General features: G+C 46.0%; 2 protein-coding genes and 3 long non-coding RNA genes across 10 annotated transcripts; 3 read left to right on the forward strand and 2 right to left on the reverse strand.

Annotated features, from left to right (window-relative positions):
- Nucleotides 1-2,883: 2,883 nt before the first annotated feature.
- On the reverse strand, nucleotides 2,884-10,948 carry LOC137228157 (uncharacterized). The gene is made up of 3 exons (XR_010945167.1): nucleotides 10,470-10,948; nucleotides 9,798-9,891; nucleotides 2,884-4,348 (listed from the first exon to the last, which is right to left on the reverse strand). It is a non-coding gene; the product is annotated as an uncharacterized lncRNA (long non-coding RNA).
- Nucleotides 10,949-11,334: 386 nt separating this feature from the next.
- On the forward strand, nucleotides 11,335-60,218 carry LOC137228156 (uncharacterized). 4 transcript variants are annotated; one of them, XR_010945166.1, is made up of 5 exons: nucleotides 11,335-12,091; nucleotides 13,209-13,296; nucleotides 15,487-15,621; nucleotides 40,158-40,333; nucleotides 59,173-60,218. It is a non-coding gene; the product is annotated as an uncharacterized lncRNA (long non-coding RNA). The 4 variants fall into 4 exon arrangements; XR_010945164.1 differs by lacking the exon at nucleotides 59,173-60,218 and adding an exon at nucleotides 58,264-58,656; XR_010945163.1 differs by lacking the exon at nucleotides 59,173-60,218 and adding an exon at nucleotides 50,621-52,377.
- Nucleotides 54,452-61,687, reverse strand: PNMA2 (PNMA family member 2). Its single transcript, XM_067745201.1, has 3 exons — nucleotides 61,547-61,687; nucleotides 58,412-58,543; nucleotides 54,452-58,129 (listed from the first exon to the last, which is right to left on the reverse strand). The coding sequence occupies exon 3, from the start codon at nucleotides 57,672-57,674 to the stop codon at nucleotides 56,580-56,582; it is 1,095 nt and encodes a 364-aa protein (XP_067601302.1). The 5' UTR covers nucleotides 57,675-58,129; nucleotides 58,412-58,543; nucleotides 61,547-61,687; the 3' UTR covers nucleotides 54,452-56,579.
- A 227-nt stretch (nucleotides 61,688-61,914) lies between these two features.
- Nucleotides 61,915-177,622, forward strand: DPYSL2 (dihydropyrimidinase like 2). 3 transcript variants are annotated; one of them, XM_067745198.1, is made up of 14 exons: nucleotides 61,915-62,400; nucleotides 107,616-107,704; nucleotides 109,408-109,592; nucleotides 146,153-146,317; nucleotides 148,527-148,588; nucleotides 149,051-149,131; nucleotides 149,879-149,947; nucleotides 155,080-155,200; nucleotides 164,029-164,185; nucleotides 164,867-165,008; nucleotides 167,009-167,179; nucleotides 171,705-171,884; nucleotides 173,008-173,173; nucleotides 175,106-177,622. In XM_067745198.1, the coding sequence occupies exons 1-14, from the start codon at nucleotides 62,047-62,049 to the stop codon at nucleotides 175,195-175,197; spliced, it is 2,034 nt and encodes a 677-aa protein (XP_067601299.1). In that variant the 5' UTR covers nucleotides 61,915-62,046; the 3' UTR covers nucleotides 175,198-177,622. The 3 variants fall into 3 exon arrangements, with proteins under 3 accessions (XP_067601299.1, XP_067601301.1, XP_067601300.1); XM_067745200.1 differs by lacking the exon at nucleotides 61,915-62,400 and adding an exon at nucleotides 103,897-104,270; XM_067745199.1 differs by lacking the exon at nucleotides 61,915-62,400 and adding an exon at nucleotides 107,033-107,192.
- Nucleotides 123,085-124,881, forward strand: LOC137228153 (uncharacterized). The gene is made up of 2 exons (XR_010945162.1): nucleotides 123,085-123,704; nucleotides 124,695-124,881. It is a non-coding gene; the product is annotated as an uncharacterized lncRNA (long non-coding RNA).
- Nucleotides 177,623-239,208: the final 61,586 nt, after the last annotated feature.

Below are 239,208 nucleotides of genomic sequence, written 5' to 3' on the forward strand. Positions count from 1 at the left end.
GCTGCGGCCAGGAGAAAAGGGGATTTGCTGTTTAACGGGAACAGAATGTGTATAGAATGTGAACGTCATGCCACATGGGTACACTCAAAAATGGTTATGTGTACACTTTAAAATGTACATTTAAAAATGGTTAAAATGGTAAAATTTGTTATGTCTACTTTACTGCAATGGAAAAACAAGGAAGGGGGATAATAATATGTGCCTGGTAGGTTTACTGGGAGGCCTAGCTGAGCTGATACACATAAAGACCATGGAGCAGGGTCCAATGAATGGCAGTTACTGTAACTTTGTGAATACATTCACCTTAAAAAGATGATCATTTTATGGACAGCTGTTCTCAAGAGTCCACCCTCTGGGCATGACCCGTATGTGGCCCTCCAATTGCCACTGTAAATACTGCTGAAGTGTCTCTCATTTTTCTCGGGAAAACGGACAGAATTGTTTAACTAGATCTCAGCAGTTTTTAACCTTAGTTATAAATCCATCCGTTTTGTTGACAAAACTTGAGCCAGGACACAGCTGACAACACTTAGAAGTGCCCCAGCCACTTGTTTATTGTATGGTCCAGGGAAGCTGGGTCATCCAGGTCTCCCTGGATGTCAGGGGACACATCCCAGCTGGCCTGGAGAGGGCGGAGCCTGGGAGGCACACTCCAGCTCCAAGGCCTGCTGGGTCTGTGTGGTACCCTTCCTCCTGGCTCTCAGATCCTCTTGTAAGGATCCCAGCGGTGGTGTTTATCAGATCATCACAGACACACTCAGAGTCACGTTTAACCAAATATCCGGGCACCCTGTGGCCCAATCAAGTTGACGCACAAAGTCATGCATCACGAATCTCACATGAATCAGCGAGAACAATGTCCTGGTTTACAAACACAGTTCAGGACCTGGAAAGGGAACCAGGCTGCGCTCCATTTTAGGTCCAGAAAGGACTTCAGGGGGCATCCTATAGAACCTAGTGTTTAAGAGCTCGAAGTGCTGAAGTGTTTTGCTCGGATATGTAGAGCTACTTAGCGGTGGAGACCCAGGTGCCCTCAAATGAATGAGCCGTGGCTTATTATGCTAATAACAAGTTAACACATACGGAACCTCACCGTTTTCTGTTCATCTCCTGTATTAATGCATTTAATAACACATGAGCCCTGAATTTGACCGATGGAGATGCTAAGGTCGGGCCACTAAGGGGCAGAGCCAGGAATCAAACACATGCATTCTGGTTCCAGACCTTGTGCCCTGAGCCACCGTGCTAGAAGATCTGGCTGATCTGCCTGAGAGCAGTGCATGGGTCCAGGAAAACTTTTTATGAGGCATGAGCTCAGTTGGAACTTGAGTGGCCACTGTGAGCTGTGTGAGTTTGGCCAGTTTGGGCCTCTATGAAGTTTTTGAATTGGATTCCACAGATCCGTCTGTTCTCTAAAAGGAAAAGGAGCGCATTTGCTATTGGAGTTTCATTAAAAGGAGTTTCTGGCCCCTTTACTGTACCTTCAAAAGAGGATATGCTTTCTTGCATGAGTCAACACTGCTGCTTTTCAAGAACATGGGACCGATCCTTATTCTGAAAGCTGTCAGCTGCCCTGTGATGTAGGAAATGAATCCGGCGAAATAGAATTTCAATACCAGGGAAACTACTCAGTTTACTGCCCTCCAGGGACAAACAGGAAGCTCTGCTTCCTTCCCCTACAAACGGACTCACGTAGCCTTTTCTTTTTCCCTTTTTAAAATGAATCTGGAGTTTCCTTCCCACATTCCCGTATATGTTTTGCCCCCATTCATGTTTTACCCATCAATGGTATTTTACCTTTATTTATTAAAAGCACACTGTTTTAGATCAAGTCCCCAGAAGCAGGACCTGAGAGAGATATTTTTGGGAAAGTGATTTATTAAGAGAGTGCTCTCCAGAAAAAAACCTAAGGGAGAGAGGGAAGCGGGATAGAGAGGGGGAAAGGCTGGGACCCAGCCAGGATGCAGTCTCAAGTCAAGTGTAGGTTTGGCTTAATCCACAGGGTGAAGGTTCTAGAATATGAACCACACTGCAGAGCTGACTCACCTTGAGACAAGGGGTCAGCTGTGTACACAGTATCACTCAGTTCGTGGCCTTGGGGGACTCCCCTCCGTGTCAGCGAAGGGTCATTCTCCAGACCCTGGGGGCTCTGGCCGGCGGTGGTTCTGGCTTGGGCATCACAGCTTCCGCTTCACACATGTGGTTTCATTGCTCAGCATCCAGCACCATTTCCCCATAACTTCCCTCCTCCTCTGCTTCCTCCTGTGCATCACACAGTGGTTACCAAATCAGCACGGGCAGAAGCGTGGAGGGGTTGGCAAGACAGGGGAGGTGGCGGCTGCTAGGGAACCAACTCCCAGTGGCCATTTGCTCTGTTCCTAACTCACCGTGCACCTGGCCTGGTGTTCAGTCTGCAGATGTGAAAAATCAGAGTGGGGCAGCAGGAAGGGAAGTTGGAAAACATCTGGTCTGCAGGTGGACAGACCTTGTGGGTGCCATGCTTGTGGTGTGCGTCGAATGCGTGACAAAATCAGGGCTGGGACTCAGGTCTCCTGACTTGAGGATGGGCTCTTTTCCCAACAGCCCGCTGCCTGTGCTGCCTTCTCAGACCGGCTCCTTACGCTGTCTGCCCCGCCCACCTCCCCCCTCTCCCAGAGATACTATTTGCTGAGTGACAACCCTGGAGAGAGTCCCTTAGTGCACGCTTAGTGTCATCAAAGTATGGGGCACAGGGACTTCCCTGGCGGTCCAGTGGTTAAGACTCTGTGTTTCCAATGCAGGGGGTATGGGTTCGATCCCTGGTCGGGAACTAAGATCTCACATAACGAATGGTGTGGCCAAAAAACAAACAAACAGACAAAAACAAACAAACAAACAAACAAATACATGCAGGTCATTTCATTAAAAAAACAAAGGGATGGGGCACATGGCAAGGGAATGAGAATAGACAGGACAGAGATAAGCTGACATGAGATTCTTCAGATTCTCTGATCACATGTGATAGAGCTTTCTGTAGGGCCTGGGTAACCAATGGAGAGTTTTAACAGGAGGAAAGATGGAATCAGTTGGATTTGGGGGAAAGTGGCGGTATGGAATATGAACCAAGAGAGAAAAAGATGGCAGACGATTTTTAGCAAGTTAGGCAAGATATGGTGAGGGCCTACACTAAGATGTCTTTCAGCATAGGTGCTGGGGGGAGAGTGGAGCAGGAGAGCCAAAAAGCCAGGGATCGGATGCAAACAACTCTTCAAACTGCATCTTTAGGTCAAATAGGGGGTACCACCGAGAGCGCTTCCTAAAAGTCTCCTGCATGTGTTTCTCGGAAGGAAGGGGTAGGTGATTCCATGGCCAACACCATCAGCGAGGGGTTGTATTAGGTTCCTAGGGCTGCTGTAACAGAGCACCACCAACCGGATGGCTCGAAACAACAGAAATTTATTCTCCCAGGGTTCTGGAAACTAGAAGGTCAAAATTCAGGTGTCAGCGGGGTTGGCTTCTTCTGGAGTTTCTGAGAGAGAATCTGAGGGAATTTCCACGCCTGTCTCCGAGCTCCTGGTGGCTCCTGGCATGCCTTGGCTTGTGGATGCATCACTCCAATCTCTACCTCCATCACTACACGGTGTTACCTCCTGTGTGTGTCTTCGTCCTCAGCCTAATCTAATGGGGCCTCATCTTAGCCTGATCACATCTGCAAAGACCCTAACTCCAAATAAGGTCACACTCACAGGTACCAGAGGTTGGGACTTGGACACGTCTTTCTGGGAGACACACTTCAATCCACACAGGTGTGTTATGCATATTCCAGTTGAAAGTTTCAGACAACCTCTGGCTTAAGGGGAAGAAAGGGACTTGACCTACTTGCATAATTTGAAGAACAAGGGCATGGCTCTGCCGTCCTCAGTGTTGCTTCATTGTCTAGAAGGATCTCTCCTGTGGGTGGCTAAGATTACCCTCCACCCACCCTGACCACATCCAGATTTACAAAGGTAATCTCGGAAAAAAGGTCTCCCCCCTAAATCCATGGCCATCTTTCCACAGGAGTTATCCTTGGAGGCAACTTGCCCAAATCATAACAACTGAAGCGGATTATCATGGAAGGTGTGTGTGAGGGGGAACTCCCCAAAGTGCTGCTGGGCAACGTTCTTTCTCTGCCTCTGCCCAAGTGAGGGCAAGGGGAGAGCCCCAGGTGTAAATACCAGCTGCTTCCTGGCCATCTTGATTTTGTGGGCAACGTACATGATGGATAGACATTGCTTCTGTTGACTTCTGTTCATCTGGTTCTGATGGACGCATCTCTGTCCAACCTTTAATCTGATCAGGAATCTGGCATTTGTCCCCGTTTCCTCACCTGCCCGCAAGAGATAAGAGCCAGTGGGAGAGGTTGCCTAACGAATGAGCTGAGCTCAGTACCTAGAGGCTGTCTGCTGTCAGTGCCTCTAGGGCCATGACACTGGAGGTGGCTGGCCACTGTTCCTTGCATCATGTCCTTTGGGACTGCCCACCACCCATCACGTTCTCCCTTCACAGGCCTCCTGGGGGTGCGGGGAACCGAGTCTGCTCCCAACTGGCCGGCTCCTACCTCTCTCAGCACAAGCAAGCAAGAAGCTAAAAACATCTTGAGGTCCATACCTGGGTCACGGCTCCATAAACATCCTGCTACCAACACCGCCATCGCGCTCAGCATCTGAGCTGGAAAACTGCCCTGCTTCCCTCCAGCTGGCTTTTCTTCTATGCTGCTCAGCCCAAGAGTTCCCTGACCATAGGCCAACAGAACTAGGAAAAGCCTCAGGGACAACTAGTCCAGGCCCCTCCAGGTATGGACGGTGGCGAGATGTTCATTTTCACCCTCGTTCGCCTGCGGGGCGATGGAGGAAGGGAAGCCTTGCCGTGCCTTGACCAGCACGGGCCTCCTGGACCGGGATGACCCGCGGTCCCCCTGGATGCCTGTCTTCCCTTTGTCCCAGGTGAACAGCCCTCCTCCCCTCGCCCCGCCACTTGGCACTCGCTTTTCCACCATGAATATAAATAAAGGAGACCTCCTTTAAAATGGAATCAGGCAGCTCTGAAAGGGGAGCTCTCACACACTCAGCCTAGGTCACCAGCAGGGAGAACAAAACATGAGAATTATTCTGACAAGGGAGGGCATTTTCCACCCGGGGATTTTATCTCCTGTTTTTAAGAATAAGAAGGAAGAGCCCTCCCTGCTCCAGCAACAGCGCTCCAGCCACCACTGGCAGCTGGTGAGAAACTGCCACAGCCTTGAACTCTCGTTCTCCTCCGATAAACTTTTGCTTAAAACAACCCTCCCCAGTTTCCTCCTGTAACCTTAATGAAAGCTGACCTTCCCTTTGTCTTTTTTGACTTGCCCGTGGGTCACCATAGCTTCCTTGTCCTTCATGGCAATTCCCCTGTTCTTCCCGAATGAACTTCATTTTGCTTTTTCTAATTTGTCAATTTTTTTTTTTTTAAGGTTGATACCACTCACGTTCTCCTCTTTAGGACCTCCCATAGGGTGAAACAAAATATGAATATTCTCATGAACAATATCATCGTTAACAAAATAATAATAATATTCATCCCCACGTGCCAAGCCCTGTATTTAGTCCTGTAATTTATCTCTACTATTCAGGTGAACACACTGAAGTTCACAGAGAGGTTGAGCAACAGATCCATGTGCACAGACCTAGGGTGTGAAAGGACTGTCAGACCTGAACTCCAAGGGGATGGCCTCAGGCCACACAGGTGGTGGGAAACAGGTGAATATGACTACGGCTCCTTTTCTGTCTTCTCCTGGGCATTACCTGCATTTGTCCCGTTCCTGGCCATCTCCTATAGGCATTTTTCTTAATTAGAAAAAAAAAAATATTTTTTCATTGGTTCACTGCTTTTTAATTTTTGAAATATTAATTTTTACCTTCTCGTCCTTAATTTCTTCCTTTCGATTCCCTTAAGTTTCTTTTTCAAATGTAAATGTTCTCAGTGTTATTTTCTGAAGAATCTATCATTGCAGCTTGAGTTTCTCTTTGACCCAAGAGTTAAAGAGAGGGCTCTTAAGATTTCCAAATGGTTAACCTTTCCTGACTAATGACTAGTTGTTTTTGTTTGTTTTTTTCTTTGCGGTACGCGGGCCTCTCACCGTTGTGGCTTCTCCCGTTGCGGAGCAGAGGCTCTGGACGCACAGGCTCAGCGGCCATGGCTCATGGGCCCAGCCACTCCGCGGCATGTGGGATCTTCCCGAACCAGGGCACGAACCCGTGTCCCCTGCATCGGCAGGCGGACTCTCAACCACTGCACCACCAGGGAAGCCCAACTAGTTTTTTTTTGTTTGTGTGTTTTGATGGTGGGATGGGGGTGGGCGGGAAGGTTATTTGTGTAAGTGTGTTTGTGTGTGTTTAGGAGAAACTTGTTTATTTGACCTGCATTAATTGACATCAGCTGTGTGAGGGCATATGTTGAACTCCACAGGAAACACAGAGGCAGGTAAGGCAACTCTCATAGAGAATCAAGTCTCGATTACTTGCATCAGCTTCCAAGGCTTTTTGTTTTCTTTTTGTTTGTTTGTTTTCATTTTTTAAATTGAGATATAATTGACATATAACATCGTACTAGTTTTAGGTGTATAACGTGATTTGATATATGTATATATTGTGAAATGATTACTGCAGTACCTTTAGCTAACATTCTTCACCTCACATAGTTACAAATCTTTTCTTGTGATGAGAACTTTTAAGATCTAGTCTCTGAGCAACTTTCAAATATACAATTACTAGTGTATTAACTACTAGTTTTTATTGCATTGCTGTTAGATATTGTGACCTGTACAATTTCTACTTTTGAAATGCATAAAGCTTTTTAAAAAGAATATATATTCTGTAAAAGTAAATAGAAAGCTCTTAAAACTATTAAACTCGACATAGAAAAAAACTTATGGTACCAAAGGGGAAGGGGGGAGGGATAAATTTGGAATTTGGGATTAACAGACACACATTACTAAATATAAAATAGATAAACAACAAGGACCTACTGTACAGGACAGGGAATAGTATTCAATATGTTGTAATAACTTATAATGGAAAAAAATCTGAAAAAGAATAAATATATATGTATCTATAACTGAATCACTTTGCTATACACCTGAAACAGTGTAAATCAACTATACTTCAATAAAAATGTGGGTACAAAAAAATTTTAGATTAGAGCCTAAAAATAATGAATTATAAAACTCTTGAGAAGAAAACATAGGGAAAAAGCTTCATGACATGGAATTTGCCAATGATTTCTTGGGTATGACACCAAAAGCACAGATAACAGAAGGAAAATTAGATAAATCAGACCTCATCAACATTACACACTTTTGTGCCTCAAAGGACAGTATCAACAAAATGAAAAGGCAACCTACAAAATGGGAGAAAATATTTGCAAATCATATATCTGATAAGGAATTAATATCTAGAACATGTAACAGACTCCTACAACTCAACAACAAAAAAACAAACAATACAATTCAAAAATGGGCAAACCATCATCAAAAAATCTAGAAACAATAAATGCTGGAGAGGGTGTGGAGAAAAGGGAACCCTCTTGCACTGCTGGTGGGAATGTAAATAGATACAGCCACCGTGGAGAACAGCATGGAGGTTCCTTTAAAAACTACAAATAGAACTACCATATGACCCAGCAATGCCACTACTGGGCATATACCCTGAGAAAACCATAATTCAGAAATAGTCACGTACCAAAATGTTCCTCGCAGCTCTATTTACAATAGCCAGGAGATGGAAACAACCTAAGTGTCCATCAACAGATGAATGGATAAAGAAGATGTGGCACATATATACAATGGAATATTACTCAGCCATAAAAAGAAACGAAATTGAGTTATTTGTAGTGAGGTGGATGGACCTAGAGTCTGTCATACAGAGTGAAGTAAGTCAGAAAGAGAAAGACAAATACTGTATGCTAACACATATATATGGAATCTAAGAAAAAAAAATGTCATGAAGAACCTAAGGGTAAGACAGGAATAAAGACCCAGACCTACTAGAGAATGGACTTGAGGATATGGGGATGGGGAAGGGTAAGCCGTGACAAAGTGAGAGAGTGGCATGGACATATATACACTACCAAGCGTAAAATAGATAGCTAGTGGGAAGCAGCCGCATAGTACAGGGAGATCAGCTCAGTGCTTTGTGACCACCTAGAGGGGTGGGATAGGGAGGGTGGGAGGGAGGGAGACGCAAGAGGGAAGAGATATGGGAACATATGTATATGTATAACTGATTCACTTTGTTATAAAGCAGAAACTAGCACACCATTGTAAAGCAATTATACTGCAATAAAGATGAAAAAAAAAATGGGCAAAGGACTTGAATAGACATTTCTCCACAGAAGATATACAAATGGCCAATAAGCATGTGAAAAAATGCTCATCATCACTAATCATTAGGAAAATGCAAATCAAAACCACAATGAGACACCACTTCACACCCAAAAGTATGGCTACTATAAAAAGAAAGAAAGAAAGAAAATAACAAGTTTAGACAAGGATATAGACAAATTGGAATCCTTGTGCATTGCATGTGGGAAATGATACAGCTGCTGTGGGAAACAGTATGGTGGTTCCTCAAAAAATTAAACAAGGAATGGTCCATATGACTCAGCAATTCCACTTCTGGGTATATACCTAGAGGAACTGAAAGCAGGGACTTGAACAGATATTTGTACACCCATGTTCATAACATCATTATCATAGTAGCCAAAAGGTGGAAACAACCCAAGTGTCCATCCACAAATGAATAGATAAACAAAATGTGATATATACATAAAATGGAATATTATTCAATGTTAACTAGGAAGGACATTCTGACATGTGCTACAACATGGATGAGTCTTGAGAACATTATGCTAAGTGAAATAAGCCAGACACAGAAGGACAAATATTGTAGATTCCACTTAAGTGAGGTAGGTAGAGTAATCAAATTCAGAGGCAGAAATTAGGTTATGGGTTGCCTGGGGCTGGGGGGAAGGGGGAAATGGGAGTTACAGTTTAGTGGGTACAGAGTTGCAGTTGGAGAAGATGAAAAATTTCTGTGGCTGGATCGTCGTGATGGTTGCATAGCAATGTGAACATACTTAATGTCATCGAACCATACATATAAAAATGGCTAAAATGCTAAATTTAATGTTATGTATTTTTGCCACAATAAAAAAGTAAATACAGAACTCTGATATCAAGTTAATGTTTTTTTCAGTTCTTCTATGTCACCATTTTCCTATGAGATGTGACCAAGACAGAAGGAGTTAAAGTTTCTAGACTCAACGTGATATTTGCGATTTTCCTTGTTCTTTGGATGGTTTTTACTTTAAATAAGTATATCATACTACTCAAGACCTAAGGGTCTGTGACTGTTATTTCCTCCCATTTTTAAAATAAATACAAAAAAATGTATTTTTTCCCCATTTCCTTTGTTCCGTTTACAGTTTTCACCTTGAATTCCACTTCGTATGACATTGGATTTATCATCTTTTGGTTTATATTTCATTCACTCCTTCCTTCCTTCCTTCAATAAATAACCATGTTCGCCCACTGTGTGTCAGGTTCCAGGTGCTGAGGTAGAGCAGGCAACAAAATAAACCAAATCTTTACCCTCCTGGAACTTACCTTCTAGTGCAGGGTGAAAGAACGTAAAGCGAGATAAATGTGAAAACTACGGCCTAGTGTTTTAGGTCCTTCCTATGTAAAGGGTCGCCCACAGATCCAGAGGCACAAGGTGGGAACGGGTTAGAAACGTGGGAACCCACCTTGGATCAACTGAATGTGCATCTGTGTTGTAACAAGTTTCCCAGGTGGATGCATCGGCACATTCCGGATGGAGAAGCACTGCTTACACCCTGATAAATGCGAGGGAGAAAAAGTAGACAGTGAAAGGGGTCGGGAGGCCTCGCTGGGAAGGGGGCCTTGGAGTAGAGGACGTGAGCTCCGCAGATACGCGGAGGAAGAAGCTGCAGCAAACTGTAAGGCAGAGCTAGCAGGTGCAGGAGGCTCCCGAAGAAGCCGACTCATCCTCACTCGGCCTTGATCCCAGGCCTTTTGTTTTGGGTGTGCCCTGGCGGCGCTGCAAGATCTCCCGGCGCTGGGATGCTAGGAGCGCCGTGCGCTGTGCTAACTCGGGGGCACTGGCGAGTAAAGCTTGCTTGCCCAGGGTTTCTGTCTCTCCATAAGAGCTCCCAAGACTTTCTCTTTAAAATGCAACCCCGCCCCGCCCCTCCCCTTACACTAGCCAGGCTAGTAACGGGAGAAATACCAAAGCAACCCTTCGGGTTTACCCTTTTCTCTCGGCTTCCTCTACCTAAACGTCCCGCCCTAAGTTCCTCCTCTCATCCCTGTTTTTCCACGCCTGTACCATCGAAACTCTTAGAAGAGTCTTCCAGGCAAGTGGATCTCAAACGGGGCAGAGCGAGAGAATCACCTGTGCCTCCACTGGCCCTCAGTTTCGGAGCAGGAAGACGTGGAGTCCGGCCTGGATCCGCGTCTGACCGAGCCGGGCTCCGCCGCCCAGCCTGGGACCTTGGAGCAGTTACTTGGTCTCGCCACCCTGCCCATTCCTCCGTTGTGAGAAGGAGATAACATCCGCCTCACCGGGTTGTTTTGAGGACTGAGAGAGAACATTTGTAGGAAAGCATTTTGTAAGTGACAGACTGCTAAACACACTGGACTAAGTTCAGCTCGCGGATTGCGGCTAAATGATTGATGTCTGGACTCCCCCTTTCCCCCAGCCGTCTTCCTGTTTCTTCTGCACTTGGAATTGCCCTCTCGCCAGGTTATTGCACACGACGTACTCGATTCTGCATCTGCGGCCACAGGTTTCCCCGGGTAGGGCAGGCCTGGTGTGGAGGAGAGGACTGATTGGCTGGGCGGGAGGTGGGACGAGCGATGACGCGCGGAGCCCGGGAGACTGCGCCGCGGGTGCGCCGGATGCCGGGGCCGCGGAGAGGGCGGGGCGGAAAGGGAGCGGACTGGTCGCGGGGCTGGGCGGGGTGGGGGGGAGGAGGGGGACAGGGACAGGATGGAGAGGAGGGGGAGAGGGGCGGAAGGAAGAGGGGAGAGGGTGGGGTGGGGCGGGGAGGAGGAGAGGAGGGAGAGAGTGACGGGGTGGGAGGGGAGGGGAGGGACGGGGTGGGAGGGGAGGGGAGGGACGGGGTGGGAGGGGAGGGGAGGGACGGGGTGGGAGGGGAGGGGCGGGGTGGGAGGGGAGGGGCGGGGTGGGAGGGGAGGGGCGGGGCGGGGTGGGAAGAGGGCGGAGGGCCTGGATGGGGAGGGGAGTATGGGGGATGGGGGCGCCTTGCTGCGGCCTGGTCAGGGCCGGGTCGCCGCGTCCCACTGAGGACAGTGTCCCTGGTGAATCCTCTCTGGTCCAGTAGGGGAAGAGGCAGAGCCTGAGCTGCAGGAGGAGGGGGCGCGGGAGAGGGAAGGGCCCGCGGGGGCGTCAGGCCGGGGGCGGGTTTGCAGCCGCCCGCAGAGCTTTGGCGCCTTGCGTCGCCGCGCCAGGAGGTTTCCGGTCACACCACGTATCTGGGCATGTGGCTTCTTCCCGGGCCGGCTGTTCTCACAGCCGCCGCCCTTCCCTCCCTTGGCTGCTGCCCCGTGTGGGAGGCGAGGGACGTCGGGGTCGTGTCCCCGGCGCTAGTTGGCGGGGCGGAGAGGTGGGGTTTCTCAGTGACCCACAGCGGGACCTCCCGTGGGCGTGGTGCGGGTTTGTGGGCTGTGGAACTGGAGTACAAGGTCACCATGAGGACCCCGGGAGAGGGGTCCCCCTCTCAAAGGGCAGAGGCCCCTTGAAGGGGGTCTGACCTCGGGGTTTGCGAGGGTCAGGGCGGAGGAGGCGTGAGCCTTGAAAGACGGGGGCGATCTGGCCAGTGGAGATGTGGGTGCTCCAGGCCGAGCGAATGCGATGATGGGGGCACGGGCCTGCTGGGGTCGAGGGCTGGAGGAGTGCGAGGCGAGCCGGAAAGGTCCCGGCCCGTCCAGTGCCTGCGGAGTGACCCGCGGAGGTAGCCCTTCCCTTCTGGGCCTTCAAGTCCTCATCTGTAGGTGAGACAGTAGCTCACTGTTGTGAAGATTTATAATGTATGTGAAACTAGAGCAGTTCCCAGCATGGCTCTGCTTAATAAACTTAGTCCTTTTCCCTCCTGGAAGGAGAAGAAAGTGAACTTGTGAGGCTTTGCTGGACATTTTACAAACACAGCTAGGAGCCAGATAGAGTTCAACAGAATAGATGTCTTAAGAGTCAAAAGGATAGGCGCCTGGCCTGAGCCACCGTCTGCTTCTGAGATGCACACCCCTTAGGACTATGGTCTCAACTTGCTTAGGCTTTGTGGGGGATCCTTACCTAGCACGACAGAGGGAGTTTACGGGTACTGATTGTATTAGAATGGACAGACACACACAGCTGGTGACTTTCTCTCTCTCAAAGGGATATAGAACCATGCAGATTATCTTCAGCCAGAATTCCTTGATTTGCAAGTCTATGCTGGGTTCAGGATTCAAAGTCATAGATCTGAGAGGCGGGGGATCCCAGAGCTGTCACTGCTGAGCCCTGGGCCAAACCTCTGGCACCAGCCAGGCCCCGTGTCCATGATAAAGCCAGGGCTGGGTGACTGGCCTTTGTGCGTTGGGCTTTGTGGAATTTTGACCTCGCTGAGTCGCGGAGGAGTTGAGAAGGCCTTGGCAAGGAGTTTCCATGACTCAGTTTCTCCACCTGTATCCCGGGAGTGAGAATACCGGCTGTTTAGCTTCCCTTAGGTTAGGTGCCATCTTAAATAGCTCCTCCCACGACAAGGCAGTGGTGGGTGGGACGGTCATTTTTGTGGCATGGGAGTGGGTGCAGCCTCCCAGTGAGATCAGTGCTCTGGCATGGCTGAGGCAACATGGAAGGGCCTGGTGGGGAGGGTGGAAGAGCCCAAAGGGAGGGGAGGAGGAAGGTACAGAGGTGTGGCGGACTTGGCAGGGAGAGATGTCATGACACTCCCATGACAGGGGCAGGGTGGGCTGTGTGAATGCCCTGGACAATGGCCAGGACAGGTGAAGCTTCCCCTTGTGGGACTGTGATTTAGGAAGTAGCTTGAGTAATGGGACAGTCAGGGCTGAGCCACAGAATGTGGCCATAAATGCAAATAAGTGCACCTTCTTTCCTCTCTCCTACGAGCAGTAGTCAACCCAACGCTCCTGAACCTGGCTCCCACCTTCGTTTCCTTCTCCAGGTGGGCTCTGCTTTGATGACAGGCTCATTCTTGGAGGTAAGCTCTTTCCGCAGAGATTTACATAATGGGAGGCTGAGCAGTCAGCTCTTGATGTCGCTGAAATACCCAGTGAAACCTAGTGGCAACTCTGAGTGAGGCCCCTCTTCATTGTGGCCAGGCCATTGTCTCCTGCCCAGCGTCCTTCTTAGCATTACCTCTGCCCCTCTCTTCAGCAAGCTCATTTATATCTTTATACCTGCTCTCAGGAGGTGGGCATGCACACACCTAGAATATTCTCTCCACTGCAGTCAATCCTTCTCATCCTCAGGGTTTAGTGCAGCCCCACCTCCATCTCCAGTCCTTCCCTGACAGGTCCAGCCTTGTTCTGTGAGCTCAAATAGCATTCAGAGTCATTTCACGTGTTTATATATGATAATGAGTGCCTGCCACTGTTTTATGTTTCTGAATCTTAGCTCCTTATCTGAAATGTGAGTTTCCTGGTGGCAGATATGCTACCAGGTATATCTGCATTTATGTCCTTTTGAAATGTTCCCATCAACCTTTAAGCATTTCCTTACTTCTTGTAAGAATAGTATAAGAATATTCTAGGCACATTTTGTACTCTGAGCCATTTGTCCTAGCAGCACCAATTCTTTTTAGCAGAGAATGATTTAGAAACCAAGATTAGGGTGGTAGGTGTGCTTGTTACAGTTGGAGTGTTGCAACTCCCGTGCTTTCTCAGTGGACAGAGCTAGGGATATACACGAGGATACATTTGTATATTTGCATCTGTATATATGTATTTATTTCTATATTGAAAGGTACTGGTGAAAAGAATGAGCTCACACCAATACCTCCAGTTCCAGTCTGGCATCAAAAGATTCATTCTAGTTTCCTCCCTTTCTTTATTTGTAACTCTTTTCTCCAACAGGGAGAAATCTGGTTTACATTATCTGTAATATGGCTACTTACTGATCACCCCCTTTTTATGTAACTGATTCCCACTGCCACAGGTACCCCTTCCCTCTATGGATGACATCCTCACCCCCTTGAACTCCAGCACCTCACTCACACACAGTCGCCTTCCTCACCCTTTTCAGGATCTGATACTCTGTGCCACACCCCCTCCTTCCTGCTTGGACTCTGTCCTCCACATGCTTGGGTTTTAACATCCCACACTGGGGCACTCCTTAATACCCCCGTGGGTTCTCCCACCCTCCTCAGTGTCTGGGACCTCACACTGTCACCCCCTGAACCTGAAGCCAAATCCATCCTCTGTACCCCAACACCAAATTGAATCTCGGAGTTTTGGGTGAAGTAGAAAAGAATAGCTTTATTGCTTTGTCAGGCAAAGGGGGCCACAGTGGGCTAATGCCCTCAAAACCATGTGTCCTGACCTGGAGGGGGTAGTGAGGAGACTTACAGTAATGGTTCAAAGAGGGCATGATCAGCTCATGGACAATCTTCTGACTGGTTGGTGGGGAGGTAAGTGGGAGTCGGCATCATAAACCTTCTGGTTCCAACCGGGTCTGGGCTCTACATGCTTGTGGGCAGCATACCATTGTCAACCGTTAACTTCTCCACTTAGCTGGGGCTTCAGTATCTGCAAAACATCTCAAAGATATTGTTATGTGTATCCCTTGAGGGGGAACCAGGACCCTGCCCCAAGGCTGCACTATTGTTTCTCTTGACTGTTCCTCCCTTGTCTCCCAACCCCTCCCTTCCCTGATCAACGACTGTTTGAACCTGCCTATTGGAACTCAGGGAAAGTCATGGAGGCTGAGTGAAGCAAATTCCTGTAATCAAAGAAATGGGGGACAAGAAAGGCTTTTGTGCCCAGGAGCCCCACAGGGTCTTGCTCAGTATCAAACTTAGCTGCCCTTCTAGCCTCATGCAGATGTCCTTTCCACCTGCTTGGGGTGAAGTGGAGGCCCGACATCCCAGTCTAAACCCCTCCAACCCCCATGTGGACACCTGTTTTTCTAGGCTTCACGCAATGGCTTTAGGACCAAGTTATTCAGGAATGTAAAGGTAAGAGGAAGAGGCACATGCTAAATTTTTAGTCTCAGATTCCTCATCAGTAAAATGAGCTTAATGTGCCCATCTAATACAGTTCTGCTACGGTGAGAACTACATGAGATAACATACAGAAGTGCTTCCTCAGCACAGAGCTTGCCAGCACTCAGTGTCAAAGGCCATCATTATTACTACAAATTAACGTTCCCCTTGTTTTGCATCATTTGGCAGGAATACAGTGGAGACCTATAGAAGAGAATTAAGCAGGAGGAATGGGTGCCAATGGCAGATGTATCAAGACGGGGGGACTGTTGCCTCTTTCTTAAGAGAATGAAGACACTCATCATATCAGCAAAATTCAAGTATGTAAGTAAGGAGAAGAAACGGGGAGGAAACATCCAATATGTTGAGTGGTTATCTTTTTGGTGGGATTATTTGACTTAACTTTTTTTTTTTTTTCGCGGTACGTGGGCCTCTCACTGTTGTGGCCTCTCCCGTTGCGGAGCACAGGCTCCGGACGCGCAGGCTCAGCGGCCATGACTCACGGGCCCAGCCGCTTCGCGGCATGTGGGATCTTCCCAGACCGGGGCATGAACCCGTGTCCCCTGCATCAGCAGGCGGACCCTCAACCACTGCGCCACCAGGGAAGCCCTGACTTAACATTTTTTAATGTGTTTTCCAAAATGTATTCGATAAATATTATTCAGGCTTAGACAGAAACATTTTAGAGGGACTCTGCTTAACTTCAATGTAACTAAATGAAAACTGCTCTCAGCCTGAGTGGTTGGTTGTGCCTTTTTCTTCTGCCTGGTAGGTTCTGGAGTCAAGAGTGCCTGGATTCAAACTCTGGCTCTGCCATTTACTAGCTGGGTGACCATGGGCAAGTTAATGAACTTGTCTGTGCTTTTGCTTTTTGTTTTGTGAAGTGAGGAGTCTTACAGTGCCTAATTCAGGGTTACTTAACAATTAAATGAGTTAATGCTTCTAAAGCACCGGCCCAGGGTAAGCACACAAAAATGTTAGCTTTTAATGTCATTATTATTCCATGGGACAGAATGTAGTGAGTAGTTCCTCAGATGTCTCAGAGGAAAGAATAGCCTCAGCTATGCCTCCCCCCGAGTGAGTATCTTGTGACTAACCCAGAGACCTCAGGCAGCTCAGCCTCCCGTGGGACATCAAGCAGAGGCAAGGGTGACAAATTAAAGCCGGGGAAGTGTTTTCCTCCCTTCTTGGATGGGATCCAAAGAGATCAGTTTCTTAACTGATGCAGCATCCTGACATCAGGACACTGGGACTGGCACCCACAGGACAAATGATACAGCTCTGTCTGAGTTGATGTCCAATTTGGGATTCACTCATGCATTCGCTTGTCTAGCTGTCAATTTCATATATATTTATTAAATGCTTGCTGTGTGTCAGGCACTGTTGTAGGCAATGTAGTATACAACCATTAAAATGCAATTAATTAAAATTACATTTAAAAATTAAAAATGCAATTAATAAGGGATTCAGACATCTGTATACCCATGTTCATAGCAGCGTTATTCACAATAGTCAAAAAGCGGAAGCAAACCCAAGTGGTCACTGATGGGTGAATGGATAAACAAAACGTGGTATATACATACAAAAGAATATTATTCAGCCTTGAAAAGGGGGAAATGCTGTCACGTCTACAACATGGATGAACTTGAAGACGTTATGCTAAGTGAAGTAAGTCAGTCACAAAAGGACAAGTGTTGTCTGATTCATTTGAGGTGCCCAGGGTAGTCAAGTTCATAGAGACAGAAAGCAGAATGTTGGTTGCCAGGGGCTGGGAGGAGTGGGGAGAAACGAGGAGTTAGTTTTTAATGGGTAGGGGGTTTCAATTTGGGATGATGAAAAAAGTTCTGGAGACAGATGGTGGTGATGGTTGCACGACAATGTGAATGTACTTAATGCCACTGAACTGTACACTTAAAAACAGTTAAAGTGGTAAATTTTATGTTGTGTATATTTTACCACAATTTCTTTTTTTGCGGTACGCGGGCCTCTCACTGTTGTGGCCTCTCCCGTTGCGGAGCACAGGCTCCGGACGCGCAGGCTCAGCGGCCATGGCTCATGGGCCCAGCCACTCCGCGGCACGTGGGATCCTCCCGGACCGGGGCACGAACCTGTGTCCCCTGCATCGGCAGGCGGACTCTCAACCACGGCCCCACCAGGGAAGCCCTACCACAATTTTTAAATGTGAAAAATTATAGATATTCCACTTTAAATAGTGGAGTAAAGAGTAGAAATTACGTTCATGAAAAGATTTCCCTAACAGGTTTAGTTTTTACAATTTGTTTTCTTTTAAAATTTCTTGGAGACTTCACCAAACAAGATGTGTGGATGGCAAATAAGCACGTGAAAAGATGCTCAGCATCATTAATCATTAGGAAAATGCAACTTAAAACCACAATAAGAGATACCATCATACACCTATTCCAATGGCTAGAACTAAAAACATTGACCATACCAAGTATTGACAAGAATGTAGAGTGATTGGAACTCTCATACTTTACTGGTGAGAATGTAAAATGGTACAACCCCTTTTGGAAAACAGTTTGACAGTTTGTTAAAAAAGTTGAACATATTCTGCCATATAATACAGCCATTGCACTTCTACATATTTACCCAGGAGAAATGAAAGCATACACTCATACAGACAGGACACAACACAAATGTCCATCAGCAGATAAATGGATAAACAGACTGTATTATATGCATACAGTAGAATACTACTCAACAATAAAAAAAGGACGTACTACTGCTGTTACATGGATGAATCTCAAAATAATTACACTGGGTAAAAAAAGCCAGGGAAAAGAGATCATATAGTGTATGATTACATTTATATAAAATTCTAGAAAATGCTAACTAATATATGGTGACAGAGCCAATCGGTGGTTGCCTGAAAATGAGAGAAGGGTTGGAGAGGGCAGGAGGAAGAGATTATCAGAGGACAACAAAGAAATTTGAGGGGCTGATAGATAAATTTATTATCATTTTTTAAAGATTTATTTATTTATTTTTTGGCTGCATTGGGTCTTAGTTGCGGCACACGGGATCTTCATTGAGGCGTGCGTGCTCTTCATTGCTTCTCTCTAGTTGTGGTGCGCGAGTTTTCTCTTCTCTGGTTGTGGTGCACAGGCTCCAGGGCACGAAGGCTCTGTAGTTCATGGCAAGCAGACTCTGTAGTTGAGGCGCGCAAGCTCAGTCGTTGTGGCGCTCAGGCTTAGTTGCCCCGTGGCATGTGGGACCTTAGTTCCCTGACCAGGGATTGAACCTGCGTCCCCTGCATTGTAAGGCGTATTCTTTACCACTGGACCACCAGGGAAGTCCCTAAATTTATTATCTTGAGTGTGGTGATTCTTTCACGGGTGTGTACATGTCAGAGCTAATCAAATTGTATACTTAAATGTGTGCAGTTTATTGTATGTCAATTATACATTAATGAAACTGGTAAAGCCAGTTTAAAAAAAAATTGTAATGCACACAAAAAATGCAATAACGGGCAGGACGATGAAAATCATAGAGTTCTATGGGGCTGTGCATGCAAGCGGTAGAGGCCGGGTGGGGCTTCACAGAAGTGACCTGAGGACAAGTAAGTGTTGTCAGGCAAAGCGTGGGATTGCGGATGGTGTTTCACATGGAGGAAGAAATGGGTGCGATGACCCACAGGCAGGAGAGAGCCTGAGCTGAAACTCCGTGTGGCTAGAACTCAGGCCGTAGGGGGCAGTAGAGAAATATGAGGCCAGAGAGCACAGCAGGGGACCAACTATGAGTGTAGATTTTCTCCTGGAGTCAATGGAGAATGACTCCAGGCAAGCAGAGGGTTATCACTTGTGCAGTTTAGAAAGATGCTCTGGCTGCAGTCTGGGAATTGAGCTGGGGAGGAAGCAGAGTGCAGGCAGGAAATCAGGTATTAGGTAAGGAGGGCTGAGGACGTTTGACTGGCGGGGACTGACCCCAGACTAGAGCTGCTGGGATATGCCACTTCCCTTCAACTTTTCAACAGCCCTGAGAGTTAGGAAATTTTATCTCAGCTTTGCAGAAGAGGAAACAGACTTGAAGCAGTTAAGTAACTTGGTTACGGTCACACAACTCCCGAGAAGGAGATCTGGGGTTTCCGGTCTGATGGGTTCTGAGTCCAAAGTCCCTAATGCTCACAGGCTTCTCTCTAATTTTAATAAAAGGCATCTGGGATGACTCTCCCCTCTCTTACTGCCTACTTCTCTCACCCTCACCCTCACTGTGGTTTGTTCCATGAATGTCTTCCCCTGGGAGGAGGCAGGGTGCCATGGGAACATGTAACAGAGGATGTAATGCCATCCGGGCAGTCAGGAGAGGGAGGCTTCCTGGAGGAAGGGACATGGCAGCTGAGCCCTGAAGAATTGGAAAGAGAGGGAAGAGCTAGTAAAGGAACATGCTGGGGGAGTGGGGCATGAGAAGGACAGGGTGTTCTAGAATGGAGAGAAGAGCATGTGGGAATAAACTCCAGCATGGCATGCTGGAATAACTGAGCTTCAGAGCACCTGAGTGATGTCGTGAGAGGGAGAGAGGCACATCCGACAGATTTTTAGCTCTCTGTGTAGCAATTTAGAGAATGGAGCGGATGGGAGGGAGACCAGTAAGGTGAACCCTGTTGCTTTGATGGTGAAATCCTGCTCGCCAGGCATCTGCTTGTTGTGGTTACCATGGAAACATCAGACCGCAGACCCAGAAGCCTCTAGTCAGCCCCACTTATTAAAGATGATGAGACTAAGTCCCTCAAGATGGAGAAGAGGTTTGTTTGCCAGCTTTCCTACTGGCAGCATGGAAACCTTTTTTTAATTTTTAATTTTATTTTTAAAATATTTATTTTACTTATTTATTTTTGGCTGCGATGGGTCTACGTTGCTGAGCTCAGGCTTTCTCTAGTTGCAGCGAGTGGGGTCTACTCTTCGTTGCGGTGCGCGGGCTTCTCATCATGGTGGTTTCTCTTGTTGTGGAACACGGGCTCTAGGTGCACGGGCTTCAGTAGTTGTGACACGCGGGCTCAGTATTTGTGGCTCGCGGGCTCCAGAGCACAGGCTCAGTAGTTGTGGCGCACGGGCTCAGCCGCTCCATGGCATGTGGGATCTTCCCGGACCAGGGCTCGAACCCGTGTCCCCTGCATTGGCAGGCGGATTCTTAACCACTGTGCCACCAGGGAAGCCTGAAACCTTTTTTTAAAAATATGTATGTATAGTGATAAAATATACAAAACATAAAATGTATCATTTTAGTCATTTTAAGTATATGGTTCAGTGGTAGTACATACGTTCACAATATCCATCACCACCATTTATCTCCAGAAATTTTTCATCTTCCCCAACTGAAACTCTGTACCCATTCTTATAACTCTCATTTTCCCTTCCCCCAGCTCCTGGTAACTAGTATTCTACTTTCTGTCTCTCTGAATGTAGCTACTCTTAAGTACCTCACGTAAGTGGAATCATGCCATATTTGTCTTTTTGTGACAGGCTTAGTTCGCTTAGCATAATGTCTCCAAGGTTTATCCATATTGTAGCACGTGTCAGTATTTCCTTCCTTTTCAAGGCTGAATAGCATTCCAGCGTGCGTATGTATCACATTTTGTTTACCCGTTCATGTTGACGGATATGTAGGTGGCCCCACCTCTTGACTGTCGTGGATAATGCTGCTGTGAACGTGGGTATGCTGGCAACCTCTTCTGTAGACATGGATTATTGGTACTGAGTGAAGAAGACAGACTTTTGCTGATGAGTTTTGAGTAAAAGAAAAAGAGAATAGAGAGAAAAGAATAATGTTTTCCCTGAAAGTCAACCAGAAGTACCTTTTGTGCCTAGATATTTTAAGGACTCATTCTAGGCAATGCCCTCCTTTGCTGTTGTCTTGGATACGGTGCGTTAAGTCTGCACGTGGTCCATCTTGAGTTAACATGACAGACCTGGCAGAGCAGCTTCCGTTCTGGAGGCAAAGATTCGCCTTGGGACACTTCTCCTGAGGAATTCTTTGGGCTTCTAGGAAAACTGTCAGAAGGCCTACTCGTTTACTATGTCATCTACAAGAATATAGGCTTCATGATGGGAGGATCATGTCTATGTGATTTTAATAACTAGTAAATCAACACCTAGTACACTGCCAGTCACTTAAAGAATATTTGTCAGATGAATGTGTCTTCCACTGATTGAGCCCTCCATGCTCCTGGACAAGTCTTATCTCAAGGAAAGAGGCCACGGGAATAGAACCAGACTCAGGAGCTTACCCAGGCTCTGATTCTGTCTGATATGCCATGTGGTCTTGGCTTGTCATTTATACTTTCTCATTGCTCAGCTGGTGGAAATGACACCTGCTTGGACTCACCTCACCAGGTGTCATGAGCACGGAGGGGATCATATACATAAAAGTGCCGTAGGAACGACATCATGATCGTGTCTAGCCTTGAGCTGTCTTCAGGGCACCAGCCCTGCCTTGACAACAAACCTCGCGCCTGCGGGCACCTGCCCAATCTCAGAACCTCCCCACAAGCAGCCCTCCATCCCAGCTTCCTGTTTTTCTCATTGTATCACTATTTTCTCCGTCTTTTGTGCTTGAAACTTGAGTCCCGTCTAGCTCTTCCCTGTCTCTTGCCTCCCCTGAGTCTAGCTGCTTCTTTCCTTTACCACCAGCCCTGGTCAGGAGTCCCTCCCTACACTCTGACCATTGCCAAAGCCTTGACCATCTCCTGCCTCTTGACTTTGCTGCTGCCAGAGACAACCTCCAACATGTAGCTCTGACTCCCTCATGCCCCTACTCAAAAATGACTGAAGGATGCTCACACACACTAGAATGGCGACTATCGAAAAAACAAAAAATGACAAGTGTTGCCGAGGATGTCGATAGATTGGAGCCCTCGTGCCCAGTTGGCAGGAATGTAAAATGGTGCAACCACTATGGAAAACAGTGTGGTGCTTCCTCAAAAAATTAAAAATAGAGCTACCGTATCATCCAGCAATCCCACTTCATATCCAAAAGGATTGAAAGCAAAGACTCAGAGAGAGATTTGTACACCCATATTCGTAGCAGCATTATTCTCAAGAGCCAAAAGGTGGAAGCAACCTGCCTGTATCCATTGACAGATGAGTGGATAAACAAATGTGGTATATACACACAATGGAATATTATTCAGCCTTAAGAAAGATGAAAATCCCGTCACAGGTTATAACATGGATGAACCTTGAAGATACTGTTAAGTGAAATAAGCCCGTCACAAAAAGACAAATACTGTATAATTCCACTCGTATAAGGTACCTAGAATAGCCAAATTCATAGAGGCAGAAAGTAGCGTGGGAGTTGCCCGGGGTGGGAATGGGGGGAGGATAGGGTAGTTGTTTCATGGGTGCAGAGTTTCAGATTTGCAGGCTGAAAAAATTCTGGAGACCCATGTCATAACAGTGTGAATATACTTAACGCGACTGAACTGTACCCTTAAAAATGGTTACGATGATAAATTTTATGTGCTTTTCACCCCAATTTTTAAAAAAATGGCTGATGGATCCATTGACTACATCTGTCCTCTGCACTCTGGTTTTCAAGGCCCTCCCATAGCTGCTCTTTCTGCTGAGCTCAGCTGCATGTACCCTGAGCATCCTCGCCTCTTTGCCTCGGCATCCACTGCCCCCTCTGGCAAGAACACTGATGTTCCCTCCTCCCTGCGCTGTTGAAATCCTTCCTGTGTTTTAAAAACCCAGCTCAGGTGCTCCGCTGTGCTATTTCTGTGCACCGTACTTGCGGTAGGTACTGAACCTACAGCATTGGCGGGGAAGTGTTTGGGTGCATTCCTTCCTTTGCTCCCCTGACTAGGCCGAATTCCCGAGGGTGGTGGTTTGTTCCAGCACAGTGTGGTCCAACCAGCAGTAGGTGGTTGCTGGTTTGGGGGTGGGTCTCCTTGCTCCCCCATGAGGCCTTTTCTAACTCTCTTTCTCTGTCTGTCCCAGCCTCAGGTGCTGACCTTATCCCCTTTCTGGGCCATGAGTTCTTGAAGGGCAGAGCCTGGAGTTTATTCTTTTTTAAAAATTTTGGCTGTGCTACGTGGCTTGTGGGATCATAGTTCCCCGACCAGAGATTGAACCCGGGACGTCGGCAGTGAGGTTGCAGAGAGTCCCAACCACTGAACCTCCAGGGAATTCCCTGGATGTTTTGAAATACCTATGCATTGTGAAATAATCACCACAATCAAGCTAATTAACATATCCTGCACAGCATAAGGGATCTTAGTTCCCTGACCAGGGGTCGAACCTGTGCCCTTGCAGGGGCAACGTGGAGTCTTAACCACTGGACCACCAGGGAAGCCCCTGGAGTTTATTCTTTGCATGGCCCACAGTGCCTTGCCCGGTGCCTGGCTCGGAGGGGCTGTACAAATGTTTGATGGTTATAAAAATAGGTGAGAATCCCCAGCCGTGGGCTTGGTCGCCTCTCTCCCTGATGGGAAGCTGAGAAGGAATTGACCGAGACGGCTTTCTCCTGCCCTCTATGAATTGGAAACCCTGGGTCCTAGCTGTTCTGCTGCTTCAGCATTTCTTTGTTCTGGACCGAGTTCAGCGACCAAGACTGCAGAAGAAGGGAATGAGGGAGTTTCTCAGCCATCGCAGATGGTTGTACTTGTTGCATGTAGTGCCACCAGCCAAAGGCCTTTTCATTAGACCAGACGCGTTTGGCTCTAGGCTGGCCGGGTTTCCGGTCACCGATGGACTCTGTGTAACGTCTCAGCTGGATTTGGCAGACTTGGCAATCCCAGGGGACGTGGCTGGTCCACTTTGGTGGATTTGCACATTGGCATCTGCAGGCCTGGCAGCTTCCCGTCACTTCTGCCTTCTCGGAACCTCGGAAGCAGGGGAGGTGGTTCCATCCACTACCTAATGGCAACCAGACTGCCATGTACACAGAGGAGCAAGATGAGTTAGGTCTGGGTTTTCCTGGAATAGTTGAGGAGATCATGATTTTATTCATTGGAATGGCGATGAAGTGCTAAGTGTAACAGTTAAAGGTAATGTCAATGTTTTATCCTTGTGAAGGTTTTTTCCTGTAAATTCACTAATTAAGAAAAATCTTTGGGACAGTGACTTGCCCTTATTTTTTGTGTGAGCCGTGGGGAAACTGAGACGTAAGATATTCCAGCTGGGACACATTTTTCCACTTCTGAACGTGAGGAATTGCCTTTAAAACGTTAGACGTAAGATAGAAGGCTGATGTTAGCTTATTAACGGGCAGCCTTTTGAAAGCATCCCTAAGGTCCTTTTTAGAGAACAGTGGGTCCCACGCAACCATTTCTTATCTTCCAGTTTGTCAGCACCTTGATCTTGTTGGTGATCCCTGATCCTCAATTCCCGATTTGAGCTGAGACTTTCGTATAAATCATGCCTTTCAATTTTTCGTATTGATATTTTCTGATGCATTGACATCTAGGGCTTGCTGATCCTGGAGAGACTGTCCCTTCCAGTCTGGGCAATTTCTAGAGCTAGTAAAGACATGCCTGCAAGTGCCCCTTTCATAAGCAATCCAACCAATCCAGACCCCAGCCCTCCAACCACCTTCTTCATCTGCTCTCACCCTCTGAGCCAATGTCTGCCTGCCCTAATCATCCCAGGGCCAGGTGCTAGACAACTAGGGACGATGCCTGTGACCCAGAGCCTGCTGAAGTTATTCAAACTAGCCCATCCTAAGCCTGCTTCCCCTGCCTTGCCTCTCCTGCAAAAACCACAGTAAAGGCTCTTTCTTTCTCATTCCCTCTGCCCCCTGAGCGACCCTGGTGCTTCCCCATGTGGCCCTGCGTGGCATGTCATATAGCCTATTTTTAGGGGTGTCTGAGTATAAAGACTTCTTTCTTCATGATGGTCATTTTCGTGCCTGCATGTTTACTGTACCTGATTAAAATAATCAACATACAGCCTTTCTTTGGCTCCAGTCTTGGTAATTCCTGGTGACTCTCAAAATGGGACTCGGCCCCTTGCCTCTGGCCTTGATCCTTTAGCCTGAGAGTAAGCCTGTCATCTAACTCTTCAGGCTCTATATTTTCATTTCTTTCTGGCCAGTGTCAAACCAGACACAACAAGGAATGCTGAACGTATGCTTGGAAGAGAAATTTAGCTTCACAGGGTAGTTTGAGTTGCCCTAGAAAAGCTCCAATCCCCCTAAACTGCACCCTAAAATTTTCCCATCACTAACCCATCCCTTCTCCTTGAGCATCATCTTCTGCTTTCCTCTCACCTTTTAGTTTTGAAATAATTTTCTCAGTTGCTTTTCCCCTTATAATATAAAGAAGAAAAATTGGATCGAAATGGCATAGGGAGTGCATGCATCTGCTTCTTCTCCTATCCCAAATCCCACGAAATGACAGCAAATATATCCTTAATAAGGAGGGCCTCCAAGCTTAGTCATTAGTTCCCCTCTACCCATTTCGGGTAGTGATGTATATTCTCATCAGCACTAGATTTTGATAGGAAAAAACTGAGTTTCAAGTTAAAGGATATCCGTAGAAAAATAGAATAATAATGTAGAAATCATTAGAAGACAAATGCAATCCAATAAAAGTCAGAAAAGAAATACAATAAAGAACAAGAAAGCATGGTAAGTATAAAACATAAAAGATAATCAGGAACAAATTTAAGTACATCGATAATTACAATAAATGAAAATGGGTTTAAATATTGTATTAAAAGTCTCTCAGATTGGGTTTTTAAAAAACGGTCTAAAATTACTGACAGAGAATCTCTAAGACATACACTATTGTTTGAAAAACATATACAAACTAAAAAATTAGCAGTTCGGTCAGACACAGCTGTTGATAGATCCCAAAGCAGCTGTCAGACTGCCTCTTCGGTGCCATCCCCTTGGATGGTTGGAACAGTTAAACATTTACCTTTCCGCTTCCACTGCATCTAGAGGTGGCCATGGGACACATTTGGCAAGTGAAACATATGGAAGCCTATCGGTAGGTTTCTGGAAATCTTTGCTTTCCTGATCAAAAGATCAGATACAGCAGTTCTCTCCTCTTCATCCCACCTTGAACACGGAGATATAGCAGGTGGACCCCTGGAAGGGTACAGGCATCTTGTAGACACGAGGTCGCAAACAGGAATAAAAGCTCCTGGGAATCATCAAGACAGTGGTGTCACCTAATGTCACTGAGCTTCTGGGCTAACTCTAGGACCAACTCACGTCCAGAATTCTTGGAGTGTGAGTCAAATCAAACCCCCCTTTAAGTCACTTTAAAGAAAGTTTCTAGATGAACGCATTTCCAAGTAAAACAACTGTGCATTGGTATATGTATATCCAGAGAAGAGGCACAGAGACTACCCAGAAGGTGTCTCACCAAATTATCTATGGTTACCATTCCAGAATGGAATGGGATTGACTCTAACTCCTTCATATTTTCAAGAAGGAAGTATTTATGTATCAATCATGTAATTAACAATTTTAAAAATAAAGAATGAAACCTTAGGTTGAAATTATGGGATTATAGTCAAATACGAAAGAAAATGATGTCACTTTTATCATACAGAAATAAACATTGTCCGTTTGCTCTCTTTTTTTCAACTAATATGTTTTAGAAGTTTTAGATTTACAGCAAAATTGAGCAGCTAGTACAGAAAGTTCCCATATACTACCCCTCCCCCCTACAGTTACTTCTGTTATTAACAGCTTGCATTGGTATGGTGCATTTGTTACAATTAATGAAACAAAGCTGATACACTATGATTAACGAAAGTCCATAGTTTATATCATGTTTCACTTTCCCATGTTGTACAAAGAATTCTACGGGTTTGGACAGATGTATAATGACATGTATCCACCTTCAAAGTATCATACAGATTAGTTTCACTGCCCTAAAAATTTCCTGTGCTTCCCCTATTCATCACTCTTTTCTCTCCTCCCACCTCCCTCCATCCCCCACTGCCATCGGCCCAATCTCTGGCAAGCATTGACTTTTTATTGTCTTAATTTTGCCTTTTCTAGAATGTCATATAGTTGGAATCATATAGTATGAAGTCTTTTAGATTGGCTTCTTTCACTCAGTAATATGCATTTGAGTTTCCTCCAAGTCTTTGCATGGCTTGATAGCTCATGTCTTTTTAGCACCAAATAATATTCCATTGTCTGGATGTGCTACAGTTTATCCACTCACTCACTGCAGGACATCTTGGTTGTTCCCAAGATTTGGCAATTCTGAATAAAGCTGCTGTAAATATCCGCGTGCAGGTTTTCGTGTAGACATATATTTTAAACTCATTTGGGTATAAACACCAAGGAGCACAACTGCTGGATGGTATGATAAGATTCTGTTTAGTTCTGTAAGAAACTCCCAAACTGTCTTCCAAAGTGGCTGTACCATTTTGCATTCCCACCAGCAATGAATGAGAGTTCCTGTTGCCCTGTCAGCGTTTGGTATGGTTGGCTTTTTGGACGTTAGCCATTCTAATAGGTGTGCACAACCCTCACTCCCCACTCCACTCATCGGCACGTGCACTTTTGTCCAGTCACAATCCTTTTCCTCGCCTCGACTCCTGGGAACACCTACTCAGCATTCATCACTCAGCTCAAGCATCACTTGGCAAAGAAGCCAACTTCCTGAGCGGGACAGACCCCCTTCTTACAACACAGGTTCTCTCTCCCGCGGAACACCTGTCACAGGTGTGATTTGATTGTGCGGTTTTCACAGTGCCCGTTTCACCATTAGACTGTGAACCCCGTGCGACTGAGGATTTTTCCTGCTGTTGCCCACCATTTTATCCAGTGCTTAATACACTGTCACCCTCCTAACAGGCACTCGATAAATATTTGTCAAATGAATGAGTGACTGAATGAATCACTTCCCTAGGGGATTCTCAATACAGGACTAATTGATCCTCCGGGCTACCTTCTTCTGAGGCTGGCATAATAACACAGATAAAAAATTGCCCCAAAACGTGAGCGACTCTAACCCAGGTGACAGATGAATCTTATTAAACTCAGCAAGGGAGAATGGCTTTTGACTTTGTGGGAAAAGATCCAGTATAATAAAATAATGCTTCTTTCTCCCAGCATGCAACTAGGCTGGAAATATTTTACATCAGCTTGTGTTTTACATCATCACCATTCATTAGAGCTCCAGGGAAGCTCTCAATATTCTAGAGGCTAAAATCTGGACACATTTGTGAGATCTGAATTTCCGCACCCTACATTAGACCAGCAGGAAGGAGGTTCCTGAGTTCGGCTTTGTCTGACTCCTTTCACATACGGATGATGTGACCACGTGATGGGCGCACGTGGGGCCCCTCTGTTTCTCCCAGGAGCTCGCAGCCTGTCTTATGCAGGACAGGGTATATATTAGGAGAAAGTCTGGACCACAGCCTCCTGCTGAGTCATCTGCACAGAGATTTTGGGAGAATTCCACCGAGGAGGACTTTGAGGAAGCAGAGAATACTTTGGGTGCCTGTTCGTTCTGTGCTCCCTTCTCTGAGATTCCCCACTGCGAAAGGGAGAGAGGTGACCTCAGGCTTTGTCTGGTCACACCTGATGGACCAGAGCGGGGAACCCTGACTGAGCGTGGGTGAATGAGACAATTTTCCTGGAACTGGCAGCTGGCACAGAGGCTCTTCTAGCCCATATTGAGCTCATGAGTCAGAAGGCTATGTGGAGTCACGGCTGGCATGACCATTTCTCCCCTGCACACAGAGAGGCGGGGCAAGCTGATGAGCAGATAGAGGCGGAGAGTCTAAAGCGCAAGAGACAAGAGACCGCTTAGTCCCAGTTCCTGGTTCCGGGCCCTTAAGGGGCCTGGGTCTATTCCCCTCCCGATGTCCTACAAGATATCCCTGCATCCTGCCAATAGAGTCTAACTTATGCTTGAGCGTGTGCCGTATAAACAGTTATAGAGATACGGTGAGGACCTCCCATATATCACCTCCTTTGCAAGAACCTTACGCATCCGATCTCATTACCCTCATTTGACAGATAAGGGAGCAGAGGCTTAGAGAGGTCAGGCAGTGTCCCAAGGTCACACACCTAGCAGGTGGCGTGGAAGCAGATAAGGAGCTGACATTAGGAACGAAGGTGGCAACTCCAGTGGCTCCTGCCTTAACGACTAACCAGTGGACCAGGAGTGGGGCGATGGCTGGGATGGATATCGTCTCCCTGTCCAGGGAAGCAACATCATTTCCCTCTTGTCCTGGTTATACCTGGTCACCATCAGACCACGTGGCAGAAGGCATCAAATTCATTGCTCTGTGCAAGATTCCTTCTCTGCCCCTCAGCCCCGTCTCATTTCCTCCGCTGACAGGACAGGGTGCAATTTACATTGTAGCCTTCCCTGGCAGATGCCTGTTTGTCCCATCACTCAGGCCAGGGGAGGTCTGTGCTTCATGTCATTAAGGGGCTGCCACATTTCCCATCGGAGTGCCTGGGAAAGTGGGGGTGGGAGGAGGGAAGAGGAAGCTGTATGTTCTGGTTGTAGAGCAGCAATCTTTTTGCTTTTCCCTTCTCACAATTTGTCTGCTGGTTCCTACCTCAGACGCTACATTCTCTCAGGAGCCAGGGCTGACTGTGCTAGAAGTTGCCCTTGTGCAAGAATAGCCCAAGCATGGTTTCCATGGGAACATCTCAGAAGGAGGATGCTAGGAATCCAGGCTTTTTGTGGCCTTGGATAAGCAATGAACTGGTTGCTTCTGAGAAGCCCAGAGCTTTCCCTTGGCCTTCTCTAACACTGTGTACGGTGCCCATCCCCCACCCCCCCGTCCCCCCGCCACATATAAAAAGCGAGTGAAGTGAAAAATTAAGTCAATTCACCCTTAAATTTGTAGGAAAAAAAATAAACTTTGTGTTTATTTAATAATCCAAGTGTGTGTGGGTTTAAAAAACTGAGTGGTCAAACCCACTCAGAAGTACAAAGAATCCTAGTAGAGAATTCTAACCAGGGATCGCTGAAGTTCCTGCGGTGGACTGGGGGACTCTAGCTTCCCCTTGATACCTTGCCTGCTCAGTCACTGCCTGATTAAGTAGTCTCTGCCATGCTGCCCCTCAATTAAGGACGCATTCATCCATTCATTCATTCACACATCCCACCATCATTTACGGAGCGCCTACCCCTGGTGGAGCCAAGTGCTGCGCCACCAGCTGTGGACACAAAGAACACTTAAGGAACTCACAGCTTAGTAAGGAAGACACATAGTGGGCAGATTATAAATCACAGTTGAGTCCAGACCTGAGGCAGGAGGAATTCAAGCAGCTGCAGCCCCACGTTATAACTCAACCATTGAGATATTATTGTTAATGGTCAGCCCTTAGCTTTCTGCCCTGGCGACTCTCGAGTACTTGGGTCCTATAGTTAGAGGGGAATGGATTTTCTCTTTCTAGACTGCCTTCTAAGGATTAGTACCTGCCCTGGAGCCCCTGTGGTCCCCAGGATCCGCTTTAGCTGACTTCTCAGATGTTTTATTTTATTTTGTCTTTTTAATAGTTAAAAAAAATTCTTTTTCAAATTCTTTTCTCATTTAGGTTATTATAGTGTATTGAGCAGAGTTCCCTGTGCTATAGAGTAGGTCCTTGTGGTTTTGTGTTTTAAATACAACAGTGGGTACATGTCAATCCCAAACTCCCAATCTATCCCTCCCCCTCATATGCTTTAGTATAGTAGGGAAAGACCGTGGGCTTTGAGGCCAGGATCTGGGGTCAGATTCCAACCCTGTCATTTACCCACTGGGTGACTGCTGAATCTTGGTTTCCTCATTTTTATTTTTAAAAAATTTTTTAAATTAATTTTATTGAAGTATAGTTGATTTACAACGTTCTGTCAACTTCTGCTGTATAGCAATGTGACTCAGTTATACATATATATATATATATATACATTCTTTTTCATATTCTTTTCCATTATGGTTTATTATAGGATATTGAATATAGTTCCCTGTGCTATACAGTAGGACCTTGCTGTTTATCCATCCTATATGTAATAGCTTGCATCTGCTAATCCCAGACTCCCGATCCATCCCTCCCCCACCCCCCCCCTCCCCCTTGGCAACCACAAGTCTCTTCTCTATGTTTGTGAGTCTGTTTCTGTTTTGTAGGTAAGTTCATTTGTATCATATTTTAGATTCCACATATAAGCAATATCCTATGGTATTTGTCTTTCTCTTTCTGACTTGCTTCACTTAGTATGATAATCTCTAGGTCCATCCATGTTGCTGCAAATGGGATTATTTAATTCTTTTTTATGGCTGAGTAGTATTCCATTGTATATATGTACCAACCACATCTTCTTTATCCATTCCTCTGTCGATGGACATTTAGGTTGTTTCCGTGTCTTGGCTATTGTAAATAGTGCTGCTATGAACATAGGGGTGCATGTATCTTTTCGAATTAGAGTTTTGTCTGGATATACGCCCAGGAGTGGGATTGCTGGATCATATGGCAACTCTATTTTTAGTTTTTTGAGGTTTTCTTATTTTTCACATGGACTATCTGGGGGAATCCCTGGTGGTCCAGTGGTTAAGTCTTCGCCTTCCAATGCAGTGGGTGTGGGTTCAATTCCTGGTTGGGGAGCTAAGTAAGATCCCACGTGCCTCATGGCCAAAAAACCAAAACATAAAAGAGAAGCGATATTGTAACAAATTCAATAAAGACTTTAAAAATCGTCCACATCAAAACCAAAAAATCTTAAAAAAATATACTCTCTGGTAGAGATTGTCAAGAGGTTAAATGAAATAATATCTGCAAAGTGCCTGGCATAGCGTTTAGCATATGGAAAGAGTTAAATAAGTATCAGTCCCTTCCTTTCTACTTTTTAGAATCCCACCCCCTCCCACCCTGCTCCACTTATTGCCACCTGTTTGCCTGGCCTGCCACTGGAAACAGCTGCCATTTGGGACCCAGTATCACTTGCCAAACTGTACTTTCCTTTTACTGGACCCCATAGCAGAGTGGTTTCCACGAGTCCCCTGGCCGGCCCCATAGATAGACTGCTCTCTGTAGCTTAGAACTCACGCCCTTCCCCTCCGCCCCTGCCCCATTCCCTTCTTCTCTATTTCATTGTAAGAGGATAGGCAATGCATGGGGCTCCTGTGAAGGAACCTGAAGAAATGAAGAATGTAGGGAAAAGTGTATTGAGAAGCCAGGTCCTCTCAGCAGAAGTAAGTCGAAGTTCTCCTCTCTTGCAAGTTTCATTGCGTTGATCATTTATGTTCCTTCAATTCCCTGAAGACGTCCAGTGCCCCACTTCTCTTTGTATTGAGTCTCATCTATTATAAGGCTTTCAGCTCAACATTTACAAAGTCAGTATCTTGAGCGAAAGCACAGGCTGCGTTGAGCATCGCTCCTGGTCTCTGAAAGGGTGTGGTGTTTGGTTGGGGCTGGCTGTCTGAGCAGGCTGTGCAGGCAGCCTCCTGGGAGGTGTGATTTGAGTGACGTCTTCTCCCCCCAAATATCTCCGCTTACCAGCTGTTGGAGCGCCTGAAGTTCCAAAATTAGACGATTGCTTTTTTTACTCCCCTTATTCAAATGTCCCAGTTCCTGGCAAATGCAAGTAGATGAAGTAGTCATGGGATGGCCAGTGGGGCCAGCCTGGGGTCGCTGGGGACATGCGGGAGCCGGGACAGATTTGCGGACTTGACCTTCTCTCTGGTGCCGTTCTACTAGCCTGAGACAGCCAGCCGAGAGCGTGGGCCTGAAGAGCCAGCAGACTCGACAGGAGGGGAGGAGGGGGATGTAGAATCAGGACAGGATCGGTTCTGATGTGGAAACCGTTTAAAGAGATGGTGTTCATACTTGACCATTCAGGGGCAGAGGCCGGGGGAGGGGGCCCAAACTCCACAGAGGTGGCTTATCAGTGTCTCGAGACCGGGAAGTCCAGTGTGAGAAAAAACAAAGTTAGTGTGAGAGCACCGAGCCAGGACAGAGGGGACAAACTCACGCGCTACACTGAGGGTCCCAAAGCCTAGGGGAGGCTGCAGGTGGGAAGGCTGAGCAAAGCTGGAGCTTGGATGGGGACCAGCAGAGACCAGATTAGATTTGGGGGTTGCAGCAGCACTCCACCTTGGGATTTGGGTTGTTGTGACCACTGCTGGGTGCGGTGGGCCTTAGGATGGCTCCCACTGGGCCCTGGGAGCACAGCTCAGGGGCTGCATTGTGGGAGCCTGGGCTGGCTTGCCGTCATGAGTCCCTATGGGATACTAAATAAAAAAACAACAAAAACAAACAAACAAAAAACCATTGTCTTTGTCCCCAGTTCCTGGCACAGATCTTCAAAAACCCTTGGACTTTCCAGGAAACTCCCTGGCGGTCCAGTGGTTAGGACTCGGTGCTTTCACTGCTGAGGGTGAGGGCCCAGGTTCGATCCCTGGTCGGGGAACTAAGATCCCATAAGCCTCGCAGTGTGGCCAAAAAAAAAAAAAGAAAAATAAAAACCTTTGGACTTTCCAGATGATGGAAGCATCTTTTGTTATTTATAATGACTGCCCCCGCCTTTTTTTTGGTCGTGTAGCCTGTGGGATCTTCGTGCCCCGCCAGGGATCGAACCCGTGCCCCCTGCAGTAGAAGCTCGCAGTCCTAACCACTGCACCACCAAGGAAGTCCCTGTAATGAGCCCCTTTTAAACATACCTGAGTTTATGTGGACAAGGTGACTCATGACGGGGCCCCTAAATAGCTTCAGGATGGAGACTGGTGCCAGGAAAACCCACCGCATGATCGGAGGGCTGGAATTCTCACCCAACCCCACCATGCACCTCCAGGGAAGGAAGAGGGGCTGGAGACTGAGTCTGATCACGTGGCCAATGGCTTCCTCAGCCAGGCCCAAGTATTGAAATCTTGACAGAAACCGAACAACAAAGCTCAGGGAACTTCCTGGTTAGTGAACTTGTCAATATACCAATATATACCCCCAGTGGGACAGAAGCGGCTGCACCTCTACGTCCCTAGACCTTGTCCTAAGTGTTGCTTCTAGTTGGCTGTCCCTCAGTTGTCTCCGTTATAATAAAATGGTAATCATGTGTATAGTGCTTTCCTGGGTTCTGTGAGTTGTTCTACCGAATTATCAAGTGGGGGAGGTGTTGTGGGAACCCCCAAATTTGCAGCTGGCTAGGCGGAAGCATGGGTAACTTGGGGATACCTGAGACCGTGGCTGGTGTTTGAAGTGAAGGTGGTCTTGTAGGACTGAGCCCTTAACTTGTGAGGTCTGTGCTAACATCAGTTAGTGTCAGAACCGAGCTGCATTGTAGGAAACCCAGCTGGTGTCAGGACATAGCCCCTTCCTCTGACGAAAGATGAAATTATGTATTACAGCTGTATTGGTATAAATGTGAACGTAATCCAAGCTGGATTCGCTATTATAAATCCATTCTTATGACAGTCATTTTTTCCCATCTGACTCTTAAAAAAAAATAACATGAAAACCTTCCCATCAGCCCCAGGCACTGAGCCTAGTGTGCTCAGGGCACGTCTCGGAGAAGCTGGGCTTCTGGAGCAGCTTGAGGATGGAGCATAGCCAGGTGCCCAGAGGGACAGGGAAGGAGGTAGGAAGGAAAGACATCATCATGTTGTACTAGGGTGATTCCTTATCTCCCGTATTCCTGTTACAACAGCCTGGACCCATGCCCTCATCATGGCAGCCTTTTTAGTCTTTGGGGACAACTTTTAGACACTATTTGGTGCTATCTTTGCTGGGACTCCAGCAAATGTCTAATCTACCAGGGGAGTGAAGCATTATCCTGGTTTAAGTCTAAGAAAGAGGTGTTCACAAAGATTTAAGAAGTTTCCACCTCCCTCTTACAAATTCTACCTTCTTCCAAATACAACCATGTGGCTACACACTAAGTACAGAAGGGAAGTTGGAGCAAATGTCATCAGGATATGAATTAACTTGAAACCTGGAGTTTCCAATCCCAACTTGTCTGGCGGTCTAATTGATATTCCACATAGTCCATCACCAGGCGCTGGGCAATCCCTGCCCCAAACCAAAACTCTAAGCTACCTAAATGGGGGCGTGCATTCTTCCCCCCCCCACTGAATTTGTTTGCTAGAGCTACCATAATAAGGTACCGCAAACGGAGTGGCTTAAACAACGGACATCCATTGTCTTCCAGTTCTGCAGGCTAGAAGTCTGAGATCAGGGTGTCGGCAAGGTTGGTTCCTTCTGAGGGATGTGAGGGAGAATCTGTCCCATGCCTCTCCCCCAGCTTCTGGGGTTTGACATTTTGGATTATAGATGCAGCACCCTGACCTCTGCATTCATCTTCACGTGACGATCTCCCTGTGTGCGCGTCTGTGTCCAGATTTCCCCTTTATATAAGGACACCAGTCATATTGAATGAGGGACCCACCCTACTCCAGTACGACCTCATCTTAACTAATGACATCTCCAGTGACCCTATTTCTAAATAAAGTCACTGCCTGAGGTCCAGGGGGGTTAAGACTTCAGCATATGAATCTTGCCGGCGGTGCGGGGGGGCACAATTTAACCTATGACACCTACCTTTACTCTTCCTTGTTCACTGGAGGCTCTAACTGAAGCAGGAATGTACCCAGCAGCCAGAAGCCAAGGTGGGTGGGGGCTCAGTGAGCTGGGGATGACGGGGCAGAAAACCGTATGCACATCTCTGGTCATCCACACGCATCCTTCCTCAAAGAAGCTCAGCAGGGATTGGCTTCAAACGTCTGAATTATTAGACTTCCTTATGAATAGTGTTGCACTTTAGCCGTTCTCTTTGGGACCTGCCTCATCTCCAGTGACTTTTCAGATACAATGTTTCCTTTGCTCTCATGAGGAAAGTCACCTCCTGTAATCCAATGTCCCCTCGCTCCTGAATTAGAGCAGGTTCTTAGTGATGAGCAGCATAAATTTTCTCTGGGTAATTTAAGAAGAAAAGGAATTGAGAAAAGGATGTTGGGCAGGTCATTGGCTCTCTAGAAAGGATGGTAAACCAGGCCAAGGCTGTGCTTCTGGAAACAAATCACACCACAGTCAGAAGGACCCAGCATGCGCTCTGCCACTGGGCTCGGGCACCCAGGAGGCATGTCCATCCTGGATGTTAGCTGCCTCCACTGCTCCTGGAAACTCTATCTAGAGCCTTTTTTTCCAGATTCGGAGGTATCCCTGAGCCCTAAAGGATAGGCACATCTGCGCTAAAGCTTTCTAAGGCCACCTTCATGACCAACATTTTCTGATTAACTGTAGATTCCAATAGTCACCTCCTGACCCGTGAAAATTTGGCTCTGCTGGGGTCCTGAGAGAAGCAGACACTGAGATGAGTTAAGAGTGAAAACGTTTAACGGATGGCCAACAAACACATGAAAAGATGCTCAACGTCACTAATCATTAGAGAAATGCAAATCAAAACTACAATGAGGTATCACCTCACACCGGTCAGAATGGACATCATAAAAAAATCTACAAACAATAAATGCTGGAGAGGGTGTGGAGAAAAGGGAACACTTTTGCACTGTTGGTGGGAATGTAAATTGATACAGCCACTATGGAGAAGAGTATGGAGGTTCCTTAAAAAACTAAAAGTAGAGCTACCATATGATCGTGCAATCCCACTCCTGGGCATATACCCTGAGAAAACCATAATTCAAAAAGACACATGTACCCCAATGTTCATTGCAGCACTATTTACAATAGCCAGGTCATGGAAGCAACATAAATGCCCATCGACAGATGAATGATAAAGAAGATGTGGTACATATATACAATGGGATATTACTCAGCCATAAAAAAGCAAAATTGGGTCATTTGCAGAGACGTGGATGGACCTAGAGACTGTCATATAGAGTGAAGTAAGTCAGAAAGAGAAAAACATATACATTAATGCCTGTATGTGGAATCTAGAACAATGCTATAGATGATCTTATTTGCAAAGCAGAAATAGAGACACAGATGTAGAGAACAAACGCGTGGATACCAAAGGGGAAGAGGGATGAATTGGGAGATTGGGATTGACATATATTTGCCACTGGGTAAGAAATAGATATCTAGTGAGAACCTACTGTATAGGGAACTCTATTCAGTGCTCTGTGGTGACCTAAATGGGAAGGAAATCCAAAAAAGAGGGGATATATGTATACGTATACCTGATTCACTTTGCTGTACAGTAGAAATTAGCACAACATTGTAAAGCAACTATACCCCCCCACACACACAGGAGTAACACCTGTGGGAGGAAAAGGCAGAAAGTGGGATGGGGTAGGGATGGGTTCAGTCAGACCACGATACAGAATTGTCCCCTCCAGCCTGATGGGAACTCTGAGCAAACGCCTGCAGAGGAGTGATGGGTGGGAACGGCTGGGGGCTCGTACCGCGTCATGCACGGTCACTGTCCAAGCCACCCCAGGAAGAGGGTGGCCTTGATGCCAAAGCGGAGGTGGACTTAAAGATGTCTGTCAGTTAACCACTTACCTAGTGGTTGGCCCAGAGCTTTGGTCCTAAGCAAAGGGAAACAGCCATTCAAAGATGTGGGTCAGGGCTTCCCTGGTGGCGCAGTGGTTGAGAGTCCGCCTGCCGATGCAGGGGACACGGGTTCGTGCCCCTGTCCGGGAAGATCCCACATGCCGCGGAGCGGCTGGGCCCGTGAGCCATGGCCGCTGAGCCTGCGCGTCCGGAGCCTGTGCTCCGCAACGGGAGAGGCCACAGCCGTGAGAGGCCCGCGTACCGCAAAAAAAAAAAAAAAAAGGATGTGGGTCATGCATAGCCATGCAACTCTCAGAGTCTGCCTCCGCTCCAGGCAGTACTGTACATGTAGATGGGGCATCTTTACAGAGGAAACACATGTCAATATCATACATTGGCTTCTGTCATTTTTCTTATTCTATGGGTCTTGGTTCCACTTCCCCAATGAGATTGTGACTGTCCAAAACTACAGACTAATCTGACTTCCTCAGCATCCCTGACAGAGCCTCGCCTGAGGCTGAACACGGAGTAAAAGCTCTAGGAACATTTTCTTTGTTTTTTCTTTTTTTAATTTTTTGGTCGCGCTACGTGGCATGTGGGATATTAGTTCCCCGACCAGGGATAGAACCGGTGCCCCCTGCATTGGAAGTGCAGAGTCTTAACCACTGGACCGCCAGGGAAGTCCCTCCAGGACTTCCTGGAAGTCTCCCGGGTCTTCCCGGAAGACCGCCAGGAAGGAACATTTTCTGATCCATCTAAGGTGGCTTTCTCACTGCTTCCTCATCCCGTCTCCACCACGGCCCCCGCCCCATCCCTAAGCACTGCAATTTGAAGGCTCCGTTAGAACAGGCCATAAGTAAAGCCCCTGGCTCACTGTCAGGATGAATTTCTGACAGACAAGTGCTTTCCTGCCCATCTCCCTCTCCAATCATTCATTGTTCTTGTCACAAATTAAAAAGAAAAGCAGGCAGCGCTTAAGAAAATCTGTGGCCCCACTCGACACCTCCCGCGCAGAAAAGCATTTGACAACCGGTTCCCATGGCAACGGGCTTTCTTTGAAATAATTCCTTGTTCGGTGCGCCAGACCCCCGCCTTTCTCTTCTTGGGAGTAATGGCCAGCATTGAAAGTGAGATCAGAGAAGGAGAAAACAATCCAGATGAACAGAGCCCACAGGCCGGCAAGAGGGCTCTCGCGGCCCAGGAGGGAAGAACCCAACGCCTCCGTCCTCAGGGCCATGCTGGTGCTCACCAAAGCGTTCAAAGATGCCAAGGATGAGGTCTGAAAAAAGCTGACAGCAGCATCAACAGGCACTATTTAGAGCTACACAACTGAGCAGAGTTCTCTACTTTTGGAAAAGGGCCACGTTCGCACATTCTATGCAACTGTGCCTGCCCCGGAACCTGCTTGCTTCCAGATTTTTTCTTTTTTTTGGTTCTTTGGTGCCATGGCACATGGGCAGTGCTTTCGCCTCAGAGGAGAGCTGCCCCTGCCCTTGCCCTTCATCCTTATGCCCACTGTGCTAAGCAGTGAGACCCAGACCTGACTTCTGTTGTAGGTTGACTTGTGGTCCCCCCAGATTCCTATGTTGAAGTCCTAGCCTCCAGGACTTCAGAACGTGACTGTAGACTTTGGAGATAGGGCCTTTAGAGAGGTGATTAAGTTAAAATGAGAACGCTGGTGTGGGCCCTAATCCAAGCTGACTGGTGCCTTTATAGGAAGAGGAGTTCGGGATACAGAAGAGACACCAGAGATGCACCAGCACTGAGGAAAGGCCATTGTGAGGACTCAGTGAGAAGGCAGCTGTCTGTGGGTCAAGGAGACAGGGCTCGGGAGAAACCAACCCTGCCTGCGCAGTGATCTCGGACTTCCAGCCCCCGGTCTGCGTGTTTTGTTGGGGCAGCCCAAGCACTCAAATACGACTTGCCCCTGGGCTGCAGAGGCTCCATTTGTCAGACTGGGACTCAGGAAAGTCAGTCTAAAATTATCTGCTTTACATCCCTTTCAGAGGGGGATGGGCTCCACCAACAGCTCCAGCAAGCTCACTGCCCTCACCACGCGACCTCTGATACACTTGTGTCTTGACGTGTCTGAAGGTCTCTTCTCTCACTGGATACCGTACTCTGTGAAGTGACTGATGGAGGCCCAGTGTCCACTCTTTACAGCAAAGGAAGCCGGACGGGTCTAAGTGATTCAGCCCGGGAGGCTGGGCGACCTAAGTAGTTGTGTCCTTGCTTCTCCATCCACCCACGTTTACAGTATTTTAATGTATATGAGATCCCAGAACGGGATGCTTTGAGGTTGGGATGCTATCTTCTTCCATTTGTATCCTGGCCACTGGGACTGTGCTTAGCATGAAAGCACTTAATAAAGATCCCTGAATAAGTTAATGAATCTTATTCTGGCCAAGAGAAGGAAGCTTTAGGATTTAAATCAAAAGAGAAATCTCTGGTCTTTTGTTCTTTTCTTTCTTTCTTCTTTTTTCTTTTAGACGAGGAGACAAAAGCTTAGAAAGTGAAGTGACACAGAAGCAGAACCAGGACCAAAACCAAGGTCTTCTGAATCCAAGTTCTGGGGTTTTCTGCTCTGCCATTCACTGAACTGAATACACAGCCAACTGTGTGTGCACCCATGTCAGGAAAACAAAGACAATACCTATATTTTCAGGTAAGCACAGTCTCTTTTTTTTTTTTTTAAACATCTCTATTAGAGTATAATTGCTTTACAATGATGTGTCAGTTTCTGCTTTATAATGAAGTGAATCAGTTATACATATACATATGTTCCCGTATCTCTTCCCTCTGGCGTCTCCCTCCCTCCCACCCTCCCTATCCCACCCCTCCAGGCGGTCACAAAGCACCGAGCTGATCTCCCTGTGCTATGCGGCTGCTTCCCACTAGCTATCTATTTTACGTTTGGTAGTAAGCACAGTCTCTTAGGTTCAGCATTCGAGTGTGAATCTACTTATTATGTTTCAAAGGACCTGGTATTATTCCATGTACATCCTGGTATTTGCCTCTTTCATCTTTTCACTCCCTTCATTAAAATTCTCAATGGCTCCCAACTGAGTCCCAAGTACAGAGACTGCACATAGGAAGCATTTGATACATTAAAAAAATAAATTAATGAATAAATGAAAGCAGAGATAATTCTTAATTCCTCCCCCTGGCATTCAAAGCTCTCCATAATCTGGTACCCTAATTTTCAGCCTTCATAGACAAAATCCTTTGCTCTAGCTGGCTCAGTTTCCTCTCTGCTCCCAGAAGAATGCATCATTTGTCACTCTGCTTTGGTTGTTCGCCCAGACTCAGATCACCCTTGTCTCCCTTATTTGTCCATCCTGAAGTAGCTCACATCTTCAAGCCTAACCGAAGCCACCCCTCCTTCTGGCTTGGTGCACAAATAAGGATTTGGAGTCTGGAAGATGTGGGTGGAGGAAAAGGAATCTACAAAGCCTTCTGAAATAGAGGTGCAAGTTAGGAAGAAAACCTGGAAGAGACAGAAATGGAGGGATTGCAGTTGCTTTTGCCACTCAGAGAAACTATAACCTCGATCAAGTCACAATCCCGGTAGCTGCAGTTTCTTCATTTATACAATGGAGCTTTAGACTAGACGGTCCTTAAGACAATTCCAGCCTTAACACTCTGACTTCCCATCAACCCAAACAGCTGCTGTCTCTCTTTGTAGGGTCCCCAACTCTTTTCTCTCCTCTTCCCCAAGGCCATGTATGCACAAAGCAAAGCCCTGCTCGCCAGAGACCTTGACCATCAGTCACCCCCTCTTTTCTATCTTCAACTTCTTCCTCTCTAATGGTTCTTTCCTACCAGCATTGAATGCACTGAAAGTCTTTTCCATCTTCCAGAGAAGGAGGTGGGTTTCCACTTTTGTCCATGATGGAATATCTAGTACCAGACTTACTTTCCTGCCGTAAACACCAATTCATTAGACAAACTATATTAAAAAAAATGTTTTCAGACATTAGGGAATGGGCAGTGCAGAATTGTGATTCCCAATAGAAAGGAAACAAATGAGATGAGCCCTAAGATTGCTTTGGCTTTCTGCCTGGAGACACCTTCCCGATGATGGTACAAGAGGTACCCAAGCAGAGCCAGTGGTCTCAGTGAGTTGAGGGGAGGCCAGAGTAGCTGGAATTTGCCAGACAGAGGATCAGAGAGGAGGGAGCCATGTAGAGAAAGCCCTCCCGAAGTCAGCGCTGGGGTCCCCTTGAATCTTTGGCTAAGTACTTAGTTATGCCCACATAGGAAAAAACTCCGCATCACCAGGCAAAGAAAACTATAATTCCCCAAACGGAACAATTCCCAGAGCTCATGTAGGGCTCGGAGATGTTTGAGTTATGACTAGCCAAAGGAGAGAAACCCCTCTGAACACCTGGATCACTTAGTAAAGACTCCAGAAGGGTCATACATTAGTAGTAGGGCTAAATCAGCCCTATTTGACTTCCCCTAGCAAAGCTTAGAAACAAGCCAAATGATGCAATCAGAGGATGCAAAGCTGTTTCACAAATAACTGTCTGCTAGAGCTAACTTCTATGCCCTCTAAAGGAAGAGGACAAAGTGCAGACACCCGACAACCTAATATTCACGACGACCAGCGTAAGGGTTAAGTAGTCAGGGTTCAATCAGAGAAGCAGGGTGAGTGGGAGTCATATATATAGGACATGAATTTATTAGAGGAACTGGCTTACACAGTTGCAGGAATTGGCTAAGCACGCCTGGAGTCCATAGGGCAGGCAGACAGCCAGGGAAGAGCACAGTAGGCTGGAAGCACGGTGGGGAGAAGAAAGAAGAGAATTTCAGATCTAGTCATTGTTTGGAATCTCTGAGCTCAGCGGAGGCCCGAGACCTCTTTTTTTTTTTTTGCAAGGTGATTCTCAAATGTATATGGAAATTCATAGATAGAATAACCAAGACACTGCTGAGGAAGATAGATGTGATAGAACTCACTCTCACTCTACTATAAGGCTTTTAGACTGTATGGTATTGACATAAACATAGACAAATTGACTGATAGAATGGAAATGGAGAGCTAAGAGCAGGCGCATTTATATAATTTATGACAAAGGTGGCACTGTAGAGCAATAATAAAACAGTATTTTTGAATTGACCCCTGCCTCACAGCCTAATTAAAACTGTATATATATATAAAATATAATATAATAATTCCAAGGGGACTTTAAGTGTACGGAGCCCTGTTTTAAAGGCTTCCAAATGATTAAGTTAGGCCCACTTAGAATACTCTCCATTGTATTAACTTGAAGACAACTGATTATGGACTTGAATTACATCTGCAAAATTCCTTCAAAACGGCACCTAGATTTGTGTTTGATTGAAACTCTGGGAAAGGGTGTGTGTGTGTGTATTACAAAATAGCTGCAGTTTCCCTTCCATGCTCCAACTCCTATGAGAGAAATATCCCTTGTACCCTACCGTAACTGGACACATACTAGAAAGGGAATTCTGGGAACTGTAGTTCAGCCTAGCCAAGGTGACATATCACAAAGCCATCACATTCAGCATCCATTAAAAGTTAGACCTTCATTGAAGCATAACCAGGAGACGCCCGTAACCAGGATAAAAATATAAACAGACACAGACATGACAGAGATGATGGAATTAATAGAAAAGAACTTTAAAAGAGCCATCATAAACATGCTCAAAAATTCAAGGGAAAACCTGAAGACAATAAGGAGAGAAATTAAAGATATTAAGAGAAATCAAACAGGACATCTAGGGCTGAAAAAATAAAATGTCTACAGTGAAAAATATACCAGATGGGCTTAGCTGTAGATTAGACACCAAAGAAGAGAAAAATTAATGAACTTGGAGATGTAGTAATAGAAATTCTCTAAGTTGAAGCACAGAGAGAAAAAGATCTGAAGCAAAATGAAAAGGAAGAGAGCCTCAGTGACAGTATCATGTAGTCTAACATATGTGTCTCCCCAAAGGAGACAGGGATCAGAAAATAATTTCCAAATTTGATGAAAAATATAAATCTCAATATTCAACAAGTTCAGTGAATACCAAGCAGAATAAATAGATACCACATCAAAGCACATAATAATCTAACTGATGAAAGCCAGTGAGAAAGGGGAAAATCTTAAAGAAACCAGAGAAAAAAAGACACATCATATTCAAGAGAACAAAAATGAGATTTACTACAGAATTTTTGTCAGAAGCAGTGTAAGCCCGAAGTTAAAGGAATGGCATCCAATGTGCTGAAATTAAAAAAAAAGGAACTGCTAACCTAGAATTCTGTATGTAGTGAAAAGATTCTTTAAAAGTAGAGTAAAATAAAGACATTTTTGATAAAAACAAGCTGAGATAATTCATTGCCAATAGACTAGCACTGCAGAAAATTGTAAAAGGAGTTTCCTCAGGCTGAAGGAAAATGACATGAAATAGAAACTCAAATGTACATAAAAAAATGAAGAGTACTAGAAATATTAAATGAGTGAGTAAATATAAAAGGCTTTCCCCCCCCTCATTTAAAAATCTTATAAGAGAACATTGAACACAGAAATCAGAAGGCGCTGGACTTCTCCCTCTGCACAGGATCTCACATTTTGATGTTGGCTGGGCTCTCACCTGGAGGCGTGGGGAAGAATCTATCTTTTAGCTCATTCAGGTTGCTGGCAGAACCTGGTTCTAGGTTCTAGGTTGAAGGTCTAAGGTCTATGTTTCCTTGCTGGCTGGTACTCAGGCTCTGCCCTCAGCTCCCTGAGGCCCCCATTTCTTCTCACATGGCCCCCTTCATATTCAAAGCAACAATGATGTATCAAGTTCTTACACTTTGAATCTGCCTGACTTCCCTTTTTATTAATCAGAGAAAGGTTTCTAATTTTTTCTTTTAGTTTCTTTTTAGAGCGTTTTTTTTTTTCACAGCACAATTGAGAGGAAGGTACAGAGATTTCCCATATTCCTCCTATCCCACCATGCATAGCCCCGCCCATTATCAACGTTCCTTACCAGAGTATCCCCTCTCAACAGCTCCTACCATTATCAACATCCCCTATATTTGTTACAATTGATGAACCTACTTTGACACATCATCAACGTCCAAAGTCCATTGTTTACCTTACATTCATTCTTGGTATTGTACATTCTGTGGGTTTAGGCAAATGTATAATGAAATGGATCTATTATTTATTTTTATTTTTATTTTTTTGCGGTACGCGGGACTCTCACTGTTGTGGCCTCTCCCGTTGCGGAGCACAGGCTCCGGATGCGCAGGCCCAGCAACCGTGGCTCACGGGCCCAGCCGCTCCGTGGCACGTGGGATCTTCCCAGACCGGGGCATGAACCCGTGTCCCCTGCATCGGCAGGCGGACTCCCAACCACTGCGCCACCAGGGAAGCCCGAAATGGATCTATTATTATAGTATCATACAGGGTCTTTTCGTATCCTGATAATCCCGTGTGTTCTGCCTATTCATCCCACCCCTCACCTCAACCCCTGGCAACTGCTGATCTTTCCACTGTCTCCATAGTTTTGCCTTCTCAAGAATGTCATAGAGTTGGAATCATACAGTAAGTAGTCTTTTCAGATTGCTTTCTTTCACTTAGTTATATGCATATAAGGTTCCTCCTTGTCTTTTCACAGTTTGATAGCTCGTTTCTTGTTAGTGCTGAATAACATTCCACGGTCTGGATGTAGTACCATTACTTATCCACTCACCTACTGCAGGACAACTTGGTAGTTTCCAAGTTTTGTCAACTATGAATAAAGCTACTATAAACACCACATGCAGGTTTTGCTGTGGGCATAAGTTTTCAACTCCTTTGGGTAAATACCAAGGAACGTGACTGCTGGGTGGCAGGGTAAGAGTATATTTAGTTTTTTTTTTTTTTGGCCGAGCTGCTCAGCTTATGGGATCCTAGTTCCTCAACCAGGGATTGAACCTGGACCCGGCAGTGAGAGCGCCGAGTCCTAACCACTGGACTGCCCAGGAATTTCCAAGAGTACGTTTAGTTTTGTAAGAAACTACCAAACGGTCTTCCAAAGTGGCTGCACCATTTTTATTCCCACCAGCAGTGAACGAGACTTCCTGTTGCTCTGCATCCTTGTGGGCATTTGGTTTGCTAGTGTTCTGGATTTTGGCCATTGCAATAAGTGTGTAGTGGTATCTTATTGTTGTTTTAATTTGCATTTCCCTGATTGACATATAATGTGGAGCATCTTTTCATATGCTTATTTGTTGTCTGTATATCTTCTTTGGTGAGGCGTCTGTTAAGGTCTTTGGCCCATAAACTTCTCTAATTTTAAGGGCTTATGTGATTAGATAAGGCCCACGCAGATCATTTCCCTCTTAATGTCAACTGTGCCATGTAACATAACATAATCACAGGAACGAGATCTCATCATGCTCGCAGATTCCAGGGCATGGGGATAAATGAAGATCACTGATATAAGAACAAAGGCAAGACACCATCACTTGCATTTAGCAGAGACTCAAAATCAGGCTGGGGAGTGGGAAAAGGGGAAGACTTACCATAAGATCTTATTGAAGGCTTTTGGCATACGGAAGGTGGAGGTGGGCTAATTGTAAGCAGAACATCCCATGTGATTGTCAAGGGTAGCATATTTGGCTTTCTCTTTTTTTAAATTTTTTAAAATTTATTTATTATTTTTTTAATTTCTGGCTGTGTTGGGTCTTTGTTGCTGTGCACGGGCTTTTCTCTGGTTGCAGTGAGCAGGGGCTACTCTTCGTTGTGTTGCGTGGGCTTCTCATTGCGGTGACTTCTCTTTTTGCAGAGCATGGGCTCTAGGTGAGCGGGCTTCAGTAGTTGTGGCTCGTGGTCTTAGTTGCTCCGTGGTATGTGGGATTTTCCCGTAACAGGGCTCGAACCCGTGTCCCCTGCATTGGCAGGCAGATTCTTAACCAGTGCGCCACCAGGGAAGCCCTGGCTTTCTCTTTTTGTTCCTAAGTTGGAAGTGGAGGCAAAAATTAGGGAAGCTAGCAGTTACTGACCAAGTGCTGACTCTTTGGGGCTGGTTGCTGCAGAAGTTGTGAGCCAGAGATTTATTTTTTTATATATGGTCGCCCATTGTCATTTTGTATATTCAGTCTTTCGAGGGATTAGTGGGAAGATTTTGGGGGAGCATTTTAGAAATTCTACCTATTGCAGATATCTACAAAAAAATGTACTTACAGCTAACACCAAACTTAATGGTAAGATATTGAATGCGTTCCCTTTAAGATCAGGAACAAAACAATGATGTTCTCACCACTTGTATTCAATATGGTACTGTGGGTTCCATCCAGTGCCATAAGTCAAGAAAAAGAAATAAATGATATCTAGATTGGAAAAGAGAAGTAAAATTGTTTTAATCTCGGATGACATAATCATTTATGCAAAAAAATCCATGACATCAAAAAAAAGTTACTAGAACTGATGAGTTTAGCAAGGTTGCAGGACACATATCAATATATAAAAATTAATTGTAGATCTATATGCTAGCAACAAACAAATTAAAAGACAAAATGACTTACAATAGCATTAAATATTAAATACTTAGGAATACAATTGACAAAAAGTGTGTAAGACCCCAATACTCAAAACTACAAACTCTTGCTATAAAAATTAAACATGACCTAATAAAATGGAGAGATATACCATGTTCATGGATCAGAAAATTGACTATTGTCAAAATTTTAGTTATCCCCAAATTGATCCATAGATTAAAGGCAATTCCAACAAAATTCCAGAAGGCTTTTTTGGTAGAGATTGAGAAGTTTGTTCTAAAATTCACATTGAAATGCAAAGGATCACAAACAGTTAGAATAACTCTGAGAAAGAAGAACAAAGTTGGAGGACTTACACTACCTGATGTCAAGACTTATTATAGTGTTATAGTAAATAAGATGGTCAGTATTGGTGCCAAGATAGACAAATAGATCAACGGGGCAGAATAGAGTCCAGAAGCAGATGCCCACATATATGGTCAGTTAATTCTTGACAAAGATTCAAAACCCATTCAGTAGAGAAATGATAGTGTTTTCAACAAATGGTGCTGGAACAGTTCGATATCCATATGCAAAAAAGAAGCAAAACCTGGAAGAACCAAAAGAGAGAAGCAGACGAATCCACAATTATGGTTGCATATTGTAACACTCGTCTCAGTAATTCACAAAAGTAGGCAGAAGATGAGCAAGGAAATAAAAAAAGTGTACAACTTTTTCAACCAACTTGACTTAATTAAAACTTGCAACCTACAACAGTAGAGTCCACATTATCCTCATGTGCACATTGACCATTTCACCAAGATAGACCATATGTTAGATCACACGTCTTTGAAACCACGGGGTGTATTCTCTTACCACAAAAGAATTAAATTAGAAGTTAATAATAAAAAGATGATTGAAAACCCACATATTGGAAACTGGACAACATAGTACTAAATAATTCAAGAATCAGAAAAGAGATCATAAGAGAAATTAGGAAATATTTTGAAATGGCTAACAATAAAAAAAATATCAAAATTTGTGGAGTGCAGGTAAAGCAGTTCACAAAGGAAATTTATAGCTTTCAAGGCTTATAGGTTGTTACCTATATTCCTGAACAACTGGCTATAAATCAGAAGTTCCCACGTCCCCCTTTGGGTTCTATTAATTTGCTAGAGCGAATCACAGAATTCAGGAAGCCTGCTTACTCACCAGATTACCAGTTTATTCCAAAGGAAATTAAAGGATGTGAATCAGCAGCCAGATGAAGAGATGCATGGGGCAAGGTTCTGAATAAAGGAGCTTCTGTGGAGCCCTGGGGTCCAGCATGGTGGCACATGGAAGCATTCTGGTTCCACCTGGAGCTTTCTAGTACCCCTCCTTTTTGGTTGTCTCATGGAGCCTCATTACAAAACCATGATTGATTAAATTATTGACCATTGGTGATTCAACCTCTAGCCCTTCTCCCCTCCCCAGAAGTCAGGGGGTGGGACTGAAAGTTCCAACAGTCTGTTCATGATCGGTCCCCCTGGCAACCAGTGCCCCCATCCTTAGGGGACTTCCAAAAGTCACCTCATTAACACAAACCCAGTTCTGGTGAAAATGGGCTTGTGAATAACAAGACACCTATTTCACCTTTATGGCTCTGAAGCCATTTCAGGAACTGAGAACAAGAGAACAAATATTATAACAAAAGATGCTCCCTTTGCTCTTATTTCTCAGGAAATTACAAGAATTTTGAGAGCTGTGAGCTAGGAACTATGGCTGGAAGACTGAAATATGTATTTATTTTAAATCACAATATCTTTAACTACTTTGCACCCCTCAAAAAACTAATTCATGGTTTATGGAAAAAACCATAATGAAAATATTTAAAGTATTATGTAACAAAATTATGGGATATAATTAAAGTGATACTTGGTTATAAATTTCTATGCTTAAATACATTTAAAAAAAAAATCATGGGGCTTCCCTGGTGGCGCACTGGTTGAGAGTCCGCCTGCCGACGCAGGGGACACGGGTTCATGCCCCGGTCCGGGAAGATCCCACATGCCGCGGAGCGGCTGGGCCCGTGAGCCATGGCCGCTGAGCCTGCGCATCTGGAGCCCGTTCTCTGCAGCGGGAGAGGCCACAACAGTGAGAGGCCCGCGTACCGCAAAAAAAAAAAAAAAATCATGAAACAGAAAAGAAGAAACAATCTTCAGGAAGCTGGAAATGAAATGGTATATTAATTCTAAGCATCATGAAAGAAATAATAAAAAAAGAACAAAAATTACTAAAATAATGATGGAGAGGATGAACAAGTCCAAAAGCTGATTCTTTGAAAAACATAGATGGAATAGCTACACTTCGAGGAATATTAACCCAGAGATAAAGTGCAAAAACACAAACAATAGAATAAGGAGCCATAACTGTAGAAGCATTAATAATTAAAAACATCTGACTAGAACACCGACAAATTTATGCCAATACATTTTTTAAAAACTAGATAAAATGGAAAAGAATCAGAAAACTGAACTACTAAAACTGACCTCAGAAGACCCAAAACCCAAATAGTTCAATAACCTGCCAACCACTTCCAAATATTTCTAGGTTCAGCTGATTTTAAAGGCAAATTTGTACTAAATCTTAGCTGAACAAGGTTTCTTTATCCAGTGGTTTAAATATGTTATTGCCCTTTTGGCCTTCATGTTTTCTTAAGAGATGTCAGCAGTACAGTTAGCTCTCCATATCCGCCTGTTCTGCATCCAGGATTCAACCAAAGGCGGATTGGAAATATTCCAAAAAAAAAAAAATCCAGGTAGTTCCAAAAAGCAAAACTATTTACATAGCATTTGTATTATATTAGGTATTATAGGTAATTCAGAGAAGATTTAAAGTATACGGGAGGATGTGCATAGGTTATATGCAATTACTGTGCATATAAGGGACTTGAGCGTCCCGGATTGGTCCTGGAACTAATGCCCCTAGGATACTGAGGGAAGACTGTAATTCCTATGATTACTTCTCTCTGTGAAATATGCCATTTTCCTCTGGCCACTTTCAAGATATTCTTGGTTTACAGTAGTTTATCTTTTGTTACAGCAGCTTGACTACGATGTGCCTATATGTGTTTTTCTTCATACTTGTCTGGGGTTGTCTGTTCCCTTGCTTATATTTTGTTTCACCCCTTGTCTGTTTCTAGGTTTTAATTTCCATTGCTCAGTCCTTTGTTTCTGGTGTAGGTTGGAAGTGTCAGGAGTTGGGGTGGGGGGAGGAGGCACGAATAGCCCTCTTGGTCTCTCTCCTGATCCCTCAGTATGTATCAGGGCCCATCCCTGTGCCCTGAGGACTTCGTCTACTTTATAAACAGATTGCTCAGTTCAGGTTAACCTGCCCACTCCTGGCAAACACCACAGCCTTCCTGGTCACAGAAGTGGTACATGGGCCCAGACCCTATCCCTTGTAGTACAACTCGGGTGGATTCCTAAGCTAAAACCATTCTCGTTACAGGTGGAATACATTTCAGGCCCACGCCACCGAGTGCTCTGAAGCACCCAACAACTACCAGCCAGGCTCTGGTCAAGGAGGACGAGCTCCCCCGTAGTTCAGCTGCTGATAAAATCTAGGGTCCCGGGGAGGAATATGACCTAGGGATTCCATGGTCCTGCCAGGTTGCCCTCTCAGTCATCAACTAAAAGCCCATCCAAGGCCCTGAATATGGCCTGGGTCCTCACCCCACATGGCCAACTGTAGCCATAAACCCAGGCCAGTGACAGGGCTTGGGAGTCCAAAGGATTACTATCTTAGTTTTAGACCCATAAATCACCTTGAAATTGGAAACAGCCCTGGAAATTCTGGATTGGTTGATAGATGTTTTTCCCAAGATGGCAACACACCCAGCCCTAGACATTTACACTTGCCTCAGGCCTATATAACAGCTTTCTACTTAGAAACTTTAAAATGTACACTAGCCACTATTTGGGTATTTTTTTTAAATTGAAGTATAGTTGATTTACAATGTTGTGTTAATTACTGCTATAAGGCAAAGTGACTCCGTTATACACATATATACATTCTTTTCCATATTCTTTTCCAGTATGGTTTACCAAAGGGTATTGAATATAGTTCCCTGTGCTATACAGTAGGACCTTGTTGTTTATCCATTCTATATTTACCAGTTTGCATCTCACTAGCCACTATTTGGAATAGCAGGTCCCCAAGCTCAGGGAATGTCATTAAAGGCTAACACCCTTGAATGGGATATTACCAGGGAATGCATTATTTTGACCAGTCAGCAGAACTCAGTGTCCCTTCTTTTTTTTTTTTTTTTTTTGTTGTTAATGTGCTTTTTATTTAAAACAGTTTTAGATTTACAGAATTATTGGATAGAGAGTTCCTGGATATCCCACACGCACTTTCCTCTATTATGAACGATACGTACATTGTTACAAATGAACCAGTATTGATACATTATTGTTAACTAAAGTCCACACAGCATTCAGATTTCCTCAGTTATTCCCTAAATTTCTTCTTCTGTCCCAGGATCCCATCCAGTATACCACATTACATTTAGTCATCATGTTTTCTTAATCAGCATCCCTTTTTTACCAACCCAGTTTCCAATGTTTTACGTATGTTCATTTACAATACAAGGTTTACTCTTGTAGAAGGAAATCCTGCCATTTGTGGCAACACGGATGCACCTTGAGGACATTATCCTAAATGAAATAAGCCAGACACAGAAAGACAAATACTGTATGATTTCATTTACATGTAGAATCTCAAAAAGTCAAACTCACAGAAGCAGAGAGTAGAATGGTGGTGACCAGGGGCTGGGAGGTGGGGGAAATGGGAACAAGTTGGTCGAAGGGCACAAACTTTCACTTAGGCAGGATGAATAAGTTCTGGAGAGCTAATGTATAGCATGGTGACTATAGTTAATAATACTGCAGTATGCACTTGAAATTTACTAAGAGAGTCTGTCTTAAGCGTTCTTACAACGCACACAACGGTAACTATGCGAGGTGATGGATGTGTTAATTAGCTTGATTGTGGAGATCATTTCACAATGTATACTTACATCAAAACATCACACTGTACTTCTTAAATATATACAACTTTTATTTGTCAATTATACCTCAATGAAGCTGGAAAAAGAAAGTTTCCTTTTGCGACAATTGCTTGTTATTTCAAGAAAGCTTCATTTTTAGTAATTGAGTTTGTTGGCAAAGCTGTTGAGCCAAAGCCAGGAGAGGCCCTCAGTGGGGCTGCCTTTAGGCCTGCAGAGCAGGGGCAGGTCTGGGACAGGATGGGACGGGGATTGGGTGGGGGGGGGTGGGGGGTGTTGAGCTTCCCAGCCCTTCCCTGGGGACATCCTGCAGTGGCTCCCAGCCTGAGCACCACGGTGCAGTCTGGTAACTCCTCCCTCTGGGAACTTTTCCCTTCAAGGGGGCGGGGCCGGGGTGTGGGCAGATGGGGAAGTCTCAGCTGCCGCTGAAAGCAGCCCAGACAATAAATGGGCAGCTCCAGCTGGTGGCCTGAAAGAGACACTGAAATCCTACACTGTTTTTTTTCTCTTATGATAGAATTGACTTTGGCATACACTTCTGGCGTTCCTCTGGTTTTTAAGAAAATGTCCATTTGGGATGTCAGGGACCACTCTGGCACTGCAGAGAGTTGGGTAACGGAGGGAGGTCTGGACCAGGGACAACTCCAGGGCCTGCTAGAGTGAGAAGGCTAGCTTCGGAGAAGCCCATTGTGGGACACCATCTTCCACCCCAAGAGAGCTTCTGGATGAGTGTTAAGTCTTCCCTGGGCAAACTCAAGAAGATCCTGGTCCACACAAACAGGTGGGGGATGGGAGAGATGTCTGCCCTGATCCTGGGCCTTTAGACCGTCCAAAGATTATGCTGGTCAGACAACAACAACAAAACACACCCCGAGTGAGTTTGACAATACTTGTCTCAGATCCTCTTAACCGCACTTGTATGCTTCATCTCAGGTTCCACTCCTTCAAAACTCTACCTTCCAACGCTCTATCTTAAAAACTCTGCTTTTCCAGTCTTGCTTGTAGGTCTTCCTTGAACATGGTTTGTATTCATTAGCTTTTTCTTCCTATTTCTTGGGATAACACCCAGCCAGATTCCGTCCTAAATGCCGCATCCCCCCACCCCGAGAACATTAGTTTCTTTGCCAATGCTCTGTCCAGGCTTGTCAGGACCAAGCCACAGTGGGTGGTGCAGCAGAGTGAGTGAGGATATGCCAGGAGGGAGCAAAGGCGTTTGCAAGTGGGGAAGTGATGACGGTGAATGAAAGAGATGCTGTCACCACTCTCCAGTCTCTCCTGAGGTGAGAGAGACTGAGCAGCTTCCACTCAAGGGACTTGAGGGCAACAGACCACCAGGAGGACCAGAGTTCAATTAAGGAATATGGTGACAGGGTATTCTGCAGGGACTTTGATGATATAGGCTAGTTTGTTTAGGACCTCGTGGAATATCCAGTTGGCATGTTGGAGGGTCTTAAAGATCAACAGTGGGAAGAGGCACAGTGTAGTATGGACATGAGGGTAAAGGTGGGAACAGATGACCAGAGAGTCTTGGGTTTAGGACGAACAGCAGAAGACAACAGAAGGAGAGGCTTGGCCTGAAGAGGTGGGCGGCCCCTGGTGAAAAGTTAACTTCAGCAGTAGGTTATGTAATCTTGGAAGCCTCGGTCTCCAGGGTCAGGACCGGAGACAGATTAAGTACAAGGGGAGACCAATCTCCCGGAAGGTTTTGCTCAAGTGATTGGGAGAGACTGCTGGGTATTCCTCCAGACACCCATCTTATAATGGGTCAATCTGCACTGTGTATGGCCTCTGAGGAATGCTCCCTCATTGCGCTGTAGAGAAGAGGAAGAGAAATTTCGAGGGCCAGAGGCAAGAGAAATTTTATCCCCTCTATACATCTATATAGTGAAAAATGATTTCATCCAAGAAATGCAGTATTTCACCTTTAGGTCATTTCACCCTTAGCAGAATAGAGGCTGGTGAATGTATCTGTACGGTTACTTGCCTAAGCAAATGAGTTGGAGGTCTCCAAGGGAACTGGCCTCCGTCTGTCGTTTCTTGTATTTTAAAGGGGAGATCAATGACGGGTGGACTGAGCTCTCTCATCCTTGGAGACAAAGCCCAAGTATTCCCATTCCAGCATTTTGCTCTCAGGTTTTCTAGAAGAGTTCAAGACCTTTTGGTTTTAGCTTGATTTTTTAATCTTACCTCTCAACTTTTTTTTAGTAATGAAATCCCTTCTTCAAGCATAGTTTATACAGAACCACAACACATGAGGCAGAAAAAGCTCAGAATTTTATTACCAGCATGTTTTTATTTTATAACTTCACATTTATAACTTTACTTTGCATACTCTGACTACATGAGAACAACAAGGCCATTTTCATGACTACAAAAAACAATCAGGGTGTACAGGATGACAGTTGTATCACTTTGGTTGAACAGTACTGAAAAATATAACTTAGATCAATGATCACAAATGGTACCTCTTTAAAGAAAATGTTTTTCTTACAATCTCAGGGTATTCTTCAGTTAAAATTATTCACGATCGGAGAGAAGAAGTTATTTCTTATAATCACTAACAACAGTCAACAATGGCTGGAAAATTTATCACAAAGATAACAGACAACAAACACTCAAACTTACCACAAGAGCCAAAACGGTGTCTAATGCAATGTTGTCACAACCTCACAGGCAGATTACATATTTACTTGTTACTGCAGGACTGTTAGAAAAGGAAGAGAGCATGCATTGGCCGGACAGTAAGCATTGTGAAAATAATAAAAAGAGTCTCGATGTACTGAGGGCTTTCTATGTTCCAGACATCACACTAAGTGCTTAAAAGGCATTATGTCATTTGATCTTAGCAACAACCCTATTCTATTGTCCTCCCATTTTTCTGATGAGGAAACTGATATTTCCAGAAGTTAAGCCACTTGTTTATTGTACATACAAAGCTATCATGATGCTGTACATCAGTTGTGTTGGAGCCTTGCCTAGCATTTAACTGAATGATGCTCATTTATGCTTGAAGCACACTTGACGTCACAGGACATGCACGGGCCTGATTTAAACACCTCTGACATGCTATGGCTTCCTTAATCTATGAAGAATTAAAATAAGCTTGGATGTGTGCTCACATATCGCCAAGGGAACCTTTCTTCCAAGGTCTGTACAAAATGAATCAATCTGAAAACAAAAGCGAGCCTGTTGGTAAATGCCAGTGTGTTAAAATTCGGATATCAACACGCTTGTGTCTATCTGTTATTTATTAGAGATTTAAAGAGTGTAACATACATTTTCAAGATAGAACTGCTGAAAAATCCCTGCAGAACTACAAAGCACAACTTGAAAACCGTGATCACGGTGGAGAGAGGATTAGCCAGTGTCAGAGAGGTCTGGACTTCCGTCTGGGCTCTGCCACCTGATAGCATTTTGATGTTGAGCAGACCATGGAACCCATCTGAGTTTTTTTCCCCTTCTCTTTTAAAATGAGCATAATTATACCACACTGGGGGTGCTGTACACATAAAATGACATATGTCTAAAGTGCCCGGAACAGAGCAGGTCCTCAGTAACGGTGAGCTCTCTTCCTCTCCTCTTTGCCCTTTGTTGCCACTAAAACTCCTCCTCTCTATCCAGGCTGGCCTGGATCCAAACATGGCCTGCACAGCCCCATGCTCCGTCAGGCCATCCTGTGATGTCTACCCTTTCTCGAGGATGTCCCTCAACTGTGGACCTCTGTGTCCTCAGGGCCCAACACACTGCCTGGAACCATCTATCTGACAGCCAGCAGAGAAGCGGGAAGTGCTTCCCAAGTAAGGAAAGAGAGAAACCTAAGATAGAGATGTCGTGCTCATTTGGTAACGATACTCCTCTTGGCTTCTATTGGCGTCGTGAACTCGTTTACACGTAAGGTTATTTAGCTTTTCATGCTCGGAGGCTATGTCCTCCCTGAGAGCAGGGCCAGACTGGTAGGTTTATGACCGTTAGCTCTTTGAACACTGCCTCACGTGGCTTGGTACTCAGAGATGTGTACTCGGTACTCTTGCTGATGTGAGAAAGGAAAACACTTGATAATTCAAACAGCTTGGATTTTTACATAGATGACAAAAGATTTTTCTTTTTCTCACATCATGTCTTTCTTTTGGTCTGTTGGCGGGTATTTAAAGGAAACGTGGTTCAGATTCCTTTAGGCGTACTATCTCGTATTTGGAATTTAATTTTTTGTTAATTAATCATCTATGTAGGGTCCAAAAAACTCTCAGATATTTTTTTTGTTAGAAAGAAGAATCAAGACCGGGCTTGAATGCCTTGATTTCAACTGCATAAATTAGAGAAAAAAAAGACTGAAAAGGTCTTAGCCTGGTAGGATGGCTGTCTCTCCCCGTGCCGGCTGTGGGTCCCCCTGTGAGTTGGGTTTTAGTCTCCGGCCCCATTATCCCAGTGGCTGTAGCCATCTCCATCTTCCGGTGCTTCAGTATTCTCATTTTCAAAAGCGGCTTCTTCCTCCTCTTCTTCGCGGATTACCTTCATTAAGTCCAGGAAGCTGGGAGGAGGCCCCTGGTCTCTCAGCTCCCTAAGCCTACACCAGAGGATCTCACTGAGGCTCGCCCCGGCCATGACCTGCTCCAAGCGGACCTGGTCCGCGCTGTTCCTTGGGATGGCCCGCTTCTCCACAGCTCTCCGCAGCAGGGTTTCTAACCGTAACACGTACGCTGAGACTTTCTCTCCTTCCTCCTGATAGGTCTTCAGGTATTTCACCTGGGAGGTCCTACGACTCTCCAGGCTTCCAAACACTTGCTTAAATGCTTCCAAACACTCTTCCACACTTATGGACGGATTGTCTGCCTGGATTATGTGCATGAGGTCCAGGGCAGGGCCGCGAAGGCTTTCCACCAACCATCTTTTCTTTTCTGCCTCTGCTACCGGCCACTCTTTGACTATCTCGGTGGCCTGTTCCAACCAGATTTCAAAGGGCTCTTCCTCTGGCGCGGGCACAGCGCTCCCCGAGAACACTCTCAGTTTCCGGTACCTCATGGGGAGCAAAGGCTGAGGGGCGTGTGCTATTGCCTGTCCCAGCAGATGGGCCAATAACTCCGGTGAGACACAGGGCATGGCCACTGGAGACACTCCCTCATGCCCAAGCGCTCGGAACATTCCCGAGACCGTCTGCCCCTCTTTCTCTAGAAAGAGGTTCAATCTTTCAAGAAATTCAGTGTCCTGGTTCGGGGTCTTAAAGATCACTTTCCAGATGCCCCCCTTTCCCTGAACCTCACTGGGGATCACGGAGACGTCGGTGTCCTCCAGAAGCTCTACCAACACAGCATTGGCATTCTCCTGCCTCCTGAATATTTTGCCAAGCACTCTATACCTGCCCAGAGACTTTAAAGTCTCCTGGAGGACCTCCTGAATCTCGGCTTCATTGCAGCCCACGGGTATCCCCATGACCATCAGCGATTTCTGATCATCCACACTCATGATCCTACACCAGTCCTCCAACAGGGCCAGCGCCATTGCCCCAGATACTGACTCGCTTGAACTCTATGGCTACAGATTCGTTTGTGGGGTAGATGGGCGTTGCCTTAGAATTGAGAATATCCTGGATGAACTTCTAAACTTATAACCCACCAGTGAACGGGTCCTAGGTCCTAGTTTTCTGTACCAATAACCCTTACTGCCCAGTGGCAAGAGCTCGGCACTTTCCGCGGGGTCTCCAGACCTGACCCAAGGTGGGTGGTTAGTATCTCAGTTGCGACAGGATCACGGCCTGTGGCTCTGCAGCCCAGTGGCTGCTGCTTCTCTCATGCAGCCACGTGGCGGGGCCGCCCCATCGGAAGCGTGTGCAAGAGCTGTTTTCACTGCCCTCTGGGTCTCTGCTGCCTCAGCTCTCTCTAGCCAGTGGGGAGTCGCCTTCACTCTTGCACCCAGAACTCCTGGAGGGAAGTCTCCCAGCAGAGTGGCTTGGGCTCCTGGGGAAACAAGGCTCAGTTTCACCACACAGCCCTCTCCTTCCCGGGAAGCATCAGTGCCTGGTTAGGGATGGAAGTGGGGGGTAGACCAGGGATTCTGCCTCACATTGTATTTGAGTCTTCTTTGCTTACAGTGACATTTTCGTTCTCTTGGGGACCCTCCTGCCATCAGGCTTCCCCACCATATGCTCATCAGGCATGCCAATTAATGAAGCCCCAGTTGTGGACAGGACCAAGATCTGTCCCGCGTGAAGAATGAAATCAGGAGAAATGACTAGATACCTGGTTATGCGTTCCCAAACGTTCCATGACAGCCACGGAGCTTATGTATTCTGCTTCCAGCACAGGAAGGTGTCACCCAGCTCTGCACAGTGGTGTGTGGGTGTCTCTCAGCTCCAGCCAAGCCAAGCCGCCCTGTATACATATAATAATAGTGTACTTTTATGACTCGATAATATCCAATGTGAAGACTGTTAGTGCACTTATTCAAAAATATGACAATCCTTTACAGTTTAATTAAATCTACTAAACAATATTGAGTTGCTTCATTTCTTTGATTAAAAAATCCGATTAGGGGCTTCCCTGGTGGCTCAGTGGTTGAGAGTCCGCCTGCCGATGCAGGGGACACGGGTTCGTGCCCCAGTCCGGGAAGATCCCACATGCCGCGGGGCAGCTAGGCCCGTGAGCCATGGCCGCTGAGTCTGCGTGTCCAGAGCCTGTGCTCCGCAACGGGAGAGGCCACAGCAGTGAGAGGCCCGTGTACCGCAAAAAAAAAAAAAAAAAAATCCGATTAGGAAACACTCAAACTTTTAAAATCAATTTAATATAGGTCTAGAAATATAACACATAATATACTTTAATATAATAACATAGATACAAAAATTTAATACAGGTTTAACAATTTAAAAGAATCTCAGAGCCAAATAAACTTGGAGTTATGAATTAATTCTCTTTGGTTATGCCTGGCTATGCTTTGCAAATGCATAACTAGGGGTTTCTTTTGCTATAAATGTTAAGTTAGTAACATGATGCTTTCTTTATAGCATCTGAACTTGAATGGGTCATTTGAGGACAAAGAAAAAAAGAGGAGGCAAGTCTGTGTCCAGCCGGTGGAGACTGGGTGATGTAAAAAGGGAAGAGCGTCTATCTCCCGTTGCTGTCGTGGAGTGTGTGTTAAAGGGCTATGACCATTCTTCCCCTAAGAATCTCCATCAGTCCAAATGGGGTCCATATGCCACAGACGCCAATCTGCAGCTACAGAGGCAGCTGCTGCAGGCACATCTCCCGAGTCCTTCTGGAAGGTTGAAAGGAGGGTGCATGCCAGAGGGCGGGGAGGGCAAAATGCTAGAGAGCGTCCTCGCCCAGCAGCTCCAGGGATCTGAGTCCAGTGACACCTCCCTCCATGCCTCACGGTCCTCTTCTAATTTATGGGGGTGACCTTCCTCTCCATTATAATATTTAGGGGAAACATGAGAAGTCATAAGGCATCAGATAGATACCCAGGAAGAAACATCTCCAAGGTCTACATAACTGTCACACCGAAGTTAGGCTACCTTTGGGTGGCTTCTTCCTCCAAAGGCAATCTCTATGCAACCTTCAAATAAAAAGACGGCAAGCGAAACGTCCCTGATACACAATAAGGCCAGGATTGGAAATATTTGGATATGGGGGAAAAAATGAGAAAATCTTGTCTTTTCTCACGTAAAGATAGGATAAGTTGGAAAAGGAACCAGACATTCAGGCGGAAGACCCCACTGGAACTGTTGGATCATTTAACTAGATAGTGACCTTGGACAAAGCATCTCAATCTCTTTCCTACCCTGGAACCCTAGAAAGTGGTTATAAGGAAGCACTCATGTCAGGGGGATACTGGGAGTAGGAAATGATGTAATTCGTGTAGAAGTCCTTTATTCAAATGCAGAGCACATCTGGTGCTAAGTCCCAGTGCCTGCCTTTGGTTCCCTCATCCCCCTGCATGCGGACATTCCTCTCTCCTTCCTCCTCTCCTTCGTATCCGTAGACTCCTGCCCACCTATCATGGTGGGCTTATCTTCAAGCTGGGATTGGTTGTCCTCCAAATTGAACTCCATTCGCCGAACTATCCCTCACAATTGTGGAGGAGGGCAGGGTGTCCGCATTTAATCCTGCCAGGGGCAAGGGAGGACAATGGTACAGAATATTTGGTTGCTCTGCCCGGCGCGACGCTCCTGCGGTCAACAGTTTCCCAGCCCAAACCCGCCCTGGCTATTGAGCATGCCCAGAGCTCCTATTCGAGCCAGCCAAGGGATGTGCATCATTTCTGCGGGGTTTTGCCACTGTAGAGAGAGGGGCAGGGCTGTAATCCACCCTGGACAGGGACTGAGACATGGAAAATACACGGGGATAGGAGTAAGCAAAGGAGGACCCTCAGAGGCCGTGTTACTGTCATACATCAAGATGCCTTCTGATGCCACCAACCCGGTGGCTGCGGCCGATCTGCTCGCGCAGACACAAGTCCCCATACATCTTTCCCCTTCTCGGCCTCGCACAACTCAAGGCAGTCATCACCCCATCTCCTTTCCCTGCCCTGGACGCACGCGCACTAACGCCCCAAGCGCTCGGCTTCTGGCAACCTAGGAAACCCCGTGGCTCTGGCGCAGTCCTCTACAGGGGCGGTGGAACGAGGTGGGGCGCCCCGGGCGCCGAGAAGGGCTGGAGATTTGGGGAGTGGGCTTCAGTGTGTATCGTCCCCCCTTCTTTGGCGGGAGAGCGGGGCGGAAGGGACCAAAGGAAGACATTCTGCTGGGCCCTGCTTGGCGTACTGGCACAATTACGGTAACCAGCGCCCTCGGGCAATATAGCGGGCCTGCGTCCTACCTCACTCTACACCTAAGGCGCCGTGCTGGGCTGGAATTTGCAGACTTCACTCTTTGCTACACTCGCACGGACCGCAGACCTCGGTCTCTCTCTCCACACCCACCCCTTCCGTATTTGCTACGCCCCTGTGTCTCTCCCCGCCATGCTGCGCGCCCCCCTACCACCGTGAGTGCAGTTAAGTGAGGACCTTGTTTCAATCTCTGCTCCCAGTAGCCCACCAAGGCCCGTGGTTAGACTGAAGCTTTGGTGTCCGCGCCTCGTATGGTCCCCACGTTGCCGCGCGGCCTGCGCCATGCCTCCCCCACCTTCAGCGCCGCCCCTTCCTCTGTCCCCCACGCCGGTGTCCTGGCGCCTGCCAGTGTGTGCCCCTTTCCCCATCCATCATCTCACAGCCGGGGTAAGAGGGAGGGAGCGCTCCCCACGGTGAACCCTCACCGCTGGCCCACCTCCGCAATGCGGTGGGGGAGAGGCGCCTGGGCCAGGCAGGTCTGGGAGCGGGGCGCGGGGGCCAGGCACTGCGCCCCACGATCTTCGCCCCCGCGTGCCCTGCCCCATACTCACCCTGGCGCCAACAGCGGTCAGCGGGCCCTCAGCTCCGCATCCATTAGCCGGTGGTCTGGCAGCTTCACTTCCGGAGCGCGGGGCTCTCGGCTGCGCGGCCCTCCCCTGCCTCCCCGCCTCTGCGCTCCCCTCCCCGGAGCCCCGCCCCGCCCCCGCCCCGCCCGCGCCTCCCTCCTCCCGCAGCTGCCGGGAGCTGGCAGCCTCTCCGGTCTCGCTGCCGCAGCGGCCACCCTCCCAGACCCAACTTTGCTGCTCGCCAGAGCTCGCGCGGCGGCGGCGGGGGGCGTGGGCAGGGAGGGGAGAAAGCGGGGTCAGGAGGAGGGACCGGGAGGGGTGGGTCGCTCGCTCGCCAGCCCTCCTTCCTTTCTGTACACCTTGCGGGAGGCAGAGAGCGGCAGCCGCGGCAGCAGCCGGGGGCTTGGTGCATAGAGACAGGCAGACTTAGGGACCGGCAGACGGACTGACGGACGGAGAGGACCCTCCCCAAGCCTCCCCACGCCATGGCCGAGAGGAAGCAATCCGGGAAGGCGGCAGAGGACGAAGAGGTCCCTGCCTTTTTTAAAAACCTGGGCTCAGGCAGCCCCAAGCCTCGGCAGAAATTCTGTGGCATGTTCTGCCCGGTGGAAGGGTCCTCGGAGAACAAGACCATCGACTTCGACTCGCTGTCGGTGGGCCGGGGCTCGGGGCAGGTGGTGGCTCAGCAGCGGGACGTCGCCCACTTGGGCCCGGACCCGCAGCCGCCGTACTCCCGGCAGGGCCGGCGCGCCGGCGGGGAGCCATCTGTTGAATCGGGCCGGAAGGTGGAGATCCGGCGGGCCTCGGGCAAGGAAGCCCTGCAGAACATCAATGACCAGGTTGGTACGGGTGGGAGGCGGTGTTTGAGACAGAGGATGGGGCGTGGGGATCGCCCCTCCCTCGCCCCCTTTCCAGTTCGGTGGAGAACCGAGGATCCCAGCGTGCCCACCGTCCTGCCCTGCCTCGAGTATTGCTTCCCTGCATGTGCATACGCACCCCACCCTACCCGGCCCTGCGTGCAGGGTGCCGAGGGGCTCGGGCTCGCTGGTGGGCGGCTGTGTGCCCACAAAGGCTGCCCGCGCCTCCCTGGGCCTGGGAAGGAGGGGGTGGGGGTAAAGGATGGGCCTATCTCCGGCTGGGGGGGGGGCGGTGGTGTCTCATGGTTGGAGGGGGAGGGGATGGGCCGCGGTTCCATTCTTCTTAAATCCTCCCGGGCGGCTTCCAATTGCAGCTGCGGCTGGCTGCCCCACCCTTTTTCGATGCAGCTCCGAGCGTGCAGTGGAGGGTTCGCGTACAGGCCGGCGGGCTCCCCGGGGGTCGGGAGGGGCGGGGGCCTCGACGGCTGCTCCCCGCCGCGCCCCGCGAGCTTTCCCAGCGCTTCTCCTCCGGCGCCCTCCGCGCTCGCGCCCCAAGCTCGTAGGCAAGGACCATGGTCAGCGCCTCCCCGGACCGCAAGGGAGAATCTATCTCAGCACCCTGACTCCTGTTCGCACCGCGAGAAGAACCCGAGAGGCAGTGGAATCACGCGAGGAAACCGCGACGCTCCTAAATAGCCCATGTGGAGAACAAAGTTCCGCTAAGTATCTCAGCAAGGGTTTCCCAGAGCGTTCCCCCCGGCCACTATTTGGGAGGGGCTTTGGGGATGGGGACTGCGTGGATTATATTCAAAGGGTGAAAAGAAAAGAAAAGGGAAAAACCCTCACATTTTGAATAGACTGTCACAGATGGATTAGACCCCCCCTATACTATGTTAATGAGGAAACAAAGAAGACCAATTTGGTAAACCTAATTTCAGAAGATGTTTGTCTCTGGCAAATATGTACAGTGTGCATTTTAAGTCTTCTTATACCACGTGTTTTTTTCTTTATCAGGGTGACCTTCATACTTGTGCAATTTTTTTCCCCTCAGCCTTAATTTCTAAGTGATAAATTACAGTGTGAAAGGTTTCAGCACTTGTTTGCTGTTTATCTCCCATGCCCGTTGGTGAAGACAAGAAATCAATGATTGATTATTTATTGAATACCTATTGTGTGCCTCGCTTTTCTGGGTAAGGTGAAGGTTAGCTATTAAAAGTTCAATGTGATTTCTTCTTAAGGGTCTTCCAGAGTAGTTGGGCGTGGTCTGTACCTATCCACCGAGTGACAATAAGTGCATTTAGGTTGTAGGCTTACAGTGAACTCATCAGAGAACAACTAAGGGTTGATGACAATGGTTTGAACACGTTACTGTTTCGGGATGTGGCACAGTGTTTTGCAGCTTTTGACTTTTATAGGATCAGTTCTAGGAGAGACAAACCATTTGCTGTCACTTTCAAATGACAGCTACTTAATTGATTACTTAATTGATTCCTCCTCCCTCAGCTCTGTCCTCTGATTTATGCACATGGGAAGGAGGTACCTGCTACCCATATTTCACTATGAGTCAACTGGGAGAACTTAATCCAAGAAGTCACCTTGTTTCAAGTGATCAGACAATCAAAGTAGAAGTTCCTAATAATGTGACTTATACTGAAAGCTGAGTGATGTGAAATACACTGGGTGAGGGCCACACCCAATGAGTGATTGTATAGCATACTGGCTGTGTAATACCCTCATCTTCAACTAGTTGTGGTGGTAATTCTAATGTCCTAAAGGAAGCAGAAAAATGCCTTGAGATAAGGAAGAAATCATCTAAAAAATGGCAGATCAGAGGGCAGAAGTGGAAAGTGACCGCCTTTCTAATGATGGCAGTGAATTAAAACTCAAGTTTGAAAGGCAGAGTTTCACTGGGTTGAATAACACATCTCTTTTCCTGCCCATTTAGAAGCTTGGATATTTGATCATCAGAGCTGCTTGTTTGAACGCTCTCTGAATTTAATAGAAATTCTAAATTGTAGACCTAGGGCACGTGGAGGGGGAGATTTGCAGAGGAAATGCCCAACCAATACCCCAGGCAGTTGTAGCCTCTGCAAACCCACATTTGCTTTAGGTATCCAGTTACTAGTAACAGAGTGATTCTGGCTTGGTTTTTCGGCAGCCTTCCCTGGATTTTCATTTTCAATGTTGCCTTATCACATAACGGCTGTTCCTGTGGGATTTTTTTCATTCACGACTAAGAGCTTTTACCAGGACTGGTACATTTACCAGCATCAGTGTTTGAAGATTTCATGTCTATACAAGAGAGAAAAGGAATTTGGGGTTGTGTATCTATCTATATCTATGTATATAGTAATGCTTATTTCCAAAAGCATAGTTGAACCCACCACTTTGACTGAATTGAGTAGCCATTACTTAGTTTTCAGCTAACGAGCAGGGTAACTACCAGCATTCCAGGGCATTCCTATCTGAAGTCCTGGAACAGAGAGAGGTGGAGGAGAACTAGAGTGAGTGGATCCTGGGTTCCCTGACTCAAGCCTCCCTCCTCCCCTGAATCTGTACTTACATGTGTCGTTATTGTATGGCCAGAAGTGGCTTTGTCCACCTGTCACTCTAGAGGTCCTGCTGTTCTTCTGGCAAGGCTTTGGGAAGGGAGGGTGCAGGCTTCCTTAGCTCAGACGCCACATGGCTTGTGGGAGATGAGGGGAGGTTGACCACCTGCATTTGCATTTGCAGGTGTGAACAGGTTGGCACCAGAAAGCAATGGGTGTGGCTTGGGCTGGGTTGGTAGATTGTGGTGAAAGGAAAGAGCCGGTGTAGTGAATGTGAATGAGGAAGGCTATCTCATTACTCTCTTCTTCCTTTGTGTCCTTGGGGACGTTCACCTTGGGCTGCAGTGAGATTAAGTTGATCACTACCCGTGAAGGACTCTGAGCCTCTTAGAATAGAGAGCAGCATGGTTGGCCTAATTCTCCTTGCTGGTGGCCAGGGGTCCCTCGGCCTCCCCTCTTCTTCCTAGGAATTCCCTCCATTCCACCTCGGACACAGTTTAGCCAGAACCAGCTGTGCAGCCAGGGATACTGGATCGTGAGCATCCCTTCCAAAGGGGTTCCCAGGCTCTTTTCCCAGCAGCAAACAAGCTGCATAGACTAGAGTGTCTGGGGAGTGATTCTGCACTTCCCTAGGGCAGGTGCCAGTGAGTGAAATCTACAAGAGGGCTGCTGAACTTGACAAAATCCCCAAGTCTGTAACATGTTTTCTGATAGTCCCTTCCATTCCGTGCCTCCATCCCTTCTCCCCAGGTTGATTATCTTCCCAGCCCTAGATGCCTAGTGATTCTGCTGCCCTCTTACTGTTCAATGCCACTCCTACACCATCCTGATGATGATGCTTTTTAGAAAAAGCATCTTTCTTTCTCCAAAAGCAACGAGTTCTGAAATCACTCTTCTCCTCTCCCCCCCCCCCACCGCCACACCTTCTCCCATTCAAAAATCTCTTCTTGGGACTTCTCTGGTGGTCCAGTGGTTAAGACTTCGCTTTCCAAAGCAGGAGGTGTGGGTTCGATCCCTGGTCAGGGAGCTAAGATCCCACATGCCTCGCGGCCAAAATACCAAAACATAAAACAGAAGCAATATTGTAACAAACTTAATAAAGACTTTAAAAATGGTCCACATCAAAAAAAAAAACACACATCTCTTCCTCATGTTAATCTTAGCTAGAGAGAAACCCCAATGATTGAAGGCATCCATCTCTTATGTGAGTAACTGATACACAAGTTGTCCCCAGAGATACTTGTTTGATAATAGACTAGCCTGTTCAGCAAAATAGATGTCTAGTTAGCGGGATGTGTGGTAGAGATTTGGCTAGGAGCCTAGAACAAGGGCATTAATTTGATATTTTAGAGGCCACATTATCTCAAAAGGGGAGAAACAAATATGAACATTCGTGTGTCCAGGATTCCAAAATACCTAGGACCCATCTGGGTTCGAAGGAGGAGGGGTACTTGGGGAGGAGAAGGAAATCGTGATGATCCATAATTATTGGTTACTCTTGATTTCCCAAATCATCATATAATTAGTTAAATTTTAAAAGGTAATTGTGGTGAAATACACATAGCATAAAATTTACCTTCTCAACCATTTTAAAGAGTACAGTTCAGTCATGTTAAATATATTCATACTGTCATGCAACCAATCTCCAGAACTTTTGAATCTTGCAAAACTGAAACTCTGTGCCCATTAAACCATTAACTCCCTATTCCCATCCCCCCAGCCCCTGTCAACCAGCCTTCTACTTTCTGTCGCTATGAATTTGACTCTTCCAGGTACTTCACGTAAGTGGAATCATAGAGTTTGTCTTATTGTGATTGGCTTATTTCACTTAGCATCATGTCCTCAGGGTTCACCCACGTGGTGCCTGTGACAAGATTTCTTTCTTTTTCATGGCTGAATAATATTCCTAAAATCAGTTAAATTTTAACAAGTTCTTGATGATTGGAAAATTGGTAACTCAATTAATTGATCTGCAATGATCTCATTGTGAGAGGAATTGAGAAGAATTACAGTTGGGATGAGATAGACTCACCCAGCCTGGGGCCCAAGGCCTGAGTGGAAGAAAACTCCTACCAGCTGAACAGCCTCTTCCATTTTCCTTCCCTTGTAGCTTGAGGGTGGAGAGGAGAATTGCTGTTATTGGACCTCCAGTGACAACATCTGGCCATGACCTCTTGAACATTGCATGGTTCACAAACTTGTGGACCATGGAAATCAGGCACGGGCTGGGCATTTTCCCACCCTTGGTAAAGACAAGCTAAGTATTCTTATGGGTCCTTTGGTGACAGTGCTCCTCTCTACTTCTTTGAGAAAGAAGGCAGAGTCAAAATTCATCATGGATTCACATGTGTACTACCATTGAATGTCTGGGCTTGAAAGAAACCTAATGATCACCTCACTTTAGAGGTGGAGAAGTCGATGCCCAGAATGACAGTGCTTCACCCTGTGGAACTCAGGTGACAGTCCCACGACTAGGACTGTCCCTCTCACTGCCCAGTCCCACTGCAGTCCTACACCAGTAAAACCTTGTTATTTACCTAGCACTGTATAACCCTAGAATGTATTTGTGGGAAGAGCTGAGCTTCACGTTCTACTACTCCACCATCTTGATTGCTCCCTAGAATGTACATTTACGTTCTAGATCCTGTATTTTAGAATGTGTAGGATATATTATTTTAAAACTTGTCCCCAAACCTTCTGATATAGGCATTATTCCCTTTCTGTAAATAAGGACACTGAGAGGTAGTGACATTTCCTGACCTATTCCAAGGTCTTGTTATTTAGTAAGTGCTGGAACTAGGATTTGAACCAAGGTTTCCTGACTCAGTCCCTTATTTCTTCTTGCAAGACACCATTGTATGACTCAGTTCCACTGCAGGAATAGTTAGTGAACTTAAAAGTACAATTTAGTTTTGTAGGCAAAATATTTCATATCCTATTAAACTTTATATATTCTATGGGGTATGCCCTGTGTTAAATGCTTTATATGCATTATATTTTTAAAAAAATTTTATTGCAGTATAGTTGATTTACAATGTTGTGTTAGTTTCAGGTGTACAGCAAAGTGAATCATTTATACATATACATATATCCTCTCTTTTTAAAAAATTTGTATTGGAGTATAGGTGCTTTACAATGTTGTGTTAGTTTCTGCTGTACAGCAAAGTGAATCAGCTATACGTATACATGTATCCCCTCTTTTCTGGATTTCCTTCCCATTTAGGTCACCACAGAGCATTGAGTAGAGTTACCTGTGCTATACGGTAGGTTCTCATTAGTTATCCATTTTATACATAGTATCAATAGTGTATATACGTCAATCCCAATCTCTCAATTCATCCCACCACCCCACCTTTCCCCCTTGGTATCTTATCTTATTTATGCTAAGACAACTCTATTAAGCAGGTATTACTGTTACCCATATTTTGTAAAAGGAATATCTGAAGGTAAAAGAAACTTGCAAAGCAACTTGCTAACTAAAAGCCAGAGGCAGTATCTGAACCCAGGTCTACGTGACTAAAGAGCATCTTAATCATTGTGAGGTACTGAATTGCTTTCTGAATTAATTATTCTTTTCTCATTTTATCTCCAAAGAATTAACTATTGTAAAAATAGTTCTGAGTAGGTTCTGAGAATCTACTTTTTTTGTTTCCGTTTTGCAATGTATTCTTTGAAGCCATTTATGAAAGAGACCTTTGATCTGTCTTTATGGATGTGCCCTACACTGCTGATATTCTGTCCATCATTTTTTTCAACACAAGACATGGCTTCAAATATCACTGGGACAGAGGCCAACCCTGACAGTATGAATGACATGCTTTTCTAAGATTAGAGCAATGTGATGACAATGTGATTTTCCCACTTGATGTAAATCATGAACTACAAACAAATAATGAGGGAGTCAGTAAAAACACTGGCAGGTGTTTTGAGGGACACTTGAGTTGGGTTGGTTGCAGCCCATGGCCAAGGCTGGTAACTTAGGCCAAGAGCTGCAAACAAATAGTGCCTTGAAGGGAAAACACCTGGTCTTGAAAGTGGCTTGGGGCTTGCTTTTGAGACATACAGACAGCTTGCCTGGGCCCTGATTCCAAGGCAGCTCTCTTGTGGAAAGAATTCTGGGCTAGGAGTCAGGAAGCTCAGCTTATAGTCCTGGCTTTGTCTTCACAAGCTGTGTTACTTGCAGTCACCTGCCTGGGGCTGTCATTGGGCCAGGCCTTAATCTCCTTCTCCCATTTCCACTAAAGGCTCTGAAAGAAAGCTGTACTATCCCTGGTTGTTCTTTGTTTGTTTGTTTGTTTGTTTTATAGAGGTAAAATTCATGTAATAAAATTCTCATTTTCACCATTTTAAAGTCTACAATTCAATAGCTTTTAGTACATTCACAATCTTATGCAATCATCACTACTAATCCCAGAGCATTTGCATCACTCCAAAAAGAAATCCTGTATCTCTTAAGCTGTCCCTTCCCAATCCTCCATCATCCCAGCCTGTGGCAACCAACCATCTACTTTCTGTCTCCATGGGTTTACCTGTTTTGGACACTTCACATACATGGAATCATACAGTATGGCCTTTTGTGTCTGGCTTCTTTCACTTAGTGTAGTGTTTGCAAGGTTCATCCACATTATAGCATGGATCGGCACTTCATTCCGAACAGTATTCCATTGTATAGACCACATTTCATTTATCCATTCACAAGTTGATTGATACTTGGGTTGTTTCCACTTTTTGGCCATAATGAATAATACTGGCATGAATATTCTTTTAAGTTTGTGTTTGGACATATGTTGTTGGTTCTCTTGGGTGTATACCTAGGAGTGGGATAGTTAAGTCATATGGTAATTCTATGTCTAACTTTTTGAGGGACTGCCAAACTGTTTTCCACAATGGCTGCACCATTTTACATTCCCACCAAAAGCATGTAAGGGCTTCAATTTCTGCATGTCCTGCACAATGCTTGTTATTTGCTGATTATAGCCATCCTGGTGGGTATAAAATGGTATGCCATTGTGGTTTTGATTTGCATTTCCCTAATGAATAATGACTTTGAACATCTTTTCATGTGCTTATTGGTCATCTGTATAGCCTTGGAGAAATGTCTATTCAAATCCTTTGTCCATTTTTAAATTGAGTTTTTTGTCTTTTTGTTATTCAGTTTTAGGAGTACTTTATATACTCTAGATACTAGCCCCTTATCAGATAAAAGGTTTGCAAATATTTTCTCTCATTCTGTGGGTGTCTATTCATTTTTGATAGTGTCCTTTGATGCACAGAAGCTTTTAATTTTAAGTCCAATTTATCTGTCTTTTCTTTTGTTGCCCATGCTTTTGATGTTATATTATCCCTGGCTGTTGTCAAAACTGCTGGATCAAATGAAATCTGGCGAAGAAGTTCCAGGGCCTTGTATCCTAGAATCGTATTCATGTAACTAAATTCTGTTGTTTTATGGGAGCTTTGAAATTCATTTAGAATCGCACTTGCAACAGCGCAGTATCCTTGAGTGCTTTGTGTACTGCCTAAGTCTGATCTTTCTGTCTCACAATCCTGTTCATATAAAGAAAATGCTTTCGTGTGTGTGTATTCGCACATATATGTGTTTATATGTGTAAATATATTTATATTTTTTTTAATGAAGTAGAAAATTTGTTTTCCAAACCAGTGATTTGGGAGTGGTAGGGATGGTAGTAGGAGGGCAGTGACTAACAAGCCGAATTTAGGAAAAATAACTTTGAGAAACTAATTGAATTCAATTTTTATTTTGTTCTATTTTTTAGAAATAACATGACAAAGTACGATGTTTATTGTGATTACTCTGATACGCAATTAAAAAAAAAAGAAATCATTGATAATCTTATTAGCTAGAAATAACCACTGATAGCATTTTGTATATTATACAGCCTTTATACTCCTACCAAAAGTGAGTGAGAAATACTGTTTTTCAGCATCCCTGACATCACTGGGTATTATAGTTCCTATAGATATTTCTCAAATTTATAGGTGACGTGTTATCCTGCATTTTGCAGACATTCCTATTAACATATTCATATTTTAAACACTGATATGTAAAAAATCATATATTAAAATGGATACATTTTAAAATCACTTGTTACACATTTTTTCCTAGTTTGCACCTCATTTTTTTGACCTTTATTTTTTGACATCCAAATTTAAATTTTACGTAGTTCAGTCAGTTCATCTTTTCTGACATTTTTTTTTTTAACTTTCAAGATTTATTTACTTGTATTTTCTTTTAAAACCTTTTTGGGTTTTGTGTTTATTTACATTTAAATCTGACAATTAATTTTTGTCTATAACTTGAAGTAAGGTATAACTTAATTCTCCAAATAGCCAGTTTTCCTAATGGCATTTATTGAAGAATTAGTATTTCTTCGCTTATTTTTTATATACTCAACTTCTTATATATGTCTGCATGGTTTTTGTCTTCCTGCTCTGTTTCACTGGTTTGCCTTACTAATTTCGTAGTGATTCGTAGTGATTCAATACAACTTTAGTTACCGTAACTTTTTTTAAATTGAGGTGTAGTTGATTTACAATATCATATTAGTTTCAGGTGTACAACACAGTGATTAAAAATTTTTATAGATTATACTCCATTTCTGATTATTATAAAATATTGGCTTTTTTCCCTCTGCTGTACTTTAACTTTTTCATATCTTAATTTTCTTCATATTTTTCCACCATCCAACTGCATTTTCCATGAAAGATATTTTCAGTGGCAGAAACCTGATATGATTTTTACCACAATTATATTCAATTTATATATTGAATTATAAGAAATATTTACTTTTAAGATGGTAAGTCTTTCTACCTCAGTTTAAATCATGTCTTGCCATTTTCTCCTGAAATTTTGCTTTATTCCTCTGAAATTTTTTGTTACATTTATTCCAAGATGTTTAGTAGTTTACATTCTGGATGACTCTTGAGTTTTAAATTAATTTATAACAGATTGCTTTATCGAACTCAGTTCGCGTTCTAATAGTTTTCAGTTCGTTCTTTTGGGACAGTTTAATTATCTAATATTAATTTTATACCTTTTTTCTAATGCCTTTGTTTATTATTTCTCTTCCTGGTCTGATTACCTTGCTTGGACTCCTAGAACTATGTTGAATAACGGTGGTTTTTTTTAGGGTTCCCTGTTTGATTTCTGACTTTAATGAGAATTGAATGAGTTGGGTTTATTACTTGCTGCAATGAGAGAGACCACACACCATAGGGAACCATGGGACATCTGTAGGAGGGCATTGGAGAGAGATCTGGGCTTTGGTGTGGTGTTTTGGTGAGGGCCCAAGGAAGCGAGCATTCCCTCTGGACTGGGTGCTGTCATAAGGGGGTGACACTTCTGTGATTAGGTATCTCAATAACTCTTATCTCTAAGGGCAGATTAGACTGAAGCTGTGGTTGGTAAATAAGCAGTGGGCACCCATATTAATTCGGATGGGGGATTTTGTTTGGTATTTTGTGACTTGGACAACGTTCATATTTTATCAGGTGTGATTTTCTGGAGGGGCCTCGTCTTTATTTTAATGCGTCGTGGTCACCGAGTGGCCTCCTCTGATACTGATGCTCTGTGAAATTCACATTTGACAAGAGGTCGCTCAGGCCTTGCTGTGAGTGCCAGGCCATCTCTTGGCAAGTATTTTCTGTTTCTTAACATACTGTTAACATCAGGGCTTGGTGTGATAGAGTCTATTCTGTAGTGTTTTATGTCTGTTTATATTGGAGAGATATCTTCCTGTCCTCCACTGAAGGTGCCGAAAAGCGTTTCCTCAACTCCCCCTCCCTCCCCCCCAGGAGGTCGTATCTCTCATGCCTTGTTCTGCAATAAGTTTTCATAAGCTTGATATTTTTTCCTTGGTCTCGATCTTCAATTCAGGTGAGGTCCCTTCAGAATTCATGTTTTTAGCAGATGAGTGTGTGTGAACGGTCTTTGGCCTCATTCCCCGACTGTGTGTACCAGTTGAATCTTTATTAGGTTTAGAGCTTGAAGATTGATTCAAACACTAACTTCTTGTCCAATTCCCATTTTCTGGTGCCGAAGTTGCAGACTTTGGCTTTCACTCTTCCGTTAAATTTCAAAAACAATTTTGGGGAACAACTTAATGACTGCCAAATTTTTACGTTGCCAATATAGGGACACCAAAAAAAAAAAAAAAAAAAGCCCAGCAGAACTCTGTAGTATCATCTTACAAAATGAAGAACATTTTTGCACTAAAACTAATAAAGAGAAAAATAACTCTCGAATTTAAACATATGCATAAATTGGGCTTTATGAAAAATTATATGTATCGTCCTTATTCTTCTCATTTTGACTTAGATGTGTGAACACCTTGCCCCAGGCAGCCTGGTAGTGGCTGCCAGGCCAGCGTTGGTTGAGGTGGCATTTCTCTTTTTAAAAAAATATATTTATTTTATATTGGAATAGAGTGGAGTGTGTTAGTTTCAGGTGTACAGCAAAGCGATTCAGTTATACATATACATGTATCTATTGTTTTCCAAATTCTCTTCTCATGCAGGTTATTGTAGTATATTGAGCAGATCCCTGTGCTATACAGTAGGACCTTGTTGGTTATCTATCTTAAATATAGCAGTGTGTACATGTCACTCCCAAACTGTCCATCTATCCCTCCCCCCAACCCTCCCCCCCTTGGTAAGGTGGCACCCCTCTTACCTGTCTGGCCTTTCCCGCACAGTCTCTTTCCAGAAGTTTCTCACCTCTATGGGTTAAAAGAGACATGATCTCTCCCAGGCCAGCATCGGCAATTGCTTTAAAATGCACCTGGGATTTGTTTCAATAATGTATGGGAAGACATATGGACTTGGAAATGACTGCCATGAAGGAAGAAGTCTTTATTCTCACAGATTCTTAGAAGCAGGAGACAGAGCATTCATGCAGGGCTACCTGGGAAAGCACCAGAGCCAGTCAGGAGGCAGTGGGAGTGAGGGGAGGACAGGGGTAAGAGCCATTATTCTGATTTCTGGGAAGGAACAGGCAAGGCAGGGTAAACAGGATTGGCTAAGTTTGGATAATTTTAGTGGGTCCTGGGACATAGGGGCTGTCTCTAGTTGTCTGATACCTGATTAGGAAAGGTGACGTGGCCCTGAGTTTAAGAGCTTCAGAAAGGTGGCAGGTGGGGTTTTGCATTCTGGATTGATTGGTTTGCATATGAAAGGTGCACTCCCAGAAAAGTCTAGGAATCTAGGAACTGGCTAGCCCTGGGAGGAGCAGTCTCTCCAGGGTCAACTAGGCCCCAGATGTCCAAGGACTAGAAATACAGAACATAAAAAGGCATGATTAATGTAATAATACTAGCTGGCAATAGTAGACCTAAGATTATTACAAGATTCTGGCCTTATGTATGTGTCTGTCGGTCTTAGATTTATAGAATTATTGGGTGCTTCTGTATTTGTATGGTCTTCATTACTATTTTAGTTGGAATGTTCTATCCGGGGTTTCTGACCTAATGCCTTTTTTTTTCTACTTTTTTTGGCCTGCGTTGAGTCTTTGTTGCTGCGTGCAGCCTTCTCATTGTGGTGGCGTCTCTTGTTGAGGAGCACGGGCTCTAGGTGTGTGGGTTTCAGTAGTTGTGGCTCACGGACTCAGTAATTGTGGTTTGTGGGCTCTAGAGTGCAGGCTCAGTAGTTGTGGCACATGGGCTTAGTTGCTTGGCGGCATGTGGGATCTTCCCAGACCAGGGATTGAACCCGTGTCCCCTGCGTTGGCAGGCGGATTCTTAACCACTGTGCCACCAGGGAAGTCCCCTAATGCCTTTTTAAGTCTAGAAATCCATAATCTGACTTTTAGTTCTTTAAAAAAACTTTTTTTTATTGAAGTATAGTTGATTTACAATGTTGTGTTAATTTCTCCTGTACAGCAAAGTGATTCAATTATATGTATGTGTGTGTGTATATATATATATATATATATATATATATACATTCTTTTTCATATTCCATAATCTGACTTTTAAAAACCTGACGCATGTTCAGAGTTATAAGACACCGTCACTAAAAGCAATAGAGCCAAAACCTGTCCATCACATTGCTGGGCTTTTAATTTATAAATGAACTACATTTCTTACAGGGCATATGATGATGCCAAAATTGGTAGTGAAGATGACTAGAAAAAAAATTAACTGCAAAAAGCTATTATCTACAGCTCTGTTCACGAAATACCCTCCAACTGCAGTGACAGAATTAGCAAAAACAGGATTTCTGGGAAGGATCAGCGTTACCTCCTGACCATAAATCATTCAGTGAGCATGCTGATCACTGCACTGTGGTCCTTAACTTAACAGTAATACACCAGCAGAAGTATATCTTTAAAACTTTAGGGAATTCCCAGGCTCTCCAGTGGTTCAGACCCCACGCTTTCACTGCTGAGGGCCTGGGTTCGAGCCCTGGTCGGGGAATTAAGATCCTGAAAGCCACGTGGCATGGCCAAAAAAAAAAAAAAAAAAAAAGTTATTCTTGATATAACCTTCTACTGATCTGCAGCGTTTTTGGTCATATCCTGATTAGGTGAGGACTCTGAAATTATCATGCAGGATTCAGGAATTAAGTCCTGCGTGGAATTATCTAAGTTTGGAGCCAGATAAAGCAAGGCAGAGACATTTTACGAACTTCTTGGGCCCAGTAGGACTCTAGATTGCTTTTAGAACACTTAAGTATTTGACATTATCACCAGCTGGTTCTGTTTCTTTCCTTTTGGCCATTTAGTTAGGTAAGAAGATGTACTTCTGTGAGCAAACCAGTCTGGTGTTGTGTTTCACACTCAGTTCTTAAGGTTTCCTTGAATGTCACTGGAGAATGTAGTATGCAGAAGGTTAGGAGAGTTTTCCATGTTATGGGGAGTTTTTGATTATACCAGATGATGGCTTTGAGCAAATCACCTATTCCTTTAGACCTACTTCCTCATTTGAAAAGTGGACATCAACATAGTGACCCTATGGGGTTACTGGGATGACTGAGTGGAATATTGTATGTAAAATGCTTGGCCTGTGTAGGGGCTCTGCAACCTTACGTGTTATTGTAAAATGAGTCTGAGATGGATGTGTGTATAAATACTTACAGCACCATTTGATGAGGTCCGTAGCAAAAGTATGGAGGCATTACTTGGAGCACCATGGTGGGAAGAGTTTATTTTCATTTAACTGATGGCCACAAACTGCAAATGGACATTCAACCCTTTTGAGTACAAAGACAAATGCTCTGCATCTTCTTCTCTCCATTCCAACCTTACACACTCTTTCCTTCTACCTTCTCTCAGTGGATGATTCCACTTTATTTACTGGGAGTTAATGAGAGGAGCAGATCTTCAGGGAGGAACCCACTTATTTTCTCACCTTCCATCACTGGGACTGACTTCCCTTCCCCTCAGCTCACAGTAGAAGGAAGGTCCCTACTCTGCCCATGGCCATCTGCTCACATATGCCCTGAATACCATCGCTTACCCCCTCTGGAAACCGTCTACCCCTATTGCCATCTACTGGCTCATTTCCATCAGCACACAAACATCCTTTAACACCTCCATTATAAAACAACAGAAGTAAAACTCATGAAATCCTCTCTTGACCCCATAATCCTCTCCAGATCCTGCGATTTTTCTACTCTTTTCTTAGCAAACTTTTCTAAAGTCTAATTTATATTTGCTGTTTCTTCCTCTCCCATTCACTGTTGTTAAAAAATGAACTTTATATATACCAACAGGAATATATTATTAAGCATAGAGATAAGGCTAAAACCCACTTTGACCATTCTCCCCTTCCTGGTCCCCTCCCCTGACCAGAAGTAACCAAGGTTTATCCATTCCTTTGTATCCTTCCAGCCCCTTTCCTACGTTTTTACATGTGCGTGTATCCTTGGAGAAAGTGTGTAGTAGTATTTGTGTGCACGCGTGTGTGTGTTTGTTTTACATAAAAGATACCACTCTATATTGGCAGCCTGTTCCTTTTTTCTCTCTGTGTTTCAGAGGTCTTTGTTCATGTATATAAATTATGTTATTTCCTATAAACGCACATTCTTTAAACTGCTGATGCCAATAATGATTGCTAATATTTATCGTGTGCTGACCATGTCCTAAGCACTATTGTAATTGTTTTACATGGGGTTACCTATTTAGGGCTTTCAATGACGCTGGGGAGTAGGTATTATTGTCTCCATTTTAATGAGGAAATTGAGGCAGAAAACAACTTAAGTCATTTGCTTAAGGTTATGCTTGCTCAGTAGGTGATGATGTCAGGATATAAAATCAGGCGTGTGGCTCCGGAGTCTGTGCTCCTAATCATGACATTGTTCTAGAGTACGCATGTCATGGCATATTTAGTCATTTTTCTGTTGTTTCCAGTTTTTATTGAGAATAAGCAATGCTTCAGGGGGCATCCTGCACGTGCTTGTTTGTTTGTGGGGGATTGTGAGTGTTTCTCTGTGGTAAACCCTCGATAGTGTAACTTCTGGGTCCCAGGTAAGCACATCTAACATTATTATAGATACTGTCAAATCACCCTTGAAAGGGACTGTCCTTTTCACACTCCCATCAGGCATATAAGAGCATACCTGTTCCCCATGATCTCACCGACCCCTGATACCAAATTTTACAAATTTGCCAGTGACATAGGTTAAAAATTGTATCTCAGGGCTTCCCTGGTGGCGCAGTGGTTGAGAGTCCGCCTGCCGATGCAGGGGACACGGGTTCGTGCCCCGGTCCGGGAAGATCCCACATGCCGCGGAGCGGCTGGGCCCGGGAGCAATGGCCACTGAGCCTGCGCGTCCGGAGCCTGTGCTGCGCAACGGGAGAGGCCACAACAGTGAGAGGCCCGCGTACCGCAAAAAAAAAAAAAAAAAAATTGTATCTCATAATTTTCACTTGCTTTTGTCTGAGTGCTAGTGGATGGAGCACATTTTCATATAGTTACTGGTCATGTATAGAGTTTCTTTTGTGAACTGCCTTGTTTATAATCTTTACCCATTTTTCTGTGGGAATATGTGTCTTTTTCTTTTGGGTTTCTAAGAGTTGTTCATGTATTGGGGATACCACAACTCACCCTTCAACCCACTCCCATATGACTTCTACACCTGCTGAAACTCGTCAAGAGCATAACGTTTTCCATGGAGTAGATTCAATGGACCCTTTCCTGTCATTATCTTACCCTATAACCCAGTGGTTTATGAGGGTGCCCATGGTAGTGTGTTTGAGGACAATTTGGGCAAGTAGAGGGAAAAACGTGACCAGTAGATGGCAGTAGCACACAATGAGCTTTTGCGGGCGGAACTTTGACAAGTGGCTAGAGAGGGGAAGTCCCTCCCAGCAGGAGCCCTTCCCGGGACAGAGGTGTGGCCTGCCACCTGAAGGGAAAAAGGGCGAGGGAACTCGTAGGGAGAGAGGGGCGTCATACACGGTGCGGGTAGGAGTTTATGATTCTAGGTAATGTTGCTCAGTGGCACAGTGTGTGTCTGCATCAAAGCCTCAGAAGGGCGGTACCACTTTGGAGTCTTTTACAGACACAAGGTTTTCAAAATCTATTGCTAGCAGATGTTGGGTGAGGTTTTTCAGGATATGCAAAGCAGGTAGGCTTCAAATGGCTAAAAATAAGCTTACTGGGGCTATATTTAAAGCTATTGGATGTATGAGAATTTGAGTTTGGTGCTGGCGGGCTTTGAGCCAACCCTCCCAGTGTACTGTGTAGAAATAAATAATATAGGGGCCAAGATATAGGGACCACCTTGAACCCATTTATTTAATACTCTCTTATTTGAGGCACTCTTCTGATTTCTCTGTTGCTACACTCCCCTGGTTTTCCTCCTAATCACTAGCCTCCCTCTCAGTCCTCTTTGCTGACTCACACTCTTCTATCTGTCCTCTAAATCAGCCCTTCTCAAGCACTGATGATTTTACATTCTTAAAAGATGCGCTTATGTTCTTAAAAATTATTATTATTATTATTTTGGCTGTGTTAGGTCTTCATTGCTGTGTGTGGGCTTTCTCTAGTTGCGGCGAGCAGGGGCTACTCTTCATTGGGTGTGTGGGCTTCTCATTGTGGTGGCTTCTCCTGTTGCAGAGCGCGGGCTTCAGTAGTTGCAGCACGTGGGCTCAGTAGTTGTGGTGCACAGGCTTAGTTGCTCCGTGGCATGTGGGATCTTCCCGGCCCAGGGATAGAACCCATGTCTCCTGCATTGGCAGGCGGATTCTTAACCACTGCGCCACCAGGGAAGTCCCCTTAAAAATTATTGATGACCCTAAAGAACGTTTGTTTATGTAGATTGTAGCTCTCTATATTTACCATGTTCGAAATTAAAGCTGGGGATTTAAAAACATTTATTAATTCATTTAAAAATAGCAATAATAAACTCATCAGTTAGCATAAATAACATGTTTTACATGAAACAAGTGACTCAAAGAACCTTCTGATATGTCAGTTTCATTTTCTTCATCATCTTTAAATGTAGACAATATGGCTATGTGGTTAGAAATTGAGTCATCTAATCTTTTTTTAGAGCTAACAACCCATCTGTAAATATAATAAAAGTATTATAAATAAACATTCTTTTATTTTAGAATAAAATAGTATTCTAAATAATAACAGTTTGAGATAAAATTTAGAAAATAGTTAAAAAATTTTTAAACATTATTGCAAAACAAGCAACGAAGTGTACTTAGTTCTAGTTATGTTTCCACATAGGCTCAAGAAAACTTTGGGATTTCAAAATAACTCTTTATAGAATGATGATGAGACTACAGAGATTACAGCACGCATAACTTGTGATAGCTTCGGAGTAGAAGCCCTGAGAAGAGAGTTAATCTCTGAAAACACACAAATTTATAATGTAAACCTGCTACTATATAAAATTCTGCGTGTGATTATCCCGTTTTTTCCTGCACCATTTTTTGAAGAAATTATTCTTACCCTATTGAGTATTCTTGGCTCCCTTGTCAAGTATTAGTTGATCATATATCTGAGGATTTATTTCCAGGCTCTAGATTCTGTTCCACTGGTCTGTTTTTAATGCCAGCACCATACTGTTTTGATTACTATAACTTTGTAATATAGTTTGAAGTCAGGAAGTGTGATACCTCCAGCTTTGTTCTTCTTTCTCAGGATTGGTTTGGACATTTGGGGTCTTTTGTCATTCCATACGAACTTTAGAATTTTTTTTCTATTTATGTGAAAAATACCATTGGAATTTTCATAGGTATTACATTGAATCTGTAGATGGCTTTGGGTAGTATGGACATTTTATTTGTTTTAATTTTTTATTAAAATTTTTTTTAATATGGACATTTTAACAATATTAATTCTTCCAATCCGTGAACACAGGATATCTTTCCATTTGTATCTTCTTCAATTTCTTTCACCAAAGTCATACAGTTTTTAGTGTACAGATCTTTCATCTCCTTGGTTAAATTTATTCCTAAGTATTTTATTGAATGGAATTGTTTTATTTCTTTTTCAGATAATTCTTTGTTGGTGTACAGAAATACAACTAATTTTTGTATGTTGATGTTGTATCCTGCAACTTTACTGAATTCCTTTGTAAGTTATAATAGTTTTTTGGTGGAGTCTTTAGGATTTTTTAAATATAAGATCGTATCATCTACAAACAGATACAATTTTACTTGTTCTTTTCCAATTTAGAGCCTTTCATTATTTTTTTTCTTGACTAAATGCTCTGTATAGGTCTTCCAGTGCTAGGAGGTATTGAGTGTGATGTTAGTTGTGGACTTGTCATAAAAGGCCTTTATTATGTTGAGGTATGGCATCCTTCTATATCTAATTTGAGAGTTTTTATCATGAAAGGATGCTGTATTTTGTCAAAAGTTTTTCCTGCATATATTGAGATGATCATATGGTTTTTAACCTTTCATTTTGTTAATGTGGTGTATCACATTGATTGAGTTACAGATGTTAAACCATCCTTGCATTCCTCAAATAAATCCCACTCGAACACGGTGTGAGATTCTTTTAATGTGTTGTTGAATTCAGTTTGTTAATATTTTTTTGAGAACTTTTGCATCTATGTTAATCAGGAATATTGGCCAGTAGTTTTCTTTTCTTATAGTGTCCTTAAATGGCTTGTTATCAGGGTAATGGTGGCCTTGTAAAATAAATTTAGGAGTGTTCTTTCCTCTTCAGTTTTTTGGAAGAGTTTGAGAAGAACTGGTGTTGATTCTTCTTTAAATGTTTGATAGAATTCACCATGGAAAACATCTGCCCTGGGCTTTCTGTTGTAGTTTTTTGTTTTTTGTTTTTTTTTTTTTTTTTGCGGTACACGGGCCTCTCACTGTTGTGGCCTCTCCCGTTGCGGAGCACAGGCTCCGGACGTGCAGGCTCAGCGGCCATGGCTCACGGGCCCAGCCGCTCCGCGGCATGTAGGATCCTCCCAGACCGGGGCACGAACCCGCGTCCCCTGCATCGGCAGGCGGACTCTCAACCTCTGCGCCACCAGGGAAGCCCCTCTGTTGTTGTTTTTGACTACTGATTCAATTGTCTCACTCATTGGTCTGTTCAGATTTTATATTTCTTCATGATTCAGTCTTGATAGGTTCTTTGTTTTTAGGAATTTATCCATTTTTTCTAGGTTGTTCAGTTTATTGACTTACAGTTGTTCATAGTAGTCTCTCATGATCTTTTTTTAAAAAATAAATTTATTTATTTATTTATTTTTGGCTGCGTTGGGTCTTCATTGCTGCTCACGGGCACAAGCAGGGGCTACTCTTCATTGTGGTGCGCAGGCTTCTCATTATAGTGGCTTCTCTTGTTGAGGAGCATGAGCTCTAGGCGCGCAGGCTTCAGTAGTTGTGGCTCGCGGGCTCTAGAGCGCAGGCTCAGTAGTTGTGTCTCGTGGGCTGTACAGTGCAGGCTCAGTAGTTGTGGCGCACAGGCTTAGTTGCTCCGTGGCATGTGGGATCTTCCCGGACCAGGGCTCGGACCCGTGTCCCCTGCATTGGCAGGCGGATTGTTAACCACTGCGCCACCAGGGAAGTCCCTCTCATGATCTTTTGTACCTATATGGTGTCAGTTGTAATGTTTACTCTTTAATTCATGATTTTATTTGTTTGAATTGTCTCTCTTTTACACTGAGTTTCCTGAACTAAGGGTTTGTCAGTTTTGTTTATCTTTTCAAAAAACCAGGTCTTAATTTTGTTGATTTTTCTATTGGTTTTCTGGTCTCTATTTCATTTATTTCTGCACTGATATTTGTATTTCCTTCCTTCTGCTAACTTTGGGCTTAGTTTGTTCTTCTATTTTTAGTTCCTGAAGGTATAAAGTTAGGTTGTTTATGATTTTTTTTTAATGTAGGTGTTTATCGCTATAAACTTCCCTTTTGAACTGCTTTTCTACATCCTGTAAGTTTTGGTATGCTGTGTTTCCATTTTCATTTGTTTGAAGATATTTCAAAATTTCCCTTTTAATTTCTTCTTGGAGCCATTGGTTGTTCAAGGAGTGTGTTGTTTAATTTCACATATTTATGAAGTTTACAGTTTTCCTCGGGTTATTGATTTCTAGTTTCATACCGTTGTGGTTGGAGAAGATACTTGGACATGATTTCAGTCTTTTTAATTTGTTAAGACTTTTTTGGAACTATCATATGAACTATCTTGGAGAATGTTCCAGATCTGCTTGAGAAAACTATGTATTCTTCTGCCACTGGATGGAATGTTCTATATGTGTCTGTTAGGTCTATTTGGTCTCAAGTGTAGTTCAAATCCAACATTTTCTTGTTGCTTTTGAGTGGATGATCTATCCATTGTTGAAAGTGAGATATTGAAGTCCCCTAATATTATTGTATTCTTGTCTGTTTCTCCCTTCAGATTTGTTAGTATTGTATTTGCTTAATATATTTAGGTGCTCCAATGTTGGCTGCACATATATTTACAATTATATCCTTTTGATGACTTGATCCCTTTATCATTATATAATGACCTAGCAGGAGGGTGAAGAATTTATTAGAGGTGAGATAAGTCTGGTGGCAAAATGACTAAAAGGGATTAAGGAGCAGCAGCCAGAGGAATAGGATGAATTGCAAGCAAGAGTGGTAGCACGGTAGATAGAGCACTGATAGAGCCATCTAGAGCTGGAGGTGAGTCAATTATTTTATTCTGGGCCTCAGTATAATGAATCTACTAGCTCTGGAGCCAATAAGAAAAATAGAGACAACCCTTATTCCATAGCATCATTCGGATTAACCAAGAGGATTGTAGACATACAGCGCCTGGTATTAGCAGATGCTTAATCGATGGCCTATTATGTTAATATCAAAAAAGTTAAGTTAGAGAAGGGAGGGAAGGAAATTTCAGAAAGTGCAGGATGGTCAATAGTGTCTAATGCAGAATAAAATAAAGTAGGATGAAGTCTGAAAGGACCCACTGGTTGTCTGTTAGTTGCTGGGTCTTTGTGGGAGCAGTCTTGGTGGAGGGTGGGTGGCAGCTGCTGTGTGCTGTGAGGTTGGGGAGAGTGGGAGTGAGGTGGTGGGGGTAGGTAAGGGGATCACATTTGGATATCCTTAAGAAAGACAGGAAGTTTGCTAGGGAGGCAGGCACAGGGAGGATCCTTGTGTGTTCGTAAGTTCATCTGATTTTTGTAAGATGGGAACCCTGATTGTATGTATTTGCGTAGTGAGAGGAAGGCCCCAGTAAGAGGGCAGGACTGATAGAGAGTGGGGAGTGGTTCCCTGATAAGGAGGGAGGGACTGGCTTCAAGCAGAGGTAAATGTGGGGATGATCACATTGCTTGGGGATGATCAGCGCTTTCTCTTGCAGCTGGGAAGAGACTATGTGAATCCAGGGATAAGGCTGAAGGTGAAGAGAGGCACTTGAGGGAATTTGTCCCTGGTGGGCTCAATTTTCAAACAAAAGGGGTGGGAAAGATGTCTTCCAAGGGCATATGAGGTCAGAGTGGACTTCAGGAGAGGAGTGAGTTTTGGAAAAAGCATTTTTTATTGAGATATAATTCACATACCATAAAAATTTTACCCCTTTAAAGAATGCAATTCAGTGGTTTAAGTTTATTCACAAATTGTGCAACCATCTACCTTCAAAACATTTTTATCATTCCCCAGAGACACCCATTAAGTAGTTACTCTCTATTTCTTCCACCCCCAGCCCCTGGAAACCATGAATTTGCTTTCTGTCTCTATTGATTTGCCTATTCTGGACCTTTCATATAAATGGAATCATACAATGTATGGCCCTTTGTGACTGGCTTCCTTCCCTTAGTTTTATGGACTTCACTTAGTTTTGTGTCCACTCAAAATTCATATGTTGAATTCCTAATCCCTACTGGAATGGTATTAGGAGGTGGAGCCTTTGAGAGGTAATTAGTTTATGAGGGTGGAGCTCTCATGATGGGATTAGTGCCCTTCTAAAAAGAGAAGGAGAGCTAGTGCTCTCTCTCTCTCTGTCTCTCTCTCTCTGTCTCTCTCTGTCTCTCTGTATCTCTGTCTCTCTCTCTCTCTTTTTCTCTCTTTCCCATGTGAGGGTACGATGAGTTGATTGCTATCTGTAAACCAGGAAGAGAACTCTCACCGAAACCCGACCATACTGACATCTCCTGATCTTGGACTCCAGAACTGTGAGAAATGAATGATGCTTAAGCCACCCAGTCTATGGCATTTTGGTATAGCAGCCGGAACTTGCATAATATTTTCAAAGTTCACCCACGTGTAATATGTATTAGTACTTCACTCCCTTTTTTGGGGGCTAAATGATAGTTCATTGTATGGATATAGTACTTTTTCATCAGTTGACAGGAATTTGGATTGTTTTCATTTTTTGGCTATTATGAAAAATGCTGCTATGAATATTCATGTATAAGTTTTTGTATGGACATATGTTTTCAGCTCTCTTAAATATACATCTAACAGTTGAATTCCTGGATCATATGGTAACTCTATGTTTAACTTTTTAAGGACCTGCCAAACTGTTTTCCACAGTGGCTGCACCATTTTACAATCCCACCAGCAGTATATGAGGGGTTCCAATTTTTACACATACTCGATAACACTTTTTTTAGTGGTTTTGATTATAGCTATCCTGCTGGATATGAAGTGGTATCTCACCATGCTTTTGATTTGCGTTTCCCTCATGACTAATGATGTTGAGCATCTTTCCATGTGCTTATTGGCCATTGGTATATCTTCTTTGGAGAAATATCTATTCAACTCCTTTGTCCATTTTTTAGCCAGGTTGTTTGTCTTTTTATTGTTGAGTTTAGGAGTTTTTTTATATATTCTGGATACTAGCCATTTATCAGATACATGATGTGCAAATATTTTCTCCCATTCTGTGGGTTGTCTTTTCACTTTCTGGATGGTGTCCTTTGATGCATAAAAGCTTTAAATTTTGATGAAGTCCGATTTATCTATCTTTTCTTCTGTTGCTTGAGCTTTTGGTGTCATGTCTAAGAAACCAACTTCCTAATCTGAGGGCACAAATATCTACCCCTATATTTTCTTCTTAGAGTTTTATAGTTTTATCTCTTCCATTTAGGTCTTTGATCTGTTTTGAGTTCATTTTTGTATACGTAAATATGCATGTGGACCTCAGGGTGACCTAAGTCTGATTGACAGGAGTTTACAATCTGCTGATTGCACTTATTTCTCACCAGAAAGGAAAGAAATTCCATTAATTATATGATGAGTTTTCATGGGGCCTCCAGGTCTAAAGAGGAATTTGAATTTGAACTAGGGTCTCGCAGAGGAGAGGAAAGAGCAGTTGTCCGTGGTAATTAACACACCTTATATAATCCCATAGCTGTCGGATCAATTTTTTCACTCTCTGCCCGCCCACGGTAACCTTCAAAGAAGCAAGGCGGGCAAACGAGGAGAGAAAGGTCCATCCAGGAGTTTGTCACTAAGCGTGTCTGAGGCGACGTGCTCATAGGCTGTCAGGGTGGGGATATTCTGTCAGCCTTAATCCACCACTCCCGCTTTCCTGAAGGGCTTGCCTCCTTGGTGCCCATTTCACCACATCCTTCTGATCCTCTCTGGCCACTCCTTTTTCGTTCTCACTGGCAGATTTTTTTTTTTTAATTGAATTAGAAATAGCAGAACTGGCCCCTCTTCTTCCCATCAACCTCACCTTCTCCCCAGGTGGTCTCATGGTGTCCTCTGGCTTTAATGGCTATCTTGGTCCATTCAGGCTGCTATGACAGGATACCATAGACTGGGTAGCTTATAAACAACCGAAACTTATTTCTCACAGTCCTGGAGGCTGGGAAGTCCAAGATCAAGATGCGGCAGATTCCATGTGGTGTCTGGTGAGAACCTGCTTCCTGGTTCATAGGCAACCGTCTTCTCACTGTGTCCTCACATGGTAGAAGGGCGAGGGATCTCTCTGAGGCCTCTTTTATAAGGGCACTAATCCCATTCAGGAAGGCTCTCGTGATGTAATAACCTCCCAAAGGCCTCACCTCCTAATATCGTCACCTTAGGGATTAGGTTTCAGTACATGAATTTTGAGAGGACAAAACATTCAAAATGTAGCAATTAGCATCCATGACTAATGGCTCCTAAATTAAAATCATAAGGCCTGACTTCTCACCTGAGTGCTTTATTTTCACTTGGATGTCTTAAACACATCTCAAATGACCATGCCTCAAATGGAAATCTTCCTCCCCCCCAAAAATAGAAATCTTGACCAGCTCCCACATTCTCACACCCCCATGTCACCCTGCTTCTCCCGTGGTCTTCCTGATATCAATCAATAGGACCATCATTCACCTAGAATCAGTCCTCAGATCTAGGGTTCACATTTGAGATATATATACATATATATATTTTCCCCCCCTTTTTTTGGCCATGCAGCTTGTGGGATCTTATTTCCCTGACCAGGGATCGACCCCGGGCCCTCAGCAGTGAAAGCAAGGAGTCTTAACCACCGGACCACTAGGGAATTCCCACATGATATTTTCCTTGCCCTTAACTCCTATGCAATCTGTGGGTGACTCCTGCTGACAGTAGCAACAAGAGTGGGTACGAGGAGGTAAGTGGTCAGACTCTGGCCAGACAGCAGATGCTAGATTCCTGGCTCTGCCATTTACCGGTTTTGTGTCCTGGAGAAAGTTCCTTAATCTCTCTCTGTTTCCACCCTACTTCACAGGGGTTTTGTGAGTATTAAATATAAGTATTATGAGGATTAACCTGAGCTAATACATGTAAAGTACTCAGAACAATGCCTGGCTCAGTAATTACTAAAAAAGTGGTAACTGTTAATATTACCTCCAAAGTCAATGACATATATGTCCATTTCTCTCAGTGCTACCTGCCCCACCCTAGTCTCAGCTACGATCAACTCTCCCCTTCTTATGGATTGCCTCCCAACAATCCTTTCACCTCTGAAGCTAGAATAATACAGAAAGTATGAATCCGATTTTGTTGCTCCCTAAGAGTTTTCAATGGTTTCCTTACAAACATAGAATAAAATCCAAATTTATTTCTATGGTCTAGAAATTTCTCTATATGTGGCCCCTACCTATTGATTTAACTTCAGTTGTACAAGGTAGATATTGCTGTGTAACAAACTACCCCAAAATGGAGTGGCAAAAAACAACAATAGCAATTGTTTTTGTTTTTTTGTTTGTTTGTTTTTGGCTTCACTGCGCAGCGTGTGAGATCTTTGTCCGACCAGGGACTGAACTTGTGTCCTCGGCAGTGAAAGCGCAGAGTTCTAACCACTAGACTTCCAGGGAATTCCCCAACATTAGTTTTATTATTGCTCATGGATTCTGTGGGTCAGAAATTTGGATACAATAGAGCAGGAATATATTGTTTCTGCTCTACAATGTCTGGGGATTCATTTGGCGAAACCTGAATGGCTTTGGGTGACTTGAACAAAGGGATAGCAGCATCTGGAGACTTCTACATTCATGTGTCTGGCACCTTGGCAACGACGGCAGAAAAGCCACGCTCAGCAGGGACTGTCCATTGAAATTCCTGTGTTGGCCTCACCATGGCTTGAGCTTCTTTACATCATGGTGGCCGCAGGGTAGTGGGTTTCTTACATGGTGGCTCAGAACTCAGGACATGGTATATGATGAGCTATACTTGGAAGGCAAATGGCATCTCTTCTCACATACCTGTTGGTCAAAGCAGTCACAGTCCCACCCAAATTCAAGGGGAGGGCACACAGACGCCACCCAGAAGAGGAGGATGTTGAAGAACTGTGGAAATGTTTGTTTTTATACCGCCACACTCACCTCTGTCTTTCTTGATCACAGTTCTCCAGTCAGACCAGACTCCTTTCTGTCCTAAAAACATACCACCTAATCCTAACCTCAGAGCTTTTCCATCTTTTTGTTCTCTCTGATGTGAACTCTCTTCTTATCTTCTTATCTTCACTGTCGATTCACAGAATGAGTCTGAAGCTTTGCTGCCAGAGATGAAGCCCTCAATTCAGTTCCCAGGCACCACATTCTGACTTCTGCCTGTGGAGTCTGTTCCAACCTCTGCTGCCTGAGGCTAAGTCCAGAATTTTCCCTCCAGAGGCAAAGACCTGATGTTTGCCTTTGTGACTAAATCTCCACTCAGGTGTCAACGCCCCAGAAAGCCCTTCCTAGACCGCTGCATCTAAAGGGCCTCTCCATCTTTCTATCCTCTGTTTACTTCATTGACAGTCCTTACCACAATCTGTAGTTTTCTTGCGTATTTGTTTCTTTACCTGTTTATAGAATGTAACTTCCGTAAGTAGAGGAATAGGTTTTTTTCATTACTGTATCTTTTGGCACATAGGAGGCACTTAATATACCCTTGTTGAATGAATGAATGAAGGCTGGGAGGGGTCAGAAGTGAAGATTTGGAAGTCACAAACATTTAAGTGGTTATTGAAACCATGGCAGAGAAAGAGGCTCAGGAGATACCGTCAAGGATCATTGGTATTTAGGATGGCGTAAGAGGAACCCACAATGAACATTTAGAAAGAAAGGCCATCAAGAGAGCCAGGAGAAAGATGTCAAGGGAGGAAGGGAGGGGAATTTGAAGAAAAATGGTAGAGGCAATAACGTTAAGTACCACAGGGAGGCTAATTTAGATGAAGACTGCAAAATGGTCCTTAGGTTTATCAAGGAGGGGGCTTGCTGCCAGAGCTCTTTCAGTGGAATCAGGGGAAGAAGCCACATTATAGTGGCTGAGAAGCAAATGGGAGTTGAAGTTGAGGAAATGGTGACCATGCCACTTAACAGCGAGGGGAGATCAATGACGAGGAAATAGCTGATGAGGAGCACACAGCCAAGCGTGGGGGTGGGGTGTCGCAAAAGGATGAAAGATGTTTCCAAGCTGAAGGGAGTGACCAGTAGAGAGAAAGAGATGGAGATCCAGGAGGGAGGGAGGCAGCATGGATTCAGGAATAATCCTGGAACAGGCTGACCTCTTCCAGTGAGACCATGGGGAAGGGGAAAAGGTGGGCTTGCACGATTCCCTCCCAGGAACACTCATTCCATTTGTAATTCTTTGTTCGGCATCTGCCTTGCCAGCTGGACTGTGAGTTCCATGAGGGCAGGTTTGAGTGTGGCCTGAGAAGATGGTAAAGGTCATGACAGCTGCTGAGACACGTGAGGGGGTGACCAAGGCAAGGACAAGTGCAAGTGGGGGCTCTTCTGGGATTATCTGTCCCAATCTTTAAGGCAGTGGGAGTTTTCTCTGCCTTCCTTCCACTGCATCGGTGCAGGAATATTGACTTTTAGGGTTGCTCCAGGACAGGAAGTTTGCAAGGTAAGAGGAATAAAAGGTTGCTGCTGCTGAGAGCTGTTCACGTGATGGACCGTGGAGTCCAGCTTGGAAGGAAGAAGGTGATTCAGCTATTGATGTTGTGGTGGGGATGAGGGCTCATGTAGCCCTGAGAGGCAATGGCTGAAGATAAGGGCAAGCCAAGGTTGCTGGGATCAAGAAGGTGCATGAACTGAGGGGGTGTGTGTGTGTGTGTGTGTGTGTGTGTGTGTGTGTGTGTGTGTTTCACACAAATTTTAAATCCAAATAGGATTATGATAGGAGTTGCGATAGAAAGAATATTGCTGCTATAACAAATAGACTCCAATATGTATAATGGCTCAAGCAGAAGAGGAGTTTATTTCTGTATCATGTAATGGTTCAAGGTGTGTGTTCTTCATCTGCAGGCAAGGATGGACACAGGGTTCCTGCTGCATGCAGTGAATTGGAGACTTGGGCTGCTGATGGCTCTACCACCTAGAACACATAGCTCCCAAGGTTGTCTGGGGGACCATCATCCCAGTCAGCTAGAAGGAGGAAAGAGCTTGCAGGAGCATAGAGGGTGTTCTCTGTATCTCAAGGCCCCCAAGATACAACCATAGTTGTCAGCCAACCACGTTCAGTTGGCTAGAAACTCTTGTCTTATCTAGTTGCGGAGGATAATGATAAATGTAGTCCAGGTGTGTGTCCTAGAACAGGGGTCCCCAACCCCCAGGCCATGGACCAGTACCGGTCCACACAGCAGGAGGTGAGCTGTGGGCAAGCGAGCAAAGCTTCATCTGTATTTACAGCCACTCCCCATCGCTCGCAGTATCGCCTGAGCTCCGCTTCCTAACAGATCAGCGACGGCCTTAGATTCTTACAGGAGCGCGAACCCTACCGTGAACTGCGCATGCGAGGGATCTAGGTCGCACGCTCCTTATGAGACTTTAATGCCTGATGATCTGAGATGGAGATGAGTCGGTGATGCTAGAGCTGGGGAGCGGCCGCAAATACACATTCTCATCAGCAGAGAGGTTTGCCTGCACAGAGGCCATAATGAATCAATTGCTTGCAGACTCATATCAACACCCTATCAGTGAGTGGCAAGTGAAAACAAGCTCAGGTTTCCCATCGATTCTGCATTATGGTGAGTTGTACAATGATTTTATTATATATTACAATGTAATAATAACAGAAATAAAGTGCACAATAAATGTAATGTGCTTGAATCATCCCGAAGCCATCCCCCCCCCGGCCACCCCTGTTCCGTGGAAAAATTGTCTTCCAGGAAACCGGTCCCTGGTGCCAAAAAGGTTGGGGACCGCTGTCTTAGAAGGAGAAGGAACACGGATTTCCTCAACAGCTGGCGGCCTCTGACACATTGCAGTGCCACAGAGAGAAAGACCGATCCAGTGGCTTACATCCTGAATAAATGTGAGAGAGGTCTGGAAACAGAGATGCACAGGGCACTGGGTGCACTGGGGTGGGGCTTTTGCAACGTGATGAGAGATTGATGGTCTGGAAGTGACATTGTGGGGAGGACAGACGGTGTTCAAAGGAGTCAGATTGATCTGGATTTGAATGCTGGGTATGTTACTTTCTAGCTGTCTGACCTGGACCCAGTCATTTAACTTATGTATTTAACTTCTTCCAGCCTTGGTCTCTCCATCTGTAAAATGGGAGCAATAGCACAGATTTCACAGTGGTAAATGGATAATGTAGGTGACAATTTCTTGGCGCTGAGTAGCTGTTTCCTAAGTTATTTTTCTCCTTCTACTTACTTAAGGCTCATCAAAGTCACAGACAGAGGGAAAACTTTGTTCAAACAGTTGCCAGAGGTCTGTGGCTGGCTAGAGCAAAGTTTACCTGGATCCAGGTAGGTAGATGTGCCATGGTTATGAATGAGGAGGGTCTCGCGGTACATGAGGGACAGTAGCTGGAACTCAACCTCAGTGTGAGGGAAATGGAAGGGGTGTGGTGAATTGCACAGAACACAGGGCCCCCTCCAGGGCAGCCGCTACCCCGCTCCAGCCACCTGTGTCACCTGGGGACAGACACTAGAGTTGCCTAGAGCTTCTGAAGGTAGAAGTGTGGCTTTTTCATACAAAGTGTCCTAATTTTTCAATGTTGGCTACAAATTCAAAAATCAATTAAAATCACTGCGTAGTAGTCACACAAGATGTGTCTCTGGGCTGATCTAGCCCTGGGGCCACCAAGCTGCAACTTGTGGCGTATTCCGTGTCAATTAAGGCCAGTTATAAGCCCTGGTCTCCACATCTGTGCCGCCCACGGCAATAGCCGTAAGCACAAGAGGCTATTTGAATTGAAATTTAACTTAAATGAAGTAAAATGTAAAATTCCGTTTCTCAGTCGTACTAACCACATCCCTACTGCTCCATTAGGCATGGGCGGCGGCTAGCGGCTACTGTGTTGGACAGAGCGGGTATAGAACGTTCTCTCATTACAGAAAGTTCTTTTACAAAGCACAGTGCTCTAGATGGAAGGGGCATGAAAGGCGATGTTGTGTCAGAAGTGGTTCCCTTTCTTAGACGTAGACATGCGGCTGTGTTTTACCTGCACCGATTTGGTAGGTGTTGTCACATAGCCAGGATGTGGGTCAGAGGAATGATTTGTGCAGTTTCATCTTGTCTCACGCTTCTCAGGGCTGTCCCTTTGGTGACTTATGGGGACTTGACAGTGTCAGATGGATGGAAAATCCCACCTCTGCACCCCGTTTCTAGCCACTCTACCCTGAGAGTAAGGGATCCACCCCCTGCGTGAGGAGGAGTTTTATCTTAATACCCTTGAGGCAGAACTCTTGGGTCCTGCAGTGGGAAGGGGCTATGGTCTGCACCAGGATGAATATGGAAGGTTGACTCTTAAACAGAGGTTGGCACTGGTGCTTAGTTGAGCAGGTACCATCCGTCAAATGATTAGGCTACCTGGAGTCACTTTGCAGGCAAAATGGGTGGCAGTGGTGGCATTTGGAGGGAGATCTCTAGGATGCAAAGGCCAGTGGTTCATCAGTTAAGTACAGCCCTGGGATGGGATCTGAGACTAGGGTTCTGAGGAGTACCATCTGGTAGGTAGCAGGCAGCTATTCCAGGGGAGCTCCGCCATTTTTCAGGAGGTCCTCCCATACCGATCATGCCAGCCTCTGGACCTCACCAGGCTGGGGTGCAGCCTGAAATCACCTGGAACCACTATATCTTCATGCTTTGATGGGAACCACAGCCTGTCATGTTCCAAATGGCAGCATCTCTCTCAGCCATGAATTCGCTGGTTGGACTCAGACTGGTGTGGGCAGACACAATTGCCACGGGAGAGCTACATGACGTTGCAATTTAAACAGGCCTGGAGGAAGCTGTCAGAAGGACCCTGCCACGGTCGGGGAAGGGAGAATCAGGCATTCAGTCAGGTGTTGCTGTCTGAGTTGCTGAAGGTCCGAAGGCACAGAGAGGCCAAGTCACTTCCCTGTTGTTCATGGTGAGGCAGAGGATGAGTTGGATCGTGGCCAACTGTCCTCATCGCTGTCATTCGGAGGACCAAATTAACCTTCACAAGTCAGCGCGGAACACTTGCCGGGTTGTCCCAGTAGGAACCACCGCTGAATATCTTAATAGGTAGGCTGAAACAGAGATGTAAGCCAGCTGCATTTTGGCCAATCAGCTGTGGATGTGCATAGGCGGAGAGGGCGGCTTAAGCTGGCGATGGCTATGTGTCCTGATGTTGCATGCTGTGTTTTGCATTATGACTTTGCAGCCTGACAACATATTTCGCTGCATGTTTGCTAGGAGAAATGACAATGGCCTTGATGTAGTCTCCTCCACGATTCTGCTTTTGAGGTCACCATATGAATACCCCGATCCGGCCTCCCCAGCAGATGAGGACTCAGGAACTGATCTGCACTGTGTCTCTCAGCTCTGGCCTTGACCCCAAAGGGGGGTGAAAGGGAAGGCCTCAAACCAGTGGCTCCCCGGGGGTCATGAGTTTAGGATTCAGATCCCTGCGGTTCTGATGATAACCTCGATCGCCCACCAGATCATGACCACTTTTGGTTCTGTAGGCAAAATGGCCAAATGATTTGATATAGAAAAAAAAGAGAAAAAGAGGAAAGAAAAAAAAGTGGGAGGAGGCAGGATAAAGAACATATATCCCAATACTGGATTGAAAGAACATTTCACAAGGTGACCTTGATCGTCCTGCCTTTGCCTATCTGAACTTCCCACATGCCAACCAAGAAGCATATTTGTCACACTGGAGGATGCCAGTGCTATAAAGAAGTTCTTTGTTCAAGCTATTCTATTCCATATCCATTAAGGAGAAGTGTCTGGAGATGCATCCACAGATTCTAGAAGTTTCTGCAACATGGAGAGTGTCTCCCAGAGAAGACCTAATCCATCTATGAATATAAGGTGGTACTGGTAGCAAGTTAGGGCATCCAGGCCTTAGTGACAGGTCCACAGACTCTTCTACTAGGAGAGAACGGTTGTCCTGAGTGCCCGTCGGTCCTCCTGGAAGCTTTCCCTAAATGGATGGGGCCTAGGACAGAGCCTGGTTATGAATTTTGTGCCTTAGAAGGTTGTTTTAGACTCAAGTTCCAGTGTAACTGTATTTTATAACTGGGACATTTGTTCAGGGAGCTTATTCATTTATTCATTTATCCGCCCTTTACCCACCAGTCCATCCATCCGCCATCCATCATCCACCCATCTACCCACCCATCCATTCTTTCGGAATTTGTTGTGTGCTAATTGTCTGCAAGGCACTACAGTGGGTGCTGCAAAAAAGAAAGTGTCATCTCTGCCCTCAAAAAGCTTATTTTCTAGGAGAAGGAGGCAAAGTATAAAGAAATAGGTGCAGGAAACTGTTTCAGGTGCTTTGTTAGAAGTCTGCACAGGGCCCAACGGTGCACAGAGAGAGCGGTCAGCTCTACTTGGGGGCTCAGGAATGGCTGCACAGAGGAGGTACAGGAGTCAGAGAGGGGATGGGTGTGTTGGGGGAGATAGAGATGTGGGTACAGACACAGAGGCTACAAATAGCCCAACACCTTCACGGAAAGCAAAGAGTTTGGTGTGGTTAGAGCACGGGGTGTGAACTAGGGCAGCAGAGAGAGCTAAGGAAGGCAAGAGAAGTAGGCAGAGGTTGGATTATTCACAAAGCCTGGACACGATGCCAAGGGTTTTGGCCTTTAACACACAGGTATTGTGGAGCCATTCTAGCATTATAAGCAGAAGAGTAACATGGCCAGATGTGCGCATTTGAAAAAGTACTGGCTTCAGGACAGGATAAGACCCAGAAGCAGGGTCCCAGTTAATTAGGCCTGTGATAGATGGTGACACCTCAGACGAAGACAGTGGCCTGGGATGGAGAGGAGACAGAAGGGGAGAGGAAGGGCACTGCCTCCCCCTCAGTCTCTTAGGCCACCAGGATTACTTTCTTCCTATTTCAGCCCAGTCACTTTAAAGTGGCCATTTTACTAATTGAACTCCATTTCTCAATTCCTGAGGAGCAGAGGGGAACTCCTGAGCCGGGTCGACCAGTGCAGGCACTCCAGTTCTGCCCGCAGTTGGACTGCAGGGCCCACACGAAGTCAGTGTTGCCCGTGGGTGTAGACTCTGGTCTAAAGGCCCACGTCCCCGATGGAGAGTCTGCTCACAGCACAGCTTCCGTTGGCCGTTTATCCTTCTCTGACTTCCTTGTCTGCTTGTGTCTAGTGAGATCTCATTCTGTTTCTGGAGGGAGGCTGGATGTGCTCAGAGGTTGGAATGCTCCATCTTTGGATGGGTGCCACTCTGGGGGCACAGAGCCCCCAGCCCAGGCCTAAGGCAGAGGGGCACACTTTTCTGGAGACGGTCAAGCACCCGTGCATTGCCCGATGGCCCCGCCGTGCACAGCACTTCGTCGTAATGCAAGGAGGGGCCGTGCGTAGGGAGCTTGTGAGCTCACCTCTCAAATTCCCTTCGGTCTCCTTGGGCCGGTCCACAGTGGATAATAATCTCTGGCTAACCTGAAAACAAACATTGGGTGGGCTGGACAGAGAGGAGGGAAGAAGGGGGGAAAGGCAGACCGATCTGATTAAGGGGAAATTCCGCGTTTCTTGAAATTTTTACAATATCCAACTGGACTACTTCCAAGAATTCACAGACTGAGCTAATAAATCGCCCCAAAGAGGTCTCTAGGGAACCTGTTTGAAAAAATAGTCAAGAGGCATGGAGTGTTTTTGAATCAGTGAGTAGTTTTCAGTGTTGGAACATGGCTGGATTCTTTTAAGAGACTTAAACTCCTGAAATATTATTTACATTCCCTGGGAACAGAGTTCATCCTTTTTCTCGGCCCTTTTTGGAACTGACACAGCTTCTGAATCAAGGAGGGCCCAGGCTGACGATGAGGATCCGCTGTGTTTTCTGGGTGTGGGTGAGTCCGAGCCTGAGGTGTGGGCTTGGAAAGAGGAACCTGACTGCAGTGCCCAAGACTGGCCTGCAGGTGGCGCTGAGAGTTAGGATGCTTTTGGAGGAGAGATCCTAGTGGGAAGGGAATCCGCTCGCTCTGTCATGGATAACTGGAAGCCAGCCCACAGGACTCAACCCAATGGGGCGAATTCTTGATATCTGGCATTTTAAAAACCAGATTTACAGCAGGGAGGCAGAGGTGCTCACCTAGGCTGCGGGCTGGCTCAGCGGGGCCGGGTGGCAGGAGGATGCCTGCATGGGGTCGTTAGGAAGGCCGCGCCATCGGTTTGCTCATGCACCTTGTGTTTACTGAGTGTTGTGAGGTCTGTCCTGGGTGGGGTGGAGGGCAAGGTCACTTAGGGAGTTTGCAGTTGAGAGGGAGAAGCGAAATTCCCCAAGTAAACGAATACACGAAAATACTTCCAACTTGTGATCATTGCTGCTGAGATGCTGCTGAGACAGGGAAGAGTGGCGACTATGTGGGCTGACTTCAGACAGGCTGGGCAGCAAAGAGCACCCTGAAGAGGCTATTGAAGAGTGAGGAGCAGCCGGCCCTGCCACGAATAGGAGAAGAGGAAACAGAAGGAGACCAGGGGGCTGCAGAGTGGGGGAGGGGAGGGAGCCCAGGAAGAGTCTGGGGAGGAGAAGGTGGCAGTGAGAGTTTGCATTTTATTTATGGAAGCAGCTGATCAAGCTCTTCCCCTGTCAGTCACATGTTAATCTATCATGTTTCCAAGGAGAGGAAAGTTGGGCCGCCGAGAGAAACTGAATCCCGTTGAATGATGCGGAAAGAAAGAGATGGAGAATTAATCTGGGGACCGGGGAAGTGTCTAAGTGATGCACACGGGTCCTGATTGACTGATGGAAGTTCTCGGCGCCTCGAGTGGCAGCAAACGGGGTGAAGAAAGAGACCACAGGGACTTCCCTGGTGGTCCAGTGGTAAAGAATCCGCCTTCCAATGCAGGGGACGCGAGTTCAAGCCCTGGTCGGGGAACTAAGACCCCATGTGCCACAGGGCAACTAAGCCCACGCACCACAATTACTGAGCCTGCGTCCCTCAACTAGAGAGCCTGCGTGCCGCAAACTGCAGAGCCCACGCGCCCTGGAGCCTGCGCACCACTAGAGAGAGAAAACCCGCACGCCACAACTAGAGAGAAGCCCTGGCGCCACAACTAGAGAGAAGCCTGTGTGCCACAACAAAGAGCCTGCGCCTCAAAGAAAGATGCCACATGCCTCAACGAAGATCCTGCAACTAAGACCCGATGCAGCCAAAAAAAAAGAAAAGAAAGAAAATAAATAAATAAAATTAATTAATAATTTAAAAAAAAGAATGATACTGAAGACCATCTCCACCCACCTCTTTCATGGCGGGTCCTGGTTTCTGCTAAACAAGCATTTTAATCATTCAAAGAACTAGCCCCTTGGGCTTGGGCTCACCACACAGACCTGGATTAGAATCCTGCTGTTGCTCTTGAAAGAGAGATTTCTTGGAGCTTTACTCTCCTGCCTGGAAAATAAGGATATGGAGACTTACCTAGTAAGATTTCGGGGAGGAGTGAATAAGATGTATTTAAAGCACCCAGTGCTGTACCTAGACTATGGTAGGTGCTCAATGAATGTCAATTTCCTCCTTGCTGACTGCATAACAGTGAAGACAGATAAGTAGAAAGATAGTGATGATGATATTAATCACTCTTTCATAAGGTGCTCGTACTGGGGGAAGAGCAGGACCATCGATGTACTTTGAGGAGGGGGAAGTCCCGGGTAGGGAGTGAGTCCTGCATTTTAGTTCATATTCTCCCAGCTCCCTCCTCTGTAAAAGGAGGGTAGTGGTGGTCTACAGGCCAGAGTTAGACTAGTTTAAAAACATTCTTGGGGGACTTCCCTGGTGGCGCAGTGGTTAAGAATCCGCCTGCCAATGCGCAGGGGACACGGGTTCGATCCCTGGTCTGGGAAGATCCCACATACCACGGAGCAACTAAGCCTGTGCGCCACAAATGCTGAAGCCCGCGCACCTAGAGCCTGTGCTCTGCAACAAGAGAAGCCACCACAATGAGAAGCCCGTGCGCCACAACAAAGACCCAATGCAGCCCCAAATAAAAAAATAAAAACATTCTTGGGCCTTATCTCTGGAGATTCTAATCAGCAGGTCTGAGCTGGGGCCCTGGATGATTCTGACACAGAGGCAAAATCACTCCAGGTGATTAAGACCCAGGAATACTGGAATAAGTGTCTCCAAGACCCTTTCGTAGTCCTGAGTCATCATCCATCACACTAGACAAGGACCAAGGGGACCAGAACCACTCTCCTCATTTGCCACCAGAGGGCGAGCGTGAGACACGATGGCCAGAGCGAGATGCTGTCTGTCTCGGCTGTGACCGAAAGAGCCCAGGGAAAATCTGTAGTCCCACAGAGGGTGCTGTGCGAGACAGATAAGGCAGGGGTCATTTGGGAGGATTGTGTGCCAACTGGAGATAAGAGGAGAAAGCCAGCGTCTACTAGATGCTGTGAAGTGTACGCTTTCTTCTGTGCCTTGATGTCGGACAAGATTTGGACGATGAAACTTGCTACTTCGTGCAGTAAGGACTTCATCAGGACGCTTCAGAGCCCCAACTTCCAGTTCCAGCAAAATCAGCATCTGGGGCTTCCCTGGTGGCGCAGTGGTTGAGAGTCTGCCTGCCGATACAGGGGACACGGGTTCGTGCCCCGGTCCGGGAGGATCCCACATGCCGCGGAGTGGCCAAAAAAAAAAAAAAAAAATCAGCATCTGGCTCAGAGGGCCAGTCACTCCCGACCCTCATCTGCCCCCACTCTGTCCCCCCCGGTAAAGGATGCACCCACTGGAAAAGGCAGTGGGCAGGCTTGGATCTATTGGTCCTTGGCTGTCCTTCTGCAGACTCTGCCCCTTCAGAGTTACATGCACAAAACAAAGGACCGTCATGGCCTGATTCCAGCTGCAGAGAAGCAGGCATCACTTCCCGTTTGGTGTCCTAGTCGATGCCCTTAGTTTTTGGCAAAGCAGAATTCCAGTCCTTTCTCTTTACCATCTCATTAATTTTACGTTCTGCAGCAGGCTGCATTGGAGGCCACAGCCCTTGGCGTCTGTACTGCAGCAAAGTGGGGACTTGAAATCTTCTCTTCTTTGCCAGCAGTTTATATTTGGACTTTCCCTGCTCGGTGACATCCTCTAGGTTCTACTTCCACAGAGGCCCAGGGGGCCACAGAAGCAGAAATGGTTACCCTTGCTCCCCAAAGGGGGAAGAAGAAACCAAGGGCAGTGGCAGGGCTGGTCTGGGACTGCTGCTGAGGGAGCTGAGGAACCGAAAGCAGCCCAGTCACCCCGGAGTGCCTGAGTGACAGTACCTCACCTCCCGCCCGCAGTTCCTGGCAGGTTGTAGCATGGGAACACCTCAAAAATCCTGACTGGACGTCATCACTCCATGCACCCCATCCTCCTTGAGCCCCTACGCTGTCGGGCCCCATATTAACGTAAGAGATGAGTAAGACTTTTGAGAGTTCCTAGACTCCACGAACTCAAACTTTACATGGAAGGAAAACCGTGCTCACCTGGTTATAGGTGAAGGTAGTAGTGTGTTGATGGAGGAATACGATAAATGGCATAATATGGGCACATGCAAGGAATAATGGGAGGGTGGAGAAAAGAACGATTGAAGAAACTGATGCTGAGAAAAAATGACTAGAGAGGCCTCGTCTGATGCTGGAGTTGTTTTAGGATTCGATGCTCTCTCCCCGTGCATTCTCAGTCTTGGTGGTACGTGGCAGTTTTGTTTCGCGGAGGCATAGCTTAAGATTCAGGTAGCTACACCTATGCGAGGAATAATAATAAGCTGCATTCTAACGAGGTCCTCATGCAGTTTCAGAGGACAGGAGTGGGCTGGCCAGGAAGGAGGCCCCAGCAAGGTGGCAGGGCTAAAAGAAAGGCCTGAGCTGGGGATGTTGCTGACAACCAAACTCACCTCCGTAGGGATGTGAGTCTTTTTTCTTGTAATAGCAATTACAGCATTTGTTTATGTACCAAAAGTTGAGGGTCCTGCCACAGATCAGGCAGTGTGCTGGTCACTGGAAAAAGAGGAATACAAGGCTCTTAGCTTCTGGGAGACATGCTTTGATAGAAGAAATGGACAAGTCATTACGATGCAACAGGATGTGTGTTACAGCAGAGGTGAATACAGGAGGCTGTGCTCAATGCTTTGGGGGGTGGATGGGTGCAGATGCACCCGGTGAGGAGGTGACATTTAAGCTCACTCTTATTTATTTATTGTTTTGGCCGCGCCGTGCTGCCTGTGGGATCTTAGTTCCCCAACCAGGAATTGAACCCACTGCTCCTACAACGGAAGTACAGAGTCTTCACCACCGGACCAACCGGAAGTCCCTCAGCTCGCGCTTAGAGGAAGTGTTGAGGGAGCCGGAAAAGGGAGCAGCATCCGCGGGCCTGGATTTGAGAAGGCACGCGGCCCGGAGGGCACTGCGTGTGTGTCTGCATGCACCCCCCTGAGCCTGGGTGTGGGGTCGTGGGTGCTGAGAGGTGGGAGATGAGGCTCCAGAGAGACTGTGGTCGGTCAGGTGCAGCCCTGGAGTAGAACTCACCCCTGCTGCTCATGGATCACGAGGCAAGTTCTCCCTTCCTCCAGATCACCAGGATGCCCGGGATAGAACCATTTCATTAACCCGCTGTTCATCACTTCTTGCTCTTTCTGGATGCTGGGGGAGCAGTATGGGAAGTGGGGAGGCAGGGGCTCTGGGAAGGGGTCATGAATGTGGACTAGGCCAGCTTATAATGCTTTAACTTTTTTTTTTTTTTTGCGGTACGCGGGCCTCTCACTTGTGGCCTCTCCCGTTGCGGAGCACAGGCTCCGGACGCGCAGGCTCAGCGGCCATGGCTCACGGGCCCAGCCGCTCCGCGGCACGTGGGATCTTCCCAGACCGGGGCACGAACCCATGTCCCCTGCATCGGCAGGCGGACTCTCAACCACTGCGCCACCAGGGAAGCCCATAATACTTTAACTTTTTAAAAATTCAGAAAAATCAATGCCCGAGAATCGGTTCATCTATATAGTTCAGGGACAATGATTTTTAACTTTACAGGCAATTGTCATTGAGTGTTTGCCTAAAGACAGTGTAAAAATACTGTATATTAACAAGTCAATCAATGCAGAGTGGGTGGAAAAGTCTCCCCCACGTCCTTTGCTTTTCTGCATTGCATTGAGTGGGAAGTATGCTAAAAAATACAGATTGCTGACAGTTTTTTCCTTGGTCAGTTAAAACTATTTGGAATCTTCTATGTGCCAAATACTCTTAGGCTCTACTCGGAACAGACAAATCAGTTTACACCTTACATCTTTAGATATTTATGAGTGGTAATGTCAGTTATCTTGGACTAGGAACCTCATATGAATGGGTATAGAAACAAGGCTGATACAAATAAGATGGACATAAAAGCTCCTGGGAGCAAAATATTCAAGGGCAAACTGATAACTAACAAGGTATAGTTAAAGCTGTTATGAGCAAGCAGTTCAGGAGCAGGAAGACAGAACAAGAATATAAACAAATAATGGAATTAGAGGTTATTTTGTTTTACATTCATTTGACTCATTATTTGTTTGCCAGGTAGTATTTTCCTTATGATTTAATAGGACACGCGTCCCCCTGCTGCCCTCTCCCCCGCCACTGCTAGTTGGAACCTACAGTGGGTTTTCTCGGGTAGGAGGGTGCATTCTATGCTTTCTCAGACTTGTGACTTTGACCCTTTTAGGGTGACACCAATACTTGCTGACTTCAGCTCACTTGGCTCTTAGCACATCACGTAGTTGGAGAGGGAAGTGCTCCCTTTTTATTTTTAAGATGCACAGCTAATTGGAACTGGAATGAAATAACCAGCCGGGAAGCTTGCCGCAGGCCTCGCAGCCCCTTTCTGGGACTTCAGAATTTACAGGGATAGGAGTGAAAGGGAGCATTTTACACCTTCTGGAAGACAAGTAACCATCCAAAGTGGCCAGATGCAGAAGGACTTTGAAACGTGGGCCCATGGTAGCCTCAGGATTATTTTGCATTTATCTGGCTAATCTTTGCTGATCAGGTGTGAGCCAATTAGATTCTTTGTTTTTCTTTTTCATGGTTGCCTGAAGGCCTAGATTATGTAGGGATTCTATCTATTGTTTGATCTCAAGCAGAGAAGCCCAAAGCTGTGGGCCAGCCCAGATGTTTGTCATTGTACCTGTCTGGGCAGCTTTCCAAAGAGATGACCTTTGGTAGATTGCTCGGGATCAACTGGTCCAGCTTTTTCCTTCTACAGGGATTCTGAAGTAAGAGCATCAGAGCAGGACTTGGACAGAGGCAAGGGGTCCCAGCCGGCTCAGTTGCTAGCCCAAGAAGAGAGGCCTTAAAAGCTGCTGTAAGTGTGATAGGATCTCTGGCTGGGGAGTCAAGTCTCCCCGTGTTTTAAACTCAGATTCTTGGAGGTTCTCTCCATGACTCAGGATCCCTTGCTTTTCAGGATATAAGCTCGCCTTTTTTTCATTCCTCCTGCTTCTCCAGTTTATCTCCCGGCTTCCGGCCTCATTATGTGAAGTATGGGCCCGCCTATAGCAATGCAAATCCTTTGGGCCCTTAGGGCGCTGCAATCCCAACAGTTTCTCCTCAACAAAACTGCAGGCAGCAGCGAAATGCACTCTCTCCATCATACCCCGAAATGGGTGTAGGTGAGCGTGACTGTTAAAGAGGAGACCCGGGCCCTAGATTGGGCCTTTTTCGGTCTCAACAGGCGGCTGCTGCTTCCCCCGCTGCCCCTAAGTTCCTTGCGACCCCAAGGCACAAAAGGACGTTTCAGGGCGGGGTTTCCATCCCCAGCAGCGGGCTACAGTCTTCCCCGGCTGCCTTCCTTCCCTACTCAGAGCAGTGAGGGCTTCGAACTTTCCTTTCCAGCTAGCTGCCAGGCCACTGATGCCCGAAGCCCGGCCTCCGGCTCCACTTCCTGTTTGCTGCCTCACCTCGGGCCCGCGCTCCTCTACCCCGGGGGAGCCCAGCCCGGCGCCGGCCGCCCGCAGGCCCGCGGCCAGCGGCCCCTCTCCGGGGCTGGGCGTGGCCGGCGCGGCCGGCGCGGCGCCGCGCGGAGACTCCCCGCCCCGCTCCCCTTCCCTCCGCTCGCGGCCATCTGAATTCCCCCTTCGACTCCTGGGCGGAGGCCGAGCGAGCCTTCGCGAAAGGCGACGGCGGCGGGAGGAGTACTTGGGCGCCCCTCCCGGGCGGCGCGGCGCCGGCCGGCCGTGCAGTCGCGCGCTCGCCGCCAGCAAAGCTATTGGCTCGGCGCAGTCACCCCACGCGGGCTGCAGCGGCGGCCTCCGCGGATTGGCGCGCGGGCGAGCATCCACCGGGGCGCGCGCGAGCGGGTGCGTGCTGCCTAGGCCGCACCGAAGCCCGCCGCCCGGGCCGCACCGAAGCCCACCGTCGCGGGGCGCGGTTCTCCCTGCCCATAATGACCACCCCTCCGCTGTCCCTGCGATGCTGATGCTGCATTTGGGGCCGCTGCCAGCCCGGGTGGCCGATGCACCAGTGCAAAGAAAGGGCGCGAAAGGCGCGCTCCCCGCTCGGGCGCACGCACCGACCGCCGCCCTCGGCCGCACACTGCAGCAATTCGCGCTCTCGCGCCGCACCCCTCCCCGCCTGCACTCATTTGCATATCCCACGATTGTGGCCAATCAGGACTCGTCTATCTCGAAGCGGACGGGTTTGGCCTGAGAGGAAAGGGAGTGGCTGGCGGCGCATGCGCCGCGGTGGCCGACTTGAACCGAGGCTTTTATTGCTGTAGTTTATTTCCACCCCCTTCCCTACTGCTCTGTCTCTCTCTCTTTCTGTCTCTCTGTCTCTCTCTCCCTCTCTCTCTTTCTTTTTTTCCACCCTAGCTGAGGCAGTGTTGGAGGAGAGGAAGAAAGGGAGACAGAGGATTGCATTTATCCCTTAACATTCCTGAAAATTTCTATCAGCAAGACCAGCTAAGCGGCTGCACATTTTTCAATCCTGCAAAAAATACCAAGTCTCTTTCCGGGCAATTTTTGTTTTAAAGCTGCCCTCTTGAAATTAATTTTTTCCCAGGAGAGAGATGTCTTATCAGGGGAAGAAAAATATTCCACGCATCACGGTGAGTTTGGTACTTGTGAAATCTGCGATCGGCCAGCAACCTTTTGTGGCACAGAACATATAAGGAATTTTTTTTAAAGGAGGGGGAGGAAGAGAGACCCAACTTTTTTTTTTTTTCCTTTTTTCCCCTTGTTGCTAAAGAAGGCGATCGTGATGGGAGACGCAATCCTATAGAATTGTAAGCCATATAGTTTCTAAGGCATTAAAATAGGAGCGTGAGTGCATTAAGGTCGTTTTAGGTAGCGCGCCAGATCCGCTGTATCCTTTTATTGTCAGAGCGAGATGCTGTAGTGCTGGCCGGCGGGGTGTAAGCAAATGGATGCCAGATTGAATATGCATGGTTGAAGCTCGGATATTGTTCTCCCGGCTGCGTGCTGCGATGCTGGACTCCAGGAGCTGGACTCCAGGAGCTGGATGGGGAGATGGGGAAATGGATTCTCCCTGTATCTCCCGCCACCCACCATAAAGGGCTTTCTGGAGCCTTCCTCCGGTTCCTCAGTAAAAGGAGCGGGCTTTAGCTCGGAGGCGTAATGACAGCAGAGGGATGCTGAAAAGGGCTGGGTGTACCGGGATCCTGTGGAAACGGGAAGGAAAAACAGGGACGCGGTGATGAGCAGAGGAGGGGGGGAGGTAGGCGTGGGCTTTTTGTTGACCGGGTCCGGTTTTTGGTGGCCCTCTCGGCTTCCTCGCCCGGTGGTTTGGGGCTGGGACCCTGGCGGCTCTGGGCTCGCTTTCTTGTGTCTTTCTGCCCCTTCTGCAGCCGGGGAGGCGTCCGTGTTGGCGCATACAAAGCGGGCTGGGAGGGTGGGCGTTGGGGAAAGCGGGCTGGGAGGGTGGGCGTTGGGGACAGCGCCGAGCCGGGCTCTGGGAGGTAATGGCGCTGCGCGACGCGCAGAGCAGATGGCCCGGCCTCGGCCAGACAATGATCGCAGAGGCCGGAGATGCCGGCGCAGCTCTGGGGCCTGGGGTTGTTAGTTTGTAAATCACGAGAAGCTCCAAGCGATGACTTTGCGATGCTTCGGCGATGAACACAGGTTCTTGTTCCCGCCGCTCCCCCGCCCCCATCTTCTCCCCATCTTTTCCCGGAAAAGTCTCGCCAGTCCTATTTCTCTACATCCCCGAATGAAATCCCGGGGAGGGAGGAACGCGAGGGAAATTCATTGTTATGTAATGATGTGCAATCGCAATGGGCCAGCTGATTGCTGGGTAGAACCCAGGGCTGAGGCGGTGACCGAAAGAATTTTTGAAAAGTCCAGATGTGTTTAGGGCTGGGTTTGAGGGAGTGCTTTCGCTCTGGTTTCCTCCTTAGCCACGGGTACCCCGACTTCCACTGGATGTACAAGGGCACACCCATCCGCAGGAGAGAGATGTGGGAGCACATGCACAGGGGAAGGGGCGTGTGCTCGGGAGGATTTATAGGATGAGCTCTTCTACAGCGGGGGGTGGGTACTAGCTTTTTCTTGAGGGCCAAGGACCCGAGATCCCAAAGGGCAGAGCGCCGGGGGACCCAGCGTTATGTGTTCCTTGCACTGCAGGAAGGAATCTGGGGGGTGGGGTGGAGAGCAGATTTGCTGCAAGCCACAAGTACTCTGCTGTCTTCGTGAATGAAAAAGGCAGTTTCGTTTTGACAGTGTGGGGAGAAAATAATTCAAAAAGCAAACAATCAACAAGACTGATTTTTTAGAAGAGCGCCCCCTCTGCCCTTTAACAAAATCTGGTGGCATTATCGTAGGACCTATAGCATGGTTTCCTTTCCTCCGTCAGCACGGCCAGCCTGTTATGTAAGATGCCACTCGAGTGAGCGGGGCTGTGATGTTTCATTTTTTTTCTCAACAAGATGTTGGCTCGGGGATTCGCATGATGGCTGGAACAGGTACTGCAGTGACTAAGGGGAACAGGTGGTGAAGGGCAGGGCTTCTCTTTGCCTCCCAGGCGATGTTTATCCCATCAGAGCTGGATTCTGCGGAAAAGGGGGAGATCATTGTAGACAGATAAGTGCACTGGATCAGGTGACCTTGGGCCAGTGGCTTAACATCTCTGAGCCTCAGTTTCTTTATGTGTCCTTGAGACAAGAATCTAGCTCCCGTCACCTCACAGATTTGATTTGAGGCTTGGGTGACATGGTTTACAGGACAGGATTTTGTAAAGGTCTTAACCTTTGCCTTATATAAATGCAGGAATCGTTGCTGACTATTTATTCCCATTTGACTTTCCAAACCCTACAGCAGGATGAAGGTCCCTACAGTGTAACAATTAAAATAATCTTAGTGTTTCTCATGATGTTAGAAAAACAATAAATACTTTCTAAACCCAGGGGTGTGTGCATTTCTGTGTAGAAGTATCTTTTTTTCTAGGTCTCTAGTAGCTTATAGATACTTTTAAAAAGTTGCTGTAATTTCTTCTTGGTAGGTGCTAAATATAAAGCACTTGCTGAGAATATTATTCTTAACTGAATTTTGAGTTAACCATTGTCAAAATGAACGCCGTTCTTTGAAGTGGCATAGCATTCCATCAACAACAGCACTTGGGATAGAGATGAATCATAATGTAACATTTCTGTTACATTCTTGGCTCTTATATGCTGCTTGTCATATATTTTTTGTACCAATTAAAGTATCAGTATTGTGTACAGTCAATAATAGTGTTAGATTTTAGAACTTGCCATCTCACCTACTTTATTCTAAAACTTTACCTTTTTCTTAACAGCTTAATAGTTAAAATGGTGCATGTTCGAAGTGGTTTTTTCCCCCTCTTTGCTACAATTGTGATTTACCTCGAGGATAAATGCAAATATAAAGAACATACTGAATTGAAACATTGCTATGGATGAACAAAGTGTGTTTGTGTATAGTATCCCATGACAACAGACTTTTGGTTAAATTTTCCCGACACAAATCTCAACAAGAATCGACTTCCGCTACATGTGGGTGTATTATTTTTTTCAAATGAAGTTTAGCCTAAAGCCATTTAAAGTGATTGCCTTCTTTATCTGAAATCTTTTTACTGATCTTTAAAGGAAGATTGTTAGGCTGTTTTTTTCATTCTTTTTCTTTTGTGCTTGTAGGTCTAATGGAAATAGATGGTTGTTGTCTCTGTTGTGTTTTTTTTCTTTTTCTTTTTTTTCTCTAGGATAAGCTTTGAGGCTTTGCCAGTATGTTCTGACTCATCAAGTGATGAGTAGATTGCCAAATACAGATTCACCTTTGTCACTGAGTCTTTCCAAAATGGGCTCATTTTGAGCATCACTTTTGAGCAGTGAAAATGTGGTCTTAGCTCATTTATCTTACTACCAACTGTTTCTCATGGATCAGTTATGAATTGTGACCTTACTACTTCTTTGTTTCAGAGTGATCGTCTTCTGATCAAAGGAGGTAAAATCGTTAATGACGACCAGTCATTCTATGCAGACATATACATGGAAGATGGGTTGATCAAGTAAGTGTAACTCAATATTGCCACAAATTTGGGTACCTTGCAGTGTTCCTAAGCATTAGCTACAATTCACACCCGTAGTATCAAGCTGTAGTGATTTAGAGACTAACTCAGTATCTGTTTAAGCCTAGTTTGATTGGTGGTAATTAGTGAGTTTGAAAACTCAGATTTAGGGAATTCAAAACCACAATTAAATGCACACCCATTTCCTTACGTGTTATGTAATTGACTATTTTTAACCGAGGTGACACATCTTCTTGTTGCCACATACTCAGGTTATGATCCATTGACTATATTAAAGGTTTTACTAGAATGTACTTGTGTGGGGTGGATAGGACAATCAAAGGACACAAACGTGAAGTACAGCCTCTTCTATCATGATAGCACATCTGCCTTCTTAATCAAGAATCCAAGTTGTTGGGGGCAATGGACACCAAATTAATTACTACGTCACAGAGACAAATTACTGCCTCATTCCGAGGGAATTTTAGGTTTCATGTTTTAAGTGGCAACTAACACAAATGGGACTGCCCTTGTGTTTATTGTATATTGTGTTTCAAAGGAGAAAACAACAAAGCAGTTACTGAATTAGGATATTTTTGGGTCCTAGAGGGTTAAGTGAGCTGAGAACGCCTCAATATCCTCGTGCCCTTCCGACTGGGACAGCTCAGAGGGCTCTGAAGAAATAGCACATCTGTTTAAAGACAAACACTGCTGCAAATGACATCTTTTAAATAAGCAGCATTTATCAAGGGCAAGCAGCAAACCAGTCCAGAGGAGTGGAAAATTGTAGTGGACGTGTCTGTTGCCTGGAAACTCACACCCTGATTTACGATCCTAAAAGAGGTTTTAACATTTCCACATTTAATGTTTTCTCCATGTGTGTTTGCTTGTGACAGTCTCAGCTCCAGGCTCTGAAATACCATGACTTTCATGTTCCATTTTCCCCCGAGTGGAAAGCAGCATGATCTGGTCTGTAGGACTCTGGCCTAGAAGTGAACAAGCCTGTGTGATATTTTGAGTCATCACTAATTTGTTTTAGAACTTTACCAACTCCCCCTTGATTACTTTTTCCTTTTCCAAAAACTAGCGTAAAGAGGTAGCAGAGATATTTTTTAAAAATTGGAAATGAATCCTTGTTACCCAACTTAACGAATATTAATTTTGCCGCCTTTGTTATCTGAGTTGCTGATCACATGCTTCCAAATTTTTAAATAGTTGCAATCATAGTGTTTACTTCTTATTATTATCTTTGCTTTGTTTTGTTCTATTCCCTACCCTTCTACTCCTCACTTCTCTTAGTTGGAAAGGATATGGTGAAAATAAATGTTTGTAAAGTGCAACCAGGCCTGGAGAAAATTGTTACAGGATAATTAACTCAACTGAGTGTGTTGTAAGGAAAGTATAGTGATATTTTATGTAAATATCTCAGGGCTTTGTTATCATTTGATCATATGGGTTTTCTGGTAACTAAGCCTCTTTGATTGGCCTCTGATGCCTTATTTAGATTTTGTTTTCTAGTATGCTCTGCATTGCCTCTTGAGGGTGGGGAGTGAGGGGTGCACAGATTATGAATGATAACAATAATCTGAAGAGTCTTTAGAACATAGGGAAGGGTTGTTTATGGCGTGGTGAAAATGTCTGTCAGATCCTGTTTGATTTAGGACATTTCTTTACAATCATTGTCACCTACCCTGTTTATTTAGGCAAATAGGAGAAAACCTGATTGTGCCAGGAGGGGTGAAGACCATTGAAGCCCATTCCAGAATGGTGATCCCTGGAGGGATCGATGTCCATACCCGCTTCCAGATGCCTGATCAGGGGATGACCTCTGCTGATGACTTCTTTCAAGGCACCAAGGCAGCCCTGGCTGGGGGAACCACCATGATCAGTAAGACAGCTTACAAAGAATAATCTTAGGGCTTGGGAACCATTATCGTTTGAAAAATGAGTCTGTGTTGTTTGAGCCTTTCCTTCTAAAGGTTGCGGAACTAAGCAGTGGACGGATCTACCACGTAAGGGGGTGAGGGTGGGCCACCCTTAGTCTCATTTTCTGTCCAGCCCCGAGGTTCTCCAGTTGAACTTGAGAATACGCTTCTAGAGAATTTTTGTAGGATAAAAGAGTGGCTTCTTGCTTTCTCTGCTTGAGAACTTCTGTCTTCCTTAACCTGAAAAATGTGATTTGATTGTGGTCACTTGGAAAACACAGCATTTGGAGTAATCTTCAAAGCTATGAGTTTTGAGCCTTTGCTCCTAACTATTTGATTTTGACTTTTAAAGAATTCCTGAGTGTGTATCTTCTTGGAATGAGGCCGGGGTACAGCAAATGAACTGTTGAACCAGGAACGTCAATTCCACTGATAGGAAAATCAAGTGGAGGGATTACTTCCTGGCCTGGGTTTGACATAAATGGAATTGGGCGGCCCTGCTTGCAGAAGCACCCACAGATATCAGTTGTTTAGATATGAAAATTGCTGCTGTGAACAGCTGGGTGCCCTGTAAACATCGCTCAGTTGGATTTATGCTTTTCATTCAGCTAAATCTAAAGTATATTTCCTAACAGATGTGAAGGGTTTGCTTGTGAATGGTAGGTTTCCAGCATGCCTGTTGATTGTCCCTTTGGCAGATATCATTTTGAGTTTGAGGAGGTAGGCAAGTTGCACAGTGGCCCACCAGACACACTTTTTTTTTTTAATTTTTATTTTTTTATTGAAGTGTAGTCGATTTACAATGTGGTGTTAGTTTCAGGTGTACAGCAAAGTGATTCAGTTATATATCTCTATGTATCTATTCTTTTTCATATCCTTTTCCATTATGGTTTATTACAGGATATCGAATATAGTTCCCTGTGCTATACAGTAGGACCTTGTTGTTTATCTATTTTATATATAGTAGCGTGTATCTGTTAATCCCAAACTGCTAATTTATCCCTTCTCCCTTTTCCCCTTTGGTAACCATAAGTTTGTTTCTATGTCTGTGGGTCTGTTTCTGTTTTGCAAATAAGTTTATCTGTATCATTTTTTTCTTTTTGGTTCCACATATAAGTAATGTCATACGATATTTATCTTTCTCTGTCCGACTTCACTTAGCACGATAATCTCTAGGTCCATCCATGTTGCTGCCATTGGCACTATTTCATTTTTTTTTTTAAAGATTTTATCCAGGAGTGAAAGGCAATATACAGTCTGTCTTAAAAGCTTATAGTTCAGTTCAGAAGAGGGTCCAAGTGGAAAGAACTTAGCTCTTTCTGCTTTAGAAAAAAACCTATCTTGCTGGTTACTTTACAGAATGATGCTCTCTTTACGTGTAACTTTAGGGTCTGTTTCTAAGCTTCCTCTTGTCTGCCCTACCACCGAGAAGAACGCTGCTATTCCATTCTAGTTCGAGCTCTTCGACATTTTAAATCACACACTCACCTCCTTGTGTCCTTTCTGGTCTTCGGGGTGTCATCACTGATCAGAAAGAGCATCCAAGTTTAAGCCTTCCTGTTGCCTCCTCTTTCTTTCCGCACGTATTACCTTCTAACCTAGAGGGTGCTGTTCTTGGTGGTGGCGGTGTTGGCATCTGCACACCCCTTGGGACTCTGGCCTAGTGTTGACGCCTGCTGTTTTGTCAGTGGCATCTGTCAGGACTCACTGGCACCAGTGGGCATTTCCGCCCCTCCTCCAGGGCCAGCCGTGGAGCCACACTGGAGCTTGGAGAAGCACAGATGGCCTGGGTGTCAGCCTAGAGGACCAAGCCAAGGTTATAATCTGCCTCAGTTTGGAGTCCCTGTGGGGGCCCTGTAGGCCTGTGCCTTGGTCGCAGAGTGTTAATAGGTCACAAATCATATTTCCTAAGGGAGCGATCAGTGACATCTATCATTGGGCTGAGGGGCAGCCCTCCGAGGTGGAAATACCCCAACCAGGGCACTAACTTGCTGTGTGACGTTGGACGAGTCACCTCGCTCTTTTGGGCTGCTCGTCTGCACAGTGAAGGATTTGCACTAGATGACCCTGGGTGCCCTTTCCAGCGCCCACGTTTGGCAATTCACTGAGCTCAGAGACAGAGTTTGCCTCCAATCTGATGCACTTCGCGTCACGATGCATCAAAGCCCTGCTTTCTCTCCTACTTACTTGAAAGACCCCATCCTGCATTCTCGAATGTGCGTTTTCGCTCCTCAACACCTGACCGGTGCCTTGGCCCCTCTCCTGCTTCTTGTCCCTTTCTGCCTTCCCTCCCGCCACCACCGTCACACGTGGGCGCATCCCTTCCTGCTGACACCCTGACCTTCCCTTTGGCCTTCTTTCTCAGCGGTTGTGGGCATCTTTCCCTTCCTGCCAGGTGGGTTCCTTGTGTGCAGGGACCAGGGATGTCTCCACAAGTCCTGCACCTGTACCGAGGGCCCAGAATAGGCAGCGGATGACCTTATGGCAGCTCGGAACGAAGGAGGAGGGAGAAATCAGACTGCCTGCCCCTCTCACTGGAGCAGAATGCAAGCGTATTTTAATGCAGGGGTGGTGACGCAGTCAAAGAGGAGGGCGATTTAAGGAGATCTCAAAGGACGAAAGTAATCAGAGGTAGTGGCGATGTGGTCACAGGGGTCACACCCCAAACTCCACTGCTTGTGTATCCTGAGAAAAATATCTACTGCAAATGCCCACCTGTGGTTACTGACCTCTATAGAATTCCCACTGTCTGCCCTTCCCTCGGGAGATAACGTGGCAATAATACAGATGAGGAAATCAGGCTGCTTTTTCCTGCTTGCCAGTAATGCGTTCTGCGTTGCTTTAACTGAGTCCGCGGCTGGAGCCCGCTTCATAGTGGGAGCCTTGCGAAGAGGCATAGCTAGCTTAGCGGGTCGGGACCTGCGACCCGCTCCTTCGGTGAGATGACAGCTTCTTTAATGAGTATTGAGGCCAGAACTAAGTATTTCGGGCACGTTGAAGGGATTCAAGTGAGAACGTACAGAAACAAAAGCCACTGAAGGAAATTGGCACCATACCACCTGCAGCCCCTCCCTCCAGCTTTCTGAGTTGCTCCAAGCCGTGTCACCTGACGTGTCTTCACCTGCTGCTTGCTGTGTGTTTCCCAGGTCTCGGGACCTGGAGGCTCCATTTCGGTCTGAAATGGCACAGCCTGTGGTGGAACATGCAGCTGAATATTCCCAGTTTGGGAACGGAGGTGACACGTCAGCAGCAGAAAATAATATTATTGCCATCAGACAGAGCCTCCCATTGAGAAACGTACAACGCTATCTTTGTAAGGGGCCGTCCGTGTGGGGCAGAGGGAATGTCCTTTGCCCTTCCCATCCAGTGATGCGTGGGCAGAGGCTCTAGACATGCTCCCTGTAGATGGCATTCAGACCAGCTGAGGGGTCACGGAAGCGGCAGGGGTGCTGCTTGGAGAAAGCGCTGCTGGCGTCCCCGGGGACTTTATGATCATCAGAGTTGTTGAGACCCCAGCGTCTCCAGGAAGCAGGCGGGAGCAGTTAGTTCCATTTTATAGAGGGGAAGCCAGAGGGCAGGGCACTCACCCCGCGCATCAGCGCAGGCGGCAGTTGTGGAGCGCACACCTGCGACTGTGACTCCACCACCTGCCAGCAGTGTGACCTTTGCTTTAAGCCTCGGTCGCCTCACCTGCAAAACGGGGAAAGTTGTTACAGAGCTCGACAGTGGAGGCATCAGAATAGTACCTGGCCCGCAGTTATCACTCAGCCGTGGTGGTTATTATCGTTCCATCTCACATCAGCTACCAGCAACCGCCCATCTCCATAGAGTCCCCCTCTGGATCTCAACTCTCTCAACGGAGGCAGAGAAAAGAGGCTTCAGCTGTAGGGTCTGACCCGAACATTTGCTGGGAGCAGGGGTCCTCCAAGCATGGTCAGCAGACTGGGTACCCTGGTGTTACTTGGGGTAACGCCTCCCAAAACATTCAGCTTCCTGGGCCCACCCAACCCCTTGAAGTGGAGAGTCTGCTGATGGGACCTGTGAATCTGTACTTGAATCTGGTGATTGTCAAGTGCACCTGGGGAGCTGTTGGAAAGTCTGGATCTCGGGGGTCCGTGCCAGATCTACAGACTTTAGATCGCTAAGGATCGGAAGCCACTGCTCAGCGAAGAGAGCCTGAATGTTCCTGCTAACCTGAACTCAGGGCTTTCCCTAGGGGTGTGGAGCCCCCGGCACAACACACCCAAGGGGGCTTCTTCCCCGCCCTGAAGCTGCTGTACAGCAGAGACCAGGACGGGACCTGAGCACAGACAAGGAGAGGACAGCCAGATGCCTCGGGGCTGGACGGGACTGTCTCTCCTGAACTCTGGGCTTGTCACTTACCTGCTGGATGTGGCTCCCAGAGGTACCCCGATTCCCGCACCCAGCCACCCCCAGTCAGACTCGCCCTCGTCTTTCCATCTCCTGCTGCTACCCCAGCGCCCAACCCTGGAGAGGGCTGCCCTCAGGGTCAGGCTGACTCAAACCCACGGTCACCTTGTGCCGTGTCAAGTTAATTCTGTCTCTGTATTATCTCTTGGCATGTTATCTCTTCCTTTGCCAATCCAGACCTTTGTCGTCTCTACTGGATTTTGGCCCCAGCTTCTGAGAGTCTCACTGCCCTGATCCCTACCTCTGCAGCCCATACATCACCTTGCAGCCTGGGCTCTTCTTGTGGACCGATCATGCTACCTCCATTCTCAGCGACCCCCTCTGGCTCTGAGAATGCAGCCCAAGTGGCAGAACCCAATCCTGCTGTCCCAGCCGAGACTCACATTGTCAGTTACCCCAGCCAGGGATGCCCTTCCCTTCTTTCCTCTGCCTCTGGAAATCTTCGTTACCCTTCAAGGGCTAGCTTAGGTGTTACCTCCCTCCCGAAGCCCCCATGCAGCCCCCTCTGCCGTAATCTACCACTTGTTCTGTGCACCTCAGCCAACAGTGGGTCTTCATGGCCTGGCCCTCGGGACATGCGTCCTGTGTTACAGTTTGATCAAGGCTCCTCTGCCTCTTTCTGTTAACGTTCCCCGTCCAGCAGTGTCTCACTCCTGAGACACTGACTCCATTGATGCCTGCGGTTGAATGAATGAATGATTGGATGAGTTTATATGCTCATGGGACTTGGTGTCCTGCTTCATCTGAGTGTGATGCCAGAGGATCGAAAATCCTGGGGTGGGAGGAGGGTTTACACATCTGGTGTTAATTGCGTTCATTTCCACCGAAACAGCTGTCTCTTCAGCCGTGCCCTGTTGCGGCCGCTCCAGCCCCCTGGTCACTGCGGTCCAGTCAGCTGTTGCAACGGTTGGAGGGGGAGAGAGGCAGGAGGGGAAAGCCCAGAGCTCGAGCATCGGCCTGAGGTCGTGAATGGGTATTTCTCCTTCCGTCTTTTCGGCAGGTGGTGGGGATGCTGGTCCCCCCATGAGGGAGCTCTCTCTCTGTGTGTGCACGGGGTGGGCCCTGAGTGCCATGGTGGACCCAGCAGTCATCCCCGAAAGCCCTCGGGCTTCCTAGAGAGCCGTGCCTGCGGAGGCAGGAGGCCTAGATCAAGGCTAGGTGACTTCCCACAGCCCCGGTGGCCGGGCCTTCCTGGGGGGAGACGTGTCCTCGGAGTGTCCCTGGGGCACATCCACTGCTTGTCATTTCTCCGTCCATGTGGCATTTGGGTTTGTTCCCCCGCCTCCGACGGGTCCACGTGTGAACACACACACACTGTAATATGAATGTGTCTGTAATCGATACTTTGATTATTCCCTTTGCATCATTCATTTGACTCGGGTTAGAAAGTGTTTACAAAAAACCCTGACCACGTCAGACGAAAGTCTCGAAGTCCAGGACCCAAGTTGTCACCACAAAATCTGCCTGTGGGCTGGCGATTAGAAAGCGACGTTATCCGATGGGCTGTGGGACTGGCCTCTTTCTGCCTGCCCCTCCTCGCGTCTCCCCAGTCCCCACTTGGCCGAGGTCACACGTTTTGCCTACGGATGCGATTGCCTTCTGCAAGCGGACGCCACAGGACGGGGCCTGCTCAGGCGTCGCCGTGCAAATCTTGGCCACAAATGGCTGGACTGGAAGAATCCGGGCACTCCCTGGGATACTTTGGGCCGACCACCTAATACCTGCTACCGAGCAGAACAGAGGAAGAGACTGAAAAAGATGAAGCATCCTGGGAGGTAGCACCACTCTTCCGGAAGGGCCAGCACGCTCTTTACTAGACGCTCTTCTCAGGAAGGAGGCCGTTGGGTTGGGCTCCAGCCAGCCTCATAGTCTAGTTGGGTTTAGGGTCTGCCCGGCCCTTCCAGATCAGGGACATTTGTGTTTGGGCCCCTGGCCCTGTTTCATGGACATTGTGGCAGTGATCCTAACCCACTCAGGGTGTCTTTCCTGGCTCTGGCCCTGGGAGCTGGTGGTCACAGCTTTGGAAATCACCCCAGCCCACAGAAGGGTGGGCTTCATCTCTTAAGACGGCATCTGGGGACTTCCCTGGCGGTCTAGCAGTTAAGACTCCAGTGCAGGAGGCACGGGTTCGATTCCTGGTCGGGGAGCTAAGATTCCACATGCTGTGCAGCGTGGCCACAAATAAAAAGAGGCATCTGCATCCTCCATGATCTAGTTCTGACATGGCCCGTGGGTGCTGTGTACAGAGCGTGGAGAGTCTCAGTAGTGGATGTTCCCAGAGCCTGTTCTCTGACTTTCTGTAGAGCGGGTTATTCTGACTGTTGGGAATGTCTTGTCAATCCTGTTGCCCAGAGTTGCTCTCCTTCCTGAGAAGAGCATCTAGTAAAGAGTGTGCTGGCCCTTCCGGAAGAGCAGTGCTACCTCCCAGGATGCTTCATCTTTTTCAGTCTCTTCCTCTGTTCTGCTCGGTACCAGGTATTAGGTGGTCGGCCCAAAATATCCCAGGGAGTGCCTGGATTCTTCCAGTCCAGCCATTCGTGGACAGGGGGATGTGGATGTGATGGGCTCCAGCAAGGTCTTCCTGGCCTTTGATGTGAGGGACGGACTTTCAGCTGTCAGCGTCGCGCAGGCTCAGGGTTCCGCATGGCTAGTTAAGAGCCTGCATGACACACACATGTCCAAGGATACCCTTGTTCCCTGTCCCGGCTGAGTGAGCTGGGCGAAGACTTAACAGAGCGCAGAGATCTTGTCGTATCCGTTGTTATGCGACCCCCAGCAAACATGGAAGCTGCCCATGCTGGCTGCCTAATAATCAGCTGAATGCGTCTGGACCAAAACCTGGACCCCATTGCTCTTCCTCTTGGGATCTTTAGCATTGTTGTCCACGGGTCACCCTCTTCTCACGTGATGAAAATCTTACACGGGACCCCGTACCTGGCAGGTAAGACTAAGGAAAGCAGGGCAGCTCTGGCTGGAACGATGGGCCAATGGGAGAGCCCAGATCCTCTCCCGCTTTTCCCCTTCCTCCCGCTGTTGGCAGCCCGTCTGCCTCTGGGGAACCCTAGGGCTTGGGGAAGCACACTTGGAAAGCCCCCATTCCATCACTGCCTCCCCCCCATTGCTTACCTTCCCTCCAGAGCCTGGCAACACGACTGGTCCCTGCACAGCCTCTGTGCTGAGTTGTAGGGGAAAAGTAAGAAGAAGGGACATACCCACTTAGTCACTTAGGAGAACGCCTAACCACACTGTACGTTTTCAGTGGTTTTGTTGAAGGTGATTTCTGTTCAAGACAGGAACTAGCACGGAGTGCCCCATTTCATTTCCCCGCCCAGCTTGGTGTCCGTCTGCTGTGCTTCTCATAAGAGCGCCTTTTCGTAATAGGTGGACGTTCTGTCCTTTAAACAGTTAATGATGTGCAATGTTTTAAAGGGATAGATGACTGTCTTAGGAAGGGGTTGGCTTAGGGATGTGTCCGTAGCTCTGGGACCCATTACTCCATGTGGGGCCCTATCCCCTGCTTTCCCCCTTTCTCCTCTTTGCAAAGACCTCCCTGTTGCTTCTCTGGAAATGATTATTTATTTCCCTGGGCTTTGAGGGCTCTGCCTTCAACTGTCTGCCGCTGTTGGATGAAGCCATTTACCCAGATTCCTTGCTTTTAGTCTTCTTAACTGCCAGGGGAATGACCCAGGGGAATGACAGTGAGTAGAAATTAGAGTTCTTTCTGGTTAACCCATATGGGATCCGGCTCTCTTTGAGTGTGACTAAATGTGCCCCTAATGATAGGGAGGATGCAGCGGGGTAGGGTCTCTGTGGCCAAGGCTGACTATCCTGTGAAAGGAATTTTGCGATGAGCCAATTACAAACCTCAACTGCACGCTGGAATCCCCTGGGGAGTTTTCACTAAGCACAGAGACCAGAACTTCTGACTTGACTGTTCTAGGTGGGCCCGGGTATTGGTAGGGTTTTGAGTTTTGTTTTTTAATACTTATTTTATTTTTTTTTTGCCACACCACGTGGCACGCGAGATCTTAGTTCCTTGACCGAGGATTGAACCCGTGGCCCCTGCAGTGGAAGTGTGGAGCCCTAACCACTAGACCCCCAGGGAGGTCCCCTGGGCATTGGTAGTTTTAAAGCTTCCAGGGGGTGGCCAGGGTTAGGAGCCGTGGATCTAGGTGCCTAGTCCAACAGTTGGACTTCTGTTGAAACTGAATGAATGTCTGCCAAGGTTTCCTAAAAGCCAGAGCTGCCTCCTGCCCCCAGTTCCCTGCTGTATCCTGTCCTCTTTGCAAAGGGACAGGGATTCCACTGGTGTGACCTGGGGTGGGTGAGTTCTGTAGCAAGGTGCCCTCCAGAAGCTTAGAAAACAGGGTGGGGCTGAGCTCAGGTCCCTGAAAAGGGCCCCCTCCTTCAGTTGCTGTCCTTGGTGTCCTGGAAGGTTTTACTTAGCTGATTGCCTCACAGGGCAGTGGTTAGGGCTTAGAGTGCGGGGTGAGAGGTGATGAACAGGACAGGGCCGGATAGTGGGATGACAGGGGGTGCTGACGGCAGAGTGGAGCTGGGATGTGGACCCAGCCCTGTGGGCCACCTGCTGTGCTGGTTTCCCTGAGAAAACCCTACTGTCTTTAGGTTGAATCAGTAGTGTTTATGACCTAATCTCCCTCTAATGATAGGTCAGAACTGGCATCCTTCCTTGTGGGGAGACTGTGAGGGAAAAATCAAAAGGGCCTGGTAATAACATAGAATCATAGACTTTTAAGGCAACCATTCATATCTTCTGTCCCAGCCTCTCTCCTTCTCTCAGCTGGGTGAAACTTACTGGAGCATGTTTCAGAGGGTGAGATTGCAAGGAACAGGGCAGGACAAGGATGGGAGAGCTCCAGCAATCAGAAGGTCTAAGTTTAATTTCCCTTTCTGATACTTTCTGTTTGAGTGTGATCATCTAATATATTTCTAGAGGCAATTTCCATGTCTACAAAATGGAGACAATAGATTCCTATTTCTTAGGGTTATATGCAAAGTAGGTGAGACTGTTTGTGCTATACTATTTATTTTTAAAATTTTTTTATTTTTTAAAAAATTTATTTATTTATTTACTGTGGCTGTGCCGGGTCTTAGTTGCAGCATGTTTAGTTGCGGCATGCGGGATGATCTTTAGTTGCAGCATGTAGACTTCTTAGTTGCAGCATGCAGACTCTTAGTTGCGACATGCATGTGGGATCTATTAATAGTTTCAGGGATCGAACCCGGGTCCCCTGCACTGGGAGCGTGGAGTCTTACCCGCTGGACCACCAAGGAAGTCCCTGTGCTTCACAGGGACTTGTGACACGTTTGGCACATGTGTGAATCAGTTGATTCACACAACTGATTGTGTGACACGTTTGGCACATGTGTGACACGTTTGGCACATGTGTGAATCAGTTGATCAGTTGATCTGTCTACCTATCTAATCTATGATCTAGCCATCTACTGTCTCCATATCAATATCTCAATGACCTAAGCTATCATCATCTATCATCTATCTTATATATCTAGTCTGTATATCTTGCTGTTTGTTATCTATATAAATCAATATGATCTCTTTAATCCATCTGTCTAATGTGATAGCTATCTATCTATCTATCATCTATCTCTCTATCTATCTATCTACCTATCTGCTGTTCATCACTCCTGATCCAAGGATGCAGTCACATGCCAGCTGATTCCAGACGGATATCTCCCTTTTCTGCCACTTGGGGGGGATCAGGAAGAAATTCAGGCTTCTTTCATCTTCAAGCCCATAATGGAGTTCATGTTTCCAACCCAGCAGGAAAAACCGTCATCTATAAAAAGCCCTTTAAAATGTCTTCTTATACAAAAAAAAATTTATTTTTTTTACTTTTCACTTTTCTTCCCCTTCCAAATAATCGCTAGAGAATTTGGGGCTTAAATTTCTTGACAACACACTTGATGCCACAGATGCAAAGCAGTGTCATCAACAAGTGGCTGATCTAGTCAATAACTCTTACTAGGTTTGAATTTTTAGCCAAAAAATGAGTTTAAACGGGGCCAACTTTATCATGAGTCGTTACTGTGCTGTTGAACGCCTGGGCCCCTCGTTTCTCATGGTGGATTCATTACAGTGTCTGCATGGAGGTTTGCATTCTCTGCACAAGCATCTCCCTTCCCACAGCCCTGGGCTTGCTGCGCTTCCAGGGCACGGCCTGGGGTCACTCCTTTGGCAGTGTTGGTGACAGATTCTTCCCCAGGGGCTGTTTTGTCTAAAAAAGCTTTTAGCCATAGAGGGCCTCACACTCAGAGACATGTGGCATGAGAGTCCTGTGGGACTCAGCTCACTCCTCTCTGGGCAGACGCGGCCAGGGTCCTGTTCCTCTTTTGTAGCATCAAATGAAGGGACTGTGTCAGACCCCTCAGAGATGACAGCGCTGGTCCTGACCATTGGTGACCAGTTCTGGTAGAGACAGACAGCTGCTTTTTACAAAAATTTATTTTATTTTATTGAGGTATAGTTGATTTTCAACGTCCTGTTAGTTTCAGGTGTACAGCACAGTGTCTCAGCTATATATATATATATATATATATATATTCCTTTCCCTTATGGGACACTACAAAATTTTGATTTTAGTTCCTTGTGCTATACAGTAAGTCCTTGTTGGCTATCCATTTTATATATAGTAGTATGTATATGTTAATCCCAACCTCCTAATTTATCCCTCACCCCCCTTCCCCTTTGATAACCATAAATTTACTTTCTATGTCTGTGGGTCTATTTCTGTTTTGTAAGTAGGTTCATTGGTATCTTTTCTTTTTTTTAAGATTCCACATATAAGTGATATCATACGATACTTGTCTTTGTCTGGCCTAGTTCACTTAGTATGATAATCTCTAGGTCCATCCATGTTGTTGCAGACAGACAGCTGCTCTTGCTTCGACATTCACATCTCATACTTCTTTCATACAGCTGGGAGTCTTTATTATTGTTATTTATTTTTTGCCTTTGTTCATTAGCTCCACAAATCATGGGGGTAGAAAAAGCAGGCAGAACAGATCCATAGTTAAGGCAAGGAGAGAGTTTAGTTAGAATACTATGTCCTGAGGGGTTGACAGATAATTTGGGGGCCCCTCTGAGCCCGGTGGAGGCGGGTAGACTTAGTATTTTGGAGGAAATGCAATCTTTGCTTCAGTTTTAAATGCAAACCCAACGGAGTGTCCCAGCAACAGGTTCGGAATTGGTGGTGTGTTTTACGTGTCATTTTACACAATCAGATGGGGGCTTCAGCCCTACGCGTACGATGGGCATTTAAGTTATTGTCCAAATTGGATGCACTTTTGAGAGTGAAAGGGCTGCTGCTAATTGTTATCCCAGGACAACAGCATAAACCAGGTAAACCCAGGTATATGTCTCTCTTCTTGCGAGGGGCTTGCGTTTAGTTCTCTTGTTCTCCGATGAGCTCGGAAGGGGAATGACCCAGTGGCTGCTCTCCGGACCCCTCCACTGACCTGCAGGGAATCATAGCGGGGAGCTGCCTGATTCCGTCCTTTGCACAAGAAACAGAAGAAAGTGAGATGATTTGGAGGCAGCAGATAATGGATACCATCGATTGGAGTCTGTGCCCCAATACAAGCCCTGTACACGCCATTTCTAATCCTCACGTCAACCCTGAAGACAGCTGGGCTTGTCCTCGTGCCATAAATGAAGAATGGGAAGCCCAGAGATGCCAGCTGACTTGCCTAAAGCCACAGAGCTTGCATGTGTTAGGGCTGATCCACGCTCTGGGCTCGTGGCGCTCTCAGACCACAGAATAAGGAGCACTGTTGGCTTTCGAACAATCAAAGAGCGTGCTCATGGGAATTCCCTGGCAGTGTAGTGGTTAGGACTCTGCGCTTTCACTGCCGAGGGCGCAGGTTCAATCCCTGGTCGGGGAACTAAGATCCCACAAGCCTCGCGGCACGGCCAAAAAACAAACAAACAAACAAACAGAAAAGAGTGTGCTCACAAACGCTGCTCGGTGCCCAGCATCCAGGTGCTTACAAATATCCCAGATGCGGTCGCCCACCTGCAGTTTGCGATGGGGCGTTGGGCTCTCCAATCCCCAAGAAACAGAAAGATTTTGGTGTTCAAGCTTAATCTTGTCCTTCAACCCAACTTTTATTTAAAAGTGATTTTTCTGCACTGTGAAGGGAGAAAGTGATCACATAGGGACTGTCTGTCACCAAGCAGGAGGCTGCGTCCAGCGGGGGAAGATGCTCACTGAGATGCTGGTGTGCCGAGTATCTCTGCTCTCCCAACAGAAGCACTGGATTGATGGCCTTGATGTCCCCCTGCATCCCAGGGGGGGGGATTTGGCCAGCAATCAAAAGGAGTAACTCATGCCGTGCACTCATAAACTGAACTTAATCCCTCTTCTGGGAGGCCCTTTCCATGCATGGCTAGGTTGTGCTACGCAAGCTGCTTCCAAGGTCTCCTTGCCCGGATCTGGTTTTTTCCCATTTCCCTGAATCGCTTTGGCACGGCCTGCTATGAGGTCCATCAGATTCAGCTCTTTACAGTCTGGCTGGGAAACACCTCGGGCAGATGGCACTCTTTGAGGAGAAGCAGGGACAGGGCAGATCAAACAGTTGTTCAGAGTCGGGGTTGCTGCTCTGTGCATTGTTTTTTCCTTTATGGAGATCATCCAAGGAGAAGCATGAGGTATAATGGAAAGAATTTGAGGCCTCAACTTCTCGACAACACATCTTCACGGAGCCGGGAATCAGGAGACCTTAATTCTGACCTCGACCCTCCTGCTTATTAGCTCAGGCAACTTGCGCCACATCTCGGTCTTGGTTTTGTCAATTGTCAGAAGGGCCTGGATCGACCTTTCTGTTTTTTTTTTTTTTTTTTTTTTTTGCGATACGCGGGCCTCTCACTGTTGCGGCCTCTCCCGTCGCGGAGCACAGGCTCCAGACGCGCAGGCTCAGTGGCCATGGCTCACGGGCCCAGCCGCTCCGCGGCAAGTGGGATCTTCCCAGACCGGGGCACGAACCCATGTCCCCTGCATCGGCAGGCGGACTCTCAACCGCTGCGCCGCCAGGGAAGCCCTGGATCGGCCTTTCTTGCCTAATAGGGTCGCTGGAAGGATTTGGTGAGATGGCAGGTATGACGTGGCTTGGGCAGGTTATACAGGAGGAGAGGTAGGCCCTGCAGCCCCGTTTTGCTCCTGATGGCCAAAACTTTTTACCATGACACCTGGATCCTGAGACGTTTGAAGGGCTAACTTTGTTTTGTGGGGATTGGTTTCAGCAATCATTTCTCATTTCATTATACACCTCTTCTCTTTTTCTTCTTTCACTGGGAATCAATTAAAATAGTCAGCATAGCTCTGAAATGGCATTTTCTTTGACATTACAGAGGTACATCCTCACCAACGCCCGAATTTCTTTTCTGACCGAAAGCATTCATCTCTGTTTATTGGAGAGTTCCGCCACCCGCCTCCCCTCCGGACTCCCCTTCACGAAAACATATTTTCCATCTTACTTTGGAAAAGGAGGGTTCGCTTTGCTGAATTTTATATCCTGCTCAGTGGGATGTTCAAAATATCTGATCATGTTCTCTCTTTACAGTGTAGAAAACGGTGCTTTTAATGAATGGTTGGCTCAAAGGACAGGTAAAGGTTCAACACACAAATCTTTGTTACTGGGGGATGGATGGGAGTCCGACACCTGATCCCAAGCTCCGGGTGCAGACTCTGTCTGGGACACAGAGGTGGTTTATTGAAGTCTCCTCATTTTGCAGTGGGGAAACTGAGGCCCAGGGGTTTCTGCACGTCTGTGCCCTTTCTCCCTAGTGCACGCTTATATCTGTGACTAGCGCTGTTTATGTGCATTTTAGTTTGCTACCAACAGCGAGCTCTGGTGATGGCGAGAGAAGCTTTCCCACTGCACAAAAACTCAACTCTCAGAAAGAGCTTACTTTCCAGAGGATAACTGAAGATGGTCTTATCATCCCTCTTTGAAATGTGAATTTTCATTACATGGCAAGGCCTCTTAATGAAACACAAACTGGAAAAGCCGATCAATAAAAAAGAAATAGATTCTGCTAATGTCGGGGGTTGGAAAGTTCTCACTGTATTTTCTAGATCCTTCCGCTTTTGCAGAGGGGCTTTTAAACGTTTCCATCTTAGTTCTGAGAGAGTCGGGGATCCGGAAGCCACGTGCTGTGTGACGTTTCTGCCTCTCTGACATAAATCCTCTCTTTCCACTGTCTCCTTGCCAGTCAAAAGCGACCTCTAGCCACTGATGGCTTTTCCATCCATGATTGTGCCGGAAAAATGTGACTTTCCTGATAATTTTCCCTCTTCGTGGATTGGCTCGGCCCTTTCTTCTTCATTCTCTTTGCCCTTAAGGCAATTTGCAAAAAAGCCGTCTATTGTTCTTGCTTGTTCTTAGGAATTGCATCAAGAAAAGATGCCGAATAACAGAGCCTTAGCAGTTTAGCCTTCATTCATTTATTCTTTCATTATTTATTTATGTGTGAATACACGTGTTGGCCTACACAAACCATATTGACTCTTTAAAAATTAAAAAAAATTATATATAATTTATTTACCATAAAATTCACTCTTTTAAAATGTACAATCTTTTTTTTTTATTTTTAGGGTATTCACAGAATTGTGCAACCATCACTCCTATCTAATTTCAGAACGTTTTTACTACTCCCCAAAGAAACTCCGTATCAGTTAGCAGCTGCTTTTGCCATTTCCCAGCCGATGGCAAACAGTAAAGCAGAAAGCTCTCTATGGATTTGCTACTCTGGACATTTCGTATAAATGGAATCATACACTATGTGGCCTTTGGTGACTGGCTTCTTTCACTTAGCATCATGTCTTCAAGGCTCATGCATGTTGTAGCATGTATCAGTCCTTCTCTCCTTTTTATGACCAAATAATACTATGCTGTAGGATATACTATATTTTGCTTATCCACTGATCAGTTGATGACATTAGGGTTTGTTTCCACTTTTTGGCTTCTGTGAATGAATAATACTCACTTGTGGACAGGTTTTTGTGTGGACATATGTTTTCATTTCCCTTGGGTATATGTCCAGGAGTGGAATTGCTGGGTCATGTGGTAATTCTATCTTTAACTTTTTGAGGAGCTGCCAAACTGTTTCTCAAAGTGGCTGCACCAGTTTACATTCCCACCAGCAGTGTCAGAGGGCACGAGTTTCTCCACATTTTTGCCAACGCTTGTTCCTTTCTGCATTAGGATTGTAGCCATCTCTAGGGGTGTGAGAGGTATCTCATTGTGGTTCTGACTCTAGGCTTTATTTCAAGGCCAGTCCGCTTGTTCGCTGACCCTTAGTCACCCTTCTCTTGATCCGTGATGTGAGAACTTGGTCTTGAGTATGCTTTCCTAACCCTGCATGGGGACATCTGATGTGAAAAGTACAAGGATGTTCGGAGAGATGAGAGAGATTAATTGAAACTAGGGCTCTCTGCCCCCCCACAGAGGGTACTCTGGGATTCACTGTCTCTGGGGTTCACTGTCCCTGGCTGGCTGGAATGGCCACCTCCTTTCCCTTCAGGCCCCCCTCTGCTCCTCCAGACGCACTGCTGTCTCACGAGGGGCCCCAGAGTGAATCCTGTTTTGTGGTTGTCTACGACTACCCTTCATTCTGCTTTATGGTGGGTGGGCAGGTAAATGGTCTTGTGCCACGGAGGGAAGTGGCTGGTGGCCTTGTAGCCTCTTTGCTCCAATGTCCTTCTTCTGACACCTTCTGTAGCCTGCCAGGCTGGGGCAGTCTCAGCCACGGACCGGGGATCTCCCAGGCCCGTCTGTTCCTGCCTCAGATGGGCATCCCCCCTCTCCATAGGCCACGGTAATAAAACTAACCACATCCTGCATTTATAGCTTGCAGAGGCTTTACTCACAGCTGCTGTCTCCTGGGACCCTCCCTCTCCCTCTGTAAGATCGATAGGGTGGGGAATATCCCCCACTCCCCATGAGGAAATTGCAGAATAGAGAAGTTAAGTGACTTGACCAAGGCCACCCAACTCATACAAGGCTGAATGAGGACTCAGACCCTGGGCGTCTGGCTCCCTGGACAGCATGTGTCCTGCTTGGCGTGTTGCTGGGGGCCTCAGGTGTGATGCATGGTTTCAGTATGTGCACTGGATCTCAGGCGACTCCATCCTTGCTTTCCGGATGCTTCTGACATAGTGATGAACACCTAATAAAACTGCGAACTGAGAATGGTGCTGGGTGCCTGGGGCTGCACTGATGTGGGTGGGGGGAGGGAGATAACAACGGAAGGATGAGGTCCTGCCCAGTGCCATCACAGTATTGCTCTGTGTAATCTCTGTGGTTTCCACCACTATGAAACCCTGTTCTTTCATCCATACAGTCATTCACTCATTCTGTTGGTCTTTAGTAGGCCACATGGTAGGTCCTGGTCTAGCCATTAGAACTGCAGATATGGGCTCTATTCTTTTTTTTTTTTTAAAGATTGATTTACTGGGCTTCCCTGGTGGCGCAGTGGTTGAGAGTCTGCCTGCCGATGCAGGGGACATGGGTTCGTGCCCCGGTCTGGGAAGATCCCACATGCCGCGGAGCGGCTGGGCCCGTGAGCCATGGCCGCTGAGCCTGCGCGTCCAGAGCCTGTGCTCCGCAACGGGAGAGGCCACAACAGTGAGAGGCCCACGTACCGCCAAAAGAAAAAAAAAAAAAAAGACTTATTTATTGATTTAGACTGCACTGGGTCTTAGTTGCAGCACGCAGGATCTTCTTTGCGATATGTGGACTTCTTAGTTGCGGCATGTGGACTTCTTAATTGTGGCATGTAGACTTCTTAGCTGCGGCATGCAGATTCAGTTGCGGCATGTGGCCTTCTTAGTTGAGGCATGCGGGTTTCTTTGCTGCGGTATGCATGTGGGATCTAGTTCCCTGACCAGGGCTCAAACCAAGCCCCCCTGTATTGGGAGTGTGGAGTCTTACCCACTGGATCACCCGGGAAGTCCCTGGGCTCTATTCTTAAAGAAGTTGCCATCTACTGGGGAGACCCACAAGGAAAGGATTATCATAAAATATGATCATTTCTAGATGAAGGCTCAGGGGCAATAGAGAAGAAGAAATCTTGACAATCTTCCGGAGACGGTCAGGGGGAGGTTTCCCTGAACAGGTCTGAGACTTGAGGGCCTTAAAGGACCATCATGATTTTGCCCTGGAGTCTGATTGTGGGGTGGGCAGCAGGAGGGGGTGTCCAGGCAAAAGAGAGGCGTGGGTGAATGGACTGAGGCATGTGGAATTTGGTAAAAAAGAGTCTGGTATGCTTTAGAATGTACGAGTACATTAGTTTTGCTGGGTATAAAAAAAAGAGTTTCGGAGGGAAGGGTGTATGGGGGAGTCTGGAGGGAAGGTGAGTGGAAAGGGTGAGGGTTGTGGTGAGGGCCTGATACCCATGTGTGTCATCCTGTGGGTGGGGCGGGAGTGGTGCTCCCCGTTCCCTGAGGTTGAAGGTGAACCCTAGTTACCTATTTTTTTTCAGCTCCTCTCCAGTCCCTAGCCCCTTCTGTTTACCGTCAAAGTTCAGCGAGAACTCTCACAAACAGTGCCAAGAGACTCCGACTGTGAGAGTATGTGGCCCAGCATGCAAGGGGGGATTTAGGGTGGAGGAATCTCCTTCGCTAGAGAGACAGGTCCTGGAAGGCTGGAGGAGGGTGTGACAGAGCCTTTGTTGTGCAAGGGCAGCTCTTACGGAGTGAGTCTTCTGGGCAGGGAAGTTCTAGTGAGGTACGTGGAGGGAAGGGGTCTTGGACTCTGAATTTGGCCTATGGTGGGTTTTTTTTTTTATAATTTTTAAATTTATTTTTTAAAATAAATTTGTTTATTTTATTTTTTGGCTGCATTGGGTCTTTGTTGCTGCACGCAGGCTTTCTCTAGTTGCAGCGAGCGGAGGCTACTCTGTTGTGGTGTGCAGGCTTCTCATTGTGGCAAGCAGGGGCTGCTTTTGCTGCGGAGCACGGGCTCTAGGTGTGCGGGCTTCAGTAGTCGTGGCACATGGGCTCAGTCAGTAGTTGTGGCTCGCTGGCTCTAGAGCGTAGGCTCAGTAGTTGTGGCGCAGGGGCTTAGTTGCTCCGCGGCATGTGGGATCTTCCCGGACCAGGGCTCGAACCTGTGTCCCTTGCATTGGCAGCCACATTCTCAACCACTGTGCCACCAGGGAAGCCCCCTGGCCTATGGTGTTTGAGTTCTACCTTCACTGCTGGACAGTAGTTTCCATTTTCAGAGGAGTCACACGTTTTTTTTTCCCTTTCCTTCCTTCCTTCCTTCCTTTTTAAAAAATTGTAGTAACATATACATAACATAAAGGTTGCCCTTTTAACCATTTTTGAGTGTACAGCTTAATGGCATTAAGTATATTCACACTGTTGTGCAACCATCATCCCCATCCATTTCCAGAGGTTTTTCATCTTCTCAAACTGAAACTCTGTACCCATTAAACACAAACTCCCCCTACCTCATATAAGTGGAATCATACAGTATTTGTCCTTTTGTGACTAGCTTATTTCCCTTAGCATAATATCTTCAAGGTCCATCCATGTTGTAGCATGTGTCAGAATTCCATTCCTTTTGAATAATATTCCATTGTATGTGTATACCTACATTTTTAAATCTACTCAGTGGACATTTGGATTGTTTCCACCTTTTGGCTGTTGTGAATAATGCTGCTATGAACGTGGGTATATAAACATCTATTTGAGTCCTTGCTTTCTATTCTTCTGGGCGTGTACCCAGAAGTGGAATTGCTGAATCATATGGTAATTCTGAGCCACAGTTTTCTGATCTGTAATACGATGTTTCAAGGTTACTGAGGTGACTTAAATTTGATAGAGGGTACAAAGTCCTGAGCATGTGCCTGGCTCATAATAAATGTTAAGTCCCTTCCTTCCTGAAAGGCCCCTTCCATCCTTTCCTGAAAAGTTTACCTTTTAAAACAAAAGCCATTGAAACTATTTTGATGAAAAATTTCTCTCCAAAGTTAGTGCACAGTTCCTTCTAAGTGGAGGAAACAGAACGTAATTTAACCTTGCTTTATGGCCCAGGGTTATTATTTTGAGTCCATGTCCTAGCACTGTGCTCACCTTCAAAGTGGTGGGCCTTTGACAACTCCCACAAATGGTCTCTAGCTGTTGGAAATATTTGTCTCTGTTTCATCATTCTCCACCTCCTCCCTTCCTGTCCTCTCTCACTTCCTGGTGCTGTTAGTGTACCTGACTGTGGTTGTCGCCCTCCCCCATTTAAGTTCACATTTCAAGCCTGCCTTCTGCCTGGGGACCAGATGATTGAGATCCTCATAATTCTGTGAAAGTAGGAAGATACAGACCCTGGATGAGAATCTATAACCACCCCTCCCAAGGGCAACTTATTTTGATCGCATGGAGGTCCTTTATGGACATTTGGTGGAGTTTGAGTGAGGGGGTCAATGGCCAGATTTAGATACTGAGGTGTCATTGCCTCTGGGAAAGTCACGCCAGGGAGGAGGTGAAAGCCAGGTGAGTACTCTGCCAGGACTGAAGGGCAGGTGGTCAGGTTCCATCTGGACAGTCTCAGAAGGCTTCCTGGAGGAGGGCGAAATGGACCTAGTTGGGGAAAGAGGAGGTGAAGAAATGTGTGAGAGAACCTGCCTCCTTCCTATTGAGAATCAAGGGAAGCACAGAGCTAGGAAATGGGCCACTGGCTGCCCCTCAGGCTCCAGGGCCACCAGGCTTTGAACACGTCTTCACTGTAGGACTGATCATCTGACATCTGACCATCTCCATCCTAATCCCCTCACTTGTCAAGTCTGGCATTTACCATAGGAAATATTAGCGTTGTCTTCATTTGGTCTCTTTTGGTATCTGATATCTTGTGTGTTTCCCAAAGGCATTTTGTTCAGTTGTGGAAAATGTGTTGAAACTGCTCTCTCTTTGCCTTGAACCTGCATCTTGCATGAGGTCTCTGGGCTGTGGAATTTGAGCAGGAGCGCTTGGGCTGGCCCAGCAAATACTTCAAAGTCTCCCTTCCTGATGAGTAAGGAGCCAGAATGCCCGTTATTATCACTGTTATTTAACATTGTTCTGGAAGTCTTAGCCAATGTAATATGACAAGAAAAGTAAGAAGTAAAACTGTTGGAAAGGAAAAACAAAATGACTGGTATTTGTTAGATGGTTTACCTTAAATATTCACAGGAATTAACTGAAGAAGATATTGGCTCTAAGAAGAAAGTTTATTAAGATGACCCAGTATAAAAATATGTATTCAAAATTAATAGCCTTCCCATATAACAGAAATAACAAATTGGAAAATATAATTTAAAAATCCCATTCACAATAGCAACACAAAATATAAAGTAACTAGGAATTACAAGAATACATTTTTATGTTTTGGTCCTAAGAGAAGACTTCAATAAATTTAAAAAGTGCTATGTTAATGAATAGAAAGACCTAATACTTTAAAGAAGCAGATTCTTTAGAGATTAATTTATACATTCAGTGTGATTCCAACCAAAACTTCAAAATGTGTTTTGTTTTTGTTTTTGTTTTTTTTGGACACCTGACTGAAAGATTCTGGAGTTCTGGTGGAAGAATTAATATGTAATAAGAACTAAGAAAAATTTTTAAAAAGCATAATGAAGAAGGGGAGGAGACCACTACTGGCTTGATATTTAAAAAATTATAAAAATATAATAATTTAGGTGGTATGGTACTAGCTCCAGAAGAGACATATACATCAATAGGGAAAAAAAAAGAAAATCCGTTAAGTGCCAGCTGTATTTAAGTATTTAGTGTATGAAAAAGATAACATTTCAAACTCATGGTGAAACTATAATATAGTTGCAGTATTATGCTGGAATAGTTAACTATTTGACAAACGAAGAGTAAGCTCCTCAAATCATATGCCAGAATTCCTTCTAGATTTGGGGTTAGAGTTAAATTTAAACAACAAAGTCAAAAAAGAACCAGAAAAAAATACAGCCAAAGAGTCATAGGAAATATTTCATCAAAGGCAGAAATCAGAAAAGATGGAGACACTTGACTACATAGAAACTAAAACCATTATCAGAGTAAAATAGTTAAAAGAAAAACAAGAAGTAGGAAATTTTATTTGCAATATATATATGACATAGGGTTGATACATTTAAAATATGAAATCTTAACATTTTAATAAAAAGATGAATGCTTTAATAGCAAAAGTAAAGGGTATGAATGAGGTATTCACAAAAGAAGACATAATTCTACCACTAAATTTATGCAAAAATATTCAACCGAAATATTAATAAATACAAGTTAAAATAACAATAAGCTAAGTTTTTTCTACTAAATTTTCAGATGTTAAAAAGAGTTCTAACATCCAGTGTTGTGATGAAATGGGCACTCAGAGACTGCTGGCAGGTGTTTACATTGGTATGGCCTTTCTGGAGGACAGTAAGGCACTATCTAACAGGAGCTTTAAAAACTTATGAGCAAAAAATATTCATACCCCTTGACCCAGAATAATCTATGTGCAAGCATTTAGTTCTTTGTTTCTTTCTTTTTTTAAAAATAAATTTTATTTATTTATTTATTTATTTATTTTTGGCTGCGTTGGGTCTTTGTTGCTGCGTGCAGGCTTTCTCTAGTTGTGGTGAGCGGGGGCTGCTCTTTGTTGTGGTGCGTGGGCTCCTCATTGCGGTGGCTTCTCTTGTGGTAGAGCACGGGTTCTAGGCGCACAGGCTTCAGTAGTTGTGGCACGCGGGCTCAGTAGTTGCGGCTCGTGGGCTCTAGAGCACAGGCTCAGTAGCTGTGGTGCACGGGCTTAGTTGCTCCGCGGCATGTGGGATCTTCCCGGACCAGGGATCAAACCTGTGACCCCTGCATTGGCAGGCGGATTCTTAACCGCTGCGCCACCAGGGAAGCCCAAGCATTTAGTTCTAAGGATGTTCACTGCAACATTATTTATGAGAAAAAATTAGAAACAACCTAAGTGACCAAAATAAGTGATTGGTTAAATTATGGCCGCTTCTAGGACAAAATATTATGGAGTCATTAAAAACCAGTGTAGGAAATATTTGTTAATATGGATATGTTCACAATATATTGATGGAGAAAAGCAGGCCTTGATCACTGTGTCCAATTTGATTCTACTTTTTTTTTTAAAAGTTTAGTGAAAAAAAAAGAGTTTAGTGAAGTACAATTTATACTATAAAATTATGATACTATTTTCATAAAGAATATATATGTGTGTGTATAAGTGGGTAGGAATAAAGATTTTATAGGCACACATCAACATATTAATAGTGATTTTGGGTGATGGAATAATAAAATTTTTTTTCCTCAATTTTTTCTGGTTTTCCAAGTTGTTGGCATTTAAGTGCTTTCACACTTAAAGGAGTTTTATAAAAAGAAAATTCCCTTGGAGCTGTCCTTTTCATCTGGGTTGCTGTCTCTTACCCCTGTCATTCCTGGGAAGGAAGAGAACGTAATGTGAGGAAGTATTTGAATTTATGTACAGCCGTGCGGGTGGTCTTTGTGTAGGACCTGAACTCTCCACCATCGACACAGTTATAAAGTGTAATTAAGGCTCCCTGAACAACTGGGTCCCTTATCAAGCTTAAACCTTGTTGTCCAGATACACTGGCTGTTAGTCAGAGTCTTATTAATTGGGGGAAAAAAGACCCATTGAATAGCCAGCCCTCAGCCCCAAATGGGGAGCACATCATGGTACAAGGGCCATGGTTCAGACTCCAGAGATGTTATGTTATGTTTTTGAATTCAGTCCAGGTTCCTAGGAGGAAAACACCCATCAATTATGTTGGCTCTAGATAGATCCCAGTCAACATATGACATCACCAGCTCTTATTTCCCTGCCCGCCTTTATTTGGAGGGGATGCAGGGAGAATTGTGCAACGTTGGAATAAACAGAATAGAGCCCAAATTCCTTGTGCTTTTGTTTCTGGGTTGAGCTCCAGTCTGATAGCTGCTGTTTCCTTCACCAGTGAGGCTGTGTCATAGCGGCTTTGTACAAGGGAGGAATCATTGTCCAGTTGCTAATTAGAATCCACTGTTTACCACAGTTCTTGTTTGAACTAGGCGCTCTCGCCTTTATTATGTTATTTGGTGTGTGTCCACACGTGATGTCATGCATTAGAGTAGGTGTGAACCTCACACTACTTCAGTCCATATTTTCACGGAAAGATTATTGTCGTTAGATCATAGGGTTTGTTTGTTTATCTACTTCAATAGGAGTGCAAACCTGACCCTGTTTGATGAAGTTGCTCATTGTTCTTTCCTGTTATTGACAATGACCTCGGGCTGGAGCATTTTGACAGAGTTCTTCACATTACCTATGTCAGTATGTATGTTTCTGTCGGTCTCTAATTAGGAAGCTGCAAGTCCTTGAGTTTCTTGCTGGGTTCCCTTCCCAACAAGGAACCAGCAAGAAGGAAAACAGACCCAATCTTAGCACGTGAAAGCCTTGTGGTGTGACTTTTATTTTTTCATGATGTTCCGGACAGCCCTGTAATCTCTTATTTTTGGCAGGCCAGTTCAGAATCTGTGGTCTGGTAGTCCCAGGCAACCAAAAGCTGAGACAAACAGAGGAAGTGTCATTGCTCACATGTTTCCCCAGCCACCTCATCTTGGCCTGACACAGCCAGCTGCCACCCCTCTTCGAGGTGGAGCTGTTCAGAGCCGAGTCTGTCCTAGCCCCAGACGGAGACCCTTTTGGTTGTCCCCCCAACCCCTAGGGTCCCCCCTCCCTCATTACTTTCCTGCATGCTTTCCGTAATTTGTTTCTAGTCTGGAATTTATTTATGGCAGACTTTGTGGTGAAAACTGGGAAGTCTCTTCCATTTTTTTAAAGCAGCCTGGAGTGGGACTTCCCTGGTGGTTCAGCCGTTAAGAACCCGTGCTTCCACTGCAGGGGATGCAGGTTCGATCCCTGGTCGGGGAACTAAGATCCCACATGCACGTGCAAAGATTGGGTCTGTCTGTTTTTGGCTGTGCGGTGTGGCCGAAAGTCCACAGGAAGTAGGATAGGGAGCTCACCTCCTACCCCTCTGCCCCTATCATACGCATGCAGGCACACACGCATGCATGCACACACATGCACACGCATGAACACACACACACAGGCATGCGCATACCCTCTGGTCATCATCCTGGTACCCAGGGCCTTGTGTCTGGTAAAGGATGCTAATGGAAGGGGGTGTGCTCAGAAAATCTGCCAATCCTCCGGGCCTGTGCTTCCACCTCTTAGGGAACCCACCTCCTGCACCTCCCTGCATGGAAAGGGAGAGGGGAGAACAAGGTCATGCATCCCAGCCTGGAGTTACCATAGCCCTTAGGGTTTTGAAAATACAAATAGTTTCAATATTCTAAAAGCCTGCGGAGATTCACACTGCAGTGATGTTTCCAGGGTAAGATCAGGTTTCTTTGCTTGTGATCGGAATGACATGGACTCTGTTAATGATGATTAGTTTGTGTTTTCTGCTCTGCGTGGCCGTTTTTCTTGCGTTTGATTCCTAATGCAAATGGATACATTTCTTCATGCCTAAGACATTCCATTTGATAGGAAGATTGTTTCCATCATGCTGTCCCGGGGTTGGGAGCCGGGTGGGGAGGGTGATTCCCTGGGAGGTGAAAAGTTTATATTTATGTCTTGACAGAGGGTCTCTGTGACTCTTCCTGCTCTAGCATTTACTGTCTTTTATTTTACGACCCCTGCCTACTTGCTGTATAAACAGGACAGATTTGTTTTCTTGTTTTAGTCTTATTTAGTTTTATGCAGAAGACTGTTCAGCTAGATGAACACTTCAAAGTTCCAGTCCTTTCTTGTGGCACCGGGAACCTTGGACCTTCTCTCAATAACGTCTTTATCTGCTCCCTTCCCGCACTCTGTTAACCCCTCATGGGTCCTCCACCTGACCCTGACTCCCCCCCGCTCCCCCCTGCCCTGCCCCTGCCACCTGGCGCGCCAGCAGCCCTGAAGGGTGCCCTCAGCCTCCTAGATTCCGTGCCCCTGCGACGCCCGAGCCCTGACCCTCCTCACATTCTACCTCAAAGCACGATCGAGCCTATGGAGACTGACTTTGTGCCAGGACTTGGGCCAAGCAGCCTTATATGCTCAAGATGATACTATTTTACTTTCAATTTACTTAATGAATGTTTGTATAAGACCTACTCTGCCAGGCCACTCATATACGCCTTTTGGAAACACCATTTCATAACAACCATGTGAGGAGGTACTGTTATCTCCATCTCACAGGTAAGGAAACTGAGGCCCAGAGAGGGTGAAGGATCCTGAGTTGTATAGCTAGTGGGTGGCAGAGCCCGGGTGCCACCTTCGGCAGTCTGACCCCAGAGTTCATGCTTTTGACCCCTATGCTATGAGGTAGCCATGGTTGCTATACTTATTTTGCAGATGGGGAAACTGAGGTAGGGGGGTGGGTGGTTTAAGTAACTCGCCTAAGGCCCTAGAGATAGTTAGTGGCACGGCCAAGATTCATCTCCAGACAGGAGAGCTTGGAGCCGGGGCTCTGAACCTGTGCACGCTCTGTGGGGTTTCCGGCACATTCAGTGTGGACAGTTATAGCCCTGGAGACCATTCCCACACAGAAGTTAACTGGTTCTAAAAACTTACTGGTGCTCTAACGTTTTTTTCATGAACACAAGTGTACTTAGCCGGTGGAGTTGAGGCCCAGTTGTCCGACCAGGGCATTTGAGAGCCAGCCAGCTCGAGGGCCGGTGAAGTCCATGAGAACCCCCAGGACTTCAGACGGCTTAGAGGAATGCCAGGATCCAGACACGTGCCTGAAGCGAACTTTGTGTTTCTCCCACCGGTGGGTGGGTGTGAGGTGGCATAAAGCTGGCTTGCTCCAGGCTGAGACTCAGAATGCCTGTCTAATTACAGGAAACAGAGCCCCCTCCAGCAGTTAGCCAACGATTTCAACATCTCTTGGAGAAATTCTACATGAGCCTGGAGTTGGAAGCTTTGATTTCTAATGAGTTTGGCTGGAATTTTCACCTTTGGCTTTTCTTGCCTTCTCCCTGGGCCACGATTTCATCATCCTGCTTCGGAGCTGGCATTTCCTATTAAGTGTCTGTCCGTCTGTCTGTGAGCCCACATGGAGCTGAGAGAAAGCACAGCTTCGGTCCCTGCACTTGGGGCCCGGGGGCCTGGGCTGCGGCCCTGCCTCTGTCTTGAAGGCCTAACAAGGCGCCCTTAGGGGTATCATTTTAGGGCTCCGATTGACAAAGCTAAGAGCAGAGATAAGGGCACAGTAGAACTAAGATGGTGGCCTAGCCATTTCATCATATCCTGGTTAAATTGTCAGTAACCTCTTTGTACAGCTGGTAGATCTGCTCTCTTATGTATTACTTAGTCCCCTACTTGGGTCTTGGAAGGTGGCCATTTATCTGAAACAGAGATGGCCTAGAATAGTGAAAAGAGCTTTGTTTTTTTACTCCCTTAAATAGCAAGCAAATAAAGTGAAAATACCAGCACTGCCTGGGGTGACGTTCCGATGCGTGGCTAGAGGCGGTAGGAAGTGATGATGCTTTGGAATGCAACGTGGTCATCTGTATTATGAACTGTAGGAACTCTGACTCTAGGACCCTCTCCAGAGAAAACCATTTAACATAAGGTGAAAGTTATTTGCGTGAATATGTCCATAGAAACATTACGTATGAGAGAGGAAAATTGGAAGCGCTCTATAGGTTCAACATAGGAGAATGGTGAAGAAAGTTGTGATAGATTCTCCTGAGAATAGTTCCCATAAAAAATGGAATTACAAAGACTCTGAGACAACATGGTATTAAGAAAAAAGCCACAGTTAAGAGTGAGTGGGCTTTTGATTACACCCACATAAAACATATGTACATGACAGTTGTGGAATATGATATAGAAAAAGATGAACAGTTATGATTAGGATGGTGGGATTATCGGTACTATTTTATCCTGTTATAAAACAAGTAAAGGAAACAGGACAGATTGTGGATTCAGACCTGGGATTAATTCTGGTACTGGTACATCACTTTATGTGTCTTTAGTGACTTTTGAAACTTCCCTGGGACTCAGATTTCTCATCAGTAAAAAGATAGAACCATTTCTCAGGGTCTCTGGATCTGAACCTTATCGTAGCCATTAACAGTCTCTTTAAGTGGAGTCTGCCGGACTTGCTTACATCAATAAGCAATTAGTAAAAAAACTCGTGGGCAATTAGTGCCATCGTTGTGCACGGACCACGGAGTCCTTTAAGCACTCCTGGTGGCCAAGCAGTGCTGCAGATTTGTTGCCACCTTTCGCGCCTTGATGACGCCTTGCCTGCAGGCGCTACTCCGCACATCCACTTCAAGTGAGCGGAGAGCAAACCGTCGAGTCCACAGAGGCTGGCTTTGAAGTAAAGCCCTGTCTGGCAAAGCGACTCCACTTCCTTCCCTCCCCATGTCCACCGGTCGACGCTGGTGGGCCCCTTCCTGGAAGGTTGACCCACACGTTGTCTACAGATGGGCTCTCAGGCTCCCCACGTCTGCTTTCGATGAGTCGAGGAGGGGATTTCTGCGCATCATTGGGTTGATAAATCCTCTTAAAGGATTTACACGTTATAAATGACCCTTCATTGCCACACGTAGATTTCATTAGCTCAGCCTTTGATCGTACATGCAAGGAGGCCGTGGGCAAGCTATACCAAGCCTCAAAGAAAAAGGTTTTACAAGGTGCTGACATTTTGACAAGCTCTTACCTGGCGCCCCAAATTGAATTTCAATGACCCACATCGGCTGTATCCCCTCTGCCCACCAGGTTCAGTTCATTAGCTGCCCACTTAAGTGAAACTGCATATGTTTTTGATGATAGAAAAGGGTTTAGGTTTGGAAAGTTGAGGTGCGTGCTATTCGTAGATATGCCAAGAAGGTGATGGTGAGTAAAGGCTGTCAAACAAGGCGGGTTGGGATTCGAGCTCTGCAGGCACGTCCCATGGCCCCCATTTCCTCATCTGTGGTGCAAGCATTGTGAACCCACCCTGCCTGCCTGGTTTGAGCATCACACAAGATAAGGCATGTGAGAGCACTTGGTGAACCACTACAGAGCTATACCGAGGTGAGGTTGATATTGTGGCTCTCAAATAAATACAAACAGTGGTACGAAATTATAAAATGGTATGACATTAGAAAATGATTTAACTGTCCCTTTCCTATATAAAAAAAATTTCTGGAGGCGTGTATATGTTTCCCTAAAGTGGGAAGCTTTGGTTATGCTTTGTGCTAAATTGTGAAAGTGGAATGAAGCCAAGAGGCCTTTCCAAGATCATCGTTAGAATCAGAACTAACACTGGGTTTGGAATCTGGGTCTTCCCTCTGCCCTGCTCCGCACCTTTCCTTTCTCACCCTCTGTCTCCAGCTCTGATTCCTGGGCTCCCAGGGTTACTACCTTCCAGCAGCCTGGGAGCACGGGGCAACCTCATTCCACCAGGCCCAGGCCACGGGAAGGGAAATCTGGTGGGCAGGGGGCATGGGCTGCAGGTGTGGGGAGCTCCAGGTGCCCGCTTGCAGCTTCTGGATGGGCAGCTCTTTTGGGGCAGCAGGAGCCACCCTTACAGGTGCCGCAGCATGGGGGTCCCACCTGCTTCTCCAGCTGCTGGTCACGGGGATTTGCCGGAGACCGAAGAGGGCCCGGGTCCCCAGATCCATCCACCAGTGAGTGTTGAGCCCAAGACACAGGAAGAGTTGAGACACAGGAAACTTGCAGAGTGCTGTCTGGAAGCAGGGTCCGTGGTGCTGTGGGTGGTCACACTGAGGTGGTGGGGACGGGGTTGGGATGAATCTGGAGCATGTTCAGGCAGGGGATAGATAGGGGTGCAGCGGGTGTGAAAGGGAGGCTGGGACATGGGGCGTTGACAGAGATTCAGCCCTTTCCGGAGCTTGGTGGGAAGGACAGGGCAGGAAGAGAGCAGTAGCCCAAGGAGGGAGCAGAGTCATTCCTATATGTACCTTTTATTTAATGTTGATTTAAAAATATTTTTTTTAATGGACTTTCTTTTTATTTATCTATTTCTGGCCGCACTGTGTGGCATGTGGGATCTCAGTTCCCTGACCAGGGATTGAACCCATGCCCCCTGCAGTGGAAGCTCGGAGTCTTAACCACCGGACCGCCAGGGAAGTACCCTTATGTGAACCGTTTAATGTATTTTTTTCCCAAATAGATTTTAAGTATTTCAGGAGCGTGGTTTATTTCCTCCAAAGCTGGCTGATCATAAGATCACTTAAGAGGTTGTTTGTTTGTTTTATAAATACATTTTCCTGGCTCCTGCCTCGGCCCTTATTCCCCCCAGATCTGGCTTAACGATTCTACTAGCGATCACTGGACACTGAACGGTTTCTTATGGCTCGACTTACTTCATATGAATATACTCGTTTAGTTTTAAAAACAAGATTACATTAAAGGAAGTTCGGGAAAGAGAGAAATTAGGGGATGACCCCAGTGCCTCAAGGTTCGAGCAGTTAGTCTGCCTGCGATTGTTAGGCTAATGACACAGTTCTCTTCTCTGTTTATTGAATTATTGAACTACTTGCTGCCCTTATAAGACGGCACTTTAATTCTCAATGAGCCACCCCTCCCGGCTTGCTTTTAAGCAGGAGTGGCTGAACAGGGGCTCTGGAGTCTCCCATCTGGGGTCACAGTTCACCTGTGCCAGCTAAGGCCACGTTATGGCCCACCTTCCAGAGTTCTGCCCAGGGCCTTGCAGGGCTGCAGCCCAGGTGCCGTGACGTTGCTCACCTCCTGCAGGCCGGGCCCTCTGCCCCGTGCGCTCTAAGTAACGTGAGCAGCTGACTCAACCTCACTGTCCCTCAGCTCCTTTAACTGAAAACTCAGGCCACCATGGCTCCTCCTGCAGGGGTCTGGTGTGAGGATCGAGGGGGATAATCCAAGGAAGATGCACAGCTTAGTCCTGGACACGTGGGAAGCACTTGATGAATATTCATTATTTTTGCCATTCCTCGCATCTTCAGAGTCCGTGAATGACGCTTGAGTTTGTTGTTCCTTTCTTTGGCCAGGGCTAGCCTAAGGCTGGGGGCCCCTTGCCGGCATGCATTCAGGAGGGCTGGGATGTCCCAGTCGCTGTGGTGAGTCTCTATGGGGGATGGAAGGGATTGCTGTGTGTGACAAGGACTTTGGTGGAGGGTAGGGGTCCTAAGCTGGGTGTGTGCATTCGCAGAGTCCCATGGCTGGGCCCCTGGGAGGAAGAGTGGTCCAGTCCTCGAGATGGCCGAGGCCTTGCTTGCTAGAGGCACGTGTGATGTTTGGTCTCTCCTGTGCTTATTGAGCGCCTTCTGTGTGCCAGTCTTCCTGCTTAATTAATGCTTTGGGGGACACAGAGAAGAGAATACGAATGGTAATTGGTCATATCTGACCAGCACCTGGTAGACTACGTCGTACTGAGCGCTCACAAAAATGCGGTGAGGTGCATTTTTATCGCCGGCTTGTAGATGAGAAAACCAGGCACAAATTGTTCTAGGGGCTTCCCTGGTGTCACAGTGGTTAGGAGTCTGCCTGCCAATGCAGGGGACACGGGTTTGAGCCCTGGTCCAGGAAGATCCCACACACCGTGGAGCAACTAAGCCCATGTGCCACAACTACTGAGCCCATGTGCTGCAACTACTGAAGTCCGCGTGCCTAGAGCCCGTGCTCCGCAACAAGAGAAGCCACCCCAATGAGAATCCCGCGCACCGCAACGAAGAGTAGCCCCCTCTTGCCGCCACTAGAGAAAGCCCGCGCGCAGCAACGAAGACCCAACGCAGCCAAAAGTAAATGATACCTAAATAAATTTATATAAGAAAAAATGTTCTAGATAGTTCCAGCTCTTAGGAAAATGCTTCCTTGCGTTGTGGGAGAAGCAGTGTATTTGTGCAAGGCGAGTAGTTAGCCCTGGAAGCACGTGCTTTAGAGCACCTTAATGCTTCACAAAGGGATTTATGTGGGAGTTTTCCTTATGAAGGAATGTAACTTTGTCTACCTGCTGGTCTTTTTCAGCGTGTTCCTGTAGCAGGCACTCTTCGGAGTAGTTCCCATATTGACTCATTTACACCTCACTAGAACTCTGTGGCTTAGGTACTAGTATTAACCCCATTTTACAGATGAGGAATCTCAAGTCCACGGAGGCTGAATATCTTGCCCACAGTCACATGCTGAGGAGGTGGCAGGACTGGTCAGGAGCTCAAGCATTACCTCTCCTATGTGTCCCTCTCCTATCCCCAGGCATAGGTGCTTTCTCTTCCCTTTCTGCCTTTTTTCAGAACGAAACTGTCAGGCTGGGCTCCCCAAAGGCTCTTATCTCTCTACCAACAAAAGCCATTCCCTGCTGACTAGGGCACCTGGCATTTCGCTGAGTAGACGCCAGCCCCGAAACTCAGCGGCGGTTTGTGTTGTTATCTCCCTGATGGTTTGCTTTTAATTCAAGTCCATTAATTTATCTAAGATGGAAATGGGTGAGGCCAACGCGCGCGCGCGCACACACACAGTTAAATGCAGGGCCTGGAGAATGAGGCAGTGCTGATTCTGGAAGGGGAGGCTGGTGATGGGCAGTTCTGATAGTTTCAAGAGCGGCCCCAGGGAGCGCTGGTGGTGTGTGTACCGACTGCAGGAGATTCTAGACCTGCCCCTACAGGGATCTGTGGGTGAGGCTTCGGAGAGGCAGGGGGAGGGCCCGAGCAGGGACCCGGCAGGGCTGACCACCCCCGCATCTTTCTCCTGCTTTACCTGCTTCTCCCCCCAGCAGACCTGCGGTGGTGATTGTCTACCATCTCTATGTGTTCTGAGTACGAAGGGCCCCATGCAGATTGATCAGAAACACTAACCGCTGGCTTTTAAAAAATCTGGGGTCTTGGATTATGTCAGGGCTGACTTTCTAGGTGTGATGTTGTACTCAGGTTAGCAAGACATCACCCCTGGCTGGGGGGGTGTCACTGGGTGGAGGGTCTGAGCATCTGTCTGTATCGTTTCTTACAACTGCCTGTGAATCTACAGTTACTATAAGACGTTTAAACAATAGGGTCTTTTAAATACTACAAACTCCAAAGAGGTCCTAGATTTGAATTTTCCAGGAGCAGCATGTTTACGTGGTGTTAACACTTTGCCGATATCCAATAAACGTAACAACAGAGTACCCAAACCACTCAAGGCAATAAAAAGGAATGAAGTGCTGGTACATGCGATGGTGGATGAGCCTTGAAAACGCTATGCTAAGTGAAAGAAACCAGACACAAAAGACCACATATTGTATGATTCTTTTTATATGACATATCCATAGACACGGATAGCAAATTAGCCGTTGCTTTGGGCCGGGAGTAGCAGAGACGGGAGGGTGTGGGGAGGGGCAGTTGACGGCGATGGGGTTTCTCTTTTGGGCGATGTTCTACAATTAGATTGTGGTGATGGCTGTGTAACTCTGACGAGACTAAAAATTCAACAGTTGAAATGAGTGAATCGGCTGGTATGTGAATTATATCTCAGTCAAGCTGTTAAAAAAAAGTAGGGTCCTTTGACAGTTTTAAGAGAAGTAATAACAGTCCTTTGGAAAGAGCTGGTGTCTTCTAACTACAAGCACTTCTGGACGCTGGTTGGAACCCCTCAGTTCGGGCCGCCGTCCTGGGGCATCTTCTTGGCTGTCTCATAAACCAGGTTCACAGGCCTCCTCCTGAAACCACAGTGGTGTTTCCGATGGCTCATCCCGAGGGGATGAAGACTCGGCGTGTGCCAGATGTTTTGCCAGGTGCTTTCACACGCTTTCTTGAACTTCTTACAGCCCTGCACTCAACGGTAGTTGTTTCATGCCCGCGTTTTACGTGTGAAGAGAGGAGGGTCCCAAGGAATACACACGGCAGGGGGGTGAGGCAGCAGGAGTCAGAATCAGAACTTGGGGTTCACCGACCCCAAAGGCCATCCTTTCCTGGTCCGATGCCAGGCTGGGTTGATGAGCTGTCCCTCACGTCTTACAAAAGCGGAGAGAAGTCAACTGTCAGGCAGAAGCCAGGCTCTCGTAGGGACAGATGGCTTAGGAAAGTCACCAGGGGAAAGGGCTGTGAGTTCCATGCAAGTCATTTCCAGGCTTTGTCCTCAGAGGAGAATCTCTGCTCCCTCCGGAAATGAGTATGATGCTCTGCCCTGTTCCCTGGAGCAGCTCTTCCCGGGAGAGCTTCTATTTAAAGAGAACTGTGGGAAAACATGTGGAGGCTTTTCATGGACACGTTTCTGAGTGTCATTAGCCCTTGGAGGAAATGTGTTTATTTCCCTGAAGCCCTCAACTTTGCCTGTGTCCTGAGTGTTCAAGGGTTCATAACTCTAGGAGCTGCTTTTGGATATATAGAGAACCAGATATTTTTGGTCAGTGATAATGCTGTTGTGTAGTAAACAGGACCCTGATGGTAAAGTGGGCATGAGTGAATGGCGGTTTGGCAGAAGAAATCAGTGGGAAAAGATTTGCCCTCAGTTACTGATGCTCAGAGTGGAAGCTCCCAGGGAGCTTATTAAAAGTTCAGGTTCTCAGGTCCCAGCCCAGACCTACAGAATCCGAAAGTCTGGGGGTGATGTCAAGGAACCTGGGTTTTTGGGGTTTTTTTTGCGGTACGCGGGCCTCTCGCTGTTGTGGCCTCTCCCGTTGCGGAGCACAGGCTCCGGACGCGCAGGCTCAGCGGCCATGGCTCACGGGCCCAGCTGCTCTGCGGCATGTGGGATCTTCCCGCACCGGGGCACGAACCCGTGTCCCCTGCATCGGCAGGCGGGCTCTCAACCACTGTGCCACCAGGGAAGCCCGGAACCTGGGTTTTAATAAGCTCTCAAGATAATTTTTATACACCCTGAACTTCAAGGAGCATAGCACCCGATGATCTTACCTATGCTTGGAGTTGAGCAGGAAAATTCTGATTGTGTTCCCAGGAGGGCATGTCCTGATCTTGCAGGGTGGCGTGGGAGCTGGAAGGGAGCATTCATTCATTTGTTGAAAATAGGTATTGAGCACTTCCTATGTCTAGGCACCTACCCCCTGCTCTGAGGGAGTTTACATCCCAGCGACAGGGGATGGGAGGGGGAGAATCAGAGAGTAAAGTACGGAAACGATGCAGAAACTACTGCACATGGGGGTACGACCCTGGGATGGTGACATTTAACCCAATCAGAGGGAGAAAAACGAGATGCCCAAGGAAAGAGCAAGGTGAATGGATTTCCAAAGAAAGAGCACTGCTTGTGCAAAGGCCTGGAGGTCGGGGAGTTGGGCAGGTCAAAGAGTGAAGTAAGGCTGGGGTGGCCTGAAGGTGGTGAGCAGGGGGTAGGTGGCAGAGATTATGTTGGAGAGATGAGCAGGGACCGATCTTCAGGACCAAGAAAAGGAGTTAGAATTTCACTCTAGAGATGGTGGACAGCTACCAAAGGCTTTTTTGAGGAGGGCAGGTGATGAAACCAGGGGCGTGACTAGGGAGATACTGCCCAAACTGTGATTGCTACCAAGTCAGGTTTTCATCCTTTTTTTTCTTTTTCTTTTTGTTTTTCTTTTTGCCAGGGGCAGGGGGACACAATTTAAGAAGAAAACTTGAAATCACTTTGTCAGAGTTTCTATGTTAGTATTTTACAGATGGAACAGACTCGTATTAGAAGTGTATATGCTCATTGCTTTTGTTAGGTAACATTATATGTTATATGTATTACAATACCAGCGATGTATTTACCCATTTAATTACATATACTACTACTTATAAAAAGTAAATTTTGTCAAAAGAAAATTCAGCCTAGATGTCCGTATTTTCAAGCATATGAAGCCAAGCTCAGCTGATTACAGTTGAGCAGCGTCTGCAAGATTTGATCCACTTCAGAAATCTGAGCTCACTAGCATTGCCTGGGCTGGCATTTTCTTAGCTGAGAACTGCTTACCTGGGTGTAGAAAATCTAATATTTAGAGGAATGATTCATTGCTTTAGGCATCAAGAGTCCTGGGTTTCGTCTTCTTGGTTATGTAAGTTTGGTTCAACCTTGGACACGTCATTTCAGTTTGTATTTCAGTGTCTCTGTGCAGAAGATGAGTAATAATAATCATGGTAACTGGGCAAGAGCTCTTCAGGACCTAGGAGAGACAACATGTGCAAAGGCCATGTGGCAGAAGGGAGGAGGCTGAAAGATGGCCTGTGTATTTGGAGATCAGAGTGCAAGGGGTAGGTGGTCCAGGGTGATTTGTAGAGGTAGGCAGGGGCCAAGCCAAGATCTTGAGGACCTTGTTGAGAACTTTAATTTTTATCTGAAGAGTAAGGGGAAGCCATTGGAGGATTTAAATTGGGGAGTGACACAAGGTTGACATGCCGTCTCATTGAGTCCTCATAACAAATGTATGAGGTACGTAATATCCCTATTTTAAACCAGCACAGAAACTCAGGGTGGTGGAGATTAAGTGGCTCACCTTGCTGGTGGGGGGTGGAGGCAAGAAAGAGACTCAGGTGAGCCTGACTCCAGAGGCCTCTGTCCTCCGTATCAGCCTACCTCAATAATAATATAACAATAACCGCAGTTTTAAAATGCTTTGAACTCGTAGGATGAAAGATCTCCCTTAAATTACAAAGTGGTATTATGCCGCAGAAATCCGAGTGGTGATGAGAGAGTGGATATGCCGGGGAACTTCTAAAAGGCCCAGTCTGCATGGCTCCGGTCCAGCATCCTCAAGTTCCTTGCCGTCTGGTAGGGGGCGTCTCACGAGCCAGCTATCAACACAAGGAAGGGCTTGCCGGCTCTGGCCAGCCATCTGACACTGCCATTGTCCGTAAGGACTCATTGTCCTTGAAATGTGCCCGAGCTCTGTGCTTTCAGCGGTTTTGAGCTGGGAAATCAGATCAGGGCAGGTCGTGCGTGGTTTCACTGGAGGAGTCGTGCCGTGCCAAGTTTCTGCTTTCTCCTTCTTGGGTAGTCGGCTGGCTTAAGTGGATTCTTAGAATCTGGTTGTAGAGATCACCATCTCAATTTTGAACCCAAGAAGCCCTTGTTCAGGGTCGAAATGGGGAAACAGCTGCTGGCCCGCAACCCTTGAAGCTCCCGTTGGTGACGACGCATGTCTGTTCCTTTCTAGTTGACCATGTGGTTCCCGAGCCTGGGACCAGCCTGCTGGCTGCCTTCGACCAGTGGAGGGAATGGGCCGACAGCAAGTCCTGCTGCGACTACTCTCTGCACGTGGACATCACCGAGTGGCACAAGGGCATCCAGGAGGAGATGGAGACCCTGGTGAAGGACCACGGTAGGTTGTGCTGCCCCGGCGCCTTCTGGGGATATTTCCTTCTCAGCCCACGAGCTGGCTGAGCCCTGAAGGAGAGCTTCTGGGAAGAGTGCTGATCGATGCCTTCTGCATCCCCGTGCCTGCCAGGAGGGAGGGCTTAGGCTGCAGCTCGTGCTCATTGCAGGTGGCCAGACAGCCAGTCACAGCTTACTGGTGTGAGCGAGCTGTGTGCGCCAGCCAGGCTGGAGAGTTGAGGCTGTGAGAGTGATTTGCCCTCAAAGGGTAACATGGATATCCCAGGGAGGATTCTGGGCGGTCTTAGGAAAGAGCCCGGGACCCTGAGTACAGGACTTGAGCAGTCTCTTCCTGCAGACCCAGAAGAATCAGGGTAGATTTGAGGGAGATGAGGCTCTGGGACCACCTGTGGGCTCTGGCTTTGTCCGTAGGACTATTCTTGGGGGGAAGATTCTAAGCATTGGGTTCTGAAAGATTCCCAGGGAGGCTGGAGGAAATCTTAACCACCTCAAGGTGCCTCTGGGACCCTCATGTCCACAGGAACCTTGGGGGTTTGGGTGGTGTTACCAGACCACATCATCTTTGGGCGCCTCCTTGACCTTGGCTATAGACTGGAGGTCATGTGGGGTAGCATGTTGACCTCTTTGGATCCTAATCGTCCAGGAAGTATCTACGCTTTAGGGTTCTGGGACTGCTAAGCTCAGAAATGCCATGAGCTATGAGTAAAATCTAGCCATGGATCTGGCAGCTATCCATAGATTTGGTAGGAAAAGCCTAGAATAAAAATCTGGAGCCTTGGGTTTATCTGTCTGCTTTTGCAGAAGCTAGCTAGTATGACCTTGGGCAAATCACTTAAATTTTATGAGTCTCAATTAGGAAAAAAAATCTCACATGAGGCTATTGGGTTAGATACCTTAAGATTCATTGCAGCATGAATGAATCCTATGTGACTGCAACTAGGTAACCCTTGACCTTTCTCACTTTTGAGAGTACCGACACTCAAATGGATTCAATACTTGTAATAAATTTACTCCGCATCAGCGTGGAGGGTTCCCATAGCAACTGTTGCCTAGCAGGGGACAAGGGCAGGGATGTCCTGAGGCACTGAACCAAGGCAGCTTCCAGCATCCCCGACAACTTCAATTAAGCACCAAGGCTAGCAGGTTGTCAGTACAGTTGTTTACCATTGTGATGAATGTTGAGCAGGGATGTTTGGTCTGGTGCCTCTGGAAGCAAGAACCCTAACATGCCAGGGTGAGAACTGTGACATCTGCTTGTCACACTCACAGCCCTTTTCTTGTTAAAAAAAACGTTTCTTAAAAATCGGCCTGAAAGGCAATCGGTTTACCAGAGAAACGACATTTATTATAGCTCTTCATCTGCAGGGTCTTCTAATTCATCTTCTTGTTAAAGTCACAACCGTTAGGAACAACTTTCATTTTTAACTTTTCACTTTTAATTGTGGTAAAATACAACAGAGTGTACACTTTACCATCTTCATCATTTTTAAGTGTGCAGTTCAGTGACATTAAGGACATTCACCTTGTTGTGCAGCCGTCACCACCATCCATCTGCAGACCTTTTCTCATCGTTCCAAAGTGCAACTCTGTACCCGTTAAACAATAACTTCCCCTTCTGCCTCCTCCCAGCCCCTGGCAACCCCCATTCTACTTTCTGCGTCTATGCATTTGGCCTGTAGGTGGAATCCTACAGTATTTGTCCTTTTGTGACTGGCGTATTCCCCTTAGCAGAATGTCCTCGAGGCTCGTCTCCATGGTGTAGCCTGTGTCAGAATTCCCTTCCTTTTTAAGGCTGGATAATATCCCATTGTGTGGCTGGACCACATTTTGTTTATCCATTCATCCACAGACACATTTTGCTTCCACCTTTTGGCTATTGTGAGTAATGCTGCTGTGAACATGGGTGTAGAGATACGGGCAATTTAAAATTTTGATACAGTTTTAACTTTAGAGAAAATTGTAAAAATACTATAAAGAATCCTTATGCACCCTGTTGCCAGATTCGCCCGTTGTTCACATTTTACCACATTCGCTTTATCATTCTCTCTCTGTCTCCATCTCTGTCTCTCTTTGTCTCTCCCTCTTTCTGTCTCTCTGCATACATATGCGCAATATTATTACTTCCTTATTCTCTTCCAGATTATTGGTTTATCTGTTTGTCACGTCTCCACCTCTCTGTTTTGTCTGTCCACTAGGGGTAAATTCCTTCCTCGTGTACATGGCTTTCAAAGATCGCTTCCAGCTAACGGATTCCCAGGTAAGAAAAGCCCGCTCACTGGCATTCGGTATGTTCGGACCACTGCTGTTGTCTTGAAAGCTGCCTCCAGTGAGTGCTCACGGGAAATGGCTGGTGGGTGAAGCCCCGGATGTAACTCCCTTTAGGGAGGGTACGAACCCAGTGCCCTGGTCCCCCAGGACAGGTGTTCCACCAAGCTCTGGAATCAGCCACCTGCTGTGGGCCAGTGTGGCCGAGAGGTGTTCCCCGACCCTCTTCAGCAAACCTGGTGCAGAGAAGGTGTCACCCGAGAGCTTCTCCTAATTCAAGCCCTTTTAGGTTACCCTGCCTCTGTTAATTATCTGTTAATTACCACTGGCCTCGGGAGTGTCAGAAGCAGCGAGGGGTCCCTGTGCTGGTCCCTGTGGCTGTCAGGGAGGTGTTGTACTTGTGACCAGGAAGACAGAGGTCCCTGTCTCTGATCCCACCCCCTCCCTCTCTCAGATCTATGAAGTCCTGAGTGTGATCCGGGACATTGGAGCGATTGCTCAAGTCCACGCGGAAAACGGCGACATCATCGCAGAGGTATGTGCTTTCTCTTCATCACCTCGACGTGACCCACAGGGTGAGAGGCAGGCTCGAGAGTGGAGCAGCTTCCGTAGCTCAGCTCCGGTGGGGAAAAGCGGAGTGACCCAGTAGGACTGTACAAACAGCCTCACTGACAGCGTGAATGTTGGGGACGCACGTGCCGCTCGGCATCTTCTGTAGGACGTGTAGCCTTTCCACAGAGAAGTCCTTCCTCTCAGCGCTGTGACGCGGCTGCCTGTGGATGTCCACGTATAGATATCTTACACTGTAGCCCAGGGCTGGGGACACATTGGCTTTCGGCATCCCAGGGGACAGCTGCACATATTTGGGAGGCTGTAACTGATCTGTCATAGCTCGGGCAGCAGTGGAAGCAGGGTACCGTGCCCTCTCTTCGTGGGGTCTTGGGATGAGAGCTAAGTGGTCAGCGTGCCAGTTTTTTCTTCGGTACGCGGGCCTCTCACCGTTGCGGCCTCTCCCGTTGCGGAGCACAGGCTCCGGACGCGCAGGCCCAGTGGCCATGGCTCACGGGCCCAGCCGCTCCGCGGCATGCGGGATCTTCCCGGACCGGGGCACGAACCCGCATCCCCTGCATCGGCAGGCGGACTCTCAACCACTGCGCCACCAGGGAAGCCCCAGCGTGCCATTTTGAGGTCTTGCCCGAGTAATTTTTACCCACGTCTCAGCAGTCAGAGCCATCTGGGGTCCAGCTCTCCCTGAAAGTCTGCTTTTCTTTAAACATTGCAGGAGCAGCAGAGGATCCTGGATCTGGGCATCACGGGCCCTGAGGGACATGTGCTGAGCCGGCCCGAGGAGGTGAGCGTCTGTTGGACGGAATGCATGAATCCTTGTTCTGGGGTGGGCGCCACCAGAGCCACAGAGAACCCACTTCCTGCCTGTTGAGAATTGGGCTTCTCGGGTGCTGATTTTGGTCCCTCTGAGAAGTCACATCACCCCCTGAGAAGTGTCTACACAGGCGAAGTGAAGGGTTAGACTGTGCTGTGGGGTAAAGCAGTATGGCTTGTTTAGCCTAAAGACTCCTCTTTCTGTCTCTAATTCTTCAAGCCCTTTCTTGGGTAGACAGACACAAACAGCTTTTTATTAGCATCCAGCAGTTGGGGTTTTGTGTTTCATAAGCCAGGGCCTTCAGAATCTTACCATAACAGCTCTTCTAAGTGTCTAGAAAACAGAAGGGGGACCGTAAGTTTTTCCATGATAAGTCTGCACAGGGTATAACATAATCAGCAGAGTGTGGTAGACAGAATCTTTCAAAATTGAGGAGGGAAAATTCAGAGCAGGGTTCTCGCTGGCCCCGACGTTGAGAGTCACTGTCCTGGGTGGCAAGGCTTGTGAGTGAGAAGGGGGTGCTCACATCTTACGGGACAGAGAACCTGTTTTTCTAAATTAGAATCTGTGGCCTCTGAATGCTTTTCAGGCTCTTTAAGGAAAGGCTCAAGGGCAGGCGTTGGAGGACTTGGCAGCTCTGAGCAGAGGATGCTGGGGGTCTCATGGAAATGAACAGATTTTTGTCCTTCCAGGAAAAGAGACAGGCAGAGGGGGCAGATAAAATCATCACGGGAGCGGATGGTGACTTAAAATTAGGATTTTTCCTCCTGGAAACAGGTGGAGGGAGTTGCTGGGTGAGAGGGGTGCTTGCACAGATACTCCGAAGATTCCTTTCTGTGCCTTTGTTTCCCCTTCAAGGCTGGCCTCTGTGATCATTTTAACCGCATCTCCCTGGATAAAGCTGTGGGAGTGGGAAGGGCGGCGCAGGCATGACGGTCCCCAGGCCCATCCTTGGAGGTGGCTGGCCCTGCGTTCAGTCTTGAAACAGTTTTGGGATCCGGCCTTGGAGCTGCAAGGTCTCCAGGAGGGGCAGAGGGCTGCCTCTCCCTTCTTTTCCTTGTAAGCCCCACTGGGAGCTAGCATTTCCTGAGTACCCAGAGGTGCCAGACACTGCGTAACAGCCCACATTTCAGCTTTAGAGCGTCCTGTGAGGGCAACGCAACACAGCCTCCTTCTCACAACTCCAGGGGGCGCCATTCAGTCCATTGCACGGCTGGCTCCAGGGGACCCATTCCATTCTGCTGCCTGTGTGTGGTGCTGCCTGGAGGTGTCCTGCAGTGAAGCGTGTCTCGTGTAAAGAAATCACGGGGGTGTGAAGTTAAAGTGCAAGCAGTATCCTGCCTGCCCTCCCGACCCCTCAGTGTGTACACACACACACCCCGGAACCCAAGCTCAGTGGGAAGCCAGCGGGCCTGTGTAACCAGGTGGTGACACCTGGGGCTGGGCTTCATTGGAAAGTGGACTCTCACCTCATCCGGTGGCTGGGCTGGATCAGCTGGGAAGAGGAAGAGGGTATCGTCCTCTGAGAAAAGCAAACGCCCCTCTTCCTGATACCCGGGGCTCCTCGTGAGAGCCGCGCCCTTGTTTCCATTTCAGAGCCTTCCCTGGGGCTTGTTTCCGTCTCTCCCACCGTCTGCTTTGCATCCCCAGGTCCCTGCAAACCCCACATAGAAAGCAAGCCCGCCCTGGGTTTACTGAACAGGCCAAAGCTGTCAGAGGAGAGGGGTCCTGGTTGCTATTTTGACCACAAACATCAAACCTGTTTTTCCACTTTGAGGCCCGGGAGACTCCTCTCGTAGCCGCGGTTGCACTGCGAACCTCCGAACCCCCAGCCGTAGATTGGGAAGGCTCCTTTAGGGGCTGGCAGAGCGGCAACGCTCCAACACGGGGAGCTTCTGGCTCCTTGGGAGGGTCCCGTGGTCTCACGAGAGGCTGCTTTGGGGACTTTCTTTTCTGTCTGCTTTCCACGGTCACCTGCCTCTCAGCTGATTCAGAGGCACCGACTCTAGGCCGGGCCCAGCATGCGGTGCTTCCCCTGAGCAGGTGCACCTCTAGGTCAGCCCCGTGAGCTGCCAGGCGCCAGCCGCCCCCTTCTCCTTTGGCTGCTGGGGGTGGTTTTTTAGTTCATCGCCAGGGATCTGTTAACAGCGTGTTAAACCCTCTGTAAAAGACAAAGAGGATAAAACATGCACGCATCCTGAGGGAACTGAGCTTTAGAGTCCGGTAAGGGGATGTCGCCAGTGCGCAAGAAACGGTTAAGAACATACAAAAATGTGGTTCCTTCCTGGTTTTATAGCCATCGCCAGCATCATGATGGTTAACTTGTGCTTGAACCACACAAAACCTGTTCTTCTTTCTGCTGGCCTTTCCAACCCAACCGTGTGAGACTGCCAGTCGGATTTCCCCCAGTTTTCAGCTGAGAAGATCGAAAAGGAGACGATAGGGGATGTGGAAATCTAGAAACCTCCTGTCCGTCAGTGGTACCCAAGCACGTGTTATGATGGAGGCCTGTGAGGGACATAGAAGTGGATGAGAAAGTGGTCCCTTCTGAGAGGGATTGCAGACAAGCTGGGGAGGAAGGGGGAGATGCAGAGTAAGTAGGGGCGTGGCATGTGATGGAGTTCTGAGCCAGTTACAGCTGTAAGACAGGTGTCTGGGGAGTTCCCCTGTGGCCTAGTGGTTAGGATTCTGGCTTTCACTGCTGTGGCCTGGGTTCAGTCCCTGGTCGGGGAACTGAGATCCCGCAAGCCATGTGATGTGGCACAGAACACACACACACACACACACACACACACACACACACACACACACAAAGACTGGTGTCTGGGAGGAGAGTGGGGCACTGGAGGTAAGAGTGACAGAATTCTTGATGGAGGAGGGAGCCTCCTAACTGGGCCTTGAAGCATGGGATGGCTGGGGTGTGCAGACAGCTGGGGACCTGGGCCGCAAGGGGAGTGTCGTGTACTGACACTTCTGTGCGTGCCTGTATAGGTTGCTTTGCTCCCTGGACCTTGGGGTGGTCCATCTTTAAAACCAGAAACCAGGGCTTAGGTGACCCCCTAAATCCCTGACAGCTTTGTAAGGAGACAAATACAAAATTTTGTGTTTAAACTGGAATACCGTTGTCATAATATTGAAGCCAGAGTTCACTGTGTGTGAGACAGTTTATGTTAATAGCGGAGGCATACACATGGGCACCAGAACGGTACACGTGGATCCTTCCATGGTCTGGGTGAAACGTGGAGACGTGGGGTTTACATGACCTTCTCTCTCCGCGAGGTGACCTTAGAGCCTCTGCCCTCACGGCAGTTGCCCGACTGCGGGGTGGGGAGGGCTCAGAGCTCACCTTCCAGCGGATGAGCCAATCCAGACAGGGCCCTGGGGCCCAGATTCTCCCACCAAAGCAGTCTTCACAGAAGCCAGTGCTCCAGGGTAGGGCCCCCTAGAACTGGCATTTCTGCTCCATTTACTCCCTAATCAGCATGACTGTGCATTCTGGTTCACCCAGGGTCCAAACCCGTTGCCCCGTGAAGTTATGAATAGCGCCTCTGTTCGCTTTCAGAAGAGTCTGGGTTGGGACAGTGAATTTGGGCAGTCACCTGCACCCCTGGAAGCCATGCAGATTCTAGTGGCGTCCTGTTTGCATTTCACCCTGTGGACTTTTATGGTGACCGCAGAGATGCAAGACGTCCCTCCTCTGTGCTGCCTGGGCTAGAGGCCCTTGTGTTGCAACTGGAGCCCAGGAGAGCGGAGGCCGATTGTTCAGCTATGCCAGGAATTAAAAACACTTGGATGTTTAATGAGCTTTTTCAAGAGCTGTTTGGTTTGCCTTTGCGTCTCGAGACATCTCGCTTCACATAGTTGAAGCCCAAGAGACCAAATGTGAAGGATGTCCTCGTATATTAAATTAGATCACCCCTTAGCGCAGCTGCGGAACTTCAGCTCTTGGCCGAGCTGCCGTAGAGACTGGTTAGCTAAGACGATTCAGTCCAGAGCTCGGTCATTTCTTATGAAAAGTAGCAGCTCTTTATGGAACAGCCTAGCTTTAACCATTAACCCAAAATGAAGTCACTTATTTGCTCAGTAAACATTTTTGAGCACCTGCTGGGTACCAGGTGCTACCCCGGGAGAACTGCCCAGAGGATGCAACAAACCAAGGAAGACCCAGTCCCTTGCCTGGAAGAGTTGAAGCCAGCCTTTTTGCCAGGAATCGGGAGGGAGCAAAAGGCTTTCTGAGGTCCTCTGTTACATCGTCTCACTTGCCCCTTCAGCTGCTCATGCCAAGCACACACTGCTGATTCCCCTGTACGGTGTAACGGTCTAAGAACTAGTCTCACCTGATCGGTAATCCCTGGGGGTTATTTAGCAGTAATCCCTTGGGGTCTTTGGAACCTCATTCGCTGAAGCATCATGCTTAAAGCATCAGGTTTCTGGTTAGAGCAGCCCTCCCATCTCGTGCTGAAGGGTGTACCAGTCTGTGGCTGGCGATGATGCGGTTTGCCTATACAGAGGGACCTTTGGTTTACACAAATCTGCCTGCTCCGTTCCCAGAGCCCTGTGAGGTCGCATTGTTTCTTAGATGATGCTGGCTTCATCTGTGGGTGTGGGACAGAAGCCCAACTCAAAAATTCATCACTGAATGTTTTGACTGGAGACCATGCCCCTGGAGTGAATGCACCAAACTGGGAGCCACTGGTTTCCAAGCATGGTGGTTCTCCAACATTAGCAAGTGTAAACATCACCTGGGGTCCATAAGAGCCACATTTCTGGGTCCCACCCCCAGAGTTACTGATCCTGTGGGTCTGGGGAAGGGCCCGAGGCACCTGAGAATCTGCATGTCTTACAGACCCCAGCCGATGCCGACCACGCTTAGAACCATCCACAAGGGCCAGGAAGGAATTGCCCCATCCTTTCAAGCAATCAATATTGAGTGACACTGGGCACGTCACCTCCCCCGCCTGCAGTGCCACTCAGGGTAGAGCCCTGAGGACACAGGGGTCTGTGGTTCACCGTGGCCTCTCCCGGTGGGAGGAGGGTAGAGACGGGCTCAGGGGACAGGCTGAGTGTGGGTGCAGTTCTCACGCCTGGATGCTCTACTGCAGGTCGAGGCCGAAGCCGTGAACCGTTCCATCACCATAGCCAACCAGACCAACTGCCCCCTGTACATCACCAAGGTGATGAGCAAGAGTGCCGCGGAAGTCATCGCCCAGGCCCGGAAAAAGGGTAAGTGCCGCCTGCGGTCTGACTGCGCGCGGGTTCCAGGGGGGAGGGGGAGGAGGGAGGGGGAGGGCTGCTTTTCCAACCCCTCCTGCCAAGTGGGTCGTTCTGCTCTCCTCACGTTCCAGCATTAACCTAATTACAGCTGGGCGCGGCGGGGAGCTCCAGTTTCTCGCTGTGTTCCGGGGCCGCGGCCATGTTGGCGTCTATTTAAGCAGGGTGGGTGGACGGGCACACTCGCCTCCTGCCCCCACTTCCGTAGAAAAGTTGGAGTTCGTTTGACGCCGTCTAAATGGACCAGGCACATACACAGATGACGTCCGTCCATGCGCCGCAGAATCCTGGGGAACCTTCTATGGCTCAGCACCGTTCCCCTCCGTGGCTGGTAGTGATTTCCGCTGGGGTGTGTGAGTGAGTCTCATGGGGGCGTAGGATGGGGATTTCGCCCTGGCCGCCCTCGTGTCCTGTTCTCCTTGTGCTGGAGTGGCTCTTTGTAGATTACAGCGATATATTCTGGGCTGAGGCTGGTCCTCTGTTCCAGCGGGAAGGTTCTTGGAAACTAATTTACTAAGTGCTGCTTCCAGGAGATGTGCTGTGAGCACCTTAATGCATTATGAATGCAGCACAGCCCTACTGAACCTGCCTTTGACTGTGAGTACGGGTAATCACAACACGTGGTCTGTGCTTGGGAGTGTAGCTCCACTTACAGAAAGAAAGCCTGATCCTGTGTAGTGGACTTGGGGTGGGTCTTGGCTGGATCAGAACATGAGTATCATAGAAGAGTTCTCCCTCCCTCCCTCCTTTCTTCCTTCCTCCCTCTTTCCCCATTTTATTTCCCAACCCGATTGCCTCTTTGCATTTCTCCAGCTCGGTGTCTCCATTTCTCTCTTGACTTTCTTCTAGCTTTCTCCTGGTCTCTGTACCACTTTCTTGGTGTCTCTCTCTCCCTCCCCCGGACCCCTCATTCTTTTTTGATTCCTTTATCTCTCCCCATGTGTCTTTCTTTCTCTGTCAGCAAGGGAGCACTCTGACCTCTCTGGTTTGTTTCTGGTTCTCTGTGGGGTGTGATCCACGTGGATCCGGATTTTTTCACTGGTGGGTGAGTTGGTGCAAGATTTAGAACAAATTGCCCAATGACCGCTGAGTCAGCCTGTCCCAGGAGCTGATAGCCTCTAGATGGACCCAGCAATGAATTCCTAGCCCCTGTTCTTTGCAACTCCCCTGGGGCCTTTGTCCTTAGGCTCTTCATGAAATGGTTGCTGCGATACCAGTTTTTTGGAAACCTGCCCTCTCCTGGCAGCTAGAAGGAACTGCCTTTTTGAAATGGAACATTCACTCAGAATCAGCTCTGAGTTGTTTCTAGGAGACAAGTGGATGATTACTGTCGGTGACCCTCCCTCACCTGGGCCCTTTATCACCCAGGCACACATCTGCAATACGGGAATCAGCCTCAGCGCCCAACGCTCATCACAGAATCGCTGCTTCCGTGTAGCGGGGTGGGGTGGACAGCTGGCACGACGTGTGCAAAGGGGAAGTTGGGGGCAGCTTATTTTAGGAACCGTACCATACCCAGGTGAAAATAAGAGATAGAAAGTTAAGCGAACATTTTAATATAGTTTTAATATAATTAAACATTCAATTTAGCAGAATTGAAACACCGAGGCCATGTTTTCCAATTCGGATTCTCACTTGTCTGGATTTCAAGATGGAGGTGTCTCGGTTCTGGGGCAGGTGGCACTGGCCCTGCTCTGGGGCTGCAGAGGGAGCTCTGGGTTCCAGGCCTCCCTGCCGGCAGTGCTGAGGCTCCTTTCTCCTTTCTGTGTCTCAGTTTTCCCAACTGAAGACGCAGAGCTGGAGTCCAGGTCCTCTCAAATATCTGCGACTCAGCACCCCAGGATGTCGTTCTGTTGTCTTTATGACTTAGACCCTGTGTGTGTATTGGGGGCTGAGCACCAAGAAGGGACCACTTCAGTGGTACATACATACACATACAATACAACATAAAGCTGTATTGAGCGTTAGGGCTCTGGGATCAGTATCCTGTCCTGGATCAAATCCCAGCTCCACGAGGCGCTAGCAAGTGATGGTGGGCAGGTGACTTACCACCTCTAGGTCTCATTTTCCATCTGCAGGGGAGGATAGTCGTGGTGACAAAGGCAAAAGGATGATGCTTAAATGAGATAATGCACGTAAGGGCTCTGTAATAACGGTACCTACTACGATGATGATTCAAGAGTGAAGGGCTGGTTTAACTTTGGGCTTGTTGGAAGAGCAAAGCAAAGATGCCTCTGACCTGGGGCAAGGATTTTCTGCTGAGGATTGTTTTTCAGCTTCAGGTGCCTTCTTCTGGACCCTGGAGGCAGGTATGGGACACTGCCAACATGCTGTGGCTCCTTTTCTTCCCCTGTAGAATAGAGAGTTCCCTTATTTATTCCACGAACTTTTACTATGTGATACTTAAGGCATTTGAGCTGGAGGTGAGGAATGGTCCCAGCCCTGTTAGCTCCTTTCCTAGCAGTGGGAGGGTGCAGGAGCAGATGGTCGCATGGGAAATAGTTTATCAAAGAGGTGCGAGCCAAGTATGGTTAGAGCACAGAGGAAGGCACCACTGTTCAGACACGCACTGCAGCCCCCTACCCGGTCTTAGAGGGGTCAGGCTGTGTAAAGCGACTCAACATCTCTGTGTGCATGTGAGCTGTTGAAAAAGCAGAACCCCATCAATGTCTAGAGCAGTAGCATCTCCCCTCACTGGTCTCCATGTGCCTCGCACCCAGAGACCTGCAGGTCCTAAATCCAAGACAGGAGGTGTTTAGGTAAGTGAAGGTGTGAGATAGAGCGTGAGTGAGGACTGTTTCCACGGGGCTGCATTGCCCGTGCTGCTTCCTTCATTCTGTGTCCTTCCACAGGACAGCGTGTCACCAGCCCCACTCTGCAAATAAGGAAATGAAGACACAGCCAGCACCACGATACCTTGGGCAGTTTTCACTCTTCAAGAGAACTTAGACACAGGTCGATGTAATAGGCTCATGTCACAGAAAGGAAACTGCAATGCGGAGATTGACTATCTTGCCCCAGGTCATCCAGCCCGTGGGAAATAGAACCCTTAGTTCCAGACTCCGGGCCGGCTCTCTTTCCACTGAGGATCCAGTGTCGGGATTTCTCGCGAACAGGCACCCTCGGTCTGCATTTTGTCCGCGTGAGGGTTCGAGCATGGCGCTGATGCCTTCCGTGTGTGAGTGGTGGCGCGTAGGCAGTGCCTGATGACCTCATCCCGTGCACACCCCTCCCCCTCCTCCCCCCTCCCCACCCCCGGAACCCAGATGCAGAAACGTTCACAACCCAAACTTGAGACGAGACTTCCTATGCCCTGCGGGTCAGTGGGAATGGTGGCGGTGTAACGAGAAGCACACGGTCACGGGCCCCGTGAGGACTGACCCAACCTGGGGGACGATTCCTTCGTGTTAAGTTAATGCACAACCTAGTAATCTTGAACCCAGAGAGTGGCCCATGGGTTGGGCTGTGAATGTTATAAAATCTCACCAAGATCTGTGTTGGTCAGGTCTCTGGAGAAACACAACCGCGCTCGCGCTCGCGCTCTCTCTCTCTCCCTCCCTCCCTCCCTCCCTCCCTCTCTCTCTCTCTCTCTCTCTCTCTCTCTCTCACACACACACACACACATTTTAAGGAATTGGCTCGTGCCATATGGGCACCGGCAAGTCTGGAGTCTACAGGGTGGGCTGGCCGGCTGGAGACGCGGAAGAGTTGCCGTTGCAGCCGAATACCCTCACCTTAATGGCAGATGCTTGCAAGTTGGGAATTCAGTTCAGCCACTTGCAGGGTGAGACTCTGGGTTCAGTTTTCAGCTGGTTTAGCGCTGAGGCCACTGGAGATGAGGATCTCTTTTGGGGCCGATGTAGAAACGTTTGGGTCATTTATGGGACCCTTGAGCTGGGAATTTGAATCCCTGAGTCATCCTTGCCTTTCCCCACTTTGTCCAGTGTAATTAGGAACAACCAGCTAATCTTGTTATACTCGGTTTGACAGAAATGTTCTAAGGTGTCAAATACACAGTTACCCAGAACTTTGCCTGTTTTAAGTACCGGGTGTGATTTTTTTTCCGTGCATTTCTTTTGCCCCATCACACCATGTACTATCAGTGTTCTCTTAACTAGTGGGAGTGGAGTCATTAGTGCTTTAAATCACATCAGATAAGAGAGCCAACTTCAGAAACCCCAGAGCCAGTTCAGAAAACTTTAAGATTCTGTTCCTTTAGAACCACTCTTGATACCAAAATCTGACAGGGTTATCCATGGACAGGTGCCAGGGTGTTGAGTTCTGGCCTGGGGTCTCTGAGAGGAGAGGGAGAGTGGTGTGTGTGTGTGTTTGTGTAGATTTTTGTTTTTTTGGCCGTGCCAAGGGGCCTGCGGGATCTTAGTTCCCTGACCAGGGATTGAACCCAGCGCCCCCTGCAGTGGAAGCGCAGAGTCTTAACCACTGGACCGCCAGGGAATTCCCAGTGTTTGTGTAGTTTCTCACTGTGCTTTTGTGGCTGTGTTTTGAAATACACACACACACACACACACACACACACACACACACACACACGGTTTTCCGTTGTTTCCGCTCTGGATTTGTCCTCTTGCTTCTCGTTCATGGGAAATGACTAACCGCCCCGGCGGAAGCTGTCAAACATATCTAACCCCCAGCCTTCCTTTATTCTTCATGAATGCGCTCAGGCCCGTCGTAAATAAACACCACCCCCAGCCCTGCTGTTCCCAGCCATCCTAGGGAGCCTGCCAAAGGCCGGCCTGGGATCACATCCTTCAGTTTAGACTTTCCCCGCAGAAGGAGAGCAGGAAGGTCTAACTGCCACGAAGAAAACATCAGAAGCGTGTTTGGAGGAGGGCAGAAAGGCCAGTGAAGCCTGTTTGCTGGTTTATTATTATTAGTGGTAATTATTTCCGGCACGCAGTGCAGTGATGTCTGCGGCCTGACCGAGGTCCAGAAGCCCATGCATGGCTGTCTCAGGTACAGTGTTTATAAAACGGGCGGAGGTGGAGGCCTCCTCAGGACGGTGTAACTCCTGCCCTGCCTTTGGGGGCCGAAGAGAAGAAAACGCAAAAGACAGCAAGGACCTCTGAATCCCTGAACAGGGCAAAGCAGGAATGAGCTGCAAAGATGGCTTTCTCCCTGACTGACTTCACTCTGTATGACAGACTCTAGTAAGTCAGAAAGAGAAAAACAAATATCGTATATGAACGCATATATGTGGAATCTAGAAAAATGATACAGATGAACCTATTTGCAGGGCAGGAATAGAGACGCAGACGTAGAGAATGGACATGTGGGCACGAGGGGGAAGGGGAGGGTGGGACGAATTGGGAGGTTAGGATTGACATATATACACCACCGTGTGTAAAATAGCTAGCTAGTGGGAACCTGCTGTATAGCACAGGGAGCTCAGCTCGGTGCTCTGTGACCACCTAGAGGGGTGGGATAGGGAGGGTGGGAGGGAGGTCCACGAGGGAGGGGATGTATGTATACATAGAGCTGAGTCACTTTGTTACACAGCAGAAACTAACACACCGTTGTAAAGCAGCTATACTCCAATTTTTAAAAAAAGAAAGATGTCTTTCTCCTTCTCTAAGTGCCCACATCTTTGCTTGGCCCCGGCCCAGGAGTCCTGGCTCTGCCTTGGTCTAAGGAGGCAGGTCTGGTCAGCAGTGGCCTTGAATTCTGACCCACGTCTGGGTTTTGCATAGGCCGAAGGCCGAGTTCATTCCCTTGCGGCGAGGTGGGTGGGCCGGGGCATGGAGGGGAGGGGCCCTGTCTCCTCTACCGGCTCCTCCACCCAAATCTGACTTGTATTTTGTAGAATAAGACGAAGGCCGAGGTCAAGGGCACTCACACTTGTAGGATTCAGGACACATTCCAGGAACCAGCCCCTCCTTGTACTCAAGTTTCCAAAGGCAGGACTGAAGTGCGGATTCAGGGAGAGGGTGAGGAATATCAAATTACGGGAAATCAGGAAACTACTGATGCTCGTGCAAGGATGTCCAAAGACTGGCAGCCACTCTTTTTCTCCAGGCAGTTCTGTCTCTTGATTGGTTTCATGTCCACAAAGCCAGGAAACCTTTAGGGTTGCGGATCCTTTGTTTTCCTAGTGACTCGCCCAGACCTCACCTTCATGCTCAGTCAATAGCCAGTGGGACCTCCAGACTTGGCTGGCTTGGAAGAGCTACCCTCAGTTCAGCCAATTCTGGCCGACGCTCCAGTCGAAAACTGGCCCTTGCAGGAGCTGGGGCCTGGTCAGCCATTTGCATTTCATAGACGTGTACCTGCAGCAGCCGAGGCCTCCTTGTTGCGGGGTTTTACTCCTTTGGGATGAGCTAGAGTGGTTTTTGCAGCTGCCCAGCAGCTCCTTGACCCCGTCGTGCCTGGGAGGCTTTGAGTAGGTCAGGAACGCTGGGGACCTTCCAGGTGCTTCTGAGCATTACCCTTCTCTTCCTGGGGCTTCCTTCAGAGGGAGGCTTCCCCTGAGTGCTGGAGCCCTCCCTCCTGCTTGGGGATTGTCACCGATTTCCTCAAGTGAGCTGCCTGCCGGGCCTCTAGGGCCTCTAACACTCCCTGGCGGAACAGAGCGTCCTTTGTGAGATTCCTGAGGCTGGGGTCAGGGTAGGGGCCAGCTCCCGGAGCCAGCTCTCAGGGCAGCGGCTGTCCCAGAGTGGGTGTAGTGCTGTGTTACCAAGAGATAAAGTCTTGGAAGAGGCCGCGGAGAGGAAAGGAGACGCATTCCAGACTGAGGAGTGTTTGGCCTTGAGGGCCCTGGGTTTGGAGAAAAGGGCCCACTTGGAGGACCACTGTGGGGGCAGGGGAGCCCTTGGTGGGAGCAGGTAGAAGAGGTGAATTCCCGGTGGTGGTGAGGCTGGCCTGGGATCAATCTCCAGCTCTGATGCCTTTACTTAATAAAATATCTCACCCTTCAATCAGCTCAACACACGTTTACTGAGTCACTTTCCTAAGGGTATCTCCATCCAGTGGAAAAATCAAAAATTGATTCTTATTTTGTTTTAAATTGTATTGGCGTGTAGTTGATGTACAGTGTTGTGTTAGTTTCAGGTATGCAGCAAAGTGATTCAGTTATGCATATATTCATTCTTTTTCAGGTTCTTTCCCCATAAAGATTCCTACAGAATACTGAGTAGAGTTCCCTGTGCTGTACAGTAGGTCCTTGTTGCCTATCTATTTTATATATAGTAGTGTATGTTAATCCCAAACTCCTAATTTATCCCTCCCCTCCACGTTTCCCCTTTGGTAACCATAAGTTTGTTTTTGAAATCTGTGAGTCTGTTTCTGTTTTGTAAATAAGTTCATTTGTATCATTTTTTAAAAAATTAGATTCCACATATGAGTGATATCATATGATATTTGTCTTTGTCTGAAAAATCAAAAGATTTAAAACCGAATGATTATTGGATTATTGGAGTGGAGGACGGGATGGAGTTTTTGGATGATGGTAGAGAAGAGACCAGTTTTGATATGAGGCCGGCCAATGAAAGGCATGAGATGCTTCAGTGAGAAGTTTGTTTCTATCCTTGAAGTCAGAAGGGCTCCTTGGGAGGATTTTATGCAAGAGAGTGACACGGGAAGATTGTGTTTTAGGACGATCACTCTGGAAGTTCCATGGAGAATGGATGAAGAGGTGGGGAAGGAGGTGAGCTGGGGAGGAATGAGGAAGTCCCGATTTTAAGGGAAGGTATGCAGAGTGGAAAGGAAAGGATGCATTTAAGGCATTAAAGCATTGGCGTTCGATGGATATAAATGATTCCCAATTTTCTGGCTTGGACATGAGTGGATAGAGAAGAGGACGTGATTTAAGCATCAGGAAATCAGCATTCTTTCTTGACAATATACTGCATTAGGCTAGGCTTCTGCAAACTGAAATCTCAGTAACGTAAGTGTGCAAAGTCCTTTCCTTTGCCCTCTTACAAAGTCTGCTGTGAATCTGGGGACCCTCAGGGTGGTGACTCGGGGATCCAGGCTGTCTCTTGGGCAGGTGTGGAGAGTTGCGTACTTGCTCTCAAATGCTTCATCCCACTGATGTCACGTATTGTTTCCTCTCTCAGCTCATTAACCAGAGCTGGACACTGGGAGAAGGGCTGGGAGACACTGGGAGAGCAGGGGGCATGTTTTGGTGAGCAGTGAGGTCAAGTGTGAGGTGCCCTGCATCACCCCAAATAAGAGTCTAGATGGCGCTCGGGATTGGGTGTTCGAATGCAGTCTGAGCTGGAGATTGTGAATAGATTCGGGAATCAACAGAACAGGAGGTGGAAATGTTTGGGATCCCCTAGCGGGAGAAGGTTGAGCTACAAGAGCAGGGGTAAGGGGGAGGGATTATTAGGAGGTTGGCATTACCATACACACACTACTATGTAGAAAATAGGTACTCAGCAAGGACCTACTGTACAGCTCAGGGAACTCTACTCAATACTCTGTAATAACCTGCACGGGAAAAGAATCTGAAAAAGAATCGATATATGTATAACTGAATCACTTTGCTGTACACCTGAAACTAACACAACATTGTTAATCAACTCTACTCCCATATAAAATAAAAATTAAAGAAAAAGAAGGGCTTCCCTGGTGGCGCAGCGGTTGAGAGCCCGCCTGCCGATGCAGGGGATGCGGGTTCGTGCCCCCGTCTGGGAGGATCCCACATGCCGCGGAGCGGCTGGGCCCGTGAGCCATGGCCTCTGGGCAGGCAGTGAGTCCCAGCAGTGGTGGTTTCCTCCCCGCTCTTTGCACAGCGCTCAGCTCTGCCCTCTGTTTGTCAGGGACCGTGGTGTATGGCGAGCCCATCACCGCCAGCCTGGGGACTGACGGCTCCCAGTACTGGAGCAAGAACTGGGCCAAGGCTGCTGCTTTTGTCACCTCCCCGCCCCTGAGCCCCGACCCGACCACTCCGGACTTTCTGAACTCCTTGCTGTCGTGGTGAGTGTTGGCGACTTGTTCCCACCTTCCGTTCTTGGTCTTTCCTTGCACCAAGCTGACCGGCGGGTTCCAACATGGTGGGCAGAAGCAAACTTGCAAACAGAGACCTCGTTCTCCAAACTCGGATTGCCGGACGGCAGCAGGGGGTTGTCACCCTGACGCTTTTGGGGGCAATTCTGGGTAAAAACCAGGGCCATCTTGAAAGTCAACCAAAGCGGATGAATGAGGTAGCAAAAGGGTTCTACTGTGGTGCAGTGTCACTCGTAAGATACCTCACGAACTAGACGTAGATACACAGCATTAGAATGAAGCTTCCGCGTCAGGCCATAGCTTCCCAAATTTCCTGTCTCCTGAGGGGAAGACAGTTAAGTCAAAAACTTTCAGTGGCCTGGCCCATTGAAAAGTACATTCAAGGGGCTTCCCTGGTGGCACAGTGGTTGAGAGTCTGCCTGCCGATGCAGGGGACACGGGTTCGTGCCCCGGTCCGGGAAGATCCCACATGCCGCGGAGCGGCTGGGCCCGTGAGCCATGGCCGCTGAGCCTGCGCGTCCGGAGCCTGTGCTCCACAACGGGAGAGGCCACAGCAGTGAGAAGCCCGCGTACCGCAAAAAAAAAAAGTACATTCAATGATGATCTGAGGTCAAAGATTAGTGAAAAGCCAGTGGTATGTTTTCCTTCCAGTGGAGATCTCCAGGTCACTGGCAGTGCCCACTGTACCTTCAACACTGCCCAGAAGGCCGTAGGAAAGGACAACTTCACCCTGATCCCTGAAGGCACCAATGGCACGGAGGAGCGGATGTCCGTCATCTGGGATAAGGCTGTGGTAAGGGGCGATGGTCTCACACAGGGGGAGGGCCCTGGGCCTCATGCAGGCCTGGAAACGGCAGTTGAGAGAATTCTAGAAACTGGAACTTGTGTGGTAATATTTCTTAGGTTTAGAAATCTAAGACCACTCCTCAGAGGTCATTTCCTCCTAAGTACCCCATATGTATTTGTCACCATTATCGTCTGTGGACCAGTAGAGACTGGAAAAAACCAGTCTTTACCATATGACTCTTTCGATCAGTCCAGAAAAAGCTTCCTTAGCAACCTGGTGACTTAGTTAATCCACTCGTGGAAATGGACTCAGTTTCCTTAAAATGGTCTTTTGGACTCTCTGGGCTCAGCCTGCTTTGAACATGTCCTGACCTTTAAGGGATCTGTGGGTTTTTTTATTTTTACTATTTTAAAACGTAATAACAATAGGTTTTCTGTTTCTTAATGAATTTTTTCAATTATGTAAACTGTGTATCGTTATTCCAAAAAGAAAATAAAAATCACTTATGACACCCTATTTCAGATACAACTGCAATGGACGTTTTAGCAAATGTCTTTCATTTTTTGCCAGTGAGAGATTGCGTGTGTGTGTGTGTGTGTGTGTGTGTGTGAGTGTGTGACTGGAATACTATTGCAGCCTATCTTTTAAAAAACCTATAGCATGAAAACGTCTCCACATCCTTAAACATACTTGAACAACTTGGTTTTTAAGAGCAGACCATTCCATCTTAATGCTGAACTGTAATTCATTTGTAATTCTTTGGTTGGTCACTTATGTTGTTTCTGATTTCCTTACTGGGATGAACACCCTTATAGCTACATCCTTGGATACATCTTTAATGATGCTTGTAGGAGAAACTTCTAGAAGTGGTAGTGCTGGGTCAAGGGGTGTGCACATTTTTAAGGCTTTTGATATATATTGTCAAAATTCCTTCCAAAAAGATTGCACCAATTTGTATGCTGCCAGCAGTATGTGGCATTACCCAGTTACTTCTACCAGGTCTGAATTGGTGTTATCATCAAAAAACCCAAAGTATCACCAATTTGATTGGTGAATGTTGTGTCTCATTGTTTTACATTCAGTCTCTTCAGTGACTGACTAAAGTGTATATTTCTTTTGTATGTTTTTGGCCATTTGTATTTTTCTCTCCCTCTTACTACCTGCTCATTTCCTTTGGCCATTTTTCTGTTGCATTTAGAGCAGGTTTCCTAACTCGGAGAAATGCATTCATCTCCTCAAATTCTGCATTTAAAGGGACATGAGGCGCAAGTGGTAGAGACGAGAAGGTGGGGGGCAGGACATGGGGAGTGTGATTGGCACCCAGGGTTTGCTGCGGGACGGGCGGCTGAGACTGCCATGTTGGCTGGCCTACAAGGTCTGTGCCTGTATCTTTGAAGAGGACATAAGCCAAATGATGTTTCCTGAAGAGGCCCTGCAGCCCCTTCAAATTTTTTTTAAAACTTTTTACTTTGAAATGATTATAGATCCAGAGGAACTTGCAGAGATAGGACAGAGAGGTCCTGAGTACCCTTCACCCAGTTTCCCCCATGGTTACATCTTACATAATTAGAGTGTGATATCCAAACCCAGAGATCGACAGTGCTGCAACGTGTGTGCATAGTTCTGTGCCATTTTGTCATATGTAGATCCATGTAACCATCACCTCAGTCAAGATAGAGATGTCCTCCGTCACCACAGAGACCCCTCTCCTACTGCCCCTTTATAGTCACACCCACCCCTAACCCTTGGAAGAATCTCCGTCTCACCCCTGGTCTGTCCATCTCTATAACCTGGTTATTTTGCCAACGTTGCATAAATGAAATCATACAGTATGTGACCTATGGAGGTTGTTTTTTTCACTCAGTATGATGCCTTTAGTATCCAAGTTGTTGTGTGTATCAAAAGTGTGTTCCTTTTTATGGCTAAGTAGTATTCCACCCTTCAACTTTTTAGTCTGCTTCTGTTGTGTGCGTGCGTGTTGTGCATGTGTGTGTTGTCCTCCTCAGGTCACTGGGAAGATGGACGAGAACCAGTTTGTGGCCGTGACCAGCACCAATGCAGCCAAAGTGTTCAACCTTTACCCCCGGAAAGGCCGCATTGCTGTGGGATCCGATGCTGACCTGGTCATCTGGGACCCTGACAGCGTGAAAACCGTCTCTGCCAAGACCCACAACAGTGTAAGGCCACGTAGACCCCGTCCAAACGAATTACAGTCACAGAAAGGGACAGAGGCAGGGAGAGTCCTCAGGATTTATGAAAAGAACTCGCTGTGATAGGAAAGAACTCTTCCCCAGGATATGTTCTAACTTGCAATTTACTGAGAAAAAATAGCTCTTTCCTTTTCGTTAGTGAGGTCAATAAGACTGTTAATCTTATCACTTTGGAGTACAATGGGCCTCTCTCTGGATAGAGGTCTCTATCTATGGACCTTCAGAGCCTCCAGCGTCATGCCTGGACGTCAGAAGCTTCTAGAAGTCAGGCAGCATTCCATTTTAATAGTTTGGTGCAGCACCTCTCATGGCGTCCCTTGGTGCAAGGGATCCAAATAAAACATTCAAATGTCCACTCCCGAGATGCCCACTGGGCACTTTTATTCTTTGAAGCAACTGTTTTCTCATGTCAGTGTTGTCGTCCGAAAGCCTAAAAGGCAGATGCTCTTATGTCCTAAAGGAATGAATTGACTTTGAAGGAATAGAAGAAATACGCTGGCAGCCGTTCTGATTAGGAGTTTAGGATCTGCAGTTCTGGGGTGTCTCTTGCCTTTCGGTCTAGACTGCGGAGATTGGGGATGCCCTGTCTTGTTAATGGGACCCTGGGCAGGTGACCTCGTGTCATGTCTCAGGCTCATCAGCTGGGAATGAGGAGCTTAGACGAGGCCCCTGGGTGTCCTGTGATTCTGCGAGGTCAGTGGGCATTAGGTAGAGGTGTAGGTACCATTGGTTCTTCGTAGAAAAAATTGTGTGTGTCTGTTTAATATTGAGAGGCCAAGGACAAAGGGAGAGCTTTGGAAAAGAAATGGGCCTAGGACAGAGTGTTTTATGTCAGAAACCCGTATGACTCTTGAAGTGAATTCTTAGTGAATGAAGAGGCTCTTGAAGATCAAGGTCTAAATTGAAAGCCTGCTCAGTGGGGAATCTATTCTAGATTGCCCACCCCAGGTGGCCTGGGCCAGCAAGTCCCGACACCTCCTCCAAGGGCCAGCTCAGGGCTGGGCTTCTGGCATTTCTCCAGGACAGCACTGGACTCTTGGCCAAATCCCGGTCCTCTTTCTCCTTTGGGCCGAGGGGCTTGAGGTGCCCTGGCGCCCGTGGGTGCCAGGATGGTGGGTGCCTTTAGGGAAGGCTGCTCGGCTCTCAGTATTAATAGTTGGCTCTTCCCTTCTTCCACACTGGCTGGCTTAGCTACGCAGCAGAGCCTTACAGCCGCACCAACTTGTGACTTAGATCATAACCTCCCGGGGGTCCAGAATTGGCTTCTTTATGGGCAGGGGTCCTAGGGACCTGCCTGGTGAACCTATCTCTTCCTATGCATTTAGCATCACAGCTCCATTTACCCTTTCATTTGGCCTTCTCAATAAAGGGATGGTATTATTATCCCAATCGGGAAGATAAATAAACGGACCCTTAGAGAGCTTAAGTGACCAGTCTAACATTACATAGCTATTTTGCGGTGGAGCCAGAATTAGAACCCAAAATTGTCCAGGGCTCTTCCCTGCCAGACTGCGTGTGCAGCCTCTTGGTCAGGGTTAGAGGGACAACATGCTCCTCCTCCCTTCCAGAGTCCCCCTCCCCAGAGGTAATGGAAAGGGCAGACCGGACTCATCGTGTAAGCTGCAGATGACCTAGCTAGGGAGCCTGCGTTTGGCGTTCTTAACCCAGCGCAAGACAGGATGTAAAGGAGTGATGATTTGAGAAGACAGATGCTGCTCTCTGGACATTCAGTAGCACTGCCCTGGCTTTACCCCCAGGCAACCCCATATAGGAAATCATGGCTTCTAGAAGTGCCTCTTGCCCATCCTCACCTGTTTGAAAGAGCCCACACTAAGCATACTTGTGCAGCTTTAATTATCTGGGAGAACGCGAGCAAGAGGCTTTCCCCGTGTGATACAGTGTTCCTACCATGGGGCTAGTTAACTTTAATTTGGAGTAGCTAGCTAACTCTTGTTGACAGCGCTGTTGCTAAGCCTCTGCTGGATTTGCCAAGCATCCAGCCAGGTGAGTCATTTTAGGGAACCTATGTGGATAGAGGTTAAAAATGTCTCTACCTGGTAAGTGATGAAGGCTCAGTGCCTCACAGTTGGACAGAGTAGGCTCTGAATGGCCCGAGCTGTGATCTGACCATTGAACTTGTTAATTTTAAGTCACTTAGAGTCATGGGACTGGTTCCCTCATCTTTGAAGACTGGGAGGTGGCCCAAAGCTCTTCTGGGCACTGTGGTCAGTCATTTATAGGCACCTAAACTCAATGTCTGCGTCTTAGGATGTCTTCCGACACTAAAGGGCTTGCAGTCTTGTTGGGAGAGTGCAATAAAAAACCAGACAGTCGATCAGGGATTTTCTAAATGCCTACCTAGTGCTGAGTAGTGGGCTAGATGCTTTTGTTCCTTTTATTTCTTGTGATCCTAGCATCATTTCTGTAAGGTGGGCCGTGTCCCCTCATAGATGAGGATGCTGGATCTCAGATCAGTGCAAGGGATTTGTCCAAAGTCACTCAGCTGGCCAAGAGCAGACCTGGGATGTGGGCCCCAGGCCGATGGTACCATGGCCAAAGTTGTCTCCATGACTCCAGTAGGTCACAAGAGGAGCTTGTATAGACAGCCGTGCAGGAACATGGAAGAGATGGGGCTCGATTCACCCCTTAAAGGATGACCCTTTCTAAGGTCATTTCAGAGTGGACCGAATTCTCTGCTGGTAATCTACACCCATATGATGCTTCTTATGTTGTCCTTTTCACATAAGCCTTGCACGGGAGGCAAGTGAAAAAACTGAAGGTCTGAGGCAGGATTAATTGGATCTGCCTGGAGTCACACAACTCCTGAATTTCACCAGATCTAAGATGCCACTGATTTTAAGATATTCCATTAGTTTAGGCGCTGCTGTGAAAGAAAACGTACCCAGGAGGAGGAGTCTAATGCAAGACTCCTTTAAAAATAGTGCTGCCGAGGGCCAGCTCGTTCTGAGTTTGGGATAATGAGATGTGGATCTGCCAGATAGAAAGTGTGGCAAAGAATATTGCCTTCCTCGACCTTGGCCTTGGATGCAGAAAGGGCAAAAATGGCTCCTCTGAACTGAGTCAGGCAAGTTGGTGGTCTGAGTCCTGCATCCAGCAATGGTCCAGAAAAACCAGAGGCGGAGACTTTCTCATAAGACAGCCCCGGTGTGGTCATTCCCCAGGCCGGTGGGAAGAGCTGACCCCAATTCCCTGGAAGGACTTGGTTCAGCCTGGGCTGACACTGACTGTGCAGCTCCACGTGCTGTGAGACACATTCTCATTTCAGGGATGAGCGTCTTAGAACCGATGAAAAGCTTGGGGGGGACACACTTCGGTCCTGGGAATTTGGTCCCGGGAATCCACGTGTAGAGACCCCTTCCCTCCCCCAGGTGCCTCTTTCCCTCATTCCTTCAGTAGCTTCCACGTTACTCCTTTGAGTCTCTGAGTAGGGCTGCCAGCCCCCTGTTGCCCTTTTCTGTCAACACCACTGGTCGAATGTGAGCTGTAGAGCCAGCCTGGGGCTTCTCCATACTCACCAGCCTCTGCACCAGGCAGGGGTTGTTACCCTGAATGGCAGTGCAACAGCTCTAGTCACAGACGGACTCTTTAGTGCTGATAACCTGGTCTGAATCTCCCCAGAAGCCCAGCTGCTTTTTATGGATGGAGCTGCCTATTAATTCTCCAGGTCCGGCCACGTGTACCTGTGAGCAGGGCAGGCGTCTGGAATCCGGGGAAGAAGCAGTGGAGGAGTTGAGGCTTTACCATTGACTGTAGTGCCCCTATTTCCTGTTGTCACAGCAACAAACTCACTCAGAGACCCCACATAGTTTCCAAGAGGGCACGTGGATACGTCCCCCTTTCACCGTGAAAAGCTGGAAACTAAAAGGATGGCTGCCTTGTTGGGAAATTAAACCTCAAACATTTTATCAAAGGCCTGTCTCTGGAGTTACCACAGTCCTTTCATTTAGGAACGTCAGCTTGACCACATCTCTTAAGAGATTGGAAATCCAGGCAAACCAGTGGGAAAACCTACTCGTGGATGGCTCATTTCAAGATTAAATTTAGAACTTGGTCAGAGAAGGCTTCTTGGGATTTTAACCTGATTGGAGCTTGAGTTAGTAAGAACAAAGTCACCGCTAATACGAGGCATCATTTTCTTGCATTCGTGTGGCATTTACAAACCCTCCTGCTTTTCCATACGATTTTTCTGTTCAATTATTTTTACCCCCCAATTTTTTTTTTTTTTTTTTTTGGTGCCGAAACCCAGGAATGAACAAACGCAAATTTTTGAGAGGTAGGAAAGATTATTCCATGTTCTAGACAGAATTAAGACATAGAGATTAAGTCCTGTTGGGTGGCCAGTCAGGAGAGGGAGTTCATCTCTGGGCTTTTTTTCGTCCGAGTGATGTTGGGTCATGGGTGCCGCCAGGTCGATGAGATCTCACCAGGATGGAGGGTGGATTCTGAAGTTTACTGTGTTCCCTTCCTCTAGTCTCTCGAATACAACATCTTCGAAGGCATGGAGTGCCGTGGCTCTCCCCTGGTGGTCATCAGCCAGGGGAAGATTGTTCTGGAAGACGGCACCCTTCATGTCACCGAAGGCTCTGGGCGCTACATCCCCCGGAAGCCCTTCCCTGACTTTGTTTATAAGCGTATCAAGGCAAGGAGCAGGGTGAGTACCTCTGATCTTATGAGTGGTTCCTATCGTGGATTAAGTTCAATTGCAAAATCACTAAGCACCTTGAGTCAGACTACTGAGGTATATACAGAGGATTCATAGATAAGGGAAACACAGTCTTTTTATTCCTGGAGTTCAGAATGCCAGCGGAGGAGCCAGGCATGTCTGCAGCCAGCCGGATTGAAGTGAGACTGCTGTCATGAGGAGTGTGTGATGAGACTCAGAGGAGGGAACCGCTGCTGCGGAGTCTTTTTTTTTTTTTTTTTAATAAATTTATTTTATTTATTTATTTTTGGCCGTGTTGGGTCTTCGTTGCTGTGCGCGGGCTTTCTGTAGTTGTGGCAAGCAGGGGCTACTCTTTGTTGTGGAGCACGGGCTCTAGGCACACGGGCTTCAGTAGTTGTGGCACGTGGGCTCAGTAGTTGTGGCGCACGGGCTTAGTTGCTCCGTGGCATGTGGGATCTTCCTGGACGAGGGCTCGAACCCGTGTCCCCTGCATTGGCAGGCAGATTCTTAACCACTGCACCACCAGGGAAGCCCTGCTGCGGAGTCTTAAGGGAAAGTGTCATGGGGAGAGGGCATTTTGAGTTGGATCTTGAAGGTTAAGTAGAAGTTGGATAAGTCAAAGAAGAGAGACAAGGGAATTAAGTAGAGAGAATGTTACTAGCATGGAAAATGTAGAGAGTATTCAGGACGTGGTGAATGGTCTCCAGCACTGGTGCTTGGGGACTGTGAGGCAGGGAAGGGGTAGGGATGTAAAGGAATTAAAGGGACAGTAAGATTGGTAAGTATGGGGCCAGGTCTTGAACGTGAGACCAGATCCTCTTCACAGCATGTTTGGGAATTCCTGCAGGGTTTAAGGTGAAGTGTCTTGGGAGAAAATAGGAAGAACTGTTTATCAGTTTTTATATGACCCATGTTGGGGTAGCTTTGCCCTGGAGCCAGGGGCCCTGCCTCATGCTGACATCTGTCCCTGCTGTACCCGACCATAGAAAGCCCTCCATCCCCAAATGTCACCGGCCCATCCTGGCACCTGTTCCTTCCCCATCAGGAGGGTTGCCAGGGAGGCGTCCTCTGTGAATGTGGCCTGAGTCGAGGGGCTCTTGTGTTTTTGCAGCTGGCAGAGCTGAGAGGGGTTCCTCGTGGCCTGTATGATGGACCTGTGTGTGAGGTGTCTGTGACACCCAAGACAGTCACTCCGGCCTCCTCGGCTAAGACGTCTCCGGCCAAGCAGCAGGCCCCACCTGTCCGGAACCTGCATCAGTCTGGATTCAGCTTGTCTGGTATGGTTATGGTTTGGTCAGGGCCCAGTTCTGCAGGGCTGTGCTCCGTGTTGCTGGTGGGTCTGGGATCACTTTTGAGAAGGAGAAGTGGTGGAAGTGAATGATGGACCTATTCTTCCCAAAGATGTAACTCACTAGAGATGTAATTCATAGCAGATGACGGGTTGGGTTTCAGAATCTTGACACGAGTCTATATCACATATAATGTCATGATGGGTACACTGTGTGTCATACCCAGGATATTAGAGGACATTTTTTCAGCGCATCATGTCCATTGTGAAAAAGGGTATTGTGGCGTTTTAGGACTCTCTTCTCCCCGACGTATGCAATATACTGTAGTGATTCAGCTTGTGGAATCTAGAGTTTCAACAGCTTAACTTCGTAGCCCAGATTCGAACTGTGCCTCCCGTCTCCTCACCTATAAGATGGGTATAATGTTAGTAGTTACCTCATGGGGTTGTTCTGAGGATTAGATGACTTCATATACATGTAAAATGCTTAGAATCAAGCCATTTGATAATTGTTAGCTATTTGCCTGGATAAACTATGTGATGTCAGGGGAGGTGAGAGGGAAGAGTCCAGATTTTAGAGCTTCCTTACTTGAACTTCAGTATTTCATTTTGCCTGGGATTAAAAACCTACTTTTCTAGTTCCTTGAGTCACAGATACGTATCTAAATTTTTATGGTGGGTTAAAGAAACAGTAAAGCAGATACATTTTTTTTTCTTGTCAGATATACTGGTTTTTAGAAAGTTGCCATATACAGATTACCCATTTTCAAAAAATTTAAAAATAATGAAAATTAGTTTTCCCGTAAAGTAACATGGGCATGATACAGTCTGTGCTGTCTTTCACCAGGCCATTGAAATATAAAGACCATCATGACGCCTGTCTTTTTTAAAAAAATTTTATTGAAGTATAGTTGATTTACAATGTTGAGCTTAATTTCTGCTGTACAGCAAAGTGACTCTGTTATACATATATATTCTTTTTCATATTCTTTTCCATTATGGTTTATCACAGGATATTGAATATAGTTCCCTGTGCAATATCTTAAAAAAAAAACAGACTCACAGACATAGAGAACAGACTTGTGGTTGCCAACGGGGAGCGGGGTGGGTGAGGGATGGAGTGGGAGTTTGGGGCTAGCAGATGTAACTATTATATATAGGATGGATAAACAACAAGGTCCTACTGTAGAGCACAAGGAACTATATTCTATATTCAATATCATGACTCCTATCTTTGATTACACAGAGGATGGATAGTGTTAGGGGAACAGAATGCACCTCTGGAAAAGCCACACTCGATCTGATCACTGAGAATAGGGACAGGATGTAGTCTGAGTTGCTCAAAAACCTGAAATATAGTGTCCTTTTTTACATATAGTTCTACTTTTTAGGTATGGGATCCAACTAGCTTCTACAAGGATGGCTTTATTCAGTGTGTGATTCCTAGGCCACGTGAGGCCCATCCTTTTTTTGTAGCTTATACTTTTGGTGAGATTTTAGAAGGACAAAGAATGGGCCTGACACTTTTTCTCCCAAGCTATGTTGTTTCGTTACAAAACAGAAATAGAGTCACAGATGTAGAAACCAAACTTATGGTTACCAAGGGGGAAAGGGAGGGGGGAGGGATACATTGGGAGATTGGGATGGACATATACACACGACTATATGTAAAATAGATAATCAACGAGGACCTTCCCTATAGGTCAATACTCTGTAATGACCTAGATGCAAATAGAATCTAACAGAGTGAGGTATGTATATGGATAACTGACTCACTGTGCTGTACAACAGACACTAACACACCAGTGTAAATCAACTAGACTCCAATAACAATTAATTTAAAAAACCCAAGCTATGTTATTTCGGTTTAGAGCAGGGATCCGTATAGCTTTCTCTGACCCTCATCTTCTCTCGTCTCCAGGTGCCCAGATTGATGACAACATTCCCCGCCGCACCACCCAGCGCATCGTGGCGCCCCCTGGTGGCCGTGCTAACATCACCAGCCTGGGCTAGAGTTCAGGGCCGCCGTGCCGTCGGCTTAGGGATGGGGGATGGGACACCTGAGGACATTCGGAGACTTCCTTCCTTCCTTCCTTCCTTCTTTTTTTTTTTTTTTTTAAAGAGCCTGTGATAGTTACTGTGGGGCAGCCAGTTCCTGGGGCTCCCTCTCTCGGGCCCCCCGCACTCCGTCCCTCACCCGGAGTCACCAGTTTTGGTCACCCACCTCCCTACACATCTACGAATATCACACCTGCGTCTCTCCACCAGGCCCGTACACAGAACTGCGTCCAACACTCAGACATGCGAAACAAAGCAAATCACAGTGAGGGTGTTGCTCATCTCCAGCCTCTGTTGTGCTTGCATCATCTTCCTTTTCATCGGGGGGAGGGGAAGATAAAGTGAATTGCCCAGAGCTGCCTTTTTCTTTTTAAATATTTAGAAAATTTTTCTTTGTGGGGCTGCAGGTGGGGTGGGCAGGGGAGGGGGGGGAGAGATTTGTTTTTCTTTAAATACTAAATTGGAAAGTCTAATGCAATATTAATACAAGGGGTTTGAACTGGACATCCTAATGATGCAATCGTGTCACCTTCAAGCTGATTCAGGGTGGTGGGCAGACTCGTCATGTCCCTCCTGAGAGGCTGTACAGCGTCCACACCGCCATTCCATCATCTTCTGGGTCAGCTGTTAATAAAGGGCAGGTTTTCTTTCTGGCCTAGATTTTGCTGCAGATGAAATCTTTGGAGGATTCTCTTCTCCTCTCTTCACCTCTCTTCTGCTTGCACTCTCTCTTGCTTCTTCATTCATGGATATTTTCACGTGTCTGGCTTTTCTTTGTGTTTCTTCCAGCCTTCGTCTCTGACATGCTGTTTTTGCCTTCTATCCCCCGTGGTCTTTTCCAGTGACCAGGTCCGCCATTTTACTGTGGCCCCACGAACCTGCCTGGAAAGATATGAGCTTTGTCATCGCAACCATCGTAATGTGCTATCCTAGTCCATATAAGACCAGCGCTACCCACCCACGTCTCCAGGATGTGCGATTGAGTTTGAGATGCTTCCCAGGTGCAGAAAAGGGCCAGGTTATCCACACTGTCACACGCGGGCCCAGGATAGACCTGACAGTGCCGAGCTGTTGAAGAAGTCTGAGGCTCTAGGACCTGAGAGTTTTTCCTCTGTGCAATGCCAAGTGGCTAAAGACAAACAAATCTGTAAATCAAGCCCAACACCCAAGGGAGCCAGTCAGCCTCAAGCGAACCACCAGCTCAGAGGTGCTGAGCTGATGCTTACCAACTAGGTAGTTTTGGGGATGCCAGAGTACACTGGGCTTCTCACTTTGGAGGAAAAGAAATTTGTTTTCTTGTCCAATTATTTAGAAAGACATCACGCAACATAGGGAAGCCTGCTAACCTCGGGAAACCCATGGGAAATTTGACTTAAAGACCATTTCAGTTGGCAAGAGGAAAAATCTGTTTTGTGAGTCAGAGCTCTTGTGGGGAGAAAACCTTGTAAATTTGACGAGTGGCCCCTTAGAGACCGCAGGCGACCTTGTGTCCACACCCCGCCCTCTCCTGGTCTCGGAGACCCTTTCCACTCGCTGCCTCGTGCTTGTCCCTGTCTTAGCTGAGCTTTGTTGCATCTCCTTCCAAGCGTGTTTACAGGTCCTCCCAAGCCACGTTATGTTTGCAGGCTTTTATAAAACCAAATCTGCTTTTGTAAAGCGTAACATCAAGAAGTAGCTCATCCCATCATGACACTCGTCTCTCCACATGTTCTGCCTTTGGGGTTATGGCTGGGGTTTCTTTTGTTGTTGTTGTTGTTGTTTGTTATTTTAAAAGTAAATTGCACTTTTAAAGAATAATTGGTTAACTTAATATATTTGCTTTTTTTCTTCTCATCTGCCCTTCGAGGGAATTTGAACCAGTCGGAAAAAAAATTTTGTTTCAATTCTGAGAAACGCTTGCAGCTCTCTTCTCTTCACTTGAGTCTTCCTGTTTTTCCATGATGGTCATTTCGGTTGTTTCGATTGTTTCCTTCAAACAACTTAAAACCTGAAGATTTCCGCAGGCTGTGTAAGCATGTTTACCTGTTGGCTTGCTTTGTGTGTCTGTTAAATGAATGTCATGTGTAAATGCTAAAATAAATTGACCGTGTCTCAGAACTGAATAACTGCAGTGACCTGATGCTCTAAACCAGTGTAGGATTTAATCATAGATGGTTTTTAATCCTTGGAATTGTGATTGTGACCCACGAGTGGAGGAACTTTCAGTGCTAAAGCTGATTATGTGTGTAGCCAGAAGAGTACCTTTTTTTTTTTGTTTTTGTTACCACTGTCTTAATGGCAAAATAATTATGGTAAAAAAAACAAGTCTCGTGTTTATTATTCCTTAAGAACTCTGTGTTATATTACCATGGAACGCCTAATAAAGCAAAATGTGGTTGTTTCCGGGTGTGTCTGTGTTGAGATGTTCAAGGAGGTGGGTGCTCGGCCCGGGCCTCCATCAGAACTTCCCTTTCTGGAAGATTCTGGATGCCTTTGGCCTCGTTTTGATGCCTGTGTCAATTCAAGTGTTTTCACTGAGTGTTGCGGGTGGTTCTGTCCAGGCCACTGAGGTCTAATTCTGGGCAGAGCCCTGAGTCTCAGAAATTCATAGACTCTACCCCAAGACAGGCCAAGGGAGCCTCTCGAATCGAGCTGCACACGTTAAGTCGGGAATTGTGTCACCTTCAAGCTGATTCAGAAATCCGGTGGGACCATGTGGGTTAGTGTAGTGACCCCCGGGATCTGTGCGTCCTTAGAGCTTGTGCACTCTGGGAAATCCTCAAGCCACAGGGGGGGCATGGGAGATAAGAGACTGAGCTATATGGGCCTGCATCCAGAGTCCAGTTAAGGAGCTTGCAGGAGGGAATTCCCTGGTGGTCCAGTGGTTAAGACTCCGTGCTCTCACTGCTGGGGGCCTGGTTCAATCCCTGTCGCGGGCCAAAAATAAAGGAGCTTGCGGGAAACCAGGACGCAAAGCACACGTTCCTCTACCCTCCAGGCAAGTGCCAAGAATGCACATCGTGGGGGGAGGGTGAGCCATGCCCACCCCTGCCTACTGGGTGCTTGGTTCCCATAGTTACCTTGTTAACTGGCATTGGTATCATTGGTTCACAAAACTGCACGAAGAGGGTGTGTGCTTGGGGGCTCCCCTGGCCCATCATGTGGTTGATGAAGTCTTTTACTCTTTTCTCGTTTTCTATGTAGCCCTATGCAAACAGGATAGAAGGTACAAATATATGCACACAGATAACAAAAATATGCACACTCTACCAAGCTTTGATGAACAGGGTGTTTGAGTTAAGGGAAAATAAGAGCAGGAAAAGTAAGAGAAGGTCGGCGTTTGGTTGGTACAACACACTGCCATGAGGTGGTAAATTTGTGAGGGAACGCTGAGTGTTCTAGCAACAAATAGAAAAAAAAGAAAAACATAGCCAGAAGACTGTATAACATCTATAGTGACCCGAAGAGGAATTAGTCCTTCCAAAAGAATACAGAGATTCCTGGTCCGCAGCCCTGAGGGCAGGTCCTGGTTCCCCGCAAGAGTCCAAGGGCCGTCCACACCTGCTGTGAGGCTCGCCCTCTGACGGAGAGGCCCGTGAAGATGCTGGGAAGAGGCTTGTGTCCATCTGAGGAGGGAATTGAAGGCAGGTGGCCAGAGAGCAGGTACTCTAAAGAGGGGAGTCCCATGGGTGCCAGGTGGCTGAACAACGGGGCCAGGTATATAACTCTGGTGGTATAATTTAATCCAAAGACAGATGTTAGAGCATCTAGAATAAGTAAGTGGAGCGCATATCCTTCCGGAAGTGTTTTTGTGCTGAATTGATGGGAGTTGAAGGTTATACTGTCTGGCAAGTTTCTGCAGTGCACGTCCTGTAAGAAAAGGCAGATCTAAAATGAAAATGATCAAATTCAGTATTGAACAAACAAAAAGAAAAAAAAAAAAAAAGAAAAGGAAAGAAAAGGCAGATCTCCTTTCCTATGAACTGAGATGGGGTTGTTTTAGCGGTGCTACTGATTAGGTATGTATGTTTGGGAAAGCTGGTTCACATCTCTGGGCCTTATTTCCCCTCTCTGTGAGAGAGGTGATGTTATCTACCCAACCTAACTCCCATAATGGACAAGCCATAAACCAGATACGGTGCAGAGTAGAGGAACAGGAAGCTGTCGGGACCGGTGTCCTAAGTGTCTCTCCTGAAAGAGAAAGATTAGCTGATGAAGACTGATGATTGCAGAGACCTCAGAATGATGAGACATCAGAGCTGGTGTCAGTCGTTAAATAAAAACATCTGTTGAAGTCACGCTGATAATAGCAGAGGTTATTATGTGCCAGGCCCTGCTCCAAAGGGCGTTTCACACATTAACTCAGTCTTTGCAGCAACCCAGAAGAAGGTACTATGACTTATGCCATCACACAGATGAGGGTACAGAAGCACAGAGCGTCAGTGACTTGCCCAGAACCAGGCTTTGGCCATTCAGTCTGGGGCCAGTGGCCAGATTTATACTCATGGTGATTCCACTCTCTCTTATGAGAAATCTCCTGCTTAGAAGGGGGTGGGAAAAGAGAGATGGGAAGTGCCAGAGAATATGACTGTGCAGGTAGTGAGGGAGACTCATGGAGCAGAATTGTGGACAAACGAGAGACTTGCAGAAAAGAACGATCTCACGAAGCCCAACACAGATTTGGAGCTATGTGGCCTTTAGGTAAGAAGAAATGAGAGGCCTAGAAAATACACAGAAAGCCAGGGGAAAAAGAGTTTAGAGAAGGGCAAAAAGGGTAAGGGAAAACAATAATTTGAGGCCATTATGTTTTATATACCAGATGTGGGGAAATTGTGTTGATTTGGTGAAAAATTACAAATGTGTGTATATGCAGAGATGAACATATGTGTATAATTTTTATAAGGATCTCAAAAGAATGAATAAAATAGTGTCTATTGAAAATACTTTGGGGACTTCCAGGGTGGTCCAGTGGGTGAGACTTGTGCTCCCAGCGCAGGGGGCCTGGGTTCGATCCCTGGTTGGGGAACTAGATCCCACCTGCATGCCGCAACTAAAGATCCCATGTGTCTCAACTAAGACCTGACGTAGCCAAAATAAATAAATAAATAAAAATAAATCTTAAAAAAAAAAAAGGAAAAGAAAATACTTGAAGAGGAGCAAAGGGACCTAGACGTGGGAGCGCGTTGTCGTTTTCTGAAGATGGATGTCAGGAGAGGGATGTTGCAGTCGGATGGGGCAGGCAGGTAACACCCCTGCCCTTAGCAGCAAGGAGCGTAACCTCTGATCAGGGCTTTGGGCTTTGCGGGGCTGGACATGACATGAGGGGCCCTTGGAAGGAACACTGGGAGGGTCGAAGGTCAAACAGTATGTCAGATAAAGTTGTATGTTCAAATAATTTATTACATTGAGATTATTTATGTGATTAGTTTTGGCAGCTAAGCCTTGTCCGTGCTGTAGTTACACAAACAGTCCACATCCTAATAGACTTCATCCCGCTGCCCAGAACCTGGTGTGTGTGATGGGAATGGGGCTGGGGGGAGGGGGGTGTCAGAGAGAAGTGTTCTGACCTCCTCCAGTGATGACCTTCAGCTTCATCTTGGGATCTGGGGACACCAGGAACCCTGGATAGCACCCGAGGGTGGACCCCTCAGGGCAGAAGGGGGCAGGAGGGGAGAACTTCCTGTCTGGCTGTTCACAGGTCTTTAGGGTCCATCCCTCCTCAGGAAAGACCAGATGTGCAGTGGACTTCACACTGAGCTTACATGTCTGATGGTTATTCCCCTTGAGTGTTCCTGTCATTCCAAAGGTTTGCTGTTTCCATCCCTCAGCAATTCAGGGGGCCTCTGGGGACCTCCTGAATAAGCCTAGTAAAAGGGGTCAGCTTACTGTGGTGTTGCTCTCCCCCAGCTGGAGACACACATCTTTTATCTTTTCCTACATGTTTAAGTGTTAGGTGAGAAAGCACAGAATGTAGTCAGGGACCACTTTGTCTTGCAAGGGAGCAAGGAGGAGACGGGCCGGCCACCTGCTGGGATACTCTGGGGGGCCAGCAGGGAAGTGGGCTCCCAGCTTTAACTTCCACTCTCTTTTTGACCACCCACTTTTTTTTTTTTTTGCGGTACCTGGGACTCTCACTGTTGTGGCCTCTCCCTTTGCGGAGCACAGGCTCCGGGCGCGCAGGCTCAGCGGCCATGGCTCACGGGCCCAGCCGCTCCGCGGCATGTGGGATCTTCCCGGACCAGGGCACGAACCCGTGTCCCCTGCATTGGCAGGCAGACTCTCAACCACTGCGCCACCAGGGAAGCCCTGACCACCCACTTTTTGATGTCATACACCTTCAGTCTTGTGACTTGGTTGTCCTCCAGCTTTTAGCCTACCCCTAGCATCCCACCAGTGCCCCGTGGTGGGTGTTTTCACTCTCCTACTAGTTCCCTTAATGTCCTCCCACTGTTCCCGTTGAACAAACTCTGGCTCTGGATCCCCAAGCACGGCAGCCCTGCCAGCCAGCAGCCCCTGCACTGCTGTGTTGATGTAGAGCACCAACTGCAAAGGGCAGACACAGCCCCACCAAGGTGAAGGACTCCCTGCCTATTGCTTAATTCCTCCCTGGCAATCCACACCATGTGCCAGGTCGTGAGGAATGTGAATTCGTGACCAACCCCCAACTGCCTGGCCTCCTTCCAGGCCACGGCTGAGTTCTGGGAGGCCCAAGGGCTACTGTGCAACATGGGACTGTTGACCTGAAACACACTGCCAGATATTTCTCCAGCAAAGGTGGGTTTATTTGGGATCTGCAGAGAATTGCCCTTAACCGTCTGTGACCACGGTGAGCCATGTGCAAGTTCCCGTGGGGCAAGGGAAGGAGAACACTTTAAAAACAAATTTAAATAGAGGAAAATGAAGTTGGGAGGCTCTAGTAAACAGAGTCGGTGGCTTTCATTGGCTAACTCTTGCCAGGGAAGAAGAGTCTTTCTTCTTCCTGTTGGGCCCTGTGATCATCTCAGGACGTGAGAGCTCCCCCTTCTGGTGGCCCAGCTCTATTTAATTGAGATGTCCATCTGTTAATTTTTTACAGGACTAGGGAAAGCCAGTTCCTCGTACCTCATCTTCCTTTCTTTCCTCCGTTTTCACCCACATGTTGTCCTTCTGGGCATCTGTTCTCTTCTGTGCGTCTTCCCCTTGACCACTGCCAAGCTCTCTCTCTATATATGCTTTATGGTCAACAAACTTACTGACATGATTCCATAAACACCCATCTTCACGGAACATTCATCCCTATATCTTTGTCTTCAAAGAAAACCTGGTCCCCCTTTCTGAGGACAAAGTTTTGTCCTTAGTCTTTTTAGGTGGAGCTTCCTCTGCGTCTAACTTGCCATATTCTTCAGGTGGTGGGGGGTTGATGACCTTGCTGCTCAAGCCTCAATACTTCTTCCACGCTCGGCCATCTGGCTGCACTGCCCCCTCCCGTGCTTCCTGCTGTTGTCTCCCGATTTGGAGACATTTGGTGTCAAACCATGGCACAGTTTCGCTCCCACCAAACAGGAGGAGTTACTTCAACGTCCGTGTAGATGACCCATCTAGTGTCCTAGACTTTCAATTTTATGATCAAATCCCCGCTCTGCCGTAGCTACTATCTACTCCCCAGGCCGTTGCATTTCCCCGAATTGCTGTACTTGCTGCAATCGCATCCCTTCTCTGACCAATCCTCTGGTCCTTTTGGTTGACTTGTTCAAATACCACCACTGCTCCCGTTTTCTGGCGGCACCAGGCCCTCCTGTCCATCATTCCACCTGTCTTCTCCCTCCACCGGTTTCCTCCTGCCTTCCCTCCCTATCCTACTTAGATACATCGTTCCATTCATTCTCTGGCCAACAACCAAATCCCTTGACCTTTGTCCTCTCATTGCTTCTTCTTTGTCAAAATTCAAACCTAAATGAACCCAACCATTCTCCTCTCTAGCTTGGGCACGAACCCCAGAGTTACATTAGAGGAAATCGCACAACTAGGCAGGTTGCTATCCTGAGAATATCGTGGCACTAACCCCAGCTGTACACTGAGCACTGACTACTTCCCAGGAATCCTACCATCCTGCTGCCCTACCTTCTGTACCTCAAATCTCTGTCCCTCTTGTCCCCATGTCCGCCCCAGGAGGTGTTCTTGCCTCTCACTTCACAAGGAAGGTGTAAACGAGCAAGCAGAAACTTCTTCAACTCTCTCTTCCAGATGAATAAAGCTATCTGCAGCTATACCCACCCACCCTATCCTGCTCCCTAATCCCACAGCTTATCCAAGTCAGTCCCTCTACCTTTGCCAGATGCTCCCACCATCTCAGAAAACTCTCTCACCTGTACCTTCAACCTCTCTCTCTCTCTACTGGCTAATATTGTCAACATCGAAACACGTTCAAATATCTTTTTAAAAAAATCACTCCCCTAACTCTATATTTCCATTCAGATACCATTCGATTTTATCCCCTCTTCAGAGCCAATTTTCTTGGATGAGGTATATAGATTTGTTGCAGGAATGGGGATCCTTTCCAGGGCCTGAGAGTGGGCTCTTGTCTAGTATTTGGAAATGAATTGTCCAAGGAGACACACGTGCTGACAAATTGACAAAGCAAAAGATTTTATTGGGAAAGGGTTTCCCGGGCAGAGAGCAGCAGGGTAAGGAAACCCAGGAGAACTGCTCTGTCACATGGCTCAGTCTCAGGTTTTACGGTAATGGGGTTAGTTTTCGGGTTGTCTCTGGCCAATCATCTTGCTTGGTCCATATTTGGTCTGACTTAGGGTCCTTCCTGGTGGCGCTCACATCTCTCAGCCAAGATGGATTGCAGCGAGAAGCACTCTGGGAGGTTGATAGGGATTGCATTGAATCTGTAGATTGCTTTGGGTAGTAGAGTCAGTTTCACAGTGTTGATTCTTCCGATCCAAGAACATGGGATATCTCTCCATCTGTTTGTATCATCTTTAATTTCTTTCTTCAGTGTCTTATAGTTTTCTGCATATAGGTCTTTTGTCTCCTTAGGTAGGTTTATTCCTAGATATTTTATTCTTTTTGTTGCAGTGGTAAATGGGAGTGTTTCCTTAATTTCACTTTCAGATTTTTCATCATTAGTGTATAGGAATGCCAGAGATTTCTGTGCTTTAATTTTGTATCCTGCCACTTTACCAAATTCATTGATTAGCTCTAGTAGTTTTCTGGTAGCATCTTTAGGATTCTCTATGTAGAGTGTCATGTCATCTGCAAACAGTGACAGCTTTACTTCTTCTTTTCCGATTTGGATTCCTTTTATTTCCTTTTCTTCTCTGATTGCTGGGGCTAAAACTTCCAAAACTATGTTGAATAAGAGTGGTGAGAGTGGGCAACCTTGTCTTGTTCCAGATGTTAGTGGAAATGCTTTCAGTTTTTCACCATTGAGGATGATGTTGGCTGTGGGTTTGTCATATATGGCCTTTATTATGTTGAGGAAAGTTCCCTCTATGCCTACGTTCTGCAGGGATTTTATCATAAATGTGTGTTGAATTTTGTCGAAAGCTTTCTCTGCATCTATTGAGATGATCATATGGTTTTTCTCCTTCAATTTGTTAATATGGTTTATCACATTGATTGATTTGCATATATTGAAGAATCCTTGCATTCCTGGAATAAACCCCACTTGATCATGGTGTATGATCCATTTAATGTGCTGTTGGATTCTGTTTGCTAGTATTTTGTTGAGGATTTTTGCATCTATGTTCATCAGTGATATTGGCCTGTAGTTTTCTTTCTTTGTGACATCCTTGTCTGGTTTTGGTATCAGGGTGATGGTGGCCTCATAGAAGGAGTTTGGGAGTGTTCCTCCTTCTGCTATATTTTGGAAGAGTTTGAGAAGCATAGGTGTTAGCTCTTCTCTAAATGTTTGATAGAATTCGCCTGTGAAGCCATCTGGTCCTGGGCTTTTGTTTGTTGGAAGATTTTTAATCACAGTTTCAATTTCAGTGCTTGTGATTGGTCTGTTCATATTTTCTATTTCTTCCTGATTCAGTCTGGGCAGGTTGTGCATTTCTAAGAATTTGTCCATTTCTTCCAGGTTGTCCATTTTATTGGCATAGAGTTGCTTGTAGTAATCTCTCATGATCTTTTGTGTTTCTGCAGTGTCAGTTGTTACTTCTCCTTTTTCATTTCTAATTCTATTGAGTCTTCTCCCTTTTTTTCTTGATGAGTCTGGCTAATGGTTTATCAATTTCGTTTATCTTCTCAAAGAACCAGCTTTTAGTTTTATTGATCTTTGCTATCGTTTCCTTCATTTCTTTTTCATTTATTTCTGATTTGATTTTTAAAATTTCTTTCCTTCTGCTAACTTTGGGGTTTTTTTGTTCTTCTTTCTCTAATTGCTTTAGGTGCAACATTAGGTTGTTTATTCAAGATGTTTCCTGTTTCTTAAGGTAGGATTGTATTGCTATAAACTTCCCTCTTAGAACTGCTTTTGCTGCATCTCATAGATTTTGGGTCGTCATGTCTCCATTGTCATTTGTTTCTAGGTATTTTTTTATTTCCTCTTTGATTTCTTCAGTGATCACTTCGTTATTAAGTAGTGTATTGTTTAGCCTCCATGTGTTTGTATTTTTTACAGATCTTTTCCTGTAATTGATATCTAGTCTCATGGTGTTGTGGTCGGAAAAGATACTTGATACAATTTCAATTTTCTTAAATTTACCAAGGCTTGATTTGTGACCCAAGATATGATCTATCCTGGAGAATGTTCCATGAGCACGTGAGAAAAATGTGTATTCTGTTGTTTTTGGATGGAATGTCCTATAAATATCAATTAAGTCCATCTTGTTTAATGTATCATTTAAAGCTTGTGTTTCCTTATTTATTTTCATTTTGGATGATCTGTCCATTGGTGAAAGTGGGGTGTTAAAGTCCCCTACTATGAATGTGTTACTGTCGATTTCCCCTTTTATGGCTGTTAGTATTTGCCTTATGTATTGAGGTGCTCCTATGTTGGGTGCATAAATATTTACAATTGTTATATCTTCTTCTTGGATCAATCCCTTGATCATTATGTAGTGTCCTTCTTTGTCTCTTCTAATAGTCTTTATTTTAAAGTCTATTTTGTCTGATATGAGAATTGCTACTCCAGCTTTCTTTTGGTTTCCATTTGCATGAAATATCTTTTTCCAACCCCTCACTTTCAGTCTGTATTTGTCTCTAGGTCTGAAGTGGGTCTCTTGTAGACAGCAAATATATGGGTCTTGTTTTTGTATCCATTCAGCCAATCTGTGTCTTTTGGTGGGAGCATTTAGTCCATTTACATTTAAGGTAATTATCGATATGTATGTTCCTATTCCCATTTTCTTAATTGTTTTGGGTTCGTTATTGTAGGTCTTTTCCTTCTCTTGTGTTTCTTGCCTAGAGAAGTTCCTTTAGCAGTTGTTGTAAAGCTGGTTTGGTGGTGCTGAATTCTCTCAGCTTTTGCTTGTCTGTAAAGGTTTTAATTTCTCCATCAAATCTGAATGAGAACCTTGCTGGGTAGAGTAATCTTGGTTGCAGGTTTTTCTCCTTCATCACTTTAAATATGTCCTGCCAGTCCCTTCTGGCTTGCAGAGTTTCTGCTGAAAGATCAGCTGTTAACCTTATGGGGATTCCCTTGTGTGTTATTTGTTGTTTTTCCCTTGCTGCTTTTAATATGTTTTCTTGGTGTTTAATTTTTGACGGTATGATTAATATGTGTCTTGGTGTATTTCTCCTTGGATTTATCCTGTATGAGACTCTCTGTGCTTCCTGGACTTGATTAACTATTTCCTTTCCCATATTAGGGAAGTTTTCAACTACAATCTCTTCAAATATTTTCTCAGTCCCTTTCTTTTTCTCTTCTTCTTCTGGAACCCCTATAATTCGAATGTTGGTGCGTTTAATGTTGTCCCAGAGGTCTCTGAGACTGTCCTCAGTTCTTTTCATTCTTTTTTCTTTATTCTGCTCTGCAGTAGTTATTTCCACTATTTTATCTTCCAGGTCACTTATCCGTTCTTCTGCCTCAGTTATTCTGCTATTGATCCCATCTAGAGTATTTTTCATTTCATTTATTGTGTTGTTCATTGCTGTTTGTTTCATCTTTAGTTCTTCTAGGTCCTTGTTAAATGTTTCTTGCATCTTGTCTATTCTATTTCCAAGATTTTGGATCATCTTTACTATCATTATTCTGAATTCTTTTTCAGGTAGACTGCCTATTTCGTCTTCATTTGTTAGGTCTGGTGGGTTTCTATCTTGCTCCTTCATCTGCTGTGTGTTTTTCTGTCTTCTCATTTTGCTTATCTTACTGTGTTTGGGGTCTCCTTTTTGCAGGCTGCAGGTTTGTACTTCCCGTTGTTTTCGGTGTCTGTCCCCAGTGGCTAAGGTTGGTTCAGTGGGCTGTGTAGGCTTCCTGGTGGAGGGGACTAGTGCCTGTGTTCTGGTGGAGGAGGCTGGATCTTGTCTTTCTGGTGGGCAGGTCCACGTCTGGTGGTTTGTTTTGGGGTGTCTGTGGACTTGTTATGATTTTAGGCAGCCTCTCTGATAATGGGTGGGGTTGTGTTCCTGTCTTGCTAGTTGTTTGGCATAGGATGTCCAGCACTGTAGCTTGCTGGTCGTTGAGTGAAGCTGGGTGCTGGTGTTGAGATGGAGATCTCTGGGAGATTTTCGCCATTTGATATTATGTGGAGCTGGGAGGTCTCTTGTGGACCAGTGCCCTGAAGTTGGCTCTCCCACCTCAGAGGCACAGCACTGACTCCTGGCTGCAGCACCAAGAGCCTTTCATCCACATGGCTCAGAATAAAAGGGAGAAAAAGTAGAAAGAAAGAATTAGTAGAAGAAGAAAGAAAGAAAGAAAGGAGGGAGGGAGGGTGGGAGGGAGGAAGGAAAGAAGGAGGGAAGGAAGGAAAAAAAGAAAGAAAGAAGATAAAGTAAAATAAAATAAAGTTATTAAAATAAAAATAATTATTAAGAAAAAAAATTTTAAAAAAACAAAACAAAACGGATGGATAGAACCCTAGGACAAATGGTGGAAGCAAGGCTATACAGACAAAACTCTCACACAGAAGCATACACATACACACTCACAAAGAGAGGAAAAGGGGGAAAAATCATAAATCTTGCTCTCAAAGTCCACCTCCTTAATTTGGGTTGATTCGTTGTCTATTCAGGTATTCCACAGATGCAGGGTACATCAAGTTGATTGTGGAGCTTTAATCCACTGCTCCTGAGGCTGCATGGAGAGATTTCCCTTTCTCTTCTTTGTTCTCACAGCTTCCGGGGCTCAGCTTTGGATTTGGCCCCGCCTCCGCGTGTAGGTCGCCGGAGGGCGTCTGTTCTTCGCTCAGACAGCACGGGGTTAAAAGAGCCGCTGATTCGGGGGCTCTGGCTCACTCTGGCCGGGGGCAGGGGCGGGGCACGGAGGGCGGGGCGAGCCTGCGGTGGCAGAGGCCAGCGTGGCGTTGCACCAGCCTGAGGCGCACCGTGCGTTCTCCCGGGGAAGTTGTCCCTGGATCCCGGGACCCTGGCAGTGGCGGGCTGCACAGGCTCCCCGGAAGGGGGGTGTGGAGAGTGACCTGTGCTCGCACACAGGCTTCTTGGTGGCGGCAGCAGCAGCCTTAGCGTCTCATGCCCGTCTCTGGGGTCCGCGCTTTTAGCCGTGGCTCGCGCCCGTCTCTGGAGCTCCTTTAAGCAGCGCTCTCAGTTCCCTCTCCTCGCGCACCAGGAAACAAAGAGGGAAGAAAAAGTCTCTTGCCTCTTCGGCAGGTCCAGACTTTTCCCCAGACTCCCTCCCGGCTAGCCGTGGCGCACTAGCCCTTGCAGGCTGTGTTCACGCCGCCAACCCCAGTCCTCTCCCGGCGCTCCGACCGAAGCCCGAGCCTCAACTCCAGGCCCCGCCCGCCCCGGCGGGTGAGCAGAGAAGCTTCTCGGACGGGTGAGTACTGGTCGGCCCTGATCCTCTGTGTGGGAATCTCCCCGCTTTGCCCCCCGCACCCCTGTTGCTGTGCTCTCCGCGGCTCCGAAGCTTTCCCCCTCCGCCACCCGCAGTCTCCGCCCGCGAAGGGGCTTCTAATGTGTGGAAAGCTTTCCTCCTTCACGGCTCCCTCCCACTGGTGCAGGTACCGTCCCTATTCTTTTGTCTCTGTTTTCTTTTTTCTTTTGCCCTACTCAGGTACGTGGGGGGTTTCTTGCCTTTTGGGAGGTCTGAGGTCTTCTGCCAGCGTTCAGTGGGTGTTCTGTAGGAGTTGTTCCACGTGTACATGTATTTCTGGTGTATCTGTGGGGAGGAAGGTGATCTCCGCGTCTTACTCTTCCGCCATCTTCCCGGAAGCCTCCGGGATTGTATTCTTGCTTTCTCTTTCTGATAGTTCTTTATTAGTGTATACAAAAACAACAGATTTCTGTGTATTAATCTTTATCCTGCAACTTCACTGAATTCATTTATTAGTTCTAATAGTTTTTTTGTCCATTTCCTCTAGGTTGTCCCATTTGTTTGAATATAACTGTTTGTACTATTGTCTTATCGTTTTTTTTGTATCTCTGTGGTACTTGTCATTATTTCTCCTCTTTCTTATTTTGCTTATTTGAGTCTTTCTTTTTATATTGAAGTGTAGTTGATTTACAATATTGTGTTAGTTTCAGGTATACAGCAAAGTGATTCAGTTATATGTGTGTATATATATACATTTATATATGTATTTCAGATTAGTTTCCATTATAGGTTATTACAAGATATTGAATATAATTTCCTGTGCTATACAGTATATCCTCATTGATTATCTATTTTATGTATAGTAGTTTGTTAATTCCATACTCTCAATTCCTCCTTCCCCGCCCCATCCCTTTCCCCTTTGGTAACCATAGCTGTCTGCTTGTAGAGAGGTGAATCTCCACCAAACCCAGGTGTCTGTGGGCTCTTCCAATACAATAGAAAATGAATCTAGTTAGGTCTCAGTCTAGAGGGGAAGGCAAATGTATAAGCAAATAATTGTGATTAGTGATGTGACAGAAGTCCTATTTCTCTGGGCCTGTTTTTTATTCCTCAAGAATTTTCTATCCGTTCTCAGTGACTCATTTGCACATCTGATATTGGGCCACTTATTGAAATGCTGTAATGTTCATAAAGGGTTACTTCATTGGGATTATTATTTCTCTGTCTCTTCCTCATTCCCAGTTCTCCAGCTTTTCCTCCACACCCCACTTGGACATTTCAGCTTCTACCCATTTGAGTGGGCATCCTCTTCTTCAGGTTCTTACTTAGAATGGTCCTTCACCTGATGGCCTTTAAATGCTTAATTCCACTTTAATAAGGGTCCTGTCTGCTCTTGCTGTGTCCTTTCCCTCCTGGATGGCAGGGCTATGACAAGATGATAGGCTCGGTTGACAAAACGTTTGTTGAGGAATTTGGAAGAAAGCCTATTAAAAACTTAGCTCTGGGGCTTCTCTGGTGGCACAGTGGTTAAGAATCCATCTGCCAGTGCAGTGGACATGGGTTCAAGCCCTGCTCTGGGAAGATCCCACATGCCCCGGAGCACCTAAATCTGTGCGCCACAACTACCGAGCCCACTCGCCTAGAGCCCATGCTCCGCAACAAGAGAAGCCACTGCAATGAGAAGCCCGCGCACCACAACGAAGAGCAGCCCCTGCTCGCCACAACTAGAGAAAGCCCGCGCACAGCAACAAAGACCCAACGCAGCCAAAAATAAACAAATTTATAAAACAAATAAAAAAACTTAGCTCTGGCAGGTTGCACAGGTTTTCCAGTAGATGGCAGCAGTGCATGAGCTGTGCAAACACCAGTTCCCAACCCTTGAAACAGAGCCTGGACAGAGAAAGTCAGTGAATGACCCATTCCTAAACAAGCACCCAGCGAGCTCCCTAATGCATGGGCTACGTTCTGTCCATGAAGAGACCGAGGGATGGCTCCTTGTTTGGAGAGTTTTATGTATTAATGCAAAGTGGGTGTGTAGATTTTACGAATCACTAAAACAGTTGACTACTAGGGGTCAAAGTCTCAAAGTCCCTCATTAATAAGATGGCCTTCCTGTTAGAGGTGGCCTGTTTTCTAATAGTTTACAGCCAAGTTGTCAACTAACTAACCAGATACAATAGGATTGGGCTCTTCATTTCTTCTTGTAGGCTGTTTTGGTGTTTCATGTTGATGTCCTGTAGTCAGAGTCAGTTTCTCTCTCTCTCTCTCTCTCTCTCTCTCTCTCTCTCTCTCTCTCCATACTTCATCTTATTCCTTCCCATCCCGGTTCCCACTCCCCATGCCCATGTTTGGCTGTCCTACTGCTTGATGTACAGGGGTATGAGGATACACACTGCCCTTTAGGGTATCCTGGGAGACATGGGCTTTCCATTATAGAGTCATTTGTTGGAGAGGTGTTCTCTTTACATTTGTATTTTAAGTGAGTCAAGGTGTTACGAAAACTGGGATAGGTAATATATTAGCTGCTTATATACCACTGATGCAAATTCATTTATCTGTACTAATTAAGGCTTAGCACCCTAAATGAATGGAACATGACAAGTAAGCTTTTAAAAAACAATATAGTAATACATGTTAAATGTAAAAAAAAAACGAAAAGGAGGAAATACATTTTGGTATGTATATTCATATATTCCCCCCCCACCACTGCCAAACTGATATCATTCTGTGTATACTGTACAGACATAGTTTTTAGTAATATCATTTTAAATGACTGGCTAGTTCTCGATTCTAAGGAAGTATAATATGTTTAATCCCCTATTTTTGGGTAGTTATGTTGGTTTTCATTTTTTCTATTATAATTAATTCTTTAATGAACATACTTGCAGATAAATATTTGTATTCATTCATGATTATAGCCTTAGTACAAATTGCTAGAAGCTGAATTCTTTAGTCAAAAGGTATGCCCATTTTGAGACGATAAGCATCATCAAAGTGACCTTGAGAAAGTGTGTATGAGCCCTCGTGTCCTCTCTAACACTGAATATAATAACTTTTAAAATAGTATTGCCAATTTGATAGTTGAGAGTATTCTATTTTTTGTGTTATTTATGTTACTGTTTCTTATCTTTATTAACCATTCGTACTTATTCTTTGTGAACTGTATATTCATGTCATTTGTCCATTTACAATTTATAGTGATTTTTCCTCATTGATTTGTATAAACTCTTTGTATGTGAATTATATTTACCCTTTTCCTGTAATGTATTTACAAATATTTTCTCCAATTTTACTTGCTTTTTTTTTTTTTTTTTCTGTTCTGGTGGCACCAAGTGGCACGTGGGATCCTAGTTCCCTGACCAGGGCTCGAACTGGTGCTCCCTGCAGTGGAAGCGTGGAGTCTTAACCACTGGACCACCAGGGAAGTCCCGTCACTTGCTTTTTAAAAGTTAAAATAAGTGTTAATTTTTTAAAATTTTATTTATTTTATTTATTTTATTTTTGGCTGCACTGGGTCTTCGCTGCTGCACGCGGGCTTTCTCTAGTTGCGGTGAGCGGGGGCTACTCTTCGTTGTGGTGCGCAGGCTTCTCATTGTGGTGGCTTCTCTTGTTGCGGAGCATGGGCTCTAGGCACATGGGCTTCAGTAGTTGTGGTGCGCGGGCTTCAGTATTTGTGGCACATGGGCTCTAGAGCTCAGTCTCAGTAGTTGTGGCGCGTGGGCTTAGTTGCTCCGCGGCAGGTGGGATCTTCCCGGACCAGGGCTTGAACCCGTGTCCCCTGCATTGGCAGGCGGATTCTTAACCACTGTGCCACCAGGGAAGCCCCAAATAAGTGTTAATTTTAATTTTAAAATAGCTTTATTGAAGTATAATTGACATAGACTGATAAAGGTAATGACCAAAAAGATAATGAACATTTCAGTTACCCTGAAAGTTTCACTGAACCCATGTAATTCCTCTCTCTCTCCCCTCCCTGCCTCCTATCCCTATCCCCAGGCAACCCTTAACCTGCTTTCTGTCACTATGAATTAATTTGGATTTTCTAGAATTTTTATGTAAATGGAATCATGTGGTAAGGATGATTCATTTTACCTGGATTCTTTCTCTTTGTCTGGCTTCGTTCTCTCAGTTTAATTCCCTTTAGTTTCATCCATGTTGTTGCGTATCTCAAGAGTTCATTTCTTTTTCATCGCTGGGTAGTATTACATCACAGAGACAGGTGGTTTATTCATTCGCTTGTTAATAGACATTTGGATTATTTCCAGTTTATGGCTATAACATAAAAACTGTTATGGACTTTCTTGTACAGTTGGACATATGTGTTCATATGTAGATACCTAGGCGTGGAATGGCTAGGTCACACGGCACGTTTGACTTTTTAAAGGAAATTGCCCAGCTTCTTCCAAGTGGTTGCACCACTTTACGTTTCCACCAGCAGATGAGAGTTCCAGTTGCTTCCTCCCCTAACTAATACACAGTATGGTCTGTCTTTTTAATATTTAAATTGTGTTTCCTCAATGACGCATATGCTTATTTGCTGTCTATCTTCTCTGGCACTTAATATTGTTGATATTTAAGCATTTAAAAATATTCTGGATTCAAGTTCTTAGGTATTCTCTCCCAATTTATGGATTGCCTTTTCATTCTCCACTGAATTGCCTTTGTACTTATATTAAAAAACAGATGTCCATCTCTGTGTGGACCTATTTTATAGTCTGTGGTGTTGACCTATTTTTCTGTCTTGACTCCAGTGTCCCACTGTCTTGATAATCAGTCTTGAAATCAGTTAGTTTTAGTTCTCAAACTTAGTTCTCCTTTTTCAAAGTTGCTTGGGCTATTCCGGAACTTCTGTATGAATTTTAGAATCAGTTTGTCAGTTTTTACAGAAAAAGCCTGATTGGAATTGCGTTGACTGGATAGATCAATTTGGGGGAGAATTAACATTCTAACAATATTGAATTTTCTGACCTGTAAACATGGTACATCTCTCCATTTATTAAGGTCTTTATAGAATTTCTATCTGCATATACATTTTTATTTTAATTATATATATTTTAAAATTATATATATATTTTCTTTATAGTAGTTTTGGAGTTACAGAAAAATTGTGAAGATAGTACAGAGATTTCCCATGTACTCCACACCCAGTTTCCCCTAATATTAACATCTTATGTAAGCGTGGCACATTTGTCAAATTTAGTGAACCAATATTGATATGCTATTAATAATAAAGTCCATAGTTTGCTCATGTATCCTTAGTTTCTACCTGATGTCCTTTTTCTGGTCCAGGATCCCACCCAGGACACCACATTATTAGTCGTCATGTCTCCTTAGGCTCCTCTTGGCTGTGCAGTTTCTCAGATTTCCCTTGTGTTTGATGATCTTGATAGTTTTGAGGAGTACTGGCCAGGCATTTTGAAGAATGTCCCTCAATAGGGATTTGTCAGATGTTTTTTCTCATGATTAGACTGGAGTTATTGGTTTTTGGAGGATGACCACAAAGGTAAAGTGTCATATTGTCTCTCATCACATCATATCAAGGGTATATACTTATCGACATAGCTTATTACTATTGATGTAAATCTTGGTCTCGTGATTGAGGTAGTGTTTTTCAGGTTTCTCTTCTGTGAAGTTACCCTTTTTTTCCTTCATTACTTACTGTCCCCTTTGGAAGGCAGTCATTACAGTAAGTTCCCTACATACAAACCTTCAAGTTGCGAACTTTCAAAGATGCAAAACTGGATCGTTTGAAAAAACTGGATTGTTTTTTCAAGAGGGTAGATAGAATTAAATCCAGCAAGGCACCAGAACCTGCGCCATCAACATCAGGCGTGAGTGACATTGCAGCCTACCCTCCCTCTCCTATTGCTGACGATCCTTCAGCTCTACCATCTCCCACCTCCTCTCCCTCCTCCAGTCAGTAACTCTTCTTGCCTGTTCACTCCATGTCAGCCCCTGGATGCCAGCTGTTGTTCTGTACTACTGTACTTTTCAAGGTACTGTACTGTAAGATTAAAAATGTTTTCTTTATTTTTTTGTTTCTTTTTATGTATTATTTGTGTGAAAAGTATTATAAACCTATCACAGTACAGTACTATATAGCTGATTGTGTTTGGGTACCTGTGCTAACTTTGTTGGACTTAACGAACAAATTAGACTTACAAACACGCTCTCCGAACGGAACTCGTTAGTATGGAAGGGACTTACTTTATGCACATTTCGCACTTAAGGAGTGAAGAGTTATGCCCCACTTCTTTAAGGGCAGAGCATGTAGATTTTTAGTGACACATCTTTCATTTTTGTCAGATTTATCCCTAAGTACTTTGTATTTTTGATGTTATCTTATATGGGATTGTTTCATAGATTCTAAGTTCCAATTTTTCATTGTTAGTGTTTAGAAATACAGTCATCTTCGTATATCAATCTTGCAATCTTGATAATCTTGCTTATATGTCCCAGTAGCTTTTTGTAGGTCCTATTTGATTTTCTACCTAGACAACCAGGTAGTCTGCAAATAAAAACAATTTTGCTTCTTTCTTTCTAATCTTGGTGCCTTTATTTTTCGTGCCTTATTTTTTAAAACATTTTTAAAATTAATTAATTAAAAATTAATTAATTAACTTTTGGCTGCCCTAGGTCTTTGTTGCTGTGCGTGGGCTTTCTCTAGTTGTGGTGAGCGGGGGCTACTCTTCATTGCCGTGCACAGGCTTCTCATTGCGATGGCTTCTCTTGTTGCAGAGCACAGGCTCTAGGCACTCGGGCTTCAGTAGTTGTGGCGCACGGGCTTAGTTGCTCTGCGCATGTGGGATCTTCCTGGACCAGGGCTCGAACCCATGTTCCCTGCATTGGCAGGCGGATTCTTAACCACTGCGCCATGAGGGGACACGGGTTCGTGCCCCGGTCCGGGAAGATCCCACATGTCGCAGAGCGGCTGGGCCCGTGAGCCATGGCCGCTGAGCCTGCGCGTTCAGAGCCTGTGCTCCGCAACGGGAGAGGCCACAACAGTGAGAGGCCCGCGTACCACAAAAAAAAAAACCCAAAACAAAACTGTCTGTGCTTAGAGCCATAACTAGGTTATAAATGTACGCAATTAAGGGAATGTGATTTGCTTTGTGTGTAAAGACTGGGGATTATTAAATGCTTGATGTATTGAAGAGGCCTCCTTAAAGTAATAGAGCCCCTTGACATCCATTCCAAGAAAAGATGGGCTCCCTCTGTGTTATTTGACCTAGGGTTTCCCTTTTTCAGGAAGCTAAGGCTTTAAGTAAAAGGTGTAAACTGTATGTTGACTAGAACAGAGGCCCCTGGCTGTATCTTTACCAGCAACAGAAGAAATGATGTTGTTTAAACACTTCTCAGTCAGGACTGGATAACTTGACACTGGCCCAAAGTGAGTGAACCTGAGAGAGGTTGATGGGAACAGAGCATTCCACTAAGCAAGGGTCTCACCGTCTCAGAGACAGCAGGTACAGCACAGGCCCAGTTGCCTATAGTTCCCAGTTATCAATGTCAAGGTAGTACCGTGTCATCACCCAACGTCAAAATGCTCTTCTCCATGGGCAAATCAATTCCTGTTGCCTCTTTCTTAGGGTCCGCTCTGTGTATCTGGTAATTGAACCATGAACCTGGAGGGAGGAGAAATTCACTAGCACCGCACTCCAGGCCAGCAGCTACACTAGTCCTGGGAATCCCTCTCTCTAAGGAAGCCGAGTTTAAAGCTCCTATTCTCATGGGACTTTGAGGCGAGGAAATGAGATGCCGCTGGGCTTCATGTGAACTTGGCTCCCCTCCTGCTCTCAGCGATCACACGCCTCTGTGTCTGCTGCTTTCGGCCCATGGAGACCAGTCTCCTCGCTGACTTCCCTGTCCACTTTGCTTTGCAGGTGGCTTTGGCTTGACACAGACCTAACCTTCATGATCTGACAGTTTGATTCCCTGCAGTTCAAGGGTCTGACTCTACGTGTCCTGGATTCCAAACACTGAGGTCAGGGCTTTACCTGGCCTAGCACGGTAAAGGTGCTCCAGGGCCCACCCTGGTCCTGTCCTCCATGATCAGCGATCATATAGTACAGCGTAGCCACCTACAGGAAGAAGAACACAGATCCCTGTAGAATGTTCTTTACATGGCCCCCACTTTGAGGGTGAGCAGAGGGCTTCCAATATCAAAACTTGAACAAGGAGAGAGAAGGAAAATTGAAAGGCCACCATCGTAGCAGAAGTACAGGGCAATTCCTCCTCCTTCGTCCTGCTTCGCCTGCCTGCTTAGCATCCTGCAGATTCCAGGGTGGAGGGAGCACAGCGCAGGGGGAAGGCAGACTGAGACCAGGGAGTCTGGATTGAGCGGCCTAGTTCAGGTTGAAGATGTTCCACGTGGAGGACCTCAGACAGGCAGACCCTCATCCCTCCAGCCCCCAGGTGATCCAGTTATATTTAGACAATTGGAATATGGAGGAAACTCGGTTCCCCTCTAAAATCTGTCAACTAAGTATAGGATCTTTTGTTTGCTATACATGAAGCCTCTTCTTTATTCTGAGAGTACATGCATGTGTGGAGCGTTCAGATGTCCTGTACATTTGCCCAAATGCACTAAGAAAAAGAAATGCTTTCCCTAGACACAGGACGACAGCTGTGTGCAGTCAGGCCAGCGTCTGCATGAGTCCAGACCAGGCTGCCTTGCTTCATACCTTTAAGTCACTTTGCAGAATAACAGGCAGGCCTGTGCCTGGTGACCAGTTTCCCGTCTCCTGATGCTGTGCAGGTTTTTAGGCTGCTTTTTGCCTCTGATGATAGCTCCACTCACCTCGTTGATTGCTCTGGTCTTTGAACCTCTGTAAGCTGAATTTCATACCTGCATTTCACCAGACTTGTGGTGTGAAAGTGGTCACTTTAAAACGGACACCAGACTTTTCTAACTTTGTATCTCCCACATGCTGGTCTGACTGAAAGTTAAGCTTCCTTAAATTCTCCCCCAGTTATTTCGGGGAGTCACCTGTGTTTCCCCACATCCTCTCTGTCTCTGGTAGAGGTCCCATGCCTTTGTTTCTGGCACTGCCACACGAATGCAGTGTCACTGGCTGCCACTCTGAGTGCCACCTGGTGTCAAAGATGCCTGGTAGGGGTGACATGGTGCGGGTACAGGTGGAGGAATTGTCTTTTCCCCAGTTCCATCACACTTTGGGTAGTGGGAATTCAACAACAGAAGTGGTTCTCCATCTTGGCTGGACCTTGGAATCACCTGGGAAGCTACACAAATTCGGATGCCTCTGCCCTGGAAATCAACATTCTGATTTAATTGGTTTGAGGGTATAGCCTGGACCTTGGAAGTTTTGAAAGCTCCCCAGATTCTGACATGGTCAAGGTTGAGAATCACTACCTTGCTACCTAAAGTATGGTCTGCAGACCAGGAATATGGGTAGGCGTTAGCAGTGTACAGAAATGCAAAGTCTCAGGCCACATTGCCCCATCCCCCCAACCCACTGAGTCAGAATCTGCGTGTAAACAAGCTCCCAGGAGAATTGTGTGCATGTGAACGTTTAAGAAACACTGGCTAGGACCCTGACTGTAGTCATCCAGTATTATAAATTAGCGGGCAGTGATCAGAAGCAGTGGCACCTGCTGAAGAAGCACAGGTGTCCTTTTAACCTTCATGTGTTTATATATGTCTTTTTATGTTGAGAAGTTGCATGAGGCTCTCTGGTACGGAAGAGTGGCTGCTCAGAGCTGGAGAGATGACTGAGAATTCTTTGGCTCCTGACTCTGCAGACCTCTGGAACTGTTACAGGATGAAATGCATGTCTCCCACCCCCCATTCATAAGTTGAAGTTCTAACCCCCAGGACCTCAGATGTGACTATATTTGGAGAGGAGGTCTTCAAAGACATAGTTAAGTTAAATGAGGTCATTAGGATGGGCCTTACAACCCAGTATGACTGCTGTTCTTATAAGAAGAGGAGATGAGGACACAGACACATAGAGGGAAGACCACCATCTACAAGCCAAGGAGAGAGGCCTCAGGGAAAACCAAGCCTGCCAACACCTTGATCTTGGACTTCCAGCCTCCAGAACTATGAGACACTATAGGTCTGTTGTTTAAGCTGTCCAGCCCGCGGTGCCTTTTTATGGGAGTCCAGCCAAGTAGCACGGGGCTCCTCAGAGCTTCGCAAACTCCCTCTGCCTGCAAAGCAGTGTTCCATCTTCCTTCCCACCCTCTTTGTACCTGAATCCTTACAGCTGAACAAGCGGTTTGCACGCTTGTCTCATGTTCCTAGGAATTTCAACACTTGGTTGCAATCCAGCAAACCCAATTCCTGCAGATTTTTCACGCCCTGTCCCTAGGGCCCTCCCGCTTTCTTTCAAAAAACCATCTCCTGCAGCTGCTGATGCCTCTGACTTTGCTCCAGGATGGATCATAATTGGTCCAAGGGACTAGGTGAAACAGATTTCATGCCATCTCCTCTTGTCCACATTTCTCCCCAAGACGGCGGTTCGTAAAAACGTCTTCCCCATTCCTTGTAGCCAAATTGGAAAAATAAAAGTGCTCCATGCATATCAGAAGCTGTTAATACTCAGCTCCACAACGGCCCCCAAAACGCCTTCCCCAGTCCCTGTTGCTAGCTGCTTCCCAGGTAAGGGCTGTCAGTGGAAGCCCTAGCGGGAAACCGGATACCAAGAGCTTCCTGTTTCTGGCTCAGGAAGCAGCAAGTGCAGCTGCAGCTCGGGGAGCAGCTTCCTGATCTCTGGGTAACCCCCAACCCCTCCTATTTTACGTCTGCAGTGATGCCAACACACTTGTAAGCAATACGTTGCGTTAAATTCCATTCTACTCTAACGATGCAGGGCAATTTCTGTTTCTCTGTCTGGGTATTGACTGACACAACATGCAGGTGAGCTGATGCAAACACACCCTGATCAGGCGTGTGTCTGGATGGGGTCCGGGGGGAAGGGGTCACTGGCTTCTCAAGCCAGTTTCTTCTCTGCTCTACTCAACCCCGAGCGCCTTGGCCACTGTGGCTTCTGTAGCACAGGTATGACGCTTGTCTGCCATCAACCATCATGGCTCTTACTGACGTGTTTTGCATGTGACTGACACTGGCTCTGTGCCTCAGCTCCCTCTTTCACCCATTAAAAGCGTGGTTGCGACCTCTCTGATACCTCAGTCACCTCTTGCTTCGGGCTTTTCCGGCCCCGCACATGCAACATGCAACATTGCTGCTCTAACTCTTCCAAGCCAGCCTCCACACAGAGTCTGCCCCACTCCCATCCCTGGAAGGAGATAAAATTCATCTAAAAATCCCAAGTGTATTATTCTGGCTTCAACCAGAGAAGCAGAACCCATAGGAAAAGGGATCTAAATATGCAACAGGATAAAGGGTCAAGGGATTGTTACAGAGACGGCCTCCACAATCGTGGGAGCTGGTTAGGCAGTCTCTCTGAGGCTGTGGTCTCCACGCATGATGCTGGAGCTTTAAGTCCACGGGACACGGAGTCGGGAAGGGAAGATGAATGTCAGGGGCAGCCTGGAAGGTGCAAGCATGGCTGGAACCCCTGAGGATGGACTGAAACCGTGTCAGTTCTTGTTGCCTCTGACCTTGTGGTATGAGTGTCCTGCAGAAGGTGGAGACTTTTTTAATGCAGCTAAACACACACGCCTGACCCAGGAGTCGGAGAGGTGGAGGGAGGCTCCCGGGGAAGGAAGAGCTGGTCCAGGTCCAGCCGCTGCTTCACGCCAGTGAGATGAGTCAGCAGATCCTCAGCAAAGTGTGCGAGCTGCCGTTTCCCCTCTGCTCTGGGACCACTCTAACCGGAAACACAAAAGAAAGGCAGTTGTGGGAAATGTAACTCAGCCCAGCCAAGGTGACGCATGACCAAGACACCACCCCCAGATGAAATGGCCTTCGATTTCCTATTCCTTTGGCAGCTTCAAGACATCTTCTAGCCAGCCTCCTCCTTGAGATTTTAAAACCATCAGAGCTTCTTGAGCTAACAGGCACAATGCCAAAGGGCTACCCATTTTTCCTACGGAGTTAGGATAATTTGCAAAGGATAGAAAGTCAGTGTTACAAGAAAGCAGATCTTCATGCTCACGACTTAGATGTTTACTGTCTATCAGCATGACTCAGTTGCACGTTTAGAGCACTCTTTGATGGGGATTATAAACAACGTTATCTGTAAAAAATGCTGGGTGAGCTGCCTGAGACGAAGTATGACTGTCTTTGTAAAACTAAAAAATTACTTGTTTGACCTAGCTGAATCAATAGCTAAACCAATTATATTCAAAATTTAATTTTAATTCAAATAAAAGCAATTTAATTGAAAAAAATAAAACCATCAGAGCTCTTTCTCTGGGATTATTTAAAATGACACCCCCCCCCCCCCCCCGCCCCAGAGCTATGAGACAGAACACACTACCTGGCTCTGGTCCTTTTGCTTCTCAGGGTCGAGTGTGGCCCTCACAGGTCTTTGCTGGTGTAGTGGCATATTTGTGGGGGAGGAGAAGAGCAAGGGGCTATAACAGCTGATTTTGACTAACTAGCAAAATATATTATCCTCTTCACCAACAAGAAATATACTCTCACCTTTCTCAAACTCAGCCTTGGGACGTCCCTGGTGGCACAGTAGTTAAGAATCCGTCTGCAATGCAGGGGACACAGGTTCAAGCCCTGGTTGGGGAAGATTCCACAGGCCATGGAGCAACAAATCCCGTGCGGCACAACTACTGAGCCTGCGCTCTGGAGCCTGCGAGCCACAACTACTGAGCCCGCGAACCACAACTACTGAGCCCACAAGCCACAACTACTGAGCCCACGAGCCACAACTACTGAAGCCCGTGCACCTAGACCCCGTGTTCTGCAACAAGATAAGCCACCCCAACGAGAAGCCCATGCACCGCCACGAAGAGTAGCCCCCGCTCGCACAACTAGAGAAAGCCCACGCGCAGCAACAAAGACCCAATGCAGCCAGAAACAACAACAACAACAAGAAACTCAGCCTTGTATTCCGTGCCGGGAGGAGAGTCCTATGCAGCTCAGGCCTCTAGATTCCTATGCCTTTTGAAAAAATTTGGTTTTTTCAGCTTTTATTGGTGTCAAGTTATGCATGCTGTTGTTTTGGACTTTAAAAGGTACCACATTCCACCAGGTTTGTTAGAAAAAGTAGCAGTAGCCCCTTGATCCCTCTCCCAGAAGCAATTCTTTTTATTCCTTTTAGCTGATAATTTTGGGATTTATCTCAATAACTCTAAAGAACATGGCTTTATTGGTTTTTGCTTTTTCTTTTTAGTTTTAAGCTCCATGGAATATGAGGATAAAATTATGTTTTCCCAATGTAATGATGGTTTAAGCGGTATTATTTTTTTTCATGAGCTTACCACACATATAACCCCTAAGCCACAATTGTCTAAATCTTCTCTCATGATATTCAGACTCATCAGGTATTCTATCAATTTCATCTTCCTGAGGAATAGTCACCCTGAAACTTCTGATCGTCTCCAGTTCAGAATGATTTTCCTCTGTACCTGAGGCACAGCTATTATCCTGAGGTGTCCTTAAATCATATTTGCGGGGGATTTCCTTGTGTTTAACTTTTTGAGGAACTCCCAAACTCTTGGACCTCAGAAGCACTCTATGCATCTCAAAGAAATGTTATGAAACAGAGACTCCGTTACACAAGTGAAGAAAGAGCTGAGCAGATACACAGGATAGGGAAGCAACCTAGAGACTGGTGACAGCAGGACCCAGGATTTGTTGGGGAAGAGAGTCTCATGCATTTGGTCTTTCAACCTCCACTCAGCTGTAGAAGGATGGGCGTTGGGCCTGGAACACTTCCTACCAAGAGGAGGCCCACATAGCCCGTGCAGGGCTTATGCCTTGTGCGGGAATGTCTTCTCCTGTTTCATGTTCAGTGAATATTCCTTTGTTCTACTTAAGTGTGTGCACCAAGGGCCTTCAGTTAAGCCCCCAGCTTTCAGTCTTTCAAACTCTCTGGGGGAGGGACTGTAGCATGAGAGGGGTGCACATAAGCCATCTGTCCTTTGTTGGCTGCCGGGGGGACCCACTGGTCATGAGGGACCATTGAGCATGATTGGAGCTGAACTGGCTCTGACTGTTCTCCATATAAGTAAAGCATTGTTCCATTCAGTGCTGAGTATGTTGTGTTTTTTGATACCAAGATGCAGTGGGAAGCAGTGTTTGGAGTTCTCCCCTTGGGGATGGATAGCCAGTGCATGGTGTTCTAGTCAACGGCATTGACTAGTCCCCGGTGCTCCTCCCATGGTCCCTTACTCCAGCCTCTGTGATGGTCTTCCTTTTCCGTGATCTTCCTTGGTCACATAAGAAATGAGCTTTGGAAAATGTGCCCTTTTTGAGGGCTGACCGGCTTTTTTGGTCTTGTAGATAGGTGGGGCCCCTGTCTCAGCCTACGGGTCCCTAGCTGGTCACAACTTCACAAGAAAATGCGGGAGGTTGCTTGATCACATCAAAGCTACTGTGTCTCAGAATCGTCCATCATATGGAGGAGGAATAGGCGATTGTCTGCTGACCCTTCCAATCTTCTGTCCCTCACTAACCAGTGCCCACCTCTTGAGGCACTAACTCCCTCATGTTTCTGGGTTGTAGTATCTGATCCTACTGAGTGGCCACTGGGGAAGCCAGAGTTTCCCTGGCTCCAGCTGGCTGAACTGGGCGCTGGAGTTTTTGAATACTGCTGTGATAAAAACAACAAAGCTGTGATGAACCCTGGTGCTCACACCTGGTAAAGACTGTGATAATCAGTAGGGTTAGAAGATAAATCAGAGGTGAGAATAGAGTAAAATATTTGCAAATCATCTCTGATAAAAGACTAGTATCTAGAATATACAAAGAAATATTAAAATTCAATAATGAAAAGAAAACCCAGTTTCAAAATGGGCAGTGGATTTGTTTTTTTTTTTTTAATTTCTTTAAAAAGATTTTAACTTTATACTGGAGTATGGTTGATTAAGAATGTTGTGTTAGTTTCAGGTGTACAGCAGAGTGATGCATATATATATGTTATATGTATACATGTATCTCTTCCTTTTCTAATTCTTTTCCCATTTAGGTTGTTACAGTATATTGAGCAGAGTTCCCTGTGCTGTACAGTAGGTCCTTTTTGGTTATCTATTTTAAATATAGTAGTGTGTATATGTCAGTCCCAGACTCCCAATTTATCACCCCCCCTCACCTTTCCCCTTTGGTAACCATAAGTTTGTTTTCTAAGTCTGTGAGTCTGTTTCTGTTTGTAAATAAATTCATTTGTATCATTTTTTAAAAGATTCTGCATATAAGCAATATCATATGATATTTGTCTTTCTCTCTCTGACTTACTTCACTTAGAATGATAATCTCCAGGTCCATCCATGTTGCTGCAAATGGCATCATTTCATTCTTGTTAGTGGCTGTGTAATATTCCATTGTATATATGTACCACATCTTCTTTATCCATTCATCTGGTGATGGACATTTAGGTTGTTTTCATGTCTTGGCTATTGTAAACAGCACGGCAATGAACATTGGGGTGCACGTATCCTTTTGAACCATAGCTTCTCTGGATGTGTGTAAAAATGGACAAAGGATTTGAATGGAAATTTCTCCAAAAAATATTCACAAATGATCAATAAGCACATGACAAGAGGCTTGTTATCATTTGCCATTAGGGAAAGGCAAATGAAGAACACGAGATACCACTTCACACCTGCTAGGATGACTATAAACAAAAAGTGTTGGTGAGGATGTAGAAAAACTGGACCCCTCATACGCTGCTGGTGGAAAGGTAAAATGTTGTAGCTGCCATGGAAAACAGCTTGGGCATTCCTCAAAAAGTCAAACATAAAGACACCATATGGCCCAGCAATTCTACTCCTAGGTGTTCTCCAAGAGCACCGAAAGCCTAGGTCCACACAACCATGCGTACACGAATGAACATTATTCATTCCTAATAGCCACAAAGTTGAAATAACCCAAATGCCCATCAGTTGATGAATGGATAAGAAAACGTAGTATAGCCATACAATGGAATATTATTCAGACATAGAAAGAATAAAGTACTGAAACATGTTACAGCATGGATGAACAATAAAAACATTACAGGAGGTGAAAGAAACCAGACAAAGGGGCCAGCTATTATGTTGTTTCATCTATATGAAATGCCCAGGATAGGCAAACTCCTAGAGACAGAAAGTAGATTAGTACCATCGGGGACTTGGGGGTGGGGGGGGAGGGGGAGGGAGTGACTCCTCCTGGGTACAAGGTTTCTTTCTGGGGTGATGAAAATGTACTAGAATTAGTGGTGACAGTTGCCCAAGTTTTTGAATATACTAGACCACTGAGTGGAACACTTTAAATGGGTGAATTTTGTGGTATGTGAATTATATCCCAATAAATATTGTATGAGAGAAGAAGATGAAGTAATGGGGCAGCAGCCAGATTGTATGAGCAGAGGAGTGCTGTGAACCTTTGCGGGGGTCGCTTTGTGTAGGGAGAAAGGCAAGTGGTTGAGGCCCAGGGGCAGTTGTCTGCGGAGGTGCATAGACTGGGTCTCAAATAGGGCCTGAAGTTATTGCAGTCCCCTTTAGTCTATACTGGTTGTTCATTTGGATGTATAACCCCTTGAAAAACTTAGTGGGATTCTGATCTGATTCAAGAATGCCGTTATGGGGCTTCCCTGGTGGCACAGTGGTTAAAAATCTGCCTGCCAATGCAGGTGACATGGGTTTGAGTCCTGGTCTGGGAAGATCCCACGTGCTGCAGAGCAGCTAAGTCCCTGCGCCACAACTACTGAGCCCGTGCACCTAGAGCCCGTGCTCCACAACAAGAGAAGCCACCGCAATGAGAAGCCCGTGCACGCAATGAAGAGTAGCCCCTGTTCGCCGCAACTAGAGCAAACCTGCGTACAGCAACGAAGACCCAACGCAGCCAAAAATAAATAAATAAATGAATAAATCTATTTTTAAAAAAAAAGAACGCTGTTATGTGCCAATAGCCTCACCCATAATCCTTCTGTGGGCTCATTTTTTATTTTTAGTATTTATTTTTTCCATTGAGATAGGTTTCTATTTAAAAACAAAGACCTGATTATCTAGAAACAAACGTAAGATTTAGGAAAAATGAACACAATATAATGCAAACAATATTTGATACTAATAGAGCGACATCAGTAGCTCCGTAGATGAAGTACTCAGAAAAACAGATAAGCAGAACACAAGACCCTACAGATAAATGAACAAAGGACATGCCCAGACATTTATTTAAAAAAAATTTCCCCAGGTTTATTGAGATGTAATTGACACGTAACATTGTGTAAGTTTAAGGTGTACATTTGACACATTTCTCTATTGCAAAATGATGACCATTTTGGTGCTACCATTAGCTCACACCTCCATCACGTCACATAATGACCATTTCTCTTTTGGGGTGAGAATATTTAAGATTTACTCTCTTAGCCACTTGCAAATATATAATAAAGTAGTATTAGCTATAATCACCATGCGTACACAGGATCCCCAGAGCTTGTTAACCTTATAACTGAAAGTTTATACCCTTTGACCAACATGTCCCCATTTCCCCCACCCCTCCTGCTCCTGGGACCGCCAATCTATTCTGTTTCTTTGAGTTTGGCTGTTTTAGATTCCACATATAAGTGACATCATACTGTATTTGTCACAATCATGGGATAGTGGTGTGACTCAGCTAGACTAGTTCGGGTCAGTACAGGGGCTAAGAGCCTGCAGTGAGGGCAGGAAACACCTGCTGAAGGGTAGATACAAAGATTGTGTCAGTTTCAGAGGTAGAAATCTTGATTATAGCACTGATCAAAGCAGGGCCCTTGGTTAATAAAAGATTTCTGGAGAAAAGGTAACTTTGAATTAGACACCTGATTTCTCAGCATCTTTTAAGACTAAAAATTAGCATTTATTTAGTGCTAGGCACTGTTCTAAGCACTTTGCACGTATTTACCCATTTAATTATTACAACACAGTATGAGATATTTTGTAGAGTAGGAAACTGAAGCATAAAGAGTTAAAATAATTTGCCAAAGTTTATACAGGTACAAAATAGCTTTGCTGAGAGTCAAACCCAAGCTGGCTGTCTTTTTTTTTTTTTAATTTTTATTAATTAATTAATTTTGGCTGCGTTGGGTCTTCGTTGCTGTGTGCAGGCTTTCTCTAGTTGCAGTGAGGGGGAGCTACTCTTCATTGCTGTGCGCGGGCTTCTCATTGCGGTGGCTTCTCTTGTTGAGGAGCACGGACTCTAGACGTGCGGGCTTCAGTAGTTGTGGCACATGGGCGCAGTAGTTGTGGCTCGTGGGCTCTAGAGTGCCGGCTCAGTAGTTGTGGTGCACGGGCTTAGTTGCTCCGCGGCATGTGGGATCTTCCCGGACCAGGGATCGAACCGGTATCCCCTGCACTGTCAGGCGGATTGTCAACCACTGCACCACCAAGGAAGTCCCACAATCTAGATATCTATAAATCCTACAGTCTTGGGGCTTCCCTGGTGGCGCAGTGGTTGACAGTCCGCCTGCGGATGCAGGGAACACGGGTTCGTGCCCCGGTCTGGGAAGATCCCACATGCCGCGGAGTGGCTGGGCCCGTGAGCCATGGCCGCTGGGCCTGCGCGTCTGGAGCCTGTGCTCCGCAACGGGAGAGGCCACAACAGTGAGAGGCCCGCGTACCGCAAAAAAAAAAATCCTACACTCCTAGCCGCTGTGCTACTTCAATAACATTAAATAAACTTACCAATTAATTTTGGAAAACAGGAAAATATGTTTGACTTTATTAACTTTATCAGATGGATTTTACAGTTTAATACAATTTTTTTGTAGTTTTGCGGAGACCAAGAGGCAGCATTCTCTTTGTCCACCAGAGGGCGCTGCCAGCACAATCCCCGACTTCACGATTCTCAGCATCTTTCGTGGTTTGAACACATTGGGTCTGTGCCATCATCTACTGATGACAGTAGCCAGCCTCACCCAGCTGTCCATCTTTGACAAAACTCAAAGGTGTTCAAAGCACAGACAAAGGAATTGTTACTTCCAAATAGTGAAACAGATGGAGTTCTGCTCATTGTAGCGTCCTGTTGTGGCTTTTCTCAAGGAGAGGAAACCAGTGGGGAAGGGCAGAGTTGTCTGAGTCATCGTGATGATTCTGGGGTCCTGTGAGGGGGATCCCAGGACCAGAGCCCAAGTTGGACGCCTCACAGGCACACACCAGGCCGGTGTGATGTGATGCTGGCAGACCAGGGAGTGATCTCTCTTCAGGAGGAAAATGTTGGGACACATTTGGAGCCAAGAGTGGGTCCTTTGACTAAGAACTCTGAGTTGCCAATTAAGAAAATCAGCTCTTAATGCCTGTGCAGTGACTCAGGTGGGGAAGAAGTTTCCTTGATAAGCCAAACAGGGAGGGATTTGTTAGGGCTGCCCTGCCCTGTTGCACATAGTTGAAGAAGCCACAGATGAACTGTTCTGTTGGCTTTTTCCTCTCTGCGTGTGTGTACATGACAATATTGTCACCCGGCAGGTGGTCTGTGAAAAAGCTGCTACACTGATATTAGAGAAGCATGAAAGCAGAAATTTTCAATACTACAAGCACACACACACATATACACATGGCACCTACCACGTACACACGCACACACACAAAAGAGGACAGCTCAACAGGGGCACTTTTTCTGATTTTTTTTTTTTTTTGGTACGCGGACCTCTCACTGTCGTGGCCTCTCCCGTTGCAGAACACAGGCTCCGGACGCGCAGGCTCAGCGGCCATGGCTCACGGGCCCAGCCACTCCGCGGCATGTGGGATCTTCCCGGACCGGGGCACGAACCCGTGTCCCCTGCATCGGCAGGCAGATTCTCAACCACTGCGCCACCAGGGAGGCCCTCTGATTATTTTTTATGACATTTACGATCACTTTATAGGTTTGGAATATATTACCCAGAGAAAGTGAATACTAAGGCAGCTTGCAGGGACTTTAAAATCCTAGTGCAAACTTTCCAAAACACTTGGGATTGGAAAGGAGCTGAAAAGACATGTTCTCCAACCACTTTTTGATGCTTGAATTATCTCTGTGACAACACTCCCCAAAGGGACTCTGGCCTATGCTTGAATTTCTTCATGGTGGCTGTTATACCGGCCAAGGCATCCCCTTCCATGTTGGGTGCTCACCTTTCATTTCTATCCACTGGTCTCAGATTTTTAATGATCACTGCCAGTATTTATTGAACACTGGGAGCTGGTTAGGTGTTCTTTTTTTTATCCCCTAAAGCATCTCTATGGGTGTATTAGATAACTCGGCTGCCGTAACAAAGTGTCATAGCCTGGGTGACTTAAAAACAGAAATTTACCTTCTCGCAGTTCAGGAGGTTATAAGTCCAAGGTCAAGATCTGCCTAGTTCGGTTTCTGGTGAGAGTTCTCTTCCCGGCTTTTAGATGGCTACCTTCTTGCTATGTCTTCACATGACCCTTTCTCAGCGTGTGTGCACAGGGAGAGAGAGTGTTCTCTGGTGTCTCTTCTTACAAGGATGCTAATTCAGTGGATCAGGGCCCCACCTTAATTACTTCTTTAGTGGCCCCATCTCCAAATACAGCCACACAGGAAGTTATGGCTTCAACATATGAATTTGGAGTACACAAACATTCAGTCCATAACAATGGGGTAAAAATCTTTATCCTTATTCTACAGAGAAGGAATCTGTAAGGAATTGTTTTGCTTTTTCATGCAATGAGTGTCATGATTGGGATTGAAACCAGATCTACCTGACTCCAGAGCTGGGGCTCTTCCCACTATGCCGCATGGCCTGATGTTCCTTATTCTTGGATAGAAGCCTGGTGCATCTTGGCCTTGAGACAGTGATGAGCCCTTGCCATTCACTGTCCAGCCCAATTCACCAGTGAAGGAGACTTGATAAGGGTTTGGGACCACGGCCCTATCTAGAAACAAAATATGCATTTTTCTGGAGTGGGATCAAAGCAGAGGCGCGGTGGCCAAGGTAATCAAGGACTCAGTATACTCGTTTGAGGGCTGCCTTATATAATAAAGCACACAGGTTGGTGTCTTACACAACAGATGTTTATTTTCTCACAGTTCTGGAGACAAGAAATCCAAGGTCAGGGTGTCAAGGCTTCTCCCGACGACTCTCTCCTTGGCTTGTAGAGAGCTGTCTTCTCCCTGTGTCCTCACACGGTCTTCCCTCTGTCTGTGTCTGTGTCCTAATCTCTTCTTATAAGGACAACGGTCAGGTTGGATGAGGGCCCACCCTAACAACCTCATTTAACCTTAATTACCTCTTTAAAGGCCCCATCTACAAATAAAATCATATTCGGAGGTACTGGGGTTAGGACTTCAGCATATGAATTTTGAGAGGGGTACAATTCAGTCCCTAACATGCAGGGTGCTGTCCACTCATCCCCAGAGTCCTGTCCAGCAGAGGGTGCTAATGCTTGCCGTCCAACTCACAGGATACGGCCGGCCAGATGGTCAGCCTCCCTTGAAGAATGCTTCCAGAAACACAGCTTGTTTCTCCTGGGAGTACCCCAGTTCACTTGTTACCCCATCTCCTTCCAAATGGCGGGGAAAGAAAAACAGAGACAACGTCTAATGTAATAAAACAGAGTTCTCTTTTTGAACGCTGGGGTTGTTTTCCTGTTCCCAGAAAACATTTTTTCTCTGTTAGGTAGCATCTCTGTCGGTATTCTATTTGCTTTTCCTCCGAGCACTTGTCTTCTGCCCCCTCCCATCTGGCGATTACCAGTGAGTTACATAAATTGGTTTCCTTACCTATCATTACGCATAGGAGTAGCTCGCCCTGGTACCTAGGATACAGGCTGTCCTCTGGAAAGGGCACAGTTACGAAACCAAATCATACCAGGAATTTAGAAATATTTGGAGAAAGATACAGAAGCACCCATGAGCTCAGCACGTTGAAACAACTCTTTTCACCTTGCCTGTGGCTTGTGGTTTCTCAGTCTCATGCTTATATATTTTGTTCAATATCTGTGAGGATCCAGGCACGAAAGCAGGAACTAAATTGTCTCCACAGAGAAAATTTAATATAGAGAATTGGCTAAACAGGAGTTGGAGACTTGACAAAGCAAAAAGGGGAAACTGAGGCAACACAGAGACAGTAGTTGTAGGGAACAGCTACTACTCCTTAGGGGAGTGGGGCAGGGAAGGGAATGGGGTGAGATGATCAGAAAACAGGATCATCTTGGAGGGGGAAAGGTCTCTGGGGAGCTGGGACTCAGATCTCCGAGGCTCTGAGGTGGCACAGGAGGCTGGTTCTAGAAACTCAGAGAGAGGCTGGAAACAAAGCAGCTGCTCCTTCCACTGCTGGTGCTGGAAGGAACAGACAGCACACAGGAGGGAGTGTGGCCCTTTTCCTCCTACAGCCTTCTCATCTCCCGCTACTGCCCCCTGTTGGCAGAACCTAACAGGAAGCCTGCTGAGGCTAGAATTCCAGTCCTAGCCTCGCAGAGCACAGCACAGAAGTATGAATTTGGAGCTGAGAGATCAGAGCGTAATATTAGAGTTCGCCTCTTTGGTCCTCAGCCTTCATATACACAGCTTTCTACACACATCCCAACTGCTAATGACAGTAGTAACAACTTTACGCTTCCACCCAATCAGATGCGACTATATTTCACATAAATGAAATATAGGAGGCTCTGACTCTCCCCTTGAAAGGGAGACATAAAACCTCAAAAGTCGCTCTCTCTAGGAGTCAGTCATGGCATTCATCTCTGGGTGATGTTTATTACTCCCCAAGTTCAGTTAAAGGCCCCCTGGAATGTTCGGTCACCTAAGTGACAAACCAACAGTTAACCACTACCAACAATCCTTATATGAAATATAAAGGGGAAAGTAAGAGAGAAAGAAAAATCAGTCAATATATACCACACACACAAAGCACAAGAAAGGGAAAATGTGCGTGCATAAGCTCCTGGAGTATTTGTGTTTTCATTTGTTTATAAAGCTGTAGTTAATGTTTAAACCTTTTTTTCCAAAGCTACAGACAAGCAAAGGGATAAAAGGCTAGAATAAACTCTGTTGTACCGGATTAGAGTTGGGGACATCAGTAAGAACTCAGGTTCACTAAATATTTGTAAACAGACATATGGATACTAAAACGATTATGATGTGTGTATACACATGGGTTAGTATACATACACATCGCTAGGGTTTGTCCACTGAGAGTGCCTAGAAGCAGTGAAACCCCAGTAGCAATGAGCACACCCAGTGCCCAGATCTTGATTTCTACATACTATTCTCCAATAAAAAGAACCAGAATTCTTTGAAGGAATGGCTGATTTTAGATCTAAGTCAGGAAAAATATAAGATAAGCCTGGAGCATCTTGTAGTGCCAGAAGGTAAGGAAGTGATCAAAACCCCAAAAGATGAGGGTATGTCAAAGGGACATAGGAGCCAATCTGAAAGGGTTCCCTACGGCCAGAATGGAACAGTTGGAGCTACAGGATATAAGGTAGTATTGAATTATAACCCAAAGTGTAAATGAGTCCATTTACACTGAAGGATCTGAATCCTCAGTGGTCTTGTCTTGGTTTAGTTGCCATAGTTTTCCATTAACTATTACTGTTGGGCAGGGAAACATGAAGAGAATCTTAGAGAATCCACTGGAGCCACTGGGTTCCAGAAATGTCCTCTTTTCTCTGCTGTGTAGAAGGGACCCACTTACTTGGAAGAACCCTAGCTGGTTCAGGAGTGCCCTTTTTGCTGTTGGTTCAGAGGCAGGAAGACCCAAACATAGTCATAATGGGACCATTGTATTTATCTCTGGGAGAAGAATGCCTTTCCTGAGAACCCATGTCTTCAAACCAGCAAAGCTTACAGTGGCAAGGATGGAAAACAGAAATTCTGCAAGGGTACTGTTGAGTGTGAGTGAAGAGAGTTACTCTCATTTTCACCCATAGATTCTGGGACTCAGGTATTTTGATTATGAGGGAAAAAAGCATCAGTACATGAGTTGCAGATTCAACATACATACTATTTCTTTTAAGGTAGAAGCCCAGTTTTTCAGAATGTTGTCTTTTTTTTTTTTTTTTTTTTTTTTTTTTTTTTGCGGTACGTGGGCCTCTCAATGTCTCACTCCTCCGTTGCGGAGCACAGGCTCCGGATGCACAGGCTCAGCGGCCATGGCTCACAGGCCCAGCAGCTCCGGGGCATGTGGGTTCTTCCCGGACCGGGGCACGAACCCAGCCTCCACTGCAGTGACGCCCTATGCTTAGCATTCATACCAGGCACATATATCTCCATACCCCATGCTTATTCTCAGAGATCCATCCATATACCTCTTTATCACCAGACCACTCTAATCACCAGTTTTCCAATCCTGTTCTCTCTACGTCCCTGACCACCTGCCAAACCATCAGCCCCTCTCCAGGTATCAGTGTAGACCTGTGCCTCTGGTTCCCTCTCCAAAGAGAACAACAGAGTTCTTACTGGAGTTCTTCCTGCTGCCTTTCAGGGGCACTCCTGATTGGGTTAGTAAGCAGCAGGCCATTTCCACTTCATGTCTCCTGCAGGACCATCTGAGACAAAGGTGGGGGCTTTTCTCTCCTCAGTCAGTGAGTCCTAAGCGACTCCCCGCGAGACTGTACACGTGGACTGAATGAGAAGAGATGTCAGGGAGTCTGAGACACCTGCTCATGCAATTTACCTGTGCCTTCTGAACCTGCTTGAGCCTGATTGTACCATTTCTACCTGGAAATGTGCATCTCTGATCTCGAACATCCCTAACATTATGAGGCAGGGTATCAGGTAACACCGGTTTGTGATGGGACACTCAGGTCCCATGACCCTGTGATATCCCATAGCTAAGTATTCAGTGCCTATCGGGCCCAGTAGAAAGCCAGGAGTCATATCTCAAAAGGAGAATAATCGTCTGTGGATGAGGGCCAGGCTTTGCTCCTAAACCTTACGGCTCTGCTCTATGATTCCCCTACTGAAGCTTCTCAGAGGCTTCGTACCGCATTGTTAGTTTCCATAGAAACCTCACGCATCGTGGATATTCTGGGTCATAAGGCCCAAATGACAGAGGAGCTAGCTGTGGAGACTGGGCCTGCTACAGGTACCCTTTTGGCCTCTGGGCCCCCCTCGAAACCCGAAGCCTGATGTGTCAGAATAGCATATATAATGCAATATGTTTCCTCTAAAATAAAAAAAGAAAGCATTATCACGTCTTTTTCCGTGGTAAGAGGTGAGAGGAGCAGCATCTTGTTTTCACTTCGGAAGGGACATCCCAGCTCTGTTGAGACCACAGGGCTCATCTCTCAGCCTCTGGCTTGCATCTGTTTTCTTATTAAGGCATCTTAGTTGCTATTTCTTTTTTTTTTTTTTTGTGGTACGCAGGCCTCTCACTGTTGTGGCCTCTCCCGTTGCGGAACACAGGCTCCAGACGCACAGGCTCAGCGGCCATGGCTCACGGGCTCAGCCGCTCCGCGGCATGTGGGATCTTCCCGGACCGGGGCACGAACCCGCGTCCCCTAGCATCGGCAGGCGGACTCCCAACCACTGCGCCACCAGGGAAGCCCTTAGTTGCTATTTCTTGTGCATCAGGGCCGATCTGCATAATGTCAATATCGTAGACCAGTATGATATTTGTGGGGCATCAGGACCATCACTATTTCTACCCTCTGGCGACGTTTGAAGGTGTTCTGTTGGCTCTGCCAATGAAAGCAGATTGCTTCCTATGGTCCGTGGTGTAGAGAAAACCAGACATCTGCCATGTAAGCTATGAATTGTTCGATGGGCTCCAGATTAAGTTTCTGCACCTAGAGCAGCAGCTGTGATAGAAGCCGGCACCTGCTTAAATTTACAATAATCAACGTCCTCCGAGATCTCTCCTTCTCCCGACAGACCAGCCAGTTCTGTTAAACAAGAACGGGCATCACCACTCCTCCTTCTTTTGAGTCAGATCGTGGCCTTGTTCTGCACGTTCCTCTCAGGATGGAGTATAGCTTTAGGTTTTGTATCCTAACAGAGAGGGGAGGTTTCAGGGGCTCTTCTGACCACAGTAGCTCTCATCCCAGGGGTCAGGAGCCAATATGGGGACTCTTGCAGTTGCTGAGTGAGCTGTTCTAATTATACATTCAGGAAACGGAGAAACAACTCTAAGGATAGTCCTTGGACCTACTGGGCCCACTGTGACGTAGATTGGAGCTAAGACTTCCCCTGCCTACTGACTTTTATAAATAACCTCCCCCCACTTTGATTAGTGGATCCCAGAGAGGTTTTAGGTCCTTAGAAATAATCACCTATTCTGAACTCACGTCTTATAATCCCCGAAGTCCAGGGATCCTCCTTTCCCAGTGCACAGTCACCATTGATTAGGGTCACATGTCCTTTGGGAGGAGTCTTGGAGGAGTATGTAACTGTGACCATGTTGCAGGGTCCTTCCTTAAGGTGACCTAGTCTCTTCAATCAAGGGTCTGTGAAATTGTTTGAGTGCAGAAACTAAAGTAAAGGTTGTTCATTGCAGTGAATCAAGTCAGGTTTCTGATCACGGGATCTGGGGTTTTTCCTTTTATATGCACCAAGATCTCTGTTAGTGGGTTGCCCATTGATTCTGTCCCTAGAAACACTAATCAGTGAGCCACATTGGATCAAAGACCTGTGCAGATCAAAAGCTTCTGACTTGCCATGTCGCTTCTGCTGCCTGTCACTCTAATGGCGCCCACCTTGTCCCTGGCGGGTAAGTACTGCCACTGGCCTCTGCTGTTCTCAGATCGCGTGATTCACCTGCAATCCGGGAGCCCATCTCTGCAGAGGCATCGTCCACTGTCACACTGGCATCCAGGAGACAGCCACCAGAGAGGCTTGTGAGGGTCCCGGTGTTCGCTCACTGCTGTAATTCTCAATGCCTTAGTGAGGAAGGGTCTCCTGAGCCCTCTTGGGGAATGTTGAAGGGGTGCAGATAGGTGCGCAGGTTACGTATGATGTCCCGCTGTAACATTTCTACCTCGAGAACCCTTTGAATTCCTTCCTTTAAATCATGCCAGGAAAGTTCTAGAATACCAATCGCAGTAGACTTAGGCTACGGCTGAGTCTACTTACATTCTAAGTCTGTATGTAAGTTTCAGCCAAGCAGACTGTTACAACCATTTCCAGTTGTAGTAGCGGACATGTGAACCCCTGCATCTCTGGTGGTTTGACCTATATTAATACATTTACCCCAGTCCTGTGCTGTGCTCTGTCCTCTTGGTCTGAGATCCTTACAGTCCGCTCCTACACACATTACCAGGTTTCTGCAGCTATAGATTAGCCCAATCTTGAACTTCGTTTGAAGCCTAAGCTATTTCCTCCAAGGTGAGGTTTTGTGTTTGAGCCTCTAGAATGTCCTGAGGAGCATTTAGCATTTTACTTTTCTTACTTCACAGTTTATCATCAGCTTTTCCTTTGTTGTCTGCTTAATGGTTGCTTTTAATGGCTGTTTTCTTGTCCTTTATATTGACATATACTTTTCTAGCCTATTTCCTCCTATTGGGAGTTTAGGTTGTTTGCAAAAAAATAATTTTTAAGACATTCTGAAATTGAATACACAATTACTTCATTATATGCCCTGAGTCTCGTTTTGCTAAGAAAGAATTAAAATTAGGAGGAAATAACCAAGGTGAAATATTCTATTAAATGAAACTAAGCAAACATATGCGGAAGTTTAGTTCACCTTTAGTTTCCTGACATGAGAAATAAGTGGAATCAGAAAAAATAGAACATCTTAGACCAAAGACATTGAAAGTTCAGATGAAAAACAATCCAAGAGACGGTTCCATTGTTTTCAAATACTTTTCCCATTTAGGTTATTACAGAATATTGAGCAGAGTTCCCTGTACTATATAGTAGGTCCTTGTTGGTTATCTATTTTAAATATAGTAGTGTGTATATGTTCATTCCAAACTCCTAATTTATCCCTCCCCCTGCCTTTTTCCCCTTTGGTAATCATAAGTTTGTTTTCTAAGTCTGTATCATTCTAAGTCTGTATGTAAGTGATATCATATGATATTTGTCTTTCTCTTTCTGACTTATTTCACTTAGTGTGATAATATCTAGGTCCATCCATGTTGCTGCAAATGGCATTATTTCATTTGTGTTAATGGCTGAATAATATTCCATTGTATATATGTGTACCAACCACATCTTCTTTATCCATTCATCTGTTGATGGATACTTAGGTTGCTTCCATGTCTTGACTATTGTAAATAGTGCTGCAATGAACATTGGGATGCATGTGTCCTTTCGAACCTGGGCATATAACTGGAGACACTGCAGTTTGATGCTGACTCTTAGTAATGGAGCACAAACCATGAAGTTAAAAAGTTATAAAAAAAAATGAAAAAAAAAGTTATAATTTACATTCTTGTGGAAAACAGACATTCCTCAACCTTGTCATTCTGATTGACAATTTCTGAGAATTACCTGGATGATAAATGTTATTAGTTATAAAAATAATATAGGGGCTTCCCCAGTGGCGCAGTGGTTGGGGGTCTGCCTGCCGATGCAGGGGACACGGGTTCGTGCCCCGGTCCGGGAGGATCCCACATGCTGCGAAGCAGCTGGGCCCGTGAGCCATGGCCGCTGAGCCTGCGCGTCCAGAGCCTGTGCTGCGCAACGGGAGAGGCCACAACAGTGAGAGGCCTGCGTACCACAAAAAAAAAAAAAATATATATATATATATATATATGTATATAAAACCATGGATTAGAAAGTCCTAGTTTTGAGTCAGTGCAGGAAGGCTCTCAGAAATGAAAGCTTTGGTACTTTGACCTTACAGCAGTGTACGACTTCTGGGCAACTATATACCCTTTGAGTCACACCATCTCTAACTTCTCCAATTCCTTGGGACTGGGCTTCTGCCTCTATTTCCCTTCCAAAACTGGGTCCCTGTTCCAAGTTCCTCTTAGCTTGGGCCTTGACCCTTGCTGATGTTGAGGGGCTCCTTTCTCCTGGGGCCTTGGTCCAGCTCCCTGGGTGCCCCCAGTTACTGACTGGGCTCTCTTGTCCATGGAACCAACGTGCTGCAGCTGACTGTAACCGTGACCCTGACTCTTCAAACTGGCTTATCTATTGCTGATGCCTGCACAACCGTGCCTGATTTTCTTTGCTGTTTGATTACTTGTTTGCCTTTATGGGTGTAATTAGACAGTTTCACGCACTATAATTCCTGTTTGAAAGAGTACTGAATGTGTTGAGAAAAATAAACTACCAGGGGTGAGCATCCTAAGTGAGGTCCCCTAGAGCTGTGGTCCCCAACAGCTGTGGTCCCCAACCTTTTTGGCACCAGGGACCGGTTTCGTGGAAGACAGTTTTTCCACAGATAGAGCGGGGAGGGGATGGTTCAGGCTGTAATGCGAGCGATGGGAAGCGGCGGATGAAGCTTCGCTCGCTTGCCGGCCGCTCACCTCCTGCTGTGCGGCCCGGTTCCTAACGGCCTGGGGACCAGTACCCGTCTGTGGCCTGGGGGTGCAGACCCCTGCCCTGGAGCGTGTAACCTCATAAAACATGGCGCCTCACTACCTCCCTAGGAGGGTGGATCCCGTGAACAGGAGGGCCCCAGTGGTGGTTTAGGGAATGCAAACTGGTGCAGGGGCTGGGACATCAAAGGACCCTTAATGAGGACTTTAGAGAGTGTGCTGTGGGCTGTGTGATGTAACACGTGTCCCTCCACTGTCTTTTTGGTGAGATCTTCAGTAGACTCCGTTTCATTATTAATGATTTGTGTGAGTGGATTCTCTTGAGTGAGGGAAATCCAGCATATGGTCCAATCCCAAGCATTCAGAAGATGCTTGGAAGCTTCTAACTGTATACCCTGTGGCCAGGACTGAGGCTCACTAAGGGTCTATTACTTCCTTCTTTCCCTTATTTATGAAGCGTGTTCTTGGAAACAATCCAGAAAGCAGAACACCTTGAGTGAAATCCTTGAAATTTTAGGAGAACGGACTAACTTATGTACTTACTTGTTTGTTTTTTTTTTAGGTGTCAAGAGGTCTTTATTGAAATAATAGCACAGTTAGACTTCTAATACCCTTTCCACTTGTATGCAATAGATTAAAAATGCTTCCTACATACTGCACAGACAGTCCAATAATAGAACCAACTCAACTGCATTTGAAATACGTGAAGTAGCCTATTTAATAATTTAAAGTAAAATTACCGGGCTTCCCTCGTGGCGCAGTGGTTGAGAGTCCGCCTGCCGATGCAGGGGACACGGGTTCGTGCCCCGGTCTGGGAAGATCCCACATGCCGCGGAGCGGCTGGGCACGTGAGCCATGGCCGCTGAGCCTGCGCGTCCGGAGCCTGTGCTCCGCAACGGGAGAGGCCACAACAGTGAGAGGCCCAAGTAACGCCAAAAAAAAAAAAAAAAAAGTAAAGTAAAATTACCATACAGTATGAAAATAAAGATACATAAATGTTAGGATCTATGCTGTCGTAGCAATAAAATCATGATTCTGCATTACACAAAACAGTGCAAGAAAAACAAATCCAAGTAAGCTTTTGGAGTGCAAAGCTACACAAAGCTACACAATGGCAAAATTAAAATTTTCCATTTTAAAGTAGCACGCAGACATAGTGTTTCAAGCCACACTACGGTCTATGGCAAAGTTTTTATTTATTTTTATTTTTTATTTCTTTTGCGGTACGCAGGCCTCTCACTGTTGTGGCCTCTCCTGTTGCGGAGCACAGGCTCCGGATGCGCAGGCTCAGCGGCCATGGCTCACGGGCCCAGCCGCTCTGCAGCATATGGGATCTTCCCGGACCGGGGCACGAACCCGTGTCCCCCTGCATCGGCAGGCAGACTCTCAACCACTGCGCCACCAGGGAAGCCCAGTTTTTAATTTTTAAGAGGAAAAATGCTAGCTGGTAAATTTACTGTACCCTAGCTAGCTCTTGAGTCTAGTCCTAGGCAATGAGAGATGTTTAGAAGCTCCGTCAACATTCCTTCTCGCCAGGGCAGCAGTGCTGTTCTACATCACTGCAGATAACACCTCGCTTCTGCTGCCAGGAAGCTCTCCCTGCTCACCCTTGTTTGCTCCCTGGCAAAGGACTTGGAAGGAGAAAGTGGTGTCTTTAGAGTCAATCATGCAATTCCAGTGTTTGCTCTCTGTCCCTCCTCAGTAGTTTACTCCCCAACCCCTGACTCTTCTCTGTGTTTCTCTCTCACATCACCCACTTCTCTACCTTTATGGAGCTGATCACAATTTATATTTGTTATGAATACCAGTCATTCTTTTTGTTCATAGTGGGAGCTAGTAGGGGTTCATGAAAGTTTTGAGGTTACTGGGACAAGAGAAATAACTGGGTTTAAAATCTCCTCCTTGGCCAAGATAACAATCCTGGGGTGTCTTAGTTGGTGTCCATTAGGATGACTAATCAAATAGCACACTAACACTTTCACTTTACTGTCGCAAATATGTTTGTCTCTACTAATTCAATTTCCAGAAGCAGGCTTCCAGGAAGAGGCTAGAATCAATTGCTTGGTGATTCCCCAAGAACTGAGTGAGCAACTTCTTGCACCTGTGCTCTCTACTTGGAGGGTGACAGTGATGTCTAGAGGCTTCTTTGAAGGGTCACCACAGTTAAGACTATGGGGAAGAAAAATATGCCGATGTCTTCATTTGAAAAGCTATAAAATTTTGAAAACAGTTTTTTTTGAAGGACACCTGATGAAGCCACAGGTGTGCCTTTCAAAGTATGGGAGGAGCTCCAGAGCTTTGAAGCTGACTCCAAACAATACAGGTCAACATGTGGAAGTTTTGTTTTTGAATGCTGTCTGTCCAGCGCTGTTGATGTCTTCCTTGCACCTGCTGTGAGGCTAAAAATACAAACAAAATGTACCTCTTTGCTTTATGGGCTGCAGAATGGCAGAGATCAATTGGAGTACATCCCTCTAAGTGTAGGGAAACTAGAGGGCCACAAGTGCTAATACTTTGATTTTAATCCTTAACCAATAACAGTAATAGTTGCATATTTCTGTCTACAGTTGGTAAGGCTCTGATGAAGTACATTTTTCTTGCTAAAAGCTCATAGCACATAGCATTGTTACTAGTTTGTTAGTAGCAAATGGGCTTTCTGGGGCAGATAAATGTAAGAGTTCTTTGCACTAATGTCAAAGAGAACTGAGGCCCTGTGCCTTCCGTTAACGCTTGTATTTTGGAAACCTTGGAGCTCCTATTGCAAACCCAAGTTTGTTTATAAGAATCAGACCTTCAGGGAATACTTGATCTCAGTTTCTTGGAGATTTAGGTAGACCCAAGTCACATAAGCTCAAATGCTTAATTCACATCGTAGACAACGAAAGCGAAGTTGTTAAGCATCTGTGAGAAAGTGATACAGTTAGGAAAATGCAATGGGAAACTAACTCCATATTACCCAACAAACCATAAAATTAGTACCGGTGGGTCGGCAGGAAACACAGTGTTGGTCTGGATTTAATGCCGTCTCAAGAAGACATTTTCAATCCTGCAGTAGGCTTAATTTTTATTTCCCCTGATAGAAAATCCATAGTCTTGTGACTTCTTTCTTGGTGGAATATAAAAATACAAATAATTGTTGGTGTGGATTACTTGACATTTCAGGGAGGCTTGCACAAGATTCAGAGCTTTGATTCTAGTCCTTGGTAACATGAATGATTATTCAGAAGTTTCTCTGAATGCTTGAGATAGCTAGCTTTTAAGTGCAAGGAATATGTTTGCTAACTACTTTTGTGCTGGTATTAAAATGGTCAAACAGCTAATATTGAATTGTTTGCTCCTGTAGTTCCCTAGAGCTTACAAGTAGAACTAAAATTCTCGTTCTAGAAATCCAGACCAATGTTTGAGAATTTCCATAAGTACTAACACAAGTCAGGGGTGAGTTCTAGTTAGAGTGTGTGAATGGACTGTTCCCTTTCATCAGCCACGAGTCTGCTTTGCTCATAGGAAGTACATTCACACGGGATAACTGGAATGGATTCCTTACCACTTAAGTGAGACCTGAGAAATCAATGTTTGGAAGTTTCTATCCTTGGAAGGTTTAATGCTTGAATATGGTTACAGCTGAAGTGCAATGAAACATACTAACTGCTTCATTGACACTTACGCTTCCCATAGGACTTGTAACACTTGGACTTGGGGGTCACTTATAAATGTTAATTATTGGGGAAGGGTTTCTCTCTGTGGCCTTTCCAACTTGATAAGCGTTGATCAGAGTCAAGGATACAGACCGGGCCACATTTGCTCTTATGTGGATCCCCTGTGTGTTAAAGGAGTGTCCAGTGTGAATTCCATGACCTTTCCATGAGAACCTGTTAAAAGCACAAAGATTCTGGTTCTGAGCACTGATAGCAAGGTCAGCACCTTCCTCGGTCAACGCTGTATGGCCAGGGTGGAAATGCAGCCAAGTTTTATGCTCATGAATTCATGCCCTTCACTACTCACTTTGAAGTGTTTCCTAAAGATATGACAACTGCTACTACATTCTTCTTAGCAGTTGCAAGGGAGGGGTGACTCATGAATTGCATTCCTTCTGGCCTTAGGTAGCATGAAGCATCCAAACGGTGCTTTTCGCTTTCCAAGATTAGAATCGAGACACTGGAGATTGTGTCTTTCAATTTTTCTTTCTGAGAACTCATTCTAATTGCTTCAAGTCCACTCCCCCAAACAGATTAGCATCCTGATTGTGATGTCTGCACCAACTTAATGAAGTTTTCATCATTTTATTGAAAGCAGGTTAACAACAGCTATGCTGAGCATGGACAGAAACCTCCAGAATACCCAATACTAAACTGCAAATCCAAGAGTTTGTTCGTGACGGTTCCGTATAAAATGTCAAGGAAGCACACCAGCTCCTTGCTTCAAGTTCTATTTTTCGAAGCAAAATAGAGCAGCTCTATAAATTCCTAAAAAGGGGGAAGAAAAAGGAATTGAAAGAGCCCATAGAATGACATTCCCTGACTTCCCTCAAAAATAATGGGCTCTGATAGAAATGCCCAGTCATCATTTTCAATGCCTAGGATGCAGACTAATTAAAAACAATTTAAAATGGGAATAAAGTTGGTTTACACTATTATATTAGTTTCAGATGTATAACATAGCATATGACATTTATTTTATTACTGGAAGTTTGTACCTCTTCATCACCTGTTTTCCCCCTGCTTCCATGGCAACCTCTAGTTTGTTCTCTGTATCTATGGCTGTTTTATTCCATTTGTATGTTTGTTTTGTTCTTTTAGATTCCACATATAAGTGAAATCATATGGTATTTGTCTTTCTCTGTCTGATTTATTTCACTTAGCGTAATACCCTCTAGGTTCATTCATGTGGAAAACGGCAAAATTTCATTCTTTTTTTGGCTAATATTCCATTATATATATATATATATACACACACCATATCTTCTTTATCCATTCATCTATTGATGGACACTTAGGTTGCTTCCATATCTTGGCTATTGTAAATAATGTGGCAGTGAACATTGGGGTGCATATATATCTTTTTTGAATTAGTGTTTTCGTTTTCTTTCTTTCTTTGGATAAATATCCAGAGGTGGAATTGCTAAATCATATAGTAGTTCTATTTTTAGTTTTTTGAGGAACCTCCATACTGTTTTGCATAACAGCTGCACCAATTTACACTCCCACTAACAGTGTACCAGTGTTCCCCTTTCTTCACAACCTTGATAAAATTGTTATTTGTAGACTTTTTGCTGATAGTCATTTTAACCAGTATGAGAGTGCTATCTCATTGTAGTTTTGATTTGCATTTCTCTGATTATTAGCACTGTTGAGCATTTTTTCATGTGCCTGTTGGCCATCTGTATATCTTTGGAAAAATGTCTACTTAGGTCTTCTGCCCATTTTTAATTGGGTTGTTTGCTTTTCTGATACTGAGTTGTGTGAGGTGTTTATATAGTTTGGATGTTAATCCCTTATCAGTCATATTATTTGCAAATATTTTCTCCCATTCAGTAGGTTGTCTTTTCGTTTTGTCAATGATTTCTTTTGCTGTGCAAAATCTTTTAAGTTTAATTAGATCCCACTTGTTTATTTTTGCTTTTATTTCTTTTGACTTAGGAGACCAATCCGAAAAAATATCACAGTCATTTATGTCAAAGAGTGTTCTGTCTGGGTTCTCTTCTAGGAGTTCTGGGATGCGTTGGGGCCGCTGCCTGGGATGTGAATTTAATCTCGGGAGTGTGGTGGCTTAATTCTCCCTGAAACGTGAAGGAATACACACCAGCATCTCATGTCTACTTCCTGTGATTAAAATGGTAGCCGCATGAGAGCCTTAAGGCAAGGAAATGAAGGTTTGTCGGACAACAACTCCTCTTCCAGTGAGAGCAAGCATCAACAAAGGTACATCCGAACTACTTTTGTTTTCTCCTGGGGAGTTCTGAATAATAGCATTTAGTTTTTTCCCAAACTTTGAAGCATGAGCAGCAGCTAGCAACTGAACATGAGTCCAGTCCTTGCAAACATTTTGCAAGTACCACCCTGACTCCATAGTGGATGAAATGAAGCATTAAAGTATGTAGCAAACTAACATGCTCTCCAGTTGTACTAGTCACAGGTATTAGTAGACCCTAATTGGCTGACCTTTTTTTTTTTGCGGTACCCGGGCCTCTCACTGTTGCGGCCTCTCCCGTTGTGGAGCACAGGCTCCGGACGCGCAGGCTCAGTGGCCATGGCTCACGGGCCCAGCCGCTCCGCGGCACGTGGGATCCTCCCGGACCGGGGCACGAACCCGTGTCCCCTGCATCGGCAGGCGGACTCTCAACCACTGCGCCACCAGGGAAGCCCTGGCTGACATTTTTTATCACCAGGCTCCACATGCAGAAACTGTCAATCTTGACCTTCATTGTATCTTTAGAGAAGCAACACTGGCTGCTCATCTGGAATTTGCAAGCAAACTTGTAGTTGTGCTCAGAGTTCATAGCAGGTGAAGTAAAAGGAATCTAGTCACACGAAATCTTGCAATTAGTACATTTATCTTGGTCTCTTTTTCGTGTTGTAGGTTTTCCTTAAATGTCCAGTAAACACTGATTGCTTGCTTATATCTAAACATGAGGCAATAAAATGATTGATTTGGAGGTGACCTGCTAACCAGGTGGGAGGGTAAGAGGTCAGTCGTTACGTAAGTTCCCTTCAAATGGTGTCATTATCCTTAATCGGTGGGCAGCCAGGCAGATTGTTCATTTTAATTAAAAAAAAAGGGCTTCCCTGGTGGCACAGTGGTTGAGAGTCCGCCTGCCGATGCAGGGGACACGGGTTCGTGCCCCGGTCCCGGAAGATCCCACATGCCGCGGAGTGGCTGGGCCCGTGAGCCATGGCCGCTGAGCCTGCGCGTCCGGAGCCTGTGCTCCGCAACGGGAGAGGCCACAACCGTGAGAAGCCCGCGTACCGCAAAAAAAAATTTTTTTGGCCACGCCGAGACACGGTGTGCAGGATGTTAGTTCCCCAACGAGGGATCGAACCTCACCCCCTACAGTGAAAGCGTGGAGTCTTAACGACTGGACCACCAAGGAAGTCCCTCATTTTTCAAAAGAGCATCCCTAATTTATGTTGTGTTTTTTCTTCTGGTAGTATGTTGGGGAGGAGCCTGTAGCCACCCCCTTTCTCTGCTTGCTTTATGGTGGTTGTCACGGCGGGTGGGTGGAGAACTTTCATGTACACAAACCTTCCATAAAGGCTCTGTTTCCAGTCATATCCTCCTAGTCTGCAGGGCAAGTCTGAGGCTTCCAGGGCTGAGTTCCAAGACATCCACGCTCAGCTGTGCTTCGTTGGCGACCCACTTCCATTTACTTCCCGTCTTTCAAAGATGTATTGCAATCTCTTATCTACTGCTGAACTTCCATTCTCTTCATAAAACTTGAAGGATTTGGCAGTAAGCCTATTGGTAGCAGGATGGTGAGTTTCAAAGTAAATGGAAGATTTATCATTCTACTGCATTCTGGGTGATGGTTTTCAGACTTCAAGGAATCCAGGCCAGCTATTGACAGCAAACATAGTTGATTCAAATCAATTAGCACAACCTCAGCATGGTACAGGGGAATGAAAATGTCAGCATGTAGAAGTAGCCTTCCTGCTTTGGGCCATTTGTTTTGTTCTGTTGTCTTCCTGTATATTGATTCTTTTCTACTAGTTGTGCTGTATAAGAAAATCTTATTTAAAAAATTTCCAGCTGGTGTCAAAATGCTTTTTTTAAAAAAATTCCAATAGTAATTTTATTTGTTGATAGATACAAATGCCTATACTTTTATTAGTCAACTGGTATTACTTTTGAGTTTATAGCCCAAACCTGCACTGTCAAACAGAAGTGTAATGTGAACCACAAATGTAGTTCAAATTTTTCTAGTAACCATGTTAAAATAGTAAAGGAATGGGAAATTAACCACTTCTAGTTAGTGGCTACGTATATATATACACACACACACACACACACACACACACACACACACTAGATAGCACAGGTTTAAACCCATAGTTGGCATTCTGAAGAGAAAATTCATTAAAATTATATAAAACATATTGCAATGGATTAAAATGTTCATAGGCATCACATAATAGAACAAACTGATTATTGCTCCTAGTCATTCCCACATTAGACAGACAAGTTTTATAGGTGCTGTGCTTTTTTATCAGTAGATAGCTACTAACAATATGGGAAATTATAAATCTAAAGTTTTTTTTTAAAAGAAAATTAATTACTATCACCTGTTTTTTTCTACTTAAAAACATTCTTTGAATTAATTTCCATTATTAAATACATGGGCCTATAGATTGAGAGATTTAGGTTTTTTTTTTTAATAAAACTGCATCCCTGGCCAGCATTTCCTTTAATATGTTGACTGAAAGTACCTTTCTGTAAAATCATAAGGACTTCTAAATGGCCAAAAACGTATTAAAATATATTTACGCTCATTAGTAGTAAAATTAAACGAATAATAATCAGGTATATTTTCCTCATTTACCTTAATTGATTTTACATAATGGTAGTATGCAGTCTGGCAAGAGAACAGACCAGTGGAAGTGAAAACGGTGACATTTTTGGAGAGAAATTTGGCAATAAATATTAAAAGCCTTAACTCTGTGTATGACTTTATCAAACAATTTTGCTTTTAGGAGCTTATCCTAACCAAAGAATCACTCATGTTTGAAAGAACGTAACTGGAAGAATGTAATCACAGTGTTATTGTTTTACCAACTGTTGGGACCAATCTAAATATCTAAAATAGGAAATTGGTTAATCACTTATTGTATATATATACACAAATCAATATAGCCAAAATAATGTTGTAGAATATTTAGCAGCTTGGAAAAATGCTCATAATAAACAGTTACAAAAAAGATAAAGTTTACAAAAATACTGATAACATGAATCTTTGTTGTTCATTTAATTTTTTATTTATGAGAAAAAAAAAGACCCCTTTGGAAGAGTGTGCAGGCTCAGTTCATTGTCAGAAAGAAAACAAACTTAAAGATAATTTAATAGACAATTTTTAATTTTATTAAAAATTTTATTTACTTTTTATTGCTGCGCCGTGTGGCTTGCAGGATCTTAACTCCCTCACCAGGGATTGAACCCAGGCCACAGCAGTGAAAGCACCGAATCTTAACCACTCGAGCTCCACCGAATTCCCGACTACTCTTTAGAGTACTTTTAATTTATAGAAAAATGAACAGAAAGCACAGAGAGTTCCCATAGGCCCATTCACCCCCATGCCCCAGTTTCCCCTATTATTAACATTTTCCATCAGTGTGGTATATTTGTTACAACTGATTAGCCAATATTAATACTCTATTATTAAATAAAATCCATAGTTCACATCAGGGTTCACTCTTTGAGCTTAGATTCTATGAGTTTTGACAAACGAATAATGTCATGCGTCCACCATTACGGTACAGAGTACCATAACTACAGAGTAGTTACACTGTCCTCAAATCTCCTGTGCTCCACTTACTCCTCCTTCTCTCCTTCTCCCTGATCCCCTAGCGATTACTCATCTTTTTACTGTCTCAATAGTTTTGCCTTTTCCAGAATGTCATATACTTGGAATCATACAGTATGTAGCTGTTCAGACTGGCCCCTTTCACTTAGCAGTATGCATTTAAGGTCCCTCCATGTCTTTTGTGGCTTGATAGCTCATTTCTTTTAATTGCTGAATAATAGTCCATTGACTGGATGTATCACAGTTTGTTTATTCATTCATCTACTGGAGGGCATCTTGGTTGATTCCAAGTTTCGGCAGTTATGAACAAAACTGCTGTAAACATCCATGTGCAGGTTTTTGTGTAGACATATTTTCAGCTCATTTGGGTAAATATCAAGGAGTGTGATTACTAGATTGTATGGTAAGAGTATGTTTAGTTTTGCAAGAAACCACCAAACTGTCTTCCAAAGGGCTTGAACCATTTTGATTCCCACCAACAATGAATGAGATTTCCTATTGCTCCACATCTTTGCCAACATTCGGTGTTTTAGTGTTTTGGATTTTGGCCACTCTAATAGGTATGTTAGTGGTATCTTACTGATCTAATTAATTTGCAATTCATTAATGACATATGATATTTCTTCATATGCTTATTTACCATCTGTATATTTTCTTTTTTTCTTTGGTGAGATGTCTGTTGCCCATTTCTTAATTTGGTGCTTGTTTTTTTTTTGTTTTTTTTTTTTACTGTTGAGTTTTAAGATTTCTTTGTATATTTTGGATACCATCCCTTATCAAATATGTGTTTTGCAAATATTTTCTCCCAGCCTGTGACTTATTTCATTCTCTGAACAATGTCTTCTGTGGAGCTGAAGTTTTTAATTTTAATGAAGTCAAATTATCAATTTTTTCTTTCATGGGTTGTGCTCTTCATATTGTATCTAAAAAGTCATCACCAGGAATTTCCTGGTGGTCCAGTACTTAGGACTCTGCACTGCCACTGCAGGGGGCACAGGTTTGATCCCTGGTTGGGGAACTAGGATCCCGCATGCCGTGCTGCACAGCCAAAAAAAAAAAGAGAAAAAGAAAGTCATCACCAAACTCAAGATCCCCTAGACCTTCTCCTATGTTATTTTCTGGGAGTTTTACAGCTTTGTGTTTTACATTTAGGACTATGATCCGTTTGAGCTAATTTTTGTGAAAGATGTGTCTGTCTAGATTTTTTTTTTTTCTTCGCATCTGCAAGTCCAGTAGTTTCATCACCATTTGTTGAAAGGACCATCTTTTCTTCATTGAATTATCTTTGCTCTTTTGTCAAAGATCGGTTGACTATAATTATGTGGGTCTATTTCTGGGCTCTCTATTCTGTTCCATTGATCTGTTTTATTCTTTCATCAGTACCACACAGTCTTGATTACTGTAGCTTTTAGTAAATCTTAAAGTCAAGTAGTGTCAGCCCTCTGACTTTGTTCTTCTTCAGTATTGTGTTGGCTATTTTGTGTCTGTTGCCTCTTCATATAAAATTGAGAATCAGTTCATCAGTAGCCACAAAATAGTTTTCTGGGGTTTTGATTGTGATTGCATTGAATCTATAGATGAAGTTGGAAAGAACTGACCTCTTGACAATAGCGAATCTTTCTATTCACCAACATGCAATATCTCTCCAATTACTTAGTTCCTCTTAGATTTCTTTCATCAGAGCTTTGTAGTTTCTTCATATAGGTCTTGTATATATATATATTTTTAGAATTATACCTAAGATCTTGTATATATATTTTAGAATTATACCTAGGTATTGTACTTTTTTGGTGCTAATATAAATACTATCGTATTTTTAGTTTCAAATTCCAATTATTCTTTGCTGTTAACAAACTTATTTCTAACAGATCACAAGGGTACAAGAGGATGAGACCAGACACCTTTTCTCTTACCTATCAAGTTGTTATCAAGTAAACATGTTTTCTGGCAACTTATTTAGGAACATGTCAGGGTTTTATTTTAATCTTGCTGCAAAGGAAAAGACTAATTAATATATTCTAAGAGTTCATTTTGGGGGAGACACATTTAAAGGAAAAGAGAATGGTTAGCTAATCATTGTTAAACTATACACAAAAAGTTACACTATATATAAAGAAAGGAATACTTGTCCAAAGTGTTTATTGTCCCAGCTGGTACAGTTTGAGAGAGCGCAGGCACACGATTATTGATTACACTGAGATGAACCTGGGACTTTACCATGCACCCAGGGATGCAGGACCTCTACACTCTTGACTGACAGCGCAAAGCATGGTTTCCCAGAACAAGTCTTAATTCCTTTAAAGTTTTTCAGAAAATTCCTCAAGCATTAGATCAGAAATTTCTTTTCAGAATGAGTTTGAATTATATCATACAAAAAAGTTCTGTTCCAGGCTGGGCTGAGGGCAACTTTTCTTTTACATGGCTTTTTAGTCCTTACGGAGTCAGGTGGCTGCCTTGGAGTACCTTTCTCTCTCTGGTATCTCTGCTTCTTTTCTCTTCTACCCATATTCTCCTCTGGTTCTCTGACCTCCTCCTCAAGTTTCAGCTTCATGCTCGTGGCACTCCATCCAGTAACTCCATTGTAGTAATAGGAATAATAGCTGTGAATTCTTACAGAGTGGTTACCGTATAGCAGACATTCTAAGTACAATACATGTATTTACTAATTTAATCCTTACAAGAGCCCTTTGAAGTAGGTGCAGTACACATCCTATTTTAGTTGAGGAAACTGAGGCACAGAGAGGTTAAGTAGCTTGTCTGGTATTGCAGAGCTGGTAAATGGTAGATTTGAACGCAAACAGACTAGAGACCTTGCTTTTAACCACTTTGCTATAGAGAAGAGTATCTCTTAGACAAACCTTTCTCTTTTTATAGAGCATTTCACACCCGGGAAAAGTCAAAAAAGAAAGCTAGGAGTGAGAGGGATGGAAAACCTATGGCCCACATTAAAAAATATATGCCTGTTTTAGTCTGCTCAGGAAGCCATAACAAAATACCATAGACTGGGTGGTTTAAACAACAGAAATTTATTTCTTACAGTTCTGGTGGCTGAAAGTCCAAGATCAAGGTGCTGGCTGATTAGGTTCTTGGTGAAACCTGGTTCCTGGCTTGTAGACAGCTGCCTTCTGGCTGCGTCCTTCCATGACATCTTCTGTGTGCACATGGGGAGAGAGAGAAAGAGAGCTGTTGTCTCTCCCTCTTCTTGTGAGGACACTAATCCCGTTATGGGGGCTCAGTCCTTGTGACCTCATCTAACCCTAATCACCTCCCAAAGGCCTCACCTCCTGACACCCTCACATTGGGGATTAGGACTTCGACATATAAATTTTGGGGGAACACACATTCAGTGCATAACACCCTCACCTACAATACATTGGAATAACACACGTGCACAAATTAACAGTGGTTATCTCCGTGTGGTAGGATAAGAGGGGGTGTGTTTTTACATAGTTATAATTTTTTTCATAAGATATTTAACTTTTACATAAGGGGACACGTGCTATTACAACAACTTAGCGTTGAATAATGACCTCCAAATGTGTCTCTCCCTTGGTTTTGCATTGAAGTATGAAACATTTTCTATGAATTCCAGGACAAAGAATTTACAACAAGCATTGTCCTTGAAAATAGGTGAAGTGACACCATGGCATTCAAATGCACACCAAGCATGGGCTCTGGGGTTTATGGGAATTACAAACCAAGTGAGCTAAGCTTTCAGCCCAGGCAAGAGACGTTTCCTTTGCACACACAGAGCATCATTGTTGAATGCTCGTACCATCCATCATTTCAAGTTCACTCTGGGTCAAAGCATAGATCATTCCCTCTCTTATTAAAGAACAAGCAGAAGAAGCTCCTGGGAATTGGCAATTAAGAGCAGCATAAATCAAGCTGGAAAATTGCCCACAATTTCAACCATTTGTTCAGACGCTTTCCTTATTTCCCATCTTCTCTACTTTTTCTTAATTCCATTTTTTTTGTTGTTAACACAGGATTCAATTATGGAGGGCTGCTTTATCTTTCTGTTTTGAATGTAATAAACTAAAAGGAAAAAGCTATAGAGTTAAGAAAGCTGCATTAGGAGTCCATGGATATATAAAGAAAAAGAAAAGCAATGAAGAAGTTTTCAGAGAGGACAATGGCACAGAGATGACTGAAATTATGGGCCAACATATTCCTCAAATGTTGGCATCTCTCTGTGGTGTTCCTGACATTAGCATAAAGGTTATTAATTTTTCTAGACACTGAATGCATTAACTCAGGAGCACAGAAAGTGAAAACCTAAATTGTTAGTTGTTAAGTCTACTTGATGTCCAAATAACCATTTAAACAACTGAAAAGTATTACTCAGCTCTGTGGACAAAACTCAATCTAACCAATTTTGAGGTCTTAACATTTGTGTCTTGTGTCCAATAATTTAATGTAAGAGCCTGGGTCCCAACCTTACATGACAAAAACTAAAAGCTATAATTCTAAGACAATCATTTCTCTGTTTTAAAGTACTCCATTAATGCCTTAGTAACAATTATATTTCTCCTTGACTGAACCCTTCCCCTCCAAAAAGAGCAAATCTAAGTGTTTGAGGAGCTTTCATCAGTAGCTTTGGAACTGCATTAACATAGAATTTAGATCTCTTAGTAATGAAGAATCTCACCGCATGGAGAACTGGAGTTTGCAGGTTCCCCTTTCTGAAAGTAGGGGCTTCATGTAAAGTAAAAAGAATAAGAAAATAACAACTGGTTCTTGTTTCTTAGAGAATCAGGTCTCCCTGCCTGGCTTTGTGTGTTCGACCAGCTTTGTTCTACCTCTCAGTTCGTATGTTCTGCCCCATCCCTGTAGGTATTCCCACTGTCCGGCAAGTATCCTGTGCTCAAAAGTGGATGCGAAAATGAAAGCGATATAAATCTTTTTCTTAAAGAGCTTATAGTCTAACGAGGAGACAGGAAAAGGTAGAAAGAGGTTTAGATAAGGTATGGTGGGGATTCAAAAGAAGGACACTTGAGTGTTTAGAGAATGAGATGAGTCAAAGATAAATCCCTGGAAGAAAATATGACATGGAGATGTCTTGATATTTTATCATGACTCCCCAGCCATCCAGCTACAAAGCATGTCCTTTGATGCCAGATGCAGTATCTTGCATTTCTTTGTGAACCTCTCAATGCTAGCTAGGAAAGCAAGACTCTTATAAATCCTTTTTTAAAATTGTAAAATATAATACATATACAGAATAGTACATAAAACATAAATGTACAGCTAAATGCATTATTGAGGAGGGGACATCTATGTAATTACCACCTAGGACAAGTCACAGAATATTCCTAACAATCCCAAGTCCCGTTCTAGATGGTTGTATTAGAGTTCTCCAAAGAAACAGAATCCACGGGACACACACATACATCCATGTTTAGAGAGTGAGAGTGAGAGAGAAAGAAAGACTGAGAGAGACTTAAGATGCAGTCATGGGGACTGGCAAGTCCCAAAACGGCAGGGCAGGACCGCAGGCTGAGATGCAGGGGAGAGCTGATGTTGCAGCTTGAGTCTAGAGGCAGACTTCCTTCTTCCTTTGGGGACCTCAGTCTTTTCCTCTTAAGGTCTTCAGTGGATTGGATGAAGCCCACCCACATTATGAAGAGTAGCTTGCTTTAGTCAAAGTCTACTGATTGAAATGTTAATCGCATCTAAGAAATGCCTTCACAGCAACGTCTAGACTGGTGTTTGATTAAATATCTGGGTACCGTATCCTAACCAGGTTGACACATAGGATTAACCAGCACATGGATCATGTTTTGCTTTATGATTTACCACCTATGTGTACATCCCTAAGATTAATTTGGTTTTTCCTGATTTTGAACTGTGTAAATGGAATTATACAGAATGAATCTTCTTGTTTTGTTCAACATTATGTTTTTGAGATGCATCCATGTCATCTTTGCTGTGTGTAGCTGTAGTTCCTTCATTTTCATTGCTGTATAGTATTCCATTGGATGAACACGCCACAATTTAGCTATTCTTTTGTGGGCATTTTGTTTCCAGTTTGGGACTATCACTAACTATGATGCTATTATGACCATATTCTGGAGCACATAAACATGAATTTTCGTAGAGTAATTACTCAGGAGTGGAATTTTGGGGTCGTAGGGTGTATGTATCTTAAACTTATTAGATAATGACAAACTATCTTCCAAAGAGATTAAATCAGGGGCTTCCCTGGTGGCGCAGTGGTTGAGAGTCCGCCTGCCGATGCAGGGGACATGGGTTCGTGCCCCGGTCCGGGAGGATCCCACATGCCGCGGAGCAGCTGGGCCCGTGAGCCATGGCCGCTGAGCCTGCGCGTCCGGAGCCTGTGCTCCACAATGGGAGAGGCCACAACAGTGAGAGGCCCGCGTACCGCAAAACAAACAAACAAACAAAGATTAAATCAGCTTCCTTTTTCACCAGCAGTATGTGAGGATTCCTTCCTCTCCTCTTCCTTCTCCTCCTGTTTGCTGTCCCATCTACTGTGAGTCAGGTGCTATACTCCCTTCCTTATGTGCATACTTCAGCTAGTTGAATAGTGATATTTTTATAATAAATAATCAGTCAATACATCGCAAAACTGATTGAAAGACTGAATTAGTGACTGAAATAGCTTCCATATCCATTGGGGAGTATCTTTAAAAAATTTTTATTATTTATTTACTAATTTTAAGATTTTTTTTTTTGGATGTGGACCATTTTTTAAAAGTCTTCATTGAATTTGTTACAATATTTCTTCTATTTTATGTTTTGGTTGTTTGGCCGTGGGGATCTTAGCTCCCCAACCAGGGTTCGAACCCACACCCCCTGCACTGGAAGGCAAAGTCTTAACCACTGGACCGGGAGGGATGTCCCCACTGGGGACTTTTTTTTTTTTTTAAAGATGTTGGGGCTAGGAGTTAATTAATTAATTTATTTTTGCTGTGTTGGGTCTTCGTTTCTGTGCGAGGGCTTTCTCTAGTTGTGGCAAGCGGGGTCCACTCTTCATCGCGGTACGCGGGCCTCTCACTGTTGTGGCCTCTCCCGTTGCAGAGCACAGGCTTCGGACGCGCAGGCTCAGCGGCCATGGCTCACGGGCCTAGTTGCTCCGCGGCATGTGGGATCTTCCCGGACCGGGGCACGAACCCATGTCCCCTGCATTAGCAGGCAGACTCTCAACCACTGCACCACCAGGGAAGCCCTGGGGACTATCTTGAAGAAATAAAATATCATTGTGCACTTTTCTAGTCTTGGGGAACATGAACTTCTGCAGACAGATTTTATTCTGCTTGGGGGTCGTCTAAGAGAGTTGCCTTGTGTGTGACTGTGTGTGTGTGTGTGTGTGTGTGTGTGTGTGTATGTGTATGTGTTTGTGTGTTTCTGGGAGAGAGAGAGACAGTGTGCCAGTGGTCCACGTGCTGTGTCTGGGCCGCCCCCATCCCATTTACAGAATGATAACCGAGGCATATTTTGTCTGCAGTGCCCTTTGGTCTACTTCCTTCCCTCTGCTCCAGGGGCTCACTCCTTCCTAATTTCACAGTCCTCTTCTGCAGTAAAACCAGGCTTCTCACTTTTCCTCACAAGTGCCTGAATGTTTACATTTTCCCCCTTGGTTCCACCTGTATTCACTTACTCATCTTTCGTTCATCCTGTATCTTTCTCTTTCTGGGCCTGGACCTGCACCAATTGATTTGACAGGCTGTTTGAGTTGTGGTAGTTAATATACTTTGTTTGAATCTATTTTAAAAAATTTTTATTTAGTTATTTATTGTTGGCTGTGTTGGGTTTTCGTTGCTGCATGCGATCTTTCTCTAGTTGTGGCGAGCGGGGGCTACTCTGTTGCTGTGCGCGGGCTTCTCATTGTGGTGGCTTCTCTTGTTGCGGGGCACGGGCTCTAGGCGCACGGGTTTCAGTAGTTGTGGCACGCGGACTCAGTAGTTGTGGCTCACGGGCTTAGTTGCTCCGCGGCATGTGGGATCTTCCCAGACCAGGGCTCGAACCCGTGTCCCCTGCATTGGCAGGCGGATTCTTAACCACTGTGCCACCAGGGAAGTCCCTAAATATTCAACTTTAGAAGATCACAACAAACTGTTTCAATATATTTGCACAAATTTTTGTATTTATGATTAATCTGTAAGAAATGTAATGGTTTCCTGTGCTTTCCAACATTTGGTATTGTCAGACTTTTACATTTTTTTCTTACCAAATTGGGGCAAAATGGCATCTCACTGTAATCTTGATTTACATTTCCCTGAACAAGATGATGCTGAACATCTCCACATGTTTTTTGGCTACGCGTATTTCCTCTTATATGAAATGTCTCTTTACTCCCATTTTACAGATGAGAAAACTTAGGCTCAGAGACATTAGGTATCTTGCCTGTGGTTACATAAGTACCTATCATGGGACAGACCTGGGTTCCAGACTCAGGTGTGTGTGAACACACGTTTGTTTTCCCCACCACTTGCCACTATTTCTTTAAGCAGTGGGACTGGTTTTTAATAAACATATCAGAGATCATTCATTCAAATAAGTGCTTTCTCTCAAAGGACTCACTTTAGAAGTCCACCTCTTTATTCCAGCAGTGAGACCATGGTTTGAACAATTTGGAGATTTCTTTTCACAACTGCTACCATTTGAAACTGTCAGTTTATAAGCCTTGTAGGCAAAATAGTTTTATTAAATTAAAATTTTCTCACTTTTTTTGAAATCGAAATGATATTCCCCAGGTTTTTCATTCACTTTAGGAATTAGGTCCATTCTGAATGGCTATTGATTGTTTAAAAATAAAAAAAATAGCACTAAAATATTGAAAATGCGCCTCATGGACTCATTTTAGTGGTTTTCCAGCTGTGTCCCTTGAAGCTCTAGGGTCTGTGGACATACCCTGGGGTCCCAGGAGGGGTCAAAAGGAAGCTGAGTGCTCCATTTTAACTAGATATTTTGTGTTTTCTATATTGGGATTCTTTTTTTAACCTCTTTATTGGAGTATAATTGCTTTACAATGTTGTGTTAGTTTCTGTTGTACAACAAAATGAATCAGCCATATGCATACACATATCCCCATATCCCCTCATCCCCTCCCTCTTGCATTTCCCTCCCACCCTCCCTATCCTGCCCCTCTAGGTGGACACAAAGCACTGAGCTGATCTCCCTGTGCTATGCAGCTGCTTCCCACCAGCTATCTACTTTACATTTGGTAGAGTATATATGTCCATGCCACTGTCTCACTTCGTCCCAGCTTACCCTTCCCCCTTCCCGTGTACTCAAGTCCATTCTCTAGGTCTGCGTCTTTATTCCTGTCCTGCCCCTATATTGGGATTCTATATAATATTTATTCTGGAGGAAAAAGGGCTGACCACATTCAGTTTATGAAATGTCTTCCCTAAATCCTTAAGTCCTTCGTCATTTTCTACCCCCTCACTCACCTGATCAATTTCTTGGGCTGGTCATCCACTCTGTACCCACTAGAATGTAATTTCCTTGAGGGAGAAACTTTGTTTTGCTCTTGCATCCTCATCATCCGCCAGGAGTGCCAGACCCAGAGTGGATGTTTATTATCTAGTCAAAGACAGAAAAAACGAAAACTGTTACACTGAGTGGCTACTGTTTTTAGAGGCACCCTCATCCTAGCTTGACCTGTTTTTTACCTCCACTAACCTTGTGCAAAGAAGAGGGAGGGAGATGGCAAGGTTGCATTGCATCGTGAGAAGTTTAAACTCCCTCTCTTACTCCCCATAATTAAACACTCTATGTGGGTGTCAGAGACTAAGAGAACTTGATAGTAGTACACTTTGGGGATTGTAGTTTTATAAGCGTTTCATCTATTCACAGCATCAGAGAGTCAGGTACTGGAAGTAAAATTTGATAACATTTTAGCTTAACACAATTGTATCAGATAAAAGCTTCCTGGACATGAAAATTGATCCAGAAGCTGAATATATCAGCTGCTCTCCAGCCATATATTTGAGAATAAAATCGTCATCGCCCTAGTGGAGAGATTTCAGGGCAAGGACAGTCCACACACCTTGAATTTTGGTAAATATTGAGTCCAGATGGATATCCTCTCTTTATTGGTTAAGTCAACAGAAAACGTTTCATCATAGGGCTTATGAAATCCTCCCTCAAAAGAAAGGAGAGAGAACATCTTTTTGAATATTCAGTGGGAGAGGAAAGTCTGAAACGACCAATGGCAGAAGTAGAAGCATTTTAGTGTATCATTTGCATAACAAGATGCAGGAAGACATGGCTTCAATGATGAAGGGATAGAAATGTATAAAAGAAGGTGCTGCCATGAAAATATAAGAGGATCAAACAAGAAGGCAGTTGGGTAAATTAAGGGACAATTGCCAGGGAATTAAAAAGGCAGCAGCTGAATTGTTATCCACATTGAAGCAGTAAACTGCAGGGTGGATAGAAAACAATGGAAGCACTGAAGTGGAGAACAAATGTCATAATCTCTTCCAGAATGCAGAGGAAAAGTACAAGGACTTTTAACCAAGATGGTGTGGGAGTGGATAATAGCAATTGAAGATAGAAAGGGGAGTGCCAGCTTCAGAATTTCAGATATTCCCAAGGAGGAAACAAAACAATGGAAATAGAAGCAATAATCAAAGATCCGAGTGAACTAACCTTCCTGAGTTTGTTCCAAGGAGGAGATGTTCACCGTGTTCTAGGAAGAAGCTGTGAGAAGCCTTCCTTCCTCTCCTTAGTGCTCTCCTTTCTGGAGCAGTGGTCTGTAAGGCAGTACAAGGAACTGAGGTCCATATTCTGGGGATTGAAGGTGGAGCCTTGAAACAGAAGTGCATAAGAGACAGGGAATTTAAGTTTTCTGTAGTTTTTCTGGAAAGGTCCAGGTCAGTGGCTTCTTGTTACCATTAAACTGGTGCAGCTTAGGCCTCTCTGGCCAGTGGCTGGGAACTTTAAGCAATCTGTATGAGTCAGGGTTCTCCAGAGAAGCAGAACCAATAGAATAGGATATATACATATGTGCACGTAGACATACGTCCACATACACACATACTTATAGATAGACACACATATGCCTACGTACGTTTACATAAACACATAGACATGCATAGACATAATTGGCTCATGCAATTATGGAGGCTGACAAGTCCCAGGATCTGCA

The sequence above is a fragment of the Pseudorca crassidens genome, chromosome 7 (assembly GCF_039906515.1).
Source record: "Pseudorca crassidens isolate mPseCra1 chromosome 7, mPseCra1.hap1, whole genome shotgun sequence".
NCBI lineage: Eukaryota > Metazoa > Chordata > Mammalia > Artiodactyla > Delphinidae > Pseudorca > Pseudorca crassidens.

Bases quoted from the DNA above. Each gene is read 5' to 3' on its own strand.
- PNMA2 (XM_067745201.1), bottom strand. From the start codon at position 57,674: ATGGCGCTGGCCCTGTTGGAGGACTGGTGTAGGATCATGAGTGTGGAT.
- DPYSL2 (XM_067745198.1), top strand. From the start codon at position 62,047: ATGGCCGAGAGGAAGCAATCCGGGAAGGCGGCAGAGGACGAAGAGGTC. The intron at 155,201-164,028 runs GTAAGTGCCGCC...TCTGTTTGTCAG, and splicing joins CGCCCAGGCCCGGAAAAAGG to GGACCGTGGTGTATGGCGAG. The intron at 164,186-164,866 runs GTGAGTGTTGGC...TTTTCCTTCCAG, and splicing joins CTGAACTCCTTGCTGTCGTG to TGGAGATCTCCAGGTCACTG.